This window comes from Brienomyrus brachyistius, chromosome 5 (assembly GCF_023856365.1).
Source record: "Brienomyrus brachyistius isolate T26 chromosome 5, BBRACH_0.4, whole genome shotgun sequence".
Lineage (NCBI taxonomy): Eukaryota > Metazoa > Chordata > Actinopteri > Osteoglossiformes > Mormyridae > Brienomyrus > Brienomyrus brachyistius.
The window spans coordinates 19,612,839-19,897,638 of NC_064537.1; the positions used below are offsets into that span (position 1 = coordinate 19,612,839).

The following is a 284,800-nucleotide window of genomic DNA, read 5'->3' on the forward strand; positions in this document are numbered from 1 at the left end:
GTAAGTTAGGTCTGGAAATGACACAATGTGAAGGTTTGCCCAAGACCTGTCTTTCATTACACATGGACTCCCTACTGCAGGCAAAGGAGATGCTCTCCGCAAAGCTGCCTAGCTGGCAGGACAAATGCGGAGATGCCACCAAGGTCCCGGAAAGTGTGATGTCTATGATTGAAGGTCTCCGCACCCCGCTGTCTGTCACGCCCCAGCCGTCCCCGAAGGCGGACCGCTATACCATGGTCAGTCATGCTACTAACACAAGGGATTCTGTCACTGCATGTTGCACCCAGTGGTAGTGATGACGTTGGTGATGATGACAGTGTTTGTTAAACGATCATTGTAATAAGCAAAGAGTCAATTCCTTGACTGATTCTGATATATCAGGGATCATTGATGTATTCTCTGGGCTATCATCCAGCCAGTTTATGCATGACAGTGAATATTCCAGTGAATATTTGTTACATGTGATGCAAGTCCAACACAGTAAAAATACAGTCTTCTCATTCTCCAGGCTGTTCTCATAAATTCTTGTGGCAGTAAACAGGGGTTTGTGACAGTTCTCTTTTTTCCCCTTCAGAACAACACGGACACTTTGATTCCACCTCCAGCCCCAACGCTGAAGGCCCAAACAAGCCCACTGGCTAACATGTTCTACCAGGATGAGCCCAAGGCCCCCGTCACAGCAGAACGCATCTCTGGTGCGTTCTGGCACTTGGGCCCTTTTTTGGTTATGGTTGAGATGCTATGAGCAAAAATTATATATACAAGTGGAACAGGATGTATCATCTGTCACCACAATTGCAGATTAATTACCTGGCTCTGCGTATGTGACGAGTGTGAGCGTGTGTCTTGGGATTGTCCGGCTTCCCATCGAGGGTGTCCCTGCCTCCTCTGCATTTTTGCTCCCTCCCAGCTCCAGGGGAAAAAATGTGGACTGCCTGACAGGGAGCTCAGAGGGAGCAAAAACATGGACTGGCGGAAACTGCTGTACTAGAATAGCAGTCATGGGAAATGGACGGAATTTTTTTAAACAGTTAATGCTCTCAGTACTGTTTTTAACTCCGATGACTCACAGTTCCAGCATCACAGAATATAACACAATGCACCATTGCAGCTCAATACTGATTATATCCCTTAATGACCTGTAGTGGGCACTCTCTGCCTGGCAGATAATAACGAAGAGAGCACGCTGCCCCGGTCTGTGTCCATGGGCATGATCGTGGCCCAGAGGCCCAAGGTGCGAACCATCTTCCCCCACGCGGCCGGCAACAACGACACGCTGCTCAGCTTCGACGAGGGTGACATCATAACACTCCTCGTCCCGGAGGAGAAGGACGGCTGGCTGTACGGAGAGCTGGAGAAGTCCGGGCGGTAAGTCCTCCATAGGCTGCTGACTCAAGGGCTATAAACAAGCTCACCCTCCCCACTCCGTCTTCTTACAGCGTCCTGTTATGGAGGAAAACGCGCCACCTAGGAGAACCAGTACACAGTTTCCACCTTGTCTATAGATGACAGCATTTTGGTGGAATTTGTGAGAAGGTCCAGCGTTAACAGAAACCAAACAGCACTTTATCCGCGGACGTGACCTCACTGTGCTGGAATTGCACATATATTTAAACCTGACTTTTTCTAATCAGTCTCCATGGACTGGCCACATCTTCAGGGCTCTACCAGAAATGTTCCATGCTATGCGTTGCAGGCTCTGCGCTGCCTGCGTCCTCCGTAGGATGTTTAATCTTAAACACGTGCAAAAAAAGTGAAGGATCCGCGTAAGACCTGAACTCGCTTGCAGTAATGTGTCAACCTGCATCCTAGTAGAAATGTCAAGTGAAGAAGGGTAGTGGCAGCCAGCCTCCTTACTGAGTGGAATGGGTCTGACTGACATTTACAAAAGGGAGTTTGCTGTGAACCAGCACAGCATAAAGAGCAATGCGTGTTCCAGAGTCACTGCAGCCTAATGTGTAATTAAAGTCCTGTTTGACTACAGGGTGCTAAATCCTGCCTGTAAATTAAGGTGGTGATCTACATCAAATGTGGCTTTCTATGGGTGGCCTGTTCATTCTCAATGGATTATTGCATTCGTATACAAAGTACCCAAAGTACATCACAGTTTTATGTTATTTACCAGGTCTGGCTCCAGTTTAAATAATCTATAGTTCTTTTAACCTTTGCATCAAAACAAGTTTTTCCTCTTATTCCATGGAGATATTATTGAAATGAGATCAGAGGTCATAGTCGGTTATGGTCACAGATGTAGTGGAAAGCTGCCTTGAATGTTAATTATTAAATAGGCACAAAGTGTCCTCTGCGGCTGAATCAACATGCAAGAGGGAAAAGGTAAAGGCCCCCTAAAGTTAGTAGTCCGTGCGACACGTATTAGTGCATCAACTTCTTTGCTGTAGGAAATATTTACATTACCTGTTCAAGTAACCTTTGCCAAGTGGCGTCAGCTTGGGTCTGCTGACACATATATAGTTATGTTACATTTATTTAGCGGCCGCATTTGGACAAAGCGATGTATAGGTAAGGGTCGGGGAGCAGGGTCAGACAGTGATCCTGCTGCTGTAGGGGATGAGGGCCGTTCTCTCAGGGCCGGTGGCGAAATCACTCCGTCAGCCACAGGATTTTTAACCTGTGACCTTCCAATCACGGGTGCACAGTCCTAACCCACAGAGCCACACACTGCTTGTGCGGTTCCCAGAAGAACGTTATTGAAATGTTCTGTGTTCACAGACAGATTTCTCTGCCCCTGGATCAGTTTTGTCTTAAAAAGCAGTAACAGGATAATAGTTGCCAAGCAACGTGAGTGGCAGTTGCCAGTGTGTGTTGCTGAATGTTGAACTTACCGACAGGGTCGTCACCTTCTTCCCCTGCTAGAGAGTGTAATATTCTATTAATTAGGCTTTTATAAGCTGAGATAATGAGAGCTGGTTTCAAACAGATTTCTCCTTCAAAGTTAACGGCATCAGGGTCTGTAAGGTTGTATCTAAGCAACCAGATAAGACTTTTCCTCAATGTTTTTTTTATCTTTTTTTTAAGCAACTCTCTTGGAATGCTAGAATGGTCATTATAATTTTTCTGTAAGAAGGAAGGAAATCCCCAGTGTGTGTGTGTGATCCCTTTGTTCAATTGTGGTATAATCATTTGATTTAAAGTGATCATTTAGAAAGCAGTTTGTATATACTTAAGGGAAGAATTACTGTATACAATTTACTGCAGTGCCATGTGAAAGCGTATGGATTTGAATTGATGGTTTGTTGTGCATCGAGTCCACACCAAAGTGCTACACACATGTATGTCCATTACGTCACATTTCCTTCAGTGAGCTCACCATTGACATTCTGGGTATCATATCATGACCCCGACGAATAATTAAGTGCTTAAAAACTTAGGAGAACATTGTTTTGTGTAAAGTGAGGAGTATTGCCCAAATGAAAGCTGCCACACCATTCAGTTAACAATGCAGTTACAGGAACCAGCTGCAGTTCCACGTAACTCTGTGCACAAAGCTTTGATAGAGCACGCCAGACATAACAGGCCTCGCCGCCTGACAGGGGGCTGAGCGCTTTTAATTAAAGGTGCGCGATTTCTCAATCCTTCGCTCCTCTAATTCCCCTCTGGGCAGCCAGCCCTCTTTCAATATCCAGGTTTAATTATGTGCTTTATTCACACATATTGTGTTAATAAAACATTTTATACAACTGCTGTGCAGACTCACGACGTATATTAAAAATGATTTCAGATGATCATGCGCTGAAATCCTAGCTTAGCGTTCTTTTCCTTCTAAATGTTTGCGGCCACTTTCATGCTCCTCCTCTTGCTGCTCTCTTCCAGACGGGGTTGGTTTCCCTCATCCTACTGTCGCCCCTACATAGAGCCAGTGGGCAAAAACAGGTGAAACCCGCACGCATGCACCTCGACTTCCCAGTATTTTTAGATAATTTTTATGAAATAATTCCTATATTTCCATTCTGTGTTTCTACTTATATCATTCTTCTGGTTTGGAGAAATTTGCTGCCTAAAAAATGTAACATCCCAGAGAATAACTTTGCACATCCGTAATGTGTAATAAATCTAAATATTGCATTTTAGTACCTCTCGTGTAGGAAAATGTTTCTCATAACCCTTTGTGTATGCTTCAGTGTCCTCCTCACCATTGTACAAGACGTCTTACTTGTGTGCGCATATTCATCATGCAGCTTTGGGAACAGAAATTTCCAAATACTAAAGTTGCAAATGCTGATGTGAACTCTGAAGGCTTACGGCATGAGGGCTAAATGGTGTGCATTGAAGACTGTGTGCTTTTTGGAATATTAGAGAACATGTTCTTCCAGACTGTACCCTACATGGGGTTTGCCATAAAAAAGCCATGATAATTAAAGAGGCTGCTGGGGAAGGTCTCCTACCATTCTGGCTGATGTTTGCAGCCCCAGCACAGACGTACCAGCTCCTGTCCAGAACCTGGCCAACCTTGCGGAGAAGGAGCCAGTGGGCATGAAGCTCCCTCCGCCAGATTATACCGACTCCCCCACGAAGAGCTCCACGTCGACGCCTTCACCAGAGAACACGGTCAGCATGTGGCCCACGGCTCTTCCTGTAACCGCTCTCCTGTGGTAATGAGATTAGGAAAAGGCTGCCCTTCTCAGCAGGAACGTGTGTTAGTGATTCTAAGCTGTCGTCGGGGTTGAGTTTTAGAGGTTTCTTGGTAAGGAAGTATTGAAGAGAGGTGTTTATTACCATCAGTGGTTACCTAGGGTCACAGGAAAACCTACCTTGCTGGAAGTGGGATGAAGACAGTCAACCATTTCCTCATCTACTGTCTGTTCACTGTTTTTAATGACCATGTAGGGAAAAAAATGAACATTGCAAAAAAAAAAAAACAATGTAATAAACAATTTTCTAAGGTCTGTTGTATTTAAACAATGCTAATATCCATTATGTAAAGCATAACCAGTGTGTAAGAATATACTGAACATCATATGTTCTATCTAACTACACCTACAATTATCAACTACAGTAATGTGGCAGTACAAACTTTGCCCAGAGGTTATGCAAGATCTTATTTTTAACTATTTTATTTGCTTTCACAGTGCATGAAGGAAATCATTTCTAAAAATTAGACTTCAGCAAAATGTTTGTACGCTCCAGTTGCAAAAAAATCAATACATTGACGTCAGTAAAAAAAAAAAAAACGCAGTTTAGTTTTATTAATATTCTCAGTGTAAGAGAATCGCTGTCATGGCCGCACAGTGGCCTTGGGTCGGGATGCTGTTTTCTTTAAATATTTATATGGTAAACACCTTACAGTCATAGTGATGGGCAAATGGTGTGACTGCTTGTACCCATGCATCCAGTAATCCAGTCCAGGCAGAAAGTCAAATTCCTGCAGAGATGTCAATACAATATTTATTTCTATGAAGCTAGTGCCAAGTTGCCATCGATGTCACATGCAGTACCTGAAGACACCTTTCACCTTAATTACCTGTATGTGGTGCATGACAGCAGGGGGTGCTTCTGCTCCAAGGCAGGCTCTTTGGCACTGGCACTGGCAGCGGTTGTGATTTGTGGCTCTTGTTTGACCTCTTGGGGCGTCTGCATAGTGCTTCCCTACTTGGCTCGCCCTCCCTTTGTACCGGTATGAAATATTAAAGGCTCCGTTTTTTTTTTTTTTCCTGGGGTTCTGGGACGTAACGGCATGGTGGGAGGTGGAGGCTAGCGCTGCACATCCGGGGTCAGGCTCCTGCTTCCGATAGAATTTCACCACGAGGACGAACCTGAAACCACTGGGCTCCCTCCTCCCGTGAGTGGCTGCCAGTGGGGTAAATAGGGGTCATTTAGGGAACAGCCTCGGCTCTATTCATGATATTGAGTTCGGGTAACACAAGCCGGCTCGTAAAAACCAGCAACAGACAAGTTTTCGTTAAACACAGTAGCAAAATGCAAAGCAGGAAGCATAGTTCTATTTGCTCCTAGGAGGAGACTGTTCGTGTACTGATATTAAGAATATAGCGTTAAAAAAACTGGGGATTTTAAAAATGTGTTTAGGGAGACATGAATGCTCTATTGATTAGACCTTCTAGAGTACGTTTAGTTAGATGTCAGCATTCTCACGGTTGCAGATGTCTTCAGAATATTGGCTGGGGGGTATGTTCAGTTGCTTCTGGCTTGGTTTTGCTCCGAAACTGGGACAGGAAATTGAAGGGGTATGGGGAGTTCTTGTATGGACAATTAGAGCCTCTATCGCGTCAGCTGATTTCAGAGTGAAACTGTTGGCCTCTTGAGATTGCTTCTTCCACTGATTAAATGTCCTTTGGCTGTAATTGCTGCCTAAGGATTTTGGCAGAAATATGTTGCCGTTGGTGGAAGAACAGATTTGCCACGTGCCCATGTGATCCAAGAGAGGTGACTTTGCCCTGGAGGCAGGATACAAGTTTGGACAGCTCCTCTGAGGTCTGCCGCTGTTGCTCTGTCCTGTCCGAATCTGCCCTCTAGTGGCATGTCTTAGCAATTATGAATTAAACCTGTTGATAGTTTAGCAACATACTTAGCTGGGCTGTACACATTCGCTGCAAAGGTCCTCTGCTCGTCCTCAACATCGACTGGCAATTAACTCACAGCCTGCATCTGGACTGGATTCCAGGAACGATTGATCATGTTCTGTGTTTGTGGGCATCTACTTTAAGGACTTACAATCCTTCATAATCCATCACAAGGATTATATCCGAAAATCAGATACAACCCTAAATATAGTACACATCAAATGTTACCTATTTCACTATATAGAGGAAACTTTTATGGAATGTGTACCCACATGTCACATTGTTGTTTTTAGTTGTAAAATAATGAGAATAATTGACTTTGAAATCATCCTACACATGCAGTATTGTTTACTATTAAGTCACTTGCCTTTGAAATGACAAACTACCTGGAATTAGTTATTTGTATTGATGTTAAAAATATATTAAAGGTCGGATTTTAGGTACTGTGGGACTGTGTTTGATATAATTCATTCTTAGGCCCTAACCAATGGTGCCTTATAATGGTGATATTTTCGACACCTTATTTAAAGGTTTACATGGCAGGAGCGTAGTCAGTTTGATGCTCCAGTAAAGGTTTGCAGATATTGGAACGCTTCCTAATTCCCAGCAGCGCACAGCTAGACAAAGAAGCATTAGATTTTTTTAGGCAGGATGATTCACTTTAGGCAGTCAGAATGCCTGCAGTTCTTTATGATATGATGAATTCCGTTGTCTATTGTAACATTGTCAGTTTCAAGTAAATTACAAAGTTTTAAGTGAAATCACATTCTTAAGCCATTATTACTTTGTATTCATGACGGTACATTTCAAAGAGGCTTACAGTATAACCTTAAGCTGAAGTTAATGTAGATTTAAACAGTTAACATTTCTGGTCAGGTTTTTAATGCCCCATTTCCTACATGAACTGTTCCTGTTCTTATTTACAGGTGTCTGAATATAATGGTACTTCAAAGCCTCCTTTCCTCAGGTGAGTATTTCTCTCGGATGAGACTGTTGCTTTATCTATACTTGCTCTGCACAGTACTAATAACCAATCTAACATCTTAACCAATTTCCTTCCCTTCACAGCGGAGGGAATCCTTTTGCCACTGTTAAGCTGCGACCAACGGTGACAAACGACAGATCGGCACCAGTCATCTAATGGGCAGAGACCCTGTGCATTCCACCTGTGTGTGTGTGTGTGTGTGTGTGTGTGTGTGTGTGGAGGGGCGTGAGAGAGACAAGCTGTAAGCTCCACCTCGTGCTCTTCGGCTAACCAGCATCTCCTCCTTCCCATCAAAGAATCTGCAACCTTTTTTTCCCCTCTCTCTCTGAAGTGCGCCGTTAACGGCCGGAGGTCGAGGTGAGATGAGGGCTTAGCTGAACTGAGAATGAGACAGGCTGCCCTGGAGAACCCCTGCTGTAGAAGCCCATTTATGTCAAAAGTGTTGTGAAACTGCTGCTACTCACATTGAGATGCAGAGACAGTTTATTTATATTTTCAATATAATTCACTGCTATATTTTAAATTTTGTTACAAATGACTGTACACAAGAATTGCCTTATATGGACAAATATATTAGAAAGTGTTAAATCAATTTTTTTTCTTTGAAAAGAAATGTATGTTTTAAAGCTGAGTTTTTGGTGAGAATTTCTTGGTAAAGGTTTTTAATTTGCCATAGGATGCTACACTTGTGTTCTATATGGGATATGGAATGATCTTTTTGCATTACTTCATAAAAAGGTTGCTATTGTATCTATTATACAGGTGCAGATTTTTTTGTCAGGTGAGTCCAATACTTCACCGCTATTGTTTGTAGTTTTTTTTTTTTTTTCCACCAGTTACAATATCCTGGCACATATATATCACAGGAATACAAGGCTATCGAGTTTTGTTACATATAAAATATGCTTCATGGGGTAAATGTAGTGTAGGCAATTTCATAAATAAATCATACGTAAAGTATTTCAAAAATAGTTTTGATTTCCCTATTCAGATACAAACGCATTTTTCATTTGTGGTGACTTCTGAAGAAAGACATTAACTTCTTTTTGGATTAAAGGTGCACTCGCTAATTATTAAAACATCGATTTGACAGTGTGCAGAGAAATACGTCATGTGTTTTAGTTCTGCAGATATTGTATCTTTATTGTTAATTTACTGGATCTGAATGTTTCTGCACATGCAACCTCCACTTTTCAGTAAACATTTTTCCGTCTTTTTTTTTTGTGCACAATGTCGCGTGTTTCCTGATGACCCCATACTTTAGTCTGTCTGGATAAAATTGCATTTTTTGTTTCTGGTCCAAAGCGATCATCCATTCTCCTGACATACAATTAGAAACCTTAAAGGAATTCATATTTTAATTATATGGATTGATCATTATTTTGAGGCCCGGTGTTGGGTGTTTTGTTACCTGCCAAAAAATCTACTCATAAAATGTTGTGTAATTATTTTTTTAATTTACCGGAATAAAAGAGGATTTGTTTAACCTGTTATAATCCATAACTTTTTGAGATAACCAAAGAATTCAGTCCAGACCAACTACATGCTCAATTTTATTTACAATTGTTATATAAAAGTTACAATAAATCATAGGAGAGTTTAGTGTATTTCAAGGTAAAATGCCTGTGAAATATTTATATCTTAACCTAATGTATGAATGCAACACAGCTGAACAGATTTGATATCTTGAGCTTGAGCTACTTGAATCAGTCCAGTTTTTCTTCCGGTTTTTCCCCCATCTAACATACCTTCACAAGTTTCCCTGAAATCATTCACAGTGTTACATTTTAAATGACCAAGGTCCGAAAGTGATTCCTAAGGTCGATGCAAATAGCAGTCGAATGCTCACCAATACATCACCAGTGATGTGCTAGAAAAACACAGAGCCTACAATGACAATTGTAGAACATTCACCTAGTTTCTACATCATGAGTTCCTACTAAAATGGTTTCCTCCAACGAATGTTTCCTTTACATCACTCAAGGGAAAGGATCATATTTGATTGGCTACAGATGCCTGTTTGCGATTAAATTAGGTGCAAAAGCACTTATGATTGCTTAGACGCTGAAAAAAATATAGGGAATTATGCCCTTGTGATATTTCAAGCAAAGCTCAAATGGAATGATAGATAACCACCGATTACCAGAAGACGATCTGTTTTGAGAAAAAAGGAAGCGTACTAGGTTGGTGGTGGGATAGGAAGCGTACTAGGTTGGTGGTGGGATAGGAAGCGTACTAGGTTGGTGGTGGGATAGGATGCATCAAGGGGGTTGGTGGGGGATGTGTTCCATCCACGGAACACCACTCCATTTTCAGTTCACCCCCTCAGTCCTTCATTGGTATTCATACATATAGGTGGCACATTCCCTGTTCAGGTTCTTGCATTACTAAAAATAACATGATTATGTATGTTTATTTCAAAGGCACCGGCTAATAGGTGAATAGTAAAGTAGAGAATTGCAAGATGACAAAGTTACTTACTTTCCTCCTTTCCATGCATGTGAACGGGAATGGGGCAGGTGGGCTGGGCTACACGTTCTCACATGCATATCTGGGTTTGGCTGCCACAGGGTAATTTTACAAACATAAGCCTGATGGAGGCAAGTGCATGGCGAATGGCAATTTAGGAGAAAAAAAAAAGATCAAAAGAACAGTTGAGGGATTTCTTTCGAGACGCGTTTTGGCCTATCCGAAGGTGGCTCCGCAGTTGGGACACCTCCTCTGGCGCAGTGCGAGGCAGAAGAGGATCCCAATGGGAAAGAAGACAATGGCGCAGAGGATTCCTAGGCAGGTGAAGTCATCCTCCAGCACGCCGACTCTAGTGCAGGTAGAATACGGATATACATATACATACACACACAGATTAGCCATGACAGCATTCATCCAACGTGTCCCTCACGTTACCTGCCACTACTTCTCCCCCGATTAACCAGTTCCGTTAAATTAAAGATGAATGTGGGGCTATTACATTCTACTGAAGCATAAAATTGTATTCTACATTGAAACATTAACAATATTAAATACTACCAATATTGATCTACTTCAAGCGTGTGACAAAACACTAGTTGCTGCCGAGTAACTTAAAAATCCATTTTCTTTGAAATGAAACCTTGTGCTCATTTAAAATAAGGGAACTTGGACCTCTGTAAAAGGAAAAGAGCTCACAACTGATTTCAGTTTATCACATGGGATAAATACGCTACACAACCTCATATCACATGTCATTGGTTGATTCCACTAATGAGAAGTAGGTCACTCTCACAGACACTTGGTTAGACTGCTTGACCACGCAGCCTCAGAGAATGAGGAACTACTTTTAATCGCACAAATGAATTTAGCATGTTAACCTGCAAACATGTTGGTTTACATGTAACTGTGTGCAGTGTTGTACAGCGCGAAACAGGCTCAGTGAAAGCAGGAGTGCACAACTCACCGGCAAGCTGGGCAGCCTCCCACCACCACCACGGAGGGCTGGATGATGGTGTACGTTCCTGTGTAGTTTGGCTGTTGGGCAACAGGGGGCACTGGCAGGGACGGGTGTGTGCATCCTGTGTGAAAAAGAAAAGTAATTTACTCTGTCCTTCAGTAAAACTGCTATTAGACACTAGTTCCATATCGGCACTAGTTACATGTTCCCACAAACACAACTGCAAAGGGACTAAGCAAATGAAAACAAACATTTGTTTTGTTGACTAATACACGATATCAATGTATAATAATGTTACAAAAACTTGTTTCGTCAAAAATGAAAAGCAGAAAAGCACTTTTATGGAAAAACATAAAACGTAACCATATTTTATCTGTTTATAGAGCTGGATAAGTCAGCCAGAACACCAGTCTGAAATAGAACAGTCCTATGTCAGACCAGCAGATTACAAATCAGTCTACTAAAATAGATTCAGTGCAATATCCTGTACAAATATTTAAGAATTGGATTAATGGGGGGGGGGGGGGGGGGTGGTTAGCACTGTTGCCTCACACCTCTGGGACCCAGGTTCGAGTCTCCGCCTGGGTGACATGTGTGCGGAGTTTGCATATTCTCCCCATGTCGTCGTGGGGTTTACTCCGGTTTCCCCCCACAGTCCAAAAACATGCTGAGTTTGACTTGCTAAGTCATTGGCTAAGTCAAAGACTTGCTAAACTTCCCGTAGGAATGCATGTGTGGGTGAATGGTGTGTGAGTGCGCCCTGCGATGGGCTGGCCCCCCATCCTGGGTTGTTCCCTGCCTCGTGCCCATTTCTTCCGGAATAGGCTCCGGACCCCAGAAGATAGGCTATCCGTTAGGATAAGCGGTTTGGAAAATGGATGGATGGATTAATGGGTTATCAGCGCGCTAAATAATGTGCTTAGTACATAATTAACGAGGGCTAATGAGTGAGCCTTCACTATAAAAGTCGCACAGGTACATGAACACTTTTTGAAGAGTTTGTTGCGTGGACGGATTGGAAACGCTGACATTGTTGTAAATATAAAACGTTAATACAGTTTACAGAGTGGCAGCTCGACACTGAAATTAGCACCGATAATCTGCCGTAAAACAAACCCTAAACACTAAATACATAAATAGAAAAGCCTTCGTAAAAAGCGAACCGAGCGACGTTAGATGGGGTTACGATGGCGAGGTGTCGCTTACCTGGTCCCTCGGGATACTGATACGGCGGCGGTGGTTGCTGGAATCCCGGCTGTGGCTGGGCAGGCGGAGGAATGGCCCCGTAGTTATGCTGTGGTCCGTATTCATAAGCACCGGGCACCGCGTTGTAGGCAGGAGGTCTCTCTTGCAGCAGCGGTTTGCTGTCCATATTTGACGTGTTGCTCCTTCAAGTTTGATTCCGTCCTACAAGCTTTTAGAACGACGCTGCCGATCTAACATACGTTTTCCGGGGCTCGATTAAAAACAAGAACTTCAGATAACGAAAGTATCCCTCCCGACCCTACAGCTACTTTCTGCTCGCTGGTAAATTGGACATTGGACCCTTTGTGTTCAATGCATGTCGCTCTAATATATCAGCAATTAATGCCGATTTACACGTTGTTAGTTTTTAGAAACCTCCTGATTTTAGTTTTCGTAATATAACAACCTTTCTGATTAAGGCCTCGTTGTTTCCCTTTCCTTTTGATCTCAGCAGTATCTACTTAAAACTGTTGGCGAACTCTTGAAAATCGTGTTCCTGCTCTTGGGCCAGTCACAAGACTGCGGTCACGTGAGGCGCCGCCGAATTCTTCTTCTTCTTCGTCACTCAGTCAACTTTCTCTTTGCGGTTCTGCCGACACTGGAGTTTGTTACCACCACCTACTGTCGTGGGGTGATTGTGTGCGACATTTCCGCGTTTGACATATTACTGGATGAATATGAAAAGATTAAACTATCTGTCGGCAACATTTATGAGACCGCTATTCAAAGGTGAAATTACTTTAAAGCAAGTAGCGTGACTTCTCTTTATAAATTACAGTAAAATATTTAGGTCCTTTCATCGAGTTATTTTTTTTTATATGAGGTAATATTTATCCTTTCATTATTTTTTTAAATATATTTTACTTGTACCGGTTTAGTTGATAATCTTATTTACCAGTAAATATATTGTAAAATTCTAAAAGCTAAAGTCATGTCTTTCTCTCTGTCTATATAAAATCATCTAAAGCCGATGCTATATAAATAGACATATTAGAGAATAAAAGCAGTTCTAATTGCATGTAATATAAATAACAGGAAAAGACCACAAATATTTGGAAGCATTTAGTGGGGTTGCGATAAAGCATATAAAATGCATTAATCACCAGTGCTTTCCTCTCTTTGAACAACCAAAGTCTCGGTGTATAACTGCAATGACAATAAAGTCATATCTTATCAAACAAAAAATTCTGACTGCGATTTTTTTTTACTTGTTTTAATAAGTAATCAATAATTTAAACGTTGTCACTATTGGAAAGAATGGCCTAAAGATCTGACCATGGCATGAAACATATCCATCATTCATTCTACCAGGGCATATTTAGTTACTGAAAAGATCAGGGGCTAAGTCAGGTTTACCTAGGGCTTGACTTTTTATTTTGGAGGAAGATTGACATCGGGGCTAAAATATAACACGGACTGATCGGACCTCACGACGCCCTGTGCGTCGTACCATTTGCAGCTCATCCAGTTCAGGGCCACCGAAAGGCTGCATTCTATCAAAGACAACATAACACAGGGAAACACACTGGCATAGATACGTTTGGGATATGTGTTATATTACATGTAGTAGATTAATCCTAATAAAACATCCATTTGAAATAAAATGAAATTAAATTCAGCTGCCTTCCATCCGTCTTCTAATCGCTTATCCAATACAGCGTCATGGCGGGGGGTATGGAGAACAACGTAGAGGAATGTCCTGGACTCGATGCCAGTGCATCGGCGGCCACAAACACGTGTCACTGACAAAAACAAGACAAGGCATGACTGGATGTTTTATACGTAATGATAAGTGATGCCGCGCTACATATATTTTGACGCGTTAGAACCACACGATTGCGAAGTACTTTAGTCTAAGTATCAGCTTTGAAGAACCACCATATAAAATGGATATGGAAGGGCCCAGAGGAGGTAATTATAAGTACAGGTTTGAAAGCAGATCCTGACTCGGGCGGCAGTACGATAAGCCGGTTGAAAAGAGTTTTACGTGAGCCAGCCAATATATGTTAATTGCGCAACTTCCTGTTGTGGATGCAAAAGAAGTGGGTGCCAGATCTGGCTTTAAGAATATAAGCTGTCATATAGCCTGTCTCGTGTATTACAATTCTACGAAAGTATTAAAAAAAATGTAAAGTCGTATGCTCTTAAAAGTCAATTGCACTTAGCACTCCGTGCCTTAATTATAAGGAACTGTAGAAAAAGTAAAAGGGATGAGCTTTTATTATTAGGCTTTTATTTTGATATTCTGTGACATTAAGGTGCCACTGTTGGGTTGTTGGTGACGCGTCTGCTTAAGTCTCACACTCTTTCTGGTAACCCTGGACTCGGCGTAAATATTGAATGTGGTTCTACAGTAGTGCTGAAGACAGGGCGAAAGGGCTACTGCGAAATTCTCATTTTAATCACCCGTACTTTTGTATGAAGGACAAAGGAAGGTATGTTGCGCGCTGCTGGTTTCGTCCTTCCATTTTAACCGACGTTATTAAGACCATTTGGAAGGGGAACGACGACAAAAATCGATTTTTCGAGTCCAGCTATTACAATTTAGCCGGACAGCTAGCTGGCTATATTTTAATTTACGTTTGTGTATGCCCGCTATATGTAGAATGAAGAAGATATTTCACTAGAATAATGCATCTCTAATTTATGTTTCTTTAAAATTTTGCCACCAGAAAATGCATTTAAATTTTTAGCTAGTGCAGACTACACGTCGAAGGACTGCAAGGTAAATAGCCTGTTAGTTAGCCAGGTATTTAATTTTAGCTACTGATAAAATATAGGGAAACCACTGTTTTGAGCTGAAGCCATGTTTGTTTCTAATTTAAGCGATGACACCGATGGGGTTGGGATGTGTCAGAACTTACCTGAGATGTAACAGAAGTTACTGCAGTTGTGTGTTTTTCTTTGCTTTCGTTTATTTTGCGGTTAATGCGTGTGTATTTTACCTTAACGTATCTAGCACGTTATATCCTCGTAGCTGTTCATGTATATCCTCTGAAAATGCATTATTGGTATGTCCTAACCTGTTAATCCTTAGCTGGGCATCATTTGATACCTGTCATATATACACATATGTATGTGGGTGTTCCATGCAGTCTGTACACATATGGAACGGCCCGGTATGGTTGTGCAGCTAAAACTCCAGATAGAGTCTGCAGATAATGAGACATTCCAGTGACCTGTAACATCCCATGACTGTAATCCTATCATGTCCTCATTGGTTTCAAGAGTTTGGGCAGAGGAGAAGATGGTGATTCAGGGATGCATTGTTTGTATCTCTACTTAACTACGTTCCTTCACTCATCAGTCCTCCCCTTGAAGAGAAAGGCAGTCGGTTTCTCTATTTTTGATTGCTTTCCCCCCAACTGGCAGTCTGGGCAACGTAGGGAATGAGGTAGATTGTCTGATGAAGATACTCCATAGTATTCTGCACTACATGTGTCATTTCCCACCAGCATTCCTTAACCTATGTTATTGTAGGTGCTTCTCCTGAAGGTTCCTTGAAAACCATGCCTTTGGTTTTGAGCTTAGTCATGCATAAAGTCGAGTTTCAAGAGCTTTTAAGAGTATACAGCATTTGGTGTCCTTGGTAAATGGGCAACACATCGCCGATATTAAGGGTTATCAGGACAGGGAGAAGTTATGATCTGTTTTGTATGATGGCAGTCGAAACAGTGTTGGAATGATTGCAGTAAGGAATATATGATCCATCAAGGGGACAAAATGCTGTATAATGGCAAGTTGATATCTTGCTTCAGCTGAGCCATCTGATGGAAGGAATACCAATGTGTGTTGATGAGAAGAAATTGTAACTGTTACTATGAGATGGCGTTTTATTTTGCAGTTTAATAAACATTAAATGCAAATAAACATTAAATGGAGTAAAATGGTACATAAAGATATCACTCCACAATAATGTTGTTCCATGCGTGGTTCATCGAGAAAAACAGAGCAGCCTCCTGAATGCTGTTAGCATATGCTTGGCAGTTGACGGCTAATTACATTCAGAAGGGATGTATTTTGAATCTTGAAGCTCAAGGGAAGCTTGTTCTTTCACACAGACCAAGTTTGAAAACATTAGAGGGAACATTACCAGCCTTGACAGGTTATTGGATTGAAATATTTTAGATAGCTGGTACTGCTGCCCAGGCTGAACTTTGTGCTGGTACCACAATCTTGAGCTTCAAACTGCAGATGGCAGGCAATGACGGGATATCAGGAGAGGATAGATGTATGTGGAGACCATGATTGCCATGCAGTAATATTTAGATTAATTTGGAAGATTTGGTTTGAGACGGGTTGTCAGGAGAGGAGATGGCTCATAGCCTAGACCAGCTGCTGCAGCTTTGTGTAGTATGAGCAACTCTGACAGATATTGTGTATTGTAAGTATAAGGGACTGCAGATACGTATTGGGAGAAGGTGAGGTTCTTGTTAGGTTTGATCCCAGTTGATAATGTTATCTTCAGGTAATTGGCTGTGATGATGGACTGGCTAGGATACTAGGTGATAAATTTGTTCTGTAACTTCCTTCTTACTAACATTCACTGAAGGTGATTTTCACAAGACTTCGCTTCATGCCTAAGGTGGTTTTGGCTGTGTTTGGTTGCAGATGATGTGTTGCTGACATAGTTGCAATAATTTGCCTCCGCACAGTTGAACTGCTAAGAAGGTTGCTATGGACTCATTCTTGATCCAGAAGTACCAGCAGTGTATAAACAATCATAGATGTGAAGCATAACAAAGTTCCATGACTCATGGAAGAGCACTTGTGATTAGCTTTCCTGCTACATGCTCTGAACCTCATTAGATACAGTTTCTTTCTTTTTTTTGGGGGGGGGGGGGAGGGGTCAGGTTCCCTCAGGTAAAAGGTAAATGTAAGGTAAAAGCCACATTCAGCCTAAGTGCTTTGAACACAGTGCATCAATGCAGCAATGTTCAGCTTATGATTATTTCATCAGTATAAGAGTATTGTAGTTAGTATATCTCATACATTCCTACAAGATTTTTTTTGGCTATCATTCCAGCTGATGTGTTAATGACAGCAGTACGATCATATTACATCTTTCCATCTACACACGTATGTAATATGTATGAGGACAGATGTGTTCACAAATCTGTTTCTGGACAGATGTTCATGCTCCAGTACCATCTTGATTTTTCTTTGAAAAAAGCATGTGTATTATGCATATTTGTTTTCAACATCAATTTAAATGAAAAGACAACAAATAGTGTTTGTCCTTTTAACAGGAAAAAGGGAATGCACAGTTTCTCCGAGTTGCTGCACGTTTTCTCAGTCAAGTTGCACTTTATCACCTCCTTTGATTGTGGGATTCATTACATAGTGCCAGCAGTAGGATGGAGGCCAGCGGGATGCACAGTGTGATGATGCAGAAATGAGCTTGTGTAACTAGAGCAGGGAAATATGAGAACAATATCAGGGACAACAGAACTACCATGAGACCTGTAATATTAACATATCAGAAAAAAAAAAAACAATTAGAGGTAGTCATAAATACTAATTTTACTAGTTTTGGGTGTTTAGTAAGTGCTATTCTGCTCTAATTTAGTTCTGGCCAAACATATAAAATGTTTCCAATGAAGAAAAACAAAGAAATATTTTCTGTTTTCTGATTTAAACGAAGTATTATGAGCATAAGATTATTAGATGCATCTTTTTCTCATAATTGCAGTGTTTGAATAGTAACACATTTATGTACATGTGAAATTTTTGCTTTGAAACTGTGTCCTCATAGTTTTCCATTTACCATATGGATGGCAAATTTCAGATTGTCTAGTTAATTCCCAGCATTTCAGCTTTCATTTGCACAGACTTGGCTCTCTGTGTGTTTGTTGCCCATGCTTTGACTTTTGTCTCCTGGCCCAGTTGTTCCTTGACATTTGCATTTATTTATTTAGTAGATGCTGTTATACAAAGTGACATTCAATTGAGAAGGCAGGGTCAGCCACTCCCTCGAGCAATTTGGGTTAAAGGTCTTGCACAAGGGCCCAAAAGTGACCACAGGATTTGAACTGATGACCTTCCTATCATGCATACACAGTCCCTACCCGCAGAGCCACACACTGGTACCAAAGGTACTTTTCATTGCCATATTTGAACTGTAGGCCTATATGGCGCTTTTCCACTGGCATTCAGGAACCGACCCGAACCCGAGGCGTACCGCGAAGATGGTTACGGTGCGGCCCCAGCTCGCTTCGGTTTCCCTGCAGAAGGGTCGGCTTGGGAAAGGCGTTGGCGGCTTTGGAGAGCGACAGTGATGTAAAACCGAAGAGTCGCTTATTTGCTCTTCACATGGTGTATACCATGATTTACTGTGTGCTAATTTCTGCTAGCAGGCCAGTAAGAATCGCTGTCTTACGTTAGCATCAAACGCTAACAGATTTAGCATTGACTTGCGTACATTTGCATTATGAATCCATTCCATGCAGCTGTTCTATAGCACTTTTTTAAGTAGTTGGCAGGAAATTTTCAAGTTCCAAGTTTTTGGGAATGCACAAATACATCACAAAGTGCGGTTCTACTAATAATGAATTATTTATAGAATATGCCCTTTTTTCCTTCAGATAATTCATGCAAATTGACGCAAAACACAGGAATCTCTGTGCATTACGACAAATCGAGTGGTGGTGATGCAACCATTTCTGTTTGGTTACGCTTTGGGCCTGCTAGTAAGCCGGGCCATATCAGCTTGGATACAGCTTGGGTACGGCTTGGTTCTTGGTGACAGTGGAAAAGCCCGTTTAGACTGAGTACTAGACACTAGGGCTGGGCAATATCTGAAGAAATAATATTTGACAGGGGCGGCATGGTGGTGCAGTGGTTAGCGCTGTTGCCTCACACCTCTGGGACCCGGGTTGGAGTCTCCGCCTGGGTCACATGTGTGTGGAGTTTGCAGGTTCTCCCCATGTCGTCGTGGGGTTTCCTGCGGGTACTCTGGTTTCCCCCCACAGTCCAAAAACATGCTGAGGCTAATTGGAGTTGCCCATAGGAGTGCATGTGTGCGTGGATGGTGTGTGAGTGTGCCCTGCGATGGGCTGGCCCCCCATCCTGGGTTGTTCCCTGCCTCATGCCCATTGCTTCCGGGATAGGCTACGGACCCCCGCGACCCAGTTGGATAAGTGGTTTGGAAAATGGATGGATGGATAATATTTGATATTTAAATTAAAAAAAAATCAGAATACATAGTAAGAGTTCATTTTTTTTATATAGCATTTTTCAAGATCTCAAAGATACTTAGCTAGAATAAACAGATAAATCGGGAAAACATATTACAGATATGATAATAAGGTTATACGCTCAAGCAAATAAAGAAGGATTTTAGCTTGATTTTGAAGTCTGAGACTAAGATTGACTGACGAATAGCAGTAGGGAGGTAAATAATATTGAGTCATTCAACCCCCTTTCCCCACAAAAACAGAAAAAAATTATGAGTCCTTTTGCAAGTTCTCACAATGCTTTTGTGTTGCGATTAATAATTTCACTGTGTCAGTTCAAAGTACAAAGGGTCAAATTAATGGGCTAATAACTGTTAATTGAAATGCCAGACATCTGCAGTAAGGCGTGCCCTTAAGCATGAGACCATAGGGGGCAAAGCATATCATTTACCTTTGAGACTGTGTATTGTTTTACATATTTGCACTGTGGCCACTCACCACCAGTGACTGTAAGTGAACAGCTATTGAATGGGAAGTGAGCATGCGAGCATAGAAGTGTCAATTAAAATTCACCCATAAAGGTATTTGGGGAATTAAGGGGTGTTACTTGTTTTTGTTGAAAGAAATTTCAGCTGGAAAACTGAATTTCAAATATAAAGCAAACTTTATTGCCATGTCAGACTTAAGGTTTAAACCCAAACACACTTTCTGGAATACCTCCTTGGTAGTCGTGCTTGAAGAAGCATGCTTTAGGGATGCGTGAATTGATACTGAAATATCGATTCTTTTGATCTGAATGTTTTCATTTTGAAAATCAATTTTAACATTAAAATATGGATTGCTTGCCCAGTAATTTAAATGTTTACCTTATAGAAAACAGGACTTGAACTATTATTGGGCAAGGCCCCCCACAGAGGGGGAGAGGGGGCCTTGACAGTAAGGAAAAGTGCTCCCCCCGTCCCCCAGGCTGACAGAAATTATCATCTGCTATATTATTCTACAAGTGTTGTGTTCAGGTTCGCCCTAGTCGAGTCCAACTCAAGGCTGTATGTGTCACAAATAACAAATCTAGTTCAACTCAAGACTGTGTTCAACAGGAGAGCAAATCTAAGATGAAACTTGAGTTCATTACCGGAGCTGGGTAGCTGAAAAACATAATAAATTCAAGTTCAGAATTGATTCTGGAACCAAAGAATATGCAAAAAATAATACAAAGTTTCTTTAAAATGTATTTTTATTTAACAGACTTTTATTATTCGTAACACAATGTAGCTAAACATAAAGTGCACACACACCTAAGTAACACTATATGTGATATGATTGACACTCCTCACACTACAACAATGACGTGTTGCTTTTCAGAAATATAAGAACTGTTAGCATTTTATGTCTTAAAGGTACACAGTGGGATCCCTTTATGATGGGGTAATTTTTTTTTTACAACTGTCTAGCTAGCTGCTACCATCAGCAAACATAACATCATTGATATTTTTTTCAGTGTCTGAAAAATTACTGGTTTGATTCCACTCCCAGCAAATCAATCACACCATCATTAGGTTCTTGAGCAAGAGACCAGGGACAAGTGTTGAACATAGTCAGTTGCTGAACAGACTTTTTATACAGTTGTTTAAAAAAAGATAAGTCAGATCAAAGGGTGCTTTTCTACCGCACCAAGTACGGCACTTTTGGCACTCTCCCTTTTCCACTGACTTCCGGTCGGGCACCGGTACCAAACCAGCTGGGGCACTTCTTTGTTACTTCGATACTTAGAGGCGGGACTTAAAATGCTTTCTTTGTCTTTTGCCACATTTATAACAGTTACCTCCGAAAACAACAATATATATAATATATAAATATTTTTGTTACTTTGTTTAATTATGATCTGGTCGAAAGAGCAGATATAACAAAAAGATCAGAATTGCATGAGAAGAAATTTTTAAAGTATTTTGTTTAATATACTTGGACAGCACACATATAACGTATGTAGCATGCGGTCCTAACTGCTTTTAAACAGCAAGGATGAAAATCATTGTTTCGGAGAACACATGCAGAGCTCATGCAAAAGGTAAACTTTACACTGATCTAAAAATATATATTAGATAATCTATAAAAGGAAGAATAATTGGGGGGCAGCGTGTGGCTCTGTGTGCCTGTAATCAGAAGGTCGCAGGTTCAAACCCAGCCTCAGCCTGTGGGTCCTTGAGCAAGGCCCTTAACTCCCAGCTCCCTGGGCACTGCTACGGGTGGCAGCCCTTCGCAGACAACTTCCTCTATGAAAAAAGAGCAAGTTGTGGGAGGCGTAAAGACAATTTCCCTACGGGGATTAATAAAGTATCAATTATAATTATTATTATTATTATTATTATAATTAAAATGGCAAAGCTAGCTAATGTTTTTGTATGAGAGTAAAAATGTTTTAGCAAAACAAACTCACTGCGCTATAATGTCCGTATACAGTATTGAAAGTAAGAAAAAGCCCGATCTTAATTTAGCTTATTAGCCGTGGAAGAATTAAATGTCATAACGATGTGATGATGCCATTAATATCGCACATCGTCCAAGCTTACTACAGCCATTTTTCAAATTTAGTGCAAAACACCCCGCCTCGCGTTGTAATGTCATAAAGCACCGGTACTAGTTCTTACACTTTGAAGTACCGTACTTTGGATACTTTCTCGAAGTACCAGAAGTACAGTACCCGGTGCGATAGAAAAACGCCCAAAGATGTGAATGTTGCACATGCACAATAATTCCCTGTCACATTCAAAGGCTTTGTCTTCTTGATTATTTAGTGTGTCAGGAGTCCATTCAATAACTGACCTAGGCTTGTGCAGTTTGAAGCTAATACATTTTTGGGAATTTATCTATGACATTTATCAATGGGGCAGTACAAATTGGAAGTCATACCAGCCACCTCACAGTTAGCGATGCTTTACACTCTTTGCATTCCTAGGTGTGTTTCTTTTTACTGGATGTCTTGCACAGAAACATCTTATGGTTGATGTACGCAAACCAGATAATTGACTTGGTAGACATGATGAATGGGTGCATACACAACATTCAAAAACACATTGAAGTTAATATAGGAATTTGGAGAGGGTGCTGAAGCTGCATCCAGGCTGCAGACAATCCGAGTTCATGACAAGACCAACTCCATTCATATATAGACTCCAAACCATATTTGAATCCAGACTAAAGTACTACAGCAATGTATTCTACCCTTTGTACTTCAGATGGACACAGTGCAGCTAGTAATAAATATGTATAAAAATACAACATTAAACTACCCAGCCAGCTTGAATGGTGAAAACACTATTACTGCAACGGGCAATATTTGTGAAACACTGCGCTATAATAGGCATTTTTGAAGCGTATTTTCCTGACAAAGGTGAAAACCGCCAGTTAGTCACCGTCAGTGTTCGACACTGGGCTACTTATCTAATATAGTTTGATATTATGGATCGCTAATAATAACGTCATGCTGTAGCTTATGGTTGTTTGTATGTCACGCCTGCTTTCTGTCTGATTCCTTCATGTTTTTAGCTTCTCCACCTACGTTTGTGTCACAAGTTACTGCTAATAGAAAAAGCTTAATTGGGACACTGATAATGTGCCCATTATTCTTTCTCATTGGTGTTAATTGATACTCATGGGGGGAGAAAAAAAATTGGATAGTGGAACTGGTGTCCCAGATTAAATTAACCAAACAGGTCATTGCAAATAAAATCTATAGTCTATAGGATTCTCTAAGCCTCCCAACAGTAGATGAGTGATTGTGCTGATGCATGGGAATCTACGTTATGCCATGAGAAGATGAATATATTTCATAATCGTGTGTAAAACTGCTTAATACTGGCAATACACTCTCCCTGCGTCACATGCAGTTAAAACCTAGTGCAACCATGAACTGTGAAGCACAGAGGTTTGTATAGTCTTAGAAGGGGTTTGGTTATGTGTCTCTCTATCCCCAGGCTTCACCTCTCCTGTGTCTGTTGCACCTCGGTTTACCATAACATGGTATGACTGGTAATGCTGCTGCTTCTCATTTCTCATCAGGGAACTTTTTGTGTTGTCTGTGATACAACATCCACATGTAGTAGTATGAGACTTAAACCGTTCATATGAGCTAGATAAAGTTTTAACCAGGGTACAGGCAATTTATTCTCTTAAGCAGAAAGAAGACTTAAAGGTACAGTGTTTACTCCACTGCCTGGTTTTATACTTAACATAGATGTAAATGAGCGGAGATGTCGCGTTTGTGCCTTTTACTAATAACTAATCCAGTGTAGTAGCTGCCCAAAAATAACGCACAAGTTCTAAAATAGCTTTATATGAATAAAATACAAATAAAACCAAAATTTAGTCTCTAAATACTTGCACATGATGCATCTTCATTAATATTATAATAAAGAAACACCAGTCTCTTTTTATATTTAACAAAAGGGTTAGTACATTTCGACAATTGTTTTTGGCATTAAAAATTATGTCAAATTTTGTCAAAAATTTTCATTATCGTTTTTGTCGCCGAAATTAACACTAAAACCTCAACTCTGCTTCAGGCTTTTACTTCTAGCCCACAGTCGATGAGCTAAATGGTTAAAGAACCAGTTGCCTTTTCTTGGCTAAATTATTCTTTTGTCGCCATTTCCTCTGAGGTTTATGTTCTGTAGGCACTGTAACAGCCACTGCTTCTGAATGAAGTGAACAAATCATGATGCATGTGCAAATGCCGTCGACACACAGCTATGTATATTACATATAGAATGTGTAACAACAGTCAAATGCACTTTTCAGCTTTAACTGTATATCTGTAACTCTTCTTAACAGATATAATTTTACAAGTATAATGTGTCATTGAATTGTTATCAGTTTATTGTTTAAAGTGTCCTTCTATACATGGCTATATCAGATACGGGTCCCGTGTTAGACGTGCTCTTGGCTGGAGCAGGATTTCTGATGTGAGGCCTGTATCCAGTAGCACTGTGCAGGCAGTAATCTGCATTTTATTTTCTATATTCACTCCTTGCTTCGTGTTACCTCCAAATACTCTGGCAGTTTGGGGCTGTGCTCTTTGATGCATTGGCACGTCTAAATTGACAGTAGGTTGTGATTGCGTGTGCATGTTTGTGCCCTGCAGCGAGAAACAGAAGCTTCCTTACAGGTACATGCACATCTATCTGAAAAATAGTTAAAGTCCTTGAAGTCTTCACTTTGTCCAGTTGCTGCACCGGTTTCTATGGAAGGTTATTAGCTCTGCTTACATTATATTTCTGCGCTTTTCATGTTCAAACAACATTGACTGTTTTTATTCCACAGAACAGTTGGTGTGGTGTGAATATTATAAAGCATGGTTATCTATTTGGAAATTACTGCAGTTCTTCCTCAGAGGAAAAGATTTTCACTTTGCATGCAATGAATTATCTGTCCTGGAAATCATTTTTGGTCATGTAATGCAATTTTGATATATTAAATGCCAATTATAGGTGTGATTTTGCGCCTAGATCTGTGGTACTTGGTAGTGAAGAAAATAAGTTGTTGGTCTTACAGTAATTTGCAGAACTGTTCCTACCTGCAGTGAGACAGTGAGACTTCTGTAAGATCCATCTTGCTCTCTTTAGGCTCAGCTAAAATTGCTGGTAGTCTTGTCACCTGTCCCGTAATGAAAAATTAAATGCTATGTCCCATTTTTTTAACCAAACGTATTTCCCCTGATTGAAAGTACCAAATGGTGAAATAACTTGGCAGTATTTCCAGTTTTAATTGCCACAAATTTTCGGCAGAGGTGACAGTACACAGCCTGTTGCATGTCAGACTTGGGAAAAAACACCACTACTCTACTGACGTCTTCTTACCTTGTTGATCCACAATATGTCTTTTAAGAAAAAAAAAAAAGAAGATGATGCTGACCTGCCACCTTTGCCAGTGACACTTTGAAGGGCACTTATCTCTTCCATGCTATTACCAAAACAGCAGCATCCGCGTGCTCTACTAACTCAACAAACCTTGCTGTGCATTTGTTGGTTATAGGTTGTCCGTTCCTAAAAGACTGCCATATGATTGGTTGGAATTGCGTTTGTTTCTGTGATGTGACAGGCTGATGTGTGCTATCAATGTTCCGCATCGACAGTTTCACAAATTTTCTCATTCTCTAATTTACATTTTAAATGATGATAAGTTTTATGTGTAAATATGTTGCTTAGCTCTACTTCTGAACATAATTTTCTACCCCCAGAGATTAAAAACACTCTCCATGTACTATGTAATGTGACAGAAAGGTGTGTTTTTCTTACAGCATCATTAGCTGCAGTGTGCTGCTAATGAGGCACGACATTGTAATAAGACTGCCATGTTAAAGTTGGTCAGTTAGCCTTCAGGACCTGACATTAAGGTAAAACTTATGTTAAGGTCCAACTGGGATGGCGCTGTCATGAGTTTTTCTGTTGAAACCCCTGGCTTATAAGGCATTGGAGAACTTGGTGATCTCGATGATGATAGTGGTAATAGGGTCATGTTACGTAATCCTTTAGGAAAAGGCTCTTTTAGCTATGCCTGTTGTAGCTTTTGGCTGACGGCCCCTTGCTTGCTCTTTGACAGGGTGCACCATGCCTAGCTCCCTCCTGTGGGCAGTGGACGTGTTCGGCAGGGTATATAGCCTGTCCCCCACAAGCCAGCAGTGGGACCTGTGCAAGGATGCTCAGCTGGAGATCAAGCGCATCACCGCCACACAGCAGTGTTGCTGGGCCATTGCCTGTGACCACCAGATCTACCTGAACGTCTACGCCAGCGACGTGCCCATCCGCTACCAGGAGGAGACGTATGAGAACCAGGTGCTTTTGGCTGGACGCACTGTGTCAGGCTTATGGAGAAGTGGGCTGATCCTCTGTCAGCCATGCTGCCTCTTTATACAAGTTAAAATCACATCTCTAAGCTTATCCCCATGTCATTCCCATTGTGCTAAAATGGCAGAACTTTCAGTTTCATTCTAATAAATCTATATGACTTATGAAATAGCAAGTACGTACATGTTGTGTCTGCTTGCTTAGCTTTTGTGTAAGTCTGTTTTGTGTCCAGGGTAAGCTTTTGTGTTGCAACATATTTATGTAATTTGCTGTTTATCCTGCTGCTCTTGTGGTCGGGAAGCTTTTTATTGAAGAATTAGGTGTTGGAAGTGCTTGTCTTGTCTTGACGTTTGCTCCGCTCAGACTCTGAAAGCATTTCTGAGTTTCATTTTCATGAGACTGACTGCTTCTTTCGCAAGCTGGGAGCTTGCATCAGTTGAAGTGTGTCAGCTGATTCAGCGCAGGGTTTTCTGGTTGGAGGTGCATGCTGGTTGGCTGGTTGGCCTGCGTTCGACGTGCCCTGCTCCTTTGATTGGTCCTTTCTGCCCTGACTGCAGCCTTAAGACACATGCCAGACAAATAGACAGACTTAAGTTAGACCGGGAACCACTGTGCCTTCTCCTGTTGGTATTCTCCAGCGATGGAACCCCATGGACGGCTTCTCAGACCGGCTGCTGCCCAGTGACCGCTGGCAGTGGAGCGATGTGACGGGCCTGAAGCACCAGCCGCTGGACAGCTTCCAGCTGCCCTCAGACAACTGGGAGTGGGAGGCGGACTGGTATGTGGACGAGAACTTCGGCGGGGAAGCCACTGAGAAAGCGGTAAGTGGAGCAGGCCAGCAGCTGCACGGTGGCAGTCGTCACGGTCAATTACTGGACAGCCTGTCCTTTAAGTTTGGATCAGTGCCATCTCTACTCTACACTAAGGCTGCAGTCCGGTTTGTTGTCTGTCATTTGGGGGATGGGAAGGCGCGTGACAAAAGGCCTTGGTGTCTACTGGAATGGAAAGAAATGTTAGGCCTCACCAGTCTGATAGAAGCGAATATGCTACTGCTTTAAGGCCCGTTTTTGGGGGGCTGACGGTGGCTCTGTCCAATACCAGGCTTCCCCTATGTCCCTCGTAGAAGAGTTCAGAAACATCTTTCCTTTAATTTGTTTTGGTTCCAGTAAGCCAGTGTGGTTGTATGCAATTCCTACACTATAAACATTTTAAACTATAACAACAGAAAATGACAGAAGTATGAGAAGTCGTAGATGTAATTATGGACATTTTTACTATCCTCTGTGATTGTCCAGCATTATATCATTCTCCACGAGAAAATTCTTTTTTTTTTTTTTTTTTAATTCAAATCGTAAATTGCAGGTTAAGTTTAGCTGGCAGGAAGCCTGGTTAGTGACATTAACAAGCTGCTGTTTTTTAAGCGGCTGATTTTGTGACCAGGGCTGGACGTACGCCATCGATTTTCCAGCCAGCTACACCAAAGACAAGAAGTGGAACTCCTGCGTCCGTCGCCGGCGATGGATCCGCTTCAGGAGGTACAAGGCACGGGACACCTGGGCCAAGGTGAGGGTCCGAGAGGTAGCTTTGCATAAATCCACCACTTCTTAATTCTAGTATAAGGCAGGTTGTCGTCTTATCGGTCATGGTTATATGACCTCTGTATATGGGATCGCTATGTTTGACTGTACTTTTTTTGGTCCCATCTGGTATCTGAGCAGGTCTCCTCAGAACTACCCGGGTCGCTCCCAGACCCGTTCAGTGACATCAGTTGTGGGGGTTGGGAGATCACCGAGGAGCCCATGGGTCAGATCTCGCTGTGGGCAGTCACTCTGCAGGGGAAGGTACGCAGCTTTTCACCGACTTCCTTGTAGTTTCATAATTTTGCCACTAGAAGCCACTAAAAATCCTTTTCTCTTATTGGGTTTACTCGTCTTACTCGTGTGTTTGTGTGTGGGTTGCAACAGGTCTGGTTTAGGGAGGGCATTCACCACCAAAACCCTGAGGGCTCAGCCTGGGTGGAGGTGCAGTGCCCAGGGGAAGTGGTGCAGATCAGCTGTGGCCCAGGGGACCTGGTGTGGGCTGTCATGTGGGAGGGTCACCTCCTGGTCCGGGAGGGCATCGGGAGGGACTGTCCCAAAGGTCAGTCGCTCCGGACAGCTAGCACCCGTGTGCTCCACGGCTGCCCAAAATCCCCTTACCTCAGGCAGTAAGCCATGGTTCTTTGCCATACTTAGCATGTCCATGTGTAGCTATAGGGATTAATCCATGTATTTATTGGAAATATATACAAATGCAAGGTTTAGCCAGTGTTTCTTATTTACCCCAGCTATCTTTCCCTTTCGTCAGGTCAGTCACTGGAAGTTTAGGCTAAATACCTTGACAGCTGCACGCTTGCTATGTGTTCTCTTCCGCACTTGTATGTGACTTTGTACAAACACTGGCAAATATATATATAAATGATTGCTAACACTGGATAAACGCTTCCAAATATGTAAACGTAAAGGTATTTGAAAACTGTTTCTCTAGCGCTTTGCCCGCTAAGCTCATGTTATTTCTGTGGTAGGTACTCTTCCCCGTTGGCTTGTAGTGGTTACACGTCCAGACAAGTATTATTTTTGGCTTAAATAATGAACGTTAAGTACGTTGCTTCGTGGTTTGACCGCAGGCCCCTGCTGGGAATTAGGCCAGCAGCCTGAAGCTGTAAGCCCAGTTCAGTTCTTCAGCACTGATTTACATGCTGACTGTATAGTGACAGTGTTACGAGTTCAGTGGTGTGTTCTTTTTTTGGGTCGGGTGTCTGACTTAACACCTGCCACATCGCTTGGAAACTGCAGGAACCTCCTGGGCGGTAGTGCAATCCCCCAGCCCTGAGTTCGGTGCCATCCACGTAGCTGTGGGCATCAATGTGGTATGGGCTGTCACGAAGGATCGCAAGGCAAGTGTGCGTTCAGAGTCACTCTCGTCTGTTTGCAAATACACCCCCATGCACACTCTCTCTAGCTCCTTGTTTTATCCAAAATTCACCCCGTAATAAAAATAAGTATCCTACAGAATTACTTTCTTTAAATGATTGGCGTTGTTATATGATATTTGTTTTGCAAAACAACAAGCACTGCTATTATTTGCATTGCTGTTAAACATAAACCTCGTAATGTTAATCGCACTGTTTGTGGTTTTCAATGTTTCTTTTTTTCTCTTTTCCTTTTCCCTCCTTTATATATCAGGTTTGGTTCCGACGGGGCATAAACTCTCACAATCCCTGTGGTTCAGGCTGGATTTCCATGGTGGGAGAAATGGTGATGATAGATGTTGGTGTCAATGACCAGGTACGGGAATGGGTCTCCTTAGATTTTAATTTTTATACAAAACCATTGACTAAAGAGACTTTACAGCAAATTACTGGGATTTGTCTGAAGGCATTTTGCAGAAGATAATTGAATATGGTTTCACTCTGGGGAGACCCCCATGCTAAATAAGGCAGGCACTAGTCACATGGCTGCATGTTTTTCTTTTTTGGGCCTTGCATAACCCCCCCACTATCAGTATGTCCCTCCCAGTCTCTCACTTATTTTCTGCAACTTATTTGTTTTTTTTGTTTTTAAATGTCACACACTTAGTATGTCTGTCAGTTTCACATGACCAGGTGTGTATTTCTGAAAAGCAGGCGTGGCAAGTGATACGGAACCCCCGGTCTAGCGTCCCCACACACACACACACACACACACACACACCACACACACACACACACACACAAACACACACACACACACACACACCTCCACCAAAACCCATACTTTGATCTCACAGAGCCTGCTGGGTATTTATTGCGAATGCTAATGCATTGATCCATTGACTTCTGTTAGAGTACCAGTACCAAAGGTTCCAGTACCTAAATTGCCAAACCAGCTGGGGTGCTTTTTTGTTGCTTACTCTTAGGGTGGGACTTTCTTTTTCAATTGGTTATGCAAATAGCCTGCCGCTGAAACACAATGCAAACGGTCGTCTTGAAAAAAGTTAGAAAACAACAACAAATGAAGTTTAAAAAACAGTGCGATCTGGTCGAAAGAACAGATACAATAAGATCAGAATGACCTGACAAGAAATTTTAAAAAGTATTTTCTATAATATGCTAGACAGCACGGTATTTGAAAAATTCCAAATGCGGTGATGTGATATTATTGTAATAAGTGTGTTGTGATTTTGATTATGATTGTCTCAGAGAATGCATGCAGCACTGATGCAAAAGCAGCGGAGGTAAATGTTAAACTGATTTTTGAAACATTTACTTGATAATCTTGAAGAGGAATATTCATTAAAATTGCAAAGCTCGCTAAGTTTTTTTTTCTTGTGACAGAGTAAAAATGTTTTAGCGAAACCTTAACCTCCTACACTATAATGTTCGTGTAGTATGATGGTCTGAAGTCTGATCTCCATCTTGCTTACTGGTGTTGGTACCAGTTTTTATGCCGGTGCAAAACCCACACCTTGAAGTACGGTACCTTTAGAACTTTCTTGAAACACCAAAAGTACGGTTCCTGGTGCGGTGGAAAAGTGCCCAGAGTGTCTGAACCAAACAATCCACAAGCAGAATGATTTCCAGTCAGAAACGCCTGCTTTCCCTGAACTCTCCAGCCCAAGGGCTCATGTACCATCAGCACATAAGTTGTCCTTCTTAGGAGGCAAAGGCTAGTCACACTTCACGGCCTTCAGCCCTTTTTTCACTAATACTTTTCTTCAGTGAAAATAGAGAACTTCATATGCGCCTTGAGTTTGCACTCTTGCTTCACACTTCCAGTGTTGTGAGTTTGAATCCCATCCATGCTATTTATCTGGCGGTTGAACGTTCTTTCTCTCTCGTACAAGTTTGTCCAGGTACTCCAGTTTTCTCTTACCGTTGAAAACACGCTGCCGAACATGTCCGTGGCGTCTCTGAATTGCCCGCGGTGTGTAGTTTTGTGTGGTCAGACGTGGCCTGGTACCCCAGCCATGTGTCCTGTGCTGCCTGGGATAGGCTCCAGGCACCCCCACTAAAAGCAGCCCCAGTGACTCGCTACCTGTATGTGTGAAATAAAAGCCCCTGCTTGGCCCTGCCGTCTCCCCAAACGCTCCTCTGTGTTCCAGGTGTGGGGTATCAGCTCGGAGGATCGGGCCGTGTACTTCCGGCAGGGCGTCACCTCCAGCGAGCTCAGTGGAAAGGCATGGAAGGCGCTGACATCGCTCCGGGACGGGGACCGGTCCAGCTCCAGGTCCAGCGCCGGCAGCCTGGCCAGGTGCCACGGTCCGCCGGGTCGCCTCACGGTGCCACAGCGCCGTATCTGTATTATACAGTGCCCAGTTTTAAATGACCATTTCTCAACCGAACTATTAATAAATACTGACGTATATGCTCAGGCCGTTTTTCGAGTCAGCATTGGCCAGTGAAAACACACACGTTCCTGGCAGCAAATAAGGGGCAGGAATTCTAGCCTTGAACAGGAAATCAGGCCCTTTTTCCAGAACAATTTCCCCTTCTGTCATTAACGTAGCTCCCACTTGCTTTGGACTTTGAATCCATCAGCCAAATCACGGTGTGCCGTCACGGAGAGAGAGCCCCGCCCACCACTTTCCTCAGTTTACTATCAGTCTTTTAACAGCATGGAACAAGAAATAAAAACGGTTCAGATGATGGGATACACGGTAAAGAGCGCTGGATGTAGGGGTTCTGAGGGGACTTGTCTGTACTGACAAAAAAACACATAGAGTTACATTACCGTTCACAGTGGCTCAGAAGTGATTATTTCTCCAAAAAGACTGTTGCTGTTAGCTGTTGATAGCTACCAATGATACAAAAGAAATTCCAGTAAAGTCTATTGTTTGTTCCAACTTTCAACGCTCTGAGTTCGAAACATCTTCCCTTGCCCCACCTGCCAGAAAATGGCACGAAACATGCTAATTGCTAAATTCCAAGGTTTATTTATTCTATGACTGTTATCTTACTGTGGAATTTGCACCAGTTATGCACCAGTATCCAGTTGGCGGTACTGATCCATTTCTGAATGGGCACCTTCTCTCGGTCACTTGCAGTGCTGGCTGCTTCTTCAGTAATGAGGTGACAGTGCAGAACCAGGGGTCTGTGACCAGTGACATGGACATGGAGCCAGAGGGGGCAACGGGGGGGAATCCAGATGCCAAGGAGCAAGCTGACGCTTCCAAGCGGCGCCTCCCGAAGGTGACCAGCGACAGCTTCATCTCCGAGCTGGTGTCCGACCGAGAAGGCCAGCCAGAGAAGCATGAGGGCACAGCGGTGGCCCCCATCCCGGAGGAGGAGGCCGAAACGGAGCAGGAAGTGAAGGTGGCCCCTGCCGTGGTGCTCTCCCTCAGCCCGTCGGGCAGGCCGGATCACCACTGGAGCAACGTCGACCTGGAGGAGGCGCAGGGCCGCCTAGCTGGGGGCCGCCCGGCCTCCGACCCTGGTGATAGCTGCAGCCTGTCCTCCGTGGCCACATACAACCTGGACGAGCCGTACGGGGCCGACGATCATCCCATCTGGGCATGGGTCAACGGGGGCAGCTGTGCCGTGGACTCGCACTCGCAGCTCAACTGGTTCAACTCGGGTCAGCATCGTGTCAGGCTCTCAAAACCCAGCTATAAGCAGCGATGTACTGCACATTATATCTGCACACTCTGATACATCAGAAGTGAGCTCTCGCTGGTCATTTGCTTCTAGGAATATGAAGACCCAGAATGCAAAACCAGGTTACAGTGTTACCACGTGTCACCAGTCCCTTTGGCTTGTGCCTCCTTAGGAACTCAAAAGAACTTTCTGTCTGTCTGTCTGTCCCTCAGGCGTTTCCTCTGCACAGTCCATGTCCTTGTCCGTGTCCCCTGCGCAGACAGCGGCCTGGCGCAAGCAGATCTTCGAGCAGCTCAGCGAGAGGTCCAAGCGGGAGATGGAGAACTTCAGGCATTACGAGCAGGCGGTGGAACAGGTAGCGACCCACCCTCCCCATAGCACGGGCTGCTGGGTCAACCACCCACGTGTATGCCGGCCATGTCACTAAGTGCGTTTGCCCCCGGCGTGTGTGACGTAGGCGGTCTGGGTGAAGAAGGGCACCATGCAGTGGTGGAGAGACTGGAAGCCCTACAAGTGGGTAGATGTCCACTTTGCACTGGAGCAGTTCTGCGGCACCGACGGCAACAAAGAGGGAATCATCTTCATCTACTACACCTTTAATGAAGAGAAGAAGGTTGGCTCTTTGTCCTACTGCCCGATGCGTTATTTGTCGTAGTCATAAAACCATGCTTGATATGGCTTTAACTCCATCTTCTTATGCAATTGTCCTAAAAGGAGATTAGTTTAGAAAACATATCACTGTGCATTTTACGACATCGGTGGTCAATACGCTTCATAGTTAGCTTACCAGCCCAGAAGGCTAATAATTGCAATGTGAATTTATTTCATTATGTTACTAATTTCGCCAATGCTGACTAGCGAGGTACAAGACAAAATATTAGTATGTTGTTTTCAAATATACATCTTAAAGGCAAACCATGTGTGACTTCCTTATTAACATTATTCCTTATTAACATCACTAAACCAACACTCTTGAAACAAAACGTCGCATCTTTTACCACGCCACTTTCGCCCGACGCTGCGAAGACGACACAGTTTTTTCACGCTAGTGTGACCGCTCCCTGAGCCGCCAGGTGATGCCGTCCTTCAGTGTCTCCCTGCTTCTTCGCAGTACCTGCACACCTTCATAAACGAGGTGACCATTTTGGTGCCGGTGCTCAGTGATTCCAAGCACACCTTCGCCATCTACACCCCGGAGAGAACCAAACAGCGCTGGCCCATCCGCCTGGCTGTGTCCACAGAGCAGGAGATGCATGACTGGGTAAAACTGGAAACCTAACAGGCTGCATGAGTTACATATCGGTGACCGGTAACTAAAAGTAGCTTAACAGTTCATTTGTGGAGCCTGTTGTCGGAGCTGACGTATTGCTATCATAGTGCACTCATTCTGGATCAACGTTGGCCTTCAGTTGTGTCCCCATTCCGCAGCTCGCCCTCCTGAGTGTGTCCTGCTGCGACTCGAGGGGCATCCAGGGCCCCCCATCCAAACAGGCCATATGGTCTGTCACCTGCAAGGGGGACGTCTTTGTCAGTGAGCCCGCACCCAGCCTGGAGGCCTCGCCCTACCCCATGCCTTGCGATCAGATGTACGGCACATCAGGAGTTTCCTCATACAGTTTTTCATTTATTGCCACTGCTATAGGTGCTTTTAAACAACTACATTTTGTAATCGTTGCTTCGCTAAAAATGAAGCTCCTCTTGTCAAGAGGAGAAATCTCTAGAGATTCGGAAGGATATGAGCATGACTGTCTTTCAGTACTCTGCCTCATTCTGTAGCAGTTCATTTACTTAAAATTTTGTCCTCAATTGTGGACACATGACCTGGCGTTCCTAGGGTTCTGTTCATGGAAATTGTTCTGTCCTGCGCATCAGGTACTGGCATCAGATCGGGGGGCATCTGCACGTCATAGAGTGCAACAGTTTGGGCGTGGTGTGGGGCATTGGGTATGACCACACCGCCTGGGTCTACACTGGGGGCTATGGAGGCGGCTTCTTCCAGGGTAAATTCTCCTTCGAAATCTTTATTGCAGGGGCGGGCAGCCTGAGGGTCTGTGTGGGTGTGGGGGTTTTTGGGATGACCTCTTAATCAGATATATATACAATAAGAGCGGGTCTCCAGGACAGGAGCTGAGGAAAAACCACTGCTTTATTAATGGCTGATTGAGAGGCCGTCCCAAAAACCTGCACCTCCACCACCCCCCCGTGCTTCAGGTCCCCCACCCCTGCTTTAATGTCAAATGGTGTGAAGTAGCCAGTAGTGTCTAGAGCTTGCTTCCTGATGTGCTTAAAAAAGAAAATGGTCTATGCAAGATTTTGGTACCAGATCTCAAGTAAACGTGTGTTGTGTGCAGGACTGGCGAGCAGCACAGACAACATCTACACGCAAACGGACACAAAGAGCGTATACATCTACGAGAATCAGCGCTGGAACCCAGTCACAGGATACACCAACAGGTGCCGTCCTCGGGGCGAAAGGCATGCGGGGGCTGTGCTGCGGGGGCCTCCGACCCAAGTAACCAGTTTCCCCGCCCCCCGCAGGGGTCTGCCCACTGACCGCTACATGTGGAGCGATGCCTCAGGACTGCAGGAGTGCACTAAGGAGAACACCAAGCTCCCCTCCCCACAGTGGGCCTGGGTCGGTACTCCCATTCAGCCATTCAGACGTTAGCCAGAACATCCGCTGGAATGATTATATTCAGTGGATATGTATCTTGCCGTTGTTTTGCTCTCTGTTCCGTAATCATGGTCCACTGTGCTCTGCCATAGCTCCTCTTCCTCTTCGTCATCCATGTCTTTTGACAGGTGAATGACTGGACCATCGACTACAACGTCTCCGGAGGAACAGACAAGGAGGGCTGGCAATATGCTGCTGATTTCCCAACGTAAGTTTTCTCTGATCTGACTACATTGTGACCCTGCCTTTTACTCCACTTGAATGACAGGGTGTGTTCAGTCTTTTCGGGATATTCATACAGCACTTCTTTGTCATCCAGGTCATTTCATGGCTCTAAGACACTGAAGGACTTTGTCAGGCGTAGACGTTGGGCCAGGTATCTCAAGGGGTTATATGTCCTCACAATCTTCAGAAATACTCGTGCAAGATTTCAGCCCATTTGCTGACATTTGTGATTGGTTCCTTTCCCAGAAAATGCAAACTCACAACAACTGGCCCCTGGAAGGAGGTGCCTCCCATCCCGCTGTCTGAAATCACCATCCTGCCCTGCATGGCCGCGAGCAAATTGGAGCATGTGCCTCTGTGGGCCATCAGCAGCAAAGGAGACGTCCTGTGTCGCCTGGGTGTCACTCTGCAGGCTCCCGCTGTGAGGACCCTCCTCTTCCGCCATTCACATCCTCCATCCATCTCCCACGCATGTCCAGATCTGAGGGCCTCTGCCGTGTTCAAACACACAAACGTTGCTTTGACTCGCAGGGTACCTCCTGGCTTCACGTGGGGACAGACCAGCCGTTCAAGTCCATCTCCATAGGTAGTGCTCACCAGGTGTGGGCTATTGCCAGGGACGGCTCAGTGTTCTACAGGGGTTCCGTGTCTCCTCAGAACCCTGCAGGCAAGTTTGTCTCAGTCATACCAGTGAGAAGAATACAATTTTTATGAAGTCTTCATGGTGCCCTTCCCAGACGGTTTAGTTACCATCGTTTGATGATACGTAGATTAGACATCAATTGCTTGACTCCTTTAAATAAAATTACTTTGACATGATGTACCTGAGGTACCTTTCTGATGAACGCAAAAAACTTTCTGGAACTGCTGCAGATTTCACAGTGGGAAGTGTCCTTCACTCAAGCACAGTGAGGACCTTATTCATGGTTTTTTCAATCAGCTGCGTTGCAGATGAAAATGTCGTACTTTATCTGTGAACAAAGTGTTATAATTCTGGTCCGTAGTAAGACTGACACCTTGGCTTGAACTTGCACGATGTCTGGTGACTTGCAGGCGACTGCTGGTACCACATCCCATCCCCACCTCGGCAGAAGCTAAAACAGGTGTCTGTGGGGAGAACCTCCGTGTACGCAGTCGATGAAAACGGTGTGTTTGCAGACCACCCGCCAAATGTTTAGATCAGTGTTTCCCAACCCGGTCCTCGGGGACCAACAGTCGGTCCACGTTTTCGCTCTCCCCCCAGCTCCCTGCCAGACAGTCGACATTTTTTGCTCAGGAGCTGGGAGGGAGCAAAAACATGGACGGTCTCTGGGTCCCCGAGGACCAGATTTGGAAATGCTACTTTAGATGATGCCGTTATAATGTACCCTGGCTCATCCGGCATCTCTGAAAAGCTCTTTATTGCCACAAGTCCACAGAAGTTTGGGAATGATAAATGGATTGTGCACTTTTCTCATCCCTCTCCTGATTACCACACCATAATAACATACTGTGTCTCCCTGCAGGTAACCTGTGGTTCCGTCAGGGTCTCACTCCCAGTTACCCGCAGGGTTCGTCTTGGGAGCACATCTCCACCAACGTCCGCAAAGTCTCTGTTGGGCCTCTGGACCAGGTCTGTGAGTCCGACTCAGTCCAGTAGGGAAATATATGCTGCCGTAGAAATAGATGAAATTTCTCGTATTTTAGTATAAAACAGATCTGACTCTTTAAATCGCCTATGAAATAAATTCAGATGAATAATTAAACATAACCTCTGCTTAGTGTATGTTTCTTCTACGCGAGCAGCGAATGTGAAATGAATTACTCATGATTTTGTCGTACGGACACCTTATGCCGAGCTGTCGGTTCGCTGTGCCATTATCGTTCTGGTCGGAGACCCAGGAAGAACAGCTGTGTTGTGGTTCCTGGCGGGGGATGGATGTTAGGATGACAGTGTCTTCCCTTGTGTTCCAGGTGTGGATAATTGCAGATAAAGTTCAAGGCAGCCACAGTCTGAGTTGTGGCACCGTCTGTCGCCGGCTGGGCGTGCAGCCCATGGAGCCCAAGGGACTGTCCTGGGACTATGGAATCGGGGTAGGTCACCCAGGGCCCCGGGGCCCCGTGTGCTTGTGGAGAATGTCGCTCATGAGCCACTGGTGCTGAATGGCTCCTGTGTTTTCTGTTTTTAGGGGGGGTGGGAGCACATCACTGTGAGGGGGAACTCGACGGAAGCCCCACGCATCAACATGCCCAGCATGCTCGGGGGCCCCACCCCGGCCAGCGGGACCCCACGCAGCACCCCGCCTGTCAGCATCCCAGACGTGATGAACGGGAATGCCGTCAGGTCGTAAAGGAGGCGTGGCCTCCTCGCCCTCCACATCACTCCAGTTATCTTCTGCCCCTGAGCCTTCTCTGCCCATTGTCCCACAATGCACTTCAGTCAGTCACCTCGTTTGGCTCTCATTCACTCCTCAGACATTCCTGTTACATTTCAGGATAGTCACTCCCATCTTCAGTCCACTCTGTTATTCCTTTCTGGTGTTTTTTTTTTTGTTTGTTTTTTTTAACGTTGCTGTTCCTGTTTACTGGTTTTGTTTAGTTTTTGTTTTGCGTTTGCACACTGCGTGACATTCCAGTATCATTTTTTGTGCAGATCAGTAGGTGACGCTGTCATGCATATCCTTGTTTGACTGTTTTTTTGTCTTTAGTTCTTACCTGAGATCCCTTTTTTTCCCCCAGTGTGTTGAAAGGAACACTTAACTGTCAGTTATGGGGCAATATTGTATGGTACTGACGACGAAGTACAAGAGTTTGCTGATTGTCATGGTGATGTGAGCAAAGCAGCATTCAGTAAAGCGGATTTGCTTTTTGATCTTATTTTAGGTCAGTTTTCTTTAATTAGGAAACGTGACAGGGAGTTTGGAACTGATAGCATATAATGCCAGTTGCTGGCAACAGGTATTTTACTTTTTGCACTAGAGGGAATGTGGGATAGGACTTTAATATAAATGGAATGTTCTGAAAGCTGATAGTAAAACTGATTTTGCACATCAGCTGACATGTGACAGATTTTTCCCAACTTCCCCTGTTTTGCACTTGAGGTTGAAGCTGTGAAGGGGGTAAGGTCATCTTTATGGTGGACAGGCACATTTTAAAAATGTATTTTAGCATTAATTTCACTGTCAAAAAATATATGTAAAATACTAATATTTATTCCTTTTTCTGTGAAGCTGAAAAATAAATATTTTCTTCTCAGGTACTTATACAACACCACTCCATCCCTTTGCACAATCATGAACTGTAACGGTATCATTCACGGTTTTTTTTTTTTTTTTTTTTTTTTTACAAAAGTTTGGGGGATTAAAAGGGGAAATATTTATTATTCAGTATATTGATTATTAAAAAGAAGTTTACATTTGTCATTACAAATAACTGTTTAAAAAAAAATGAATAAAGAATGAGTTTAAAAAAAAATGTATGGAAGGCAGAAAACAATCATCTTTTGACCCGTCACAGTAAAGTGAGTGATGGTGCGACAGTTTACTATTGTAAGGATGACATTAGGCATTATTTGTACAGAGGTCTGTTTGGTGTTGTTGTACTGTCGCACTTCTGATTTGCACAAGTTGGTCTGTATTTGATGAATTATGCACATAGAGGCATTCTACACTAAGTGGGTTTTCAATCCCTTAAATCATTACATTTCCATTCTACATTAAGATGTCTGTGTTTGTTTTTTAGGAGTGATCTGTAACATGGAAAGATCAGCCTGGCTTTCACAGACTAGCATTTCCTGTCTCATTGTATGCTACCCAACTTGGGACGGTTGTACTACTATACACTATGATTTTGTTTGTTGTGTGTTTTTCCCAGCGTGTGCATGGTTAGTGTGTCCTCATTGAATGTTTTCTTTAGCTTACATGATTTTTGTGTATTTTACCATAGTTTTGCTCAATGTGTTGCTCTAAATGAATAAATGCTAGTGTTGACTAAATGGGAATCATTCTTTCAAAGGAATAACATTTTGGCTGCGCTTGGATAACCAAGGCAGGTCAAGTATTTCAGCCATTGTTGCTAATTTGTTTCAAATGCAGTTTTACTGCCCACAAGCATGCAAATAACTGTGTGCTTTGCTTATAGACTGGAGGTTGTGTGAAAACTAGCCCACAATTTTGTTATATCACTTTATGCGATTTAAACGACTATCCAGACAATCTAACACAGTGAAGTAAAAGCTTCTTTTGGTCAGCCAGTAGTCGGTAAATGTATACAGTCACAGGTTTTTGAACACCATATATTTAGCACTTTTGGTTAAACTTTAAGCAATGCACTCATTGTAATCACATTCACTTTTTGAAGAAGACAGATGAAGGAAAGGTGAACGTGGTCCGCAGAACCTAACATCACTGAGTTTATTTGGAATGAAGTGCTTGGAAAGGTGAAGGGTAGATGGACAGTTAGTGTAGTTCATTCGTAGGCCCCTTTCCAGCAGTGTTAAAGTGCACCTTTAACTGATAAGATTCCTGAAGAGTGTGTTCAGCCTGAATTGCTGTAAAAGGTGGCTATTTTGATGGCAGTTTTGTCAGGAGGTGGCACTTTTGTGTAATAGCCATTTCATTTTTTTTTTGTTTTGTATATAGCACTGATATTGCTTAAATGTTAAAAAGACATTTTCTTTAAGTTGTTAAAAGCGTTTGTCAGTGTACATACACGCATGCTTACATGCTGCATTCAGGTTTAATGTTAATTTGTAAAAACATAAATATTTAACTAGATAAAATTATACGTTAAAACAGAAGTAAATAATTATTGGTGCATATGCATGTAAAAATTGTTTTGCATAAAGTAAACCTATAAGAAAATCACATGTATAAGACCCAGTTAACATGAATGTTATATAAACCTTTCAGTGGTATCAAGGTGGTCCAGATTTGTTTATAACACTTTTAGATGATTCTTCAAAGGCATTATCACTTATTTCTGTCTAGTGGTCATGTTTTCCTTTTACAGATTAGATATCTAACACTCAGCCTTCCGATGATGAAGTTAGTTTTATTAAAGAAAGTCTACCGGCATTTTACAAGTAATATCACCACCATCAAGGCAAGCTTTAGCAGTCTCCGCAACATTGTAGAATTGTTAAAACGTTTTCCTAAACAAAAAATTATTAAACATACAACTGAATTTGCGAACTGAAAACTAAAGTATATTAGTCACATTTATTCACTCTCTTGCTTGGCAAAAAAAAAACGTTTCAGACAGTTAGTAAAACAAATACTTTGATCAGTGAAGCAAGTTCTAACTTCATTAAAGGTGATTCAGTTGCCTTGTTTAATCCTCTTACTCAAGGTTAATGTCAGGCTGTGAGCACTACATGACCATTTGTATATCGTCCTTTTAGCAGAGACCAGCAGCCCCCATCCCCCGTCTCCTGGGATCTGCGTCTGCTGTCTCAGTCAGAAGTGTTCAGCTTCATGTCAGTACTGTCACAGTACTGAGGTCATTCCTGATCCCAAAGAACAGCAGTGAGTCCTAGCATCTTCAAGGCATATTTCCTGGAAGTTATGATTCGATTCAATGGAATATTTTCTAAATGCACTTGAAGATATTTCTCCAGATGCAAATTATCAGATGCCTTGTATTTTGCATGTATCACTGGATTGTTATTCTATTATGGTATAAATCGGTTCCAAGCAGGACTTCTGGTAAACATCTGGTAGGAAATACTGCGCTGAGATTCCTAGAGCATTCCTATAGCTCGTCCTGAGCAGGCTCTCAGAGTGAGCACACAGAAAAAAGTAAAAAAAAATATTTCTTTGAAGGGGGAAAGGTGAACTAACACTCCAAGAAAAACAGAAACTGCAGTCTAGAAAATTCTGGGCCAAAAGCAACCGCATTTAAGGACCAGGCATTACATAAATGCTTTTTCGGATTATAAATTATGAATAGGTATTTTGAAAAATTTTAAGTTAGTGTATTTTATACATGTTTTGTAAAACTTGCAACATTCATAACATAAAGTATATGGTGGTAGATTTAAAAAAAATACACTGTAGAGTACAGCGTGTTCTTCAGGAAACACAGCACCAACGATTATTTCACAAACTAGGGGCACAAAACAACAGGATGTGTTTGTAGACATCTATTAATACCAACAAACTATTCATTTAAGTTAATGTACCTTCTATCACAAATTTCTATAGCTTTAAAATACAAACACTATATTTATCAGAGCACATTTTCTCCACAAGCCTTGCACTACCTACATAAAGCAGAAGAATTCTGTGGCAGAATTGTGTAATTAACAGAAAAAGAGCAAATATGCAAAATATATATATATGGGCAGAAGAATAAGTTTGAGTCTTTAACGTTCCTGTCCCTCCCAGAATCCCTTTAGACCTGCTGGAAAAAATAGATTCATATCATTCAGCAAACAGCTCAGTTTCTGTTTTCCTGTTCCTGACCTTGGAGGGAACATGTGGCTGCACAAACAGTCCATGGGGTTATCTGCCCTGGCTGAAGCTGTGGATCTGGCTGAGGTACCTGGACAAGCATTCCTCGCCCTCCTCCTCCAGGTGCTGCCTGTAGCTCTGCAGGAGCTTGGAGGCGTTGACCTGGGCCTGACTCTCCCCGTGTGGCAGGCAGCCACCCGACATGCCCAGAATGATGGTGGTGAGGGCCTTGATGTAGTTTTTGGCCAGCGTGAGGGTCTCGATCTTGGAGAGCTTCTTGTCAGTCCAGACATGCGGGATGACCTCGCGTAAGGCCTGGAAGGCGTTGTTCAGCTTGTGCATCCTCTGTCGCTCCCTCTCGTTGCTCTCCAGCCGTCGCACGTTCCGTTCCTTCGTGCCTCCGTGCGGCCGCCGGCGTCTGGAGCCTGGCGCGGTGCCCCGGTTCTCCCTCCTGGAGCTCCTCCAGGACCTGTCAAGTCCCAGAGATGCCTCTGAGCCTTCGTGTTCACTGCAGCCAAGCTCATTCTCCAGCTGGAAGTCCGGCTCCGCTTCCGTCCAAGGCTGCTGACTGTGCTTCGCGGCTTTCCCCTTGGACTTCATCGTGCCACCTTCACGTCTGCGCTGGACCTGTAATCATTGCTTATCGTCAGCAGGGGGAGCACTCCACTCAAGACTGTGCAAAGCTGGCCGCCATGGCCCAAACACGGTACAGGTGCCAATATGTGTAAATAATATTTTTCAAAGTATTACACCAGTTTACACAAAGACGTGCATTTTTCACTAAATTATTTTACGTCTATTTTTAGTATTAACTATAAATACATGTTCTAGAACTTCTAAAACTGCTTGTAACTATAATTAAGATTACATTCAGTTCATTTCAATAGTTTTGTGTTGCACCCTGCACCACTCGGCTATCCCAAAATGCTCTGGGATTTAATAAAACAGTTTTGCAAAATGGCGTGACAATAGTTAATGTCATGCAGTAAAATTCGCAATGGGGGGGAAAAGGCAGAAGTAAAAAGTTTTGTAGTGGTCAATCTCTCCTGCGAATTAATAAAATAATGCCTAAAATCTTTTACCCTACGGTAAAAACTTTAACCGTAATATCTAATCGGCCTTTGTAAGAAAATATCTTAATGTATTTTTTTCCAATCTGCACTCCTTATCTGAGGCATTTGAGATAGGACCCAATTCAAGGTTATTCTAAGAAATAGTAAATTTGCAAGGTACCGTGCTGTAAAGTTACATCCGCCAATGTAATGGCTATTCAGTTTCAATAGGGTTTACAGATTTTAATTATTAATATGCACTCAAGCGGAACATTTATATGGAGGCTTAATTTAGAACAGACTGAGATCCTACAATTCAAACACAACATGTTTGCAGCAGATAAACTGAGTCACATCTGTCCCTCTTTTCTTAGTCATAGAAAAGCAAGAATTACTAGTAAAACAACAAAGGTGTGTGGGTTTATTTTATTGCTAAATCTTTAAACTACATATTCATCTTATACTAAAATTTTAAAAAGCAAAAGTGTGATAATTTCATGATACTGGAATAATACTGATCACTGATAATCAGGCAATAAAGTGCCCAGCACAAGTGCCCCAAATTTAACATTACGCTTCTCTAGAAATGGCTTAATTTTTCTTTTATTATTACTGGCAAGACTAGACTACGTACTCATCCACGACAGCATGTTACCTTAAAATGAAATTCGTCTTCTTTGAAACAACTGCAGGCTACGAAAGTGATGTTGCGATGCGTTCCTCTTACCCGTAAAAATAAAATGAGCTGGAATTTTTAAAAAGATGTAAACTGTAGTTAAAAAAATAATAATAACCGCTTATCTCAGCCTCAGTATCCGGAGACAGGCAGCCGCCCAGCGAGAAAGGAGCAGTAACTGTTTCAAGTGCGCGTACCTGTTGCTCCGGGAAGTACACGTGGCGCTCGGCCGGCCAATGGCTGCGCTTCTCCGCTTTGACAGCGGCGCCCGGTGCGGCTGACGTCCGTCGCCGCAACACCGATTCGGCCGTATTTTACCTCTGGAAAGTGGCAGTCAGTAAGAGCTGCGTGTCTATTTAAAGGCGCGGACTCCTGCTCTGCTAAAACCTAGATGGGTCTCAAAACCAGTTTTTAACTAGATGTCTGAATTTAGTGCGCATAGGCAAGGTTTTAACGGAGTACTGTACATTGTTAAGAGATATATTGTTTCAATTTGTTTAACGTAAATACGGTTTTTTGTTAAACCAAAAACAATAGTGTGTAGGCTACTAGATAATATCCGTGTAATTAACAGAAGAAAATGTTGAAGCCGCAATTATAAATGTCCTGATTTGTTCCACACATCTCGTACGATGCCCTGATAGAGCATTCGATAATATTACGTTTCCCAGTATATTTACCAAAAGGGCCATATACGTTTCAGGCAGGGAGGGCTTGTAAATGATGATAATAATAAATAAATAAATAAATATTGGTTGTTTAATGCCAGACAGTTTCGGGGTGAGTTTACGTCTTGGACTCAAGTGCATAGTAGATAGTAACTTACGATTATGTTAAAATACATACTGTCGATTAACTGGTGTAGATTAATAACCAATTAATAATCAAAAGTGAAGTTATTGTGAATCCACTTTGCCTACAGAGCCTTGTTGCAAGAACGCTTCACCCGCTTAAACTTCTTCAAATATTTGCATGCGGGCATTTGCATTACAGCTGGGCGTTACCTGTACTCACAATACCTGTGGCTTTACAGCATCTCAGAGGATTTAGATATTTATATTTGGACAAGCACCTTAAGGTCTACGAAACAGCACCAACACCCAACCCCAAAGAGTCTCAAATCCATTATTGGTGACAAAGTGACCGACAGGCAGGAAGTCCCACCTTGTTAACCATATGACCACAACAGAAAAGCTAGGTATGTTCAAAGCTGTGTAAAAGTTCTGATCATAGGTATAGAGGTGTAACACACTGTAATACCCAACTACCTCCCAAAGTTATATGTGGGACAGAGGGAACCCCCCCCCCCCCTCAGGCTCATCACAGCAGGGGGCCCAATGCGAAATCTGCCAAGTCCCCCCCCCCCCCCCCACCGGTCATCAAATTTTACAAACTGCCCCTTTTGATAAGACAACCATTCAAAATTTGCAACAATTAAACACCACCCCTCTAGGTTGGCAAGTGTAACCGTGGGGCCCCATGCTGCAAGACCTCTCCTCCACCCCCGAATATCCCTAACCCTAACGCACTCTTATCACAGCCATAGCCCAACCCAAGTGCTAAACCTAACTCCAACCCCACCCTACTGCAAACCCAAATCCCGATGCTAACTCTAACCCCTAGCCCACCCTGTTAATCCTCGTCCAACAGTCATTGTTGTACTTTGATGTGCAGCTGTTTGACCACTAAGACACTAAAATAATTATCTGTCATTGAACTTTAGTGAATTCCCAGTTCATTACTCCAGTGAATACCTCCACAGTGTCAAACAACTCTACTATTTGTCCAGAGGCGCCACAAAAAATTATTTACAAAAATGAATCTTTCATCAGGTTGAATAAACTATACATCTGCGCTTTATGGACACCAAGAACACAAATAAAGCGATTACGACTTTGGATTGAGTCAAAACGAAATGCAACAAAATGCCTTGAGAATTTCTTAAATCGTAATGTTCGGGGGAAAGCAATGCACATGTAACTGGGGAAATAAGCACTGAGAGTTTGTGAATGGAATATAAAAGGCATTTTTTATTTATTGTTAATATTAAATAACCATATTGTACTTAAATTTCAATAAATTACGTGTATGAATCAACATGAAGTAAAAATACCACTTCATTAAATGTAGTTTCAGGGATAGAGTAAGCTGATACTACCACAATTTAATAACTATACTGAAATGTGTATTCTTACCCATTAAACAAAATGCCTAAGACTTCATTACATCACTCCCAATTTACAGACATCGTTAACATTTATTTACATTTGCAAAATTTAACAATAAGTTACACTTCAAATGTGCAAGGTGAAGCAATATTTACAGAATAACTTAAATTTTCAAGTCAGGCTGGAGCACAGGTTGTTCTTATTGCAAACTTTTGTACATAAAAAACATAACAAAGGCATTTATTTGTGATGCACAAAAAATGGAGATTCGGAACCATTCACTTGAATCTTTGGGAACCATTCTAAATTCCATTATGAGAACCAAGACAAACAGACCCCCTGTTACTAATTCTCTACTTCATCTGGACAAATGGAGAATAAAGCTTGTTAATGACGATGATGACCAATCACATTGCCTTATGATTGGATGGTAAAAATTATTCAAAGTTTGAAAAAAACAGCTGCTCACATTATTTTAGGACCAATCATCTTTAATGTTCCACTTTGACACTGTCTCGTCATTAGCCCATATTCATAATCTGCTGGCTATTATATCCCCCCAGATGCATTCAAATATCAAATAAATACTGTAACTGTTTCAGACATTCAATGAAAAATACTTTCAATCTCTAATAGGGTTTTCGAGGAACAAATTGCAAAAGTACCATGGAGACCACGTACCTCTGCTTGCAAAACAGTCACACATCATCAACACTTCATATCAGACAGAGAACTTTACTAGTTATTGCAGCGTCTTTGCAAGTCCATACAGTCGCTGCTCAGCTTATGTGGTTTTCAGAGTTTATATAAAAATTCATTCACAAAAAAAAAAAAAAAAAACTCAAGCGTCTCACACTGAACGTTTCTTGCTCATGTCTACTTCACATTACACTCTAGACAGTCGGATCAAGAAGATCCAGTATTGTGGCATTTCAGAGAAACGCTGTCATCCACACAGGGGTCCGTGTGAAGTACAATGGCACAAAGAGTGATGAGCAACTTTACAAATGACAGCATCTCCTCATCTCTTTCTCATCTTCATCTGAAACAATACATTCACGCACAACACAATGAACAGAGAGGACCAGGCAACATCATCTTAATGCTGCAAGAGTAGAAAAAGTTGCTAATTCCAAAAAATAAAACACAGATTTCTGCAAAATCTAGTTTGCTCCCCTTGTTAATGTTTGTCTTCAGTGGCACCAGTAAAGAGAATCAGCCCCTTGAGAGGCAGTCCTTGCTGAGGCTAATCTTGCAGTCTGTGTAAATGAGCGTGACCCATGTAGACACCTGCATGCCTTTATACGCATCTGCTACCTTGAATCACTGCTGTCAACATGAGAGATGGAGCGACCATTGCACTGCAACGCAACTGCAATGCAAAAGAAGATGAGGAAAGGTCTAGCTACAGACCCAAGCCTTTCCAGCAACCCAAAAGATGTTCTGAGAAACATCTGTAATTTGCAAGGAAAACTTTGAAACCAAATTGTCTGCTGATACCCCTCTTCATAAGTTGATTGCCCTGTATAAATTAGACTTATTAGTAGATTTGTTTTAAACAGATGTACCGTGTGCATCGAATTTAACCGCATCTCCAAATAGCACTGAGGGCCAAAAAGAAAGATTATCTTTAATATTTTCAATCACTGTGGCAGAAATAACGTCACCGCTAATGTGACGACAGTGACAGCACTGCTAATACTGAGGACGACAATTAAAAGCTAACAGGCAGTTTGCTTTGTCACAGAAAATAAAAGGATATGAGTTGTAGTAGCTGGTATGACATGGTGCTCACAGGCATGACAGACATGGATAGAGAGGAGCACTGCTGTGAGTGGCCCTACACACGTCGTTACAGCACTCTGTACAGGATAGCAGCACTGCTAGAGATCAGCATCTATATGATGGCTGTTAAAGTACAAAATTGTACATCTTGCAGTAAATTTCGAGGTCCACTTCTCCGCACTTAATCCTTGTCCCCATCTTCACTGCTCCCTAGAACAGAAAGATAAAATGAGACAAACAACATTACGCAACGGTAATATCACAATAGAGGTATTTTTTACGGGTTCTTAGTCATGGTGATTAAAGTTTTTTTTTTATTTGTATCCAAAACATTCTGCTTCAGGTTGACCATTAACTACACCATCCATTTGATGTGACCTTCAGCATGGTCTGGGATGTGTAACATTATCTTTGGAGGCTTTTCCAGAGAAGGGTGGAAGGCACACCTGCCCGGCTCCCAGGGAGGTTCACGATCACCAGCTAGCTTAATCAGTAAAACTCCAAGCCGCGTCCCTTCTCCTTGCCATGTCTGGACAGGACTACAGGGACATCACTAAATACACCTGGCAAGCATGCATGCTTTGGACGTTACCCATGGTATGTGACTGATGATTACATTCCCATCAGCCTTGGGCCATGTCAAGGTCCATTAAATGCCTCCCCGGTGTCTGGTGTTTTACACCTACTGCAAATAGCCCTGCAAACCTTCCCATTCAAAAAAAAGAAAATATGGAATACAATTCTGACCAAACTGGTCACGTATCTTCCTCTTTTTCTACCCCGCCATTCACACCAGTGCAAACACATATTTACACACATGTATTACACACAAAGTACCTAGAAAAAGGCAAAAAGTAATGTGTTTATTTCTTAGAGGCACGTATATATTCATAAAGCTTTATAGCAGAGGTAACAGTTGAGGAACTGCTAGTTGTTTTATCACACTACTTACTACATATAACTTATCATTTATAGCAACAAGAACTTACCCAATGTGAATTTACAGCAGTAGTTAAGACACCAGGACCGCGGGGACTCCCAAAAGCTGAGGCCCAGCCCTCGTGCCCCAATGACAGAGCTCACCTGAACCGTGAACACAGCTGTTCACATAGACAGCGAGGAGCTGCGTGCTTCACCCTGGCTGTGAGACGAGGTCTGAACACATGCCGGCGAACGGCAGACGGTGTCACTGCATTAAGCTGATCTTACACACTGCATGCATGACAGGGCACTTTCAAAACTTCAAGTTTTGATCTAAACCGCCAAGTTTCGCTCTGGCTTGCTGGAGCTATTCTTATCATTTTGCGAATTATCGCTTTCAGAATAAGGCTTTTCCTTCAGAAAAATAACCACTCTCCTGACACCAATTTTGCTAGCAATTAAAAAAAATGTCTTAAACATAGCTTAGGTAGTGATACGGCTGGTTCTGCACAGTGCAGCCACAGAAAGGCAGATACTGGGACTGAGGGCTGCCTGTCCTTCTGGCTGCAGACCCAAGGTCAGAGCCAGGAGGTGGCAAGCTGCAGTTGCCATGGGGTAACCCGGGCTGCCAGCCACAGCTGTCCCAAACACTCGCACCGCACTCAGCGCCCGCACCAAGGCCGCGCCCCACCTCCCCGTCACACTCCAGGCTCCGCACTGTACTCGTTCACTGCCGAGGCAGACTTATGTGCGTTAAAGGCTGGGATCAAGAAGCCATCATGATGTGGACGTCTGCTGTCACAGCCCCCCCCACAGAGACTGCTCCTGTTTAATGGAGACGTGGAAGTCACTGATCCACAAAGAGGGCTGCCCGATACGTGCACACACCCACCCCGCTGGGCACACTGACGTCAGCACCCCCCCCCTTTTAGAGGGTCTGGGGTGGTGGGGGTGGAGAGGGCAGCAGATGCCTCGGGAGCGTCACAGCTGTTAGTGAGGTGGGGTGGGTCTGGTGGGGGGGGGTTCGTTTTGCGATGCAGCCCATTAAACGCTGACTCATATGAAATCGTAAAAAGGGCATGGTGCAGCTCACTTTTTCCATGAGCCCACAGACGGGGGGGGGGGGGGGGGGGGTGGCAGAGTGAGCCCCCCTGTGTCATCCTGACAACAGGGGCCAGAAGTGTGGTGCCCAAGGTCCCACTGGGCCTGTGCGTAAGCTGCCGTTCTTCCTCCCCACACACAGGATTACCATGGGAGCTAAACCGTAACCTTCTCTTCCATCCCACAGCATCTGCTACTTAAAGCCAAGTTGAAAGGTATGATTACATTACATACAGGGAAAGTCAATGAAAAATATTTCTTCACCCATCTGGTGCTGATTTTACCTCCTTTCGACAACGAGTGCTATCAGATTTTAACAGATGCTGAGTGCAAGTCAAAAGGAAACCTACTGATTACATTTATTAGGTAAGAAATAATTGCACTCCCTCCTCAGTTATAACTGTGCTTTTAAGTTTTATTCCTTAAACACACTTTACGGGACAGTCAATCCTAGGAAGATTCGATACTGCACCACTTTGGACAGTCCAGCAAGGCTCATACAAACAGAAATGCCAATAAGTTGTTTCTTGTGAGTTTTCGTGAATGTCTTTTGACATAATGATGTACTGCTAGAATGTGTGGGCTGAATATTTCATTCTGATGGTAAAGACCAAAGGCTGATGAGTATTCAGGCAGCCAGGCCCACAGCAGACCTGTTTGCAGACATTTCAAACAAACTTATGTACCCCTTCCTTGAGGATTTGATAACGGGGCGAAGACCACGAATGTTGACACCTGAAGACTGCAAACCGAACAAATCAAAGTGCCACAATCTGCTTCCATTTTCACCCTCTGACATTTCATCTATAGGTTACTGCAATCCACAGAATCATGAATGAATTCAATGTGGTAACTGCAAAAGTGCTCGATAAGTAATATGAACCAAACGCAATGTACTACAGATTAAAAAACGATGCACACATCCGGAAAGCAGCTTTTCTTACATAAATGAATGGGTACAGGGGCAGCTGTACACACAGCACTGACCAGATGGACATCTGTTTCAACATTAATATGCATGTGTGAGCATGTGTGTATATATTACATTGCGAGGACCAAATGTCCCCACAATGAGATAAAAACCTGTTATTTTGACCTTGTGGGGACATTTACTTAGTCCGCACAAGGATAAACTTAATTTTATGAAAATCTGTGCCTGCAATTAATGTTTTGTTTGGTTACTAATGGTTAAGGTTGTGTTGTCATTGCTTGGATTAGGGTTTGCCCATAGAATCATGTGTGTGATTGTGAGTGTGTGTGTGTGTGTGATTGTGAGTGTGTTTTCCCATCAAGCATCCCCCACCTTCTTGCTCCATGTCAGAGTCCGTGAAGTGGGTGAGGGAGAATCTGGCCATGTTGGAGGGAGACACGGAGAAGCGAGAGTAGGAAGATGGCGGAGTCCAGATCTGCTCCCCAGTACGGCTGGGAGGTGGAGTGGAAAGGCAGCGGGAGAGTGATGAGGCAGTTGTTCTGGATGCAAAGAGGTGATTGGTTGTCCTGGCAAGGAAGGCGGGCTCTGGCGAGGTGAAATCATCATCCCATTCGAAGCCACCACCTAAGAAGCCAACACAGACTCTAGTTACAAGTACAACTAGCAATGATGAAACAGGGCACGGCCAGGACACGTGCGCCCTGATTGTTATGCCAGTGCCTCGCACACACGCCTCACCTTCTTCGTCAGTGGAACTCTCAGAGCTGGTGAGCCTGCTCAGAGAGCTGGAGAGGGACCCTAGGGTGCTAAGCTGCGGGGTGGAGCCTGCTACCGGCGTATGGTCACCAAGCTCCTTGGTGGGTGTGTCCTGAAAGGCACCATTACATCAGGGTTAAATGTGCCGTTAAACAGACCGCAGGAGGGGTGAGTTTTGGGGGGGGGGGGGGGAGACATTCTGCTACTCTGCTACACAAGCTTATGGACTGCTAATCAACAGCAAAAGTCTATTGCATATTACATTAAAGATATGCACTGAAACTGATATGAAACTAGTTTGTTATAGGTTTCATTGGGCACCAGAGGTGTTCAATAATGTGTTAAGGAGAGATTACCACTGATTGGCAAGTTTGTTTAACAACTAAGTCAAAGAAAATAGATGCGTCACCCTGCACTGGGCAAAAATAACTTTGTACATAGGCACTGAATGAGTCTGCAAGACTGTAGTGGAGCGATTAAAACATTTAGTTGACTTCATTCAAATTGTCTGTGTCTAATAATTCAGTTATTTGATTATATATATATATATATACACATATACATATATATATACATACATATACATATATACATATATATACATACATATACATATATACATATATATACATACATATATATACATACATATATATACATACATATATACACATATATATATATAGCAGACTAGAAATTCATATATATATATATATATATATATATATATATATATATATATATATATATATATATATATATATATATAGCAGAAAATGTCTTTTCCACAGTCTGTCGATTACCTGGTCAAAGAGGTAAACTGTGACATCATCAAAGAAGGACACGGTCTTTGTCCTAAGGCCATCATCTGAGCCTCCTATCTGTGAAGGTCTGGGGGTGTTCGCTGAGGTTGGCTTCAAGAGGCCTCTAAGGTTGCAGGCCTCACTGCCATCAGTGACAATGACAGGTACCCTGTGACCAGCATCATCCTCGCTGTCAGAGCTGGACGCAGATTGCTGGAAGACGTGTGCGTTTCCATCGTCCGAGTCATCACTGTTCTCATCCTCCTCATCAGCATCGGCATTGTCCTCCAGCCCACTCACCACTGACAGGCTGTCCAGCTTACCCAAGTATCTTCCCTCAATATCAGGTTCCTTCAGCCTGGGTGCATCTCCCACATTATCCAACCTTGAGTTCACAGCCAACAGGAAAGATGTGGCATTTTTAGGCTGCTCAGACTGTGATGTGTATTTGTACAAACAAGCTGCTTCGTCTGCTAATTTTTCATCATAAAAACACACAAATGAATCACCCTTCCAGTCATCTGTTGTGACAAGGTCCGTCTCATTTTCGCTTTGGATAAGCAAGGAGTTAGTCTGTAAGACAGCAGCTTCTGAAGCATCCATCTGAACATTAGTGTGGAACTGCTGCTCCTCCATCTCAACAACTTTCTCAAGAAGAGGAGTTTTTCCAGTACAGGTGTCAGTTGCTCCAGCAGAAGTGCGTGATGGAACAATGGAGTCACTGAGCAACCTGTCAGGTTCAGAGTCATTATCTGAGAAGTAAGCAGAATCACGGTAGCTCTGCTGGCCACTGCGCTGGAGCTCATGCTCAGCTTCAGCTGGAGCCTTTTCAATGAAGGCTTCTCCTCTATCTTGCAAAGCGTCCAGCATCCTGTCTGCCGCTGACATTAAAACATCTGGGGAAGGCTGCAAACCTATCACAGGGCTTCCTTCAGCAGGGCTATCTTGAACGGTGGGCTGGGAACTCCATTCTGGAGATTCCACATTCTCCGTTTCATAACCACTGTCAGCCGTTTTGTAAGCAGGCTGAGGTTTCTCAGAGGCCGTGATGTTGAGCACCTTGGTTGTATCCAGTAGAATGTGCATATTCAGAGAATCCATGGAGTCTGGAGTCACCAAAGAATGTCCACCAAAGAAAGTCCTCAAAATGGCTGGAATATGGTTGTCAAGAAGACTATCTTGGTTTGTCTGGTCCAAACATGGTGGAGAAATTTGTAGTGAAGGTTTGTCAAGAGGCGAGTTATTTTTATCAAACTTCTGCAAAGGCTCGATCATGCTGCAGTCTTTAGCGTGCGGCAGTTCAGATGCTACGTTATGTAAACTGTTTGAAATTTTCCTAATTGCACTGCCCGTTAAATAGTTAGTGCACCCTACTTCATGATCACTGCACAACACCCTTTCTGAACCTCGCGAAGGAGGTGAAATGAGGTTACACTTTGCAGAGTGTTTGGTGTCTGCTGAGCACACATCTCCTGGAGATGCTACACTACTTCCTACCAGGCTCAATTTCTTGGCAGCTGTGATCGTAATGTTATTAATGACATCCTGACAGAATACAGCTGACTGCCCAAGGTCAGAGGCACGTAGATGGACCTCAGAAGTTTCAGCCAGATCAGGTAGAGCAGAGGTAGACGTAGAGTCAAGGGTAAAGCCAATGCCGGATTCTGAGGAATACAACGGATCACTGGAAGAGCAAATGTTGAACTGTAGCTGGTCTTGAAAGGTTTCTCCAGTAGCCAGTGTACTTGAAGGCACCAGTGACTCAGTTTTTGCTAAATCTTTTAAATCCTGATTTAGAAAGTTCAAAAGTTTATCCTTTGGAGAAAGAATTCTCTCAGGAGATTCTAAAAAGCATGCAATCTTACTATCTTCACCTGAACCCATTTCAGCACTACCGTGGATTATATTTTCAGGAATACCAGCCCCTGAAATGTCTTGATCCGGATCCCCATGTTCTACTGATGAACACTGCTTGTGCTTCATCAGACACTTCTCATGGAGAACAAAATAATTATCTATAGGTGGGTCTTCAGTAAGATGTATCAAATCTGAATCCTCATTTACGTTCTTAGAGCAAAACGTCTGCTGATCGTCTCCTAAAAATGAACTACTATCCACTTTCCTCTGATCGGTGCCGTCTAAAGAAGCCCAGGTTTTGGCATTAAGATTTCGCAGCTCGGGACTACCCTTATTCCAGGAAGCCGTGTCTCTGAGTTTGGAACTAGTCCCATGGAACATGTTTGCATTATAGGGGCTTTCTGGGTCACTGGATGACCATTCCTGGCTCACCTGCAGATTGGAATCCTTAGAGTCGATACTGGTACCAAAAAAATCATGGTCAATGCTAGTGTCACCCAAGAGACTACTCTGCAAGACCAGATGTTGCTTCTCGTTTGGAGCCAGTTCCAAGTTTTCACAAGTGTCTAGAGCAACAGAGCTGTCATCTACCTGAAACTTGTGCATCCCCGGCTTCTCCAGCTGTATGTAGGGCTGCTTCTGAGTGTCTGGTGTTTCATGCACATTGGCACCAATGCTGGTAAGCTCAGAAGAGGTTCCATGACTCCCTACTTCTGCAGCAGACATTGATGAGAGCAGCGGGCTTAAATGCAAGACTGGGAAGAACATATTGTGGTAGTTGAGGGTGGTGTCCACGACCCTGCGATCATGACTGTAATGGTCATGATTGGCTGCCTCCCACACATACTCAAAGTTGAGGCCTCGGCTGGTCTCCGTCACTGTGAGCAGCTCCTCCCCTCCCCCGTTGGCAAACTGTCTGAGGATGGGGAAGGATGATTGGCTCGCGGGAGCTTGCCGGTTGTAGGAGTTGGGCTTGAGGGCACTCCAGCGCTGCTCGAAGTCTTCCTCGGTTTCCCGCTGACCCTGCATGCGGAGATATGTCAGCATGCGATGCACCTCCTCTGCTGTGGCCCTTCTAGCTGGTGGGAGCCAGCAAAATTGCAGCACCTCATACCTGAAGAGAGGATGGCACGATTAACCAAAAAACGTGGCATGATCCTGTCACAACAGTGACTAAAGACCCCAATCATTCTGCAAAAGCACTTTTCTCCTGCCTCCCTCACTCACTCCAGAAGGAATACAAAGCATTCAGATCACAGGATGCAGACAGTTTGCACTCTAATGCCATAAGACTACCATGCAGCCATTAAATTTTATATTATAATGCATGTCTGTCATACTGTATGTGTACATATGGGGATCTGCAAGCAGTCCATTGCTAAATACAGCATTCAACACATTTTACACACCTGAAACACAAACATTAGCTAATGTATTCTGGGATAGTGCATGCACACTTTTTATCTAACATGTTTATCATGACAGAAAACATGGAATGTATCGACTTCCTAGGAATATTCTGAAATTGAAAACTACCTTTTCATAAAGTAAAACTTACCTTGCAATCAGTTATGAGGAAGTACATACAGTACTGTTTACCTTTGTTAAAATCCATACACTGAATGTGATTAAGATAAAGCTAGTCTAAAATGTAAAGTACATTTTATTCACTCTAAACCTACTTAAATAATCACAAAACAGAATGTACAACCCCGTTTATTCACCCCCGTTTGGGATGCTGTGTAAAATGTAAATAAAAACAGAATTTAATGATTTATGAATCATATAAACCCTTATCCACCCATCCATTTTCCAAACCGCTTATCCTACTGGGTCGCAGGGGGTCCGGAGCCTATCCCGGAAGCAATGGGCACGAGGCAGGGAACAACCCAGGATGGGGGGCCAGCCCCCAGCACATTCACACACCATTCACGCACACATGCACTCCTACGGGCAATTTAGTAACTCCAATTAGCCTCAGCATGTTTTTGGACTGTGGGGGGAAACCGGAGTACCCGGAGGAAACCCCACGACGACATGGGGAGAACATGCAAATTCCACACACATATAACCCAGGCGGAGACTCGAACCCGGGTCCCAGAGGTATGAGACAGCAGTGCTAACCACTGCACCACCATGCCGCCCCTATAAACCCATATTCAACTGAAAATAGAACAAAGACAACATATCAAATGTTGAGACTGAGTAGGATTGTTTTATGATAAATTTATGCTCAATTTGAATTTGATGCCAGTAAGACGTTTCAAAAAAGTTAGGATGGGGCAACAAAAGACTGGAAAAGCTGTGTGACGCTAAAACAAAACACCTGGATGAACGTCTCACGTCTGACTAATTAGGTTAATTGGCAACAGGGTAGTAAGACGATTAGATATAAAAAGAGCCTCTCAGAGAGGCGGAGTCTCTGTGCAGTGACGATGGGGAGAGGTTCACCTCTCGCAGAGGCTGTGTAGGGAAATAGTGCAACGATTTAAGAATAATGTTCTTAAATTAAGAAAAGGTTTGTACAAATCTGATGAATAAGAATTTTCTCTTGCAGAAACAACTAAGAATTCACACCATTATTACAGAATCTTTCCCTCGCCCGCAAGTCAGTAAATATTGAAAGTGTGCTGTACATCACCATGTACGCAATAGGAAACATTCCCCTCTTTAGTCACCAGGCAACCTTAAAAAGAGAGACTGGAGGAGGAAGCAAAGAGGAGCTGACTCACTGGGCACTGTGACGGAGATGGAGCCACACACACACACACACACACACACACACACACACACACACACACACACACACACACACACACACACACACACACACATCCATAAATGTCTTCTAAAAAAAAACTGTCACACAAAATGTGTCTAAGCAATTCAGGCTCTAAATCATCATGTCACTATATCAGGTGAAATGCAAATGCTGCGGTTTAATGACAACAGCCAACCCTAACCTCCCTGTTTTATTGACCCACGTATTATGTACTCTGTGAAAATTCAGACCAGACGAGAAACAAACAAGGAAATATATGTCAACGCAATTTAAATTTATAGAAGTTTTAGGAGGACTTGCACTACTTGAAAATTCTGCAGACAAATCATTTGTGTGCGGGGGGTATAAAATTCCTCCCAAAAATATCACCAATGATCATCGACGGGGCTGTCACGCACAGACATGGACGCACGCACCGTTTGTCTATTCATTGAAAGCAGGCTCACCATCTGTCAGAGTATGGCAGCTCCAGGTGTGGCTTGCAGAGTTTAATCTGCTGTTCCTGTATCACGTGGATTAGCACGTCTCTGTCGGGCAGGTGTGCGTAGGGCCGAGCGGCCCGCTCCAGCAGCTCCCACAGCGTCACCCCCAGGGCCCTGCGGACACACCATTCGCTGTTCTTCCCATTCGGACATGACCCAACCGCCCGCCCCGCCCACTAGACAGGCCTGGGAGAATATGCCACTCCGCTCAGACCAAAATCCTCCAGCACACATTAGCACATTAAGAGAATTTATGTTTAATCAGTGTTTAATCAGTAATTATAATGACCTGCCGCTAAACCCTCAAGCGCTCAAAGAAATGACTCCCGCTGACATCATTGTTAATTTGCCACTGAAACATTTGTCTGGGATACTTTCATTCATGCTTTTCATGCACTTGTGGAACTCCATTCATCGTGCCATTTGCATACAGCAGTAAGACTTGGTAATGGAGTGTGAGTTTAAGCCTCTCAAAGTTAAAATCAAATGTGTGGGATTGAGAAAACATTAGGAAGTAGATGCCTTAAACAGCCCTTCCGTTGTTAGGAGAAGTTGCTGAAAGAGAGCCCTGAAATGTCAGCGTCACCTGGCAGAGCAAACAGGAAGCCTCATCTGGAGCTGTGGGTACACTGAAGATGCTCTGCCGAGGTGTGCGCTCTGCGTTTGCCTCCCTCTTTAAATAACCACATTCACAGTTGTTTTTCTAGGGAACCACACAACTGCCAGTCAAATTTGCCAAGTGAATTTAAGGGAGAGACTTTGGCATTTTCTTAAGGGCAACTTATACGGGAAACAAAAGTTTCAGAAAACCGTCCAGCTACCAACTTTTAGGGAAGCATTTTTGCTGTTGCCTCTACTCAGGCCCAGCTCTGGTTAAGTGGGTTTGTAGATTCAAACGGGCAAGAATGAGATCAGATTCTGCAGCTGAAAGGGTATAAAGCTAAGTGCTAAAACAAAAAGTTTATAAATCATTAATATAAGGCTTCTTAATGAGTAACACTCAGATTATGCTGTTTGCAAAGACATTAAGTGTTTATGAAAACATTAACAGTCACATAAGAATAAGTGCATGTCTCATTCAGCCGTAACTGCTCAGTAATTTGCATAATACTAGGGAGCCTCCACTTCCACACTGCAGTTTTTACAGGAGACAGCAGTCCCCGGCAGGCTGAAGCAGCAGGCGGAGAGAGGGCCCTACCACACGTTGCCCGCCTTGGTTTGCTTCTCCGTAAGCACAGTGCCATGCAGCTCCGAAAGCAGCTCTGGGGCCATCCAGCGCAGGGGGATTGCAGACTCCTCTTCAGTAGTGATATAGTCCTCCTGTGCAAGGCAGGGGGCATCAATAATTCACTAACAAAGGGGCCACTCATATTACCCCATTTCATGCAAACTCCCCTGTTACCGTAAACAGCAGGCACAAGTCACAGATGTGGCGATTCCTGATGACGTCACACATTAACCGGATTACAGGAAGTGTGACAGTGAGGCTGAATAGACAGGCTCTCAAATCAGGCCCACAGCTTCAAATCGCCAGTTCAACCTCATAAACAGAACTGCTGTTATTGTATACCTCCTGTTACCTTATTTATACTGCATTTCCCTATTTCCTGTTTATTTATTCATCCTTGCACAATACTGTTTGCACTCTGCGTTTGGATCTGTGCGCTTTATGTTCCTGCGTTTCTGGATGCTGACAAATCAAAAACAGTCAAAATCAGCCTATCTATCTATCACATGACATGCTGAATCAAAATATTCACCCCACAGACAGAGCATTGTCAATCACAGACAAAGAAAATGAAACACAGTTAAAGCCTACCTTGTACTTTGTGGGGCCTATTCCATAGTCCCCGATTTTGACCGTCAGATCTGTGGTTATGAAGCAGTTCCGCAGGGCCAGGTCACTAGGATGAAGAGGAGGAGTAGGACAGAAAAATAATAAAGGCAGGGCAGCCTAAGGTTAACACCAATATTACTACATGCCTCTAATACTTGCTTTCACAGTGAACTGTGTCTCTAAAATGCAGGTTGGTGAAAAATAGAAATGAGAAGGCAGCCTGCCCCAAGGAAGGCGGCCTGCCCCAAGGATGTGTGAGGTTTGGGTATGTCACCTGTAACATCACACGCAAAGAGCAGACAATGTATGTTGCATGTGATAAGTCATTTTGGAATAAAAGCAAATAGCAAGATGTCGCATAACATTTTTGGATGCCTATGCTGCCATCTGGTGGTCATATTCATACATATATTATCCCCTCTGAACAGACTCGTAATGAGGCATGTCACAGAGCGACCTTGTCACCCATGTTTCAGTTCCTTAACATCCTGAAATACTCTCTCAAACTGTGGATCATACATCGATGGGGAGCGAAGTTCATCTTCGCCAATTGTGAACACCCAGTGTAACCTATCCAATGGGAAGCAGGCCAAAAAGCACGCAACAATCCCAACCAGTCGAAAGACAGCATTTAACAACGCAGCTATCGAAAGCCAGTTTCTCCTGCTTCTCCAGCCATGGTGAGTTGAGGATGGAATAACCAGATGAAGGAGAAATAGCGGGTGAAGTGTTACTGTACAGCACCAGGCACCATTCTGGGTGCAAACCTGTTGAACAGTGTATACAGGAACCCAAACAGCAGCCAACAAGCAACCGAACAGAGGGCAATGTGTCAGTCTGTGTAGACAGTGATTACTGCATTTCAGAGACACGGGGTAACTGTCAGAGTCAAACAGAGACAGAAAGGTAAACCTATGTGTGTTTGGTGACAGGAAAACCTTTTCGGCCATCATACGACACAGACAGACCTTACAAGGAAAAGGTCTTCATAGTGGGCCAACAATGGGCTGGGAAACCAGCTTGCATTTCAAAATAAATCCTTTGAGTCACTAACACAGGTGGAAAAGCTGTAGTCAGAACGGCCACTTCCTGCTTGAGACACTTACCAGCATTAATAATAAAAGCCAGTTGGGATATTCTCAGGCTCCAAGAACAAAGTGCCTGTTCCTCCTTCCGTTAAAATGCATTGCTGGGAGGCTGACAAACACTCACCTAGCTGGGGGGGGGGCGGTAGGTAGACAAACAATCTCACAGGCCGAAGGTAATTGCCTTATGTGTGCTGCAGTCAGCTGGTAAGCTGTGGACTGTGCCCCCTCCCTGCTAACACCCCCCTCCCCCCCCCCCATGAGGTCCAGCTGCTTCCGTTCACCCCCTGGCAACAAAATCACTGATGCTGGAGCTTTTCCCATCTCACTCATGCAGCACCGGGATTTTGCTCCCTGGGAGGGACACCACTCTTGGGAGAAACGGGGAGGCGGGGGGACTTGGAGCGGATGGAACGTGGCTTGGGTTTCACCCCCCTCTGATCTGGCTCCGAGGGGTACCACCCTCCCCAGCCCAGCTCGGGCCAGGCCAGGTCAGTCTACCCGCCACCCCTCCCAGTACCCCCTGCCAGACCCCTGACACCACCTAAAATAAAGAGGGATGTATTTTAAACTCCTCCAGTTCACTTGGCAGCTATTGGTGCATACAGTACGGCTGGCCAGAAAGTGCCAGGGCAGTTATCTTCCCCTACAAGGTAAAACGCAGCCAAACTACAACCGCAGACTGTAAAACCTATCAGCATTCAGTGATTTTACTGTGTTATATCTTCATTGCTTTCCAAGAGATTTCGTTTCCTTTTTAACACATAGCTTTATGCAAAACACTGATAACCAGTGTGGGGCATTTCAGGTCCAGAAGCTACAAATCCAGACCAAGATTTTGTTCCTACCAGCCCCACTCAGAGTTTTCCACTGGTTTGATCGGAGTGATTTTGATCAGGATTTGTAGCTTCTGGACTTGAAATGCTCAACACTGCTGATAACTGTGGACTTGTTTGTAAACCTGAGCACAGCTGAAGGCTGTGTGTGTGTGTCTGGGTGGCAGAAAACCACACTGAAACGTTTCAGGTTAAAATGAGCAATAACAGCATTAAAATGAGCGACTCCCCTGCAGAGAGAATCCATTCCACACAAAAAAAGGGAAATCCATCACCGTCAAGGCAGCCTGTGATACAGCAGAGTCACAGTGTGACTGGCTGTATTTACAGCCTGCTCTCCCTGTTTCTCACACCCGGGCTTCAGAAACACACACGAGCTTCTCTCCTTCTTTGCCATTTGCCAAAACTTGGCTGAAAGCACAGAATAGCTCTCCTCCCCTGGCCTACATGCGACTTTCCAGCATGCGCCCCGGAAAAGGGCCATTTTTTGCCGCGGTGCTCTCCCCGTCTTGCTATTTTCTGCAGGATAAAAATAGCACCGTCACTGCAGCCCAGACGGTCGCCCTCCCGTGAGGATACACCCTGCTGGGTGCTCCGGACCATGTCGAGCCATGAGGGGTGGGGCCGGGGGCAGAGCTATGGGGGCAGAGTCCTGGGGGCTGGGCCATAAATCAACTACCAAAAGCGGAGTTTGGCGGCAGCAACGTTCCCATTGGCCCAATGTGACAGTGTCACCTTTTGGGTTATAATGCATGTAATTAAAAAAAAAATAAAAAAAGTTTACAAAAATATCCCTTACACACAAAGCGCCGAATCATCATCTCTCGCCAACAGACAGTAAGTGACACCAAGCAATCCGTGGGAGCTGTGCAATAGGACACCCGCCGGGCTTATCCGAGCACGCAAGACGGAGGCGACGCGCTAAGGGCTCGCGTCACTCTATACCTGCGGCTCTCACTTGCTTGGACGCCTGCTGCCTCAGGGGTAGGAATGAGACTGAAACGGTCACTTCAGCTGCCTTGCGGCCCTTTTTGGGAAAATCGGAGCGGCTGGCAGCGGACACCGGTCATGCGCAACAAAACTCTGAGATAAGAGAGAGGACGGGTGAAGTGGACTGCCAGGAAAACACAAATAAGTCATTCTGTCGCGGACAGCTCTCCGCTGAGCTCCCTGGCTTGCAAAGAGGCCGGTTCCACCATGTGGTCTGGAGCACAAGCCAAATCAGATAGAATCCCAATATCAGACATCCAGGGGGCTGCTGAAGGAAACCATGCAAAAGTTTGTAAACCAGAGGTTCCAGTCATAGTGACTTCAGCACATGTTTCCCCCACTGTGTGGTCATGTGACACCTCTCAAGCAATGATCCTAATGCCATACAGTAAGCAGGGAACTGTAAGCATTTAAGCACAGACCAATAAAACAACTTAAAAATCTACACTGAACATTTTAATATTTGTACTTTAATATATTACACAGGCAACAGAGACAAGGACAAGATGCTGAATCCTGCATCCTGAAGCTACAAATCCGCATCAAAATTTTGTGCAAAAAACACACTTAGTGTTGCCATCAGGAGGCGTTGTACTGGTTACTACAGACCAAAAACTGTACACCAGCACATTCTTCTGTATGCAGTGCTGAGGAAAACAGAACACAGCACTGAAATTCTATGAGGGTGCTTCAAAAACTGCCACTTGTTATCACGAGCGCCGTAAAGGGAGAAAAGTTAGGACAAGTAACGGGACCCTAACAAATTTGGAACACAACTGGACTTGCAAATGACAAAAATCAAAGCAATAACTAAGACACCGAATTAGAAGCGATAAATCATATAAATCCCTATATAATAAATTACAAAGAATTTCATTTTAATTGCTCATATCTACAAATGGAGAGGAGTATGAGGGGAACAAGGCAGAACCCGCGGATGGACAGCAGGGTGAGGTCAGGAGGACAGCGTACCTGTGCAGGAAGTTGTTCTTGTGCAGGTGTGCAGCCCCGGCGGCGACCTCACATGCCATCCTCTGCAGCACGTCACTGCTCGTCAGCACACACTCCTGCCGACTCAGGTAGCTCCTCAGGTCACCCTGCAGCGGGACACCAGGGACATCAGTCAGCCCACTGGCCAGGCGGGCAGCACGCAGCTAACTGGCTGGGGAGTGGGGCCTGGCCTGGGTGAAGCTACTATTGATAAAACGACCCAAATGAACAATGCAATTCCCAACTACGACGAGCAGTGAAGCTCGACTAACAAAATGATGAGAATGTGATGAGGTATCTCTCTCCCTTGGTTTGACTAAGTACAACGGCTGGTAGAGAGGAGGGACCACAGTGCCCTGTGTGTCTGGAAGTATTAGTTCAGTGTAGATTGGTTTTAACTTAGACAGATGTGGACAAATTTGAAATAAGATGTGGACATTATTTCAGAAAATACATGGTGTTTCAGAAAAGGTTAAGGACCGCCACGTTAAACATAGCTTACATGTCACAGTTTGTCGAGCAGACACTGAAACAAAGCTAAATAGTCACTTAATTTTAAAGTATAAAGTTACAGCGATAAAAAGTACTCAGGTCACTTGACAATGATTTTAATTGCCGATTCAGCCTGGTATCACAATGATCAGATTCGAACCAATTAGCGGCTAATGAGGACATGCATCATTTTTATTCACAAAAATGAGTGCAGTGTGGAGTTCGACCATAAGAGGGCAGTAAACATTCTGTGCAATATGAAAAGGGGCAGCTGCACCACCCAGGCACCCAAATTAGGCCTTAAAAGGTAAAGGATATTAAATAGATTATGGTATATGCTGTGTCACTGCAATTTAAAAATAAAGGAGGCTGCCAGCCTGGCAGAGGGCCGTCGTGCTGCTGCAGCAGGTCAGGTTTCGTATACCAGCAGCCTAGAACCCAGTTTGGATAAGAGCAGTGTCCTTGTGGAGCAGACGACCAAACCACTATGCATGACTAGCAGAAAGCCTAATGTACAAAAAACATACATCGTTCTACAAGACAGATTAACAAAATGACAAAAAAAAACAGGTGATGGATCATAAAATCTGCCAGAAAATAACGCACTGATACGAGACACAGGTTTATAATTTATTACAAGTTCTAATCAGTTAACACTAAAGTTTGCATTGTCAAGTAGCAAATTAAATGTCTTCATACGGACATATAATCTGGGAAGTGCCACTGATTGTTTTTTCCCCCACTAGAATTACGTATCTTCCGGTGAAAAACGGGCACATTCTACATCACAATACAGCCTCTGCCCAGGTTACGATGGGCTTACGTTCCGATAAACCCATCGTAAGGCGAAAATGCATTTTCATACGGTACACCTAGCAAACATCATAGTCCAGCCTAGCCTACCTTAAACATGCTTAGAACACTTACATTAGCCTACAGCTGGGCAAAATCATCAACACAAAGCCTAATTTATACTTAAAAGTGTTGAATGACTCATCTAATTTATTGAATGAAAACATTTACCCATTGTAAAGTCAAAATATCGGAACACGGACCATTGTAACCTGGGGAGTGTCTGTGATTATAGGTACATGGCACACTCTGAATATGCCATTTCCTTATTGTGTTCAACACGCAGGTTTCTGTGCTGTGATAAACACACAGAAGCGTCTTGCCTCTGTTCCTGCTCCCTGTTGGGGTGTCTGACAGGGTGAGGAGGATAACCACAAGAATACAGGCATGCAAATAAAAGCAGCTCGTAAAAGGCACCTATCTGGGCTGCTAACATGATAATTAGCCTATCGTACACAAGAATATTTAGCAGTGTTTAAACATAAAGGAGCAAAACATGAGCAATATATAGTTAAAAAAATATATATATTAATCCTCAGCGCAGTGATTTTTAACTCATTTGCACAAATAAATGACAGCAGAACGGGGATCATGCCCAGACTGGCTTAGGAACCGCGATGGTAATACGCACATATGGGTGTGCGATGCTAATCCGTTTCAAGAAAACACTCATGCCCATTGTTATCCGTCACACCAATCTTTGTGCCTTAGTACACGGGACAGTATCACTCAGTCATCCCAGCGCACACTTATCATACTAGCTAGCAATATATCAGCTTCTCCAGCACTTAACAACTCAATGCTGGAAAGCCAGGGAAAGCCGCAGGTTTCCAGCGGTTAGCAGCTAGCCAGGCTTTTTAGCATTTCTTTCAACTGGGGACTCGATCTGAAGCAAGTGGTCTTTTTGAGCTCAATGCAGGGCTGGGCTGGGAGTAAAAGCCACACCCATCAACCCACCAGCACAATGCCCGGTACGCCAGACAACCAGCACAACCCTGACTCAAGGACTCGTTCTTTCTTACCCAAACTTACCCGAATAAAACTTGAAAAAAAGAAAGAAAGAAAGATAGATAGACAGAGACAGACAAATAAATAGATAAATAAATAAATAAAAATATTCCTAGTCTGTATAGGATGTAAAGGGATGCATAAAGTATACAAGTGACTTTTTATTTTTGCTACTAGTTATAAAGATGAGGGAATGTGACAGCTATCTACCCAAGTGTGCATTATTAGTGTAAAATAAAAAAGACAAAAAGATCAGATAAAGCTTTATTATACTATTCCATTTCAAAGACGCATTTGACTAGTATAACAGTGACAGATATCTGTGCTAAAAGAGATTAGCAAAACTGTCGTACATTGTAACTGGATGTATCCCAACATTTTATTCCCTTTTACTTCTGCTCCCAGATGAAACCCAAACACGGCACCCTAAAGACCGATTTCAGCGATTGAAACCGCTTACATTTGCCCTGCAGAGGAGCACAAGGCTGCAGGGAATGCGGCTGTGCGGCCATCGCTAAACTGCGGTGAGGCAAGCTAATCCTGACCTGGCCAAACCTCGCCTGGTGAGACTGAGCGGCATGACATCACCTGACACAATGGAGGACCCTGCTGAGGGTACTGTGCTGTTAAGTTACAGTTTCCAGGGGCTGCCCCGGAAAGCATCTGGCTCATGCAACACTCCACAGCAGCCGATGCCCACTCCCAGCCAGATGGCTGCCCTCCCGCCTGAGAGCCCAGGCCCTCCGTGGTCCTATCGAGCCCAGCCCTGAGGGACTGACGCGATGCCGCGGGACACCCCGAGCCGCCACAGCATCCTCAGGGCCGCTGCCCAGGACCCCCAGAGGCTTTTTATTAACCCCCCAAAAGGGAGTGTCAGTCAGCACGGCAGCATGTGTCACTCTGCTCCGATTGCAATGGCCCTCTATATTTCTGTCCCAAATGCATAGAGTCAGGGTTACCGCTAGTTACCAGTCAAACAAACGGGAAACAAATCTGTCAGGTGTGCCGCAACTTCGACAGCTAACTCGCCCGAGGACGGTGTACCGTTTGACCGTTACAACACCATTTGCCCGTCGTCATATTCAGCATATAACTATTTGACCGAAGTATCCATGACCAGACGACAGCGACATTTTAACGCTCATACCGTGGCATAAATCACCACTGCAATGTAACAGACATATCACTACAAGTACTACTAAGCTGCGTAAAAGGCAACTTGAAAATCAACAGTGATCTGCCTGTCCTCAAATCCATAGGTTTGAACAGACAGCAGGTACATTCCAAAGAAACTCCTCACCCAACAGCCACAAAGTAAACGAAAACCACCAAAGGTGACAAATGGTACAAATTTAGTGGCTTATCTTTTTGAACAGACGCGGCAAATTTGTCAAGGCAATGGAAACCCAAACTCCCCCAACACCCAATCCCCTGGGGGGAGGGATTTAAAAGGCCGGCTGAGTTAAATCTTATACTCCCCCTGCCTCCGGCAAGAAGCCAGCACTTCTGACTGTATCAACATACAGTTGAATCTGCCAACCTCAAAAAAGGAAACTGAAAAGCAGAGATGGGGAGCTGCTGTACTCCAGCCTGTGTGAAGCCATAAACCCATCAAAACAGCTCTTGACAGAGGGACAGGGAGGAAAACCCAGTCCGGGAGTGCAGAGGCCCAGCCTGATGAGGCCATCCAGCTGGAACTGCGAGCAGCCATTACGCAAGGTGCGGCTGGGGTGAGATCACCCTGGGGGAGGGGCCTCTGGCCCAATACTGCTACCCGGGTCAACCTGGATCAGTGGCTCACACCTCTAAATGTACATGGTGTTCATTTGCGGCTTGGGAGGCATCCCTCCTGTGCTCGTTTGGGCTCTCTGCTCATACGCCGAGCCAAAAAGGAACACCGCTGCCATTTTTGTACACCCTGGGCCGAAAGTGGCTGCAACTCCACTGAAAGGTGGCAGATTTTTTTGGACCAGAGATTTGGCAAAACGCAAAAATAATATTACTGAAGCATTTTTTTTTCTGTTTTCTTCCCAGTCAACAAAACACATATGAGCCTCAAGGGCTTGTAGACAGCAAAAATATATAATAAAAATGATGAAGTTAAATTCAATAACAGCCCACACACTTGAGGATAAGGGATGAGTACTGATTCAAATGTAAGGCTAGTGTCCCGAAAAAGGGGCCTGTTGTGGCCAAATCAATGTACCAGCTGCATTCCTATTTCATGGCCTGTCAGACAAAAATAGGCTCCGAAGGGCCCCACGGAGAATCGGGAGGACAAACTTTGATTAGGCAGAGTGTGAAAATAAAGGATACCTCCATATCTATAAAAGCATATGGGGTGGGGGGCATTCCTTGTTTTTGTTTATTACCGTAACAGACAGGAACTCGAAAATGTGGAAATGATGAAAACCCTAAACCGCGAGCCTGATACTAAAGACGGGAAGGCAGGAGAATGAGGACACCGTGGAATCCGAGAGGACCCTTGCTGGAGTCGGCTATGCCGCTGGAATCTTTGGCCAGGACAGTCGGCGGTCAAAAAATAGACCAAAAAAAAAAATGCAGGCATACATTGATTAAAAAGTAGCCAACACAGATGTCTCTGACAACGAGATGTCTTCAGGTGTGGAAAAAGGCAATTTTCGGTCCTTGACTGGCAGCAGAGTGATTTGGTCCCATCGTAAACCAGCACCATTTTCCTGGAGTCCCCAAAAATCTACATATTCATCCAGTCCAGCAAACACAACATTCCGACACCTACCAGACGCAGTGTCGCAGTTCATATACAGTGCCATTAGATCGTATACAGTGCCATTAGACACATGTATTCTGTTAATCTGAGCACTGGATGGTGGCAGTTACCCATACTCTAACACTTACCAGCTCACAGCACTCAAAGACCAACAAGAATGGGATGGTCTCCACACACTGGCCCAGGCACCATAAGATGTTAGGATGCTGCAGGACTCTGTTAGGGTCAGAAGGCTTTGGGTTACAGACAAAAAGGTACAATTAAAGGGTACAGTCCCAGTGACAAGCAAAGGTACAAATTCTATAATGGTTAAAAATACCAGTCAATTCATTCATCTACTAGAAACTTTCCCCCCAGACATAAAACTGCATAGCACTGAAAGTATTCCCCAAACTGAAGCACATCTACTTTTACCATTAAGTAAATTTACAGATTTGTACAACTTTAACTGGGAAATGGGTGAAACGTACATTAACGATCATTAACCTTCAGCCAGAACCCGCAGATGGGGACACGGCCCCAGTATCCCTGGCGGTGAGCAGCGCCCGACTCACCGGTACGGGTCCGCGTGCTGTAGGAAGTCATCCTGCTCCTTCACCCCGGCACTTGCCTTCAGCTCCTTCACCACGAGCCTGATGGCCACAGGCTCTGCACAAAGCTCCCCGAGAAGAACCTGGTTCGGGTGGGGGGGGGGGGGGGGGGGGGGGGGCAATAACGAGGGGAAAAAAAACAGAAGCAGAAATGAGGACGGGTCTTTTATACCCCAAGCATCCACCCTCCACCCCCACGCCACTTCACACAGGAAACCTGGACTTCCTGCAAACAAGCGGAGCGGAGCGTGGAAAGGGACAAGGCCGCACACTGCCGGGAGGGAGGATGTTTTGGTCGCGGCTCAGAAGCCGGTGCTAGCGGGCTGGGAGCAGGCCTCCATCCTGAGGAAGGAGCCTCAGGAAAGAGGCCCACGTCACTCCAACCATGCGTAATCACCTCGGGGGGCACCGCGGGCCGGCACGTGCCTCCAGCAGATGGGGAGGGGCACAGACACAGGGCAGGGGGAACTGCCCACCGGCCCCCGTGAGCGCTCTGCTCTGCAAAAACACCGTCAACTACTCCTGCTTCACTTTTACATTTTTAAATGTCATGTTTAAAGAACAACAGACATGTGATGTAATGCAAAGTGCAAAGAATATGCAGTCGTCTCCACCAATGAGACACTGCATCGACTCTTCAGTGAAACAGGTAATTTCCCCATTTACCAGTTTTATGCAGATCAGAATGTTTTCCCAATTGTCACAGATCTGTCATACATAATTTCATTTAAATATTAAACATAGCATACTGGGATATGGTAATTCGATAAAATAACAGAAAAGCGTAAATTTTATATTCCGATCAAGAATCAAAATAGTGTACTAAAATCAGAAAATACCAATAACACAATTGTATAAAATCATTCATCTTTGCATAGTATATGAACACTAAAAACATACACAGTGAAAAAATGAGTGAACAGTGAACATTAAACAAAGAAAACCTTACTCAGTTACTCAGTTAACCACATAATACAAACCTTGCGATAGAAAAGTATGTATTTGTGTTTCACACAAAGTTTTTCATTCGTAATATTGATACAATTTGTTTGATTAGGGGAAAAAAAGCATTTCAAAAAGGGCATTGTATACATTAACAATGCATGTTTGTATCACGCTTCCCTAATGAAGAAAAAAGGCTTTTGACGTAGATTTTAATTGGTCTATCTAAAATAAGGCTGCTTGGAAGCCGTGTTCAGGCCAGGCAGAGTCAGACAGGAAGTACGTACCTTTCCAAACCATCCAGAGCCGATTTCCTGGATGTAGCTCAGACTGTGCCGGGCCACCTGCACGGCCGCAAGGTCCTCTGAAAAAGCAAAAACCTGGCTCACATGTCAACACACAACACCCACAATTCCCCAGGGCTGCCCCAGACCCCACAGAACCGCACGATAAAATGACCTAAAACAGGATTATATTTCACACGGACCTGCTTGCAGTTCACACAAGAATTCTTTGTGGCAGGTCTAAAGGGATTCTCAGTGATTTTTGTACATGGAAATTTCTTTACCAGACAAAGATAAAATCTTTGACCGTTTGGTGTACAGTTGTGATTAGGATTTCTTAATTCATAAATAAACTATTATTTTTTAAGTGTTCTAAAAATCTTTATAGATATTTTCAAGATGAACATTTTGCAACTTCTGAATATTACTATTAATTTTATACTGGATCATAAAGTCAATCTGTGCCAAAATTCCGCATTGCTGTAAGAAGCAGGGATGACCATGACAGCATTTGGGCAGAGACCCTGTCATGACATCTGCTTTGAAGACCTGCAAACCGGCACACCTGCCACGCTAATCGCTGGCATGATTTGGCTCAGTAATATTAATAGTACATTATTGAAATTTTATTAAATGAGTTACAGTAAAACTGAAGATCAAACAACTAGATCATCTTGATACCATCTGTAGGATCCCCCCCCCCCCAAAAAAAAAATAGTCTAAATTCACCTTGTCTTCAGGTTCCCATGTTTTGGCACAAAAACCCAAAACTGAACCCACCCTGAGCACTGACTGGTTCCTTAATTAACTAACTAATCCACATGCTGCCAACTGCACTAACAAGAGGACATTTAAATGAACCAACAGCCCCTAATGTCCAAACAGCAAACTGCAGTGAGCCAGGTGACTGAGGTAAGGAATTCTACGACTAGTTAATGCTCGACAGAGCAGTCCGGCTTTCTTTTTACCTCCACTACCACTCCTGATGCTCTATGCGAATTATTTTCTAGAGTAAACACTGAAAGGAGGTCTCTCATTGCTGACAGGCCATGCAGCATATAACCAGGTTTAAAAAAAATTAAATAAAAATCACGGTCCATGTCCGAGGGCTTTGCACGTGCATTTCCCGGCAAGATCGCACAGGGTAACACACTTCCACCTGCCAGAGCACGCCACTTGTCCTCTCGTTCACCAGGGGCCGACAGCATTTCCCTGTTGTGGCTCAAAAAAAAAAAAAAAGTTATATTTAGTTGAGCCTAAGATACAGTTACTCGGCTGGCAGTACCTGCTGCTGTCCACGCACGTCCTTACAGGGATGTGAAAGCACATTTGGCATGCTCTCTCTGTAAACATCCTGTTTTTCTGCGGCCACCATCACAGGGCTTTCCTGTCTGCTCCGCTTATTGTCATAACCCATAATCTCCAGGCAATGGTTACTATGGAGGCTTTCATTGACTATCCTATATCAGGGATCTCTCTCACGCTAAAAAAAAAAAAAAGATTAGTTCATGCTTCCCATTCTTAAATTCCCAGTTACAGCTAGGCAGAGGGAACCAAACCGAAATGCTTAATAAGTGATACTGCTTGATGAGGAGCACGTTCAGTGACAAACCCACCTCCCCCTAAGCACAACTGAGTGCTACAGAACCGCTTCCTTACACCTATTGCTGTATAACTGTATAACGCTACCTCTTGTAATGGCATTAGCATTCTGAACAGACATACCTGTATGTATCATTTACGTAACCATTTTGCACTGTTTTGTTCTCTTAATTATTCTTCAAATTAATTTTTTTTTATTCTTTTATTACTGAATTTCCATTACATATGTTTAGTCTATTTTACTTAGATTCCTTCGATGTATTTAATCCTTTTCTGTGCGACGGGATAAAGACATTTCCCATCACAGGGGTTAAATAAAGTTCCTATTTTAGAGGAGCAGCCTTACTTTGTCATGAAGTCTTATTTCGGTTACCTAGGCACCGCCGTGGTATATTCCGGAATGTGCCGAGAGCCCTCCCCGTTGCGACATTCCACAGGAAACGTGCAGGTCACGAACTAGTGACTCGCACAGGTTGCGACAGGTAACTGGACTACAGCTCACAATATAATTATCAAAAGTGTTTAGCTAAACCACTAATTGTTCTGTAATCCCACTTTTCAGTCGTTTGTGATCCCGCAGTTAAATCCTACACGAAATACGAATATTGTGTGTATATATAACAAATTAAACAGGTCCCTATAGATAAATATGACGACACGTCGCAGGTCATTTGCAGGGGTTACTGCAGAGGTAATTAACGATCTTTTAGCAGCTGTAACTTGTAGATCACTTCACACTTCGGTATTATTTGCAAAGAACTTGGCCCTGTGACAGCTGTATGCTTGTAATGTATTACCACTTGTCCCTGACTTGTACATCTGCCAAATTTATAAATATAATTAATGTAAAGAATGCTGTGCTCTAGCTGCCCACACTAGTAAACACAGGCCAGGCTACTACATTTTGCCTTCTCCATGTGCGTCTACAACAAAATACAGAAACAAGTTGCTCAGCTGTTCGTAAAGTTGCTTATCCAAGTGAATTAAGTGACACCCATTCTAAAGTTTAATAAAAGAGAGTTAAGGATATCCTTTATTTTTGTGAAAATTACTTAAATGTGACATTTCTGGACATAGAATTTATAAGCTGAACCTAAAGGATTTTTGTCCAATTTTTACACTTTCCTCTAGTCAATGTGCTTACCTGCCAGTACCTAGTTAAACTGGCCACTCATAAGCCTAGATTTCAATCTAACTGAATTCATTTGCTACTGCTAAACTGAGGAGTGGGAGGAGCTACCAGCAGAAAGGTGTGCGAAGATTTTATATGGAGACAAATAACACTTGTCATCATTACCATGGTTCTGCTACCAGGACACTACAGTGCTTTTACTAGTGTCCAGGTAATATTTTGTTTTCTTTAAGTTGAAAGAGATCTTTTTGCTGCATAAATTTTGGACATCCAGTTAAAATATTCTAATGACCAAAAGTTGTTTAATTTATATTATTTATGAGGATATTATACATAGCGTGCAAAAATCTAAAATTCAAGGGTGCCAATAATATTGTGCAAAGTCAATGGAAGAGCTGCAAAGACTTTGTGGAAGAGACTGTGTGGTTTTACCATTCTCACCAGTAATTAGGGGAGGCTGGAGGTGTGGGGGCGCCGGCAGGGATACTGGGGGCACAGCCAAGGTGTAAACCTCAGAGCTAGGGTGCGTAGACGGGTTATCATCAGCAGGAGGGCTGAAATCTAGTTCATCGTCAAAGTTGTCTTCAAATTCCTTGGAAATGAAAGGCAAGGTTCCAAGACAAAACAAGCAAGATGTCACTGTCTGCAAATCCACAAGGAGATTAAATCAAAAGGCGAGCAAGGGGCCCATCTGAACACAGCCAAAGCAGTTTTTAACATGCTGATTTTACAATGGCGAGTGAGCATGCTGACTGACAGATGACGTTCACCTTAAAGTCAATTCCCTGGCGTTTACAGCAGGTAACGCAGTTGACTAGCAGAACCACGAGAGCTGCCAGCACACAGAGGGACAGAGTCACCAGCAGGCAGACCTCGCCTGCTGCCGCCTCTGTAAGGACGCAAAGAACAAGCTTGATTAAACCCTGCTGGGAATCAGAATGGATCCAGTTAAAGCTGTGGAAATGAAAACCGTGTTTATCAACATCTCAACAAACATCTCTCCAAAGAGAGATGTTCATAAGTATCTTTATACACTGTCAGAAAAAAAGACTACCAGTTTGCACCTTTGCTTGTCACTGGGGCTATACCCTCAAGGGTAAGAGCACCTTTTAAGGTATAGAAATGGACTACAAGGAACATTATTGTACCATTGGGGGTACATTAATGTTGCACGTACTTTGGGGATGTTCTCCAGAGTCCATTTCTGTACCTTAAATTAAACTGAAAGGTAAATCTGTCTACAGGTCGGGTACAATTAGTAGACCCTTGAAGTTATAGCCCCAGTTACAAGCAAAGGTACAAATTGGTATTCTCTATTCTGATAGTGTAGAGTGGCAATTTTGGGTACTTTTCAATAAATGATGGTGTAATTTGACAGTTCATACAACTGTGGTCATATGTGAAGCAGTAAAAATCCAGTACTTTAAGATTAATCAGTAAAACGCATACTTACATAAGAGAAATAAATCCTTGAACCAAGCCAAATGCATGCACACACACTGTTTGTTTGTATAGAATTTTTTATATTTTTATCTTTATCATAATGCATGTTGGGACCATAATCTCGACATTCCCCATGTACATCATCCCTTCCCAGTAATTCAGCCCTTCCTGTTTTCAGATAAAGGGAGGAGCCAAAAATTGTATAAAAAGCAAAGAGCATGTCAGAAAGCCAATAATGGATTTCGGAGTTGGTAACAAAGCAATTTAACAACCTAACAACTATCAATATCTAAAACCAGTCATAAAAGAAGCAGGTAATTATAAAGGATGGAAATTCTAGATTAATAATGCAGAGTTGTTACCAGTTCAACCACCCACAGAGGTATGTATAAGTTTCTAATCAAAAGTAATTGTAATGTCTATCCATCTCTTACCCCCAGAAAAAAGACACATTTGAACATCCATCCATACATTTTCTGAAACCACTTATCCTATTCAATGTAATGGGAGGGTCTGGAGCCTAGGGGTGCAAGGCAGGGAACAACCCAGGATGGGGCACCAACCCATTACAGGGTGCACTCACACACACACACCATTCACTGATACATGCACACTGACAGGCAATGCACACTGAATGTGGCAACTCCAGTTAGCCTCAGCATATTTTTGGACTGTGGGGGGAAACCAGAGTAGCTGAAGGAAACCCCATAACGACATGGGGAGAACATGCACACTCCACAAACATGGAACCCTGGCAGAGACTTGAACCCGGGTCCCAGAGGTGTGAGACAACAGTGCTAACCACTGCATAACTATGCCAACCCCCATTCAATCATCTCACTCTAAAAGTACTGGCAAAAAAAAAAAAAACTGTATACAGTAAGGTTATGCATGATCGATCCTCCTCGAGTAACATTCATGCCTGAGCTTCCATAGTAAATATTATACACTAATTGAGAGACGCCTGAAAGCGGACGTTGTGGGTCCTTAACGGGTGTATTGCTTAGTATAACATGTGCAGGAAAATGGACAGTCCTGCAGGCCTCTAATGGCTGACTGATAATTGTCGATATCGACCTATTTGAAAAAATTATTATGATAAAAGATTTGCTATATCGCAAAGCCCTACTCTGCATATCTAACAGTATGCATATACAGTATGCATGCAGTATGTGTTTGTGTTGGACAGGCATTGATTATATGAATAATCTAGTAATCTACCGATTAATCTGACGATATATCCAGAAATTGTTTATACATTATATTATGAGTGAGCCTATAGTTGTGTGAGAGTGTGCGCCCTGTGGTGTGTTGGTGACTGCCCGGGGTCGGCTCCTGCCTGCCCCCATTGTACCCGGGATCGGCTCCGGCCCCCCCCCCCCCCGAGTTGGGATTAAGCAGTTTCAGAAAATGGATAGATGGATGTCATAATACACATTGCAATTGGTGCACATTCAGTCACACATACGGTCAGATTGGGCATTCCAGTTCACGTAAGTTGGATGTTTTAGGACAGTGGCAAGAAACCGGAGAATCCACCAAAAAGCCACACCCATGCGGGGTGAATATACTAACACCTGACACACACACAGAGGCAGTGTGCGGCGACAGCGCCACCCACTGCGCCACCCTCAATGGGCTCGCAAAACATGCGATGTTAATGTCGACAGGGCATTTTCCCGCACGTGCAATTTTTACATCGCAAAAACTGCGATAGTCTGCTAGGTTCAAACCATCAATACAAACTTAGCAAGCTGTCATTTTAATGATAGTTACGTTTCAAAATTATCCAGTATATGTTTCTAAAAAAAATCTAAGTTTACCACTGCTGCTTTTGCATGAGCTCTGAATGTGCTCTCCGAGGCAATCATAATGATTCTTGTCTGTTGGTATATACAGACGAGATACGTTCCGAACGGCCGTTCGTAACTTGAAATGTTCGTAAGTCGTTATTCAACATCGTTTTAAGGGTATACGCAAGTACTAAGAACTAGGATGCTGGGAGTACGCACGCTACGCTGCTGCGCGGCGGGAGTAGCGGCCAGAAGTAATATTAGGAGGAATTGGCGCGCAGGAAAAAAAATTGATGTTGCGGACAGGAAACGGGAGCCTAATTAACACAATTTGGACTTACAGTCCTCTTTGTTCGTATGTCTGAAAGTTCGTAAGTAGAGGAGCATCTAATTATAATAAGCTGTACTTCGCTATACAACTAATTTTCGACTCCTGAATATTGCAACGTGATCTTTTTCCAGTACTTTTCACAATACATTCACACAAAAAAATCATTAGTATTAATTAGTTATATGTACCGAATTATGTAAAATGATGCAGCTAAGAGAGGGGGCTAACATTCGTTTTTAGTAGCAATTATTTTGGCATACATGAATCGTGGAAAGTAAATTATGCAAAATAATTTCAAAGTCATGACAGACATGCTAGGCTACTCAGAGAGGCTACATGTCACATATTTATGGCTAACCTTGCATTATTAGGCGAGTTCTTCAAACCTTAATGTATTCTTTTTATTTTATTTTGGAATGCAGCCATTCTGCTTTGTAATACTTACAGACGACTACATTTTCATTCATTTTTAATGTGAAAAGCTTCCAGAGAAATGCTATCGCTCTTTATTTGAACCACCATTCTCTACGCGCCTTCTTCCTTCCGCCATATTGGCGAGCAATCAAGAAAGAAAATTATAATCAAGGCTTTTTAATAATCGAGTATTAATTTGATTCGAGTAATCGTGACAGCTCTACACAGCTACAACATCGAGATACCCCCCCAAAATTGAGTTGCGTTCAGTGGTCCCGGTCCCAAATGCAAGACTGTAGTTTCACTGGTCCACCCTTGGGTTGATGTCTTGGGCAATAGACTTACACTTCTGTAGTCTCTAAACATGCTGGACCCATACAGCATATTAAGCAGGAGGGAAAGGTGAAGTGGATTCAATACAGCACCCACTTCTCACCATTGTTATGGGATTACAGTGCACGGCAGCTTCACTGCACAGGAAGTCAACCAAGGACATGAACAGAAAACAGCATATCCGCTGTTACAATGGGAACTTTACTGCATTCATTTATAAGTTTGGTTTTGAGATTTAGATCATTGTAAACCTGCAGGAGCTAATAAAAACAGACCCAACATCAACCACGGCTTGGCATTAACCACCTGACTGAATGCGTATTTGCTTACTCTGCTTCAATGACGTAAATACATTATCTAAACATTTTGGTGATTAAGAATGTGGAGGTGTACCTTTAATCATGTAGGATATCCTCAGTTAGTCAACGCCAATACAAATGCAGTGCTACTTACGCAGGGGAAGAAAGATAAGCTATATTGCCCAAACAGGGACGAGCTTTTGGACTTGATGTCACACAATTGCTGTCCAAGTCCATTTTTACACACGTTTATGTCGCACCTTTTGGTATCCATGGAACATATTCGTTTTTGTTGAATTAATAAAAAAAGATTAACAAAAAAGGATTACGAAATATTTGTCCAATGCTTTCAATCTTTTTTAAACGTAACTGATGCTTCATTAAAAGGGCAGCTATTGTAATTTCAGCAGCTGTGACATATTAATATCATTGCGATAGCACAAACAGACGGGAACAATGTGGACTGGACGCGCCGGGTTCCCACGACGTCACAGAACAATGCTATCCTCCAGAAACAGCTCTATGTATCTGAAAAATTCCGGTACCCAGAAACTGTTAAATACATTTTCTTTCTGGCAACGGTTGACATGATATTGTACCAAAGACTTCCCCATAAAACGACTTCACGAACGAGTTAGTTTGATGTGAATCAAACATACCTGCATATGAACGGGGCAGCGGCGCACCTTCTACCAGCGACAGCGCGATCCAAATCGCACACAACGGAAATCCATAACGGTTCTTCATCCTATTCAGCTAGCAAGCTAACAACAACTAATCAACTCATTGTCTGCAAACACACAGCCGGGTATGGATAAACCAGCAGGGCACAGCAGCCAGATTGTCATCGGGGTAAACAGGCAACTATCAGTGTCATCGCCGCTTACAAGACCGGTATGAGCAGCATTGTTTGCTGTCTATCCGCCTCTGTTTAATCAAAACTTAGGTTATACAGAGGTGGCCAGCGATTACAAATAGCTATAGTATGCTGATATCCAGCGCAGCTTATAAATCATAAAATCAGTGCTTATTAAATAATAACTCAACCTCTACAATGCAGTATGCTACTACAGCTAGCTACAGTCCCGGTCTTATTCATTACCCGGTAATAGAATTTTTTATAAATGGTTCACTGGTGGCCTTCCAAGGTCTACCTATCTCAACTTTCTAACCTTAGCGGACATTGTATTACTGACATAAAACCTGACACAAAACGTAGTGTGAATTTAAGCTTGTCATCAAGTTAAACGTGATCTAACATTACTTGCCATCACAGCGCCATGATACTCTTACCTACGTCATGTAGGCATCACGTGACCAGGTGGGTTTTCTGTCAGTCGAGAGACACAGACAATAACTAATGAAACGTAAGAATTATATCACGGGACGGATTTCTATCCAATTACAGGTCCTCTTCAGGTGGGGGATCGCTGATCTCCGAACCATCGCATTCGCTTGTCATTGGCCTGAAATGCCTTGAAGCACATGTTGGCCAATAAAAAAGTGAGACTGGCTCATTGATGAATAAAAGGCATCAAGGATCTTGACGAGTTAATTATATCCATATTACTCGTTGAGGAAGTAATGTTTTGTTAAATGCTCTTAAAGATTTATAAACTATAATACATTATACACCGTGTTTATGCTAAGGAATGGTATAATGCTGCATTAATTACTATGTAATTGTTGATGGAGGAGTTCTTCTAAGACATTAAAATAACCATGCGTTTGTAATATCTTCTATAATGCTGATGAAGCGACATTAAATGTGGTTTAACGCCCTTAAATAGTGTTTTGTTAAATGAATCTCCTTTGTCTGTTTGTACAAACAAACTGTTCCGATGAAAATACATACATTTGCAGAATGATTTAACAAGTATTCTACCTAGCACTATGGCAGAAGAATGTCATTATTATTATTATTATTATTTGTGTTGTTACTGTTGTGTTATAATGTCATAATATTGAAATCATAATGTAGTTCTTGGGTAAATGTAACCTATATAAACCGGACAACAGAATCACCTTAATGCATAGTTGGTAAAACATCTGAGCTAAATAAATCAATTGGGGCTTCCCTGAATTCCGCAGTTTAGGGATGCCTTTGAAATGAACAATAGCAGCCATTAATTATGTAGGACTGGTGTGGATTTCTACATAAAGTTCCCGATGGGTTTACTGAACTGTGATGGTAAGGCAGTTATTCCTGGAGGAGTACGTGCAAACATCTATTGCCCTGCTAACTGTGTCCAGGTAAAGTCAGGTGGTTTACAGAAGCATCTGAATCTGACAAGACCGCATTGGTGATCTTTAACATCAGACAAAAAGGGTGATTTCACAGCAGATTTATTTTGCCTACAACCAGAGTGTAGAGGAAAATATGAGTAATTTTGTTCCACTCATAAATAAGTAGATAATTCCAAAGTATCTCAAAGTCATTCAGTCAATGAGTCACATTGGTAGATGTCACTTAACACACAAAAGATTTTCATTCAATTCAAATTCTTCCTGAGGAAAAAAAAAATGGTAAAGGTTTCATCTCTCTGTTCACGGCACATTTTATCTCCAGGCTGTGCCTTCAAAAATTCTCTGAGGATGCACATGTGCTGACGCTTGGGGAAAACAAGCATTTCTCATGGCAGCAGATAAAGATGGTGATGGCAAGATTTGCTGGGAAGGTCTGCAGTCAGAATCCAGCACATCAGATAGTGTTGCACACATTGATATACAAATTAAAGCATTAAAATACCAAAGGAATATTAATTTCTTCAGATTAAAACAAATGGCTACAGATTGGCAATGGGTGGTAAAAATGAAGAACAACATTCAGTCTAAAAATGGCAAACTTACACAATACTCAAATCATTTCTTTTTTCGGTTTCAGAATCCTCAGCCCTGGTCAAGCCTTTGTGAAGAATTATCACAATATGAAGCAGGCTGTCATTTTACCAATGGACTGATAAACAAATTCCAGAATTTAGCTTTATATAATATACATTGCAATATGAACCAGTAAACGTGTCTTTAAAGATATTATGCCTACAAACGGTTTTGCTGTTTGTTTTTTTGTGGAATGATAGTTATAGCATTGTAAAACTTGTTACAAATAGATAAATGCTATAATATTTTAGGGGGTGATAACTGAGAGAATACTTGCTGCTTTAATTTAATTTTAGCCTCCTTTCCATGTTTTAAGCAAAATGAACACCACTACTAGAAAATATATATATATATATATAGTGACACATGAAAATGTTCATGCTAACCTTTCATATTCTCATTCCAGCCCAGATGTTTGCAATATCACATTAAAATCTGCATTTTTGTAAATGTTTTGCAGAGTTGCCTTTACACAGAGTTTGCAGCATTCTCTTTACCTTATCACTTACGTATAGATTATGTACAGCTGGACATATTTCATATATATTTTTTTATATTGTTATTCTTATCATACACAGCTGCTTGGAGTGACCAGGGTTACATACCACTACATGTTGTATGTGTACAACTGTGTACGTGACGAATAAACCTCTTGAGTCTTGAATCTCAACATTTTGGATCCACATTTGCAAGAAACACAAACAGATGTCCAACACACGCCTCCTACATCTGCAAAGAATGAAAACGGATTTAATGTAAATCTATAGACAGCACAATACATCCTTTTTATAATACCGATCAAAACCAACTTCATCTTGTGTCGGTGTGTATTTATTACATGCACTACAAAAGCTCAAAATTAGTCTGTGTTCCTATCGCAATAAATAGTCAAGAAACAAACTTTCTGGTAACCACTGTGTGTGTTTTTATGTTTCTCCTACCCTAAATACAAAAAAATAATTAATTGAGCTATTAATTAAATATCTGACATTGTTTTGGTAATTAGACTGTACTGAAATGCACTGACCAATTAGTCAATCTGAGAATTAGTTTTTTGGTTTAACAGCAAAGTTTCTACTTCTGTTGCTAAATTCCCAGATATTTTAATAAATAAGTACAACTCGAAATGTCTGGGTCATATCCCAGTCCCTTAATATACAAAGGCTACTGATTAATAAAATGTAAACACACATTTCCAGAAAACATCTAACCTATCAAATTTTAGCACCAGTTTTAGATTAGTATTACATTGTCATGCAAACTCCAGACATAACGATTCATCTTGTCATCGAGGCGTTTAAGTGTGATGGTAGGCAGAAATGTCCACAAGTGAAAACTAAACCCGTTGCTCTCATTCTCGGGTGCCCCGTATCCTTATTGGGTTGTCCCCTGAGATCGCTGGCGCAGTAGACTCGATTACTTTTTAAATACTTTCAGCTTGCTCATCTTCTAGAGCTCCTCTGGTTCCCTTCCTCCGCTATACGAGAGTCATATGTGGCAGATGCCTTTATGGAATAAAATTTCCGCCCCTGTGGGTTGACTGGGGTACTACGATTAAATAAACGTTTTCTGTAACGATTTAAAGACCAAATTCCAATTCCAAGATAAAATAGTTACACCTGTTTACATCACTGTTTGTTATTGTTTTCATTCGCATGCATGCCAGAAATATGAGAAAAGGATAATGAAAATTATGCACCAATTATACACTAAAATGTACTTCATATGCAGGAAACTGCATCGGAACACTGGAAAACCCTTTAACTGCAAATAGAGTTGTCCTGTATGAGGTGCACTTTCCAAAAATTATGGTGGAATTATTATATCATGCCAGGGCATTTAAAATCTTGTGTACAACTTTGCATTGCAAAATAATCACACTATTTTATGAGCATTTTCAGACATTTTTCCCCAAGTACTGCAATTTCAAGTGGGACAGGTCCCCATAAGGCCTCCCTCTAGTGTCTCACATATGGTTTTGATCACCCTCGTGTGCAAAGATAAAAATAGCACAATTTCACAACTGGACACATTTTTTTTTCGAAACTAATCCTTGCGTATGCATACGATATCCGTTGCAGTTAATTCCTGATGCCGGGGCGACACTATATAAAGAGCGTTTGTGCCAGCGGTTCCGAAGCAGCTGCAGTCAGTCTTCTGGTTTTCATTTGCCATCGAGGAGGACAAAGGTGAGTTTCCCATAAGCGAAGGATACGATGGAGGCAGCGCGGCTCCAACAGGTGGACCTTACCGATTGTAGGACTGGACGAGCTTTAAACTTTTTTTTACTCAACATCAGAAGACTTTGCTGGAATATGTTCGCATGCCGGACGAAGGATTTTAAAATCATTTTTATTTTTTTTTCAGTTTGTTTGGACTTCGTCTGAAGCGGAACTATATATTTCAGCATCAAATTATATTTAGCTATGCACGCAACCTCTATGAAGGAATCCTGAAATTAAACGGATAATGCACATGTGCATTTATCTATGACACTTTGGAGTCATTACTATAGCCTAAATGCAGTGTTGTTAAGATACTAATGTAATTTTTATGTGACTAGATTAATTGTTGAGAAGAGCAGAAGGCAATAGTAGTCGCTGGTAATATCAATAATTATATGACGTGGGCTTCTATAATCTTCTGGGCCCTTTGGAGTTTTGCACTTGTAAACAGGCGAAACAATTAAAGTCGTTAATGGACTTCGGAGTCAATCACGAACCTTTTATGAACAGCATTGAAGTGGGTGGCAAACACTTACATTATTTCTGAGAAATCATCTTTGCAGCTCGTCAGTGATAGCAGTGGACAAACATGGCTCTTAGCAGACTGAGATCGGTGCAGTTATTTATTTCGCTACCGGGGCCCAAATGGTCGTCAAAGGCAGGGGCGATAATGGCGACGATTGGCTATATCGCTGGCCATTCGACGGTTCAATTGATCTATTAAAACTGCAATGACAAATTTTATAAAGCAAATGAAATCATTAGTCGGATTTGAAGTCTCATCCCTCAAATAGGCAAGCCGCAAGTTAACCCATACTATAAAATGTCGAACTTTATATAAATTATATTGGTAATCATTGTTTTCATACTTTTGTAATCATTGTGAGCTACGATTTTTATATCATTATAATTTTCTTCTATACAGCTTAACCCAACATAATGGCCTTCGCTGGTATTCTTAAGGAGGAGGATGTGGCTGCTGCCCTTAAGGACTGCGCAGGTAATGTCCACAAAATATTCTCCTAAATTAATGAAACGTCGTTTCTTCCCGTAGCGTTCTTTTGTCCACGACAAATTAAATGGAACGTAACTATGTCTTTAAACAAAACAATTTTAATAAATCGTTAAGAATGACAATTCAATGAATTACAATTGCATTACTTTTTGTGTAGATATCCTTTGGTAGGTCAGAAATTCTCAAAAATATATATTATATTGACTGGTTTCTTTATGTTAATCTAAACCACACCATCTTTGTGGTTCATTCACAGCCCCTGACTCTTTCAACCACAAGTCCTTCTTTGCTAAAGTTGGCCTGGCAAGCAAGTCTTCTGATGACGTCAAGAAGGCCTTTGCTGTCATTGATCAGGACAAGAGTGGCTTCATTGAGGAGGATGAACTGAAGTAAGGGCAATGTTGACAATATAACTGCATCATAAGCAATTTAGCCCTATAATTGAGTGAAACGAAAGCATTGCTTTTCAAGGCTTAACCTTTTCTCTTTTTTTACCAACCACAACAACCAGGCTCTTCCTGCAGAACTTCTCTGCTAGTGCCAGAGCTCTGACTGATGCAGAGACCAAGACCTTCCTTGCCGCCGGGGACAGTGACGGTGATGGCAAGATTGGAGCTGATGGTAAAAACTCAAGTTTTACCATAAAATAAAAAGTTTTAAATGTGTTGCTTTAATAACTCAAAGATACGTCTTTCTGCTGTTCAGCCAAATGACTACTTCAATATTAATTTAAATACTAGAACTCATGGAAATTAGCAGGAGAACACTGGATTTGAGAAAGCACTTCTTTACACAGCGTGTAGTTGGAGTATGGAGTAGTCTTCCTGTTAGTTTAGCGCGAGCTAAAACCCTGGGTTCCTTTAAATCAGAGCTAGATAAGATTTTAACAACTCTGAGCTATTAGTTAAGTTCTCCCCAAACAAGCTTGATGGGCCAAATGGTCTCCTCCCGTTTGTAAATTTCTTATGTTTCTAAAAGATTACATGGGTAATATACAATATCTACACAAAAGGGGCCTAAATGTTGTTTTCCCTCTCTCTCTTTTGTCTTTGATAGAGTTTGCTGCTATTGTGAAGGCATAAATATCACTTTGGACTCTCCATGGGAACCAGAACTCCTCTACTGAAGATCTCTTGGCTCTTTCATCTGAACTATCCTGTAGATTTTTTATTTTTTATTTATGAACTACCTAAAGACTGTTCCTTGCTATAGAGCACAAGTACGCTGTCCCTAAAGTATATTTACAGCTATTGTTTCATAGGTGGTTGGTGCAAATATAAAATCTTTTGTGCACTTTGAAGCAGAATAAATATACTTTTGGAGTAATCCCTCTCAGTGCGCTCTTAGCATTTAATTGATACTTCTGCATGGTGGGGAATGCATGTCCACTTTAATATCGACATCAAACAGAAAGATTTGTTACATTTCAGATGGTCTGGGTTTCAGGAAAAAAGGAGATGGCTGTGTCTGCATACAGATCACATTCATTAGGGGGTGCTCAGATGAAAACTAAACAGCTGCTTTAATAATATCCTGGCATGTTGGGAGTCTATGGAAAATGTGCCCAGGGCTGAGACATACTGTGGGACAGGGAATTCCAGGACATCCATGGGCTGCATTCAAAGGGTTTGCCACCCAGTTGCTTTTCCACCCTCAACCAAGGTTGTTGGCTACTGATGGAGATCGAGCTCCAGACTTCAGTTTCAGAGGACTATAGTGATTTTCATAAATGAACAACAAAACAATTCTTAGCTTCTTTTTGATCTATACTGACACAGTCAGCAAAGAACAACTAAGAATTATGGTTCATTTTACATAAGAGTCTTCTAAAGTCAGAATTATGCATAGCCAGAGCAAACAGACTCTAAAACCTGATTTAATTTGCCAAATGCTTTTTGACTGACAAACAATAGAAAGACAAATCCGAGAGTACAACTGAACTATGCCGTAAACTGTATAAATTGTCATAAGATTTTCCGTACACGGATCGTTATTGTATCTGTACTGTAAGTAGATTGGCAATGAATCATTATTTATCTTCCAATTAATGTTTAAATAAGAATACTTGTTGTTCCAGCAGTCTATACTGGGGCATAAAAATGAGGTATACCTTTATTCAGATTAGTTTTAATGCAGTTTGCCAAACACATTGATTTCCATCCATCCATCCACTTTCCAAACCGCTTATCCTACTGGGTCGCGGGGGGTCCGGAGCCTATCCCGGAAGCAATGGGCACGAGGCAGGGAACAACCCAGGATGGGGGACCAGCCCATCACAGGGCACACTCACACACCATTCACCCACACATGCACACCTATGGGCAATTTAGTGACTCCAATTAGCCTCAGCATGTTTTTGGACTGTGGGGGGAAACCGGAGTACCCGGAGGAAACCCCACGACGACACGGGGAGAACATGCAAACTCCACATACATGTGACTCAGGTGGAGACTCGAACCCGGGTCCCAGAGGTGTGAGGCAACAGTGCTAACCACTGCACCACCATGCCGCCCCACGCATTGATTTGTTATAAAAATTATAATATAGACTAATATGCAATTGACTAAGAATTACCTTAATCTGAAACAATTTTAATAGCATAAAGTTCTGTTATTTTATATCCAGGATGGTTCTCAAGGTTACGAAACATGGCTTCTTCTGAGAGAGCAGCTAGACTCTTCCACCACCCCCCCCACCTTTTTTATTAAAAAAGGAAAACTTCTTCTGCATTATAATCTCACTGAATGGGGGCTTCCAGACGGACAGGGAAAATGGAAGCTGAGCTCTTTACGCCTGTTGGGGGGGAGGGATGTTACGTTAACTCTGTTATGTTGATTGCATAAGCATGTCCGCCTGCCCTCCACCCCCTGCCCCCGCCTCACTGTACTGTGTAAAGACAGTAACCAGCCTGGCAGACATCCTATCTGATAGTATCTGACAATTTGCTCTTCCTGAATTCCATGCAGAGATATCTTGTGTCTTGTGTACATACCAACAACTGGAATCCATTTTCCATAAAATAACAACTCAGGGCATTATCATTTAATATTGATTTTGCAACTTTTGCTTACACATTTTAAATATGCACAACTGCAATTAAAATCAAACTCAAATCAAAAGAGTTAAAGTGTCACGTTTTGTTCTATATCCATCATGCAGTCACTTATACAGTAGAAGGTTGCCTGGAACCTGCCCTAGGACACAGACACAGGACACAAGGCAGGGGAACACCTGGAAGGGATGCCTGTCCATCACTGAGCATCATTCACACGCCCACACAATGCATAATAAACTGTGCGCAATTTAGAGACTCTAATTCACAAAAGGATCTTTACAGGAAAGTGTACGACGATTATATCTAGTCTACTGTAATGATAACAACTATTGCATAAAACCGATAAACACTATAACGTCCTTCGCAAAAGAATTTCATATTCAGTGTTGTGTCCTTGTTGAACAAGGATAACTAAGATTGAAGGATCCCCAACTATTGGGACAAATTCTATCAGAGACACAAAACAAAAGTTTACTGCAGTCTGAAAATATTCCAGTCGGGGGATTATAAAATTTGGCAACCAGGGTGATCCCCAGAAAATAAAGTTTGTCGACTGTGGGGGGGGGGGGGGGGGGGGGGGGTCAGGATTACTCGTTCAGTGGGTGACCAGTGCTCTGATTAGGCCTCCTTAATATTTCACATGAAGACATTATTCAACCGCAGCGAGTACAGACAATAGGCCTCTCTGTGGCGATGCATTGGAAATCTCTTCACTCTGCGCTTAATATTCCACGGCTTGGGAAAAAACGCAGAGGGGACTGAGGGTGCTGCCTCCTGCCGTCCGCTTTCTTTGCCAGCGGATGCATTGGCTGCTGGCCCGCTGGGATTTTTCATTTTACTAGAGTCGGGCAGCGATACCTCCTGCCATCGCTACGTCCCTCAAGATTGATTTTTTAAGAGTTTATTGTTGCGTTGGGATCAAATTAAACGTAGCTCTGACTTTATAAGCACATCGAAGAGTCGTTCAAAAATCCGCCAGGTAAACTAATAATTTTTAATGCATTTCGGAAATATTACACTGCTGTTTATAATGAATTAGACCTTTTATGCATAACTGTCTTTTACATCATAAAAAACGCTGCTGCTTAGCCTTCCAAAAATAACACTTCTCCTATTTCCTTTGTTCTTAAATGTCCCAAATTTTTGAGCAACACAACTCCACTTAATATTGCGGAATGGTACACACCTTAAGAACGGGATGCAGAAAGCGCTTTCTTCATAAAATATTATCACATTAAATTTTTATTGCCCCATGATTTTACAACGAATTATTTGTGTGTAACGTGGTAGCCTAAAAGTAACTTTTGCAATAAATGATTCTACAGACTGTCATAGTTTCTTGTCTATCATAAGACATCTATATTATTAAAGGTATTTTATTTTATTTAAACAGTCAGTAACAGGAAGGATGTCAGCCTTAGCCTGTGGCAGCACTCAGTGATGATGAAGTTGGTGTTAGTTTTCATAGCCTTCCTAAAAAGTAACAAAGTCGTAATGGAGTGTGTCATAATAAAGTAAACCATTCACTGCTACCACTTTGCATTTCTAAGTCGAAGCACTGTTCATAATAGCTGCGCATCATATAAGTGTAAGTTTCCACCTTCCACCTTGGACTTTGAGAACAGGGAGTCAAGTGATCAGCGTTTTGCCGAAACACATTTCCCCAAATCAATGAACAGCGTGTGCACCAATTCTACAGCATATGTACATCAATAACCAGTTTCGAGTTACACACTGCCTGTTTTCGCTGTCCCTTAACAAACTGAATTTTGCAATCGTTTCCCCATCCTGCTGATGGTTGAATATCTATAGCTGATAAATTATAATCACAAATAATCACAGTCAATATTAAGATAACACCCAATGTAACTAACAGAACACACACACACACACACACACTCACACATATATATAATTTGCTATAATTCGGTACATGTAATCAATTAAAATGCGTGCGCAGCATTCGGCTTTAATGGCGAAGAAACTATTCTGTATAAAGTAGGTTGATCCTTTGCCTTAATTTAATCGCTCACCGACTCATTTAAAGGAGAAACAAACGTGGTTAGAAAATGAACAAAGTTCAGATTGACTAAGTAACACGCTTCTTATTAACGTTTGTACCAGACGTGAAAATTGATTGACAGTAAGGACTGTTCGATTGTTTTTGCGTTTAATCTTTGAAGCGTTGTCAATGCGAATTACCTTACCGCAAGTTAGACTACAGGAACTTCGCTTTCTGTCGTATCAAACTCTGTATCGCAAGCAGCTGCCGTTTCATCTATATCAGCAACTTGTATTATTAGCATTGAAGGATATTAAGGACTTTTTCAAAGAGCCACCTTTTATGCATCTTCATTTATGTAGATATAAATAGATCAGTCACACTACTGGACACATTTTTCAACCAACCGCTTTGCATCTGGTGTCTATTACATTATGCCTCATTCGGGTCCGTGAGAAGTATATAAGGTCGACAGCGCGAACTGTAACATCACTGCAGTTCGACTCATCTTTTTGAATCCATCCTAGCTTCATCCAACAAAGGTGAGTTTCCTTACAGAAGAAAAAACCTTGAAACAAGTTTGCGAACTACTAGTTTTGCAGAGATTTTTTTACAAGGACTTTTAATTGTTCTACAATGTAGCAGCACAAGAAGACAACCAGCTAAAAACGAACTTATATCCTATATTCTTCTCTAATAATTTGTGGCTTTGGACTATCCAGGGGAACAGAGATGGATATACATTGCCAGTGACGTAATTTTTCACCGATTCTGGATTCTACTGCGTTTTGATACGCAGTCAGCAGGAGATCTGGAATATAAATATTAAATTAGGCAAATCATATGATTCATTATTGATATTAAGTTGTCTACAAGAGGAAAATGTATTTCCTTGGTTCTGAAATAATGACTGAGACTGGGATCAGCTGGGGTCAAACAAATGTAACTGAGCCTTGTATAAAGTTTCATTGTGCAATGATCTCCACGATTATATAGGTTACATACCGAGGCCTGAGAAACAAATCAGTTCTGACATTATATGATGAACTCTGTGATTTAAAACTCAAATTAACTTGATAATCTTATTCTTCCTTACAGCTACAAATGGCATTCGCCGGTATTCTGAATGATGCTGATATCACTGCAGCACTGCAGGCTTGCCAAGGTAATACGACCAAAGGCTAGATTACTGCACAAAACTGCAAGCCAAGTGGTGTAACAAGACTGTTAATAACTACATCAATCCCAGTATTTAACACAACTGAGTACAAATATATGTTTTTTAACCTCTGAAACATGTACTCATAATACTGTAACAGAATGATAATGTTTGCTGTAATACATCTGGCAATATAAATAAGGATTACCTCATTCAGTCTGTCTACAGTTTAGTAACAAAAATACTCTGACAGTAATAAAGCTTTGGTACACATTTGTGCGAACACTATTACTGATTAATAGGTGGGCACGAGCATTATGTGACAATGTGAATTTTTCTTTGATCATGACAGTAATATAAATATGTGCTTTCCAGCTGCTGACAGTTTCAACCACAAGTCCTTCTTCGAAAAGGTTGGCCTGAGCGGCAAGTCTGCCGATGACGTCAAGAAGGCCTTTGCTGTCATTGATCAGGACAAGAGTGGCTTCATTGAGGAGGAGGAGCTGAAGTAAGGATCATACTTCAGAAGGGAGGAATATGGATTTCAATAATACGCACGTTTCATACTCTATATTCTATAATTAATGTATAATTTATGTATAATGTATGTCCAACTTATGCATATTCCCTTCCCTCCACCTTCTCTGTCCCCCCATGTCTCAGTGTTGACATGATATGGTGAAAGCACCACTCTCTTTCATTTACGCATGTGCTTGTACATTGTGTTAATGACAAAAATTTAATTAAATTTAACTGAATTGAATTGAACTGAACTGAACTGAATTGAACTGAATTGAATTGAATTGAATTGAAATGAAACACTGACAGATACATCTTCCAGGAATTTGGCTATCCTTTTAAGAGTTTCTCTGCTTTCCTTCCAGACTGTTCCTACAGAACTTCTCTGCCGGTGCCAGAGTGCTCACTGACCCGGAGACCAAGACCTTCCTTAAAGCTGGGGACACTGACGGTGACGGCAAGATTGGAATTGATGGTAAGACAATTGATGCTCCTTCAAATAAATTGTTGCTTTTGAATAATTTCTACACATGATGCAAATAATTGGACGGAATCTTTAGCATTTATAGATGCGCACCTGTTTATTATTTGTCTGTTTGATCTTAACCACCATTACCTGATGTACTAACCCAGGTATTCTTCTCATCGTTTTTTCAGAGTTCACTGCTTTGGTTAAGTCATAAATAAGAACTGACCAACACCTAATACCTTGAAGGAACAACATTGCCTAAAACCTCCCCTTTCATCTACATATGAATATAATTATGAATTTTTATACATTTGTCTGTGAGATGCCTATGGTTTCCTCCCATGCAACACTCTGTCCAAAGTAAAGATTGTAAATGTAATGCGGTTATGTCCCATGTCTTAAATATGAATATTGCTTTCTGTAAAATCTATGATGCACTTTTCAGGAATGGACAATAAGAAAAGAACACATATTCTTTTCCAATACATCGTGTTCCTGTAATCATTTTATTTGTTCATTCATGTTAAGAATCAGTTATATATAAGTAGGTGTTTGATATATATGTATCTTTACATATGGACATATTATCAGTGTTGTCACCATGTAACAAATAAGGGTAATTATATTAAAGAACCATCTTATAAGACTTAAAGTATTTTAACTATATTGCCTCCAAGTGGTTCATCTAATAAAGACAGACATACAGCCCACATTGTGAGTTTTAAACGTCAAACGTCAGACTCGGAAACTGCGATCTTTACTGCACCAGTCTGCTGCCTTGGCCAAGTGGGATATCTCAGCTGTCTGCTGCAGAGTGCTTCAGCGAGATCTTTCAGCTGCCGCCAGATGATGGCCTCTTGTACTGAGATATGTAGCACTGCTCCAGTTACACTGGGCCTCCTGAATGGCACTGTGGGTATAGCAGACAGGTGTGGGATGAACTCAAGGTGTGGAAAATGAATGTCACCAAAGGAAAAATGGTGCAATGGAGACCCGTAATAGCTGTGAAGGTAATATTTATAAAATAATTAGGTGAGTTAGAAATGATCGACCATGTCTTGATTGCATGTGAACTTTTACAAACACTATCAACAGGTAGCTTTTCCTTCTTTTATTTACATATGCAAATGCTAGTTGCAGTTCTTGATAGCCTCAAATTTATTTTATTGTGATTTGTTAATTTCAGGATCTTGTCATCAGAGATAAGTCTAAAACTTGATTTTAATCAGCAGAATTGGAAATTAAAAAGCACATAGGTGTTATTAATATATGCCATTTATCTTCAACATATTTTATGCATAATTATTTGACAGCAAATCCATCTGACCCCACAGTCCTGACCAGGATAAGTGATTGGAACATGAGCCGATGGATGTATGTATGGAGGGATGGATGGATGGATGGATGGATGGATGGATGGATATCCACTTGGCAGGATGGCATGGTCAGTGGGTAGTACTCTAGCCTCATACCTATAGAGTGCGGCACTGAAATCTCTCCCCCACTCTGTGCTCTGTGGAGTTTGTATTTTCTTCCCGGCGTCATAAAAGTTTCCCCCTGTACTCCAAAGATGTGTCATTAGGCGAATTGGCATTTCTAAAGTGTATGTGCGTTTGTGCTTATATATATTTGCCCTGAATTTGAGTGGCATCCCACCCCGGATGGAACCCAGCCCTGTGCCCTGTACCAACTGGGATACACTCCCCATGACCCTGACTAGGATAAGTGATTGGAAGATGGATGGATATCATCTTGGCATCCAAGTCAAGTCAAGTGGGAAATACTGTTATACCATCAGTGGTGTCTTAATGGTTAGGGAAGTGCACTTGTAATTGAAAGATTGCAGGTTTGAATCTCCAACCTGCAAGACACCACTGAGGTACCCTGAGCAACGTACCACCCCCAAGCACTGCTCCCTGGGTGCTTACATTGGTAATGCAACCTGTATTTAAATAATAAGTAATACAGCAATCTGAAGGGGGGGTTGGGCCCTGAGTACAAAAAATAAGAATTTATATTTCAATTATATATATCAGGAAACATTGTATTTCTGTTCTGCAAATTCTACCATTTTGTCAGGGAGCCCAGAATTTTTAGCAGCATGACAATGTACAATAAGTACAGTAGCAATAAGGGCATAATTAATAATAAGTGAGAGTGACCAGGGCTATTCCGGGGACAGGGGGGGGTTAGGGATGGGTGAGGGGTAAGGTGGGCAGCAGGGTATTTAGTGTCCTGACAACCTTGGAGAAGTAGATGTTGCTGGATTGGAGGCCCCTGTACCTTCTGCCAGACAGGAGCAGGACAAACAGTCCATGGGAAGAGTGGGAAGGGGCTTCTGTAATGCTGACGGCTTTGCAGGCGTGATGCTGCTGGGAAACGTCCCGATGCAGATGACAGGGGTACGGACGAGTTCCACTCACAAAGTCTTTAAGTTTAATTTGTCGGTAAGTCGGAAAAATAGTAATATACAGACGCTCCTCTACTTACGAACTTTCAACTTTCAGACATACGAACGAAGAGGACTGTAAATCCAAATTGTGTTCCCTGGGCTCTCGTTTCCTGTCCGCTACATCAATATATTTTTCTGCGCTCCAGTTCCTCATAGTACGGCTTCTGGCCGCTACTCCCGCCGCGCAGCAGCGTAGCGTGCGTACTCCCAGCATCCTAGTTCTTAGTACTTGCGTGTACCCTTAAAACGATGTTGAATAACGACTTACGAACATTTCAAGTTACGAACGGCCGTTCGGAACGTATCTCATTCGTAAGTAGAGGAGCGTCTGTAGTACATAATATAAATAAGCAATAATAGTAATAATCAAAGTAACTACATACGGTTGCATAGGCGCATGTCAAGCCGACGAACCGCTGAAGCTGCGCAATGTTTTCATGAGGATCACAAAGTAGTGCGTGACACATTGTATTTAACCCGAATTTTTAACTTAATAGGCTTTACGGCAATCCGCTCTTAAGGTGTTGTTCGGAAGACGGATATCCTGCCTGTATTTCAATTTCCCTTTCAATTTTCTTTTTATGGAAATATTTAAACTGTTTCATTTGTTTAATTGTTTCACTGAATTAAATATACTTAATCGTCATCTTGCTGATTTCATTTATGTTAGCTAACTGATCTGCTGTATTACTAATGTCGTTAATTGCATGTGTTTCAATATTAGTTGTCTAAAAGCTGTCTGTGTATCCATATATTTTAGTGGGTCTGCTTCCAATTTGGGTTAATTGTGAAAAGGAACGCCGGAAAGACGGACTATTGAAATGACTGTTATTTCGAGATTAAACCGCTAGATGGAGTCTGACGCCGTATTCTTGTGTTCTCAAACAAGCAATGAACTGTACAGCTGTATGACATAACAGAGTTACAGCAATGAGAGAATGGGATTGTAAAACTTAACTATTTAAATGAAGCAGGAACTTAATTGAGAATCCAATTATTGTAAAATACTTTATTTCAGACATAATTTATTAAAATAAAAGTTCGAAAAAACTTTAATAATACTTGAAAATTGTTCACAGTACTCGGTCCCGGGGCCTCTTAACAGAAATTTCTGTGCTTCTCTAGACATATAGTACACTGCCGAAATGCTGCCATGCCTGATTTTGTGAATGAATCTCTTCCATTTTTGGCTCCCAATGTAGAGATGGACAGCATGGTGCTCTCTATTCAGGACAGTTTGGTTCATCTGCAGGCACCAGGGTAATACCAAATGTACCCGTACTAGTTGTACAGTCTCTTTTGCTCCATGTATTGCTGTAAATCAAATGCACACTAGATCACAAATTGTCCTGTATTATAATTAAGCGGCATCATTGCTGTCTAATTAGCTGCCATCAAGTTGATGTTGACTCCTGAAGACCATAGAAACAGCAAATGTTCCTCCAGAATTTTTCTGTCTTCTGTCCAGGTCCTGACACTTCCTACAGGCACGTTCACGCTATATTCCGTCATCTTAGACCACAAAGTTTCACAAACCGTCTATTCCATTTAGCTTTATATTTAACCAAAAACAAACCATTAAAAAATTATTTTCAACAACATCATTTGTAAGGGCAAACTACTGCACTTGCTCTACCCTATGATATTAATGTATTGCATCGATCAGCACAGCGGTCATCAGATGCTTTTTATTTTTGCTAACACATAGACAGATAGTCAATGACAAAGGATGAAGGACAGGACACTTGTAAAGAAAACAGCAAATGAATAAATGATTGTATAGAAACAGTATCGGCAGTAAAGTATCAGTGTGATCAGTGACATCAGCTTCGGAGGGTAATACTCACCCATGGCTCCGGTGTCTCTTCCCTGTTCTTTCTTCTCTGCACTCTGCAGTCAGGCTGTGGTGCTTCATAAGAAAAGCCTTTTTACATGAATGTGTAAGGCAAGGAAATCCCAGTGCTGGCGTGATTTCAGGTAGTTTTTTTTTTCTCACAGTTTCTCCAGGTTTTTAGCTTTTTTGTTTTCTTGATTTTTCAAAAAAGCTAAAATATGAGTTCCAGAACTTAACTTGACTTTTCATTAATGGCTAGATTATATATTTATTCATGGATTTGAAAGATACAGCGAAGCCCATTGTGACACTCACATTGTGACATTCAGACCCTCGTGACATTATGCAGTCCAGTGAAAACAATCTTTTGAGGTTTGAGATTATTTTGTTACTTATCTTACTTATACTCATATAATTATATGATTATTAACCAAAATCACCATATCGGGTGGCTTTGAAATCAATATTCAAACTTAATCATTATAATAATTGCAAAAGCTATTTTTTAATTTTCTGTTTTTCTCGATATGTTAATCTTTTTTATTGTTGTTCAGCATTCCTGAATATACAATGAGCCTATTGTTCAGTTTTTGGGGAACATTTCTCACGTGTTCCGCAGTTCACTGATTTAAGACAATGCCACGTCTAAGTCCGACTTCTAAATAGGCAAGGTTTTCCTACAGCATTATACATTTTAGTCTCACCTTGAATTGCTATTACTCTGTGTTCATTAATTCTGATTATGATTAAGTGTGTCATGTGTTGATTTGGCTTGAATTTGAAGATTATTATCAGTTGTAATAACTTTTTCAGTGACAAACGAAAAATTAATTTGCAAACGAGCATAAACAGAGCTCCCTTAAACCGCATCCAGACAAATACTCAATAAGACATATGCTGTAGTTCATTAGAAATGAAGTCTGAAGTGGAAAAGGCCATACATTCTGTTTTTAGTGTCAAGATAAATGCTTTGTCATTGTTTTACTCAACTGATCTCAACCGGGTAAAGATGATGTACTGGTGTTTTTTTTAGCTTAATATGAAACCTCATGATGTTCAATAAACTACATCTGCCGTGTGACCCTGTGTTGGATGAGCAGTTAAAGGATGGATGGATGGATGGATGAATGGATGGACAGACAGACGGATGGATGAATGGGTGCTCATATATAATTGTAATATGGACATTTTCAACAAATATTATCATAAAACAGAGATGAAAGCATCACATCAATGACTACAGTAACGTGCTTCTATAGATTCATTCATTGTGGAAGGACTGTCATTTTCATACACTTACTGAAGAAAAAATATATTTTATAATTTTCCTATAAGACATGCATGAGCAATCATTTGGCCGTGACCGTTCAAGCTTGAATCAAGCTAATCAACAGGCAGATTCATGCATAAAGTACTGAATATAATTTTCCTTAACACTATCTGCCTTTTTCTGCTACGACTGGTAACTCATGACAATTAAATTCTCAATTCTATTTTAAGTGACATTGTAGAGAGGGTTCTTTTGTTTAATTTCTTTATGTAGATGGTGTATTTTTCTTTTGTGTTTATTAAATGCTTATTAAAACAGGCCTACAGTTTTATCGTCATATTTCATTGCACTAACATGCGAAGCTGGGGATACATTCAGAGAGGCATCTGTTGTAAATTGCTCCTTACAAAACAATGCAGCATTAAAATACGTATGTGCTTAAAAGAGCTAAATAAACCCAATGTAACATATTAAATGAATCTGAACTGAAAATAAGAATGAGTAGCCTGGCACTGGCGAAATGCAGGTGCTGCAAATAGGCTATTTATGAATTAAATAAAAAGTGCGAATCACGGTGCGTAGCGTCGCAGTGTGGGGTCAGGGAAAGAGGGAAAGTACTTGTTACTTAATGTGCCACACACAAGGGCATTACAGGTGCCCGTAACCTGCGCACGGTTACGGGAATATAAATAGTAAAGGTTAATTAGTTAGGTAAGAAATTCGAGAGGGGCCCGGCTATTAGAATTCGATACTCTGACAGGTAATTCAAGTATTACTCATTGTCTGTGCAATCGGGGAACATATAAATTCACTTTGACACTCCAGTGACAGCACATTGCCTTACTTCTTCTACCTGCATCACCATCTGAGCGGAGCTACCCTAAGCTGTAAGTAACCGGTGTGCAGTAATATACATTGGCTGCATAGGATACCTGAGGTCCACTGCAGGCTCGCACCTAGAGGATTTACTCGGAACGCTTGCATGCAGAAGCCCCTGTGGATTGTACTTTTGCAGGGAACGCTCGGTAATTGTAGTCTTTGGAGTTATCTTAATGCAAGTGAGATCTTTATATATCTTTATATCTTGTCTTTGATTTTGAAACATTTTTTCCCCCACTGGTATTTGGAAGGGACTTCGGTGAGAGTACCGCTGCGCTTTTACTGATAGCTGCTTGCTGTTGTGTTTCTGGTAGCGTTTTCTATGAAGTGTAGAGGTTCGTGTTTGTATTTTAGTGGCGCTCCAGCATAACGGAAAACTTCGCGGTTTGACGTGTACGTTATTGATATTGTTTCAGTTGTAAGAAGCGAGGAAGGTCATTTTAATATGAATTAGACAGAGACAGTGCTAGGTACTTCGGTAACGAATGTAAATTGTGAAGGCAGAAAAGCCGAATTGTTAGTGCTAGAATGCTTCAGTCCACACAGTAATAGAAAAATAAGGAACTAAGCGCGATATGGTATGTTAATCTGTTGTACCTATACGTTATCTGTTAGTACTAGTAGTAGCTAGAAGTAGCAATAATGTCTTCATTATATTATTCAATATATAGTAATTTATAGTGTAAAATTAGGTATTCCAGATATACGAAACATTGACAACGATTTACATGAAAAAAAAGCATTTTGCTATAATTATGTCTATCCACAAATGATAAGAACTTTTAGATTACAGCATATCCTATGACTGGTAAAAAAGAACATTGATGCGTAGACTGCTGATAATTTACACTGCTGTGTCTCCGACAGGAGAAATATGTCACTCACTTCCATCCTTTCTGCTGATGCCATTGATAATGCCATCAAGGACTGTCAAGGTTGGTCTTCCATAAGGAATTATTATCATGAAAGCAGAAATTTTGACTGACCAGGAAGGAATAGGCCAAAAAACTGTAAAAGACAGTGACAGTCACAGTGACAGTGACAGTGGACTCAGCATAGACTGAGGTGTGGGATAATCGAAAGCGTACAAGTCCCTTTGGAAATGTGAATGCAAGGGCAGTAATAACAATTAACCAATAGCCACTCGGGATCTGACACCAAATTGGTCATACATAAAACCTCAGTACTTCATGCAGTACTGTCTTCATTTTGTAACATTTTTACCATATACATACATTTCTCCAGTTTAACCAAAATCTGTGTACTGTATATTGTGTAATACGTGTAACCTCCCTGACTTACTTGCATCCTATCTTATCCTCTTCACAGCTCCAGACTCCTTCTGTTACAAGAAGTTTTTCCAGCTCTGTGGCTTGAGCTCAAAAACCCCCCAGGAAGTGAAAGATGTTTTCCGTTGCATTGACGATGATGACAGCGGTTTCATTGAGGATGAAGAGCTCAAGTCAGTAAACCATTATATTATAATCTATTTTGTATGATCCAGATTATGGTATTTATTCACACAACACATTGGACCAGCAACTTTCTGAACGTGTTACTTAATAATTAGAAATCACATGAATGTTAAATTTAATTAAATCTTGCACATGAGGTTTATAGTATTATGTTTCAAGTTCGAAAGCTCTGACTGGGGACATAAGGCTGTCTTGAGGCCCCATTTTCAGAATTAATTTTGGTAAGTTGTCCTTCAAGAAACTTAAAGCGCTCAAGGGCCCCCAAAGACAGCCCTTTTACCAATTTATTTGAAATGTTCGTTAGAATTTACTTATCAGTTCTTGGTGATGTCTTGCAATGCCAGCCCAGCAAGCAGCAAATGACAAAATATTATTTTTGATGTTATTTTGTGTCCGCATATTAGGTTCTTCCTTCAGAAATTCAACCCTAGTGCTCGCCTGCTGACCGAGAAAGAAACTCAGACTATACTGAATGCCTGCGATGATGATGGCGATGGGAAGATTGGTGTAGATGGTGAGAGAGCCTGAGTGGAAGTCATAGAGATGGAATATTGCACAAACACATTCTGTAGGCACATATACACCATTGACTTTACCCTGACAAAGTCAGTGTTTTCCAGTCCGGTCCTCGGGGATCCGCAGGCAGTCCAAGTTGCTGGGAGCTGGGAGGGAGCAAAAACGTGGGCTGTCTGTGGGTCACCGAGGACCAGGTTGGGAAACACGAACGTCTGTAAGTAAGCAAAGATGCTTGGTGTTGACATTTCAACAAAGTCTAATCCTGTTATATTTTCATTTCATTTCCCTCCCAGATAAGAAAACCACGATAATCTGAAACACTACATTTTAGCAACAAAACAAAAAGGAGCACAACACATAGAAATGCCACACATATGGGTGTCCAAAGCCTTGAGCACTCAACTGCAGTTTTCCATTACTAGCGATATCTATTATATAACATCAATAATGCTACAGAGTGATACCAGCACTCTGTATTTTCAATATCTAAACTGATAAGTTTACAAACTAGAAAATAAAATAGTAGCTAGCACATGCTCTTTTTGTATTAATAGTTCAGTTTGTGTTAAAGCCGACGTCATTATTTTTTCCCATAATAACCAAACAAATCAGTATTAGAATGATAACCTGCATGGAAGCAGAATCCTTAATTGCACATTTTTTCAGAGTTTCGCCATATGCATTTCCTGCGTCAGAGTCAGAATTCATTTGTGTGTGGCCCATTATCACAGATACAATGCAGTCAAAGGCAAATTACAATAGTCTCAATTGAATTTGATAGCACAGTTTTTAATTCTCTTTGTAGGTAGATTATTATGTTGTTGTCTGATGGATTACGACAAGGTTCAGTGGTGGAGGATTAATGGTTATATGTCTGTTGGGCTGTTTCAGAGTTCCAGGCCTTGGTTCTGTCTTGAATTCCCAGCGAGGGCCCTCTTCTGATCATGGAGGATCATTTATCTGCTCTGAAATTATTTCTGCCTTCTGCTCAGTACCGTTGTGTTTTCAGACCTTCCTCCATGCTCATGCTGAATCATTTTTATTTGCCTTTTGAATACTCAGATGACTCTCATGTAGTGATGAAATGAATAAGCAAAGCAATAAATGAATAAATATATTTTAATTCTGACTCTTGGTGGTGTCTTTACTATAGGAGTATGTTGGACTCCATTTGTATTAATAGTTCAGTTTGTGTTAAAGCCGACGTTATTATTTTTTTCCCATAATAACCAAACAAATCAGTATTAGAATGATAACCTGCATGGAAGCAGAATCCTTAATTGCACATTTTTTCAGAGTTTCGCCATATGCATTTCCTGCGTCAGAGTCAGAATTCATTTGTACAAGAAATGCTAACATTCTGTATATCCTCTATGCTGATTTAGAAGTAGTTTTAGAGTAAAATATTTTGTTTATGACCGATCTGAAAGTACCCTTTATTTTTCAATTAAATTCTTTTTATTAGCACTTAAGTGCTAAATATAGTTGAATTATTATATCCACTACATTTTAGCACAAGAACAGAATGTACACAATGCAAGATTAATACTTGTGACATGTACAAGTTGTACAACATCTACCATAGAGGTAAATTACAAAGGGAAATATAGTACAGTACACTATAGTACATTACAGTATATTATACAATCAGCTATCACTTTAAAGTGCTTTCCCCACTTGATATTACCCTTAAAAATGTTGGGATAATTCAGTTTGAACATGAATATTCAAAGATGTAAGCCATATACAACATCTACCATATACAACATGCACCATATAAAACATGCACCATATAAAACATGCACCATACTGTATAGTGAAATGCATTTGCTTCCTGCTCCATAGATCGTGTTCAAAAGGAATGATCTAACACAAAAAAAGAATAAATAAATGACAATTAAATAAGACAATAAAATATATATAAGATCAATAACGATAAATATGTTAATGCCTGCGCTGATGAAATACAAGACATGCCATAAAGTGGTCAAATCCCCAAAACAGTGACGTGACAGTATAAAGCATGCAAATAGGCATGTTAACCAATACCAAGTGCTCTTTCAGTGTATGGGCAGCCTGAGGCAGGGGTGATGGCGGCGGGGGGGGGGGGGCACGGGTACCCAAGCAGATTCAAGGGGCCCGGCACTTTATACGGTTCTCTTATATATAAAAAAAAATCTAATTTATACATTTTTGGAACATAATACATCCACTTTTCAGAATTTACCATGATGCACTACCTCCACCCGGCAAATTCTATCATGGAATCTGTATTTCTTCACGCTGGCTAGTTGGCCTTCAGCCCTCCCCAGCAGCCGTTATCACAGTAGCACCTCCATAACTGCAGCGGAGAGAAAAGGCCATTGCTGGGGTGGGTTAAATCTTTTATTACCCTGTCTGCTTTGTCGCAGCACCGCCTCCTGCAGGTGTGCTGCAGGTCCTGCAGGTGTGCTAAACACACCACCCTGAACAGGACCATGCTGTTCTGCTTGGTGCAGCTCCAGAACCAGGTGTTGATGTTCTCAGTCAGGGAACTTTCCACACTGCAGGTGTAAAATGTCTTGAGTGTAATACTAGAATTGAAAATCATCAGGAATAATTTTGATGAGCCTAGATGTAAAAATCATGCAGTCAGTATAGAAAGTTTAAATTCAATTATTTCTTTTTTTCCCACCCAATACCACCTGGTGACCTGGTTTCAGTTGTGGGTTTAAAACCATCATTATATATTGAGAATAAGCCTGAGAGAAGAAATAAGATCTCTGTACTCATTTACTGTATTTACAGCTGTATTGTGTTTGCAGTCAGGGTGTGTCATCATTCACTTGATTGTGTTGAAGAGGAAAACACTGTTCTTTGCAGTGAAGTGTAATATAAGACTGCATTTTCTATAGGTGCGATAATTAGCTTCCTGTAAAGAGTAAGTAGGGAAAGCTGAGTCCATCAGTACCAGTGATATGTGATTATTACACGGATAAAAGGACATTTCAAGCGTCACCACTGAGAAAAATCACACAGAAAACTTCAGGCTCTCAAGCAGCCTCATTGAACCCGCCTTTGTAAAGCAGGGCAGTGTGGACTGAGTCACGGCCAAGAATGGTTAGTGTCACAAGCCAGCCGTAACCAGGATTCTGCTTCATTGAGGAAGGCAGAATTAAACCAGGCTGGGCTGCTTGCCTGGCTTCTGCATCAGCGTAGTGTCAGATTTGTCAGTGTTTTGACAGAGAGAACGACGTGTGACCTGGAAGTTAAAGGGCAAATCAACTAGATGAGTCTAGGCAGGTGTGAGTTTCTGAGGATATAGTGAAAATGATAAAAAAAAAAACATTTCAGAAAATTTTGATACAGAGCTAACATAATGTACATGTAATCTTTAGTTTAGCTTTTCTTTAGTTCTATGTTTTCCTAACAAATGTTCCTTATTTTCCTGTAACCCTTTATTTCAGATTAAAAATGGTCCTTCACTCTGAAAATGAAATGTAACCCAACAGAATTTGTGGCCTGCATTCATGTCTATATATAAATATTTCTGCTTTCAAATGTGCATCTATTTGTGTCTGAACAATTAAATCATGCTCTCTTTTGGTGTCTGGTAAGGTATAAAAGAGGGAATAACAGATAAAAAATAGAGCTTAGGAAAAATTAAGAGACTGTTCTATATTTTTTCAAAGTCTGCATTTTAAAATCCTGGTTTAATCCTGGTTCTGCTGGCAGAGGCTACACTGCGAGTCAGGCTGCTTCCAGGCTCAAAGTTTCTGAGACAGCAGTACACAAGAAGAAGGTGAAGCAGGAGACACTGGGAATGACCAGAAAACAGCCTGGTAGAAGGCAGATGCAACTTTCTCATGCCAGAGACGACCGTCCACTTATCCGGCAGTGCTGCATAAATCGGAAGATGACCTCATGTGACCTTCAAAAAGAATGGGAAACATTAAGTGCAGCTGTGAAGTGCACTGCTAAGAAAATTCATTACAGGGTCCTAGAAGCAGGACCGAAGAACCATCAAACAAGGAAGAAGTCCTTCATCAATGAGAAACAGAGAAGAACCAGGCTGCAGTTTGCAAAAAAAAAAAGTATATTGAACAAATTTTGCAGTGGTCTCTTAATATTTCCAGAACTGTAGGCTTTTTGTTTTCATTGCACTGTATTCTTGATAAGCCAGACATTTTTTTTCAATAATAAATCTATATTCATCTTGCCAGACATTTTAGACAGTTTCTGATGTCCATAAATGCACACACAAACAGAAACAAAAATAAAATGCATTCACATCTGGCACTGAAATCCTGGCACAGTAAAGCGGAACATTAAGCTAAATTTGGATGAAGATATTCATGTAAACAGGTTTTCATACAAACAGGTTTGAAAATAAGTAGCGTTAAAGATTTTTAGTAAACTGGGACGACACAACAGCTTGTGACAGACAGTGTAGCTTAAGGTTACAATGTGAATGTGCTGCTCAGAGTTTGACAGCACAAGCCAGCAGGGTTTCCTGCAGACTCAGTCCCTTTATCCACCGCAGCTCTACACTAATATTAAACATCTGCAGCTGCAAAGTCACTGGCTCACATCATACGCACGAGGGCAGTGGGTCTTTGCTTAGTCACAATGATGCAAGGAAAAAGCTCTAGCAAAGTGAAACCAGACTGATCACCAAGTAATGCAGCATTTTATGAATTTATAGATGACTCAAAGAAACAAGCTAATAGCCATTAAAAGGGTTCTATTAATTGATTAGGTCACCTCTTTTTAAAAATCGGAGTGTGAATCCTTTGCAACTTTTGAACATATTACAGAGTGACATTCCTCTGTGCAAAGTCAAACTAAACATTCTCCATCAAATACATTTTGGCAACACTTTACTTAAAGCAGTTACCGTAATGCATTATAAAAACCTCCAGAATGCATTATAATGCATTAATAAAGTATCATAAACACAGCTATACTGATACAACTATAAAACTACATTTGAGCCATCCTATGTTTTCAAAGGGATTTTAAGATATGCTTCCAGGACATTTGTTCTCTGTTGTTTCCCCAGAATCAGGAATAATTCTTATTTTCCAAATCTTAGTAAGTAGACTTTTGTTTCATTTGAAAGACTTATTCAGCTGAACACTTTCACCATCAGCATTCATCATCAGTGATATCCTTATTTTACATTGATTTTCATTAACAAATAAATAAAATTAATCAATAATTGTAACCTGTGTCATACATGAACTTCAGACAATAAGGTTTAATAATGCTCCATGCTGTTGAATTAGTATGCCACATGATAGATTAAACATCTTTGGTCCTCCATTATGGCATGAGCCAAATATGTTTCCAGCATTTAATCTCACTGCACAGGTTATTACTGTAATTGGTGATGCCTGCTAGAACACTGTAATGTAGTGAACTCTTAATTACATGGCCAGTAGGTCAAGTCCACCAGATATATATCAATATAGTGAATGACATCTTGATTAAAGAGGCACATCAGCTACCTCTGCCCCATCTCAAGTCTTGTCATAAGAGTTATTGTTAAGACTCTCCTCTACAGACCACGCCCACTTGATGTAATATATCTCAGAGCAATGATTGCTGGAACTGTAGCCTGTCCACCTGACCAGGCTTTCCTTCCTGCCTCCTTCCTACATACAGTAAATTTGTATATAATGAGAATCGTTACCAATACGCAATTTACATAATTAATAATTTTATTGGAAATATTTTTTATGAACTATGACATTTTCGTTCACAGGCTTTCAGATATGTCAAGGCTTTGTCAAAGCAAGTGACAATTAAAGTTTTGCCAGTTTGATAAGTGGATAACTTTGAATGTTTTGCAGTGACGATGTGTCTCTTTCAATATGCATGCAGTTCAAATAGAAGCATTTCCTTTTCTCTGTTACAGAAGTGAAAACTTCACAGTTTTCGTTGCGGCTTTAAGTCTTTCTGAACAAATACACACGAAAATGTATTTAGTAAAGAGGAACCATATGTCGCAAGGTATGAAAAATCCATCCGAGCACAGTTCAATGCAACACACTGCCCGCTGTCAAAAAAGCAGGAAGGATGTTCCTTTTTTCAATTGATTAGCTAGCTAACAAATTTTAAGAAAAATATATGAGACACTTGGTTTCTTTAATTGTTATACTGAAAGAGGTAAGGGTTTTACTATAGTATGACAAATAAATTTGCCTGTTTAAAAATGTATTTTAATACAAGAGAAAAGTAAACGTTAGCTTTATGAGGTAGCGATGGTTTGCTGTCTTGCTGTTCAGTTGACTGGATGTGAATAAATTAATCGACATTTTAGTAAGAAAACTTCCTAATGTCTCTTGGATGATACATTAGCTCATTAGCTGAAACAGATTATTGTATTTTGTGTGTGTGTGTGTGTATATGTATATATATATATATAATATATAGAATGTCAGCGTTAATCAGTCTCGCTGCATAGGTACGCATTATGTTTCATATATTTATCGTGCAGTGTTTTCTTACCGTGCCTTTTACAGAGTAGATGGGTGACGAGTGGCTTGTGTCATTCGGTCATCTTTTTTGGCCTGAACCATAAAGCTGCAATCCTAAATTCAGAGTCTTTAAACCTTATTTTTTCTACGGTTGGTGGAACTGAGTTTCAGAAACCTTGAGTGGTGGTGTAGAAGTTAACTGTTAATGTAGTGTGTTGCTGTAGTGCTTTCTGCATTTGTTTAAAGTTTAGAAAGTTTTAGCTGTGCTGTTGCTATATGTAGAGCTTAAATGGTGTTTCTGCTCAGTATATCAGAATACACTAGGAATAGGAATTTCAAGACACTAGATCCATTGTTGAATGTATTATTATTGGTATTTGCATTGGTAAATAGTCCTACTTACCTGCAAAATAACACTGGGGGAATTTGAAAATGGGACTCTTGAAATCTGTTGCCTCTGTGAATGAGGGATTTGTTAATGCTGTAAGATTAACATATTTTGGTTATTAAATGCTCTGACCCATGTTTATATGAATGCCAAATTTTTTTCTTGAGTATCAGTACTCAACCATTCTGACATTTTGTAAGCCATGCAGAAATTGTAGCTTTCCCCAACTACTGGGGGCTAATGTAAGTTCATAAAATGAAAGCAACTACAATGTAATGTTGGTAAAATGACCATTTATGCTAGTCTTCATGTCTGACAAGATGGTCTTCCTATCCTCATGAATACTGCAGCATCTCCAGAATGAAGCCTTTAGTTGTGCAGATTTCCTGGATTAAGAAAATACTAGCATAAGGGCTGTTGTTGATAAATATATGAAAAGATTTTATTGGTTCCCCGTTTTTGTTGTCCAGCAACAAAACAAAAATAGCTTCTAGCATAAAATCTGCCTCACCCCCATAAAAATATATAAATACGTACAAATAACAAGTAACAAGACATCTAGGGTGTACCCCTGCTGCCTGGGATAGGCTTCAGCCACCCCCCCTCACCCTGTTTACGATAACCAGATGGATAGATAAATGAATAATGAAAAAATGTTACAACGATTAGCTAGAAATAGTAAAAAAAAATTTAAAAATTGTAGAGCTCCCAAAAAATGCTGCCAACTAAAGCGTCTTATTGAGTCAAGGTTACGGATGGATGTTTTTTCGTTTTTGTTGAAGCACATTTATTCTCTGCATTGCAAGGTACATGGCATGTTATCGCGGCGTACTACGGAGAAGAACATTTCCACCGCAAAATCACACTAATGCTTATGATAAGGTAAGACATTTGGGCGTTTGTGGCGACAAACATGTCAGCGAAGGCCTGGACAAATGTGTTTTTTTTCTTCCTTCTCTTTTCTAGCCCCAGAATGGCAACAGGAATGCAAGAGAAACAGTACAATCCATCGTTGCTTAGTTTTTTCATCTACAACCCTAAATTTGGGCCCCGTGAGGGAGAGGTACGGGTCTGTCCACTCCTAAAAGATTTAATAATCAGAAATGCTGCTCTAAGAAAGGATTCGCTGCTCCCTCCCCCTAAAAAATCGATCTGTCTCCTCACAACTCTGCCATTCCTCTGTTATGTCTCTTTCTTTGTAGGAAGAGAAAAAAATCCTCTTTTACCATCCTAGCGAGGTTGAGAAGAATGAGAAAATTCGCAATGTGGGATTGTGTGAAGCCATCGTGCAGTTTACCAGGTATGGAAGGCGGACCGGTGTCCACGTTAGCGTTGGTGCAGCCCCGTACTAGATACCCCGTTTGTTATGCGAGGCCATGCTGACACAAGCTCTTGTTTTCGTGGGGTCAAACCACTGCACTATGCAGCTCACATGACCATCCCTATGACTGTCCCCATAGACCCCCGAGGCAACTTCTGTCTTTGCGTTCCTCAACCTGCCCTTTCATGACACATGCCTCTTCCACTGAGAGATGCAGATGGTTGGTTTGGCTAGTAATGTGTTCATGCTGCAGCCTGTATTATGGGGCCATGCTAGATGAGCCTCCCTTCACTTCACTGATAGACAGTCTTGTGTGGCTCTTCCGGGCTTTTATGAGAACGTATGTCATTGATGCGTTCCCAAAAGCTCGGAACTTGAAAATTTCCAACCTACTTAAAAATGTGTTATATAGTGGTTGAATGGAATCGATTAGTAATGTAAAGCTAATGCTAATTCCACTAGCGTTTGATGCTACCGTAACACTGTGATTCTCACAGATGTGCTAGAAGTCGTCAACACATAGTAAATCATGATTTACTATGCGTGAGCAGTTAACAAGCGTCTCTTCTGAACTTTCTGCAGTGAAAAACCGACGTGACCTGGAACCACGCTATAACTAGTGTTACTTTGTGGCACAGGTTGGGTATGGCCTGGCCTGTATGCCAGTGGAAAGGCACCACAAGGAGCCTTTAACTTCCCAAACAGACGGGCTGTGTGGGATTCTTAATTTCTATTAATAGCGATGGATGCACTAAATCCTTCCATGTGGTTTTGGAGCAGGGAGGTTAATGTGGTATTTTTAGTAAAAGTCATTAAAAATGCCTTCAACCTCACCTTAGAAATAGTACCCAGTCCTGACACACATGCGCAAGCATGTTCACGTTCTCAGGTGTCTCTAGTGGCTGTCATGCTGCACAACAGCTCACCAGCGTTTTTTTGTTGTTGCTGTTTTGTTTGTTTAATGAACTTATATATAAAATTTGCACAATAATACTACTGATCCCCACAGAGTTAAAGTTGACTTTTCAGTTATACTTATAATTTAAAAGCACAATAATAAAATAAAACAATTATTTATTGTTATCAAATAAATGACAGGTTTGCACATCTTTGGTCACTTCATCTCCTTTGTCCTCTGTCAGGGGTTGCTGGGTTGCACTTTTGAGGAGTTTAAAGGTTATTTCGCAGTTTGTATAGTAATGGCTAGTTGGTGGTGGAGGGACTAAATGCAGCATCGCTGATGTCATTACCTGGGACGGAAACCCCGTTGGCCTCTTCACTTAAACTCAATGACGCTCCTGTCAGGTCCCTGTAATGTGTCACGTGAGGTTCTGGTAATAAAGTCTTAGCGAGCGTAACGTGCCTGTATGTTCTCGACTCTCCCATCTTACAGAACCTTCTGTCCCTCGAAACCAGCCAAATCCCTTCACACGCAGAAAAACAGGCAGTTCTTCTATGAACCAGAAGAGAATTTCTGGATTGTGATGGTACGTTCTGCAGTCCTCCTGAGTTCTGCTGCACTTACACATGTCAGGGCATTGAATGCTAGCTGGAATCTTGTGCCAGCAATATAATCATATCGCTTTTGGGGGAGAAAGCTGTACTCAGACCCAAAGCTTGTATATGAGTTTTCTGTGTCCCTTGTATGACAGCAAGATGGAATGTGTGAAAATCAAAGTGTTCCTTTGTACCTTTACTCATACTTGTAGAAATGGCAAATTGAAGCATCTTGGATATATTTTCCAACTCAATATTTCAATTTATTGTTTATTTTGGTTTCTATGGCAGGATCCAAAAGAAACCTCTTTATTATCTTTAGCAGAAATGCTGTCTAGGCCTAAGTGCAAATTAGTACCGAGAATGAAGCATACTGGGATATCCCATCTGCGTCTTTAAGACCTTGTACGCATTAAAAGCTGAGAATAGTTCAGTTTGCAGTTCCCTTTTTAGCACATGGAAAATCCGCCCCCTTACACCTGTATTTCCTAAGCAGATAGGAATGGAAGAAGGTTGCACTAATGACTCTGTCACATGGATGTGTAAAATGCAACGCAGGTGGTGCGAAACCCGATGGTGGAGAGAGCAAACAAGGAGGGGAGGCCAGCAACTACGGAGTATCAGGAAGAGGAGCTCCTGGTAAGCGCTTCGGCCTTTTCACTGATCCGAGAAAAGCTGCTGATTTTTATTGATCAGGTTGCCAAACAAATGCTTTGTCTTATTTCTAAATTTCTATGGCTTTTGGTTGTGAGTGAGTAGCACCGTTGGGGGCAGGCTTGTTGTTTGCCTACTAAAGTCAGTATGCCCCCCCCGAGTGTAGTGATAGTTTGTGGCCAACAGAGATCCCCACACATACACATGGTTTGAGTGGTGGTATCATAGTGTGGTATCGTACCTCCAGGGTTACGAGTACAGATCCTGCCCGTAGATTTGTGTGTGTGTGGAGGTTCCTTGTTCTTCTTTCCATGTGAGCAGCTTTCCTCTGGCCGCTACTCTTTCCTCCCATGGTCCTGCGAAGTTTGCTGAGCTGGTGTCCTTCCATCCCATGCAAGGGTGTCCCCTGCCTTTTGCGCTGCGCTCCCTTGGACAGGCTGCAGGCTCACTAAATGATAGATGGATTAAAGTTTACCCCCCCTGCAGAGCTTTATCTTTAAGGCATGTTGACTTCCTTGCCTCCCCTAGCTGCTGGGGTCCTTCTGTGCTTTAGTCCCATTGCTGGCTGATGGTGGGGAAATGTGAGGTTGGAGAGCTTAGAAGATGCTGATATTGTGACTAAAACTTTCCCTGAACTGATGCGCCGAGCAGCCATGACGGTCGATCCTTTGAATCCAAAAGCAGGTCTTGGCAGATATTGGCAAAAATAATAATGTTCTACTGACCTGTTTTGGGCTGATTTTGTTGCTTTTTTTCTTCCAGGACAATGTTTATGGCGCAGTACTGCAACAGTGCTACAGCATGTACAAGGTGAGGCTCATTTCCTGCCGGCTGAACATGCGTCACCTTCCTGTTTTCCGGAGGATCCAGGCTTCTGGAGGTGTCTTCTGCATGAGGGTCACAATGAGTTCCTCCACACCTCTCTGTGCATGTTGAGTCCTGGCTGATAGGAAGGGCCTGTAGGCAGACTTGGGGTTGAGTGTTGTATGCTGCAGTCTCAGACATAAAGATTAAGGGGTCTGACTTCAGCCCTGCAATCGCCCGTTTTTAAATGAATGCTTCAAACCACGGGAGTGTGTGTGAGCTGGAGCTGTCCAGCAGTAAACCATTGGCTGTCTGTGGGAGAACTTGTAGCACATGGGTAATGATTTCATCTGTGCTCATCACCGAGCTTGTCTTTCCCTGTTGCGTACTGAAGACCAAACGGGCCTGGTATCTAGGCATGGTGGTTCTGGTGACATCGCTGTAAGCGAGTTTGTGCTCTCTCTCCCCAGCTCTTTAACGGCACCTTTGGCAGGGCCATGGAGGCGGGAGCAGTGGAGCTCCTCACGCAGAAACTGGAGAAGTTCTTCTACAGGGTAACCACCTCATTTTTGAAACCCTCTGTCTTGGTTTTACGGCGAATCTCTGGAGCCGGCCTGAATTCAGGCGTTAAGCGTCTCGGCGGCTGGGGAAACGACAGGTTATTCCTGTACCTATAGCGAGTGGACTGACCCGTTTAGAACACAGAAAGCATGACAAATGAGAGGAGGACCTTCAGCAGCAGACAGTGTGACTTGCCGTCCACGTTGGGGGGGGGGGGGGGGGTCCTGCTTCCATATCGCTATCAGGAATCATCCTCGTACCTGCTGCCACAGCAGAGATCCTTCTTGTGCAGCATCGAGGGCGGGATCCTGCGGGCAGTCCTGCCCTCTTTCTGTCGTGAACCCGGCAGATCCGTGCCTCGCACTGGCCAGCCGCAGCACACGCCTGTAATTTGTTCCCCGAATTGCGTTTCGCTTGGAAAGCTGTGTCAAGTGTGTCAGCATTAATCATTCGCAGTCAGGGAGGCTTTCCTGCACTCCTACAATTTCTGCTTGGTGTACTTACCTGTCTGAATAATTAATTTCTAATTAAGGGGAAACCCCTAAAAGGAAGTTCTGCTCGGATGCGTCACCTTATCTGCCTTCACGTTACCTCCTGCTTTGACTTTATGGTCAAGGGCTCCTTGGGCGAAAGTGCATGGGGCTGTTTGGGGACACCTGTGCCTTAAGATCGATCACTGTAGCATAGTTTGGAGTCGGTGATGAGCATTCTTTCTCTCTCCCGTCACTCGTACCTATTGCTGACTCTTTCCTGTTTGTCTCCAGTATCTCCAAACTCTACACCTTCAGTCTTGTGACCTCCTGGATGTCTTTGGCGGGATCAGTTTCTTCCCCTTAGACAAGATGACCTACTTGAAGATACAGTCCTTTGTGAACAGGGTGGAAGAGAACCTGAGTCTGATCAAGTATACGACATTCCTCTACAACGACCAGCTCATCTGGTAGGGTTGGCGCGAAGCCCACTCTGTCGCTGGCAATCCGCCTGCGTTCGCTTAAAGCTTCAGGCTGGGGTTGGCGAGCAGAGGGCGCTGACCTGGGACTCGGCCGCATCTAACATACTTGTCAGGGCATCCCCCCGCCAGTAAAAGTGCTTCCCCTAAGCAGGGCCCAGTGGTCATTAATGGGGGTCGCCTAACTTTTGGCCTTTGTCGCTGTTCTACATTGACCCACCGCACCTCTAATTATTCTGCAGCTCGAGGAAGTGAGTCTGCCAGTACTTCTTTGGCTGGCTGTCCTGTTTGTTTGTTTATAAGAGGCACGCCTGACTTCCTCCAGCTGCTCGCTGGTTAGCATAAGATTCACTGGCACTGCCGGGTGCTAATTTGGCCGTGTAGTATGTGTAGATTTCTCGTTATACAGATGCGGCCTGGGAGGGCGTAAGTGGGGGGGTTGTGAAGGGACGACGATAGAATTCACCTGTGTTCCTTTCTAGGCATAAACGGGATGGTTTCTGGGTCAGTTCAAAAGAAGCACTAAATTTATGGAAAATCGTGGGATGATGTGTTCAATCTGAAGGGCGGCACAATCAATTACATTAAATTGTATTGGTTTTTAAATAGTACCTTTCGCAACACAGTTGCCCCCAGGCAGTTGACAAGACTGTACACCTCATTACTGTTATAACTACGCTGCGGAATCACACTGTCATAATTATTCCATTGTTCAGCGCGGTGTTTTCCTCACAAGTGAACGAGGTGACTTATTTTAGTTTCACAGCTTTTACATAATTCGGCCAAGTATTTTTTGAGATGATGCCGCTCGGTGCTCCCATTCCTCAGGAGCCGGTATGCGGCATCCCCCGGAATCCATCTATACCCACGATGTGTAAAAATGAAATCGGGGGGGTGGGCAGGGTAGCTGACGGAGGCACGCGCTCAGCTGCGGCCAGGTCCCATGGCTGCCGGGATGCCCTCACGCTCACCTTGAGTAATGACTCATATTTCTGATGAATTTCTGCCGAGCGCCGCATAATATATGGAGCCGAAAAAGGCAACGCGAGGAACATGTGAGTAAGCAGTAACCGATGCCCCTGACGCAGAGCGTGTCAGCAGCTCGGCCTGCCCCAGCGGCCTGTCCCTCCTCGCCCGGACGGGTTCCCCGGGTTCACGCTGTCGTCGTGTCTGCACGTGCTCACATCGTCAGACATGGCGGGATGAAACTGAAGGCTGCGCTCCCTGTGTCCTCCCCCAGGAGCGGCCTGGAGCAAGACGACATGCGGATCCTGTACAAGTACCTGACCACCTCGCTGTTTCCCCGGCACTCTGAGCCGGAGGTGAGAAACGCCCGCAGCTGCTCAGCTGGGACCTCAGTCCTGCGTCAGAGGCACAGTGTCCCTGGGGGGGGGGGGGTGTTCACCGCCCTTCAGGAAATTCAGCAGAGCATAGCAGGGCACTACTCTGCTGGCGCTGCTGATGTGGGGCACGTGAGCGATGCAGTAACGTCTGTGAATTGAGCTGCTGTTTCCGGGCGTAGCACAGCACAGGTCTCATTTCCGACACGATGCTCTCTTTTTGCCCGTCATATTTCCATTTCATATATTCAGCAGACGCTTTTATTCAAGGTAAATGGCACGTTGCGAACATAGATACCATCAAAGAGTTGTGTTGGCATAAGTGCAGCTTGGCTGAGCTTGCGGTGAATGTCCAGGTACAAGTTTAAGCAGTAGTGGAGCAGAATCTACATGACTTGTAGCAATGCAAGACCCTAATAAGAGTATTAATGGACCAGAAATACAATAGAAGATCATCTAGGGAATGTAGAGGCACCAGGCTATTATAGGAATTCCTTGAACTTGATTTCGAATCGTACCTGATGACCAGATGTGGTTCAGAAGCTCAATCCATTATGTCTGTGTTGGACATGGACATGTAGAGAGAGTCCTTGCTTGGATAATGTTTCTCTGAGTGTGAGGAAAGGTTGGAGGTCCCGGCAGGTCAGGATGCGGCGTGACGCTCGGGCAGCGTGCTCGCTAACCCCGCTGCTCTCTGTCATGCCGTGAGGCAGCTTGCAGGCAGGGACTCGCCGCTCAGACCGGAGGTGGCTGGGAACCTGCTGCACTATGGGAGGTGAGTTCGCAAGGGGGGGGGCTAAAAATCATGGTAATTCAGGGGTTTTGGAGGTGTGTAAATGAATCAAGGACAGTTTGGCACCAAAAAAACCAGTTGGACTCATGGTGGATTTTTGATCATGTACTTTGTGTGACGGTACGTGCTCTGGACTGGGTGGCTGTAATGAGCTTTATGGATTATTCACAAACATAAAAGGGGTTTTCCTGCACCTTCACCTCCCCCAACTCACGCCCACATGACCACTGTGTCCTGGCACAATCTCCAGGGAATCTGGCCTGACCCAAATCCCAGGTGTGCCTGTCAAACCCTTTGGTCAGAACCTTGGATGTCTGACCACATGACGCACACAAATGCAGTGCCCAAGAGGACTGGGAGGGAACTGCACGCACTGTCCTCAATGAACCCTGGAAGTGTATAACGCAGTGGGGAGATCATCTGGACCAAGGTCGGGCAGGCAAGGCGAACGGAGACTGAGATTCTGTGCAAGGCGCCCCAACGTAGACGGGCTTCATTTGGTGACGTCGTAAGATTCAGCGGTGATCGCTGTGACCTGCTAAGCCACTTCTACTGTGTGGCCTAAGAAGGGGTCTCCATAAGGAGAACGACACCCAAGATCCCCACACGAGCGTCATTTCGTAAAGTCACGTCGGCAGTGTTTTTAAAGACTGTAATTGCACGAATCCTGTGGCTTTTCCTCCCCATGACTCGCCGCTCTTCTAAGTCTTTCTCATTATCCCAAATTGCTGGTTCACTTCTGCTTACTGACAGTCAGCCCAGACCGCTAACCGGGTCAAGGTGATGGACACGGGGATTTCAGCCAAGAGTTGGGATGAAGGATGATTCAGCCGTTTTACTCGCAAAGCTTAAATTACATCCAGCAATCAGTCACCTTGGCCCTGTAACTACCTGATCTTGTAAAGCTAAATAAAATGTTGAATAGGGTCACTCGGTCCTACAGAACAGTCCAGTTAGGAATCTCATACCATGTCAACCGGTTGGGTTTCTTTATTTTAGATATAAAACGTAGATTGTCCTAGAAATGGTTTGATTGGGCCTGCATGGGAGACTGTAGCATCAGTCTTTCAAAGAATCATTGAAATCTGTAACGCAATATAATAAGAGTTTACGCTGTTCGTAATGAAACCAATAAAAAAAAATATTCAGCGCTTCAGTAAAAGCTTCTTGGCACATAGTCTTGAGCTATCATTGAACGGACTCTATACGTCGTTATTTTTACACACACAAAATGGATAATTTATGGTAATTGGGTGGAAAATCTGACAAATGTAACCTGACTTTTCAGCAGAATTTTTTTCCCCATTCAGCAGTGGCAAAAAAATGACACAGGTTGTGATTGCTGCCTTTTAGATTGGGCCCAGTTGTTTTTATCTACACAGGAGCCATTGGGAAATAGTTCATTTTTCTTTCAGTACTGTTAGCAGTTAAGCTGTTTGAACAGTTTACTTTATTTCCTTATATATAAGTATATGGAAGAAAAACAGGTAGAGCGTTTTCTCTCCACTTTCAATTTAGCATGTTAGCTACAAGATTCAGCCCTCCATTGTTATTTTGGTTACAGTGATGTTACAGTGATTCTTAAGCCCGTCAAAAGCTTTCCCCTCTTTTGAAAGATTTCTTACAGGACCCACAAATCTGAAAGACCCTGATGCAAAATTCAGATTTCCCAGAATATTTGTGAACAGCGGCAGCGGCGGCTATGAGGAGCTTCACTTGATCGTTTATAAGGTAGAATCTCCATTATATCCTCAAACTGAATGTGGAAATTCCTCAAATAGGCTTTCGTCACTTTGACGTGTTTGAAACCGAACACACAGTCCTTTGTTCATTATCAGTGTCTAGCAGATGAAAATGTTGACTTAAATCGTAACGGGGACATGAAATGGGCTGAAGATTTTTGTTTAATCTAATAACCCCCCTTCAATCTCTTCCCCCCCCCCCACCCCCCACATCACTGCAGATTCAGAAATTCCTTAAAATTATTTCTGTCCTGGTCAAAAACTTTCGCTGGAATATTTGAAGTACGATTTTGTGTCATGTCTTCTGTGAATCGGGAATGGAGAGAGCCAGTGCACCATAATTTGTCTCTAGAGATGATGCTTTAGTTCGAGGATTTTGGCTTCAGTCCAGCGACAGTTCAACTTATTTTTGGTCACATTATTTTCCTGTAGTTCTTTTTATGAATGACTTCATTGTAGTTTTATAGAATAACAGCTTGACTGGTTTCACCTGTTCATATGAAGCCTGATACCTGAATTTCTGTGTGTGTAATCGACTTTCCAGTATTAACTGGATTGAGATATTTTGAAGATCTCTTGCCCCGTGCTGCTCTCTGACAGCCAGTTGTGTTCCGTCCTGTTTCGCAGGCCATGAGTGCTGCTGTCTGCTTCATGATCAGCGGTGAGTATTCAAGTCTCTCGGAGACTCCAGCTGTGGCAGAGCTGTCCGTTCGGACACGGCCTGCATGCATGCCCACACATGCACCACACTGGCCAGGCCGGCCATCCGCAGTGAGGGCCTGCATTGATGGACTCCCCCATGTCCTGCAGCTTCTGAAGAACTAGGCCGTGAGTTCTGCGAGCAGCTGGATGGACTTGTGGGACCGCAGCTCACACTGCTGGCGTCAGACATATGCGAGCAGTACAACATCAACCGCCGGATATCAGGGTCAGATTATGGGATGTCTGAGAATGCCGTGAACACTGTCTGCTGAACCACTTCAGATTTCTTTAATTAATCTGTTATCCAATACATAATTATTTCTTTTTCCCTCAGTTCAACGTTTTTTCGTCTCTAAACAGGTCTGCAGCTAATATTACCCGTAGCATGACTGTAGTATGAGAGAGAGTGTGTCTTAACCTGAAGTCAAAAGGATGGAACCTGCCCCAGCACACAGTAGAGCTTTTCTTAGTAGCCAGCCGTGATCAAATTCTGCCAATTAAAAACATTTTTACCCCTAATCATGATGAAAAAAAGGTAATTAAACAGTGTCTGATTTTGCTTGATGGCCTGCAGCAGATCAGATGAACACACACACACACACACACACACTGTCTCTCTGCCTGGTACTGGTGCCTTTCTCACTGTTTAGAGCAGTAGCTCCCCTTACACATCACTCACGCACACACACACACACTGTCTCTGCCTGTTACTGGTGCCTTCCTCGCTGTTTAGAGCAGCAGCTCCCCTTACACATCACGCACACACACACTGTCTCTCTGCCTGTTACTGGTGCCTTTCTCACTGTTTAGAGCAGTAGCTCCCCTTACACATCACGCACACACACACACTGTCTCTCTGCCTGTTACTGGTGCCTTCCTCGCTGTTTAGAGCAGCAGCTCCCCTTACACATCACGCATACACACACACTGTCTCTCTGCCTGTTACTGGTGCCTTTCTCACTGTTTAGAGCAGCAGCTCCCCTTACACATCACGCACACACACACACAGTCTCTCTGCCTGTTACTGGTGCCTTTCTCACTGTTTAGAGCAGCATCTCCCCTTACACATCACACACGCTAACACACACTGTCTCTGCCTGTTACTGGTGCCTTTCTCACTGTTTAGAGCAGCAGCTCCCCTTACACATCACTCACGCACACACACACTGTCTCTCTGCCTGTTACCGGTGCCTTTCTCACTGTTTAGAGCAGCAGCTCCTTTTACACATCATCCTAACTGAAAGTTTAATGCATGCACCATTTCCTGCCCACAACAGATGCATGCAGCCAAGTCATTGGGGTGAAAAAGAACAGATATAGTTGCTCTGTGATGTTATTCTGAGGATGTGTCACATACATAGTGGGCTTTTACACATCACAGCAGATGTCAGACAATCTTTAGCTTTGGATTAAAGAGATATCGATGGTGCCCAGGGATCACCTACCAGATGGCTTACTGCTCATCCTCATAAATTAGTCAAACATTTCCGTAAAAATGACACCAACTAATAAATTGACCTGCTTTCTCAGCAAGAATATTACATCAGAATTTTAATGCTACAGAAGAGTGAGATTTTACAAGGTGTAAAACTACATGGTACTTGGGACGTTATAATGTAATATTGGAAGCAAGATGTGCTCCTGGCTTAAGTGAATCACATTTGATTTGAGTTAATGCAGGAATGGGAGCACAGACCTGGCCAGTTGTAGTGTAGGTGTCTTGTCCTATAGCTTTCTTTTGGGCTTGGCTGTTTTTCGAACGAGAATCTCTACCTATACAGGCCAGAGAAGGAACCCCAGTTCAAATTCATCTACTTCAACCACATGAACCTGGCCGAGAAGAGCACCATCCACATGCGCAAAACCGCCAGCGTGTCGCTGACCTCCGTCCACCCTGACCTCATGAAGATCCTGGGGGACATACATGCCGACTTTGTCAGGTGGGGCGTTTTAAAGGTAGTGGACCTCTGACAGGAAGACCCAAGGTGCAGGAAGGGGGCCAAGCTTCCTCGATTATATCTGTTGTGCATTGATCTTGGCATTTTTTTTTTTATAGGGTTGACGAGGATGAAGAAATTATCGTAAAGGCAATGACTGACTATTGGGTTGTTGGCAAGAAGTCCGATCAACGAGAGCTCTATGTGATTTTGAATCAGAAGAATGCCAATTTGATTGAAGTGAACGGTACGTCCCATTAACACTCCCCTAGAACTGATTGCTGACAAGGGAATGGAGGGCGGGGCTAGGATGTAATTTGATTCATAAACGATCCCCAGGTGCTGCTTGAACTAATTTACGTAACTGTGGTTTCTCGGCGAGGATGTTTTGACAGGGTAACATGTCGCTTTTGTGGTGCCGTGTGCTGGGTTTTCCTTGTTACCGTTGTTCCTACATGATTTAGAGGGCTGCTAATCCCAGTCAGATTACACCATTTCTCAACTTCTGTTCCAGACCAGCTGTAACCGCGGGATCTTGTCCCACTGGCATCCGTTGCAGGGCCTGGGCTTTGGGATTTATAGACGTCATGTTAATTTCCATGATTAACAGTGATATCTAATTTACATGATACGAGTTGGAGCAGTGCAGTAGCATTGATGCACCAAACCTCCGGTGTAAATGCCGATCCTAAATACTCCTTCCCTTTCTTTCTTCCCCCACAGAGGAAGTGAAGAGATTGTGCGCTACTCAGTTCAATAACATTTTCTTTTTGGATTAAAAAAGTGACAGTGATGTTGACCGAAGACTTAAAGAAGATATGGACTGTTTCTTCAACACTATTTATGTAACTGGCAGATATGCTGAGAAGACAGCATAGTTTGTAATGCAATAATTGCATTGTATAAGAAAAACACACCATGCAATTTTTAGATTTTTATTTAACCCATAAATGGTATTTCATCCTTGTAATTAACTGTAATATCAGAAATGTACTCAAATTTATTTTTCAATTGTATATAAATAATATATATATATATATATATATAATGTTTAACTTGCAATTAACTGTTCCTCCATTTAGGTTTTTTTTCATCCATTGAGGTTTATTGTAAAATTTAGTGAACATGCACAAACTTCGTATTTTTGTTTATGGCCTTGATTGTTTTGTGGTAATTTACGCCGCCATCATCTCAAAATTCTGTGCTTTGTAAACGGCCCAAAGTTGGAAATAAACCATGAAATTCTAATTTTCCTTTGTGTTTATGCAACTCAATTCCTGCAGATATTGTTTTTTTTAAAAATATTCTTTCCTTTGACTTTTCATACATTTGGATAGAGTGTCGTGTCCACTGGTATTTTATGGGGGAAACAACTGATTTTATTGAGTAATAAAATATACAATAAAATCTTATTTAGGTACAATTAAAAATGCCTGCTAATTTTTAAGCACATGTTTTTTTTTGGGGGTTTGTCCAGACTTCTTATCATTTTGTTCAAGCTGGAACCATCTGATGAGAAAGATTGATGTGACCAAGCCTTAGACCGGGCCTTCCCCTCTCATCCACCTCTTCTTCCCCCCACCCCCACCATAACTTTCTAGGTCTAGCACCACCCTTCCCAGAGCCATGCCCACAGATCTGTAGCTTCAGCAGGAAATCCTGCAGACGGCCAGCATGGGATTGGCTCTCACACCTGTGCTGATTAAGAGCTGTTACCCTCTGGCTCATGACCGTCTGTTGGTTTGTTCTGTTATTCATCACATCAGCAAGGCAAAACCTGAACTCATCAGACCGGCCCAGAAGAGCACCAGGTCCATGGAAGGCAAACGCAGACTCTACACTATACTGCTTACATGACCTTGGGGTCAAGCCACGCATTGGTTTTTATGTCAGCTAGAAATTAATTCAATTCTGTTATGTAAAAGTCCAACTGACCTTGAGCTATTTACATACTTAAATATTACGCAATTTTAACCTTATCCCTCTAAGATGAACTGCTGTTATGCTGGGCAAACTAAACCATCCGCAACTGATCTCCAGTCTTTTGATGCCTGAATATTTCACCTTTAAAATACCCCCTCATGCTCACTAAATATACGTTAGCCTCCCTGGTGCTGGTGGCCTTAAGCAAAACAATTTATGAAATAGATGGGTGTACCTTATCCTGGGGGCAAGAATTCCGTAAGTCCTTTCTGTGTGACACACGAGCACGGCCCACCCTCGGTTAGGTAAACTGAAATTCCAGGCTGCTGAAATTGGCGGCAGAGGGTGGCATGACGTGCCTCCTGCCATGGAATTTCAGTGGCGTGTTACCTACACTTTAGTGGGTTTGTATCACTTTCTGTTTGTTACTAATTGTCACGGAAAGACCATTAAAACTAACAGTCCGGTTCCCCTGGGTCCGATGTCAGCTGCGTCAGCATTGCCTAGTATATAAAAATTACATATATTTTACAGTTTTAGAGTAAAAGCAGAGAACAGCATCTCTAGGGTATATGGGTGGAAGTATGGATGCTACGGAGAGTACAGGCTCCTGGATGCCTCTGCAGTGCTGGCAGAAGTGCTCTGGACCTGCCCTTTCTTCACCCGTTCATCCTCTGCCTCCCTGTCCAGCAGCAGCCTGCGCTCATACGCTGGAAAGAAGGTATTTTTGAAGAACAGGTGGATCCTGCAGGCCCAGAGCGTCTGCTCACTTTCTGGCTCCGTCCCAGCCTCTCCACTTGGCTCTGGAACAAACCAATTTTTAAAGTAACAGATATTTCAAAAAGAAACTAAAACAAACGTATCAATAATTCAGCTGTATCTGTTACAAATTCATTATAGGACTGGTTCTTTAATGCGGCACGATTATGGTGCAGTGCTGTCCTCTAGCGTCCCTCTGTCCTATAAGTAGCTAGTAAAAGTAAGAAGACTAATAGAACCTATATTAATGTACAGTATATAAAAATGCCCGAGGAAAAAGCATATCTGTAAAATACAAAAGCAAGTAATCAATTATATCGAGAACGTTAGAAGAACAATGAAAAACGTTTCTTTTTGTGCTTTGTTACCGTCCATATCAACATGTAACGAAATTGGTCTTCTTATTGATTTTTCAATTTAATGAAGATATAGTTTCATTTAATTGATGTCATTCTCCATACTCTGCCCCATACTTATTTTGTACTATTAATTTTCTTGCTGTTGTTCATTTGAGACGTAAGGGCCTGTTTTGTAAGAGGAGACTTCAGTAGGAGCTCGGCAGCAATGCGCTGGTACCTGCTCTGGATGAAGGCGCAGTGGACGAGCGTGTTTCTAAAGCCGGCATGGAGCACGTCAGAGTGGCCGCTGGCTCGCCTTCCAGCCACACAGCTGAATCTGTGTCCGGATTCGGCAGGGCAGGACCTCCTTCTACCTCTGGATCGCAAATGCACAGGGCACACGGAAGGACACGCGAGCATGTGACTGGCATGCAAATGCATCGTGAGTCATAAGCAGAGACATCGAAACAAATGTACGGCGTGGCCTGGTTTGATCCCACAACCACCTGCGGCTCGTTGAGTGAAAACGGAGCCTGTTCCTGCTTTATGGCTTCTGAGAAGCAATTCACCTCGTTTCCCGTTCTTCTCTTTAAATGTGGAGAGGTGGTGGAAAACATCTCCGGATTTTCCAGGCTTTGGATAGGAAAATTAAACAGTTTCATTGCGCATATTTCTGAATAAGGTACAAACATTATTGAAATTTAAAATATTGTTACTGGGTAATGATTTAAAAATACCTAAGGCATCTTTGTTGGAAATTATTTTATTCACAAGTATATGAAAATCATCTTCCTCCTCCTCATCATTATCAGCATCATTATTTTTATTATTAGACATTGTCAAATAAGATTTTTGCTCTTTGGATAGCCATCCATCCATCCATCCATCCATTTTCCAAACTGCTTATCCTACTGGGTCGCGGGGGGTCCAGAGCCTATCCCGGAAGCAATGGGCACGAGGCAGGGGACAACCCAGGATGGGGGGCCAGCCCATCGCAGGGCACACTCACACACCATTCACTCACACATGCACACCTACGGGCAATTTAGCAACTCCAATTAGCCTCAGCATGTTTTTGGACTGTGGGGGGAAACCGGAGTACCTGGAGGAAACCCCACAACGACATGGGGAGAACATGCAAACTGCGCACACATGTAACCCAGGCGGAGACTTGAACCCGGGTCCCAGAGGTGTAAGGCAACAGTGCTAACCACTGCACCACCATGCCGCCCCCCCCCCCCTTTGGATATTTAAAACAATATAACAGAATTATGCTACTGTTATTCTAATAATAATTTGCTAGCATTCTGCCAAGGTGAAGAGGTAATGAGACAATTATTTTGTTATCTAGCAATACAAACAAAGTAAACGTCAATTTTCAATCTTATTTTCATCAAACTTGACTGGTTTGTTCAAAAAATTCGACTTCCTCTGTAATCAATAATAGGTGAAAGATATATGAGTGGATGAGTAAGACCCACCAGAGATGAGGGTCCCTGGAGCAGATGAGCAGGGCCGATGCCAAGTTCCTTACTCGCTGGGGTTGCCCCTGTCCCTCCCTGCCTGCTTATCTCAAGCAGATATTTGGGGGAGATCTCCACTGTATAAGGATGCTTCACCTCTGCACAGCCCAGCAGGGCCTCGAAGAACTCGAGGAACGTCATCTGAGTAACATGGCCGAAATGGTAACTATATGGTGGGTGTTCAAGATAAGCCTGTGATTTTACACTGGCCCTGTCTTCGTAAATCTGGGCTCTGTTACAGTTTTCAGTAACAAAATGACAATGTGTCATTTTTTTAGGTATTATAATATGGGTAGCTATTTAAAATTGTTATACAAAGAAACAATAACTAAAGTATGAATGAAGCTTCACATTATTTACTGTGATGTTCTTTGATAAAATGCTTACCTCCAGATCCAAGTTCCTGTGTGAAACATCTTCTAGTGGAAGGCTTTCGGTAAACAGGATCTCGACAACTTTTCCTATGGTTAGTTTGTTATCATACACATTCAGGTCCTAGCAGTGAAGTCAGAGAAATCCACTATTACTGAATGCCTTAACACAAAATGGTGACATTTCTTATTTCTGCTAATAGTGTTGAGGTCGTGTGCAAATGTCAGAGAGCTGCCGGTGTAACTCCAGATATTTGCAGAACCACATTCTCTCGGAAAATCCTTAACAAAAACCATGCTTTCTGTGAAAACTAAATCTTAATCAAATCAATATCAAACCAAAAAGGTCGGTCAACTATTGTGGGAAGTACCAGTAATTTTCTCCAGGCCACTGTTGGAGAAACATCTGGCTGAGATGCCAGATGTTGTCTGTGACTGGTGGTGTGATTACTGCTGCCAGGCGCGGTGGTTCAGCATCTCAGAAACATCCAGCTTCCTGGGATTTTTACACACTACAGTGTCTACAGTTTTACAGAGGATGGTGTGCTGAACAAGAATCTAGCCAGTGGTGTGTGTGGTTAATGAGAAAGGTGAGAAGATAATGGACTCATTGAAGCTAACAAAAAGGCTACCAATGCAACAAAAGCTCAAAACAACAGCTCGTGTGTAAAAAGGATTCTCTAAATGTGCAACTCATGCCACTCAGTGGCCAGAGAATGTAAGTAAACAACAAAGTCTGAAGATATATTTTAGGTGGGAGGACTTTTTTCAGTCAGAACAGCAGAGTAAGTAGCATCTGAATTCAAACTCTCACAATACTTCTTAATCCTCTGAACACCTAAAAGTGAACAAGGTGAACCTTTAACACACTTTATCAGTTATGAGTGTCCCCAAACTGACGGTACCTTGAGTATCCAGATAAACTGTCTCATGCTTATGGTAAGGTTACGTGGGGCCAGGGAATATTGCTTGCAGAAGTACTGGTAGATCGCCCAGCATTTCATCAGATAATAAGAGGCCACGGCAGCATGGTGGGGGTATGAGAAAAGAATACCTGGATTCACGAAACAAAACATTTAGAAACAAATTGCATGCACACATACATATATACATATAACTCACACAATTAAGCTAACTGTTAGTTAAGTCCATGTCCCCCTAATGTAAATGGGGTACATGTTGGAAACCCCAGAATGACACAGGTAGAACATGCAAACTCTACACACACTGAGTCATGGCAGAGACTCGAACCCTGGTCCCAAAGGTGCTAACCACTGCGCCACTGTGCCACCCTCACAAAAATCATAAAGGCAAATTGGACATTGCATTGCTTTAGAAACTAAAAAGCAGGTGAATGTATTCATAATATTGTGTCTAAGTTAAGAATGTGCGATACAACAGGTTCTTCTCTATACCTTTAACATTTGTTGCATTGGGAAGGATGTTATCCTCCATTAGTTTAGAGAAGCAGGTCACAAGCACGTTGCCAGATGATCTGAAAGGGTTAAATAAAAAGAATCTTATGAGTCATCGGTAGCCATCCCCCTTGGCTCCCCATGACCCTCCACGAGGACGCTTACGTCATCTCTCTGTGATAGATGTGATTGGCCAGGATCACAAGATGGCTCAGGAAGTTCCTAAGCAACAGAGTTCCAAAAGGAGAGTGGATGTCCTTTGGGGCATCATCACCTGTCATGAGGCACATGAACATGATGACCGGCCAGTACATGCAACCTTACAGTTGTTTGGGCCGCAACTCCTGAACTCTGTAATGCGTCACTATTGGTTACTTACTGCCAACGATCCGGTCCATTTGGGCCAGAGTGATTCCCTCCTGGTGGACCTTGCAGTCCTTCAGCAGACGCCAGAACTGCAAACGGGAGAGCAGGAAGGTGTTGTCCGGAGAGTCGTGGCCCAGCCGACTGTAGAAGCAGTATGTGCTCCTGAGCTCTGCTACATGTCTTAGCATTGCCAACTCCATCTATCAGATGGAAAGAGAGAAACTGCATTACAATGAGGTTCGTCTCCCTTCTGAGGGAGCACCTTCATCACTCATTCATGCCTAGTGATACAGAGCAGCTCAGTATTCTCAGGGTGAGTCCAAAATCACATGATTGCACAGTACATACTGAATGTCACTATAAGCCTACTACTCAACTGTTAATGTAGCATGTACTGAATGTACGCATGAAAACAGTTTGCAGGCACATGGACATACTGAAGTCACCATCTTGCATATTATGTCATCTGGATGTTTACCAGTGACAAAGGCTGGAAGCCTTAAAGACTGTTAAAAACTATTTAATGGAAAAAACATATTCCAGTCAACATATGAAACTGGGTATTGTTTTCTACTTAATTTTATACATAACTGGCACTTCCACTACCCTCTTGAAAAAATATTCTGAACAAGCAACATTTGAAGCTCCAGTGTCCTTGTGAACATTCACCATTTGCACACCCACCATATAGTTACCAGAATCTTACAGAATGTAGTATGTCATCTAGGTACCACTCACCTACTCTCTCAGCCATGCAGAGGATTTGGACATTTCGCTCACTTCATATACTATATTTTGCATACTACACAGCAAACAAGTATGCAAGTATGAAATTTCAATGCACTCTCAGTGTAACCCTAAGCCAATCTCAATCGGTGTGTATATTTACAGCCAACCACACTGACCTGTTTGAGTTCAGCATCTCTCTGTGGTTCAGGGAACTGAACTAACAGGGACTGAATATCCAGTGTCATGTCTTGGCTGAGTAATGATGACCCAGAACCTGGTCCAGAAGTGTCCCTGGGTGAGTCACCTTAGCAGCATATTTGGGAGACATATGTGGTCAAAATCAGGCAGTCATCATAACCTTCACTGCTTATGGAAATAATCACTCTCTTGTTATTATAATAAGTTTTGCTGTTAAATCAGCTGTCATTTTACACATTATTTTACAGTGTATACTAACTTTCTACACTAACAGAAGTGGAAATCCTTAATATGTTGAGATCTGGAGTCAGCACAGCATCTTTTGGGAGTGCTGGGTATTCAGACATGCGGTCGTCCACAAATTCTCCTTCAGAAACACGCCCATCCTTAGACGTAAACTTTCCCTGCAATGGAAGCATCAAATCGATTTAAATGATTTTGGAAGAATCTGGCCAGAATCCCCGTTGTCAAAGGCATACAGGTAATACAGATGAATCAGCTGACCTGGCCGTGCTTCTTGTTGGCCTGCCAGCCTCCTTCATACGATGCCCCGTTGGCATAGAAGAACGTGCCTTGACCTTGGCGCGCGCCCTGCACAAACTGCCCAGTGTACTCATTCCTCTGGGGATACTGAGAACCAGCGATTCTTCTTTGGAACCACGTGTGTGTCCCCTGGCCATGCTGTGAACCATGCAGTGTGGTTGGCTTTCCGCGGTATGAAAACTGCGACAAACCTCCAGTTCTACTTTTGACCAGAAAAAAAATCTCTTTCCTGGTGAGCATAGGGAACGTGCTTCACTGGCATTCAGTCAGTGAGAAGCATTATCAGGAGTGGCTGTACCTGCATTCCATTTTCCCAGTGGCCACTATACTGCTGACCCAGTGTCAGCCATTTCATCATTCCTTCTCCATGTCTCCTGCTCTTCTTCCACTGGCCTTCATATACATTCCCAGAGAGATAACTATAACAACATATTTCATAATTCGAAATATACATGAATCAACACATTTATGCCAAATATACTGCTGAAATACTTCAATACACCACTTCTTTCTCTTCAACCTCTCTCAGTACTATATATAGCATATATAGTACACCACCTATTTATTCCACGTTATCAATGCTGTCCACATTAGCTTGTGGGAGTTTTACTTACAGAAAGATGTTCTGAGGGCAGAACGAAAAACGATTGGTTTCTAAGAGATAACCAATCACATTGTAGAGGAGGTGAGCCCCAGCAACTAGAGAAGGTGGGAACAAGACATCTGATTGGTTGGTCCCACCTCCTCTAATTGCTTGGACCCACCTACTCTAGAGATTGATTGGTCAACTCCCTTCCGTTCTGCACTGAGAACATCTGTCTGTAAGTAAATCTCCCAGCAACACCAAGATACATATACCTTCACAGAATCCTCCCATATGTCCTTTGCGTATAGCCACAGGAAAATGCATGTCGTCAGTCCTCAGACTTGTTTGTTTTCACACCTACCGCCTCACTCCCCACCCATCTATCGTGTTGTTCACCCAGTCGCCTTCATACCATGATGTCATCTCCTGGTTATAGAATATTTTACCCTAAAAACAAACAAATAAGCAAATAGCAGTAATGATAATGAAGAGACAACCTAGTAATGAGTCTGAACATCTCAAAGGTACATGAAAATCCAAATGGATACATCTTATACATGAATAATGAGTACAAGTTCGTTCACCACTACAAGTTAATTTAACATATTCATTTTAGGTATTAATGCAAGGAACCAGTGCATAACCCATGCTGAGAACTGCATATTGTCCTGTTCCACCACTGATCACAGGAATACCTTTCCATGTCTATTGCCGTGGTGCCACTGGCCACGGTATGAAACGCACTTGGTGCCACATCTGTAGGTTCCCACACCATGTCGCAGGCCGTTCTGCACCTCGCCTTCATACCAGCTGCCATCCAGCCAGGTATATTTCCCATATCCCGTGGGCACATTCAGATCGAAGTCGCCCTGCAATTTAGAATTAAACCTTGTCATTAAAACAGCAGTCAAATTTTAATACCTGTAAGCGTATTAACGCCAAAGCGCGACAGTATTATACATTTTACACGTGAACACGACGAAATAATCATAATGAATGGCGTGAAAGTTACCTCATATATTACCCCGTCTTCCCAGGTATACACACCCCGTCCGTGCATGTATCCTTCTGCAAACATACCCTTTGGAAATACGACAAATTACTTTTCCGGTTACTTTTGGAAAAAGCAGGATAGTCCGCAGACTTAGCTTTTATATTGAAATATTGAATGTACCTTATACGTATTACCGCCCAGAAAATAAGCGATGCCTTCCCCATGAAACAGGTCTCCATGCATTTCCCCATCGTACCTGCAATCAGCGTACAAACATGTAAGTTGTCTTTATTCTGTTATGCTAAAATGTAATGCTACGGTAAAAGGGAATCGTTTGACCTTTGAACCACGATACTGCTGAAAAGTGGCTCTGGGCAGAACTTTGCACCAATGTGCTCCGGGTTGGTGGTGATGGACACCTGCGACGCCACGGACTCCGAACTGAACTCCCCGGTCTGAAGCTCCGGGACCAGCGGAGGCTCCGACACAAGGCTCGGTGCAGAGCAGCTAAGCCCGGGGTTGATGCCGGGCGTTTCGTCTGTTGGATTCCCATCTGTGTTTTTCTGGTCTCCTTTCGCCATTTCTTATTTGAGATCCCCCAGCTATCATCACCACATACAAAGCGTGCTTGGCGACCGGGACGCCGTTGCTAAGGGAAAGAAGGGCGGGGGTAAAGGGTTCAGGGAGGAATCGGGAGGAAGTACCCGACCCAAGAGGTGCAGATTAAACTCATGGAGAGCTTATAGAAAATTTGAAAGAAAAAAGGTTAAAATTGAATATTTTGGCTTCAGTATGAAATGGTGCAAATTGTTTTTCAGTTAATATTTTCTATAAAAGCTGCATGAGGAAATTCAACAAAAATGAAATATGGCAGAGTATATTCTTTTTCGTGATAACCGTTAAGTTGAATGTCTGACGGAAAGAGATGATTTATTTTTCTTTGAAATGGAAACAAGACTGACAGCATGAAAAAAACTTGGACAGAAATACAAATAAATGTTTTATTTAACATGAAAAAGAAACCAAAAAGTTATGTTTGAATGAGAAAATATTACAAGATCTCTGTAAAATCTCTCAAAGATGAGCCATCAAAATAATTTGTATCTACTGACTAAAATTTACAGGTGATTTTTTTTCAATGCAAACCCACGTTTTGGTTTAAAACTAAAACACTAAAAGTTTGTATTAATGTAACACGTTTGTTACATGGCAAAATAAAAACATGGGTTGTGATGCATTTCAAAGCATGGCCACCAGGTGGCAGTATAGGCATCAGTCTTGAGTGAGCATGTCCAGGTTGGCGAGGTGTCTCATGGTGGGTCTTCCGTGGGGACAGTTCCATGGCTGCTCAATTTCACCCATGTGTGCTACCAGTTTCCTCATCTCACTGTTCTTCAAGGCCGTGCCAATCATCACCTAATAAGACGGGAGACATTCAGCATCAGGAGACATCACAAACCGCTTAAGAACTGCTCTTCGATTCAGAAGCGTCTTGAACATGGTTAAACTGAAGACACAAAAAATAGAACTTCTGCCTACTGTTTTTAATTGTAATCTCAGTAATTACTCATGTCACATTACAAATATTCCATGTTAACGCAAATACACAGGATAACGATTTAGGTGCTGCCTCTCACCGATTTACGGCAAGCCCTAGAAGCAAACATCTGCCTAACACGGGAAGGTCTGCACATGACCCCAGGGCTGTCGCTCAGCATGAAGATCAACTCCTCGATGTCAGCTGCTCCAAAGGTCCAGTTTTTACTTGTGGGTAGAGAAACCAGCTTCACCCGCTCTGTGACTTGGGCTTTCAAAAGTAAGATTCATACATCAGCAGCGCACTAATGCCAGCGTGCAACTGACTTCAGTGTCAGTAGAGATGCTGACGCTCCAAGGTGCATTTCGATCTGTAAATGAAATTTTGGAATAGATACCTTCCTCATCAATAACGAAATCAAAACCGTTTTTCTTGAAGATTTCCACGTTTTCCATCAGTATGGTCTCACTCACTGCTGTGAGGTGAAGCTTCTGTGGACTGAAAGTAATACATACAAGCAGATGATTACATAAATGATAATTTTAAATAATTTTTATTCAGTTAACTATGTTTATGCCTTAATTACATTACAATGTAATCAACATGGTGAAGCTACAGTAAATCATATTTCATATTCCTTCAATAAACAAACGCTATTAACTAGATGGAGTATTGTTTTGCGTTACTTTACATTTTTGGTGCAAGTATACCAGTTAGGTGAATGGAACAAATTCTGCTTTATTAGCAGAAATGCGCTTAACAGATATCGCCAAAAATATGATCAATGTGTCTCAACAGCTTAAGCAAAGAACTAGTTTAGATGAAAACAAATCCAAACTCATATACTGCATTTATGGATACATCATATGAAGCTCCACAATACTTACGCTATAAGTTTCTGCCCTTGCAAAACCGTGTGCTGTTGCAACATCTCAAAGTTGTATTTTTCATCTGTGGCATGCTGGTCTATCATGAAAATGTCAGATTTTAGTTTGGTGATGATGAATCCAAGGTTGAACTGGCCAATGATCTCCATCTCTTTAAACATGTCTTTACTGGAAGAAATGGAAACAGATTTCTAACATATTTAATCATCCAGCCATAGAGGAGCCTTTCTTTCATGTTTCCCCTAGTAGCTGTAAACCAAAATTTTTACGGAAAAATATATTTATAAAATCTTGAGTCAAAAATTAAGGGTTTCCCAAGTATTATAGCAAAAGTAGTCATATAGATACCAATGCACCATAAACTGGTTTATATTACATAAAGCAGCTTGTTTATGCCAATTTTAAAAGAGTAATTCCACTCCCCCACATAAATGTCCTTCCAAATCTGTAACAATACCTGATTTCCTTCTTCAGCTCATCCTCCGCAGTCTGGTTCTCCCCAGGGCTTATCTTAGCCCTAAAGCGCCTGTACTTCAGCCCTTCACTAGCTCTGTCCTTTCTCTGCTCCTGCAGTTTCCGCAAACGATCTGCTAGATCAGGTAAAGAGAAGCGAAGTGGAACGATTTTTTTTATCATGCTGACTGGGGCATCAAGCTTGATCACACTGGGGGCAGTTTTCGTGCTTGAGACGACAGCCTCTAACTTAAGTCTTTTAGTGTCGGGACTCGAGCTGCAAGGCTCATTGGGTCCACAGGGATCAGCTCCGCTCCAGATAGAGGCCTTCTTGGACACATGATCTTCATTTCCCTTTCCACAGTGGTTCTCACTCCCACTATTGTCAACAGCCTTCTCCTCTGGAGGACTGAATTCTGATCCAGGTTTCAGTGCATTTTCTCCAGTCCCCATCCCCAAGTACAGCTCAGAAAACACACTCCCACTGTTAGTGTCCATGTCACTGTCCCCAGTCAGCTCACTTCCATTGCCTTCTGCCACTGGGCTCTTCAAAAATGATGGCGCTAAGGAGTCCTGTGCATTTCTAGAAGGCTGCTGTATCGTGGTTTTGTCAGCGCTGCTGAAAAAGCACTTTAACTTCTTCTGAGCTCGAGCATGAGGACTAGTTTTACTGCCGTTAGGCTGGTTTTTTCCACCTGCCACCTGGTGCAATGAAAATGCAGCCCTCAGCCCAGCCAAGTTCAAGGAGGACTTCGCGAGGGAAAGAGATGGTTCTGGAAGAACTTCTGTTTCCACAACAGTTTCAGGTTGTTCTACATCAGGAGACTGAATAACATCCTGTAACATGCCTGGAAACACACAATAAACATACTAAACAAACATGTAGATACAGAAATGTGAAAAATTCTTTGTGAATCAAGCAATTATGCTGCTTACTCAGCATAGGCAAGCTCGTGTGGTTAAAGCTGATCTTGTTTACACCGGTATCATACATGGCTACCAGGGAGGTCTTCAGAATGGCTAGCAAAAGCTTTTCTTCTTGAAGGAAGATCTGACGTTTATCAGGGGTAACATTAACGTCAACACGGTCTGAAACAAACAGTGAGGTAAGCATTTTAAATGATTACATTAAATGAACTGTCAACTAATTAGGTGAGGTTATTACACATACCCAGGTATGCAGTATTTGACACAAGGAACACAATGTTGTACAAATAGTCACACTCAAGCTGACATCCAAATAGAATATTTGGTCTGAAATGCTACACTGTTTTACCTGAAGCAACGCAAATATTCAAGACCACGAACGGGTACTGATGTCTGTTAAACATGTGATAAACTTCATTTACAAGCTTGGAAACCTGCAAAATAAAGTGAAACATATGTGATTTATACGAAATATATACATGTATATGTTTTAAGCAACATAAATGGCGTAAACAACCTACATCTGTACTGTCATTCAAGTACCTTTGAGGGGTCACATGGCCGGTCGTTGATAAAGAAGAACTGCCTGTCGGTGGAGCTTCGACCCACACCGTGATCTCCACGTGACACAAACCCTGAGATCCTGCACAGCAATCCGTCTCACATTTAGAAATTATTTTCAGTTGTTCTTTTTTTTTCTTTCGAGAATTGTACTCATAAAAATTGAGAAGCTCCTTCATTAATGTACTCAACATTTCTATAAATACAGAGTGGACATTGATAAATCAAAAAAAAAAATGGTTGGCAAATTGTTTTCATGAAGAGATGAAAGAATTAGCTACCAAACTTACACATAAAGAGTGAATGGTGTGTGAGTGTGCCCTGAGATGGGGTGGCCCCCCATCCTGGGTTGTTCCCTGCCTCGAGCCCATTGCTTCCGGGATAGGCTCCGGACCCCCCCCCGCGACCCAGTAGGATAAGCGGTTTGGAAAATGGATGGATGGACTTACACATAAAGATCAGTGGGTAAGTGTGAGTCACTGAGACCATAGTCTTCCTTGACAGCATCAGTGGGAGAAAACTGCTGAAATGGCAGCAAACTCTGGAGCTAAACAAAGACATACAGGAGCATTAAATTAATAAACACTCTTGAGCCATACTTCACATGCCAATCATAGATACATTTTAGTTATGGGAAATTATTAATGGGGATAAAAAGTTTCATATCATAAAAAACTAAGATTTGTATTTGGCTCTAATTCTCGATCTCTTAAGTCACAAAAGCACGGCAATCACACGTGATTTTCTCACTTGTTTGGGCCCAAAAACAGCTCCAATGTTGTCCCTCATGCTTTGGCTGCCATTGGTGGAAAGCACAACGTTGCGCTTGCCCTGGCCGATCTGGTTGGTGCAGGTTATCCGTACTCCCGTGGAGATGATGCAGTAGGACTGCAGGACCTGAATCATTTTGGCATATTCCTGCACGACACACAGGAATCATGCCGCTGAACTTACATCCCCAAGAAAATACCATGACTTTATCAAAAACCATTTCGGTTGATCTTTAAAAAAAAAAAAACTGAAGTATGAAACCCCACTAATTGAACTCTTACTTTTAAACAAACACTCAAATTTAAAATGAAAACCGACACCAACAGAAAGCAGATGAATATGTGCCAAATCCCAGTACAAAGATTATCTCAAGACAAACGTCGTACGAAGGTTGCCTATTGGCTGGCCACTGGCACACTTCCTTGACACAAAGCTTCCCGCAGCACCTTTCTGACGTTCCGCTGAAATTCCTTGTGACGAACTGGCAGTGTGTAGAAGAGGTTCTGCAGCAGCACAGTGGTGCCCTGCTGCCGCGGGTGGGGGTTGCGCTGGCCGATGCGGCCGTCGTGATCGAAGACGAGACGCGTGCCCACGTGGGCGGACTCATGGCATGTCACCACACTCAGGTCACTGTGGGGCAACATGGACGATCACGAGTGTCACGCAGGAAGACTACCAGAAAAAACACAGCAGAAGCACAAGGGAATTCTCACAAAGAAATATTACACAGACGCTCCTCTACGTACGAACGAGATACGTTCCGAATGGCCGTTCGTAACTTGAAATGTTCGTAAGTCGTTATTCAACATCGTTTTAAGGGTATACGCAAGTACTAAGAACTAGGATGCTGGGAGTACGCACAGTACGCTGCTGCGCGGTGGGAGTAGCGGCCAGAAGTCGTACTAGGAGGAATTTGGTGCGCAGAAAACAAAAAAAGTTGCGGACAGGAAACGGGAGCCCAGTGAACACAATCTGTATTTACTGTCCTCTTCGTTCGTATGTCTGAAAGTTCATAAGTTGAAAGTTTGTAAGTAGAGGAGCGTCTGTATATCCAATGGAAAGAAGGAAGCAGGAAATTCAGGAACAGATTAAACTTTTCATATGCTAAACAAAATTCATCTCACAGTTAAGTATATGATTCGAGGGTCAAAGACACTCAAGAATTAATCACACTACATCAAATGATTATTAACACGGCAATATTTTATATATATTTATCATTACCAGCAATTGTCTGCGAGTCCATTATCTTTGAGCAAACTATTACGGATAATTATAAAATATGCACCCTTTTAAATAAACATTACAGTGCAACTTACATGACAACAAACAGACGTGCCGTGAATGAACCAAAGGTATGGAATGGTAATCCAAGGAGTGCAAATAAACATTAAATTTTCACCCAAGTGAAGCCTCCGCGTGACAATTATAACATTAGGATAACACAATGAGGCATGTCCCAAAAAGCCAATACCTGAGGGCGCACAGGGAACTGAGAGCTTCACCTCGGAAGCCAAACGTTTCTACATGAATGAGGTCGGAGAAATCTTGTAGTTTAGAGGTGTGGTGCTTTAATGCTGCAAAGAAACACAGCACAAAATAGGCATTACAGTACAATTAAAGAACACCATCTATTGACAGTTTATTGATACACTCAATTGAGTTTCGCTACTCACTCAGTCCTTCAAAATTGCCTTCCTCCACTCCCTTTCCATTGTCAGATACTTCTATCAAGTCTGATCCATATTCTTTCAACCGAATCTCTACAAAGCACCAAAGAAAATAATCTGGCAGTTAGCAGCATAAATATTTGAGGATAACCAAATTACTTAAAGATTTCAGACATTAGGCTTAATATGTCAAAACATACTAAAACTAATGCTTTCAAACATGAGTAAGTTTGTTAGATAAGCTAGAGAAAGAGCTTTATTGTCATTTTACTTCAGTACAACAAAATTGTGCTGACATCTGTTCTTGTGCATTAATTGGAAAACAATGACAACATAACCAGAATAGAAAAGACAGAAATAGAAAAACATTAAGATACACAGTACAACTACCTAACAGGTTAAATAATAATGTTTCAGTTATACATACAGCATTAACTATTCACTTGTGCAGAACTTGACGTGCCCACAAAACATACTTGCCTACATTGGTAGCTCCAGCATCTATACTGTTTTCCACCAGCTCCTTCGCAGCTGTAGCCAGGCTCAGCACGACCTGTCCAGAGCAGATCTGGTGCACCGAGTTCCGGTCTATGGGCCTGATTGCTCGAGCTGCTTCAGAACTAGTTTTAAAAAACATGAAATATTTTTGCTCATTACATATAAATCTGTGACCCCGCACTGATATGCGACTGGGAAATGGATTAGTTTAATTATTTATATACTTAGATCACACTAGAATAAATACTGATGCAGTTTACCTATACAAAGTTAGGAATTTGCTCTATTTTGTAAAGATGCTAACGCTAACTGCAGCTTAGGACAAAATACAGCAGCAGAGCTGTAACCTGAGCACTCACCAAGGTTCTGTCATTTCGCATGTAATTTATAAGCAGGCTCTAACCCAGCTAACGTACTAAATAGCAAATGATAAAACCTTAACGAAACCTACAAAATAGTACAAATACTTTTATTCACTACATGGCTACCTATTATAGGTAATTTAAGCTAACAAATAGAAAAATATGTTAGCAGCATTAAAACTACTCGTGGATTCATGTGTGAAAGGCATATAAACATGCCACAATGCGGGTTAAATATTTCACTTCCTAAGGTCACGGTCCTGAATTTTTCAAAATAAAAGCAAAATTTGCGCACACTAGTATTTATTTTCTTTTATGGAATATATTTATGTATTATATAAATTATTTTTGCTATCAATGTATATGCTATAAATCACAAATGTATAGTATAGTGCTTTATTCATTTATTCTTAAATTATGACGTTTTGTGTTCAATATTTGTCTTGGTTATTTCATCATTCTGCAGTTTTACATATTCAATTTCAAACATTTTAGCTTGTAAAGTTCTGATCTTTAAACGAATTCGTACAGACTGAATGGTCTACCGCGTTAATCTCTTGAAGTTCGATTTTTTTTTTCCATATAAATGAGGTGCTAAACATAACAGTAACTTTTATTATGAAACCAACCGTATGGAAACGCCATGGAAACGGCAAACTAACATCTAGCGGGAATATCATGCCGTAAAACTTCTCATTTTAACAATCTACCATTACTTGCTGTATATTTGGAGGTAATGAGATATAACTCAGCGTACCGAAAGAAATACAATATTTGGTTAGTATTTACTGTGCTTTATCGATGACGCTTTCAGAGTTACTGAATTTCGGTCAGCTAGCTGGAGTGAGATTTTTCAATTCGAGACTAGTCTGCAAACACATTTACATGTATGTAAGTTTTACTACCTTGTACAGTAAATAGTCTGTAGGGTTTGCAAACTGACCCAACGCTTTTGATGTAGCTAATTTTAGGTTTATAATGGAATAATACAAATTGCCATATGATTTCTTGCGTGAGCGTTAGTCTGCAAGTGAGAGTTCCGCTCCAGATGTGTGAGGGTTGGCAACCCTGCGCTTTATAATGTGCCTCTTCCAACCGTTTATCCTGGGGTACGTTTTCCAAAAGCATAGTTGCTAACAGCGTTAGCAGCTTACATAGTTTGAACTATGCAGATAGTCAGAATCCTATATCGTGTAACACAGGACACAAGATTGGGGTACTCCGTGAATGAAATCCTGCTCCAAATATTTTCCGATGAATATTAAAAACAAAAACAACACAGATCTTGACTGGAAGTTAGCTGCCTGGTTCTTGTCACCATTCTTAAAAAGCGAAAGCTACAACTTATGCACCTTTGACATGTCTAGTGCAGGCCAGAATGCTGTCAGCAGCAACTATGATCATAAAGCTTCATCACATTTCTTTCAGTGACGTTCATCGTTACAGAACAGACGAGAAACGGCGCATAGCTAATGTTGCACCTTCATACAAACATCTGCAAAGTACAGGCAACCCAGAGACACCTTAGTAAAAGCATATTAAACATATGTCCTGTTTCTGTGAATTTACAGACAAAACAGAAAAGATGATTGCCATGCACAAAAAAGCATTAGTTATTGAAATGAACAGCTTGATGTTACGTAAAAAAAACACACATTTTCTATGGATTTCCACGAGTTCAACCACTTTTTAAAGTTTCCACAAATTTAATCAGTTTGCTGTGACCGTCAAAACTATTAATCGTTTTGTGTTGGTGAAATTTGACGCACTAGAGATGCCGTACATATGATGTAATTATTTGGAGCAAAGACGTCATGGGAGCTTAAAGCGTGTGAAAAAAGACGTGCGAAAACTTTATAATCCAAGGGTATTTCAGTATTTGAATTTATGGAGACCATAACGCACAGTTGCCAGGAAGTGTGCTGTGCGATTTTTTTATTCCATACAACTTAAACTACGTTCAAATGCCGTCTTATTGCGTTTTGCAGCTGGTATTAGAATCAGAATCTTTTTATTCGCCAAGTACAGAGAAGTACAAGTAAATTTCTTTTAATGCGGGTGGTGTCACGGCATAAGTCAATTAATCATACAACATCTAAAAATAAAGACACAAGGACAAATAAGTATGAAAAGTCTTTACAGGAGATGTGCAATGATAATACAAGCACGTGGACAATATAAATAAAATAATAGATAGATAAATGGATGGATGTGAAGTGCAAACAGCTTGGGTGTGGTGCAAATTAGTTCTGTAAAGTAATGAAGCTTGCGCAATGGGTAGTTAGATTATGAGACAGTTTCTCATGAGTCCTTATTATTACAGTGCTCCTGTAAAATATTAGTAATTTACATTTGTGCATTTTGCAGCCCACTCTACGTCCCGCAAATGTCTATTATCCCTGTTATCGAAAGGGGTTTAAACCCTCCACATACTAAAAGACCATCAACACCTGGCTAATTCACTCTAGAAGTTCTAACTTCATTTCTAGATCATAAAACCTTTCTTGGTTTCAGTCATCAATTATTATCGAGTTAAGCACGTCAAAAAAAAAAAAAAACAACCAATTTTCCTTAATCATAAAATCACTTCCATGACCCTAATACGTCTTACTGGAGTTTCATCATGTTGTCTTATTTTACAGTAGGAACCGTCTAAAATTGTTCAACGAAAAGGAAAAGTGTAAACCCAAATGGTGAAACTAATCATATTCTGTAAATATAAATAACAGAATGTTACTCGAATCGCAATCGTAGCGTAAATAATTGAATTAAATATGTCGTTAACCAGTGTAATTTTCAAGTAAAGTACTAATTTGTAAAAATAGTCCCGTTTTACGTTTTATTTTTAATGCAAGTTCTACACGCACCCTTATTTCATGCTGGTATGGAGTAATGCTGCATACACTGAGGTAGCTGCCTGTGAAATGTGAGTTTGAATCCGGTAAACTGTAGTTGACTTTCCCGATAAAATTTACGAAACTTAGTTAACGATGGCTGAAGAGGGCATGATTAAAAATAATCCGTACAGTATGTAATTTTCTTTTTAAATCTAACTGATCCCGACCCACCTACTCGGCTAAATTTAGCTTAGCTAACCAGCATTTCGTTGAACGTCGGTTGCTGGTTAACCGAGATTATGTGGAGCGGTGAAGGCAAACCGACTGAGGAAAGTTCAAGTAACGACCGCATACTAGTTCGCAGGAATGTAGGCTACAAAAGTAGGAGATTCAGTGGAAACGTCTTTGAGTTACCGAAAGAAGACGAGGAAGACCTTCAGTTTGACAGTAAGTAGCAGGTCACCAGACTGGAGTAAGTCTCTCAGAGTACAGTACTTGTGTTCAAGGTTGTATGGGCTCACCCTCGTCATGAAACTGTGTATCTCCTCATAACTTTTCAGTTTTTACTTTGTCGCTATATTGGTATCAGTCATGACGGTGTAATTCTTTTGCCACATATTATTGCTGCTAATTGTTTGTTATGGTCTCCATGAATTCAAATACAGGAGTACCTTTGTCTTTTTTCATTCGCTTTAAGCACCTATGACGTCTTTGTTCCGAATTAAATTGTCACACATACCACATGCTAATGTTGCCGTCACAGAGTAATTTTATTATCGCTGCGGAAATTGTTTGTGATTGACTGTACAGTGCACAACCTTACAAAAAATGATTGTGTGAGTTTAATGTTGTGTAGTATGTACCTGCATTCTACAGTATGCATAAACTGCACGAGGAACTGTTTATTATGCCTCTGTCTATGTTTTCATAGCCCTTGTTGTGGGGCAGGGCTGTGGGAGTGCTCTACCGGTCATGTTTTAGACTGATAAGCCTCACTTATTAACATGACCGAGGCGAAAACAGGAGGTGTTATTTAGACGTTGATTGAATGTTCAGCTGCGTTTGAATGTTAAGTCAGCATATAATTAAGCGATGGCACAAGAGAATAAAGATATTTTTCAGTTGATTGCTAAAGTCATTGCCGAAGGTAAGGCAACCTTTTAATTTGCATGTATAGTGAGGGCAGTATGTAGCCTTGTCTTCTAATCATGCACAGCATAATATATGACCATGAGTCTTTATTATGAACTTATGTAGTATTGGGGCACACTGACTCTGAAGCTTGACCTAGGAAGCGCAGAGCACAAGGCAGTGGACAGCTTGCATGGGATCCTAATATGTGGAATGCAGTGAATTTGTTGGAACACAGTCTCCTTTGGTGTAACTAAATGACATTCCTCCTGTGCTTCTTTTAAATGTAGCTTCGGACTCTGCTGAAAATGGCGAGGTACTCATTTCTGGTAAACAGTACCTGTCCATCCAGGATTTTGCCTCCACAATTCCCAACCACCTGCTGTTAGGTTCCCTCCTAGAGCATTTGTGTTTTGTCTATGAGAAAGATCAGCAGCGATCACGTATGCTTTTCAAAGGTTTGTACCCCTTCAGAATAGTTTTGTTTTGAAAGTGCATTATCTATATGCTCATGAACGCAGCAGTAATACATGACCTGATATGATATCTGTCATTTCTGTTGCAACACTTTGCCTGTTCGCTCAGTGATTGGACAGCGGTTGGCAGCGATGAACCTGCTCTCTCCGCTGGCCGTAAGCGATGAGTTCAGCACTGTGAGGCTCCAGCACAACAGGGCCTTTGCTGAGCTGCTGCATGCCGCCAGCACTTCCCTCTTCCACCAGGTAGTATATAAATGTGGCATGCTTGGTTGAAATTCGCTTCCATAGAGCATGTTTCAGTTACAGGTGGAGTCCCTCATTTAAAAGATAAAGAATATTTCATTGTCATTCCAAAGCGAGTGTTTTTCTTTGCTTCTAGGACCATAGGTATTTAAATACAGATAATCAGAGCCTCAAGACAAGGTAGGAACTCTGACTTTGTGGCAAGATATTATGGCATTAATTTATTGAAATATTCAAGCTCTTAAGTGTAAAATTATATGTGTATTATTTGTGTATATTATCACGAAGGTTAATCATTTAAGTAAATAATTTAAAATGTGCTGTGTATTTTGCATTGTTTTCTTGTTTTAGACCAAAAGATGGTCTTTTCCAAGCTCAGACATCTCGCTACCTCAGTGAGTTTGAGGAAATATGTGGACTTGGCAAAGGATCGTATGGAAAGGTTTTTCAGGTATTGTTGTATTGTCAGACATTTTAAAAATGGATTTGATAAATGTTAATAAAGGCAAAATGGATAGTTTATTGAGTCATCGGTGTTGTTTGAGACTCTAGACTCGAAATTCTTTGTTGGATATGTGCAGTGGGTTCTTTGGGATGCCTTTTCATTCAGCTAACCGTGCTGAACAATACAGACAGTACAAAAATAGTAAATATATGAGTAAATTGTACGGAAAGAGTAGTTTGTCTTGTGCCCATAGGTGAGGAATAAATTGGATGGCCAGTTGTATGCAGTTAAGAAAATTCTGATAAAGCATGTTACAAGAGAAGACTGTAGAAAGGTATGTATGTGTGTCTGTGTTTATTCTCATTCATTAATTTATTTATCTGTTTTGATGGACAGCCTTTCCGAGCAAATACCATTATGTTCATCGGGTACCAGAAACAGAAATCTGAGTTGTCGAAAGTCACATTTGTGAATAATTGAATGGTCAAAACTCGTGCGTTGATCATCCAGACTGAATCATGTTACTCATGTTTTGTTCCAGGTGCTTAGGGAGGTGAAATTGCTGTCTAGCGTACAGCATCCTAACATAGTGGGTTATCACACAGCCTGGATGGAACATGTGCAGTCTTCAGAGGAAAGTGAGCAAACATTCTGCATGTACACATTTTTATTTTATTTTTTCATTACCGTATTTATATCCAGCACACACAGTAATTTGTATCATGTTAATAATAATCATTGATACTTTATTGATCCCCGTAGGGAAATTGTCTTTATGCCTCCCTCAACTTGCTCTTTGTAGAGTAAGCTGTCCGCGAAGGGCAGCCACCTGCTGGGGCGCCCAGGGAGTCGGGGGTTAAGGGCAATCTATATATGTATCTGTAATTTGCACTTGTAACACAAGAGATTTGGTTGCTATATTTATTCAAACAGAAACGCACATTATTTTTATTACTGTGGAAATTCTCGGCTTACTCTATTCATATTGTTGTGATGTTTTCTGACTTCTGTAGCAGCATTAATAATAAATCATCATGCTACATAAGTGATTCGAGAAGGTGTACAAATACATGCTAACAGCTCACTCATGATACTTCCATCACTTTTTCTTTCAGACCCAAAATCTGTCATTTCTAATTTACCAGCATTGAAACCATCATCAATGAAAGAGTAAGTGGTGTCACTTGTTTAAATCAGCAGCCTTTTGTATTAAAAATGCATTTTTTTCAAAACAAATACTAGGGCATGAGAACCGTTTCTCATGAGTTCCTTTGGTTTTTTGCAGCAGTGATGGTTCCTCTATAGTATTTGAAAGCTCCTACTGCCCAGAAGCTAACATGCAAGACTCTCTGAAGGAAGCTAGCACAGCAGAAGGTGTACCTGGAAGCACACCAGAGCAGAGTGAAGCGGTGTGCTCCAAAGGCAGGAGCACTATGGATAACTTTGTGCCTTGTGTGTTTCTGGGGGATCCGCATGTAACGGCGGTGAACGGCTGCCCCGTGGCCAATTGGGATGGCTCTGCGTTGACAGAGGGCCAGTCAAATAGGAGCATGTTTGAGTTAAACAACTCTTATTTTGAAACAGACAGTCACCAGTGCAGTGACAAGCATACCCAAAAGGTATTACCAGCGCTCAGGATAACTCATCATTGTGATGCTATGACAATTATGCATCCCATTGAACTTTGTTGAAATTATGTATGATTTAAGAAACATGTTAAGCCCATCTGGCCATTTTAAATGACTACTATACCCAATCATATTCCTGTTTTCCCAAAACCCACATCGCTGTATTGAGCAGATGCAGCTCCAGCTCATGCTGTACATCCAAATGCAGCTGTGCAAACTCTCTCTGAGGGACTGGATCCTGGAGCGGAACCAGGGCAGCACTTCCCCATCAGGTAAGAGTGTCATGCTTCTCTTTACCTCCCCAAACTCTAGCACTTTAAATCTGAATTGAGATTAAGGTGTTTTTTCATCACTGGACAGTCCAAACTGTCTGAGGAAAAATAGCTTGATTGGTCCCACACAGATCCAATATGTTTAAACATGTTAATAAAAGAGAGACTCAGTTGTAAAAAAAGTAACATTCAAACTTGACAGTCCTTGATCCACGGCCCATTGGTGAATGTAGAGGCTCATCAGTGTAATAAATGAGCATACCCATGCTGTTTGTCCTAAACGTGTTCAGAAACATTCGGAAACGGGTGGTAAATGTGGTAAGGATTTTTTTTCATAAATTTTAGATCCTTATGGGAGTGTAGATGTGGAAAAAACATTCAGAATTCTCCGGGCAATACTTGAAGGAGTGGACTATATCCATTCCAGAGGAATTATGCACAGAGACCTCAAGGTAAGTTCTTTGGATTTGAGTTGCACTTTCTTTAATTTCATGAGGGTGATTTCAAGGAGGTAGCACTGTTGCCTCACACCTCTGGGACCCGGGTTCGAGTCTCCGCCTGGATTACATGTGTGTGGAGTTTGCATGTTCTCCCCATGTCGTCGTGGGGTTTCCTCCGGGTACTCCGGTTTCCCCCCACAGTCCAAAAACATGCTGAGGCTAATTGGAGTTGCTAAATTGCCCATAGGTGTGCGTGTGAGAGTGAATGGTGTGTGAGTGTGCCCTGCGATGGGCTGGCCCCCCATCCTGGGTTGTTCCCTGCCTCGTGCCCATTGCTTCCGGGATGGGCTCCGGACCCCCCGCGACCCAGTAGGATAAGCGGTTTGGAAAATGGATGGATTTCAAGGATGAGCTTGAATTTAATTAGCCGGTGACACATGTAGCGAGGTCAGCTTGTAGAGTTTACTCCGTGTAGTCGTTATGGATATCAGGATTTGAGCCAGGGAATGTCATCTCTGATGGCCAATCCCAGCCTCTACACAAAGTCAAATAACATATTAGGCATATGTCAGATTTAATCTGAACCCCTCTCTATAGTGCTGATGTACATAGATTCTACATATATGCAGAAGGGTCAGGGTTTGATAGAAGAGGTGCAGTAGCACAGAAGCACAATCACCTGGGAGTGATACTCTGGAATCAGCAGTGTGTTGGGATGGAATCCTTGTTTATTCAGTTCAATTCAACTCAGTTTTATTTATAAGCACATTTTCACAACATTGCATTGCCTCAAAGTGTTTTACATTATCCCTGCCCAAAGCCCGCAGTGAGCATCCCAGAGGCAAGTGGCAAGGAAAGTCTCCCTAGAAGGAAGAACCCTTGGGAGGAACCAAACTCAAAGGAGGGGCCCATCCTCCAGGGGCAGGCAGAAGTAGTGAAATGAGTCCCAATTCACGCTGTTCAAAGATTAGGATTTGAGTCTCAAAGCTGGGAGCAGGCAGGTGATGGCTGGCAGGTGCTGGTGTTGCTTCTAATGGCAGGATGAACAGTGGTACAGCTACAGGGCATACAGGAGAGACATTACAGGGACAAGGGCAGGCGGGCCAGAAAGACGCCACAGGTAGTAGAGGCGTCATGGGAAGCAGGGTATGCAGAATATCTTGATATTTTGGGGTCTCCTAGCAGCACACCACAAGAAGGGTAGGGGAAATAAAATATTCAGTTAGTCAAAGTAGGGGAGACTAGAGGCAGTGCAAACAGTTAGGTGAATGCAATATGTAAGCTGCAACAGATAGGACTAGAGTAGTATAAGTAGGAGGAAGAGGCAGGTGGGAACGCAGGCATGGGGAGTCCCTGAAACGTCAGCACGAGGAGGTGTGAAGTTATATTGACAGCATTGACAGTTCAGTTCATCCAAAGCCAATTGCACCGATCCACACCCAGCTCTACACCTCACACTATGGGTCGAACTGGGAGTGAGCAGTTAGCTATAGCTAGAATTACAGTCCCTATAAGCTAGATGAAATGTGTGTTTTTAGTCTAGACTAGAATATTGTGTGTGAACCTGAATCTTGCACATCTGCTGGGAGACTGTTCCACTAGGGAGCGCTGTAAGAGAATGCTCTGCAGCCTGCCATAGTTCTTTCTACTCTAAGTACTAATAGATATCCTGCTCCTTGAGATTAAAGAAAGTGTGGAGGGTTGTTAGAGAATATAAGTTAGTAGCAGTATTTTGTAGTCAGTCTGAAACTTAACTGGAAGCTAGTGAAAGAAGTGTAGAACAGGGCTAATATCACATTTTTTAGGTTTTGTAAGGACTCTGGCTGCTGAATTTTGTACCAACTGAAGTTTATGTAAGGATCCAGATGGGCAACTAGAAAGGAGAGCATTACAATAGCCTAGTCTGGAAGTTAAAAAGGCATGTATTTATAATTTTTTTCTGCATCATGAAAGGACAGCATCTTGTGGAGCTTGGCCATGTTCCATAGATGGTAGAATGTAGTTATAGTACTACTGATCTGCTTATTGAATTGTGGACTTAAGTAAGGTATGTAAATGCCGAAAAGCTGGTGCCTGTCATCCAATGTCCTGTACTGACATAGTTTGTTCTTGTTAATTTTAACTTAAATGAAATGGTCACTTTTATTTTCAGGAAGAAAATGAATTGTTTAGATTAAATTAAATAGTTAAAGGTAAAATAGTTGATAGATTAATTGATAGAAAAATAGTCGTAAGTGGCAGCCCTAAAACACATAAAACAAACAGTAGTGGGCCGGCCCAACACTTGTCCCTGTGGTCCCTGTCCATGTTTCACTTAGGTCTAATTGCCGAAGTAACTGCTATCACAGGTTAACCTTACGCTCTAGGAAAAGGAATAGGCAGAGGCGGTGTATGCATTGACATCAGTGCCATACTCAACGTGGAGGTTTACAACCTTTTGGTAGCCCACCTGACAGGCCTCATGCAGTGGAGTCGGCCTGCCTTCCTGAGCCTGCCTGGCATGGCTGCGTGCACCGACAGTTCATCAATGTAAATCAGGCCAGGGGACAGGACTTGTCCAGCCTTTTCATCTGTGGCTGAAACAGCCCCGTGGAGGGCCATGAACCTTGACCACTCAATGGCGGTTTTGGCATCCGCTCCAAACTGAATGGGGCTGAAGGTCATTCAGAATACAGCAGGGTTGGTAGGCTTCTTGCCTTCCTGTAGGTAACAGCCAGGTGCATGGGAAGAATGCTGAGGTTCTTCATATGAACAAAGGGAGACATGTTTATATTGATGGAGACAGAAAGGATGTTTAGGAATAAGAAATTAGCAAAGACTATTTTTATATTTCATCAGAGGTCAAGCAAATAAGCTTGCTCCGTGTGAACTGTTTCCTAAGAACCAGTACATATCTTCCTTCCCATGATACATTTGTTTTAAATTTCTACATGGCAAAGTATATCGCTTGTAATATTTTTAGAATTACAAAGCAGGTTGTCCCAGTTATCCATGTACTTTACATATGTGCAGAATCCATCCATTTTCCACTGCTTATCCGGGGTCAGGTCGTGGGGGGGCAGCAGTCTTAAGCAGGGATGCCCCGACCTCCCTCTCTCCAGCCACCTCCTCCAGCTCCACCAGGGGAATACCAAGGCGTTCCCAGGCTGGCTGAGAAATATAATCTCTTCAGCATGTCCTGGGTCTGCCCTGGGGCCTCCTCCTGGTTAGACATGCCTAAAAACACCTCCCCAGGGAGCTGTCCAGGAGGCGTCCTAGATAGACGTCCGAACCACCTCCACTGGCTCCTTTTGATGCGGAGGAGCACCGGCCCTACTTTGAGCCCCTCCTGAATGTCTGAGCTCTATTTCACTTGTTGAGAAGAGAATTCTTTTCAGAACATTTATTATTTTTCAGAACATAATCAATGGCTAACATATTTTTAGTCAAGATTGTAAAACAGTAAGGATCTGAAGGGCAGGTCATCTAAATTCCAACTGTCTGAGGTATCATTGTGTAATTAACCAAAATTAATTTATATTTACATATCGTTTCATAAAGGGGATGAATTATAACTCGTAGCTTCAAGCTTATCTAGGCTAAGCCAGCATCCACAAACATGAAGCAAGGCGGGGCTTTAACCAGCTCGGCTTACTATCTTTTCCCTACAGTTTTTTACCAAGTCATGTTCACTTGGAAAGGTAACCGAGGTTATTCAAAACCATGTAGACTAACCTAAACCTAACCTAAAGCAAATTTTGTCACTTTTCAGAGTATTGTTTGGTCAGATATTTCAAATGTATTTTCAAGCAACGTGCCAAGGTCTATTCTTAATGCATAAATTATATAAATACTGCATTTATGATTACCTGTTTGTGGATGGTGATGCATAACATACATAGTTTCTATATCTGAACTGTTTGTTAACAAAATGGTGTTACGAGTTTGGATGTTGAAAACTTCTCCTTTAGCTATTGGATCGTGCAACTGAAGCTCCCGTTAATCATATTCAGTATGGTGGCACACACAATTAGTGTTATTCTGGTCTATGGTTTGTTTATAATGTAAACAATACCTGATATGAAGCGATACTTTAATATAACCCATCAGACAGCCTTTCCCACAAGAAACATTCAGTGCAAAAAACATGTTTGCAAAAGATGACCATAATGAAGATAACATTTTTAAAACCATGTCATTACCATATCAAAGCTCATCATCACTTGTTAGTACTCTCTGATGCATTATCGGGGTCACATTGTATTTCCTTATTTAATTACAATAATGAGATGGTTTGTTTTTCAGCCTAGAAATATTTTCCTACATGGACCTGACTGCCACGTGAAGATCGGAGACTTTGGGCTCGCATGCAGAGACATAATAGTGGATGCTCAAGATTGTGAGCCCAGTGCCAGTTGTAAGATCTCTATTAAAAATCTAATTTTACTTAACCAGTTCCTAATAGATTATACATTTGTGTGATGTATTATTGTCGAGATGGCATCAGACCACATAGCTAACAATAACATTGCTATTAAGCTTACTTCTCTATTATTAAATTGTCGACATTTAGACAGGCGTGCCATGCCTTTTCCAGGAGAGCTGGGGCAGTGACGTTTACAGCAGCAGCACTGTAATATCATTTTATGTTCCAGGCTCCTTTCACACCTCTGGAGTAGGAACATTTGTGTATGCTGCACCAGAACAACTAAAGGGCTCCAACTACGATTCAAAGGTATGGCCTTTATATCTTTAATCACAGGGTATTATTTAGACGACAATAATGAGCATGCAAATTGTCCCACAATGTAAATACTTATCTGCCTCTGTTCTCTGCAGTCTGATATGTACAGCATGGGGATAGTTGCTGTTGAGCTTTTCCAGCCTTTCGGGACCGAGATGGAGCGTGTGCATACACTGGAGGATGTCCGCCGAGGGAAGGTCCCCAGTGGCTTCTCAGAGCAGTGGGCCACGCTTAGCGGTTACATCAGTCTGCTGACCAGCCCGGAGCCCTGCCGACGGCCCAGTGCAGCCCACCTACTGCAAAGTGAGCTCTTTCATGACAAAAACAGGGTAGGTCTCCTGATTTCCCAAGCTTAAATAATAAAAAGGCAGACTCGTACTGTTCTTCAAAGTAATTTCAACACTTTTATTTTGTTCATTTTCAGTCATTTATAAGGCTAAATTTGAAGTGAAAAGACTGCTTTGATGTATAGTACATTTTACATTATTTGGAAGATTTTAATTGAAGACTTTAAAATGCATTTGAGTCCTTTAGTCAGTTTAGTAAATATGAAAACAGAACACTTAATATTGAGCACATTCACTTTTTAGTCTACATTAATCTCATGTCAGTGACAAGAATTTAATTGTGATATTTCACTACTCATTTAACGTGTTACATTCTAATTTTTTGTTAATTTTTGTTTACCTTCCTTAGAACAATTTTTGTTTGTTTTTCTCATTATATAACATTGTTTGTTGTTGGTATGAATGTGGGGTTAGGGTTTTCGACGGGATTAGCATTCTGAAAAAAAAGAAAAAGAATTTTCCATTGGAATTAATAAAGTTAAACCAATGCTCAAATAACACTTTCATGCATGTAGAAAAATGATATTGAACCAGTTAACACTTTCTATGCAACTACAAACATTTTTGATGTGCTTATTTAACAGATTCTGGTCAGTACCTGACCAATGCACACTACCATCTAGACCAGTTTTTTCCAATCTGGTCCTCTGGAATCTATCAGGAGCTGGGGGGAGCAAAAACATGGACTGTAAGGGGGGGGGGGTCCCCGAGGACTGGGTTGGGGAAACACTGATCTAGACCAAACTTTATCAGTAGCAAGCATTAGAGGGACAGTCAGTCAGAAACCCAAAAGTATATAGCATGTTGCATGTTTCTTAATGTCAGCTTGACAGTGTTGGAATGTTCTGTTGCCGACATGTAATCATTTTCCTTTGTATGTTCAAAGTGTACTGCAAAGAAAAATAACCTTGTTGTTTTGGATCCTTTTGACTGAATGAAAACCAACGCAGAAACACTGTGATGTGCTGTCTCATGCATTTCGCCCTTTAAGGTTATCCATAATTTGCAAAGGAAGGTTGAGGAGCAAGAGGAAGAGATTGTGCAGCTGAAGAAGCAAATCAGTGAACTGCAGAGCACTCAGGATGCATTACGACAGCTGGGTCCAACCTGAACAGAGCCTATGAAACTCCACTCAGATTCATGTTGTTTACTTATGTAAATAATTTAGTGCAAATGGTTATATATATATAACATTATTTGTATTTAACTATGTGCTATATTATCTTTTAAAAAGTGTAAAATGTGAAACTTCACATTGCAGGAATTTTTCTTTTACCTCAGTGATAAAAAAAAAAACCTCAGTGCAAGTTCTTTGCCTTATGTGTTTTACTTTTTCGAACCACACGACGGCGTTTGTAGCATGTGTAGACCAAATAATTTTCGCAGTCCACTTTCAATACAGTACAGTAACATTTCGATTGTTGCACCTGAAAACTTGCTGTCTATAATTCCATATTTACATAACCAAAGTAGAATAATTATAATTACCTAGATAAATTTTTGTTGTTCAAGCTTTGCATAGACTGCGACTAAATTAAACGAAAAAAAGATCACATTACAAAAACAAATTCGATCAGTTTTTAATCCTCCTTAAAGATACATTTTGATCAAACCCATCGCAAAATTGATTGCTAACTTAATACAAGATACAGGTTTTTGTTTCAATCCTGAACAATGATAATACTTCTGCAGAAACTGCGATCCCGACAGCCGTAAAGCGCTTCACCGGATACTGCTTTCATGTGCGAATTTTTTTTCTGACATCTGGTAATTTCCACACTTTTCTACATTAAATTATACTGCTACGCGTTTCGTATCATTGCAACATACACCGATGTCTACGATTCAAGTACGTAGCACCATCTTGCCAGCACTCCTTTCCTGATCGTTTCACCAATTCTTCCGTCTCGGAACAGCAGCAGAAACTGCTTTAATACGCAGATACCCGGATGTACCCAAGGGGGAATGTACGTCATTGTTCACCGCCGGACGCCCGCTGGATAGGGGGATGGACAGATACGGCCACAATAACTAATACATTTACAAAATAACAGGTAAGGACTTTATTTAATAAAAATACAATATAGTCATCATTTTGCTGGAAAATATGGCTTGTCTAATTTGAGTTTAGACGCGTGCCGCCTTAGCTAACTGGGCTTTTTACTGTTAGTCCACCGCTGAATGTCTCGTCTATTCGCAGTAAGTGTGGCTTAGAAGAGCGTACGTGCTCACCGGTGAATTTAAAATACTGGGCCCCTCCTTCGTGAAACCTTAAACCGGTGACCGAATCGAACTACATAGCTATCTGTTTATCTGGCACCGAGTCTACGTCGAGTCAAACGACTTAATTTACTGGGTCGGCGTGTGCGTTTCTGTCTCCGAGTTGCCCCTCGTTTCACACTTCACTCGTAGCCGTCGAGCTAGCCGGTTACTCACGCTATGTGACCACATTGGCTCCGCATAATGTCCATCGTGTCACAGCGGTGCGGCTTCATTGTTACGTCTCGCCGTTACCATGGCGTTTACAAATGCCCTGCGCACGTTTAAGGTCCGATCTCCCGCGCCTTCGCGAGCTTACATTTTACTACTGTCGGCTCAATATTAATAATGGCGACTATTAATACCTTGAATTAATTAAATACCTCCCCCGACGTTTTCATTTCGTGTGAACTTTACTAATTTAGCAAGCTACTGAAGTACAGGCCTAAGTGCAGCGAGCTACCCAAGTAAGGCTTCATTTTAATTGTAAATGTAGTGTATGCACTGTAACAAATGCTTTTCCCCAGGCGAATTCGGTGAACTAGGCTATTCGTCATTTTCCCCTTAAACTTCCGTCTTTCGGTATTTTTTTTAAATTAAAGGATTAACTGTATAGGTTAAAAATTCCGTGTAAATGTCTGCAAATTGAATAAAACTGAAGATGGACACCGACATATAGCAACGTAGCAACATACAAGTTGTCACTTCCTTAAATTTAGACCTAGCCGCAATATTTGTTGTTTTGTTATATCAAGCATCATTAGGACTGATAATTTAGGTTTTTGAATAATCTGGTTTATTTAGTGATCATTGTCGTATAACTACGATAACCTAGTATATGCCTGGCATGAATTAGGTTTCACATTCATTTTTTAACTGTCACGTGTCCTTAGTTTTTAACGATATGGGAAATATGCCTACTTCATTTATGAACTATAAAATTGAGCAAAAAGCTGTAAGTCGTATATGGTTGCTAAACAAATTGAAAGTAATATAGCGAAAAGTCCTAAATTTAGTTTTTTTTCCTTCTTTTTTAAAATGATAGTATTTCTTAAAGTAAAACCGCCTGCGTCCTGTGAATTTCTTTGGTGCGTACTGGTTGACTTGGAGCTATCAATGTAGAGGTCCTTCTACAAAGTGAATGCAGTTTACCTGACTGTCGTCAACGCACGCGGTATCTGGGTTTCTCCATTAATGAAGTGGAATTGAGGCGATTGATTTCAGTGTTTAATTGTGACTGAAATCAGTGGGTTTCTCGACCCAACAAATTCCTTCATTTGACCACTTAATGCTTACCGTATTTAAATTTTACATACCATTTGATTTTTACAGTCTTGGCTCAAACATACTTTGCGTGTTCTCTTTGGTTACTGTGAGTTGTTGTTTGTTTTGTGTAACTTGAAGAAAGATGATAGATTTTAAATGATCGATTTTTAAATTTCTCAATGCCTGAGAAAAAAATTGTCATGGTGTTCCGGTCGGGAGGGTGGTTTAGATGCATTTTTGCAGGTATGTGAACTTGTGACCGGGGAACAATTTATTACACAAGCATTTACTTAAAACTACAAAACAATCTGTGTCACTTTTCTGTATTTAAAATCCAGTAGTTGTGTTTGCAAAAACGTGTACATGTGGCACTCAAGCACCCCCTGTTGCTGGCTGGCTGGCTATAGAGGAACTTCATTTCCCTCCAAAAATGTGCACAGTAGGTCCTCAGCTTGTGTGGGTGCATTAAGTAAATGCCATCATCCATGTCTTAGATTGCTTAAATCTGCACATTTTATCCATTATAAATCAAGCTCAGTTTACAATATAGTGCATTTCAGATGAAAGGGACTGGCTCTGGGAAACTAACTCCTAAATAGTATCATGTTAGACTAAATGTAACAAAGACATTAGTTTGTTCATTACGCTGTGCTGTACTGACTCGGGGCTATGTTATATAGTTTATAAAGAAAGTTGCCTAACCTGTATGCTTTCCATGCGAACCATTACAGTAGTTTTTGCTTATGACATTTTAAAGTATGTGACGTACATGGTGATACCTCAGGTATTCTTTGCATGTTTAATAATACAGAAGTACATTTGTTTAAACATAATCCCCAGAAACATAGGCAGGACAAACAAACAGGCCGCAAGACTAGGGAACACACCAGATGGGATGTTTTCCATCACGGGTCACACACTTGCATGTACAGCGCGCTGCATGTTTTTGGACTGTAAGGTACTGCACTCAAATGTGGGGAGAACATCCTTGGTCCAAAATACTTTGAGAGATGAGATGAAGAGATGTTTCTTTAAAAAAAAATTATAACATCAATGCCGAAATTGTGTTTATCTGGATTTTGTGCCTCAGATATTGGATGTCCTGTTCTGTCTCATTAGTTCCTACATCTAGCTGCATCTTTTTTTCTATTTATTGGTCATCTAAGTGTCAGCTGTACACAGTGCAGGAGTAAATTTGACTGCTGTGCAATCCAGTAAGTAGAGCAAGATATCAGCTGCGTCTACTTCAAAATAATTTGAGCTCAGAAGTCCAAATGTAACTGTAGCCTAATGTCTCGCTAAATTAAACCATTGTTATTAGAAGATTCGACCACAGAATTCAGAAGACGGGTAAATCCAAAAGGCCCCTCCGCATATTATCAGATTACACACATTGTTCAAGTTGGCACTGCACACAGAATTATTTCATTTATATAAAGCTCAGTGTGTTTGATATTAGGTTTCCTAACTGACTTAAGATATAAGCCAAAAATTAGTATTACGGCATATTTAAAGATTCTGGTGGTTTCACGGTATTTCACAGTATTTTTTTCCAAGTTCACCTTTACCACAGCAACAAACATTTACATCAGTGTATATTATGAATATCTTTAAAAAGGTGTGGATTTATTAATTATTATAAAAAATAATTTACATTTAGCTCAATAGTATAACCAACATGTTTTATTGGATTAATAGACAGCAACATATTTTATTAATTATAACCGTATATTTAGCTCCATAGTAGCATATTTTTAAATTATTGTATGTATAGCTTGGTAAGAACATGCATGCTTAACCGGCATGATTTCAACAATTATTACTATGATCAGTAATAGTAAGGATTTTGCTTTTCCGATGTGCATTTAATTGCAAACCTAATTATGTTACACGTTGTCCAAATATTCAGGCATAGACTGAAGCAATGGCTATTGGCCTAAATAATTTAATGCTGAACAGTTATGTATGGAGAATTGTTGTCATAAAGTTTTAACTGTTAGTAAGAAGGGTACACGCAGGGGACCCCTCTCAATACACTCTGCTCAGCCATCCATAGCGCTTCTAGCAGCAAATAGTATTATATAATCTGGGGCATATTGAAGTGTTTCAGCTATGCTACGGTATGGCATTATATGAATAATTCATACCATATGGAAAATTAAAACCGGTTTGCTGGATGAGCCGGTACACAGTCCCGCACTACTACCAGCATTTTTGTATTGTAGTTTTCTTACAGTGGAGGTGATACTTAATTATTTAAAAGACCCATTTAACTAAATTATCTAAAGATTTATGGTGTATTCTGTTGTGGATTTGTATTATGGGTATTTTTAATGCATTTATTGTAGTGCTAAATATTAGCAGCTATTTACCATACAAAAAAATTAATGATTCCTTTAAAGTAAATACCATTATTAGTACATGGTGGTGCAGTGGTTAGCACTGTTGCCTCACACCTCTGGGACCCGGGTTCGAGTCTCCGCCTGGGTCACATGTGTGTGGAGTTTGCATGTTCTCCCCATGTCGTCGTGGGGTTTCCTCTGGGTACTCCAGTTTCCCCCCACAGTCCAAAAACATGCTGAGGCTAATTGGAGTTGCTAAATTGCCCGTAGGTGTGCATGTGTGAGTGAATAGTGTGTGAGTGTGCCCTGCGATGGGCTGGCCCCCCATCCTGGGTTGTCCCCTGCCTCGTGCCCATTGCTTCCGGGATAGGCTCTGGACCCCCTGCGACCCAGTAGGATAAGCGGTTTGGAAAATGGATGGGGATATATATATATATATATATATATATATATATATATATATATAATTTTTTTTTATTTTTTTTTTTCCTACAAGTCAGTCACCCACTTGTGTAATGTTCTGTTGTTACCACCTTTCACTAGACATTGTTTTCTCAGGTAGTTTGCATTTATATTACATTCATTGACTGTTTCTTCAAATGGCTTACATGTATCATCATAAGTTGTTAAATTTCACTGCCGGCTTGATTTAGTGTCAACATAATGACAGCTTGTGTATTGTACGATTACGTGATCCGTTATATAATAATCAAAAACAAGTTTGCACCCCTGCTGGTTGTGTGTTTTGGTTCGATGTCATAACTGGGACATAACTGGTTCAACTTTAAACTCTTCTCTGCCCAGAGGTAGGTTACAGAAATAATATTTAATACTCCATGAACCACACAAACCCATTTTTCCTGATATTCATTGCTTATACAGTCCTGTTCTTCTTGTAGCATTTAAAACTTAATTTTCGTTGTTCACTTGTGTAGATTTTTCTTATCTAAACCAGTATCTAGATAGTACATCCAGATCTTAGAGGATTATGGGGTTTTTGGTAAAAGGCTTGTGGTTTTATGCTGGTTTTCAACTCCAAAATTATACTCCAACTGGACGCTTGGTTGTTTTGAACTGCACCCAACCCCAGATCCAATGTTGCACGTGTTTTTTTTTTCTCTCTTAACTTAAAGTGGTTAGTAAAACTTTTGATTTGGAGATGCATGTTGCTCTTGTGTAGAACTTGATGGGGAAAAATGTGCAGGGTAAGCGTCTCCTTTATGTCACGGATGTTTTATTTTTCAGCAATGAACAATGACCATAGTTGACAAACCATCAGAGCAGTCTGACCCTGAGTCAGGTCAGCTCAAGCTCTCAGGCTCCCTGTTGTCATTGACGCCTGGTGATATGGATGGAGGCTCTGCTAACTGGGGCATAGGCTCTCCACCCTCAGATACCTCCAAAGCGAAGACCTGTGTGGAGCCCACCCCTGGAGCTGCTGTTTACAGCAGCGGCACAGCAGCCACAGGAGACAGACAGAAGGAGCAGGGTGAGTGGCATGCCCTGTCAGCAGTCTGAATTGATTTATGGACAGTGCCATGATTGTTAAGATACTTGGTTTCCTCTTCCTGGATCGCTGTGTTTTCCGTCACACAATCACCACTCTGTTGTCCCTTCAGTCTTCAGGCTTTCTAAATCCTTTTAAAATTACTTTTTGTGATCTTGGCTATTTATACATGGCCCCCTTTTTGTCTTCTCCACTCGCAGTGGTGACCGGCGGTGATGGTATTGCTCCCCCGCAGAAAGTTCTCTTCCCTGCGGAGCGAATCAGTCTGCAGTGGAACCAGGTCCATCGCATTGGAGCGGGACTCCATAACCTGGGCAACACTTGCTTCCTAAACTCTGCCCTGCAGTGTCTCAGTTACACTGCTCCCCTTGCGAACTACATGCTCTCCCGGGAGCATTCGAAAACATGTACGTTTCTAGAGTAAGACTTCGGAGTAATTCCAGTGCTTGGTTTCTGCACTCGGTTTCAATTGACCTGTTTTTTTTAATAAAAAAAAAAATATATATATATATATCTCCCTGCAGGTCATGAACCCAACTTCTGTATGATGTGCATCATGCAGAATCATATTATTCAAGTCTTTGCCAACTCTGGAAATGTCATAAAGCCCATTGGTGTTCTCAATGAGCTAAAACGTAAGTGCCACGACTCTGCATGGATTCACACCCTTATGTCATGTCAGATAATTGTGCGTGTCAGTTTCTTATTACTGCCTTAGGATGAATATTTGTCTGTCTTGGATTTTGACTTTTTTGCAGGAATCGCAAAGCATTTTCGCTTTGGGAATCAGGAAGATGCTCATGAGTTTTTGCGGTACATAATTGATGCTATGCAAAGGTCGTGCCTCCCTGGAAATAAGTAAGTTGAATTTTACAGAGATATTTTGATTTAGTCAGCATTTTACGATATTTATAATCTGCCACTGTGTAATTGGGACATTTCCTTAATCCCTCTCATTATTTTCTCACGTTAGCAGTAGCTGTTCTGTTGTGTTTGAAAACACAGTTGATATACAGATTCTTCTTGCTTTATGATGGTTTGATTTATGATATTTCAACTTTGCGATGGACTGATAGTGATGCACATTCAGTAGTGAGCTGTGCCCGGGTTGGCGATATGCTATGCAATACTTTCCACCGATGCCGGGAGATGGCAGCATCCGCTCAGCCACTTCCAGTCTCTATAGCGATCGTGAGCATAAACATCATATACAGTGTTTAACAACATACCGTACAGTGTTTTTTTTTTTTTTTTTTATTCCTGTGCTTAACCAAATAAGGGAATACAAGTTTTTCAATTACTGGTATTAATTACAGTGATTGTTATTCATTGACAGTACCTGTTTGCTTACGTATCATATATTGTTATTCGACCTATGTAACCCCACTGTCAGCAAGGAGCACCTTTATCCACGTCTTTTTTTCTGCAGATTAGACAGGCAAACCCAGGCAACTACATTCGTCCATCAAGTTTTTGGAGGCTACCTACGATCGAGAGGTAGGCTTTCTCCTGCTGGTAATAATGCAGTGTCATATTTAACTTGGTAAAACTGTTGCTATTGCACTATAGAAGGGTACTAAGTGTTTGGTGGCTCATTTGGAATGGATAAAGGTTGCATACGTTTAAGACATCACTGTCTGTTTCAGTTGGCCTTTGTGGCCTGTGTTGCTAATTTCCTGTGTTTTTCTTCCTAGTGAAATGCCTGAACTGCAAAGCAGTCTCTGATACGTTTGACCCCTTCCTGGATGTTGCTTTGGAAATAAAGGTAACTTGCACACATTTAGACACAACAGCAAAAGAAATGTGTAGTGTTACAGCAATCAAATACTCTTTATTGCACTGGAAGCAGAAAGCATGATATTCCCCTCCAGTACTCAGTAAGTAGTGATAAAGATTTGTCTTTGCATTAATCCAATCTGTATGATTTCCTTTCCTGTGAATGTCCAGACTGCCCAGAACATCACCAAAGCTCTAGAACAGTTTGTTAAGCCTGAACAACTGGATGGAGAGAATGCCTACAAATGCACCAAGTAAGAGGCACTTGTCATTAATATTGTTTGTCTGTTCTGAAGATTGTCTTCTGCAATCCATATTTTTGTTAGTTACAGGCTTTATCAGTGGGTTAACAGTTATTCAGATCAGGTCTTCGTACTTTTGGGTTTAATTCAAAGTAACTTGGATGCAAAGTTGAGTCTAATACATATTTTATAATTTTTTATAGGTGTAAAAAAATGGTGCCCGCCTCCAAGAGATTCACCGTTCATCGCACTTCCAGCGTGCTGACCATTTCCCTGAAACGCTTCGCAAACTTCAATGGTGGAAAGATTGCCAAGGTAGGACTATTCTCAGTATTGTTTTCTTAAAAGAATCTTCGCATCATAAAATACGGTTTATAACAGTGTATGTGGGCTTCAGATCTCTAAAAAGGAATGTTACTGGCAAAAAAAGGAAAAAAACTCATTCCTGAATAATTTATGAAACCTGATGCCTCTGGTCTAAAGATCTTAACTGAGTAACTCAAGCAGGGGCTTCTTAAGCGATACAAATAGATTGGCCATTACGATATATATGCTAAGAAATCAAAGCACTTTGCACTTTCTGATTACCCATAATTCCAAGCAGTGTAGGAAATTGGAAAAAAAAAATTTGGTGGCAACTTTTGCCCCCCAACCGTCTAACAAATGGGGGTATTTACAAAATTCTGTGGCCACTTTTTAAAAACGGTAATTAATGCATAAAGTTTGTTTTTAATGTGAAATAAGCCCAGTTAAAATGCATATGGTAATCATCACCTTGTGCCAACATGAGTAAATAAAAAGTTCTGACTATTTAGTCTTTTATTTAGTTCTTAATAGCATTTGGATATGTGAATAATATATTAGTTTATATATAAAATGAAAACTTTATCACAGTTTTTCAAATGAACTAGTTTGTAGTCTTTTTCTCGTTAAACATCTTTTGAAACTATTGAAGGTTTATTTAAAATATTTGGGAAAATAAGGCAGTATTTAGAACTGTAAATGCAAACAGTTCCCTTCAGTAAAATAAATATGGCAAATTATGATACTTTTAACCTTTGAGCCATTCGGCAATGTTTTAAAACGAAGTGGAACAAGTACCAGTTATCCTTCACTCCCATCAGCTGTCCCATGGGACAGTTACTGAGTGGTTTGATTTTAGCGGTGAATTCCGAGAGCCTGTGTGGCATCACGGCTGAAGCTCTCGCACTGTTTGTAATCAGGATGGAGCGCTGTTGGTTTTCGCACACAATAAAAGGTATTTTGAGATAAACTTTATTGTATCATTCTGTGTCTCATTTTGAAAATATATAGATATTATATATTCATTATATTACCCCAAGCAACAGTCAAAAGTTCTTAATGGGTGGGTGGCGAAGCCATGAATGAGCAGACAATCGGTAGTCATGCCCCTAGCAGAGATGGCCTTTTTTTAGTCAAAAAATAAAATTGCCAACTAGCGTTACATAGTAAGTAGTTTCAGTTACATGTTACGTCCCCTCCCCTCCATCCTCAAGATGTTTGCCCCTCTATCACAGTATTTAGGCCCATTGTTGCCCTTTGCCTCTATTAATCTCTTCCGCTACTTCTTCCAAGTCTCAGTCTTCCAATGAATAGCATGGAATATTTGTTTTCCCCAGGATGTGAGGTACCCCGAGCATCTGGACATGCGTCCATTTATGTCTCAGTCTCACGGAGAGCCCTTGAATTACCTTCTGTACGCTGTGCTGGTTCACTCGGGATTCAGCTGCCACGCTGGGCACTACTACTGCTACATCAAGGTTAGTCCTGCGGGCTCCATTCATCGCTTTGCCCCGAGATGCTTTAATACAAGCTCAGCATGAGTATGTGGTTGAAAACCCTCTGCTTTGTTACAGGCCAGCAGCGGTCAGTGGTATCAGATGAATGACGCTTCAGTCACTGTCAGCGACATCAGAACGGTCCTCAACCAACAAGCCTATGTCCTGTTTTACATCAGGTAAGATGCTTGGTATTTTCGTCAGACCTCTATGTGAATATCTCTGTCTTTCATTCTGGGTTGTGTGGCGCTGTAACATACATTCATCGCATGGGTGTTGCAGATCCCTAGACTTGAAAAATGGAGTGGAACACAACCATTGCAGTCGAATGCCTGGCCAGTCCTCCCCACGCCCCATTCTCGCACCGCGACCAGCCGGGCCCCAGCCGTCCTCTACCGGCTTCATCGGGCCTCAGCTGCCCCCCCACATGGCCAAGGTACAGTCACATTAACCGTGTTTGCCTTGGCCACTATGGGAATCAATTTGTGTGTTTTTGCAGTGGAATGGAGCAAATGGTAGGATTCCTTAATGGCGCTTAATTAGATAATAAATTGCTTTAAAAATATAACTGACTTTTCAGGGGAGGAATTTCCCCTGAGGGCAGTAATGGCTCATAAAAAAATCAACTGTTTATTGAATTTTTTTTTTTGTTAGCAAAATCATGCTTGTGCCAATTTCATGCTAGTTACAAAGACTTTGAAGGTGTACACAACCAGTACTAGTGTGTCTGTGCTTATGTTTGTGTGTATGTGTGTGTGTGCAGAACTCCCCACACGTAAATGGGACCGGCTCCGTTCGAGGGCTACCCTCCTGCTCGAAGCCTAGTAGCAGCCTTGTAAGCAGAACAGGGTCCAGCATTCCTTCCAGTACCATTGCCTCCCAGGTGCTTAATCGGCCCACCAGGATCCCCGAGTCTGCCAAGAGGCAGAAGCTGTCCTTCCTCATTGGTCAGGGGAAGACAGTGCGGCCTCCCGGGAGCCAGCCAGCCCTTCATTACAACCCCAGCTGCTCGTCATCCATTACCTCCCAGCTACAAACACAACCCTCATCGTCCACTGCCACTGCCTCCTCTTCCTGCTCACGGTCTACCTCAGAAAATCTGCCAGCTGCAGTGTCCCGGCCCGGCCTTCCCCACGTCTCTCAGGGCTCCCGTGTGAACGGCACTTCCCATAACCACTGTGCCGCTTTCCTGGTGCCCTACGGCCAGGAGTCCTCCGAAGAGTCCGACCAGGAAGGAGGAGCCATGGAGAATGGCCTTGCTGGGCCTCATGGCATGCCCGCTGTAAACGGGAGCAGCAGGGTTATTACCGCAGAGACCCATGTGTGGGAGAATGGCTCGGGACCATCCCATAATGGCAGTAGACCAAGCCAGAATGGGCTACACAAGGTCAATGGTGTCAACCATAGTGAGAAGGTAATGATATCTTACCCTTGTTATTATCTGCTGCAGGTGGGAAAATGGCCACATGGCAATAAGAGATAGACAATGGCGATACAAGACAATATTAAGTGGCATTATAGAGTTTCTGCTATATTTTTTTCACAAATGCCAATGAGGCACTTTCCCCCTTTGTTTAAATATTAATGTATATTGTTGGTGCATATTTATACCTCAAACATACCGATACTAACTTGTAAACTGTTAGTGTGTTGATTCATCTAAAATCAATTCTCCATACCCAGTTTTTATTTTCAAATTAAATCAGGTGTTCAAGAGTATGAATGTTGGTGTTTTGCAGGTCTCTCCTGAGGCACTGGGCCTAAGTTGTTCTCAGAATCCGTCTCCCAGAGTGGGTGACGGCAGAGACGCCCCAGCCAGTGTTACAGAGACCCTGGACACAAACCCTGTGGAGATTGGGCCTGGGTATGTTTTAGTATTTGTTTTTTTTGCCTTGTACAAGACATTGAGGAAATGAGTGCAGGGGCTCTTAGTTATTTCCATGATACTGATAGTGTGTACAACATTCACTTGTGAAGCATATTAACAAGTCTACATGCAACACATAAACCTAGTGGTTTAATCTTTGGCTCTTATTAAAACTTTATTTGTATGGTGTTTTCCAGCAAAGAAGCATTGCTTCCTACAGCCTCCTCCTCCCAAATGGGTCAACCCCGCAGCTGTACCTCTGTCCAAGACAACAATGCCTCCACTAAAGGAATAAGAGCTAGCAGTCACTTGAATGAGCTCGCCGACCCTGTGTCCAGTGTGGCCTCTGATCCCGGTCTGACACTGGATAGAAATACTACGACTGAAGTTAAAGCTAAGCCAATTGATGTGGTCTCTCAAACCGCTGGTGATGTTTCTCAAAACAACACTGTCACCTTGATGGATGCTCCCGGTGCCTCTAACCACGGCTCCACAGATGCTGGTTCCATTAACAGTTTGCCATCTGGTCCAAGCCTGGTTTCTGGAAGTGTCCTTTCTAGAGTGAAGGAAAGCACAGAAGCTGCAAAAGCAGCATGGAGAAATACCTCTGAAAGCAGCGGCCATATACCCAGGTTTGAGAGCAAAGGGGAGTCTAAGGAGTCCAACCCAAGACACAGTGCCAGGGAAGGAAAGGGGGCCGTGGATAAAGCAGTCCACCTCTTTAGAAACTGGGATCGAGGGCCAGAGAAACACCGGCACCGTCGGGAGAGAAGCCGGGACCGGAGCAGGGAGAGGAGCCGGGCCCAGAGCAGGGAGAGGAGCCGTGAGAGAAGCCGGGACCGGAGCAGGGAGAGGAGCCGTGAGAGAAGCCGGGACCGGAGCAGGGAGAGGAGCCGGGACCGGAGCCATGAGAGAAGCCGGGACCGGAGCAGGGAGAGGAGCCGTGAGAGAAGCCGGGACCGGAGCAGGGAGAGGAGCCGTGAGAGAAGCCGGGACCGGAGCAGGGAGAGAAGCCGGGACCGGAGCCGTGAGAGAAGCCGGGCCCGGAGCCGTGAGAGGAGCCGGGACCGGAGCCGTGAGAGGAGCCGTGAGAGGAGCCGGGACCGGAGCCGTGAGAGGAGCCGGGACCGGAGCCGTGAGAGGAGCCGGGACCGGAGCCGTGAGAGGAGCCGGGACCGGAGCTGGGACCGGAGCCGCTACAAGCATGACCGGAGCTACCGCTCTTATAGGGACAGGTCTCGCAGTCGGGACCGACACCACAGGGATAGGGAGGCAGAGAGACGTTGGGATCGCTTTGGACACTACAGCAGGGAGCACTACCACCGGTCCAAAGAAGATCGAGACCGTAGACACGGTGAACACGACCATGATTACGACAGGCTCCTGGGGTACCGTCGCCGGGAGGAGCTCTGCAGCCAGAGGCGCCGTTCAGAGGAGGGACGAGGACGGGGGCACCACACTCAGGACGGAGACCACGGCAGAGCCAGGCACTCGCCCCAAGCCACTGCATCGCCACCCCCTGGCCGTGCCAGAGGCTCCCACATGCGACTACCCATACAGGAGCAGCACTCTGAGGACCGTCACACCAAGAAACACAAAAAGTCCAAGAAAAAGAAAAAAGCAAAGGACAAGTATCGGGAGCATTGGTAAGTTTATGTGACAGAGAGCCTTAAGTATCAAATACATACATACATCATACATAGATAGGTCAGCCGTCCATCGCTAAAGACAATCCATGCTAATTTTTTGCCATACTTAGGTTTAAAGGAAGGAAAACAGAAACATTTTAAAAGGAAAACACATTTTATGCAAATAAAAAAAATGCTGATTTATTATTTAAAAAAGAAAGAAAAACGAAAAAATATCATGATAAATATTGAGCTGATATCATTACATCCCTGGGATACAGTGATTTTTATGATTTTATTTCTTGACTATATTTAGTTTGGCAACAAAATGCACAACTTGCACTTAGAAATGTTTTTGTTATTAAATAAAACAAAGCAGCAAGCTTTTGTAAATCATGTTGACAGTGGATGTCATCCTGTAGGTAGTGGCATGTCCTTCGTTTGAGCAGCATGGTCATCATACACTGCCTGGCCAAAAAAAACATTTGAATTTACATCCGCATGTACTTAAGAGGCAATGATTGGATTATTATTACAGCTTAGCAACGTTACGCGGCGATAAAGTGAAGTCGGCCGAGTAGCTGAATCTACTGAATGGCCAGGTTATCCCTTCAACGGATTATCTCTCATTCCTGGCATGGGCATATTCCAGGACAAGAATGCCAAGATTCTTCAGGTTCAAACTGTCAAAAAGTGGTTCAGGGAGCACGAAGAATCATTTTCACACATGAATTGGCCTCCACAGAGTCATAACCTTAACCCCATTGAAAGTCTTTGAGACATGCTGAAAGAGACTTCATGGAACGTTTCAGCTCACCTTTTACCAATACAAGACCCTGAAGAGAAATGCAAATCTGGATGACAAAAGTACTGATGTTGCACAAGCAAGTGGGAACAATGCATTAGCGAATATGCGTCGTAATCAAAGCTAAAGGCGGTCCGGTGAAATATTAGTGTGCGACCTTTTTTTTTGGCCTGCAATATATTTTCCTATTCATAGCATTACTCACAGTGTTGCTACAACACTAAACACAGCTAGTTTTCCAATGGTAATTGAAATGTATTGATACAAATATTTAATTTAATGCTTAGTTGATAAAAGGGAAAATTTGGTATCAGTATCGGGATCAGACCAGAAAAAAATATATTGTACCACTATTTTTATTATTTGGGATCGTGTCCTGTGGTGTAATGCAGTGCTGTCATTTATTGATGCTCTACGGGCCTAAAAAGGGTGCAGTTGGTTTTGATGCAATGGGTTCTTCCTGCTAATACAAACATGGTACAATCAGTGTGATATAAGAATGTGACTGCAGAGGGGTATGATTGAAAAATGATTAAGCAGCCCTAGACTTGGCCTTGTGAATGTGATAAATCAAAAATATTTGGATCTCGTAACCACAAAACATTACATGAAGATCTAACCCGATTTCATTTGAAGACAAATTGCACCAAAATTGAAGCAGGAGTGGTAGGTGGCATCAGAAGACGTGTGACGGATCTTTTTCAGACTCTCTATGAACATTGTATAGCAGATCTGGAGCCTGTTTAGTTTTGAGACAAATTAAGGGAAAATTGGGCTAGGAGGGGGTAGCTAGAGACTGCAGAGGCCTGGGGTCGTGGGAGGAGTTGGGCATAGATTGCAGGGCTGACAGGGCCATTGTTCATGCATCCTGTGTGTCGTACCTCTTCAGGGGCCAAGATACATTTGAGAGGAACTCCGACGGCAGCTCCAGGAAGCACAAGAAGAAGAAGAGGTCGAGACATGAGGCAGACTCCCCATGCGAGAGCCGCTCCAGCCTAAGTGGTGAGGAGCACCGTGGTAGCGACTACGACAAGGCAAGCCGCAAGCGGCAGCACCACGGGGAAGAGCGCCCAGCCTTTGGCAAACGCTGCCGGACTGAGGACAGCCATCACACTCACAGTGGGCTGCAGCACCACAGCCATACAGGTGATTAAGCTTGTGCGTGTTGTGGAGCTCATTGCACTTCAGTGAGCAGCTTCCACAGGTGAAATACATTTTCCTTTTTTTTTTTTTTTTTAATTAAAGGCTGAATTGCCTGCATCACACATCCCTTACACCAGATGGCAACACTGAGTCAGTTTTGCTGTCATAATTAGAACCCCCCCCACACACACACACACAATGAATTAGTATTTCTTTTTTGTGTAGGGAACGCCACATCTCAGTCAAAGAGTAACACTCACGCATGCTCTCATAATGGCCTGAGTGCAGAGACGGACCACAGAGACTCGGAGCATGAAGATTCTTTCCTCTATAAGACTGAAAGAAACAAGGGTAAGTGGGACCATTTGAATCTTAAACAAAACTGAGACCCACTTTTTCAGTGGCAACTATGTACCTTTGTAAGTGTGTGAGCATTCTGCTCATATGTCTTACAGTGCAGCTGATCTCATTTAGCAGGCTTTAATTGTGTTTTTAGAGCAAGCCACTTGTGAGGACATGGGAGGGAGTAGAGACACTGGAAGACGCTTGTCCTGCAGTAACATGGACAGATGTGAAGTTGGTGAGAGATTTTTAGGGTTTAGGACAAATTCCCTGATGGTCCATAGCTATACATATGTTGCAGAAAGAAAAGGCATTGCATTAAATGTCAGTTTGTAGAATCTTCAGATATCTGTCACATGAAGCCTTACGATAAATTACACAGTTTTAGACTGAATCAGGTTTGTTTACTGTAGGGAATACAAAACTGGAAATGTAAACGTTTTTAACACAAAAAAATGCAGCGTAATATGTGGGTCTTGAAGACTGATTGTGCGCATTTCATTTTTTAAAAACAGAATGAAAACATGATTTTTTTTCCGTTCAGTGAAGGTAAGGATTGATATCAACATTCTGACCTTCCATAAAAGACAGATTAATTGTATTGGCCAGATGAGGAATACATATTGTTTTGGGATTGGTCCACCACCATACACATTTATCTTATTAATGTGATAACTTGAAAAGTATTTCATAAATCTTTTTCAAACTTTGCAAAAGTGTTGCATGGGTGAAACTCTGGAAATGATCAAATTTTGAAACAAATCACTCAAAAACTGAAATAGCACTGGAAAGTGGTACCAAATAAAAGGGCAGCCTCAGACACTTGACCTCGTTAGCCCGATAGTGTTTGTCGGATCATTTTCAAATTTAACAGGGACTTTGTATAGGAGAAGGTGTGGAACTGATTTAATTTTGAGACTAGGGAGTACATGGTTGTCATTCTGACAGCATCTAGTTTATGACATTTTTTTGAAGCGCTTTCTTGTATGATTTTTGGCTAAAAGGTGTAATAGTGTGATGGTAAGGCAGATCTTTCTAAAATAAGCAGCTTGTGCAGTATAATATGCATTTCTTTGTACCTTTTCAAGATGGTTACCAACATTCTGTATTTCCTTGTCTTTGTTTTTAGACCATGGATTTTGTGAACGCCTTCTTCAAAAGAAGTGAATTTCAAATGCCGAACAAATTAAATCCTGCTAATGGGAAAGTGGTGCTTTAATCATAAATTATACTGTATTTTTACCACAGAAGATGTTTTAGATATTCTTTTTTTTTTTTAAGCTGAAATGTTCATTTAACATGTGGTAAAAAGTATCATAGTAAACATCCTTAGAATGCGACTGAAATATATTTAATAATGAACTGTAATCAAAGAAGAAGCCTGGAGCTTAACATCTCAGCTGCTGCTCATAGACTCAGGACTTTGTCACTTTTAAATGAGACTGCTTTCCTTTTTACGGTGTTTTCCTAGGATGAATGGAAGCTAAAAAGATTCATTAAAGGAATGGCTAAGTACTTGGCTGTTGCCTTCAGAGTTGGGATGTCACCATATCCACAGGATAGAATCTGATACTGAGTGAATTGGTTGTTGTGTTGCGTACACTTGCACCCCAATGACAATAACCTGGACAGGCTAGAGAGCATAGTTTTACACACTTATTTTTCTCCTCTAGCAGCTCATCACTGGAAAGGATTTGTTGGCTTTCACTGAAAACCATGTTCCATAAACCTCCATAAATCGTGTAACATGTCTGCTCATCGAACTAGTTCTGCTTTCTAAGGCAAAAATCCACTTGAGTTTCTAGCTTCAGAAAGAATACTGTGAATTGTATTTGAACTGTACTATCAGTTATTTTTTTATACATGAACGTTCCTGTATCAGGAATATTAATAGAAAAAATATTTTTTTTTTGTTTTAATAAATTTCCACTACATAGTTTGGACCCTTTACTATGGGCATGTCTCATTTAAATGGTTATGGTTTGCTTTTTTCTACAAAATGAAATTATGGTTAATATTCTACCCTTCTGTAGCATGTAAAATTTCTACGCTGTAAAAACATGTATAAAGAAAACGCCTTAAAAATGCATTGTCATGGTCTTGTATTTTTTCTTTTCAGAATTTAGTCTACCATGCAGATTACTGTTTAAAAGTAGGGCTCTGTATATAAACATATTTATATTAGGCCTGTCAACATTAACAAATGCAATTACTGTAAATTACTCGTCGTTAATTATTATTATTGACAGTTCTGATTGGAAGTTATACATGTAAGCTTTTTGTTGTTGAGTTCATGCTTTTGTTGCATCTTGCTTAAAAAAAAAAAAACATTTGGACAAATTATTGCTGGCATTGAGACTGATGTCCGTGTGTCTTTTTCAGGGATGATTCTTTGTGTAGGTGGTTAACTTGTCTGCCCTTCAGATATACATTGGGTCCATTGTTTGGATTATTTTCATCATTGTCGCACATGTTCTGTTCACTGCCATACGTACAGCTAATACAGGATGTGTGCCATCCCACAATGCATTGTTCAGCAGCTGATTTTACCCTAGATCAGGGTTTTTATTTTCATTCCCATGTAAAACACTGCTGGCTTCAGCCTCATCAATCACCATTCTCTTCAACATCCATTCCTATCCCCCGTACCATACTTGCTCACTCCAAATGTTACCTTGTCAGCTGACCATTGACACCTAAACTGATGAAAGCTACAGCCGTAAGGTTTTACATGCAATAAAATTCACACCAAAATACAGTATGTACATTATTTACACATAACTTAAGAATCTGCCTTCCAACAGTCACAAATGGAACTTGCAACTGAGTAAAGAAAATAAATACAAACGCAAACTGGTATTGGATGTTCAATCACAAACTCGTCACAAACATTGTTTCTCCACAATACAATGTAATATTGGAAAATAAAACAATAATAAAATAGATTCCATTGTAATATTTGTTAAACTAACAGGTACTTTTATGTTAGCTCCTATACATAAGGATACTAAAAAGCTTTGACTCTGGTACTTCAAAAAAAAAAAGGTGTTTCTTTTAACAATGTTTTAAAAAATCAGACTGATGTGGAATGTTGTGAACATTCTTTATAATATCTTCTTAAATGTTGATGAGTGTTACAGCACACCAAAACAAGACCTGCCAGGGGTCTATAACCCACTTCTGCCGCATTTGTTTCTTTTTCTGTATGTTCATTATTCTGTTATACAAAATTGTACAGCTTCCTGGTATTCAGCCCTGGCTTTTCCATGTCTTACGTGATTTTTCTTTAGACACCTTTATGCCTGTGGCATTAAAGTAAGCGAGGTGATCGACATGCTGATTTCACACGGGGAAGAGGTGACCATTCTCCATTTGAAATTGTTGATGAATGTGGTGGAGGTGGAGCTGCGAGTTCTCCTTTCTGCTTAAAATACCTTCCCTTCAGGATGCACAATTTAGGGGACATATATAACAAAATTTTCCTTAAATTACAAATTTCCCGTTTTTTTTTCATAAAAATTATACTCATAAAAATTCTGTTTTGATTATATAGCTATGTTTTGAGATCACGCTGGATCTATGAACATGCATAGGTAGTTAAAAATTGCAACTAAAGACGCTAAAATAATAATCACACTGTGGAAGTAGGGGGTGTAGTTAAAAAATACCACAGCTACGGGGCTGGCTTCACATTCTCTTGTTTAGCTGTCAGTCCGGACTGATGTCATGCCTGCTCTTCTGCACTTTGGGCCAGCATCCCTGGTGTACTGAATGTCTGGAAGACCACTTGGGAATTGAGCCCGTCCTCCTTGCTGTCTGCGCAGCTCTCACTTTTTGTTAGCAATCCTTCGTTTTCTGGTGGCCAGCATGTCGTAGAAAGGATCTCTGCTGATGCTGGCCCTGTGGAACAGAGAAATAATGGAAAACGGTACTTTAATGCAATATCAGAGACGTCTTTGATATGGAAATGTATGCATGTTTCAACAAACTGGATTTTATATAAAGAAGAGGGGGAAAAGTTTGCAGTGTGACCCAGTTTAGTTTCCATGGTTTCCAAAGATTATTTTTTTCCACCCATCATCTTTCTGAGCTGAGGAATTTCTTAGCATCCAAAACACATACCACCTTCAGCACAGATTCACTGCTTAATACTGGAACATGAAAGAAGGATAACTAAACTAATGTCTAACATTAAACATGCACAAAACAGTGCTTTCAAAAGGATTATTTCTTCAGATTATTAATATGTAATAGACTTTAAGTACTTAATTTGGGTGGGAAAAATACAATTACAAACGTTAATATACACTGTCATGCCATCCAATGTCTCTCGCTTCCTCGGGTAGGCTCCCTGTAAAGCATTAGGAGATGTGGACGATGGATGGATAGATGTTCATTTGCTGTTTCACACTCCTGTGCCATTTTAACAAAGGGAACAAATACACAATGGTGCACGTTTACCGTAGACTGATGGAAATTCTGTGATCATTCCACATTGCTGACATTTCTGGAATAAACTGACCATGAGTCATAATGCAGACCTTAATCTTTTGGACAGAAACAACTTTATTTTGAAGGACCTTGTAGAAATACTACAGTATTATTACCTGAGCCTGGTTTACTCCAACCTCTGGTGGTTGAAATTATGTACTTTAAAACCTCAGTGGCACAAACTACCCTGCATTTGTATAATTTCATACTTTCACAGCTGCTTTTCTAATTCAAATGCTGAGCTGTTATTCAGATGCAGATGCCTCACAAATGATTGCAAGGCAGTGCCGCATGGCAGTAAATCTCTCTGCAGCCTGCCTTGGTGAGTAATGAGCTTTAAGGAAGGAAAAGCCCATGTAATACGAGATGATTTTAACGTTTCTAAGAACTACTGTCTTTTTCTAAAGGATTTCCCTCTGAGCGGCTGTCAACAAGTAGACATTTCTAGCTGTCTGGGAAGACATAAGATGCCAAGAGTATCACAGTCCCCATCTAGGGAGCTCAGAAGATGACTTTGGGGAATGATTCAGGAAGAACGTGAGGTATCCATTGCTGTAATGGAGGAAGCGACCTTTGTACACTGTAAGAGCATCTTTACAGTTCTTACATTTTACTCTTTTCTCCTTTGTTTTTTTCAATTTTTTTTATAATTCTGTATTCCACAATTTTATAAGGAACATTTTCGTTACTAACAGCTGCATTATAGTACATCATAGTCTACTGTATTAAAATGCATGAGTATGTTGTTTTATACACCTTTGTCTTGGATAGGTTGTGGGTAGGTTTGGCACATGTGTAAACAAAATATAGATTTCCCTTGAAATTTGTGTTTTATGTGAGAAAATGTCAGTTCTGAGCCACATGTGGTAATGCATTTAGAAACACTGAATTATCCCCCTGAAATATTGCTAGCCACATTTCAGCCATTTTGCATAGGTTTGGTACAGCTGCATCATGTACTCTTTCCTCAGTAAAGCCTGTTAGGTTCGAGTAAATGATGCCACATTGGGAGCACATGTATAAAAGAAAACTGGGAACCATATATGTATAAATTTGACCAAATCCACCATATAGTTTTTGAGATAATCACAGAACACCAAAACACTAAGTTGCATTTTTGAACTTGTTCAACTTTTTTACATTCTATTGTCCATAAATTATAGAAAGGTTGTGAATTTCAATTATGCAAGTCATTGCAATTAATGGTACGATGGTCCGCTTTGATGTTAAGTATCTGGCATGTCTCTCTAACTTCTACATCGGAAGTTATGAAGCTTCAAACCAAACCATACAAAAGAGGCAGTAATTGGCTGGCCCAATTCAATATTAATCTAAGAGGTTCAGTATCAATGTACTCATTGTGCAATGCAATGCAATGCAATTTTATTTATATAGCGCATTATCACAACATTACATTGTCTCAATGCGCTTTACATTTCTGCCACGTAAAGACCCCCCAGTGAGTAAGCCAAAGGCAACGGTGGCAAGTGTGAGGCTATCAGCCGACACTCTCAGTTTAGAGGATAGACGGACTGTCCAGGAAGTCCTTACTTGATGGACTTGATCCATTCCTCTTTCTCCTCTGGTGTGGGAGCCGATATCCTGTACACCACATGGTTCCCTTCAACCACCCTGCCGTCTGCCTCGGTCTTGCAGGCCTTGATCACCTGGCCCTTATGATTCGGGTTAAAGAGCTCAAAGCAGTTCTGCAAGAAAAAGAACAACATGAGGTGACTCTTCAATGCGCTCATGTAAGTCTATAGGTTAACTGTAATGTTAATGTACCAATGAGAAGGCTGCTTCAAGAAAAAAAACGAGGAATAGCTCTACTAGACAATAGTATTTCTACTCTTTGGGGGGGGGGGGGGTCAAAACATTGTGCTTACAGGCTTCCTGGGCTCTTCGACCTCCCTAATGCTGAGGTTTTCCAGCGGAATGATCCCACGAGGCTCCTTGTCCTGTCAGAGACAGCACATCTCAGTGAATTCCTTTCTAATTACGTGCTGTTGTACAGAGTGACTAACCATACAGAACCATAGAAAATATTGCTGAGATTCTGAAACGGAATTTAAGTAACGGAAACTTATACTTCAGGGTTACTGCATACACATGACCAATTCTTAATGTCAAAGCACAGAGGCATAATCTTTTGTAAAGGGCAAACGTAACCCAGTAAGAAAGCCATGCTCTCATTCTACCCTGCCTGTAGGATATGGTTCCTGACCTTAAAGTTGCAGATTTCTAAAATAGGCTACAGCCTGAACATAAACCCTACATGCTGTATTAAGGCTCATAAATGCCAAACTCCTATATGGTTTACATATTTTTTATAGAATAATCCATGCGACATTTACCGTTGTGTACTCAAAGTAATATAGGCAGTTGTCAGTCAATATAAACCATCTTCGTTTCCAGGTCTTCACTCTTCCACCTGTAAGGAACAACAGATAGAGATACAAAACCTTTCAGGAAGAAGGAGCAGGTGCTCTGGAACAGTGCAGCAAATTGCTGTACACCATGTCTCTCATTTGGGACTGTTCATCGAAACCAAAACATATGTTGAAAAGTCATCTGAGAAACTCAATATTTGTTCAAAGTAGAAGTGCAAAGTGTTCAGGTTCATGGTTTGTTCATTACCACATGTATTTTTTAAAATCTGTGGGGGGGGATTATGTATAACAATGAACATTTTTCAGAGTGCATGATCAAAGGGTTTAACCAACAAACTAATACTAACAACCGTAACCAAGCATTTGCACAAGGAGTAGAGAATAAGGTGTAGGATAGTTTATTTGCAGTACCTGTTAGTATTATTACTGCAGTTCATTTGGTCTGAATGTCAGGGTTGAGTGGAATCATAAATCTCAGAATCATCTCAGTAAATGACAAGGGCAGGTGCTGTAACAAAATTCTTTTCCAGAGATTATAAAATGTGTGATGTGATGGCATGGAGGGGGGGGGGCAGTCTTATTCGGGTTTGAGTCCAGCCCTGCCTCCTCCATCTGGACAAATGGGGTGTCGGTGAATTTGTGCCTAAACATTTGTGCCTATGTGCATGTTAAGTTCAAATGGTAGATGGGACAAATCAAGCAATTTGTGAAAGAATAATTATTCTTAAAGTAGACCTAGGATTTGTTCCAAGTTACATTGTTAAGGCAAGAAGATATATTTCAGGTAAGCATTGTTCTAAATTATAAAAGGGCTTCTGACCATCCTTTAACCGTATGAAATCGCATGTAGGATTTCAGCCGAACCAGCGTGGAGACTCCAGTCATTCCACCTTTAAAAAGCAGTAGTTTGTTTGAAATTTGTCATAAACTCCCACAGGTTTGGCTTCCGCTCCAAGGTTTTATCTCATCCGTTCAGGTTATATTTGAACATTTTCTTACGTAATGTGATCCACGTATTTAAATTTATATAAGAATTCTTCCTCACAGCAGGCTACACGTAGACGGTTTAAGCGGAGCTCTCAAAGTACGATAGACAGTTTAGTGTGGGCCAGGCAAGCATTTAATTCATTATTATAACTGGCCAGCAGATCGATCTTTTGTTTTCCGCAGAACAGCATTCTTTTGGCAGATTAGCGGATCATTCGGGCAGCATTTAGTTTTTTTTTATTCTATAACATTTCTCTTTCTGGCTAAAAAAAAAATTTAATCAAGCATCCCTCTTGAGCTGAACACCTCCTAGCCAATGCCCCCCCCCCAGGTTATTTGAGCTTGGGATGCCTGGTTAATGGATATGCATTTAATGGTCAGCTTATCCAATGCGAAGAGAGTTATGTCCCTCTGGCACTTTGGGATGCAATGCAAAAGGCGCAAATGGTCATTGAATGAGACGATGGAATGAAATCAGCAGGTTATGGTGCTGGGGACTCTAAAGGTCAAGTGTAAATGTATCCTTAGGATGGAAAAGCATCCAATTCTGTAGGGAGTAACCACAGAGTCTGGCAGACAGCATGAAATGAGAGAGTGGGACCTACTGAAACTGCCAAGAATTTCACATCGTGGGCTGCAGCCAATGCTGCCCTGAAGAGGTGATATTTGTTTTTTTGTTTTTTTTGTTCCACATTGTGCAGAAAGCATGCAGCCAGGCCTGCACTGACATGGCTTTGGCGTACGACCAATGACAGAGAGGTTAAGCAGTGGTGAGGGGCGGGACCTAAGGGAACGGTTAGGGTTTCCAGAGCAGCTTCAGTATCGAAGGATTATCACGGGTGTGAAGGGAACGAAAAAGAACGGTAATAAAACTAAACCACCTGGCACTATAAAACAAGCGAAACCGACTCAAAACAGCAGAAAAAATAAGCAATAAATAAGTAGGGATTTAGTCAAACTTCAGAGATAAAACATGAAAAAATAATAAATATGAGGATTTTTACTACATAATAAACACAAAAAAAGCCCCTGTTGAATATTTTTCTTTCCTCTGATATCAGATATTTTATATAAATACACAAAGCAGAGAGGTGTCCAGCTTTTTTTTTTCCAACAAACGTCTCACACGTGTTTGTGAAACACGGACGCTGGAGGCCAAGATGGAAAAAGGGGGCGGCTGGTGTTCCGCCGTCGGCAGCAGATTCAGCGCCGCGCCTCCTGGCTCTCTGCTCCAGCTCTGGCTGCCCGAATCAGTCTCTGCTGTCCTTAGATGTTACTGCTTTTCCTGAATCTTACTGACCGCACTGTACGTTTTTTTTGACACTTTTTAAATGGGGGCGGGGGGGGGGGGGGGGTCCTACCAAAACACATTCCAAGACCCTCCCCTTACTAAACATTTACTGGAGCTGTTATAATATTGGCCAGACCAACACTACACATACTCAAGATAATTTTTAAAATCCCCTCTCCAACTGCAAGCCACACTGCAAACAGTGGCAAATCCAAATATATTATCAGTCCATACCAATGTACTCACTGACCCTTAAGCAAATTTCTGCATATATTTCCAAGAGGCTGTTTGCCTCATAAAATTCATATAATCCACCTAACCATCGGGCTTGGGAGCTGGCCCAGTAAATCTGAACACAGTCGTCTCCTGCCAGTATAATTTCTCACTTTGGTTTATTAATACATCTACCCTTGTGTTTTTAAAATTAAAATACTGTGGTGCCCCTGCGATTATCACTGAGTTAGAAGGAAAGGACATGCAGTGAGCAGACACAGGGGGATAAAATCTATCTCAGACGCTGCAAGAGCGTGTGCACAGGTTGCATGTGGGCACCATGGGGGCAAAGTGATTTCGGGACGTCCATCCCAATATCCAGATGAAGTGTCATGCAGCCGGGCAGCCAGTAGAAACGCCAAGAGGATTGAAAAGCAATAAAGCAATAAACAGCAAGTTATGTGTGAAGCCTGAAGAACTCAGAAAGAGTTCCAGAAGGAACCCAGGAGGAACTCCACCATACTAACCAAGTTTTAACAGCCACCCTTCTCTGTCTGGGTTGAAGAATGTGTGTGTCAGGTCATTTCCATCATCTTCCGGGATTTTAAAAGGTTCATTTTTGATGCTTTCGTACAAATTCTGTAAAAAAAAAAAAAAAAAAAAAAAAAAAGATTCATGCATTTTAAAAGAGATGTTACAGAATCTTTTCTGCCATCCACAAGTTATGGTGATTGGTAACCAGATCTAAATGTATATACCTACTGCAGTTTCCCTAAGCAGCAATGGGATCGCGCATAAGGGATTCGTAGAGAGGGGACTACATGGCATTTTTAAGCAAGGCAGAATATTAAATATGGTATCTAAAGGATTTCATGGGCGAGTGGAGAAGCCTGAGCCCCGAGAAGCGCACCCACCCTGAGCAGCTCTTCGGGCAGGTCCCCTCCTTCGTTGATCCCGCGGTTCATGGAGATGAAGCGCTCCACCGCAGGCTTGTCCCTCACATTGGGGTTGTGCAGGCTGGTGTTGAGCATGATGATGGCGAAGGACAGGACGTAGCATGTGTCTGCAGGGTGCCACACATAAAGATACAGCTGAAGAGCTGCTCTGAGGATCACTTATCCTGGGCATGGCTTATGCTGAATCGGCCATTTTTTAGCCTATTTGGAATGCAGTGGCGGCTGGTGAAAAAAAATTCTCGGTGGGGCTGACGTACCAATAGATTTCCCTTCCTAGTCCAGTATAAGCATTCAAAAGAACAGTCAGAAATGACAACAATTTCACAATCATGATTTAATTTCCTTAGTTGGCTGGGTGATATTTATTTCGGGCTTGTCGGGTCCCAGCTCCTTAACGTGCATTTCTTTTCTACCATCGTCCTTCTTGCAAAAGGGTAATTCAATAACAATCTCACGGAACTTGCTGGAAGCTGCCCCTCAACTGTCGTCGTCGCCATCGTCTCTCTCTGACTGACTGACCTGAGAACCATCCAAAACTTTCCCGCAATTTCTGTCGCAGGGGCGAAATTTCCAGCGCCCCAAAACCATTTAATTCGGCGATGCTGATAGGCGAAATCTTTATTATATTCGCCTAGCAACCGTACACGATTGGCTATTTCGCTGCACCTCTGGGGCACTTTGATGAGCGCCCAAGAAGAGAAATGATTGGTGGAACTCTGTCGGTGGAAATTCACTGTTGAATGAGGGTCAGTTTGTGGAAATGTTGTTTAAATAATTCAGACTGCATGTAGACACACACTATTAAGTAAAACTGACATTGATAAAATATATATATATATTATATTCCCCCCCACACACACATCTGGGAGGGCGGTACCCGAGTGCCCCCTATGGGCCAGTCAGTTGGAATGGTTACTTTATAACTTCATATGTAAAAATCAGACACAGGCCTGATACCCAAAATCAAAGTATATATTAAAAATGCAGCTTTTAATCATGGACAGTGTATTTTAAATACATTTATTAAATATCCCCTTTTTCCTAAATGCTACCATAGCATCCCATTTATCGCTTTATTTATTTCTTTCCTTCTTTCATTCTTTCTCTTGGGGCGACTCTGTTCTGAAAGGCGCTATGTGAAAATGATACGAATTTCACTGACCTGACATTCTTGAAATCTTTCCCTCCCTAACATTACATCTGCTACAACTTTGACACCGACTGTATAATTCATAAATTGCTGGGCACAGTGGCAGTGAAAGCAATAAATATACTGAGGCACGTAAAGCCAGTAGGTCCCAAAATATATCGTAGCACTGCATTAGTTGTTCAGCAGGCGCCTGTCCATTTCGTCTGGCTGTGCTGAAGGCCTGGTCTCCTCAGAGTGATTACCACACAAACGCATCCGTCAGGTTAGTGACAGTGCTTTGGTCAGGTCTCAACGTGAAGGGAAAAGAAATGATAAATAAACAGCATTTCAAGCTGCATGGCTTTTCCTGCAGACCTCTTTGCGCATATTATAATTGTGAACGTTATATACTCAGGTGTATTAGCTGAGCAGGAATGCAGGCAAAGCTCAAAGGCATCATCTATGTTCAACACGTAAGTGCCGCAGAAAAGCCGTTCCTTAAATAAAACGCCACAAATGTGGTCTCTCTTCAGTGTCATATAAGCCAAATATTTTGAATCGTGATTTTAGGAAGGCGACAACGTGGGGTGGTAAAATCTTGCATGGAGGAACCCGTCTCCCGTTCTGTCTTACCTGTGGACTGGAAGACCCCTGGGTTGCACTGGCAGTAACGAGAAGCAAAGGCCTCCATCATGCGATCGATCTTCTGGGCCTCACCTGGGAGTCTGAAGCTCCACAGGAACTGCCTGGTGGGCAGGAAGTATGAGACAGAAGAGCGTGAGATTGGGGGAGAGAGAGGCAGCATAGAAGCCAGTGAGACGGAGAGAGGCGCTGAGATGACAGACTCAGTGAGTCAGAAGCAGCCCGTGTCTCTGAAGAACGCACACAGGTGCTCTCAGTGGTACCCATGTCTCCCAGCAGTTCTCAGCTTTATCCAGCAGGGGGGAGCAATAACAACCAGCCTGCAGCCCTCAGTGTGTATCTCCACACTCAGGAGAAGCTAATGGCCCCGAACTGCTATGTGAGTAATGAACCAGAGCCACACATGCTCAGTGCTTAGCTATTGCCTCTCCCTTTAGCAGCCAGTAGAAACATACTATATTAAATATACCAGCAATAAATGAACATTTCTGGTTACTGAACTGGTATCCATCCAGATACGTTTTATTGTCAAACATGCTTAAATGTTCCAAAGCCGTTCAAAAAAATCAAAAATATAAAACAGAATACAGCTACATAGTGGAAAATAGGACTCCAAATATTTAACCAGTAACAATTGGGGGAAAAAACAGCAGAACACTGTGTTCCTGCCAATAAATTCAATGTGATAAAGTGTAGACGCCGAGAGGAGCAAGCTCTCCAGAAGCAGATCAGGGCTGGCTTCGGACTCTCTTCAGGATCATGAAGGAAATGTTCAGCTCACCTTAAAGCTTGCACAAGGTTCAGATCAGCAAATTCGTGTAGCTCAACGAAGGCCTGGAGAACCTTAATATTGAATTCATCCCTAAAAAAGGAGGAAACAAAACATTTTTGTGATTTTCAAGGAATCCAGGGAATATTAACTGTTCCCTGAAAAGAAGGTTCCTCACTAGTAGTGGAGAGACCTACCTGCACCTGAACTACACAACTGCTCTGTAAAGAATGTCATACATCTCCCTTTGCAGTAATCTAGAATGCACAACCTAATTCAAGTCACCAAATAAATTTTGGAAGCAGTAAGCCACCTCTTAAAAGACATAGTCTCAGTTTTCAATGCTCAGTATGATCAAAAGACCACTGATGGGAATCATCTCAAACTGGAATCTACACTAAGCCTCATGGCCCTTGGTGAGCCACTACAGACACGAATAATGTGGATTCCGAAAGAAACACTGGCAGGGTATTGGATTTAGTCTAAACATTTTACCCACAGGCTGTTTCTGGATGTTGCATGTTTATTTTGATTTCATATATTAAAACTGAAAGGATAATTCTTAGACTGCAAAACAAAATTAGAATAATATTTAAATATAAAAAGAATAATATTGTTCCAGGCCACCAGAATGGTCTAAAGGAGTTTAGCAGCATCTTTTATAGGTATGACTGGTAGATAGGATTTCATTCATGAATCATTTCATTAACGAGTCTAGGTTTGTGGACGCAGCATGTAGTCTGTACAATAATGAAAACAATTTCAATTTCCTCAATATAAAATGTATTTATAGCAGTAATGAAACCTGAAGCTTACCGCTCTCCTAAGTAATCCCCAATGACGGTTTTGTTTAAACCCTCCCCCTTGTAAAGGAACTGTGCGATGTCTTCCGGAGTGTTCTCTAGAAGGTCGTTTTCCAGGAGAAACTGAATTCCCTGTAATTAAAACAAAATGTGGTCTCCCATTTGTTCTAGCATTACACTGATTAATTAATGATATGCTATTTTTATAACGTAATATAAACCTGGACACCCCAGTAGCACACTTAATAATGTGAGCAGAATGACACGTGCAATAGATCCCACAGATTTTGAGATATGAACATTTTTAAAATGTATTTCTATAATATTAATATTCTGCAAAATATTAATCGGTAAAAAAATTCCTTCATTTGACGAAGGATCTGACATTACCCTGTGTTGAAATTGTACTAAATGTACTGATAGAACTGAGGAGGAGTATGGATGAGCTAGTATTTACTATTTACTGGACTGCCAATATCTAATTTATTCACAACACTTAATTTCGCACAAGAAACATGATCATTGAAAAAAATATGAAACTATAATCATCAAAAAACAATAAAAAGCAGGAGTGAATACGGTGAAACTGCTACACAAGGACAGTATTCTGAAAGCCCAAAGACGACAATAACGTTCACTTAGTAGCATAAACGGAACCTCACAGCCTGAATTAACACAGCGAATTGGCTGCTGCATAAATTATTCGTAACATCTGCCAATATCCATTTTCATTTCCTGGAGAAAGACAAAGGGTACAAAGCAGGAACGTCTTTCACATTTTCAGCAAACAGACTCAAATGCGTGCGGTAACCACACACCTCAGGGTATGTGTGTGTAACAAACTAAGCTTAATGCTGTTAGACACATTTTCCTGGCGCACCCAGTCTCCATTCATTCCGGCGGATGGCAGCGTCAACGCAGAACACTTCCAACACATACAAATGCGTCCAAGTACTGCTTCCCTGCTGGGAAAGTTGTCTTCCACAACAATGCACGGCGCAGACTGACAGCGTGTGGTTTTAGTACATGAAGATTAGGTTATTAATTTCTCACAGCTCTTACAAGCTATATGCGTCAGTCATCTGGAGTGTTTCTGCGCCTGAAAGGTGGGGCGCCATATACAGGTGTTTCCACTCCATTAAACTGGGAATTTGGAAGACAGTGTCGCGTTTCTGTGCTGTGCTGTGCTGTGCTTCCTGGCCCCTGCTCACCTCTTCGTAAATCTGATCCATGCCAAACCAGCAGCATTTCTTGTCATATTGCAGTCTGAGGGCCGTTTTGTTGAAATTTTACGTAACCCTTAGGCGGGTTAATTAAACAAGGGTTACTTTCTCTCTGCCAATTAAAATCGCGTGATTTTGTGAAGTCCCCAAGCAACACTGTCTTCGAATCTTAAGTGGCATTTTGTCGCTGCCAGAAAACGAATTATGACTCAATAAAAAGCAACGGTCTACGGCGTTAAAATGCATCATGCAGCATTTTTAAAATGTCGCTTTAGATTTTACTTAAATATTTAGCTACCATAACTGCAGTTCATGAACATTTCACAAGTGACATTATACCTTCAGATTTATCGGGTGTTTGATGATTATCAGTGTGTGCTGGTGACTGTAAAATAATGACGTTCTGTACCTTCTTGGGATCCATGTTGAATTTTTTCCTTCCCATTGCAATCTGTTTGTTCCTCTGTGACGTTTTGCTGTATCAGAAGAGATACAATTGCATTTTTCTATTTACTCCGGCAGAAATGGAAGAGTCATTGAAAACACTGGTAAACACAGGTTTGAAAATGCACTGTGGTAATATCCCAGAGCAACTAACAAGTCATTTTGGTCATTTTTATTATGGGTGGAGCCAGCAATAGTATTACATTCAAATGATACACAATAAATACATTTTAATGTTTTTAATTAGAAAAGATTCTTCTATTCCATGAGATTTCTGTCATATAAGCAGGACTCAACAGTTATATACAATTCACAGATCCTCTTCAATAATACTGTTAATAAAATGAGAATTTCAAATGTGCACCAGAAATTTTGATGTTTTATCACTGATAAATACACACATCTGATGTATTTGATTGCTTCTGGATGACAAAATATCAGATGTAGACAGGTTCAAGTTATTACAGGATATAAACCCTGTTGTTGGTCTGATGCAGTAAAACATCCAGTTTTAGATATGGGGAGGAACAGTAACTGGTTATGAACAAAAGCAAGGTCTAAGCACCTAAACGCAGTGCCCAAGTGTGACAGCTGACTTTTATAAGGGTTTGAGTGTAGTGTGTCAGACAGGATATTAATAGTAGTCGTCAGCAGTGATAAACATAGCTCTGAAACTGATAGCATTTTTAATTTATTCAACTACATATTTTGAAATGGTTTCTGCTAATACGTGCCAGGATTTTTCTCACATTGTTCAATTCTTTTAAGAAATAAAGAACAAAATGTTATGGTATCACTTCTTCACAGTCCACATAAATGCAAGTACTTTTGTTGATTACTTTTTGAAGAAACAGTGATATTTGAAATTTCTTTAAATACTTTACCAAAAAAACATATTCTAAGAGGCTCTCACAACTGAAGCCTGAATAATGGTGCATTCCATATGAACTGGTAAGTCAGAATTTCAAAGTTCCCAATGTGAAACTTCAGCTGGAACGTCCCCTGAAGTCAGAGGTCTGCAACCCAGACCTCAGAACTGAAGATGGCCGAGCATTTCGTTAACAGAAGTGGAAGCTGAAGTTATGTGCTGCTTATTAATACTTATGTCTTATTTGTGATTCATTATTAAATCGTCAATTCTCACAGTACTGTCCAACCTATATCTGTGGATATGTTGTTACGATGTTTATATGCACAAAATACCACGTAATGCATTGTTATCAACTGATGTTGCTAACAATGGCTAAAAATGAACCTGTCTAGAACTGGTATTGCTAAATGGCTTTCTGACTTGTACTGGAACGCGGTTAACGTCATTCCTAGCTCCGACTTCCAACTTCTGAGATGAACGCAGCATAACCCCATGCTTGAGGGACGATTTAGCTCGACGCTGCCTACATGTAGCATCATTATTCATAACGGATGCCCTGGCAGCACAATCCAGCTGAACCGCACTCTAACGACAAAGTCGGCCTCATCAGGCGGGTACCGTGCATGTTAATGGCTCCCTGTAATTAGCACAGCCAGGGGGACTTACGCCAGACCAAAGGAAATATTAAGAGCTGGAGCTGCCATCCAAGTGGGTTACAGCTAGAACCGCTGTGTTCCTGTAAACCAAGATGAAACAGGGCTGCTTGCTGAAGAGGAAATGGCTCACCTCTCCCCGATGCAAGTTAACTGCTCGATTTCAGTCATGACTTCAGCGATCTCAAACTTCAGACGCTGCAAGAGATGTGCACTTTTGAACAAACTAAATTTTTCCTTCCTTTGCCTGCAAAATCAACTCTTCTCATAACAGTTAAAATGTCATTATCATTATCGTACGCCACATTAAGAAAGCAAAGCAGCAGATTAAGACATTACTTTTTAATATTCTAAAATAAGTAGCTTAGTTGCTCAGCGATGCAACCTCACAGCTCTTGGGTTGGAGATCCCATTGTATTTGGTGTAATGCTTTTCTCCCATGCACCAAAGATATACAGTTCGACTAATTGGTATCTCCCAGAAGCTCATAGGGCAGTATCTCCCAGTCTGATCATCGGGGACATACAAAGTGTCCACAGTTTTGGACACTTCTGTTTTGTCTGGCAGGGAATTCAGAGAGAGTAAAAACATGGACTGAATACGGATCCCTGAGGACTGAATTGGGAAACGCCTGCATAGGATGTGCCCTGTGATGGGCTGGCCTCCCATCTATCACGCACCACGCCTGAGCGGGGCCCGCGACACGCTCCAGGCAACTCTGATCGGCTGGAAGATGGAGGGGTTTCTTAAATATTACATTTTAACTTTAATTTTTAATTATTCAATCATTTAATTCACTAATACTGAATTTATATTATATGAAAAATACCAGGAAATTAACTCAATTACTTCTAAAATCACTACCATTTTAAAAATTCATTTGTAATCATAATTTTTCAGTATGATCACTTGTGGACGGTTGGAAAGGCCTTTAACTTGTCTAAAAGAAAACCACAGTAACAGAAAAGTAAAACCTGACTGGTCCTTTTCCTTTAAAAATCACTCAATGTACAGAGGCGATTAATGTTATTCAGACAGAACAGCATAGAAACGATGTGAGTGACCAGAATCGTTTAACTTCAAGTACCTCAATATCATCCAGTAGCTCCTTCTTCCTGCGTCGTATGTTGGTCAACTCATCTCGTTCATCGACTGAGAGATCTTCAGGCACTGAAAGAAACACACATGCAGCAGATACCACCAGCAACTCATTACCAATGGCAGGAAGGGGATTAAAACCCAGGACTCTATCTCCAATCATGCTTCTACAAGTTTTTTTAATTGCATCAGCTTAGCAGAAATTTTTATACAGTGGGTGAAATTAAAATGAACTGTATATCATGAGAATGGTTATGTGTTACACATCAGCTGTACCTATAGTACAGAACATTGCTTACATAAATACAGGACACTCAGTTTAATGCAATGTTTATATGCATGAATTACATCATTCTAAAGATGCTTTCAGACAGGACAACCTGCTCTACTTCCTGACCATAATCACCACATGGGCTTCTCCTGCATGCTGTCAGTATGAAAATGATTCATCAATGCTCAAGGATACATAAAATACAAAATCAGAAATCCTGCCTTCATGTTATTAGTTTCAGTGTGATTTTTGGATGACATTCTCTAATAACCCTGATTAGTGGGTGTCTTTACAATACGTTTTGTTAGAAAATGTTTTTTCTTCCAGACGGTATTCTTTGATAACACTGAACCATATGTATTAATTCGATCAAAATATTAAATGCATAGCAGTCAGAAATTGCAAAGTTCGACGATATGCGCAACGATTTTCGGGCTCTTCGCGCACAAAGCAGCGATTGTTCAGCCCGACCGCACAAAGCACCCACGTAATAGAGAAAGCAGAGCGGCCACCCTCCTACACACATCGTCAGAACACCAAGCCGAAGAAAGGGGGGAAGGCGGATGCGCTGACTACAGCGGGGCGCAGCCACAATTCGCCGCTGTGTCTGCGAGCGCGTTGGCAAGTGGCTGAAGCGGTTATGGGCTCAGCCGCTGCGGGCGGTGCAGCATAATGCATTGACCATGGGCCGCGTGCGGAAAACACTGGAGCCGGTTTATTGTAACCTTTCTGTCAGTTCGTGTTATCGCTAAACACGTCACGGGGGTCTGAAAAACAGCAGGCGCTCTCTGCGATCGGAACATTATACAGGACCGGGCACCCAATAACAAAGAGCCTGACTGAAAGGGCTCTGACGTCATTAAAAGGTTATCCTGCATGATCAAGTAATTTAAAAAAAACAAAAATAATAAGATTGTACTCCAGAACATTTTCTGGAATAGTGGGGCTGAAATGCAAAATAAAATCGAAATCAAAATGCCAAGCAATTTTATATGTATGTTGTGGATGTCTTAATATAATCATTTAATATGATTTTTTCTAAAAAGATGACATTTTTGAACAACGATATGGCTAGGATAGGTCTGTTTATTTTTTTAGGTAAAAATGAGGAATCCGAGTTGCTTTTTCCGTAGCAGACAGGACATGATTTAGTAACAAACACCCAGCAGCTCTTTCCACTGAGGCTCGCTGTCTGTGAACTCAAACGGTAAACCCGACAGTATGGAGACAACCCTTGTTTACTTGGACAAGGCCTCAGAACTGGGGCTAAACACAAACAAACCCACACAAGACTTTTTACTTGCTTGCAGTCGGAGCCCCGAGCTATGACAGACCCAATGGCAACAGAGTCCTAATCATTTCAGGAAAAATGCTGAGACGACTTCATTTGTCATCCTTACTTAGTTTCACCAAATAGACGACTCTCTTTAAGCCTGTTATTCTCCTTGCAGATTATCTCATCATCTGATCTCCTCCATTCGAAAGTCAGATATCAAAAGAGCACTGATGTACAGTATGGGACCAGTGTTTTCAGTGGAATTGGACTCGATCGGATTACTTTCCCTACAGGAATTATATTCAGTCTGACGAGTTTTATGCTTTAATTGAACTCTGTCTAGCTAGTTCAGCTAGCTTTCAAACTGGATTTGAAGTCCACCAATCAAAAACACGAGAGCTTAAACCAGGTCAGGAGACATTGTGCAGGTCACATGATCTGTCTCACCCATAACGTTAGATTTCGCTCACTTTGGCAGACATAGTATGTGGATCACATGGTTATCATTGCTCATGAATCACCATAAGAACACTAGACGATCACACTGGGAGAAATATATTGAATATAAACATGATCGTCCATTTAGCAATCCATTCATCCTTCAACGCCTTATCCAGGTTATGCCACATGCATCATTAATGGCAGCTGTCCGGCTGAATAGGCATTCTCTTTTAGGACTTAATTCATTGATATTCCACCCAAGCTTCATTTGAAGGAGCATCGTCCGTCCTTGTCTTCAAAATATTTTAATTGTTTATGCTTCAATATCTATTTTTAACATTAGGAACCTGAACAAATTAGCATTTACAACTTCTCTACAGAGTCTACATAACGTACTGTTATGGATAGACATTTGAGTTGTGAGTGAACCAAAAATAAAAAGTAAATTTTAAAGTAAATAAAATATAAATGCCATTTAAAAAACTATACCATATAATCAAAATTGCAGTAAAAATGATGGATGAATGGATGGATTACCTTAAGTTAAAACTGTGCCAGTGATCGAGTTGTAAAAACATTTTGAGGAGGGTGGCGGGGGTGTGGTAAAATATGCTAATTTGTGGGGGGGGGGGGGGGGGGGTAATCGCGTGGTCCGGATTAAATTCTGTTTCAGAACAGAGTCAGTCCTAATATAGTCAATAGATTTACCTTTATAGGAGTGATATTATGCAGAATAAATTTGAACATTTCATAGTTTATTCCTATAGCTTGGTTTTAGGGGAACAGCTATGTGGTGAAACCTGAACTTGTTTTCTAAATAGTCAGTAATTTACCTACGTCTGCAACTGATGCGTAATTAGCAACAAAAAAAAAAAGTTTGATTGCATATACTGGAAAAGATATGGAGAAGTGAGCAGATCCAGTTACTTAGGATTTACCAAACATGGCACGGATTCTCTCTGCCCCCCCCATTCTTCTCTGACAGGTGAGGGATTTAAAGGTGCTATTTCTGATTTTCCTGCATAACATTTTGACCGGCTACCTGGTGGGTAATTTGCAATGCAAACATTCTCTTCCTTCAGACTTCAAAAAACACTTACATCCCCAACATTCAAAATATTTCAGAGCCATCCGTAAAATTATGATTTATCTTCCATACTGGCCTGTTTTCCATGTGACGTTGCGTCACGAAGGCGTCTGCTCTGTGAGACTGTGTCTATTCCACCACGTTTGCGTTTAGCTGCTGTGATGCTCTTTTTTCTGTCAGGCTGTTTGGCACGTCAGGCTAAAGCTTTGTCAGGGGGAAACTCACACTGTCTTGTTCAAGATTTCTTGGAATCTTCTGAGGGCAGTTTTTCACAGGGGTGGGGTTTTCATTCATTCTCAACAGCGCCTCTATGAGTAACACCCAACAGTATTTGCTGACAATAAATACGATCATGTGAATATGACCCATTTTCACTCTCCAGCCATTCAGTTTTTAAGTCTGCCTTTGAAATGCCTGCTTTCCAGTGGAAAAGCAGAACTGCTTAATTTGTCAGAAGAACCTTCCTTTCAGGAGAGAATCAGATTACAGATTAATCAACAATGGCTGTTTTTCAGTGGTGACATTGGCTGCTTTTGATGAAGGCACAGAGACAGTAACATAGCTGAACTTCAGTTACACGACCACAATGTCTTTCTGAAGACATGACAGGAAACCCTTTTGTTCCATGGGAATTTCAGCACAAGCAAGACTTATTCTGTGCTGTTTGATGAGAAAAGTTGTACTGTGTCAGATCATAATCACACCATATAGTCCATCCATCCATTTTCCAAACTGCTTATCCTTCTGGGTTGCAGGGGCCTGGAGACCATCCTGGAAGCTATGGGTATAAGGTGGGGAACAACCCAGGATGGGGAGCCAGCCCATCGCAGGGCACACATGCATGCATGATAAGTAAGTAACTCCAATTACCTGTCTTTAGTCTGTGGGGGGGGGGGGGGGGGGGAACCAGAATACCTGGAGGAAACCCCACGACGACACGAGGAGAACATGCAAACTCCACACACATGGAACACCGGCAGAGACTCGAACCCTGATCCCAGAGGTGCGAGGCAATAGTGCTAACCACCGCCCCACCATACCACCCCCCCCCCCCCCCATATCATATAGTTCATATAGTAATTTTTCTATCAGCAAGTGGTCCTGGGACTTACATTTCCTACAGTTTGGTGGCTGGATAATATGTCAATAAATAATTCATCTACCTTCCATAACTATTTATCTAGTACAATGTCACGGTGAACCTAAAGCCTGTACCAAGCATATGGCACGATGCAGAGATCAGCCTGGAGAAGACACCACTGTCAATAAATAATAACGGAATGAATTACTTCTACACCTGCCACTATTGATAAATAATGTAGATAAGAACACATTCGTGCTTACTGTTGTTTTCATAAAGACACCTGTTAATCAGTCACAGCCAAGCCAGTCATCTCGTGCTTCCCAGCCACAGATCCTCAGTTCCTTGTTATCAAGTTCCCCACACAAAATGGCTATGTGATGTTTTATCGCCGAGGCATGACAGGGGATGTTTTCATTGTTTATCTATAACTTCCCTGGTGGTTTGAACTGTATATTATGACAATGGCCTCCCTTATACTGGCAGGATACCTCACACCGAAAAAACACAAAAAAGTGGACCAAATATACTGTATATATAACACTAAATTCCACACTGAACACACAAACTACTGTTCTGATACATTTTCCCTCTGGATTATTTTCACAACAGGTAATCAGATCTATAAAGGATGACCAACAATTTGACAACAATCTGATGTGGATAGTTCAGCATCTTGCAAAAATCAAGAGCCAAACTATGTATTAATAATACAGGAATACCGCAAATACTAATTACGTCTGTCTTGGTGAAATTGATCACTATAAGCACATGATCATTTTAAACGTTTATTTTTTTCTTTATGTCTCAGGCAGATTTCCATCTAATTGACATCCATCCATCCATCCATTTTCCAAACCGCTTATCCTATTGGGTCGCAGGGAGTCCGGAGCCTATCCCGGAAGCAATGGGCACGAGGCTGGGAACAACCCAGGATGGGGGGCCAGCCCATCGCAGGGCACACTCACACACCATTCACTCTCACATGCATTCCTATGGGCAATTTAGCAAGTCCAATTAGCCTCAGCATGTTTTTGGACTGTGGGGGGAAACCAGAGTACCCGGAGGAAACCCCACGACGACATGGGGAGAACATGCAAACTCCACATACATGTGACCCAGGCGGAGATTCGAACCTGGGTCCCAGAGGTGTGAGGCAACAGTGCTAACCACTGCACCACCATGCCGCCCCCTCTAATTGACATTTGTATATTTATTACATGAATATAAGGTAATTGAATAGACAACATCGATATTTACTGAATTTTACTGACTCTTTCAAAATACAGTACAACTGTTTAAACGGGTTTTCAAATACAGTACTGTACAAATGAAATCACTATACAGTACTGTATATAAAATATAGCTTATAAAAATAATTACCATAATTTAATTTTTCAGTATCTTATCATGTACTAAAAAAACCCAAAATCAACACTGTAAGCAGACTGCTTGATTACTATAAGCAAATGATTTAAACAGTATTTGTACAGGAATGATTCTGTCCCAAGCTTTTTGATCCATATAAGCAGATAAGCACTATAACCATGATCGCTATAAGCGGTTTCCACTGTACCTATGAAAACAAGCAAAATGTGATGCAATATCTGTTTAAAATAAATAACTGAAATGTAGTATTATACTTAATATCTAAATATCTGAAAAAGTAGGCACATTACGAATGAAACACTGGTATTCATAAAAATATTACATGTAGTCATATAAACTGTACTTATAACTAGTCAATACTTGTCCAGGTGTCTGATGTGCATGAGAAACATTTCTAGCTCTGCTGTGTACGCAGTCAGTAAAATGCATGAATGTTCCTGAATATGTTTAAAGCCCAGAATCTGCCACATTTATGCAATCTAAGTTCAAGATCACAGGCAAATGGAGCTTCTCATCTCATAAGGGGGCTTATCCTACTTAGGGCACTTTGGTGAGCTAAGCGCTGTTACAGCATTTCCTAAAGCGGAGCCTTTAACTTGCGATTCACATGGCACATTACAAATCTTTCAGGGATGGGAATGCTGTAGATTGAGATTTCAATGATTTATCTGAAAGTAAGTATTCTGACATATGCGTTTTGATGTCTGTGTCTGCACAATATAAAGGCATCTGAATAATGTAATGCGGAAGTTTTTTTAAACTTATTTGTTAATAAATCTGCTGCGTGACTCTTGTGTCATTACCTGGCTTCCAAATATGTGCTACAAATGTAACAATTGTGGTTAATTTTTTAATGTAATTTCTAGAATGTAAATATCTTGCAGATTTGAGAGTATAAGACTAAAATACAGTCTGAAACTGGGACAAAATTGCAGGGAAAAATGTGTTCCTTTAACTGTGTTAGATAATGTATCTATGATATCTTCTCGTCATCCAATCACTTATCCTAGTCAGGATTTGGGGGGACCTGGAGTTTCCCCTCAGCAATACAGGGCACAAGAATGGGATGCACCCAGGACTGGATGCCAATCCACTGTCTTTGAACTGCAGGGGTTAATGGAGTAGCCTAAGGAATCCCACAAAACACTGGGAAGATACACGATCTCCCTACACACACCAGAGGCACAATCCAACAAACCCTCGAGATACATACATGACAGGGCTACAAAACTGTTTTCAATGCTTTTCTTAACTTGACAATATTTGCATTTCACGCAATCATATTTAACACTTTGTACCACTTCTAGCCTCCAGCTTCCAAATCGCAAGAGGGCTTTGACCATTTTCATTAACGCTAATATGAAATGACATAATTTTCAGTAGGTGTGATATTCTTAGTATGCACATAAGCTAAAAAACTCATATTATGTATGTAAACATTAACAAACATTATAATCATATTTTATGTTATATATAATTATCATAATGTTATATATAATTGCATTATTTATCATTATAAAGGCATTATGAAAGTGCAGTTAATGTAAAGCGTTATCCAAAATTTCCTTTTGTTGTCTAAACAATGTCAATCAAAGCAGAGGCTCTGCTTTCCCATAAATACAGACCATATCATCATTCTAAAAATGAATGACATTACAAATAGGGCACTGCAGTTTAAAATCGCAACATTCCTTTCTGTTAAATAATTAAGATTGATGGATATGATTCATATATGATGATTTTGCATCGTATATGAATTATTGAGTTTGGGGGGGAAACAGTAGGGTAAAGATAGGTCCTTCATGTTTTTGGATTAGGACATAGTACAAAGCAGGTAATCAAACTGAATCAAGACCACAGCACTCTGGGTACTTCTATTTTTATCAGCTGAAAGAGAAATAGATCGTAAACAAAAAAGCATGTATGTCTGGAATTGCTCCCTCGTGTTCCCTGTTGCCTGTCTGCTTAACATTTCAGTTGGCAAAAGCTGGCTTTGTCCCACAAGTTGTTCTTAATGTGTGACCAAGTGAGCGAACGCGCAAATGACTGCACTGTGATGAAACTGCATTTATCTCCATCCCCAGGATGCACAATCTGACCCATCCTCTGCTTAACAGACAAGGCTCTGGATCACTGCAAATCTGGGTGAATGGTTGAGTAGATGCAAGGTAAATATTTTAGAACACACTCTATCCATGCATCCATTTTCCACAACCCGCTTCTCCTGTGCATGGTTGTGGGGGGGTCTGCAGCATATCGCAGAAACCTTAGAACAAACTCTACGTATCATAATTTTATACCAGCATAGATTTAGCTGAGAAGCTCCTGTGAATTTCAAGGTGCAATGTGAAAAGTTTACAAATCATTCGATTGCAAAAAAGGCCAAACCTCAAAAAAAATAATTGAAAAAACAAGAAAACAAGTATTCCTGATGATATAAGAAAGATAGATTTATTTGGAATGGAAATGATTTTCAGAAATTTAGAGACCAGACAGATTAATCGACGTGAGGGTTTTTTTTTTTTTTTTGCTTGGCAGAGGCTGGCTGTATGAAATATTTATCAAACAAGGTCATCATGTTGGAGAACAATTGCAGACAAAAACTGTTTTCGTTAATACTTTTGTGTAGCAATAGAGACTTTGATAAATTCTATATGTGTATTCCACAAAGCGAAGGGGTACCCTAGGAACTAACCCATTGCTATAGGAAAAGTCTGTGCTCTATGTCATGTACAACCAGAAGAGGTGGTGCAGAGAACTTTCATAGCTGGGCCGATAAGAACGCTCTGGTTTAGGTAAACTCTGGTTTACCTAAACTCAAGTTTAGCTAAACTAGGTATCTACATTCAGCTCCAGATTTTGTCTATGCACATTATGTGTTCATGGTTAAGAATGAAAACTGGAAACACTATGACTGTTAAAATATGATTAGTATTAATGAAGGTTAAAAAAAACTTTATGAAATATTTCTTGCGTTAAGTCAGGAAATTAGTCTTCTGCCTTGAGTTAACACTGAGGGGGGAAGGCACACACGTCGCAAACAGCAGCAACACTCTAAAGCAGAGCGTCCGCTTGGGAAGATGAGCCCTAACCACTGACAGTGCAAATGACAGTGAAAGATAGTTCCCATGATTGGTCATGTCAGGTATATATGAAGTATGTAAGCATTAAAAAAAAACGTACTTGAAGGGGGTCATCTTAGCTTTGAAATGCAGTAAACCTCCATTATAGCTTATATTTCCAAAACAACGTGGGTTAACTTTGCATGCAAATGAGGTCATTGAGCATTAACTCCCATTTCAGTCATTTATTTATTTAGTTGACCGTATTACACTGACGGGGGCGGCATGGTGGTGCAGTGGTTAGCACTGTTGCCTTACACCTCTGGGACCTGGGTTCGAGTCTCTGCCTGGGTCACATGTGTGCGGAGTTTGCATGTTCTCCCCATGTCGTCGTGGGGTTTCCTCCAGGTACTCCGGTTTCCCCCCACGGTCCAAAAACATGCTGAGGCTAATTGGAGTTTCTAAATTGCCCATAGGTGTGCATGTGAGAGTGAATGGTGTATGAGTGTGCCCTGCGATGGGCTGGCCCCCCATCCTGGGTTGTTCCCTGCCTCGTGCCCAATGCTTCCAGGATAGGCTCCGGACCCCCCACGACCCAGTAGTAGGATAAGCGGTTTGGAAAATGGATGGATGGATGGATGGATATTACACTGACCTCCCAAACAAGCTAATACTGACTGTTTAAAATCCTTCTCCAAAATCATCAATACACTTCACTGTTCATACTAACATGTAAGGAACTCATAGACTACAACACAATCCCAATTCCCCCCATCATGACATCTGAAGGAGGAGGCATATGACCCAGATGAAGCTTTTGGCTGAACAGAAAGAGGACTTTACTGCACTGACAAAGAGGGAACTGGAATACAAAGGATTGCGAGGAGTCTAAAGGTGGGCAGGAAGGACCATCGAGGCGGGAGTGGGGCAAACCGGCACACGGGGAGCACTGCAGGAGCAGGATATACAACGAACAGGGAGAACACTAAACATCCGCAACAGCGCCAGTGACCAAACTGGGGAACACAGTGAGGGCAGGGAAATATAAACATTGAACACAGTTAACAAACTGGAGACAGGTGTGGATGGTTAAGACATTAGGGCTGGGAACAATCACGTGATTATGGTATGGCCAGTGACCTCTGCTGGCCAAATGGGGACATGAAGGAGGCAGATCATGACATTAAGCAGATGACTTTAAGGAAACATGATAGCTCCTGATTTTGTCTGGGTGGAGAGCACTTCACAAGAACAATGAATGGATGCCAGACGTCACGCACATTCATGCACACAGAAACACACGTACACACTGAGAGCTGGAAACACTGAACAGCAAATATCTAAACCCCAGTCTGTCTCTTCTGTGGGTATTCATCAGTCAATTAATTCTAGGGAAAAATACATGAAAAACCCTTTTAGACTTGGAATTAGAAGGATAACCTCTTCTATATCCAGAACTGCCTCTTTAAACCCAGGAGTGGCCTATAATGTCCAGAAAGGTAAGGATGAAGTATAGCCAGGACTAAGAATTATGCCGAGTACAGCCGGATGGCCTCCTCGCAGACATTTTTGGGTAGCCTCTATGCCTGTACAGTCCAATTAATTTTAAATGACACAGTCAAAAACTGAAATTCCTTGTCAGGGTTAAAATTCTTTAATGGGCGTCACCGGCATGGTTGGTCACATTTACTTGACGCACGGATACATTTGAAAGATTTATTATCGTTTTTGTCCCGGCTGCCTAATGAATTGTGCTGCAGACAGTAATCAGTGATGTCGCGAAAATGGAAGGGATGGAGAAGCTAGTTAGCCTGCAGTGTAATGCCATCACGTGAGACGCTAGAATAAAAAACATCCGTCTTCTGCTCTAAGGGCATAGCTGCAACGGTATTCTTCATACTTTCAAAAAAGCTAATTATCAGGAGCCCACAAAGGTCTATACAACAGTGGTTACTCTTAAAACTACAGTACATCTCCCTGGGCTTTAACATCAACATCTCATTTGTTTTATTAATCAGCCTGTGTTCACTGTCCTGTTCTAGCCTCTTCATGTTGTGGAGTTCCCCATGTGTTTTAACTCCATTCTCCAGACCGAACATGTCAACCAGCTACACATATCTCCAAACCCATCATCTGCTGACTGTCCTAAATTCACTAACCTGATCCCACCAGTTTCCTGGGCTCAGAAATGAGTGCCAGCTGGCTGGAATCCCCACGTACCTCACTGCTATTAACCACAGTGTCATCGCTAGCTGCCAGACCGGAAGCGGGGGGATGCACACAGCTGCGGACGGCTGCTAACCCTAACCCCATTTGGCTCTGTACACCCAGCTTTCATACGTGTCTTTTGGGCTGCAAGAACTGCATCTGTGGATGGACTGCAGATCTCTAGGCACAAATGTGCCTGGGGAACAATCCAGCCCACAAGTTACATACATCAACTAATTTCATTTAAATGCTAAATGATAAATCAGTCACTTAGACCCAGCTGTGTAATTTAACATAAAACTAAACTATGCAAGTCTGTTAGGTATTTCATCATTTAATTATAATAATTAGCAATACTATAAATAAGCTATAATTATATGATTACATATTGTTTATGTGCATTTCAATATATAAATAATAGCATACAAATCACATAATTACCTACCACTGTGCCATAATGTTCTGCTCACTTCCTCTTAAAGTGTTCATTTGAGGTTCAGGTTCATTTCTCATTAATAGTACAAAACAAAGTCTCTTCTTATGAGGCCACAAATTTAATCGGAAGAAAGATGGCAACAAATAGCCATGCTGCATTAATGCAATGCATACGTGTCCCAGCAAAAAAGGATGCAAATATTTCCTGGATTTCCTGCAGGTTCACTCATGTCATTGTTCCAGCCCTGCCTTTTCCTCCGACCTTCTCCCTCTTCCCCTTTCCGAAAACCTGCAGAGAATAAATCCTTGAACCACGGGAATGGAAACACTCAGAGGGGTCGCCTGGCTTTGAATTCTTCTCAGCGCATGACTTGGGACTCTGGAGACTAGCAATAAGTCCGGCTTCCCGTTAGGAACAGAGACAAATAACTCCACAGAACTCCAAAAGTTCCCCTCAGAAATGTTGTATTGTTTGCCCACGCATATTTGTGTTAAGCCCAGTAATTTTTTCTTTTCGTGGAATATTCAGAGGACATTACGCTGGTCTGGACTTAGAGACAGCTATGCAGAGATGGCTCCTCCAAGCAGAATGTGTGTAGTTCACTACAGCCATCAATACTACTTAGTTAGCCCTTTCAGAATCAAGGAAAACATCTCCGAATCCTCCAAAGTATTTCTCCAAAATTAATGCCATATGCTGTACCCAGACAACAGTGTGCAGCAGTCATTTATGAGGCACTGTCAGACTGCCTCCACTCATGCCTCAGTTTTCTGCTCTCATCTGAGGCTAGACATTTTAAGGAAGAACTTTCAGCCAATTGCAAGCCACCAAAACTGTGGTATAAACTCATAATATGTGCTCTCGCAATGAGCAGATTTTCTTGGAACCTACTCAAAAATTCGAGCGAAAATCCACCGCCAGAAACCAATATTTAAATGAAACTTTGTAAAGGCATGGTTAGCAGATGCTGAACAGTTTGATCATTTTCAAAAATCACGTTACAGGAGGTCACAGGCCCCTGCTGGCATTCTAACAGTCCAGATCCTTGGCCATGCACCATCCACCCTCTGTAGAAAACAATCTCAATTATGACCGTGCGACAGTGTCAAAACCATGGAGGCATCAACCAAGAGTCAATGAATCACAGACAGCAGAGGTCAGACGCAGAGCGGCTGGAGTCCGAGACCAGCCCTGACACCAGATGATATTAATCGGTGGGATGGTGCAGTCCAGGTTCCTGCTGGGCCAGGGAAGGAAGCAGCAGAAAAGATGATCTGGGGACAGCCAGGGCTCATGCAATGCCTACTGGCTGATGGCAGTTGGAGGAGGGGCGGAGTCCTGCGCATACAGAATAACCACTTTGTCATTTGTTTTCATCTTCCTTAGTCTGAGAACCCCAAAGTCTGACACCCCAACACAGCAACTATCTGCCAAAATACAAAATGTGTGGGTGCCCTATGGGTAATTACACCAGCTCCACACGTTCCTGGCTGATTTAGTCACAGAACAAGGTCATTCTCATCTCCTGCCCCCCTTTCTACTCCCGTAATGCAGAGCCGTTAATAACACAAGCGAAGCATTCAGCTACGGTTTCACTTCCCCTTTCACAAACACTAAACATGTCTAATAAGTAAATATTTTTAACTAATTGTTTATGTCTGGCAACAAAAACACCATTCACACGTATACGTGCAAAAACTGCTGCCTGGTACCACAGAGCAGAAAAAGCGATTTCGGCAGCTCGAGGACAACGCAGCTGCAAGCAAGACTGCAAGCATCTCTTTCTCGCTTTTCCACGGCTCAACAAGGACAACAACGCACACTGAAACCCAACCGATCTTTTTTTTTATGCCCATTCAAATTCAAGTTATCCCAAAATAAACTTACAGCTGTAAACATTAATGAGCTGTGACTACTTTTAGCACAAGCAGCATTGCATTTTCGCAACAAATACCAAACATAAAATGATCGCAGGCAGTAGTGTAAGCGTATTAGTAAATTCTATGTACTTTCCAACACCCTACTTTCTGTCCTGCTGTTAGGGTTATGTTCTGTACCATCCATGCGAAGAAGTGTTCTAGCTGGAAGAGGATCTAATTACCTATTATGGCCCTTTAGTTGGGCCCTATTTCAAATTATCAAGTGAACAAATGAAGCTGAACAAATAATGCCCAAACTTTGACCATATGCTCAGTGTCTCCTTCACACTGGACTGCAAAACACCAGGGAACGCTCTAAAGCAGTTTCCCAATCCGGTCTTCAAGGACCCACAGACATGTTTTTGCTCCATCCTAGCTCCCAGGAGGAGAGGGAGCAAAAGTGTGGACTGTCTGGCAGGGTGCTGGGAAGCAAAAATATGGACCGACTTTGAGTCTCAGAGGACCAGATTAGTAAACACTGCTCAAGAGCACTTTCTTGTGAATCTCATATATTGTTTTTTTTTTCCCCAATTCAGAAATACAGCAGCATATTTTAAAGGCTCACACCAAAAATTATATGAGGCGCAAAGTGCAGTTAGAGAATAGCATAATTTTATCCATCCATCTTTGAAACGCTTATCTTGAACAGGGTTGAGGCAACATAATTTCATGTCTTGATAATAAAATTTTATTTTAATTTATGCTCCTTTTCATGTGCGCTAATATTTTTTGAACGGCCAATATGTTTTATTCTTTGCCATCATTGCCACAGGCAGCCCTTTGCGGCCTTAGAGCTGAACCAACGTGCCTTTTTACCCAGATTCTCACGGCCTCACTCCCCCGACCATTTGCCCTCCTGCGGCCTCAGAAGGTCTTGATTGACTGTGCTGTGGCAGAGCCAGCTGGGCAGTGTCACTGCTGCGGGGGACGCCGTTCCCAATGGGGGACTGTCTCGCATCTTCCCTCCGTCCCCCTGGTTTCACATCCTGGCGACTGATACGCAGTACAAATGGCAGCGCAGCACAAATCAGGGAAAGAGGCCAAATGTCAAGAGCACATTATGGCGCCCAGTGCCATAGCAGAGCACTGATATTCATAGCAGGGGAAGCAGATGGCACCAGAAAGTGATTCATCTCCAAACCCAAAACACAACAATTCACCTTAACTAAACTGCCTTTAAAAAACAATGTGCCACTTGTCACTGTAGGGGTAATGGGTGCTTTTTTCCAGACGGTTCTATGACCATTATGGTGCCTGCCACCACTGGTGCTTGCTAATAAAGAGGAAAATCGTCTGATGTCACTCTATGGATTTTTCCATCCAATAAACGAGCTTCCCTTAGCCCGCATCACCGGGCCACTTCCTGTTCTGATGATGTCAAACACATGGGGCGGCCATTTGGCCGCAGAAAGCCAAAGGAAACACACTGAGCCACTGAAACATTCACTTTCGACCACAAATGTCAATGCTGATGTCAATGATGTAACCAGCAGGTGGTCACGTCAAGTCTGACAAAATGAGCACTGTTATACATGTGCTGCAAGAAGAACTTCAGTGGGAAAGTACATCCATAAAGACATCAAGAGAAGCCTGTTTAAACTACAGTACTTCTAGACAGTCATCTGTACAGAAAAGACCAAATATGAGAAAAAAGAACACCGTAAAAGCAGTGAACCGGTAATAACGGAATACTGTGCTAATGGATTTAATGATAATTTCATTAAATGATTACTAACAAAAACAAATGTTTTAATTATAAAATTCAGTCTAGTATCTCTATACCAGGCAGTGTGCTTCACAGAAATATTGATCATGAGTCCACAATCTTCATTACGTGGTCAAAATTACGGTTCAGTGGCTGCGTTAGCAAAGGGGGCTTCACTGTACTTAGATGTTCATCTTACCATGAAGAGTATATAGAGCATGAGAAGGGTTAAACACAGAACTAGAGACAGTTCGGTGAAGGAGGGAGCACCCTGTGTTTAAATAGGCGATAAACACATTTCGGCAGAATTACGTTTTTTTTCCCTTTGGCAATAAAGACACATGTTTACGTGCAATGATGGTTTCCCTTTTAAATCTTGGAACAGAGAAGATCATCCAGTCCACCGGTCACTTATATAGCCTGTCTAGATATTAACGGGAAATCATCTTTAAAAGAAGAAACAGGCTAGTGTATCATGTCGCAAATTCCCTGTGTTATTGTTGTTGAGTCGTATTCATGCATTTTCATGTATAAATAAAAGGATTCGTGCCCTGTAATCCTGTCAAATACTGTACAGCGGAAGGCAGCTGGTCTTTCAACTACTGCTATGTCTCCCGCATGCTGTGCATTTTTATGCTCTCACTTTCACCACCACAGAATAATCATTTTAGATTTTTTTCCCCCAGTGCAATACAAGTTTTTGATCTTTGCAGACTAAACATTGCGTGGGCTTCCCCTTTCCCCTACACTACAACACACCAATACAATAAGCTCATTATGACCAAACCTTGTGTAGTTTATTATTATCAGCATATGTAATAGACTGGAAATGATAGATTCATGCAAGAAATCCTATAATTTGCAATATGTTAAACTTTCAAAATGAAACAACCCTGCCCGTTGAGTGTCAAATTTGTGAATGGTTATCAGGTTAGGAATTTCTTGAGATGTTTCTTCCAGCATGGATGGAAAAGCCTCCAAAATGATGCATCACCTTTAGACGGAGGCTGAAAATGTAGTTTCATACTCAATGCTATAACATAACCGTTCTAAACTTCATTAGCCTAATGAGCAGCCGTCTATAACAGTAACATCAAAACTGCTTACTTAGGTATCAAAAGCCTATTCCTTCTGAGGTATTCTACAGATATATGGTAATGTTTGTACAACTATTTACTGTAGGTCTGATAATTTTATATGTCACATATTACTAGTATTTAGAGCTAAGCTCTTTCCTTGGGTATTTAGAATCACTTCAATTGCTTATATGAGCTGCTTCATATCACGTGCTTGTTACTTTTTATCTGAGGCCTGTAAAGACCAATCAAATTTGTTTCTGTTTCTTACTATTACAACAAAAAATAAGTTTATTTCAATGTAGCATTTCTGTTCCAGGAACCTTCTATTTTGTTTCTTCATGTTCAATGTTTCAGTCCATCACACTGTTTCTATACTCTGGCTGCATTTGATTTATTTCGCCTTAACAATTAACAATTTTTCGTTTTAAGAACGTTCACCAAACATTACCATTATGGTACAGAAACAGTCAAAGTATCCAACTACAATGTAGCAACAAATGAAGGTTCGAGGCTGAATAATGCATTCGCAGTGTACACATGTTGCGCTTTTATAAAATAATAGTCTTATTATAAAATAATATTTTTCAACATGAATTTCATTAGACGGATGTTCATGTAATAATGTCACTGTGCTAACATTGACAGAACCTCTATTAAAATATAAAATGTGGAAATAATGTTCCATTAACGTTACAGTAAGAATGTTCTCTGCCAGCTTTGAAAAAACCTTCTCAGCTAAAGTTCTGGGAATGTTCCCTGTTAGCTGGGATCTTACCTTATTAACATAAAGGAAGTCCAGCTCATTAACGGAAAACTTTACGTATCACCAGGGAAAACACATCTAATTATACACAGGCAATCGTGAGAACTAAGACAGCCATCCAACGTAATCCACCAAATTTAACCCCTCTTTCAAAAAGTTTTCAAACCTCCTACTTGGAAATTGTCACTTCAGACAAAACCACTCAGTTATTTTCAGTATGATCCTGTTAGCAACCAAGAAGCTGTATATTCAGGGTGCGTGTCTTCGGTGAATCAGCATATAAAATTCTATGAATCAACAACAAAATCCCTGACAGGCAATGTTTTACTTCTGGTGACTTTATGCCATTCATTTCAGCCTGCTTTTTAGATGCATACACTGATCACCGTTATAACTACCCTGCATCACAGTTTACAGTGCAACAGAAACACAGCTGGCTAATCTGTCACGTTCTGTATTTCACTCATGGAGGCTGCTTCGGAATGATGTGATCTGATTGGCTTTTTACCAGCATGGAGGTGCACTTAACACTGTTAAAAAACCAGTACATTACTTTTATCTACATGTATACATGATTACACCCCTGCAAAAGATGAATGGCTACACTGTATCTTAATAGTTAAAAAGATAAATATGTTATAACAAAATTACTAATAATGCCAATGAACAATGGAGTATTTCTGCCATTTTACCACATTGTTGGACACATCTGGTGAGGTCACACCTGAGCTGACTGACCAAACGAACCCTAATATGACTATTCACTTGTTTTTTTTTTTTTGATATCTGTTATGTTGGTAAATAAGCAGAGGCCAATTCTGGATTTCAGATACAAAACTCTAAGCTATTGACTCCTCATTAATGTTTAATTTCTCCTTCTTTACAAATGATTTAACATTAATACACTAATCGATAAAGATAATAACACTATTTTATAACATTATGCATAAAATCTATTAAAAGAATTGGTGATGAATTACTGGTGAAGAATTACATCTAAATATATGGAAAACAGGTACATAAATACATGCAAATATCACTATTGTGGCCTGTTTTAAAAATGCTATTTTTTATTTATTAAAACCAGTTAAAAAAACAACACACCACTTTTTACATGAACAAATACATGGTCAAATGAGTATTTTTAAGCAATGCTTACAAGAAAAATATGTATTTGAAACACACTCTAATTGACTTTAAATCTCTTTTTTTATTTGTCATTGGAGAGCTAGCTAATTCAAGCAACTCATCCCAGTAACCCAGATCTTAACCACAGATATCCCACTTTCAACCCACCCAACACTTTCTACTCAGTGTGACTCCTGGAAATGTTGCACTACTGGACATTTCCTTATATAAGACAGGAACATCTTCTGAAGATGCAAACATGAAGATCCAGTTCTACATCCCCAAGTGTCACCATGTGGAAACTGACAGCATCTCTGATAAATGTCCAAACTCCAGTGTCCTCTAGCATTGTAAAGTGAGGTAATATAACAAATACAAACCTCAAAATGCCAAAGATAGACGTGTGCCACAATGCATGGAAGATTACCAAATCCAGCTCTGCATTTTAAATATGCCTACAGGTGATTACTCAGTCAGTCTTGACTTAATAGGCATCAGCGAAACCAAAGAGCAAAAAACTTTTGTTTTAAAATATTCATGCATAATTATATTTAATAGGTAGTTCACAAAATGTGCGTTTAAAGCAGGGATCAATAGGAGGCGAAAGTGTAAAAGGCCTATTACAATCATTATTATAAAATGTAGAATCATAATAGATGTCTCAACACTATAAAGTGTTGATAGTAATGATCTAAATAAGGATAATTACCAGAATGATCAACTTCTTTCTACCATTCTCGTGCCCCCGTATGTAGTCTCCATATGCACTTCCAATGGCGTTAACAAAACATTACATTTCATATAGAATGTAACGGTTGGCTTACCGTGATTGTCTTCGTCCATAATTTCTGAGGGAAATAAAGCAGTCCAAATACGATAACACAAAAACTTGGAGGTTAATATAATATAAGACAATATATCAGGTATATTTTGACAGCACCGCTTACAGTGCGTTTACAGATTGTTTTTCCAAGATTTTATCGATGTGCATAAACGTAGAATAATCCAAAACAAAATTTAAAGGTCCATTATGGATGTAATATAAATATGTGGGGGGAATATCAATGTATTTCAGGTAGCAGTTGGTATCCTAGGCGAACGAGCCGTCCGCATCTCCCGACGACTGGCATCTGTAAATTCTCATTGTATGACCGTCCGCCCGTTTGCACGGCTCTCCCTAGACGTCATCGGCTGGCCCCGCCCACCGCAAGACGACCGACAAACCTGCTCCAGAAACGTGGAAATGCATTTCACAGTGCTCCGATACACCTCGCTGTATGAACATGCGCTTCAGGATTCGACGACCAAAGATTTATTTGCCCTGCTACTAGGCAACACATACTTCACGCCATATGCAGCTAAGGAAAAAAAAAACCTGGGTGTACAGGTCGTAAATTTAATTACAGCTACTAATCTCAATAAAACCGTGCAATGACCTTATACAGTTATATGGCTTTATAGATACATATTGGGCTACACTAATTTATAAAATAATTATTAAATAGCGGTCTCGAGATAGTCAATGGATCTGTTCTACTTATTTCTGAATAGTGGCATAGTCACAAAGATTTTTATAGCCTAATACTGGAAGAATCACAAATAAATGCATTCAGTTTTTATCGATAGGAAAGTTTAGTGCAATTAGGCCTATATTTATCCACTCATTTTCTATAACCGCTTGTCTTTTTCAGGGTCGTGGGGGGGCCAAAGCAGGGGTGCACAGCAGGGGACACCCCAGGATGGGGGGCCAGCCCATCGCAGGGCACACTCACATAACATTCACTCACACATGCACACCTACGGACAATTATGCAACTCCAATCAGCCTCAGCGTGTTTTTGGACTGGGGGACCGGAGTACCCGTAGGAAACCCTACAAGGACACAGGGAGAACATGCAAACTCCGCACACACAGAACCTGGGCAGAAACTCAAACCTAGATCCCAGAAGTGCAAGTCAACAGTGCTAACCACTGCACTGCCGTGCCACCCCTTACAGTGCTAACCACTGCACCGCCGTGCCACCCCTTACAGTGCTAACCACTGCACCGCCGTGCCACCCCTTACAGTGCTAACCACTGCACCACCGTGCCACCCCTTACAGTGCTAACCACTGCACCACCATGCTGATCCAGCCTATATTTCAATTTAGTTTCATATAAATGCAGTTATATCATTTGTTGAAAAAGAATGTACATTTGAGTCTGCAACTGAGACACAGGACAGAAATTAATGAGGAAAATAAAAACAGATATGCTGTTATATATGTCGCCTGTAATGAGAGACCAGTAAGGCTGCAGGACATGAGTGAGGAAATGGCAACATTATCTGGGATGTGTTGAAAAAAAGTTTTATTACTATTGCTTTATATAACTGGCAACGTTTGATTTGATTTTCTTAAGTGAAGGCAATGATATATAATTATATTTACTTACAGTAATAATATTTACTTGAAATGTTAGGGGTTTGCCGAGGGAGCTTTCCAGTGTGGAGATTATACCTTCCTACCCTCATCCAGTAGGGAGAATGAAACAGGTGTGTGCTACTGGCTTTAATGTGCCATACTTCATCATTCATAGCTGTAGCCAACATTAAGAAAGGAGAAGAATGAGTAGTTTGTCCAGTACATAGTTAATCTATGAAATGTAATTCATACTATTTTTCTAGAATACCATCATTTCTGTGGTATAATATTCAGTGTAAATCTAAGAGACCACAGGATAATTTTTTTGAGTTATTTCTCAATTTCTGGGTGTGTGTCTGTGAATAATATATATATTTTTGCAAATTTTTAGCAGTGCACTTCACACCTGCGGGCCACTTGAGGTCATCCTCCAATTCATGAGAAACTCTCAGATAACTTAATGGTCGTCTCTGGCATTAGAATGTCGCTTCTGTCCTTTACCTGGCTGGTCTTCAGTCATTTTCGGTGTCTCCTGCTTCAGTTTCTTCTAGTGTTCTGCTGTCTTGGAAATTTCAAACATAGAATCAACCTGCCGCTCAGCGTAGCCTTTTGCCGGCAGAACTATGATTAAACAAGGATTTAAAAATGTAGATTTGTTATAGAGTGTTATAGAGTGGTCTCAATTTTTTCTGCGGCTGTATGTTAAAAAATAATGAGAACGTATATAATAGTGGTATGCGTCACGGAAATATAGGCCCAATTTAAATAAACACCCATTAAAGATACTAGATGATTGTGATCCTTTTAAAAATGAGTTCAAGGTATAAATTCCTTAATAATGTAGCTGGGTCAACTTCACAGCATCAATCAACTAGGTTCAGACTGCATGTGTAAAAAGAGGCAGATAATTCATTAAATTTGTGCAAATTTTTAGGCCCTCTGGCCCTCAAATGCAAAGATGTGTGCAGTTGTCTTTCTTAAATAGAGCAATTTTTAATTAACACACTGATTACATTACACATCTGTTTATTTAAGTAGCTCCCATAAATAATGATCATGATTATGATAATGTTATTTAACTTCTGACAGTTTGAAGATGGCCTTACCATGGGTTAAATTCAAAGGTTTTCCCAATGTGAGAAAGAAAACAAGCTACATTGGGTGTATTTCAATAGTGAGGGTATTAGATAGTAGTGAAGAGGCCCGGCACACCTATGCAAGCTGGGACACAGGCACCATAAATGCCGCCCATGATTTCGAAAGTCCTGACCTGGGAAACATTGCAACTGGACTGGTTCACTCTGGGATTAAATATAAAAATTTTTGCTGAGCTCTGTAGAAGATTTCAAAGAACGGCAATACAGTATATGCACAGTGCAAAAAGCCCTTCTCACTGAAGAAGCATTCACTATCAGCATGTGGAGTACCGAAATGAGTGTGCCAGAGTCTCAGGAGTGAATCACTCCAAGTTAAATATGTTTGGGAGTTTCCGTGGGGGGGGGGGGGGGGGGGGGACTGATCACAAGTTTCCAGTTCTTAATTCCTCAATGTATTTTGAGCAGTTTTTATATTAACATGCTTTAAATTAACTTGTGCTCTAGTATGCTTGACGTTTTAGATTGTTCCATGTTCAGAATTGTGCAACCTTTACAGGAAACTGATGTCACTCGCCACACCCGAAGATCACTGCAGTTATACAACTGAGCTCTATTCTTGTTCAATTACTCAACCCACACAGATTTTTATGATTTAAAGCCTTTTCATGTAGATACTATGAAGAGACGTGGACTTACCTCATTCATGTAACAGAAATGTGTACTAACAGTTAAAGTCTGGGTTGAAAGCTATGTATCATCTTGATGTTTGACAGCTCATAAAAGAGGAATATTCATTATTATTTATTCAAATCAGCACAACTGCAATTCACAAAACAAACCATCACCAAATATCTAATATCGTTTGGTGCAAATGCCCCATACATAAAATGATTTTATATCTGCATATTGATATTACATAAATATTCTAAAAATGTGCAAAATATGTTTAAAATGCAATATTAATATGTGAAGATTTTGAGCATTATGTTTTCCTATTTGAATAGCAAGAAGTAATGGGATTAAAAATAGTTGGGCAAAAGTGATATTAATGAAATGGATGACTGAGATCTTAGGATCGGTCTTCTCAACCATTTGGTGGCCTTGGCAGAACCTCTGTTGTGTAAGTTTCTGTCATTATGGAGATCCTTTTTGATCCCACATACTAACCTTATCATTATTGCTTTCTTTTATACTACAGGGTTATCCCCTACATGGCTCTCTCATTTGACGCACCAGGTATGTAATAAGATGAGTTATCATTTATTACTTGCGTAACTTGTGAAATATGTAACTGAATGTCAGTCTTGTCTGCATAAAATACTGTATCAAATATGAAGAGAGATATATGCATCTTCCAGGAGACAGTGAGATAGGGAGTGACACCATTGTCATGATGCTAAAAGTAAAGAGAAATATTTATTGTAATCATAAAAAATAATAGATATAAATAATGGACACAACACCCCATATAATTTGCTCTGAAAATACTTACAACAATAATTTATGAAGAATGGCAGGTGACTGAAGCATGAGGGATCTTGCCAAACCTTGATATCCTTTCTGCACCATCAACAGAACTCTTTGCCTTGTGGACAACTCTGCACGCAAAGTGTCCCTCTCATTATTAGGATGCCACTGCAAGGACACGCAGTACTAGGATTAGATTAAGAGTCTGCTGGAGTTGAGGGAGGCAGCACACATGGATTCAGTTAAAACATTCCTGTCTCTTTGGCAAGGAAGCTCATTTCTTCCTCCACATAATTCTCCAAAGGGTAAGAATAAACTGATCTTTTTAATGGACAAATATATCCGTCTGTTATTGTTATTTCGACATCAGACTGCAGAGCAGAGACACGTGAGACATATTAGGTAAGGGAAAACATTATTATAATTCTATCAGAAGGATGAAAAAGACAAAACATTTATTTCTTATTTTATATATATATAACCTGTCTTTTATATTATACACATACATTCAAAACATTGCAATTAGATACAAAATAATTTGTGAAGGTTTTCCCTAAATTTAGCAAGAAATATGAAGAAAAACTATTTTTCATTTGAGCTTTCACTAAGAAGGAAAGGTGGATGAAATGCAAAGGGGAACAGTAAAGACTTACTGCGACCTTGAAGATTTTTTGTGTGAAATATGGACAAGGTTGTAGTCAGGAGCATTGGAAGCCCATCAAATGAACGAGGCTAAAAAGAAAGAAATACATTCAAAGCTCCAACCGGTCTTTTAGTTTTATCTATGCTTTTCTTGTTTGTGCTTGTTTACTCTTTATCCTGTAAGTTAAGTGTAATTCTGCTCATTTCATCAAAATAATGAAAAGAAGAACGGGAGTGTGGCATATCGTGCATTTTAAGTGAGACTCGTGCTTATGAAAAGTGAGGGAGCAGAGTGTCTGAGATGGGGAGAGAGCGGGGAACTGGAGAACTGGGGCCTCCAGACTGGGGGAGAGTTTCCTCTGTGCAGTGCAGATGTCCAATATAGTCCAGGAAACGGTCTGTTTTCACACTTTTCCCCTCATTCGAATTTCAAGGGTGGGGCGTTGAAACAGACCTGAATTAGACTCTTTATTTTGGCTTTTCAATAAAGGCATAAAATGTTCAAATTAAAATATTAGATCTTAATTCATTGCAGGCTGTTAACCTCCACATTTAAATCATTCCACCGGTCTACAAAGAAGAAGTCGTGTCTGAGAATTCCCTGCTCCGTGGCAAAAAAAAAAACAAAAAATAGGCCACATGCTTAAGAAATTCTATGGTCAAAATAAAAAACGTTGTAAGTTATTTTGTATCTCCTGGAACAACTAAAATACAAGAAAAACTCTCCTATTCTACTACCGTAAAGTATTATTAGTGGTAAAGCACTAATAAAGCAATAGTTTATAGTTTATAATTTCATGAAGCAATATTTTTTTCGGTGAGTGCATAGATATATATATAAGATATATTCATTTTATTCAGAAGGAACTGGCAACTAATGCAGTGAGCTTATGAACTGCAGACCAAGGCCAGCCAATCTGCTTTGCCAATCTACTTTTCAGAAAAGGTCTTTTTGGTAAAACAGAAGCTGAGACTGGAAGGGTGGGACCGGAGTCTGTGCTTGATGCTGTTCCCAGATGTAGCCGTCACGCAGGAGTACTTGACCTCCTGTGCCCAGTGCTGTATGGAGGTACTTAAGTATGCCTGTGTCAATGTTTCTCTGACTGAAAACAACATCTCTAATGGCAAATAAGCAAATGAAGAAATCAGTTGCCGCATGCTTGAATCTGATATACAATAGTGTGGCATACCGATATCAGGGCAGAGCCTATCAGCAGACCAAGGAACGAGGCACCCCTATGTGATTGGCTCAGTCAGCCAAAATCCGCCCCTTGCCCTCCATGCTCCGCCTCCCTCGGCCACAGGAAATCCACATACCAGGTCACAAGGGCCACGCCGAGCCCCTTCCCAGAGTATACTCACTGCTGCCTTCTTTCTGGGAAGATCCCCTACAGCACTAGCTTCCTGGTGAAACTTCCTTTGCATATTTCTGCAGAATCATCAAAGTGAATCCAGCAGGATCAGCTATACACATATGGTCGATCCGCATCAAGCCACAGTGAAATCTAACCCCAAACTTCCTCAAAATGTGCAATTGCTTAATTTTATCATTATTAATGTACAGTGCTGTCCGACTTCTCATAATTTAGACTACCCTTTTCGCCAGAAACCATTTGCCGCCTATTACAGTTTAATAAGCCTGTTACTGGCTTAGAGTCTGTCATGTTAAACTGAAGCATGACACTTGCTTAGTGCAAATGCAAAAACAGAATAGTAACAATCTTAGGGTGTTGAACATTTATCAGGGCATAGGGAACGCCCTTAAAGCAGGATGTATGACCAGTGTAGATGTCAATCAGAGGGAGATGATGTCACTTTTCCCGGGCCAATGCTCTGAGGCCATAACCCCAACATTTCCCATTTCTCCACACAGCCCTCTTCCCCTCTCCATTATTGTAGCCTTAATGAATTGAACAATCCTTTATTAACACCGTCAGGAAATCAGTGAGTGTTTGATGCATATCATGCATATCATGAGAGTGTTTCACAGTTTTTCTGGAGTCCCGTCGATGCTTCTCCCTTTTGCATACCATGAGGATGACATCAGTGCTTCCTGGAGAGAAGGAACCCATTCCTAATCATAACCCAGTGTTCTTTCAACCAATGGATGATGATACACACTGTAAAGTCTGTCATCAGTAGGCAAGTATATCTCTCTGTGTCCCTGTGTAGGCTGGAAAGCTGTTTGAAAAACTGATAGATGCATGTCTGTTTCTGTTCCTGTAACACGTATCACTGATGCTTTCATTGATGTGCAACATGCAAATTCCATATAAAGTTCATGCCTCCGGTGTTCCATGCAAACCTGTATTGGCTCCTCCTTTGGAAGATGGATGGATGGACAAATGGAAGTTTACCTTCAGGAAGTGCTCCACTTTGCAAAAGCAACTTTATTTAAAAACTTGTAGAAAGTGAATGCATATTGGATAGAAATATTGTAAAATTCCAAATAAAATGAAATCAAGTCATTTCAATTGACTTTGTGTATAAACAATAAATTGTGTTTATATTATACAGAATTGTGCTAGTTTAGGTCCATGTATTTATATAAATACGATTACTGCAGTGGTTATATACATTTGCTGTTGTTAAGTCATTTGCGTGGTGTAATTTGACCTTGGTATATTTTTGCACTGGGGTAGGTGTGACTGAATTACCATACTATTAAATTCTTGTCACTCTGGCAATGCATTGAAAGTGAGGGGATCACACATCATCGTCTGTGACAGAGGTCAGGAATGGTCACTGACATCAATTATTGGATCAATGCCCTGCATCTAGCGAACAAGGTTATCAAAATATGAGACCTGGATCATTGGGATAGTTATGGAGTCTCCGGAGAATCCAGTGCTGGATTAAGGAAAAAGTAACAGGATAGAGAAGGACCTCAAGGAATAGACAGGTGAGAATAAACAGAAATTAAGTTTGGATTTCATTAATAAACATGCCATTTCTTTCATGTTCTGTATTACTTATCTAATGGAGGGCTACAGAAAACAACGTTTATTAAGGATAATTTTCTTTATACGATCACACACTAATTACCAATGTTAATGTAACAAATTCCTGTTTAGACTGCTGAAAAATGAAATGACTATAAATAAAAGACAGTAAAATACCTACACGATAGCATTACAAAGTCCAAAAAAGAAATTATTGCTTTAAGCATTCATATGGGAAAATTCTTATCAGTTCAATTCACAGCACTTACCAAAAAAAATAAAAAATGTGGGAAGACCTCGAGATAAATATCACCAACTAAATTACATTTTAAGTGATTGATGTGATGCAAGTGAGCATTTATGATCATTAAGATTCTATGGTAACCAAGCTCAAAGCAACAGGATTGTGATGTATGAATATGAATGTAAGTTAGTGGGAAACTAGTTGGGTGAGCACAGGATTAAATAAAAAAATAAGGCAGAACACAATTAAGGATTCTCCATCTACAGCATAATGTCAGGGCCTGAGCAAAATTGCTTTGGTTCTTCATCAAAAGAAACTCATTTAAACATGAGGATAAAGAAGGTGACTTATCACCATATATTTCACAAGGGATTGATAAAGGTTTGTATCTGGAACCTTGTTTTTCCATTCATCCAGCTCTGCTATTAATCTGTTTTCCAAAACACGACAGAGGCCTGGAACCCCTGAAGAGCAAAACATTGCAAAGACTATTAATTAAAACTGGGAATTTGTCCAGGATAATTGTGCCTGAGTCTGCAACCCACTCCATTCTTAAGTCCTAGGTCAGAAGAGGCACCCCCACAGAGACTAGGATGGAATGTTACCAACTTCCTGCCTCCTTGTGAGAATGACTCGAGGAAGGAGAGAAATAGATCTCTGTAAAGAAGGATGATTCTCAGGGAAATCTCAGGTATACTGCCACCTTGTATTAAGGGCCAGCTCAAAAAAAAAACAAAAGAATTGTACTACTTGCCGACAGTTTTAGAGTGATAGCATTCTTAGTCGGGTTTTATTGAACCAGTATCAGAATGCATTCACTGATGAGACTTCTAAGCACTTATGTAAGTCACTCTGGCTAAGGGCGTCCGCCAAACACAGTAAATGTAAAAGCTAAATTATAGCCAAGATATTGTATCTACGCTAGGAGTAAGGGAAAGGTTGGTGTAATACAGGGGTGGCCAATCTTATCCAGAAAGGGCTGGTGTGTATGTGGATTTTCGGTGCAACTCTCTAATTGGATTATTAATTAGAAGATGGACTTGAGGAGTTCTCACACCTCAGCTGACCTAAAGGTTACCCCAGAAGCTTCATACACACTGGCCCTTTGTGGATAAGATTGGCCACCCGTGATGTAGTTCGTCATCAAACAAATCAATTTCAGGAAAGTCCACATGGCACTCAGCTTCAGTCCTGCTCAACGCACGGAAGTATGGCGAATAATCACAGTTACAAAGAGTGTATAAAATGAAGCTTTAAACTTGATCTGAAGATATGAAGAAGAAGTATTTCCAGTGAAAACTGCAGAAACCGGTTCTTTTTCTTCACCAAATCCAGAGAGACATATCTCTGGTATAGGTTTACAAGGACATCTTTCTGAAATAAGATGTTTATTTTTAAAGCCGAGGCAATTTTCCCAGTGCAGATTTTCAGTGATGCATCACCCACACAGCTGCAGCACCCTAAGAAAAAAACATTGCTGCCAGCATCTGTGATGAAGTGAGAGAGAGGAAAAACGGATAGAGAGAGAGGCTGACGGAGAAGTACAAGGCCTAACAAGGTTATATATGCCATCGAGATCAGCGCTTCACCGATGTCATTCTACGTTGCTGTTCAGGTGTATCGTCTTTCACATTATCATTCACGATCATTGATTTCCAGTTATGCTAGAAGCATCTCGTCTTTAGTGACGAGCAGGACAAAGGATTCCCTCCAAAGGGCTTCAGAAAACGTGATGATTTCGGAGGTCTGTGTGCTGCACACCCTCTACGAGCCATAACCTTCATTCATGGCACAGTCTACCATTACAAAACAATAACTTCAAATCGCCGAACAGCATCTCCAATTACAGCTTGTTCCTCTTGTAATAATATCGCAGAATATGACATTATTCTTTATTATGGAGGATGTTTTCAGGCATGTCCCGCCACAACCACAAAATGATGCTTGAGCTCGACTTGAACTCTTCACAGCACCTTGAATTTCTTTAAAACTACAGTGCAGTACCTTCATTTATTTATAGACAACGTTACATGTAAAAAACAATGCAACTGTTGTTTTGTACAGAGGTTTTCTAGCCAGAGGCTAATTTGCAAACTTAGTCCTTGGTTGAACTTTTAAAAACAGACAATAAGAGCACCTGTTGATTCTCACACACACACACACACACACATGTAGGGTATACCTATCCTTATGGGGCCCACTCAGTCACTTCTGTGGGAAAAATGCTAAACGCTAACTATGACGACCTTAACCCCCACCCTGCCCTAACCATAACCATAAGTACTCAAGCAAAATACAAGAGTTTTGAGTATTTTTAGTTTTTTCATAGCAGTCACTGATTTTTATAAAATAAGTTTTCCCTTATGGGGACCAGGAAACTGGTACCCAAAAGGGGGAAAAACGGATATTTATCATGTTATGAGGACATTGTGTCCCCATAAGGATAGGTATACCCGCTCGCACGTCACGCACGCACGCACGCACGCTCAAGAAATGAATGTAAATTAATTAATATAACTAATGTAAAACATCAGTGTTCACAGGTTTGTTTTTGTTTCAGCCATTTTTTCACCTGGGAGTCAAAGACCCTAACATTCATATCTGTATGCATAATATGTTTACATGATTACTTAACAATAGTGCAACATGTAAAGACTTATGTCACAGTGAATTCTCACATATACATTTTATCATTTGCATATTCACACAGTTTACACTGCAGACTGCATATTCATGTTCTATACTTGCACTACCTGTGACATCTGTAGCTATTCCAATTACTGTTGCATATTGAGGATTATTCCAACACCTTTACCTATATATCTGATTCCTTAAGGGATGTATTTCACCAGTACTTGCTGAGTTCTATTTTTTTTTTTTTATCTCAAACTCTTCCTATACTGAAACTATGAGTACTGTCTAATTTATGTTTGCTGCTGTAACAAAAGAATTTCCCAGTCATTATCAGTATAATACATCCATCATCCATGTCTGTACAGTATTTATTTAATACTATGTTGATTGTTATGTTTGCATGTGTTATGTCATGATGGAGGCAGCCACTAAATTTCATTGTACTTGTACAATGACAAATAAAAAAAAATCCTCAATCACCGATAAGCCCTAACCTTACTACATACTTTTCAGATTCTTATGTATAATTCTCAATAACATTCAAAATCTCCACAAATCTGACAATATCCAGTTACAAATTTGATGAATAGGCAACTGCAAGCTTAGCAATATCAGCATATCTATTTTTAAATTGGTATACAGTAAATGACTGTGAAATGTCATTTTAAATTGATTAAGAATTTTTACAGCTGAGAATGGCAGCTCTTAAGTCAGGTGTTTATGCATTATATTGCTCTATTATAATCCTCTAAAGGATTATTCGCGACTCTGCAGGTGGGTGTCTCAGGCCAAAAAACCCACAAGCTTCTCTACTTACACATTAAAATACATCAGATACCGGGTATCTTTTCACTGTTTATTTTGCCGGACTTGCACCAGAAGCTGAACCCAGACATACACTTTCCCCAGTAACATTGGCATACTGGCAGGTAAACTATCCAGCAATAGAAAATCATCAGTTTCCCCCTAAAAATCAGTTATATATTTACATATTAACGGTCCGCAGACTGCTGATCACACTTGTAGGCAAATTTCTCTTAGCTGTGAGTTCCAGAGAATGACAATACAAGGAAAGTCTTATCTTGCCAAATGCTTACCTCATTATTTTATTTTTAAACAGCCGGTCCTTCCTGCTTCAACATTTGTCTTCCTTTATTTGATACAGATCACATGCAGTTCACTTAGTATTACACTTTCACAAGCTAATGTCATCGGGACAAATAATGCTCTCAGTAATGTTGAATACCAGTAGCTAACAATAAAACACACAATGATTCGCAACAACACTTGACTTGAAGTTGCTTGTTTTATTGAACTTTACCGATGAGAAAATACCATAACGAAACTTATGGAAACTACCGGGACTGACAATCTGACACATACATTGTCAGTCCAGATATTTTCACATTGTGAAAATAAAGCAAATACTTTACAACAAAGCAGATAAATATACACACAAGCAACACCCAGTCAGACAAAAACATTAAGTAACTTTATCAAACAAAGGCACAAGTGAACTTAGCATTGCAACAGTAAAAGTACATTAAAACTGAAGCTAACTATGCAGTCTCTTCATTTTTCATTTTCACTTCCCTTCATGCTGATGATGCCCTGCTGAGCTCAACATACTGATAAAACTGCTTATCCTTCCATTTATCTCCTTTTTAGCCCCCCCATGTTGTTTACCACATTAAAACCATTTTTCCAAGCAAATCCCGCAAAACGTAATCCTCTTCTTTACTGGAATAAAGACATAAATGGTGGAAGGGGGATTGCCACATGGAGATGCAGTTGCCATGGCAACTCTGATTAATTAACCGTTGCATTGAAACAGAAGTCGAAGGAGAGAGGGGGAAAATAAGCCAGAGCTATGAGCTGCTACGGTAGATTTCAGCTTTACTTGATCTAAAGTTGCTGGATGAGGCTGGGATTTAAAGTGTCAGCAATTTACAAATCTCTTTGCAAAGAGCACACTTAACAATGCACTAAGTGTCAGACGTAGGTTAGCAAGTAGGTTAGCTGTACTTTGAAACCTCTACAAAATGTGCCAGTATTAACTTAGTTAAATCCTGGACCATACACATGATCCAGAAGTGGCAAAGAAGTATGATTAAATAATCCTCATCAACAACTTCAGCTGATGAGGTCCATCATAATTTATTATTTGTACATTTTAGGCAAACTGCTAAGTACATGTGGTGTTTAACTAGAAGGATATACTTAACTTAATTATTAATTATTTGCATGGGAATAAAACATTTGATCCTATATTTAGCAATGTACTTAGAGTCTACTATATAGTACTCAATACCAAAGCAAGGACTTAACTTTAAAAAATAACCTCACCACAAAAGATCTCCAAAAGTATCTACTGAACTGCTGTCTTAGCTCCGGCTGTTTCCATATTTAAGTTTATTCATTTTTTAGCCATCCCTACACATGGATCCACTGAGGATTGAGTGGCTTGCATAATGAAATCAGAGCATGTTGCCCTCTAGTGTGCAAACTTAGAAGCACGCTAAAAGGAGGTAGATAATAGAACATTTTATAAAGGGAAAATGGTATATACATTGTTATTATCATTATTAAAAGTGAATGAAAATGCAGTCGTCTATCAATATTGCAAAGCAGAACTTAAACATTACCACGGCATGACCACAATGCAAATACATCTTTATAACATTCAGGTTCGACAGACTCACCCAATAACGTGAGGTTATGCATTAATATGTGCCTTTTAGCCTCTCGGAGTAGCCTAGCCTGTCTTTATCATCAATTTGACTTACATCGATTTTGCTTAATTTATTTTCTCTATGTCAAAATAATCGCTGCTAAAACAAAGGTTATACCGATCCCTTAACCGTGTTTTTGAGCACGACTGAACAATATCTGGAAAAGTTCACATTGCGATATTTAAGAACTGAAAATTAACTTTATAGCCAAATAGAATATGTATCTACCAACAGATCGAGTGTCAAATAAGTTGCTGATGAGTTGCGCCAGCAGACACAAAGCAGTGCCAACAAGCTTCAGCGCAAAATAGAATAGAAAATATTTCCATACAGCGGAAGACAAATGTCTTTTCCTGACCAGTTCTTGTTTGCTTTTCTCCTTACTTATTTTTGTTTAATTTCTCACAAACACGACACAAGATCTATGAGTGAGACCAACAGCAAAGAGGAGGATGATTATGATGGACTCGGAGAGCGCATGCAGAGCTCCTGTAAAATAGCGGCGGAACTTATTTTTTGTAACACAGTTGAAAAGCAACCATCACTAAAAGTGATGCGCTTGCTAAGTTTGATTTCTTATGGCTGAGTAAAAATGTTTTAGCGCAACTTATTGATGCCTTGAACCCAGCAAACTATTGTCCTTATGTGAAAAATGCCATGTGCAAGCTTATTGAGGGTAGTACAGTGGTGCAGTGGACAGCGCGCCGCACACCGCTACTTTGTGTCTGGACCGAATTTTTAAGTTCACCCTGTGTATGGGTGCTTTTTCAGGCAGATTCCGATTTCCTTTCACTGTCTAAAAACTTAAGTGAATTGGAGTGCCTAAATTAACCATGTCTGTGACAGAGTGTGAACCAATTGCAAAGTAGGCCTATATTAAAGTGTATACTAAATTGTATTAGGCTACTCGACGAGTCAGACTGAGTCAAATTAATAGGTAGATTATTCAGTTATTGATATAATCGGCAGTGACAATCCTAAACGCTATTACAGACAAAATTCTGCAGAGAGCTCCATGCCATGAAGATGTTAGCTGCTGTAGGTCAGTGTTTACATATAGCAGATTCATGTCAGTAGAATATAATTAACAATATTTTATTTACTATAAAAGCAGTTTAATGTAAAAATCAGAAATAAGGTGTCTGCAACGTTTCCCATCACTGTTATTTTAGTATGATTACAGCCCCATTACATAAAATGCTCTTCCTGCAGTGCTGCAGTGCTCTTCCTGCAGTGCTGTCTATAAACAATGAATATGTTTACTAAAAGAATATCTCTATAAGTGAGAAAAGTGAAGCCAAGCCACGTTCATTTACAGTGCAGAGCACTTTTAAAATGGGCGGTGATCCAAAACTGCTGTACAGACCAAACACCACGTAAATAACACAATAAGATAGAACTACATACTATAATTTAAATGACAAATTAAATAAATGAATAAACAATAAAGAACAATTTTTTAAATGTTTAATCTTTTAAAGATAAGAAAATATATACCATATGAAGCTTTTCATTGAACATTTTTTCACTTTTCACAAACTTATGGTATTATACATATTTTGAATACATGTTAATTATTTCAAGGAAGGAACAAATAATTTCTTAATATTTTCATTTATTATATCGTGATACTTGAGTAGAAAAAAAATCTACCAATTTAACCTGAGATTACGTGTAATATTTAGATTTAACAACAAATTTACTTTAAAACCATTATATTCAGATTTCACGTGTTCATTGTCATCATGAAAATCAGATCAGTTAATGACCTTGATTAGAACACTTGCCATAGTGTTAAGGAATCCTACTGAGCCGCGGTTGATTTAATCAGTAAAGATGATCAAGGAAATAAACTGATTTTTTATAGCTACATTTTAATATCAGTTAAGGCTGACCAGGCCAGTTCCCTCTAATACTAAAGTAACAACCTGACTGAGTTGGTTTGGTGAAATATTCACTCTTAGGGGTGTAAACTGTTGGCCCCAAGACGATTACAATTATGAAGGAAACAATTTGATGGATTGAACGTTTTTAATTCCTATCATGATTCAATTAATCTACCATTCGATTATTTTGGTAACCTAAATTCAAAGCCTTTCTTTTCATTTTAATAATTGTCACAGAATATTATCATGGGAACTTCACTATACAATACTAATGTGATACAAACAAAGCAGAATCTCAGAACATTATTTTTACTGTTATTATTAAACAGGGAAAACACGACAATTAAAATTCAAGAGGGCAACTACTGAACAGTACAGAAAACAAACATATTAAAGGAAGTTACCTTACGGGAAAGGAAGATGCAGGTGTTCTGTGGATTTGAGCTACTTTGTTGAGGTAGGCTACCGTAGTGCTAATCGATAGCCCTAACCCTAACCCTAACCCCCCCCAAAACCACTAGATCCCTAACCCTAACCCCAAAACGGTGGAACTGCACATGCGCAGAAAGGCTCGATAGTACGTCTCTATAGGTAGCTCAACTTGTCAGAACACCAGTATCTTGATTTTTAACGAATATCGCACAATATGTTATGCAATACGTCGTACATCTCCAAGGCTAAATACTACTTTTTACTTATCTAGCTAGTTAGCTAGTTATCTAGCTCTTGAACACTGCTAGGGTAGCCTGCGCTGCGAAACAGAGTTATTCCCCAAAAGCATCGTAGGGCAATTACCATGTAGTAGCATTTCCTTTAAGAATAGCAATGAACTTTCCTACGTTTCAGAATTGTCATTTTTATGCGTCTACCTGCAGCACGTGAACCTCGGAAGTTGGAAGACCTTTAAGGAGGAATTTTGCCCCGAAAATTGTTACAGATCGATGCATTTAATCGCCGCAGCTTTCGCCAACCCCCCCATCTACTCCAGATTTAGATTTATTATATTCGGTTATTTAAATGTACTATATTCACGAATGTTACACTGTCAGTGACACTGCAGGATTACTACAAAACAGATCAAGATGATTATCCCTCAGTACCGCAGCTGTGCGGCAAAAGTAACCGGAAATGATCCATGAAGAACTGGAGCCACCACTTCCGGTGTCCAGGAGGGTGGAGCTTCTTAAGCTTGGAATTACAGCCATTGGGTGGTGGCTGCTCGCTTCAAGTTTTGGAGTTTCAGCCCTAATGTGGGGTGCGTAGGCCGGGGGAGGTTTAAGCATTATTTGCCGGTATATTTTTTTCTGCATTTGGTTACTTTTACTTGTGACTTGTGAAAGGCAGGTTTAATATCAGCTGGCTAGCTTGGCACTTGTCAAACTAGGTGAATCTTCCATAGGTTCGGGCTGATGCAGGCCATCAAGTGTGTGGTTGTGGGAGACGGGTAAGTTAATTTTTTGTTTGTCCCGTCAGCTGCTGTCCCGTGGTCCCTGTTTCTCGTGCGTTTTCATTGATAAATCTGAAAGCCAGAGCTCAGATCGGAACTTCGCCGCACTTTCCCGTCCCCTCCAGTCACGGGTGAATAGCATATACTTCATAACAATGGCTCGATGTCATTCGTTTCTCGTCGTTGCTTCTTTCGGGGAACTACGTGTATAATTATCCTGTCTATGTCGTTTAATTATTATTGACATATTATCATTATTATAATTATTATTTCCATACACTTTCCCTGTCACCTCTTGTCACGATGGATAACTATTACTCCGGTTCCCGTCGTTGCTTCGTTTAGAGCACTGGTGTTCCAATCTCTTAAACTTCTTCAGGAAACGAAGTTTATAACTGTCTGTCCGTCTAGATCTATTGTTAATGTAGTTTCGCCCGCTGCTGGTTAAGTACCTGTTTAAAATGAAGAAAGCTGCGATCCAGCCTACGCTGCACAGTGCTCTCTGTAATGCAATGAAATTAAAGGTGTTACCGGATGCCTGCTCAATATTTCATCTGCATTCCTCTAATTGACTCGTATTAAACACCGATTAAGCATTAAAACTGACTTGCAAATACGTTCGTGTAACGCTTTCTATAAACAAATGCACAGCTTAGTCCAAACTGGCTTTTATCACCCCCAGAAACAATTTCCTGTTTGATGCACATTAGTGAAAACATTCATATGGGCCTTAACATCTGCATCCATGTCCTTTACCTTTAGATGTAATTACAAAGTATTGTTTTTGCTTTTAAACGTCTTAGACGGTACTCTCGTAGCCTTTGGTTGACAAAGTCTGACACTTTGTGTGTTTATCAAAGAAATGAAAGAAAAGCTTCTCTGGGCAGTTATACCTACTTAAATAACGTTTTATAACGTAAAGAGATTCTCAGTTTTCCAAAATGGGTGTTTCAAAGCTGCACAACGCCTGCCAGGGTTGTATATGTAAAAAATTAGTTAACTTCTAAACTCAGATTCTTTTCAAGAAGGAGGCTGCCATGAATCGCTATAAACAACGATGTTATTCCCACATAAGCTTATGGTCTTCCAGCTCGGGTACATGTTAACATTTACCTGTCCTTCCTTATTCCGCAGAGGTATGAACTTATGAAATACACGTATTTCCTTATTGCGCAACAGGAAGGACTGTAAGATCCTTCTGCTCCGTGAAGCGTAGCTATTGGCATTTGACTGGGCTCCTCTACCCTCTGCTGATTTGCTAACGTGCTGATGATCTTATACAGTGAGGACTTTAACTTTCTGTAAATACCTGAAGACATGCTGTTTTGGAAAAACTCTAGTGTTATACATTCAGTGTGCTGCTTTCACTGCATTTAAGGAACACTGTCTTCACATTATATATTATATAATAACCGTAGTAAAACTGATTTATTGATCTTACTTGAATAACCTCCCTAAATATACTTAACCTCTCTGATCTTTCTGGATTGTGAGCAAGTGCACCTAAATTTCTTATAGCAAACAGATACCAGTGAATGCAATTAAATATTTCACAAACTTTCAGATGCTTAGTAATTCAGCTGTGTGATCCAATGGGGTACAGATTTCAGTTTATAATAATCCGCTTGATTATTGACATTTATGCACATATCTGCAGTTTATCTAGTACCTCTTAGGCAGCTGAATTTTTGTCTATTTTGAACATCCTGATTGCTCTCAGTTTGGACACCTGTAAGATCTTATAAGTGTTGGAATCTTAAAATAACAGATGAAGGAAAAACTGTTTAATTACTATTTCATTGGTGTGTTCATGGCATGGTGGTGCAGTGGTTAGCACTGTTGCCTCACACCTCTGGGACCCGGGTTTGAGTCTCCTGGGTTCGAGTCTCGAGTCGAGCATCTGATATTTAATTGCATTCACTGGTATCTGTTTGCCTGGGTCACATGTGTGTGGAGTTTGCATGTTCTCCCCATGTCGTCGTGGGGTTTCCTCCGGGTACTCCGGTTTCCCCCCACAGTCCAAAAACATGCTGAGGCTAATTGGAGTTGCTAAATTGCGCGTAGGTGTGTATGTGTGAGTGAATGGTGTGTGAGTGTGCCCTGCGATGGGCTGGCCCCCCATCCAGGGTTGTTCCCTGCCTCGTGCCCATTGCTTCCGGGATAGGCTCCGGACCCCCCGCGACCCAGTAGGATAAGCGGTTTGGAAAATGGATGAATGATTGGTGTGTTCATTAACCTCTTATAATGTTTTTTCCTTTGAATGTAATTTTTTCTTCGTAAATACGACTGTTACATTCCGTGAAATCTAGATGTTCCACTGGATTTAATACTTGCCCACAGAAATGTCAACACAAAAACATTTACTGGAACTGTAGCAGAAATAGCAACAGCGCTGATGCGCTGGTAACTGAATGCTGATAACTGAATGCTGATAACTGAATGCTGGTAACTGAATGCTGATAACTTTGTTTCATGAATGTAACAGACTTTGCTTTAATTTTTAAATATTGAGAGCGTCTGGTCTTTCTCATAAACACTCGGTAAAACAAAGCCTGTTGTTTCATAATAAAATTCCATGTTTTCCAGGGCTGTGGGTAAAACATGCTTGCTGATCAGCTACACCACCAATGCCTTCCCGGGAGAATACATACCCACAGTGTAAGTGTCTGCCTGATTGTCCATGGCTGATGTTACACCGTAATACATGTGTAACAGTTTAAGTACTGATGCGTTTCTCTCTCCTCTAAGGTTCGACAATTACTCTGCCAATGTGATGGTGGATGGGAAGCCAGTAAATCTGGGACTTTGGGACACTGCAGGGCAAGAAGACTATGACAGATTGCGTCCTCTGTCTTACCCTCAAACAGTAAGTGGGTAAATAAGTACAAGGTCTGCCCAGGCCTGATGAAGCCATGTTCCTTATTAAGGCACGCAGTAGTAGTGTCTATAACCTTTGCTGAGAGGGTAACTCAGGGTGTGCATGTGTTGATGATAATTAGTGTATATACGCTAATGTTTATAGATCATTCTGTAAACGTTGACTGTGTGTGTATTACATGCACTACATCTGTGCCAGCAGAGTCTGTTGTGCTGTATGTGAAAGGTTGAAAAGTGAATTGGGTGGTGATGTTCCAGTCCACCAGCGCAAACCCCGCTCTGTTTCACCAGCCAATGAGCATCGTCTGCTTATTGTAATGGAGCTCTGTGTATTGAGATTAAGCTCATCCTGTCACTTCTCCAGCCTATGGACATTCGGTACCCGCAGTTAGTCAAGTATTTTTTTATTTGCCACAGTCCTTTCCTATAGAACAACCAAAGCAGTGCTTTGTCAAGTGCTTTTTATTTGTTTGTAGTTTCTAGTTTTGACCAATATTTTACCTAAAATACAATCCCACCCACTTCGGTAAATGTAAATCTAAATTTTTCAAGATTTGCACATGTGCTTATTATCTGCAGTACGTAAAAGGAGATAATCGTTTGACATTAGTTGAGGTGCCACCTGTGAGGCGGTTAGGGTAGCAGTATTTCACACAGGATGTTCTCATGTACATTCTGATGGGCAGCTGTTAGCGGTTTAGGATTCCTGTTATTCCCTGGAAATCAATCACATTCATTCTCAGTGGGTTAGACACATCAGTAGTGCTGAGTCAGCATTCATAAGACAAAACCAAGCAAAACCAGGTACATTTCTCAGGATGGTTTTCATAAACTGAATGTTTCTTGCCAGGATGTCTTTCTGGTCTGCTTCTCCCTTGTGAGTCCTGCCTCATTTGAGAATGTCCGTGCAAAGGTAAGCGTCTCTTCCCAAAGAGTTATTACTCCTTGTATAGTGTGGTGTATTCAGGACAATAAGCCTTCTTAAAGCTAAAGCTGTTAGTTTTGTACCGCTGCTCATGAATAAAGTGGATTTACATGCACTTTCTCCAACCAAATGCCCTTGTCGATTGGTTCCTTTTGCAATGTCTGCAAATTTCATACTCAAAAATTGAAGTTGAAAACATTGATACTGAGAGAGGCATTTATGCTCACCAGAACATAAATGATATATGGAACATGCTAGATAAGAAAATGAAGAAATGTGTGCTGTTTACCAGTGTTAAAAACCCATAAGTTGGGCATTCAAACCATCCGAGGAGATGTGCAGCATGAGCACTATAGCTGATTGCGTGTTTAAATGTGCGTGTATACTAGTGACACGATAACTAAGGCTTGATGGCCCTGTTTTCTCTGCAGTGGTATCCAGAGGTCAGAAACCATTGCCCCAACACTCCCATCATCCTTGTAGGCACCAAACTTGACCTGCGGGATGAAAAGGCTACCATTGACAAGCTGAGAGAGAAGAAACTCACCCCTATCACCTACCCTCAGGGTTTGGCCATGGCTAAAGAGATCGGTTTGTGACTTTAATCTCCTAAGTAGTATCAAGTATAAATCCAGATCCTTAAATGTGTGGGAGGTAATTTTATGATCTATTAGGTCACCTACTTGTTTATCTTGGGGAATATTTCTGACTTCAGATTTAAGGCATGTTCATGCTTAGGATAACTATAACGATCCAACAGTAGGTTTAATTGAAGTGCAGACAAAATTCCTAGGCTGTAAAAGATGTTTAAAGCTATTTATCTGGGTAGCTAGTGTGTATTTGCTTGGGGGGGGGGAACACACAACTTGACATTAGAATATATGCAAATTAATATTAAAAACTAACCATTTCTTCAGTTCTCAAAAAAGTTACTGATATCTTTATAGGCTAAAAGAATACCTCTTCGGTTCCTAAAGCTCTCCTCAGGGGCATATCAGCCCTGACAAAAATAAATTTGTAGATTTACACCAATATAAAGATCATTTTAACATCATTATTCTTCGACTGCCTTCAGTATTTTGCACCATATTCTCTGCTGTAAAATTTTGAATGTTCTCCATGCTGCAGATGTACTTTGAGATTATACAGATAGGGGTGGGTTTCTCTATCCATACTCTCCTCATATGGTAAGCCTAAGATCTTTGATGTGCTAATTCCTGTGTATGTCTCTTCTGCCCCCACCCCCACCGGACAGGAGCGGTGAAGTACCTGGAATGCTCAGCCCTGACTCAACGTGGCCTTAAAACGGTGTTTGATGAAGCTATCAGGGCGGTACTCTGTCCGCCGCCAACCAAGAAGAAGAAAAGGAACTGTCTACTGCTCTAAAGGAACACGGGAGATGTATACCTTCTGTGGTCTGAGCTGACCTTGGGTGATCTTTGGTGGGGGTAGGGGAGGCCTGTATGTGTCTCTCGTAATTAACGGTAATTGTGATCGTCTGAATAAAATATTTCTTTTATGGGTATTTTAGCGTAAGTGGGATGATTGCCCAACCCTAATACACTCTATTCTCCAAGCTTTTTCAGAAAGCTGTAAGGCATGACGTTTCTCATATTATGTAAAGCCCACATTGTTTACAGTTCTCAGAGGTGTTTAGTTAAGGTATTGCCAAAGTATAGCTGCGCCTAAAAGATCGGGAACACTACTAACATGTGGCCATTTTTAACACTTCATTATCCACGGAGAATCTTTTCCGTATGCTGTGAATTAAATGCTTTGTGCATTAAGCCTGGGGTCCACCAATCTGACACCACTTCTTCTGTTTGGATTTATTTTTTGTTAAATCATTCATCCATCAAGTGTTCTACACTGATTTTTACTTATATATTCGGTTATGCCTTTGATTTTAAATTAAACATTTTTACATTATATGGCATATACTTTATTTATGTGCTGGTGGAAGTACTTGAAGTGGTCTGTTCTTTTTCTGAATATTTCAGACTATCATCCTTTACATTTAAACAACGGCTTTCTAATCGCACAATTAAAACACTCGATTGTAATGTTTTTGGTGAAGAGTAATTATGGCTGCTCAAATGATAAAAATGTAAGCTGGTGATTTTAAAATCAATTGGAATTTGAATAAAATTTGTGAATTATGTTCTGTGTATGGCTGTGACTTTTTTTCAAAAATCAAGTGAGAACAAATTTCAAGTGTCATGCAATTTGCCCGAATGTATTCGAATAACTGACACCCCCCCCTCCCCCAACACAGAATCATTCTTTACAGTATTTTAACAGCCTGTACAACGTCGACTCATTTGTACAGAGACCATAAGTATAAAGCACATAATGTTAGTTACATTGTCCCCCTTAGTTTAAAGCACACTTTACAATACATGTCTGTATCATTTAAGTTTGTCCTGTCTGTGAGAAATTTGGTGATTTTTTTTTTTTTTGGTCGCTGTTTTGGCACATTAAACCACATTAAGCTTTTTCACCTTAAGCGTTTTAGAATACCCACCCCCAATAAGCTTAGCATGATGCGGGAAACCCATCCTAGGTCATCATCCAGTTTCCCAGGGTTGCTAACTTTGGTCCGCTGGCTGGCGTGCATTTTCATTCCGAGATGAGTCTGCACACTCAGGTACGTTGTCTAGATCGTGGTGTGAAATTAAAATATCAAACAATTGACATTATACAGCTAACACGTGTTTACGTGGATATAATAGCTTACCTATCCTTTTAGTAAGACCTTCTGATGATAAATATCTCAGCTTTCTCCTTGCTTACTGTACAATGGGAGCCCCCAGGGCCAGGATTGTGTGCCCTTAATCGACATCACAGAATCCAGCCATCTTCCAACAACTGATCCAGGGCAGGGTCACGAGAGGGCCTGGAGCACAGGGCACAGGAGAAGGGAATTCCCTGGTCTAGATCCACCCACAAAATGTTTCTGAATATCAATCTATTGGGGAGGGTTTAACAAAAAGCGGGCAGAAGTATCAATGAATCTTAGCAAGAGATTGAAACACAGGCATTCACTCACAGTGGGATGCTTTAGTTACTCTTAAAACCTCGGGGTTCAGAAGAGGCAGCTTCCCCTCCGCTTGCATTAATCATCACCATCTGTCATCATCCAGTTCCTTCCAGTCTATCCTGCAGGTGACAAATAGTAAGCCAGACACAATCATAAGAATGTGTTTCTCGTCAGGTATGTACACTTAATTCTTCCAGCTAGCTCAAAAGCAGTTTTAGTATCAGTTTGCAAGCAAACTAGGTGGATCTACAGTATGGCTGAAGTGATGGAGACCGTAAAGTGTGTGGTTGTGGGAGATGGGTAAGTTTATTTTTGCTTGTTTGATCCGGAGCTCAGATCGGAACTTAAATACACTTTCCCAGTCCTTTCCTGTCATGGGTGGGTATAGTTTGGCTACAAGTTATTCTATTCCCGTCGTTGCCTCTTTCGGGAAAGGATATGTGCATACTTAATAATGATCTGTGGAGATAACAGCAATAATAAAACTTATTATTCTTGTTGTTGCTGTTACTGTTTTTGTTTTTTAGAATTACCGATCACCTGACTGGTTACGTAGTCTACCTCTGTAACATTACAGCCGCAGTTCCAGTTGCGCAGCGTTCTTAGTAATGTTTTCAGATTTATCGGTTGCCTGCTTAGTACTGTATTCATCTACTTAAGCGTTAAAACTAATCTACCAATTCCTGCGCATAAAAACTTTCTCTGACCAAACGATTGTTTTGTAATATAAGTGCATTTTGTTCAATTTATTCCGTTATTGAACATTTGAAAATACCGCTTATCCAAACTGGCTTCAGTCACTTCCATTAACGATTTCCTGTAAAATGTACACTTTTAAAAGCATATCAATGGGGTACCTGACCATACATATCCATGTCCTTCCCCTTTAGTCACCATAAAGTCTCAGTCTGCTTCTGGACGACTTAAAGTATTTCTTGCCGCATTTGATTTAGTTTGCGTCCGTCATTTTATTTATATGTTTACCAAAGACATGAAAGAAAAACTTGTCTGATCAGTTATACACAATTGTTCTCTTTAGCCTTATATATTTCAAGTTTTTATGATGTTAATGGATTGTTCCTTTTTCCAGTATAGGTACTTTCAAGCTCCACATAATGACAGCTGAGACTGTATACGCCAGACTTTTAGAGAAGGAATTTGCCACGAATCATTACACACAAAAAGACAAATTTAAGGCCATCCAGAGGCCCAGCTCAGGTTCATGGTGTCATTTACCTTACTTATTCAGCAGAGGCACTGAACTTCCGAAAAATACACGAATTTCCTTATTGCGCAAGAAGCAGAGTCCAGCCTTCCTCCTGCTCCGCGAAGCGGAGAGCCCATCCGCACGTGGCACCGGCTCTTGAGATTATTATTATCTGGTTAACAGGATTATGGACGGTTGATTTTTTTTTTTAATCTTTTTGTAAATACCTGTTTTGAAAATACTCTGGACTGTAGCACATTCCGCATTTTTCATCACTAGTTGAGAACTGTTTTAAGCTGTTATAATGGCCATATCAGAAATAAACAATTGATCCCTCTAAATATTCTTAATTGCTCTGATCTTGCAGGGTTGTGACCAAATGTGCCTAATTTTCTTACAGCAAACACAATGAGTGGATAAAGCTAAACCAATACATTTAAACTCTTGGTGACGCTGCCTTTTTTTTGTGGTAACCAACTGGGGTACCAAATTCCAGTTATAATAAAAGTCAGCTTGGATATGGTTGTTTCTGCACATGTCTACATACAGTTAAAGAAGTAACTGTTTGACAGTTGACGTTTGAGTCAGTTAAAACTCCCTTAAGATCTTAAATACTGTATATGAATCTTAAAATTACAGCTGCATTCATCGAATGATTTCATCTACGAGTATTCGACTGTTTTTTTGTGTGGAAAATTCTGCCCATCAGAAGTATACTAACATACTTCGGTACTTTACGGGCAGCTTGCAGGACCGTCCCCGTCATCTATTCTGTTTACTTAGTCGTGTTATGGTACTTGCGAAAAGAGCTATACAGGCGCCAACGTCGCACTCAGAATATGAACTACACATGATTTTTCCAGTGCTCCAGTAAAGATTTTTGTCACATGCAACATATCCAGACTATAACCTGCCGTGAAACGAAATGTGATCAAATCTGTCATAATCAAATAGCAATATCAATAAAAGAGCAAAACAGGAAAACACATATATTTATACATATATTATATGCAAGTAAGGAACGGAGAGTTTTATTGATAAAGAACAAAAACTTCCGAAATGTGCAATATGGCAAAATTAATTGTTTATCAGATATTTACCAGCTATTGACTAGGTGCTGGATTGCGGAACGTATTTAATATTTGTTGCAGTATCACTTTTAACTAAAACGAAACGAAAGTAACGAAAGTTTTATTTGTGCGCTAGCCTTCTAATTTAAGAAAAACATGTCAACTGGTTAGAAGATAAAAGTTTAACTGGTTATAATCATTTTCCACAGGAACCTTATTGCAAAACAGGAGGTGGTGCCGAGCTGGTTAAACAACTTAGTAAACAGGAGATCCTAGTTTTGAATGCCGCCGGTAACTTGGATCAACTGCAAAAGCCCTGGTGTTTTTTCTTTGCTTGGTGGCCGGTGTATGGGTCTGCAGTTTAGGGTAGATGCCTGGTTTTGGAAGATCACCAGTTCAAGTCTTGATATCAGCTGAATGATTTAACCCCAGTTGCTTCAGGGACTAGCTGACCATGTTATTTCGAAAGAATGTTGCTGTCAATAAAAGCATTTCATAAATGGATGTAAAAACCTTATCGAATGTAATTCGAGCAGAAGCAAACCATAGTGATAGCTTTCTTTCATGCGTATAATAGACTTTGCTTTATATTGGCTGGTAAAAACAAAAGCATTTTTCCTTTCTCGCAAAAAAAAAAAAAAAACTGGTGCTTTATATTAAAATTGTTTTCCAGGACTGTGGGTAAAACATGCTTGATGATGAGCTTCGCCCACAATGCTTTCCCGGAAGAATACATACCCACAGTGTAAGTGTCTGCCTGATTGTCCATGGCTGATGTTACACTGTAAATACATGTGTAACAGTTTAAGTACTGATGCATTTCTCTCTCCTCTAAGGTTCGACAATTACTCTGCCAATGTGATGGTGGATGGGAAGCCAGTGAGCCTGGGACTTTGGGACACTGCAGGGCAAGAAGACTATGACAGATTGCGTCCTCTGGCTTACCCTGAGACAGTAAGTGGGTAAATAAGTACAAGGTCTGCCCAGGCCTGGTGAAGCCATGTTCCTTATTAATGTCTATAACCTTTGCGTGTCACAAGCACTGCATCTGTGCCAGTGAGGTCCATTGTGCACCTCGTGTGAAAAGTTGAAAAGTAACAGCAGTTATTCAGTGTATTTAATTTGTTTCTATCCCTTTACCCATTTTCTGCTTTTGTGCTGTTTATGTTATTTTTATCAGCTTTCCATATGTTTCTTTGATATTATCTGTTTATTATCTGCGTTGAATGAAAGGAGATAATTGTTTGACAGTCAAGGTGCCATCTGTGAGGTGATCAGTGTAGAAGCACATCACACAGGATCTCTCATGTAGATCCTCGCAAGCTTGATGATCGACTTTATATCAATCCTATACGTACTCCAGCTGCCATGTGCAGGAACTGTTTAGGATTTCTGTAATTCCTGTAATACTCCTGTAATACTCCTGTAATACTCCTGCAATACCCGGTGATCAATCAATAATTCTCAGTGGTTTAGGCACATCAGTAGTGCTGAGTCAGCATTCATAAGACAAACCCAAGCAAAACCAGGTACGTTTCTCCAGAAGATTTTCATAAACTGAATGTTTCTTGCCAGGATGTCTTTCTGGTCTGCTTCTCCCTTGTGAGTCCTGACTCATTTGAGAATGTCCGCGCCAGGGTAAGCGTCTCTATATTGTTACCCATTCAATACTACCTCAAAGGGTTCTGCACTTATGAATATGGACAAAGTAGATTTACATAAATTTTTTCCAGCCAAAATCCCTTTTATTGTTGGTGGGATGCTGTTGCATTTTCTAATGCAAATTTCACATTCGCAAAAATAATGAATTTGCAAAAAAAATATATATATATAATAATAATAATAATTTGATCTGAATTGCTTCAGGTACTGATTAACCCTGTTTTTTCAATTGTATAATTGCTTTATATAAGATAAATAAATGAATGTTAAGTCATTTACAGCTGGAAATCAAACCGAACCGAACATCCCCAAACACCATGCTATGTTGTTAACCTCATTAGTGTAACAAACGTTGCTTTGAATTGAAAAGTGACATTGAGAAGGACATATAGACTGAGCTGACTGGTAATGAGACACAACCTTTGCCTCATGAGGAGTGATTATATAATCACAGCCAGCATGACGAACTGTAAAGTTGATCGTGTATCCCAGACACAATGACCAAATCATATTTGCCCTGTTCTCTCTGCAGTGGTATCCAGAGGTCAGAAACCATTGCCCCAACACTCCCATCATCCTTGTAGCCACCAAGCTTGACCTGCGGGATGACAAAGCTACCACTGCAGAGCTGAAAACGGAAGATCTCACCCCTATCACCTCGTCTCAGGGTTTGGCCATGGCTAAAGAGATCAGTTAGTGTCTTTAAACCCATAATTCCAGATCCTTAAATGTCTGGGGATTTATTTCATCCCCTGCTGTTTATCATAGAGGGCAGCTCTGACTGTAGATTAAAGGCTGGACTATGTTATAATGATCAAGCATTAGGACAGTATATTCTATAAGACCTACCTGTTAAAATGGGGCAGTCATTGCCAGCAGTGTGTTTTTCCCCTTTCACAGCCATCCTTCACTGCAGTGGCTAGTTTTGCTGAGCTTCCGGTTAACAATTGGCACGTGCTGCTCGTTAAAATTGCCATTATTTCCAACGATGGCAAATGCAGCCCACACAGTGCTCAAAACAAAAGTGCAAAATAATAAGACGTGTTCTGTAAATGCTCCAGGAAACTATCGCTTCGTTCCATTTACCCGAGGTCGGAAGTCGGAGCTGGGAATGATGACACACACGAGTTATCTGCATTCCAGTACATCAAGTTGAAAAACCAATAAGCAATTCCATGGACCTGTTCCAAAAAGCAGGATTTCTTGCTTAGCTGGATAACTTTTTAGATTTAAGCAGCCCCAGGTGAAATGGCTGTTATTTTTGTTTCCTTACATTTAGCTCAGACTACCATAAATCTGACAAGTTTTCTGGCCAAATTTATTGAAGCAATACCAGTTGATAACGACACATTATGTGTTATTTTGTGCATAACAACGCCGTAGCAACATGCCCACAGATAGCGGTTGGACAGTACTGTGTGTATGATCTACTTAATGAGCTACAAATAAAACGTAAGTGATAATAATCAGCATAAAAATACAAATTTAACTTGATAAAGGGTGCAGCCATCTTGAATTCTGAGGCCGGGGTTATGTCAGGGCTGTCAACTTCAAGGAAGATTTTCAATTCGAGATGAGTCTGCACACACATGCACACGCATTTACATATATGCAACGGTTTTATCACCTTGTAAATAGTCTGTAGGGTTTGCAAACTAGACCAGCTCTTTAGATGTAGCCAATTTTAAGTTTATAATCGAATTATATAGATTTGTCGTAAGATTTCTTGCATGAGTGTGAGAGTCTGAAAGCGTGAGTGTCATGCCAATTGTCTGAAAGTTGGCAACCCTAGATTCTTCTAACATTCCAAGTGGGAATTCTGACTTCAGGGGGCGTTCCAGTTGAAATTTGTCACATGGAACTCGGAATGTCCGAGTTACTAGTTCAAATGGAATGCATAATATATGCTATAAAATCTTTGGCATCTTTTGCTTGCTGCGGAACCACTTTGAGTCTTGAGTTGGTATGGATGGGTGTGGGCTCTCCATATCCATAATCTTCTTCTATATAAGGTCTAAGATCTTTGATGTGCTAATTGCTTTGCTTGTCCCGCCCCGTTACCCCACTGGACAGGAGCGGTGAAGTACCTGGAGTGCTCAGCCCGGACTCACGATGGCCTTAAAACGGTGTTTGATGAAGCTATCAGAGCGACACGTAACCCGCTGCCAGCCAAGAAGAGGAGCAGGAGCTGCTTGCTGCTTTAAAGCAGGGGGTGTATGTTTGACAGCCCTGCTCTAAAGTTTACACAGGGAAATAAATCAAATGAACAGACTGGAATGTTTTATGAAACTAATGAATTTTATGAAAATAATCAATGGTTTTCTCAAATACCCAACCAAACGATTACAGAGAAGTTATGCTTAGTGATGCTGCTTAAAAAAAACAAAACTGAAAGCAGATATCATTTGATAGTTATGTTCATGGGCATGCAGTTTCCATATATATTTCACCAAGTACAGACTGAAGGAAATACCTTTGAAACTTCTCATACAATTATTTTGCCCCTGAAACCTCTGTGCCTTGACCAGTGCATCAAAATCAGGTGACAAATACTGAGTAGTTGACTGTCTAGGCCTAATAATGTAATTTAGGTGCTTATGTGTGAGCAAGAGTTCGGATCAATAAAGAACGTTAAGCGTGCTTTTATTAATAATCAAGAAATCGTTTGCGTTTAGCTTGATTGTACAGCCGATATGTTTTATTAAATTATTCATGTATATTAAGATATATGTTTATCGATAATTATTATTTGATTGACTTTATACCACAATGTGAGGTATAGACGTACACATCTGTGATTCCAGATACTGGCAGAACAGAATAAAAAAGATCTGATATGCAAAATGGAGTGTAATGAATGATTTATTATACAATTCACCAAACACGGATAATTGAATATTAAATGCCATGTATGAAACCTACCAAAACCTACCCATCCCCACGAAATGAGTCTTATGGGTGTATTTCTGCCAGTGCGACTTAAGACTCATTTCGTGGTGATGGGTCACATACATGCATTAAAATATTTTTTGAAATAATAATCATTAAAGTAACAAATAAGGGGATTGAGTAGATGAGTAGACTAATTTCAGTTCGCAAAATAATTCAAAGTAACAACGGAAAAGATTTGTAAAATACGTGCATGCAATTTTCAGTTCATGGAAAAATAATAAAGTAACAACAATAAAAGGTTGGCAAAATATACCACCCCCGGGCGACTGTTGTAAAAAATACAGAAAAGAGAAAGATCATATCAGGAAGTAATCCGTAGGATATTTCAAATCCATATCGGGACGGAGTTATTAGAAACAGACAAAGGGGATACAAACGGAAGGTAAGCGATCTTCTAAACGTAATGTAATCTTCAAATAAAAGTACAAATTCCAAATTTGTTTAATCACTGCGCTGTGTTCCGCCTCTCAGGGAGAAAGTCACACGTGTCTATCATCCGAGCTAAAGAAAAGAAAGGAGATTATAAAAGGCAAACCCACAAGAACAACGCATGACGTCCAGCTAAGGACCATCCTTTTTTTCTTTCCGCATGAGAAAATTATTTCCAAACTATTAAATAATAAAATTAATCTATGGAAGACTTGTCTCCATTTGTAACCACGTTATTTACATAACACTTTACACTTAAATATAAATGAGTTCTTTATAATAATTAATAAAACGCACAAAAAAATTTTTTGTAAACGAACTCTTGCTGCAGCGGAAAGCCTTACGGGTGACTTTAAAGTGCCTTTAAACGATGTCATCTTCAGCCAAACAATTATTCTAAAATCAGATCAGCACTTTCATCGGTAGGTTCTGACCCGCGGGCGGTATGTATGGTATGTATGACACGGGGAAATAAACCTCTGTGAACTGACCTTGGGCGACATGGTGGAGGTAGGGGAGGCCTGTATGTGTCACGCCTAATTAACACTAGTTTTGATCTTCTGAATAAAATCTTCCATATGATTGTCCAACCCTAACCCCTGCACATTTAAAAAGCTTGCTTCTGAAAGCTTTTCTGAAACTTTAATCTAAATCATTTTTTCCCAAATTAAATAAAAACAATGTTGTTTACCGTTGTCAAGTGTTTTAAACACTTTACTATCCACAAAAATATAATACTCTTATCCATATGATTTAAATCCTTTACTAGATTAAATCTGCAGTATACCATTTTGAAAGGCAGCTCCGGTAATTGTCTAGTATTTAGTTGGAATATTAGTCATGTTACAATTCCGTCAGAATTGCTGTTGTCCAGCCCTGCCCTTTCTTTCTCTTGCTTGTTTGGCCAGCAGGTGTCGCTGTCTTAACACCGGCAGTTGTAAAAAGAAAAGAAACCTGCTCCCTTCTGAAAGCTTGCTTCTCCGGCCATTTGTCCACTTGCATTAAAACATGCGGTACACGTGAATCCCTGCCTCTCATATCAGGTCATCAGTTTCCTCCAATCTATAGCCTCCAAGCTCAGAGAATTAGTAAGACAAACAACAATAGGAATATCCATCCATCCATTTTCCAAGCTGCTTATCCTACTGGGTCGTGGGGGGTCTGGAGCCTATCCCGGAAGCAATGGGCACAAGGCAGGGAACAACCCAGGATGGGGGGCCAGCCCATCACTGGGCACACTCACACACCATTCATTCACTCACACATGCACTCCTACAGGCAATTTAGCAACTCCCATTAGTCTCAACATGTCTTCGGACTGTGGGGAGAAACTGAAGTACCCGGAGGAAACCCCACGACAACACGGGGAGAACATGCAAACTTCACACACACGTAACCCAGGCGGAGACTCGAACCCGGGTCCCAGAGGTGTGAGGCAACAGTGCTAACCACTGCACCACCATGCCGCTATCCAATAGGAATATATTCAATTCAATTCAGCTTTGCCATTCTAGTATGCGAAAGTCCAGCAATAAAACATGTTTGCTGATCTGCTACATCATTAATGCTTTTTCCCTGCCCACAATGCAAGTGTCTGCATGATTCCCCTTGGCTGACGCTAAATTGTAGTACATGATTCAGAGCTTAAGTACACCGATACACGTCGCTCTCCTTTTAGGTACGACAACTATTCCGCCAATGTGATGGTGAATGGGAAGCTGATGGGTCTGAGGCTTTGGGACACTTTGGAGATGGAAGCCTGTGACTCTGCGTTCTGTCTGGACAATAAGTATTAGGTCTGCGGAGGTTCAATAAGCCATGTTAATTATTAAGGCACTCGCAGAAATCAACAAATAGAAGTAAATACAGAAGTGTTTTGATAAAGCTAGATCCCTAATATCAATGGTAGAGATCCTGCGATAGTAGACGTCCAGCATGTGACCTTGAAATTGAGTAGAACCACTTGCGTGCTGGGATGAAGGACACATGTCAAAGAGGCACAGAATTATCTGTGCGGATGTTAAAATAACCAGCTATAAGAAAACCTTCAAAATCCATGGAGATGAAACACAGGAGATCAGAAATTTTATTTTGGGAGGTCTGTAGGCAATTACTAATGAAATTTGTGGCGTGCCCATCATTATGGTACAGAGATATTCGAAGGAGGCAGATTCACCCATTGATGTTTGCTTAAATTGGTATGCGTCCTAAAACAAGACAGCACCCCCACCATTACTCCCACTCAAGTAATAGTTACCTGGAGCAGGGGCGCCGCTAAGGGGGGGAAAGTTGGGACAATTCTAAGGGCCCACGCCCTTTAGGGGCCCCCAGAGATCTGAATGGGTGTGGTAGGGGGGCCCAACCTCATATTTTGTCATAGGGCCCAAAATTGCTAGCGGCGCCCCTGACCTGGAGTGTTCGGCCCTGACTCGTTCTGGCCTTTAGACAGTGTTTGATGGCACTGTCAGGGCGGTACGCTGTCCACTGCCAAGAAAAAAGGGAACCGTCTACTGCTGTAAAGGGACACGGGTGAAATAAACCTTCTGTGGTCTGACCTTGGGTGACCTTTGGTGGGGGTAGGGGAGGCCTGTATGCATCTCTCGTAATTAACGTCAATTGTGATCGTCTGAATAAAATATTCCATTTATGGTTACTTAAGTGAAAGTCAGATGACTCACTAACTCCTGCAGATTTCCTTCTTAAAAACGTTCCCAAAACTGCTATCCCATTGTTTAATTTTCGAAGGTATCTACTGAAGGCGTTGCTAAAGTATAACTGTGTCTAAAAGATTGTCACTGGGGAGCACTGGTAATATCTGATCACTTTAAACACTTTACTATCCAGAGAAAATCTTTTCCACATGTGTTAAATATGATGTGAATTAAATACTTTGTGAGTTACGCCTGGGGTGCGGCAGCTCGGGAAATCTGCTATTTAGCAAGAATTTCAGTCATGTTACAAAGTTTTATATGATGGACTGCAATTTAAGAGCTGGAAGCTGTATGATTATTTGTAATGCTACACTCTGGATTGTTTTTGACACAGTAATACTTGCAGTAATTTAGAACACTGTTTCCCAGAATTCTTTGATTGGGTATGCTTTGTTTGCGGGTTTTTGGAACAACCAATGCCTGGTCTAATACAGCAATGATTTCAGTCTGAGATGTATTGTTACAGATTTACAAATGTTTGTGTGGTTATTTCATGTGGACAAACTACAGCCAAAAATATTATTTACGTTCATGTTAAAGTGAAACCACGATTTTTTTTGTTTGAGGACAATACCGAGAAAATGACATTTCTACATAATCACATTTATCTGTAAAATGAGACCCAGTCACTTACAGATGGGTATTTTTAATGGCTTGTATTGTCTTACATACGAAATCTTTCCGGAGCACAAATCAGCAAATATCGCAGGTATCCGGAAGCACCGGCAGAACTCTTGGTCTACGGAGCAGCGTCCATATGGTAACCTGTGCCGATGTCGCATTACCACTCTGCTACGAATGGTCGTCTTGAAACTGTTTTATCTGACAAGGAGGAATTCTCTGTATGGGTACATTACGTACATAATGGTTTTATGTGAGCAACAGGTATTGTGAGACCAACGTGTAAAAACTCACACTTCTGGTTTGGGAATTTTATACTATGTTGTCTGCTCATTAATGTTTATACGCTGATTTTTTTTTTCTCCATCAGATTAATGTTTTTATTTAGTTACGCATGACACGTTAACATAAACAAAATAATTAAACATTGGTGTTATTGGAATTTTCATGTTGACTGAGACCTGCATATTTCAGGCTATCGTCCTTAAACTGTTCAACTGCTTTCTAAGCACACAACTAAAACACTCGATTGTAATCTTTTTTTTATTTTTGGTGAAGAGTAAATGCGGTTGTTCAGATGAATATAAATTCATATAGTAATACTCGTTTTTGAAATTTTCATTTTTCAGGTACCGTTCACTGTGCTTTAATTCAGTTTCTTAAAATTATTGTACTCATTACATGAGTAATTCTCTTTTAATTACAATTTAGTTCAGGTACAAATAGCATGTTTAACTGTTACCCTCATTAATGTTAAAGGAGTTAGCAAAATGTACTTTAGAACAATAATTTGAGTCTACATATTCTTCACTGCTGGCTCTTCCACTGGTCAAACACAAGCTTGGCAGACACCGCATCCTGAATGCCCATTCCTTTTGAGGAAAACAATGGAAACAGAAGTAATGTCAGGCCCGGCTCGACTGATCCTCCTGTGTGCCACGCCCCCTGATTATCCTCCTGTGTGCCACGCCCCCCTGATTATCCTCCTTTGTGCCACGCCCCCCTGATTATCCTTCTGTATGCCACGCCCCCTGATTATCCTCCTGTGTGCCACGCCCCCTGATTATCCTCCTGTGTGCCACGCCCACCGATTATCCTCCTGTGTGCCACGCCCACCGATTATCCTCCTGTGTGCCACGCCCACCGATTATCCTCCTGTGTGCCACGCCCACCGATTATCCTCCTGTGTGCCACGCCCCCTGATTATCCTCCTGTGTGCCACGCCCCCGATTATCCTCATGTGTGCCACGCCCCCCGATTATCCTCCTGTGTGCCACGCCCCCTGATTATCCTCCTGTGTGCCACGCCCCCGATTATCCTCATGTGTGCCACGCCCCCCTGATTATCCTTCTGTATGCCACGCCCCCTGATTATCCTCCTGTGTGCCACGCCCCCCGATTATCCTCCTGTGTGCCACGCCCCCTGATTATCCTCCTGTGTGCCACGCCCCCGATTATCCTCATGTGTGCCACGCCCCCCGATTATCCTCATGTGTGCCACGCCCCCCGATTATCCTCATGTGTGCCACGCCCCCTGATTATCCTCATGTGTGCCACGCCCCCTGATTATCCACGTGTGCTTCCCCAATCATGCCCAGCTGTGCCCTGTTATTTTGCCCTGTCTTTGTCTATATCAGTCCACATCTTGCCCTGTCGCATGTCCATCATTGATGTTAGTGATGTCCTGTTCTTCCCGTAGCCATCGCCCCCGTTAATAAATCCCCAGTTTTCCCCGTATTCCGCCTGCCTGCCTCATCCTTCCCTGCCTCCTACCCGCCAGCCTTCCCCTCCGCACCCGCGAAACCTGACAAGTAAAGTACCAGAAATGCCACAATAGAGGAAAAGCGTATATTCAAAATTCATAATGACGTATATGGCGCATTACAGTATTATGACCTTACATGTGTAATACTCATATATTTAAAGACTGGATTTGAAGCCCCGACCCCAGAAATGTGAGGAGGCAGAAGTAAGCATGAGTCTTACCAAGAGACTTAAACACGGTGGTTCTCTCAGGGTGGGCTGGTCTGCTTCCATTTATAACTTCACCCAGCTCTGCAAAAACGACAGCCTAGAAACAAAGCACACGTCAAAACACGCAAAAATATTTCTCATTTTATCCCAATTTTCCATCTACTTCTTAGATTCATCAACTGCATTTGTAACAATGGCCGAAATATAGGACCATTGAAGTGCTGGACTTCTACTGCTGACTGAGCACCAAACAATCCCCTTAAGCAAAGACATCATACCTGTTCTGTTCTAAGAGAGTTTAATTCAGTACTTCAGCTAAATTACACACATGTACATAAATTTGACTTGAGCTTCTCACTAAAAAAGCTCTAGCCACAGGTTTGTGTGGATGGATGTGTGGTGTTACATAATTTTACAATTTGTCAGATTTCATGGTAATCGAAGAAAAATATACGAGTGTGTCATACAAGTTCACCTCACTGAGTAGCAGGTGTGTCCATGCATTTTAATACCCAGGACTGTGCTATTACCCCAGAAAGGATTACATCTCCAGATTCTGAAGAGGCTGCTTCCCTGCTGTCCACATAAACCACTGCCTCCCTCATCAGGTCATCATCCAGTTCCCTCCAATCTGGCCTACATGCTCCTACAGCTAGTAAGCAAAACACCAACAGTACTTTGTTACTCTTCCAGCAAGTGTGCATAACTGCAGACACAGGCAACTCCAGACTGGTCTTCTTGGGGGTGCGAGGTGAGAGAGCCCAACCAGTCATTCATCCAGATAAATAGATGTGTAAAAAATGAGTAAATACGTTTACAATAACATTATTAATACATATTTATATGACTAACACAAGCCACATTTTCAAATATAACTACTAAATATAATGTAATTTGAATGAACTTAATATCTTCAATTAGCCTTTTCATCTGAATGGGTAAAATCGCCTGACTGCAGGTTACACATCAACATGATAAAAGATTTGGTGTTTTCTCTGCTCTCTTCTCACAAATTCTGCTCTGTTGCTGTGCTTTGAAATCCAAATACAGGGACTTAGTCTAGGCAAACAATGTTTACCCCCGTTTCCTTCCTACCTCCATAAATCACTCTAAAATACACACGTCTTACAGATCATTGGTAGAGTGAACCTCCCACAGTATGATGTAATCTCACCCACTACATGGGCACCCGGCTTCACCCACTGTCCCCGTAGCACGGGTTCTTTCGCCATGGTGACTGTGATTATGACATCCGCACCCTCAGCTGCGTTCTTCACAGAGGAGCACACAGTTACCGGGCCCTTCACCTTACTACTAAACATTTTCGCCTTCTCTTTTCTCCTACTCCACACACGAATCTGTGGGAGAAAACAAAGCATGTCATCAGTGTTACAGGCCAGGTGTCCATCCATCCATCTTACAGCTTCTTATTCTGAGCAGGGTGATGAGGAGACGTGGAGCCTATCGTAGGCAGCAGAGGGCAGGGTGAGGGTCAGAGCTTGAGATTTCAGGTCCAGACAGTACAAATCCAGACCAGGATTTTGTTTCAACCAACCAGTTGAGTATGAAGAGTCACAAGTCAATGGGTAGTACTCAATGGGTTGGTTGAAACAAAATCCTGGTCTAGATTTGTACTTTCTGGACCTGAAATCTCCACCTCTGGTAGGGTTAGATCCCTAGGGGTGTCAATAACAAAAAAAACATATTCCCACTATAATGCAAAAACAACAACAAATCTACAGTGACTGGACTAAATATTTATATATCGTCTTAGATCATTTATGAAATTGTCTTTAGTAATACACCGAGTCCTGTTTTTCACGGCATGTCAGTTAGTTAAAACCAATATTCTGAAACATGCACAATGTTTTCATTTTGTTAAATGAGCAAAGTACTTAAATCTGTGTCCTGTTTAGAACCATGCAAACTCTTCCAGTACCTCTTTGAAGGAAAACATCTGCGTGAAGATCTCATAGTGGCTGAGAGCCTGAGAGCCGGACCCCAGGATACACAGCACCTCAGTGTGGGGAGGTCTCAGAAGCTGCAGATGGCAACATGGGACAAACCACATCTGCTGCAACACAGTGATGGTTTCAGTATCTGCGTGGCTGCAATGTGCTTAGCTGCTGTGAAGCTAAGCTGGTAAGGTAACAGCAATATGCTTAACTGCTGGGAAGCTAAACTGGTAAGGTAATAGCAATATGCTTAACTGCTGGGAGGCTAAACTGGTAAGGTAACAGCAATATGCTTAACTGCTGTGAAGCTAAGCTGGTAAGGTAACAGCAATATGCTTAACTGCTGGGAGGCTAAACTGGTAAGGTAACAGCAATATGCTTAACTGCTGGGAAGCTAAGCTGGTAAGGTAATAGCAATATGCTTAACTGCTGTGAAGCTAAGCTAGTAAGGTAATAGTAAAGAAAGTCTTACTTTGGTGGAAATAGCTGAAACTGCCGCTGTTCTTTTCTCTGTGATGACAGTTCCATCCATAACCTAAGCATATCAACCATAGTAAAATGCATGGTGGAGATTTCAGGTTCAGAGTGTATAAATCCAGACCAAGATTTTGTTTCAACCAACCAGTTGAGTATGAAGAGTAACAGTCACAGAGTACTCAACTGGTTGGTTGAAACAAAATCTTGGTCTGGATTTGTACTGTCTGGACCTGAAATCTCCACCTCTGGTAAAATTTTACGCAGTGGTCCTCAAACTCGGACCACCCCTCCAGAGATCACTGCACAAAATTTGATACTGATAAAAGTGATAAAACTTGCTAATGATAAATTTTGTTTGAGAACACATATAGAAATTTTAGGTCCCAGAAGTAAAAATCCAGACCATGATTTATTTTCAACCAACCAGTTGACTACTCTGTGACTCTTTATGCTCAACTGCTTGGTTGAAAAATTTACTTTCTGGACCTGAAATTGTCACCTCTGGCTTTATCACCAAGATCATTTTCTTCACACACCAACACGTACGTTGACGGCATATTACAGCATACTGCCACTGCCACCATGTTCACATACGCACTGCAGTCACGTTTCCCCGTTGCGGGTCAAGCAGCAGTACGGTGGCCTGATGCGCAGGGAAATCGGAGCCTTCGTCACGCTGGTAGAAAGACACCATTTTAGTGGCCAAAATATTTTCTTGGATCATATAGGCAGGCATCACTCCAAGGAATCTAGCGAAAAAAAATTTTACCTCTTTATTCAGTTGCAAAGTTTTATAACCAACTTTATAATGATATCGAAACGTGAAACACTGACTTACCCATTGTATCTCTCTAGGGGTAAAATAGTCCTCAAAGGTTGTATGACTTCTTCAGCGTTGCGCTTGGAGAATTTTGCCATTGTTACTTCCAAGTGCGAAACTAAGTCTGAATATTTTAGCAGCTCCTTAACTTCGTCCCTGCTGATCAGCACGGGAATCTCAGCCATTTTAATAAGACTGACGGCCGTAGGATAGTTTGCAGTTAGCGATTCGTTATTCAGTCGAATTTATCTCGACAGTGCAGTGACGTCCCATAGTAAATACAATGGCATTTTGTTACTCGTCATTAATTCAGATGACGTCATCCTCCACCCCTAAATCTGTGAATTATTATATGTGTCATATTGTACTTTCCCTTATTTTCAAACGCGAATAGTGATAAAAATAACTGAACCGTATAAACTGGTCCGACCAGGCTCATACTGACCAGTCTCATTTGTGATTTCTTCCACAGTCCAAAGGTCGTCCGGCAGTGACTATAATTACGTGAGGCAAAAGGGCTTCAAAACATTGGAAGCCAATTTCCAAAACGCTGTCAATTATATTAAAATGCATTTGTATTAGACTTGATTGACTTGTGAAAAAGTATTTTTGCACTTAATTGAGCTCTGTGACTAAGTGCCATTACAGGAGATATAAGACCGAAACACCCAAACAAGTGATCCACAAGTACCGAACTAGGTTCATATAGATCAGGCTGATCTGTGAAATCAAATAGGAACAGTTAGCCATAGGTAAGTAAAGAAGGGCTTACAGCACAAAGTTAACTTTTTCAATGGCAGTGTCACGCGCATAAAGGCAGTGTCTCGTGACAGCGCTTGCAGCACAAAAGTTACGCCCTTATGGACAGCAGTTACCAAGGCGGTATCTATGCGTAGAACATCTATGGCTGTAGTAAAAATGCCTCTGTGACTAACTGTTCACGCAACATATTGTATGCATTTTAAGGACCGTTTTAAAACAACCTTCATAAAATCGACACATAAAACTATAACCATTCCAAATTACTTGCATATGTACCACTGGGGGCGTCGTTTTTGGTAAAAATGCAATAGTATTCCTCTGTCATAGCTTCCTATTTGTTTTGTTATTATCTAATGATAGAAATTGCATTCACGTTTTCTAACAAGTGTTATGCTTGCACCGTTATAATAAACACGCTTATACAAAGTGTTGGTTCATGAGTGCATGCACAACCAGACATCGTACTTCAACCACAGCGTGACAACCTGAACTTACCAGCATGTACCATTAGGGGAAGCGTCATTGGAAGAAAGCATTGGAAGTATTCCTTTGTCATAACTTCGTGGCAAAGTGATCATAAAGAGCAGAACTCCCATTGGCGCTTGTATTTCCATGGACTGAATGTTGGCTTGTTTTGTACAAATTAACACATCTTCAGTGGCATTCAACGTACTTCCAATCCGCTTAGTCGCGCTGCACTACGGGACACTGCCATTACATGCGACTGATAAATACTTAGGATCGTCAAAACAAGAAGCATCAATACAAAAAGCATGCCAATGTAACTTTACTTGTGCATATCAGCGGCTGAACCTTAGTCAGGAAGCCAGCACAGATTACGTTACCCAGCTTCCACCGCTTCAGAAAAGTGATACACCACGTCTACAGTTATGTTCTATGGTTTTTAGCATCGTCATCTGGATTCTGCATGCAGTGCAACCAAATTACCATCTGATGCAATCAAAATGTGGTTCATAAAAATAACACTCAAAAGGTTTTTTTTTAAAAAAAAAATTTAATACCAGAAGACATTAAAATTTTGACTTTACATGATAAAAATGCTGTGAAATGACACAAAAAAATGTCTGTTACATCTCACTAGAATTGTTCTTAACAGTAAGACTTTATTACACCAGAAGTCTTTCAATAGCCATCTGCACAGACTGGATTTGCGGTTTAAGCTGGGATCCCTCTTTAATGGTGACCGACGTGGCGATCACAGGTCTGGAGACGCCACAAGCACGACCCAAGGCCTGCTTGGAGCGCACAAACACGTAGGGCACATTCTTATCTTCGCAAAGTAGTGGCAGATGCAGGATGATCTCCAGAGGTTCTGCATCAGCAGCCATCACGATGAACTCTGCAATACCACGGTTCAATGTTTTGGTGGCTAGAGGGACATAAAAAAACATACTGATTATTTAAGGTAATGTTCCACAACATCAACATGGGTGAAGTAAACGTATTATCACAATAAATTAGAACTTACCTTCATTGGCCCCCTTTCTTAGCTGTTTGTAATTGGAGGCTTGTTGAACAAGTTCCAGGATGGTTTTGGTCAATGTAGCATCAGCCAATGGGTAGGCTTTTGGGTTTACTTCAGGGTCAGCCTTGGGGGGGAAAAAAACTTCAGCATACAACAGACACTAGGGCTGCACCTAACGACTATTTTTCTGTAGATTAAGCTATGAACTATTTTATGGATTGGTCGATTAACCTAAACGATAAAATTTACCTCCAAAAAAATCAACTTAACCATTTAATTTAAGTTGACAACAAACTGTTTGTCATTGTAGGACTTTAGATCATTTAGACAGGGCTATTTTCGCCCACAATTTGCCTAAACATATTAATGAGATGCGTATTGTGATGCCCTAAAGTTAGTAATCTGTATAAATTTGGCGTATCCTCATCAGCAGCCCCAACAACTTTTAAGAGAGGAAATACTGTGGTTAAACAAGGTAAAAGATGTTGATGGTGTGGCAGTATAATTTGCAGATTAAAGTCCGACAGTTTTCTTTTTTGCAAATATGGTTTTGATGTTTATTTCAGTTAACGAATTATCTTCTTGTATTTAGTATCCGTTTTGGTTTCAGTTTACGATAACGACACTGGTCCCAGCATTAGCACCGTTAGTCAACGTACAATAAACACAGATTTTTGCCTAAACATGGTTTTGTGACAATTTGAAGTACTCCCATAATTACGCGGCGATATTAAAGGAAACATTTTATGATTAACTGAATCGGTTTAAAAATCATAAAGGTAATTTTATTGAAATAAAAATATCTTATTGCGCCGATTTAAAATATTGACGTCGACGATGTAGACTAATCGCGGCAGCCCTAAACGGGAAAATAAATCATGTACAATGTTATTTAAATTTTTCTAGTGCTAATTAAATTGTAAAGTAAAAGATGTAATAACGTGCTGGGTGTAACGAATTGTTTATTTAGTATTGAATTACGCGACGCCGTACGTGAGACGCGTAATTACTTGCATTACAGCTCCCAATGAACAATGCCGGCTGGGAACTATTACGAAATAAAGCTGCGCCACAGCAGTGAAACGAGCACCACGTGTTTCACAGGAAGCATAGTAGCTAGCTGATAACTATGGGACATCAAACACAATTGTACACCACGTGAAATGCATTACAGTAACTTAATTGGTTCCTAAAGAATTCAATGAATATTCTGAATATGTTAACTTAGTTAGAATAATGTTGCTTCATCAAGTGGACTTAAAATAAGCCAGCGATGCAACAGAAGCTATCATTAAAATATAACTTATAATAATTGGCAAATACCACAACCTAATGGACAACATAAACATCAATCACATATACAGCAAAACCTATAAATACATCGATAAATTCAATTTTTAGCCTTGCAGCTATATAGATTACTGCTTAACAACACCGTTTTAAACACAAACCGTCCGTTTTCCAAAAATGCTTACCAGCACAGCTAATTCTGCAAAAATGTAAATATATATATATATTATTTAGACAACCACTTACCATTTCAATATACACACGTGGGTCGGTCCTCTCGGCGTGTGCTTCACGGAGGACAAATACAACGAACTAGCTTTAGGTGAGTTAGCTCAGCACAGTTAATTACCAAACTAATACGCAGGCGCACACTCAAACAACCGGAAACCGGAAACATGAGTTACACCGAAAGTAATCCGCCAATAAATCTTGATATCAATGAGAATTCACAGAATCAGTTGGTTCCTATAGTTTGTCGTTAAGTAGTTAGCAATACAGTATATTGCTTCTTGTATAATCTTGATATGTTTTAGTTCACATCCACAAATATTCCTAACCTAACATTACTAACGCTTGCCTGTTATTGGCAATTATTGTTCCGGCGGCAATTTTCTGGAAATTAACTTTGGAAAAAGGATCAGTTACGTGTGTGTGCATGTATTTACACGCTGTTTCTGTAAAATTACAAGTTGCATTAATGTAACTATATTAATTAACAAATAGCAAGGTTTTGACCTGATGGATCCATTTGTAAGGCAACATCACAGTTTCATGGCTTGTAAATTTTTTATTTTTAGTTTAAAAAAGTAATCGCGAGAACTTGGACATGGCTCCATGACCTTTAATTATAGATTTTGACAATGACTGACGACGTAGTAAGAGTGCATTTAGTAGATGTAGATTTCGAGCTTTAAAGTGCATATTTACGGCATTAATACGCAGTATTAATTTATTAGTGCCAACACTGATACAATGTATTTGACAAGTGACATTATGCATCTAAAATAAAAGCTAAAAGTGTTCGTTAATAATTGGTGCAATTTTTATACAACATTACGTGATTTGTACGCTTTTCAGAGCAAACGTACAAATTTTCTTCTAATTCTTAAAAAAATACTTCCTTAGGCTATATCAATTGTTTGCGTATACAGTTAAGTGTAATGCGCGTTGCAAACTTATGTGTAAACATTCGCGGGACATTTTTTCTTTAACCTGAAACAATGCTGTTAGTTTCTCACGTATACTGTTAATGATATCGTAATACATTTAATATACCCGGGGGTGGCAGTCTCCGCCTGGGTCACATGTGCGCGGAGTTTGCATGTTCTCCCCATGTCGTCGTGGGGTTTCCTCCGGGTTTCTCCCCACAGTCCAAAAACATGCTGAGGCTAATTGGAGTTGCTAAATTGCCCATAGGAGTGCATGTGTGCGTGAATGGGGTGTGAATGTGCCCTGCGATGGGCTGGTCCCCCATCCTGGGTTGTTCCCTGCCTCGTGCCCATTGTTTCCGGGATAGGCTCCGGACCCCCCGCAACCCAGTAGGATAAGCGGTTTGGAAAATGGATAGATGTATTTAATATACACACAATTAATTTTCATCCGTACTCTTTACCCACCAGTAGGGGTCAGTAAATGTGCGCCTATAGATTTTTGTCTTACATTAATGACGTAGCTCCGATATTAGGCTGTCCTTTAATTTTTAACGCATTAGTTAACTGTTTCATCCCATGAAACAGCAGTATCTAATGTACATTGTAGAAAGAATGCCCTGAATTTTCTCTGCTGTTATAGCTGAGAGGAGGTTATTTTGATGAATCAAAGATATGACATTTTCTTGATACTCAAATGATGACCGTACTGTAAATTTATTTGTTAGCAAAGAATATAGAATGAATTTTAGTAAAAGTTCATCAAGTAATGTGTAAATGTAGAAAGGCTCAGCGTGTGCAAAAACTTTTGACTGGTAGTGTGTTTGTACAAAACAGGAACTCAGCCTTACTCCAGCTTCTTTAATACCAAGTATTACCAATATAATAGACAACAGTATAATAGATTTGCTTTGTTCATTTTATTGGTATCTCTGTATATCAAAAAAAGATATATATTTTTTCCTATTAGCAGTGTCTGTTAAAATGACATTGCTCTTGACTCACAACACTGTATATAAATCTACTTATTTATTGCACATTTTGTTTCAGTGCCAACCTAATATTTATATACTATTTAGTACTTATTTGCATTTACACTACAAGCAACAAATATATTTCAGGTTAGTGTATGAGTCCTTGCATCATTCATCTGAAGCTTGTATCTTTAGACTTAGACCATTGACTGGAAAAATTGGAAAATAAATACTTTTTGGATGGAATTCATATATAAGGATTTTTTCAAAATCAAAATCAATAGGTAGCTATTGCTTAATGAGCAGTGGCAGGTCCAGGATTGAGATAATTACATTATCTGTAAAAGAAAATTTTAAAGGTTTTTTTTTTTAACTTGGAAATACATCTCAGAACCCAAACCAATTCACAAACATAAGATTTTTACATTTGCACACAAAGACAGAGAGACAGATTATATTGATCCCAAACAGGAAATACTGATGCCACAGCCGCAAATAAAACACAAAGCGCATGATTTCAAGGACAAACATTACAAAAAAAAAAACAGATTTGAATGGATGAATAGGACAGCTGGTTATTGTATACATAGTTTTAGCCAGCCTGACCTGTACCATCATCCTTATTTCAGTGACTGCCACCAGGGTATGACAAAGCCAGCCTTCCTGGCCAATTTGTTCAGCCACCTTGCAATAGCTATCATGCTGTAGCTTCCCCAGCAGCATAGTGAATGATACTGCCTACTAAACAATACAGAACATCCTCAATATCTTGCATTGCTGTTGTCCATCCAGTCCAATCTTTTACTTAATTGGACCCCTAGGTGCTTATTTGATTGTACATCCTTTCCCTAGATGCTCTCTCCATCTCCTTTGTCTTGCTGATGTTAAGGTTCAGATAATTCCATGTGCACCGTGTCCATATACTGTAAGCCTCTTGTATTTACTTCCATATCCGTTGTTAATTTGTATATATTTACCACTGACCAAAACACCAGAAGCACAGAAGAGATGAAAAGCTGCAGAAAAGAGGACAATAGATGGATATGACGAGACAGAGGGTCTCTCAGTCTTGTAATTATAGTATCCTGTGCTACTGGCTGTTCTATTTTCAGATGCAGGGGGCTGCAGGGATTTCCTGTACTTTGGGCTGTTCAATTCAGTTTTTTCTTTCTGTTTATTGACCTGGATTAGTGAAGCTCCCCGGCTTCGGTCATTCACAGATATCATACCTGCCTGTGTTTCCTTCCCACTACTGAGTATATTAACAAAAAGAAGCCTAAAAACAGTCAGTAATATTGCATTTAAAAACCAATTAGTCTAAATGAATTCTACATTTATATATTTTTTATTTACTTAGCTTTTATCAAAATTGACGTACATTTTCAAGAAAATGTGGTCAGGCAGTCTATGGAACAACTGGGGGGCTAAGAGCCTTGCTCAAGCAACCTTCTGATCCATGGGGTTCTTAATCTGGGGTCTGTCAGTGGGTCTCTGATGGTCAGATTAAAAATGAAGAATTACGTTCACTGAATTTTATATAAATTTCTTTTATTTCTGCCACTATGTGTGAGAAACGTTTTGTATATGCACGAGCATATGAGATAACGTCCAATAAAATATATTCATTGATGCCAAATGGAGCACATGTGCTTATGTACATCTTTGTGGGAGGGGGTTCGTAACTTTCACCAAAATGGGGTCCATGGCTCAAAAAAGGTTAAGAACCACTGTTCTGATCGCAGACATGGAAGCTTAACCAACCAAGCCACACATTGCTCCTTATTACATGCATTCATATTTTAATATTAAAAGTAGTGTTTTTGTACTTACCGTTTCAATTCAGATTTACTGTATATAGTTCCTTATAAATACACAGAATCAATTGTATTGATATTAAATAGAATAATTTTATGCTATTTCTTCACACAGATATACAATGTGCAAAAAGCAAAGTGTGAATATATTATATCCTCCACGTTAGCTGCCCTTAGATCTGTCTTTCATGGGGGAGGAAGGACTCTGGGAATGAATAAGAACAGGAGCATGCATGCAATCATGCGAGCATTTAAATGGAGCTTTGAGGATGTTCTGTATTGTGCAGTAGCCAGTATCATTTACTGGGTTGCTGGGGAAGCAAAAGCATGAAAGGGATTGCAAGGTGACTAAAAGCACTGGATGTTGAGAGAAATGGGATGTCATGTCACAGACTCGTATGGAAGAAAACTCTGCCATCCACGATCAGTGGCCTTCTGGTGATGACGCACAAGCAACTCTGTCCTTTGTTACAAACGAACACTTTGACAAGAATAACAGATGCACAAAATTTGAGCCTGATGTCCAGGAGACACCGCTTCTGTGTGAATCATTTATTACACTTTGTGTTCTTGGATCAAAACGTACACAGATCATAACACAGAGCATCTTTAAATAGAATTTGTGACACTGTAATAGTCTGACTGTTCAACTCCAGCATGTGCAGAAACTGTAAATATTAAAGTCAAACAAACTATATATTTATATATATATATATATATATATATATATATATATATATATATATATATATATATATTATATTTATATATATTAGCATGTATTCTTCATCTGATTTTTTAAATGGAGCATTCGTGTGAGACAAATGTAAGATTTCAGCTACCAGATGTATTTCCAAGTTAAAAAACCTTAAACTCCAGATCATAGCCCATGAGCAGTTCCAAACTCTACCCTCACACATGTAAGTCATCTTGTGTCAGGATATTTCTTAATATTTAATGATGAAGGGAATGTTAGGTTGCCATTCTTTGGTGTGATAACTACCCAGACACAACGAAGGACCAACTAAGGATTTAAATATCAAATTACACTCACCTTGGGTATTACAGGTTTGTTTGTGTGAAAAGAGCAGAGAAAACAGGCCCAGATGTAAGCAGTAAAGCACAGGGGGAAGAAAACGGCAAGTCACAGTCAGCAAATGTGGAGGAAAGAATGTGCACAGTGGTACTCACAAGGGGGAAATGTCCTGCATTGGCAGCAGAGTATACTTTCAGTGCCTTGTGCTCAGTATCACTTCAGATGTTCAAGACAACTTGTTTTGTGAGACAAGGACTTGCAGTGAGATGTGTTTGCCGGTGCTGGAATGAGATGATTGGCCACACCGTCTCCCGACAAGATCAGAATTTATCTTGTATCTGAGGGCTTGTTTGGGGAGGCTAAAGATGGCCATCCAGTCATGGGTTTGAGCATGTGCTCCCCTCCAGCTTCAGATATGGTGGCCAAGCTGGTGATTTATAAACAACCGGGTACACAGACACTCCGTCTTTGGTGTCAGAGGCTTAAAGGAGAGTTCATCCGTGTGAAAATCTGGTGGCGATGTGGAGAATGAGGACCATGGATGGGTCAGTTAAGGCACATTGAATAGTTCATTTTAAATCATCCAGGTAATAAAACAATTCATTCATTTCTGTGAAGGAACTGTGGATATGAGTGACCTGGTTCGATTTCCATTGTATTTAAATGCAATGTAACAAAGTTACTGTAATAACAAATGCATTGTATTTGAAAATGGAAACCACCATTATACCACCATCTATAGTGATGAACAAAACAACTTACCATACTGTATAAGAGTATGGCATTTAGAATATATAACACATTTGTGTAATGTTGGCGGGGAGTAATAAAAAATAGTCGATGACCTGAATATGATGAAGCATGTTGTCAACAATAGCTAAACGCTGCTCTCTCAAAATTTGCATCATCTTCCAAAAGGAATTGCACAGGCTCGCACTGTAACTGAACACTTAATTTAGATACTCCTCCTAGAAGACTGCTTTACCAGCAAGGCAGTGAGGCAGCATCACGTGATACAGAGAATCGATCGCCCTGCTAATGCAGTGCACTGCATCAGCTTTGCATTCTGATTTAATAGGCTGTTATGGTGCTGCTATGCTTTCCAACGCAGTTACGGAACAGAATGGAGCTTCTGCTCGTGGAGGCAAGCCTGAGGCACCTTGTGTTCACACATCCGCTCAGAACGAACAGGAGGGATTTTACAATAGACCAACTGCATTACACCATACAGCTCTGGAACACATTTTGCAATGTCCATAGAACACCGCTATTTCGTCTGCCCTTAAAAGGTTTCTAGTTGACCATATAAAGACTGCTCCCAGCCGTGTGTGAAAGGCTACCGATCTCTTGACGCAGAATCAATCTGCAGTTAAAAGTACTAACTGAGCACTTCATTCAGTCATTGCATGGTAAACCCTTCCCTTTTTATGAAATGACCAGTTAGGCAAATGCCCCTAAGATACCATTGAAAACTCAAAACGAAAGAAATTTGGCTGTGTTCTTTGCTGTTTCTGCTATGTAGCACTTCTTTAGAACCACTTCTGGGATGCTTCATATTTACACATTACAGATGAATTCAGCAGTATACCTTAAACAACTCTCATTTCCAAAAATCCATGACATTCAAATGATACCTCTTGTGACAGACTAAGACTAATACCTTCTCAAATGTAAGCAGCTCTCTTTGCATAGCATATGAAAAATATATTCTATGGAGCTCTTGTAGTATTCGTGCTAGATGCAAAAAAATATTCTACTGGTCTGGAACATGGATGCCACTGTAACAAAAAAAAGTAAGGTTTCGTTGCTGGCATGGCAGAGTGACCAGGATCTAAATGTCAGCTGTAAAAGAAATAAAACATTGAAATGGAAAAGCAGGCAAGGACACAGCAGTCAGCAGAATTCTATATCAGTGCAGGAGGACATATGTCTTCAGCCAAGAGATAATTACAATAAGACTGCTAAGAGATTCTATTAAAGCAGAACAGAATGGGGAAAGCTCTTTAATCAATGTCCTGCTGTCAGTGTACTGATCCGATGCATCACTGCTTGGTGTAAAAGCTATAGAGCAACTATAGGCGATTTGATTGGGGGTGCAATAGCAGTGCTCATCAGAAGAAAGTGCTCTTTGAACATATTACGTTTAATAAAATGAAATTATGATGTAATGTTATACTTCAAAATGTGGCTTGTGCTAGTCATATCAGTGTGTAATAATAATTCATTGTAAATGTATTTACTATTTACTTTTACAAATGTATTTATCTGGATGAATGACTGGTTGAGCTATCTCACTTTGCATCCCCTGGGAGAAAATTCTAGTCACCCATGAATGCATCCACATACGCTGGCCATATTTACATGGAAGAGACCTTGTGGTATGCTGCCGGGAAGGCATTTCCTTTATTGAAAATGTTCTATATATAACAGACATATATACATCAAGATCAAAGACAAGAACATTTGTGTATTCTGTTGTATGAAGGCTTCACAATCTAACGGTTTGTAAAAATAACAGTCTGAAAGAGCTAAAGTATTGACGTAGTTCTTGTTCTTGATATTGTTAGCTATAAAGGCACAGCTGGAGACAATAACCTTAATTGTACTATCCAAAGGCAACAACGTTTATTAGTAATCATTTTTGATAAAAGAATTGTTCACGTTTACCAAAGAACATGTGCCAGTTTCACAAGAGTGACTCGAATTCGATGTAACGTTTGAGATGCCGTCATTATTATGCCTGTGTATTGAGTAGATAATTATCGTTGTATTGGACGGCAATTTAAAAGCAAAGATAAGACAAATGTAAGAAAGGCATATATATCAGCTATTCTATACAGCTGGCGTTCTTATAATCATTCAATTGCATTATGCCGTTTATACAACATTGCAGTTTATTTTAAAACACAGTAATCATGAAAAGCCTGTAATTATGATTGTGGAAACTGCAGCAATTTATAGATTTAAAATCTGGCAAGATTTCGAAAATGATGATCTTTTGAGTTATTTTACAACTAAGTTACGATAAATATCCGAACAAAGAACAATGTTTTTGGACAAAATGGCGTATCTACTTATAGTTATATTTCATAATTATTTTAGGGATTGAACAACTATTTGCGTCATAATCTATTTATACCGACAGACAACGAAAATGGCACCGCGGCCAGTCTTCAAAGGGCAATGAATATTTTGGGATGTCCTAATACTGAAGAGGGGCCAACAACAAGTAGTAATTTAACCTCTAATACCGTAATACGGCGATTCAAGTCAGTTCGCACAAAAAAAAAGAAAAATGTACATTCTTAAGAATAACGACAAACTAGATAAACCCCAAGCAGATGAAATGTGGAATAGAAAAAAAAAGTTGTGCAGTATGTTTTAGATTATCAGAAAAACGGAAAGCACTTGCATAAAGATACCTGCAGAAATACACCGCGCAACACACAACCTTTCCGAGCACGAGAGCGGCAGCGCGTCTAATCCAGCGAAACCAGACGTCTCTGCTTCGGGCCCGAAATCTCGCGAGATCTGCGTCGTGTGTATGCAAGTCTCCGAGTCGGGGTGCCTGATCATTTAACTCTATATTTTAACGTCCGAGGAGGCTGGGGGACAGAAAAGCTGAGCGGACGTCGAAGTGGAGCTGCTCCGCGGATGACGTGTTTTATGAACAAGGTGTAACGTCTGGAGCGTTAAGATATTTCATAAATATTGGCGGTCGCTAGCTACCGTTAGGTTTGCGAAACGATTCCTACAGATGTGGTGGCTGGAATCCCGAGAGGAGAAAAAAAGGGGCACAACCAATAAAGCAGGACACGGTGGAGGAATAAGAGGGCGATTTTCCTTTTTCTGGGACGCATGGAGAGACTGGAAGACTGTATCCGACGGTGGCGTTTAATATTGAAATAGTTGCTATATTTTTGTTATCTCTTTGCCTTAGGATCTGCCCTCGTTCGCTGGTGGGGCAGTCTGCTTTCGGGTTTTTAGCTGTCTTGTAACAGGGCCCTAGTCAGGCTGTCTGGGCTCCACCATGGGTACTAACAGCGAGTGGGTGTTCGCCAGGGCTGGTGTTCTGCGGGACATTGCGAGAATGACCCAGGGCTAGAAAGCAGCGGGACAAAACCGCCGCTCCCCGCTAGACTTCAGCTATATATTTTTTTCCTCACTGAAGAGAACCACCAAACCCTGATTTTCCGCGAGTTACATCTTCAGCGCTGGATAGATGGGTTGCGCCATTTGGTTCCAGGCTAGGTAGCGTGTTATCCACCTACCCAGCATTAGCTGTCATCCAGACAAAGTGAGCTGTATGTAGCAATAAAAATAATGGATGGCTGACACCCTATTGAGCCTCCTTCTTCGGAGAGGGGGCGAGAAAGAGACGCGAATAATAGGAATCTTAAGTCCGAAAAGCAGTATACTAGAGTAAAGGGCGAAGACCAGTCCTCATCATATGGCTACGGCCAGCTGAGCAGGGCAGCAGCCGAAGTCGCGCCCCAGCCCCTAGAGTTAAAAGCTCCGCAGCCTCCGAGAGACGTGAGAGATGGATAAACTCACCATTATTTCAGGATGTCTTTTTCTGGCCGCAGATATTTTTGCCATTGCCAGCATTGCCAATCCAGACTGGATCAACACCGGGGAATCTGCAGGTAAGCGACCCCGCCTTGGTATTTTTTATGATTAAATTATAGGCTAATTCTTAAATAATCACGGTTTATACGGTGTACCGTATCCAGTTTCTGCAAAGCTTGTGTTTTATATTTCTTGGAAGACGGGGGGGGGGGGGGGGGCAGAAGATTTCCAAGTCTTCAGTTGAAGTGGATCTCTTATGTCGTGATCTTACCGTTCGCTTCGTCTTAGATGTTTGCATTTCACTTTTACCAGATACCGAACAGGTAATTTCCCTTTACCGCGCACAGATCAGGTAATCGTGGGTCAGAATAAACAGTTGGAATACATCGCGTTGCTTTACGTGGCCCATTGATAAAATTGCTCGTGTGACATTGCAGGAGATGGCGGGTGACCCGGCACGTGCGGGGTCTAATTTTGTCGCCACACTTCTGAAAATGCGCTTGGACACAATGTTTGAGTATATATTTTTTTCTGTTCTTTTTTTAACCGCTATGCGTGGTAACTGGGCGTTAATTGTAGGTATCAAATGCTGTTGCATCAAATTGCTGGCTCCTGGGTCAACATTCGGTCTTAGAAGGGCTATCCATGCCAGAAAATTGGGTTTTGTTAGAATAACTTAAGTGAGCCTCACCGATCAGCCTTGCAATTAATTGCAACATCAAGGCTTACCGCGTACACTTTTAAATACAGATGTGTAGTGTTTTTTTTGCATTTATATTAATTACAAATTTTGCAGATCTAACGTGTTTCAGGTGCCTTTTGGGTAAAAAAAATGACAGGCTGACGGCCTTATCTGTTAGAATGAAAAATTGCGAAAATAACACCTGCGCCGTTTTAATGGTTTAGGAACTTGGCACTACTTCTGTCGCAGGTGGGCTCTCCGTACAATTAGGTGTTATCACCTGGGATGATGAAAGTGCAGTTAATTTCTGAGCTATTTATAAGACGTCTGTGAAATTGACTCTGAATCTGAGCGTTTATATAAAGTCCCTAGTTCCATGTGCCATATCGTATTGGAAACCCACTGTCATTAGGAGTATTCAGACTTAATATATTCAGATCAAATGTCTACCTTCATTTTTTAGAAATGGAGCATTATTGTATTAGCGATTTAAAGTGCAGCTTGGTTTACTCCAGGGTAGGGGATTACTCTCTGGGTGCTTTGGGCTCCTCCCAGAGTTCAAAGACACAGTGTGTGTCTCAGAAGTGGAGTGTGTGTGTGTGTCCTGTGATAGACTCCCATCCCCCTCAGATTGTTTCCAGGTCTTGTACCCCCTGCTGCTTGGGATAGACTCCATGGATAGATGGTCGAAAAAGGTGACAGTAACACATGATACCTTGGGTTTGTAAACCATAATAATGGTGCCTGGTGAGGGCTGCCGTTTATAGTCAATGGAGAATCATTGTGTTTTACCTTTTGTGCTTTAGGGAAAATAGGAATGGTAAAGAAATGAAGTTTAAAAGTTTGATTCAGCTTGCATAATTTCACAGCTGATATGCCGGTTGTATATCTGATGCTGGATGCTGTTTTTCCACCAGTTTTTGCAGATTCATGCTGATACATCCTTTGTCTCTCAAAGATATTTATTGATAATGAGACAAGGTCTCATCGCAGGTGTTCCTCAGGGGAGCCAGTGTTGGTGCCACAACAAATCTGATGGCCGGGCGCAAGGTTTTTCACATTATTGCAGGGCAGCAGCACAGCACAGAAAGTAAATGAAACATGTCTCAGTTATTCAGTGCATAGTATACAGGAACAATGTTTACAAAACGCATGAAAGCAGTTTGGTGCAGGTGAATTTGTTGTACAGATTTCTGCTTAAATCTCCCTGGTATATTGCAGTCTAAACACTATAGGCTAATGGCAATAAAACTAAACTTCAGAAACGCCTTTAAAACAGCTGAATGCAGCTACTGAATTGGCACATAACTAGCTAATGTTGGCTTCTCGATCAATTAAGCGTAGTGCATAGGCCGTTTGGGTTGGTTCCGTTTACAACACTTAGCACCTGAGTGTATAAAATCACACACTGTCGTTCTGCTCCAGTCGCGATGCTCCTTCATCAACACGCTCTTCCACACAAAAATTGTCACATTTTGTTACATGCGACTATTCATTTAAACGTGTATTAATTTGTTTATTTTTAAATGATGCTTTAATAAGCCAATCTTCGTTAGCATCTTTTAGTGATCTTTTTTTTTGTTTTGGGGGGGTGGGACACAAAAAGTGCTGACACCCCTTGGGGACCACAGCATTGTCTTTATGTGTATGTGTCTCCAGGTGGAGAATAAATCCTTAATTGGGAGGGGGGGTAGGCATGGAATCACTCTGGCCAACAGCTTCTCATGCTTCATTGATGTTCTGCAGGGTTGATGGAACCCAGGGAATGCGCCGTAAAATGTGCATCACATTACTATGGAATGGCCAGAAACCTTTCAGTTGAAAGCAGCTCTTTGGTGGTGCCTAGGTTTCCTCGGGCTGCTGGCACACATTAACGCATTAAGCGTGGACTTGCAGGCCGTATCACTCCAGCCAGTGTCCATATGTCTGTCACCATTCAACTGTGGTATCCAGTTTATGAGGGTCAGCCCTTTGAGTGCCTTTGCATTGCCGTCCTGGACTCCATCGGTCTGCATTGCTGTTCTTCCTTTGACCGGCTGAGTGCTGCTTCGTGCTTCTTCCTTGCTGAGGCTCTTCAATGCCGTCTTGTTTTCCTCTCCAGATGTTATATTTGATACGTTGCTAACATGTCCCAAATTAAATTCTGCAGCCTTTTCCTGCCGAGGCGTAGCATTTTTATCACCGCGGATGTCAGCTAGGTTTTCTTTCCCATCCAAACTAACGAATACAGAGCTGGATTTCATGCTCATGCCACTTGATATCCCATTAGATGCCCACTGGGACAAAAGTGGGACATTTCACAGACTAGTTAGGTTGTTTGTCACAACCTTGTATTTTACATATATGTAGTACTACCTTTAATCATGAATCTATGTGTATGTGAGGGGAAAATGCACGCAACTAAGTTTATTTTTTTTGTATTTTCCAACATTATAATGAGAGTCATTGTTATATAACATGGAAATTTGTAAAAATGATGCGGAACTGATCAAAGGTAGGGAATTCAGGTACTGAGATGAGTAGATGTGCCTGAGTTCATTTGGGAATAGATCCAGTTCTGTGTGAAATGTGGCAGAGCTGATGTCAGCACAGCGCTCCAGGCTTGTTGCCATGTGTTCTTACTGAAGGCCGACCTGCAAAAGCAGACGTTGTGATTTTGCTAAAAGTGCGCAGGCTAGAGCTGAACATGAAATTTGGCTTTCGTTGGGTACTTAGTTATTGCTTTATGAACATCATTATTTTCATTTTCTTAATTCCTGTACCAGAGTCTTCAAACAAAAAATGTAGCATTATTACTATTGCGCTACGTTTGTCACGAATTAGGAGATAAGCCACAGTATTTTAGAATATGATACAGCATCCATCTGTCATCTGTATTTGCTTGTGATGTAACATCTTCACTTTTCACCCTGACTGTGATGTACCTTGCGATTGGATGGTAACCGCTGACAAATATGACCTATTGGTCTGCTCAGTGTTGTGTCTTGGTGCCAGTTGGAACTTGTGCCACAGACCAAGATCAATCAGGGAAAAAAAAAAGTTAAGCAAAATGCTTACCACAGTCAAGTTAGAAGATTCATTCATTCAAGAGTATTAACAGCATTTGCATGAGCATTTTAATGCTCCACTTGCTATTTTACTGTCATGATTCCTGGTCTGATAGTCTTTGTATCTTATGTTGTTCAGTTGAAATTGTTGAAGAAGTTTGTCAGTCTATTGAGGTTAGATTTTCTGATGGCTTTGGGCAAGACTGGTTTTCTGTGATTAGACTGAGAGCATAATTGTAGTCTTCTCTTCATTTTTGAATAACCTTCTGGAAAGGTACTTCACAAAAACAGGGATGAAGATGCTTTCCTTTATTTTTTTTCCTTTTTGGTCACAAGTGTTTGGTGTATGCAGTTCTTCAGTGAATCATCTCTCCATCTTCCAACTGCCAATCCAGTTCCGGGCTTTACACTGATATTCTAGGTATATTTTAATCCTGGTATTTATTTATTTTTTTCATGTATAGAGAATTAAGAACAATTCTAGTTGTCCTGTCCGATTTGTTTGTTTGCTTGTGCATGTTAGATAATTCTCCAAATAAAAACTAACAAGCATTGTTTTTTTTTGCAGAATGCTTCTGGAAAATGTTCCTTGCACTGCCTTGAGTTTATGTTATGCCTCTGAGTCTTCTGCAGTAGTATTATAATAATATCTTACTGTAAATGAAGAACATTCCCAGTGCTATGATGCACACCTTTAAAACAAACTTGTGTTATCAGCCTTCCTTAACCAGTGGGTGGCAATTTCCAAAATGGTAGATGTACTTGGGGAAGCCATACTAATGCTAAAAGGTGCCCATTAATTCAAGTGGTCCTCGCTGCAGCGTTCAACAGGACGCCCCCTAGAGCTGCTTTAGGGGGAGTGCGGCACCTCTGGGGCCGTGTGTGGGATGATGGGGCTAGCTTGTGCATTACGTCGGTAAAGCGGCGTCCGTCAGCCCGAGGTCCAGCGGAGGAGCCGTCTCTGCTCTCGGCTAATCACAGAGGTCGAACTGTCGACTGCACTCGTGGGAGGAAGATCATCCTGAGCAAACAGCTTAAGGGGAGCCTTTCACAGGAAGATATCATTTCTGTTTCATGCAACAGTTTAACATTATGTTCTAACATAGGAATTGAATATGTTTAAAATGAGTTGAGTGTAACAGTTAAATATAATTTCAACAATAATGAACATATCATACAATAATAACATTATCATTAACAACATTATTATTAATAATAATCATAATTAATACTACTGCTACTACCACCACTAGTCTTAGAATTAATATGAAGTACATGGTATATACTATAAGAATCGTGTGTGTGTGTGTGTGTGTGACAAAGGGAGAGAGAGAGAGATATTTGCATTCATATTATGTGTGTACGTCAGATTTTCCATTTGAAGCAGAAATGTTGTCTTGGTTACTGCATTCCTGGCTGTCTGGTAAACTCTCTATTTTAAGGTGTAGTAAGATATAAACTTTTTGTTTTTACAAAGTTTTTAAAAAGATTTCAATATGGCCTCCATTAATTTCCCTATAGATATGCCATCTATGAGGAGGTTTGACCATTGTGTGATGCTTATTGTATTGCATGTTTCCCAGTTTTAAAGCATGGTTTCCTTGGCAACAGTTAGTTCAACTAGTAAAAGCCTAGTATTTTGGAATGGAAGATTAATTGCTGCCAGGTCACTGAGTATGCAGAGTGTTGGAGACAGTGGGATATTGCTGCTTTGCTAAAAGGGCTGAATGGATGGGCACCGCCAGGTAGCATGAAAGTGGTTTTATCATGTCTTCTCTGTGTATTTATGCTTGTTTGAGTGTACTCTGTGCTTATACCTTATACTGAGTAGTTATACTTCATACCTTGTGTGTTAGTGTTTTTAGTCATTGAAAAGAGTGCTTTACAGAGATGTGTCCAGATATTATTATTGTCTTCCTTACTTTTTGTAGCATTATGTATTGTTGTGTCAATCTGAGACACAAATAGTGTGTACGTATGTTTGTGTATATCTGTAATCCAAGTTCTCTCTTACTGTAAAGGTGATGCTACTTTCTCTCTTCTATCGGAGGGTATCAACAGTACTGCACAGTCGCCTAGCAGCGCCATCTTGGTGCATTGTCAGTCGTAGTAATGGAGTACTCTCAGCATGTGAATGCAAACAAGTCAAGTAAAACTTTATTTTCACAGTGTTGTGAAATAACATTAAATAAAGGCAAAATAATTAAACGAAATAAACGCATACGAATTGAAGAGAAAATTGGTAGATGTGACCTGCCGTCAGTTATGAGAATATTTTTATCTTATTTTTCGAACATCATGAAAAACACTGAAGCAAATGAAAGCAATTAAAAGATTGCAGATATAATTTATTTCTGGCTAGCTACAAGAACTGCAGAGGGAAAACTGTGAATGGAATATTTTGGTGTATTCACAGGTCAAGACCAGAATAAATTTCATGGTTAGTGTTGTACATTGTTTTTCGTGATCTTATTTTCTTCATGTAATGTTAACCTAAACAATTATATTGCTTTGCAATGTTAATGTTACTCCGCTGTCGTTGTTTCGACGGATCTCATTTGATCAAACATTAGTTAATGTGTCTTAAATATGGTTTGAATAGCGTTGAAATGGAAGCCAATCAGGCACTTGGGAATTGAAATTTGGCCTTTCTTTAGTGGTTTTCACAATTTGTTTTGAATGACTCTGCAATTGTAAATTTGTGTTCCATTTAGAGATTTTTGAACATCTCTCTAAATATGGAAAGGTGCTACATAGTATTTCATACCTCATTCCTATCAGACTGATATCGAATCAGAATCGAATTGTCAGCTTGTGAATCTGAATCAGATCAAAGTGGGGCATCTGTGCCAGTACCCAGCCATGTGTGTGTGAGGGGATACCGTTGGCCAATTATTTTGAAATCTGATACCGATACCAATTGTTTGGGAGGTTCTGCTTAAATAATTTTAAAGGGACACTCCACCCAAATAAATTTAAAAATAAAATACATTCCGGAAATATTTTTCATATTTTTTGGTAAGAAAACACCAACTCCGGCATACAACAACAAACCAAGACCACTGTATTTTATAACTGTGTACATCTTATATATTTATAACATGGATAACAGAGAAGGCTGATCATAAAGTGTGATTTTCTGATTAATGTCTTGATTTTGTGCTGTCTGTGCTGAATTGTTTTTGCTATCAAATGCTTGCCTTATTGATGGACTAACTGCAGCCTTTATTGGAATGAATTTGTTTTTATACTTCACTGTCTTGCCTTAAGGTGAGCAATCAGATTTGCTGTGTTGAATTGTTTATTAGTAGATCCTCTTTTGTGGTCGTTTTCACCAGCATTAAAATATTGATATTTTTGTAACTGTTTAGTACGTGGGTGTGCAAAGCACACGCGCACACACAAAAACCTGTACTCATATCTTTGTGGGGACCGTCCATTCATTTTTATGTTCAAAACCCTAATCCCAACAATGACAACCTTAACCCCTCTCCAGCGCTAACATTAAACAATGAAAATACAAGTCTTCTGGCATTTTTAGTTTTTTGATTGTAGTCACATATTTTTATTCATTAATGGAAATAGCGGTGAAGTATTGTGTTATGTTTGTTTTAAGTTTAATGAATGATTTCTAGTTGGAGATATTTTTTCCTTCAGTATCATAAATGGTTTGTGTTGTATCTTTTTTTTTTGTGGCATTGTTCAGAGAGATGGTATCTGTTTGACAGTCATCCTCATCCCCACCACCCAATTAGTGGTGACGAACAGCAGACTCCTGAAGCGTTGCATCCACCCAAGATGCAAGCTCGTGGGGTCAGTGCAGAGCAGGTGAGGGGTCCCTTTGCAGGCGCCTCCATAAGGAGGGGCACTGATGTTCCATTAATAATACATTCCCCATTGTGAGTCATGCCTCAGTGTGCTGGTTTGATCTGCTGCCATGCTGACTCTTCAAAGGGGCCTGTTTGCGAGCACGGGGCCCAAGTGGGCGTGCTCTCACGCCCCGTTATGCGCTCAAAAAAAAAAATGCTGTTTATATTTCGAACACTTTTCCGAAGCGATGCATATCTGGGATATTTTGCAGAGATTGATGGTCGTGGTCAGAGGTGCTTAACTAATCTCAGGTGAAACCCTGAGAAGCATCGAGCTTAGTGCCTGTGAACGGGAGGGGCGATCAGGTGATCTGAAAGTTTCCCTTTCAGCTCAGTTTGCTGCATGATAATTGCCCAATGGGGGAATTACCTGCAGCAAGTAAAGAAACGCTGGTTTGTGCTAATAGGATCTGAGGGGAGGAACGCAGCCCATGGAGAATGGCCTTGCAGTTTAACGGAAGGAGAAACTACTGCAGACCGGCCTGAACTGAATTTATCTCTCCTCCTGGTAGTGACCTGTTACATGGGTTAGGTGTTATGGACTTCGCTCTGTGCAGTAAGTTGGTTTATTATTTCAGGTTATTGCACTTGAGTTAAAGCGTATTTTTATGAGTATTTCTGTAAATGTGACCAGTCTGTTGCAGAGTGCACTGTTTGTGACTGGGGGGAATCTAACCGCACTGTTAAACCTTCCTGTGTAACTGCAGACGGCACGCCATAACAGCTGTGACCCCGGGAGACATGAAGTGTCCCACCTGGAAATGGACACATGCCTTGGAAACTTGGTGGTCCGTAGATCTAGGCAGGGCTCACATGTGATGGTTGGAGAGTTCCTGTTTCACAGAAACACACTTTTGTATTTAGTTTTAATTTAGTTTAATTTCAAGGACATTTTATGCAGATATCTAAATGTTTGCAGGCCTGGATAAGTATTAAAATGAGTTGAACACGCCCCTTAAATATTTCTGCCTGAGGGTGATGTACCATTTCTCGAAATGTCATTCTCGATGTGCCAGTGTTTGTCAGCCTCCTCAGGCTAAGTTCCACGTTCCCGTTCTCTGTCAGGAAAGACTCTGGCAAGTCTGTCTTAACAAAGCCATTTAAAGGGCCAGTTTTGCGATGGGGGTGTTGACAGGCACACTTGCCCATAGAATTAAAATCCATGGTATAATAAACCTACGCTCCCATGATTAGCTGACAGATCTGCTTCTCAAAATTGTATCACTATTATTTTCAAGGTATTCTTCATGCTTTCCAATGCAGCGGAAATGCAAAACGAGTGTAAAAGTTGAATGTAAAATGTATGCTTTTGGGTGGTGAAATGGATGCGATTGGTTGGGAAGGCTTGCAGTAGGCGATGCCTGGCGGAGGTCCGTGTTCACCCACGCAGAGTGACCCTTTCTGACTCTCTCTCAACAGCAGCACTGTCATTCACACATATAACGGAGACAAAGCCCAGGTCCGCTACGGGAGGGGGGTGTTGTGCAATTTTCCATCGGATAATTGGCTGCTGTCCCAGGGTTGTGTATTTTTATAATCTAGAGCTCTCTCTAATCCAAGGGCACGGAGGTAATTCATTACTGACTCTTATTGAAAAATCTCAACTAAAAAGGCAGGGGGAAACTGTCAGTAATTAATTGAAATATATTGAAATGAGATGGATCTGAAACAAAAAACCTTTGATGTTACTCTTAAAGTAACATTGATGCGTCTTATATTAGGTAAAAATCCAGGACTCTGGGTGTGCTCCTGACCAAATTGTACCATTTCTATATCAGTTTAGTTTAATCTTTTGGATTGTTGATAATAAAATAAATTTTGACATTGTTTTTTTTTCTGGTAACTAAACAGCTTGAATATACACAAAAATTTCGAGAGCGCGTGTCAGTTTCTGTTGTCGTGGAGAAACCATGGGCTGAGTGATAGATGATGATAGACAACAAGACTGAGGGAATCATGCCCAATCCCTCATTTACATTTATTCATTCCTGTTACAGGTTTTCTGAATGTACTGCCTCAAAAACCATTTAAAATACTCTGGGGGAATTACATTTGGCAGGTGCCTCTTTTTTTAAATGTTGAAGCCCACAGAGAGGTTATCTGTGATTAGGTGACTAATATAAATCAAACCAACTACTAGAGTGAATGCAGAAGAGAGAATTTTGTTTGTAATACCCAGTTAATCTCCTGTATCCTTGGTTTTGAGCACACTGGGGAAACTTGTAGGCCTCCTTGGAGTGACCAGATGTCTTTGGAGATGGTCTGGCTGTAGGCCACTTAAATGCACGTTAGACTTCGGAGATTTAGTTTCATGTCTGTAAACCAAGAAAGCTGCATCTGACCCCTTATTTTTTTTAAGCATTTTAGGAGTTTGTGTTCTCTTCCTGAGCTCTCAAAACACTTCAGTAGAGTTCTTTCATCGATAAGAAACAGCAGTCATCTCAAGGTCAACATTGAGATGCTTCTTCCTTTTAATATATTGATTATTTGTTGTGCTGTTGTTTTTCCATTAATCTTCCATACCTGCTTGGGCAGTACAGGGTCCCGGTGAGTCTGCAGCCAATTCCTGGACCCACAGGACACAAGGCAGGGGATTCATTAGACAGCATGCTAGTACATTAGCACACAGTCACTCATGCACACCCTGGCAGTTGAGAGATGCAGATTCGCTTGACTGAATGTCCTTCGAAGATGGGTAGAAACCGGAGTACCCAGTAGAAATCCAGATAGAAAGAAGATGCAGGCAGAGCCAGGGGTGGGAATCAAACCTTCAGCCCCAGAGGTGTGAGACCACAGTGTTACCCTGTGTCGTTTGTTGAAAAATATATTTGGTTTGTTTTGTGGTCTAAAACCACGACTGACTTGTAAGGCATCGCTTGCTACAATTTTGCATTGCATGTGTTTGTCATTATTGAACCACACAAAGGCAAATGAAACACAGGATCTCCTTGTTTATCTCGGACCTTTAAAGGTCATTACACTGACTTGCTAGCAATAAATTAAGGACGAGCTCACGTTAAACACGATCAGCGTGATCCGTTTGGGAATTCTTTGAGGATCCTGTGTTGAAGCACCTCGGAATCGGCATAGTCAGCTTGTGCCGATCCAGTCCTGCTTTGGCTCTTCGGCATTGTATGGAAATGGAGCATTTCGAAGCACGAAGATGAACTCTCTTTGTGCGAGGATACCTCCGCTCACAGTGCCACAGTGGAACGTGTGGCTAGCGTGCCTTCTGGTAGTAACACAGGAATGCTGCCGCGAGGTTACAAACAGCGGGAGTCTGACTTCTGTTGAGGAAATGTTTATAAAACGCAGACATTATGTTCTATTAAATGCAATTGACTCCCCCCCCCCCCCCCCCCCCCCACACTCTCCCCCTCTCATTCAGTCAACATGCCCTGGCCCTTCCGCAGGCACCTATCACACAGAACAGATGGCGAGCAGCTTTTAATGGACTCTACAAAGGTGTAGGGGAACAGTGGGTTCACGGAAGCATGTTGGTGGTACCTTTGTAAGGCCATTAAAAGCGAGGCCTATTTTGTACCCGCTGATGCAGCTTCCTGTGTTTTAAGAGACAGGCCAACTTGATTCTTTATGACGAGCAGCGTGTGGTTTTGCTTAGAGGCCCACAGTTGGGCACCCTGACCGCACCTCACCACACGTCCTGTTTGTTGTTGTGGGAAGCCCAAACGCACTGACTCAGCTGCTGCTTCATGCCCGGGTGTCAAGATGCCACCGAAGCTGCTGCCGTTCCTTCAGAGCCTCCCAACGTCTCTCCCCTCGGCCCACACCGCTGAAACCCGAAACGGCGGACTCCGTCCGACGCATCGTACGTGCTGGCTGCCGCATGCTTGTGCAGGGCTCCTGTCCAGATGTCGACGTAATGAGCATTAGCGTGCCAGGTTCTTTCCGCCTCTTCTCAGAAGGTGGTGGTGCTCCAGACTTTGACATCTGCAGTCTCTTTGAGTTAGTGATGACATTTACACCTGAGAAACCCGGAGAGGCCCCTTAAGGACTAGAAATCCACACTCCCAGCCTTTTATGTCCTATATCTGGAAACATAGGGCACCTCCCCCAAGACAGACAGAGAAGAACCATGAAGTAGGACCAAGAGCTTATCTTGCTGATTTGTTTTCCATCAGTCAATATCGTGTTAAAGGATGAAAGTCTGTCTAACAAAATCCATTTAAGACTGTCTGATGTCACAGCTGCTTGTTATGAACCATATCATCCTCATCTTTGCACCTAGTACACCAACTTCCCTGATCTATAAAAATGTTGAGCAGTTTTTTCCCCCCCCATAATTAACCTTTACATTGTGGTATGATAAGTTTTCATGGTATAATAATTGCACAAGCCTTAAGTGCACAGAGTGCTTCTACTTAAACAGTTTAGACAGAGGACACTGCACAGATGTTGTGGCACATGACTTTTTTTATGCACCTGGAAGCCATTACCGTTTCCTTCCCAATGAATGAATACACTCTGTAGTCCCCCACCCTGGTGGAAACTGCCATCTGCAGGCATATGGAGCCCAGAGGTGTGAGGTCTGTCCTTTTCCCACTTTTCGGCCTGGTTCTGTGCTTCCAGGTCACCATTAGATCCAGCTGGCCACTGAAAGGCAGCGTGCCTGCATCCTGTATTCCCTGCCTCACCAACTGCCCTCATTAGATAGAAGTACATCTGCTGGCTCAGCAGTTGTCATTGGGGATCCCACTGACGGCCAGAGGCTAGACGTTATTGACCTCGTTTGACCATGTCCTAAGTGGCAGCCATCCTTCCCTTACATGGGCCTGCATACCGAATAGAAAATGTAGGAAAACATGGACAAACATGGTGACCTGGAAGATGGCGACATAAGAAATGTGGCCCCTAGCAAGACCCAGGGAACGTGGTGCCCTGCAAGACATTGATATATTTTTCCTTTCTTTGGGTGCCTTACCGCTTTGGCTTGTACCTTTTATAATCCTACGTCATTAGGGTGTGTGAGGCTAAAGCATAGGGCTGGGTGATATAACCTCAAATCAATATCACGATGAACTGAACATTTTACCTCTGTTATGATTAATGAAACATTTTTTTGCCCTCATATTTCTTTAGTAAGGTTTGTACTATAAATATGTTCACCTATAAAGTTGGGATATTTTTTTCTAATGAAAGACTGTACATTGTTATGATTTTAGAATTGAAGGAAACACACAGATGACCCATTTATGGTTATTTATTGAATATTTCGAAGAACTGAAATCAAATAACGAAAAAGCAAGTTCCCTGAAAAATTAGAAAATAAATAGTTTGCATTTCTTGCAAACAAAATAAGCAGTTTATAGTGATCACATCTGTCTGGGTGAAATTGATCGCTATAAACAGATGATCATTATAACAGATTTTTTTCTCTTTATGTCTCAGGCAGATTAATGTAATTCACATTTATATATTTATTACAGGAATATAAGGTAATAAAACAGACGACACTACTGAATTTTGACTCTTCAATTCAGGTGTTTCAAATGGTTTTCAAATTACAATACTGCACGAATTAGATTACTGAACTATGTATAATCCGAATATGCTATAATACAGTACAGTACATAAAATGTTGCTTATTGTAGTTTCGCTGTTGCATCTTTTTGGCTCGTTTTTGCTAGTTTATCCTAAGCTTTGATGAGTCTATATTTGTCATCGAGAGAAAGTGACTCTTTTTTCCATCATGTTTTCAGTGTTTGCAGCATTAGCAGGGTTGCCAGGTTTGGTGAACTGGCTGGCGTGAGATTTTCAGTGTGAGAGAAATCTGCACACACATGCATACACATTTACATGTATGTATCGGTTTTATTACCTTGTAATCTTTAGGGTTTGCAAAGTACGCCAACGCTTTTGATGTAGGCAGTTATAGGATTATAATGGATTTACATAGATGTATCATAAGATTTGTTGCACGAGCATGAGAGTCTGGAAGCGTATCACGCCCGATGAATGAGAGTTTAGAATCCTGCACTAGCATCAGGTAGCTAGCCAGAAGCAGACCGGTTACCGCAAGGCAAAGCAGGGAAGTAAAAAAAGAAAAAGGAATTACTTTAATTTTAATTATTTCCATATGTTATATATAAAAAATGACCCAAAATGAACACTGTATGCAGAATACTTGATTACTATAAGCGATTTATTTAAACAGTGTATATTTGCACAGGAATGATTCTATCCCAAGGTTTTCGATTCATATAAGCGATTCATCATTATAACAGGGTGACCAACTCCCACACATTTGTCTCATACAGAATATTTACAAGGTAATAAAACTGTTTCATATGTATAAATGCGTGTGCATGTGTGTACAAACTTGTCTCGAATTGAAAATCTCACACCAGCCAGCTGACCAAAGTTGGCAGCCCTGCTATAACTATGATCACTATAAGTGGTTTCCACTGTATTTTAAATATTGTTGGGGTTGAAACAATTGGTGGTATTACTGTTGGAAGCTGAAACTTTTTCCGTAGTGTTTTCATTTGACGACTTTTTGTTCGGTGTCATCTTCACTAAAGCCACAATGCGTCCAAATGACGGACATGGCGTTTTCCTTTGGTATAAGCTGCTTGAATTGCTCAGTTGCTTCCAAGTCGCATACTGGATGAGACGGAGTCACGTGACAACACACGAAGTGGTATGTTTTTAAGGAGGCAGTACATGAACACACTGGGGTTTTTAAGTATTGACAGACTTATAAAAGAAAAAAGGATATATACATGGGCAAGATTATGTCGATTAGAGATTCTGAATGTCGATTTTGTTTCATTTTCGATTAATTACCCAGCCCTACTACAGTTAAACCATACAGAGATACTTTGAGTTTCTCCGTATTTAAAAAAAATAAATAAATGAAAAATGTTGTACGTTTTGTGGGTACGTCTGATAATCTTCTCATTGGAGAGTGAAACCATAAAAAGTATCCTGTAGCGTTTTTCACACTGGTTGTTTATTAATACAGTATTTTTTTATTGGACAGACATTAAACAAACAGAAGAAATCTCTAAGAAGCACTAAAGCTTGGGAACCTCTCGCAAGCAGAAATGCTTCCTTCGTTGCTATGCGTAACCTGCTGAAGGTGATTTGCTGCTTTAATTAACAAGATGAATTTTGTTGCAGCTCCCATTCTGATACTAAACTATTGGTATCCAGAGGCATGGTGCAGCCAGAGAGCGGATTTAAGAGGGACCAATAAAAAAAAGGATGTGAAGTCATGTGACACCCAAAGGGAAAAAGAGGAATGTGGTTTGAACAGAGGAAAGCCTGTCAGCATTACCTTTCAAATAGCGTTACCTCGGAAAGCACTGAAACTCCTCTACGAAAAAAGACTCCATGCCAGTAGCCCACTACTTGGTCAACTGAATTGTATTTTTTCAGTCCCCACAAGGAGAAGCTGAATTTTATAAAAATCTGTGAGTGAAATCAAAAATTAAAAACGTCAGAAGTGTTTTATTTTGTTTGGTTACTTGGGGTTAAGGTTGTCATTCCTGGGGTTAGGGTTATAAAAGATTGAAGAGTCCCTACAAAGATAAAGAAACTTTGTGTTTATTTGTGTATATGTATGTGTGTGTGTGTTTGTGTTTAAGATACCTTAAAAAAGGCTCTTATACACCAGCGATATGGCATCTCACCCTGATAGTGATTGGCCCATATTGTTCATTGTTTTGAGCGTTCCGTTATGCAACCCTTGTTATCGGTGACATTTCTGGGTGTCAGGGAGTGGCACTGAAGGCGTCTGCAAAAGCGAATGCATAAAGAGCAGCCTTTAAAGAGGGGTGGCTGGGGCGGGGGGTGACAGCTGTTTTGTTTACCAGAGCAGCTTCTCCTGCCGTAATTGGACTCACCAGTCTGGAGAATGAAAGCAGGAGGTTTAGTGAGTCATTCGTTTGAAGCTTTGTATTTTTGTGTGTGTGTGTGCATGTGTGTGTGTGCCTCTGTGTGCCTTTGTGTGTGTCTGTGGCTCTAGACCCTTTTCCCTAGATCCGGTCTTGCGATTCCCCTCAGAAGTTCGCCGCTTTGCTTCAGGAAATGACTCCATCTCTCTGGTCTTCAAGGCAGTTTCAGTCTTGCTGCTGCTCCCTTGTATCGGTTGTGTCTGAGAAATTCTTAGGAAATATGGCATTCTGTTCTATGGTAAAGATCAACATCATAGAGTTCTGATTTCTGGACTTCGTTGTCATCTACTTGTCTGTCTGCCATTATCACATATTTTGAGCACGCTATAACCAGAAACAATCTCTGGGAGTGGCACAGGAGTGTGTCTCGGTCATGGGTCTCGGTCTTAATTGTGTTGTATCACTAATGGCCAAACGCTGCTGCTCTCTAGATAGAGTATAACTGTGGTAGAGCTGTGTCAAGTTTGGAGGTGTAATTTAAGGCAGCTGGAATACAAATGATGATCTGGGTTTATATCTTGAGGTTCTGTCTTAAAAGGGGAGGAAACCCATCATTGTTGGGGGGGGGGAGGGGGGCTCCTTTCAGAATCGCTGGCTTTGAGGATGAAAGGTGACACCACCTTTCTGCTGTGGAGGATGAGCAGCTCAGACTCTCTTTCCCACAGGGGCTCTCACGGTGGGGCTGGTGCGCCAGTGCCAGACCATCCACGGGCGCGACAGGACCTGCATCCCGCCACGGCTGCCCCCCGAGTGGGTCACCACGCTCTTCTTCATCATCATGGGCATCGTCTCCCTCACCGTCACCTGCGGCCTGCTGGTGGCCTCCCACTGGCGACGCGAGGCCACCAAGTACGCCCGCTGGATAGCCTTTACTGGAAGTAAGTGTCCCGCCTGCTTCCTCATGCTCTGCGTTGCTGGAAGACCTTGTGCTTCGCAGAAGCCTGGTCATGTGACCTGTAATGTTCTTTTTCAATTCACACTAGAGGCTGTAGTTGGATTAAAGATGTGGGAATGGCTATAAGACACACCACACGTGTCTGGTGACCACGGTGAGATATTTAATATTGTGAGTAAATTAGCGCGGGAGAGAAATAAAAATGAAAAGTATGGCGTCAGTCAGGTCAGTGAAAGTTCACGTGACTGGGCTTTGGTTTGGGGTGACGTCAGTGGAGGTTAATGAGTCTGTGGCCTGACCCCCCCGAGCTTCAGTCTCACGCGGGACGGCAGATGTACGTTGCCACACGATCCATGCAGCTCCTGGTTTTCCCTTTCCAAATACATTGTTTTTCTAATTCCCTGGCATAAAATTCAGCTCCCAGCCAATCAGGAACGCCGAATACCTGGTACAGGTGTGCTGGGAGCTGAGAGAAAGCAAAAACGTGAACTGTACAGGGTTCCCCGAGGACTGGGGTGGGAAACGCTGATTTTGACTACTTCATTTACTGAGTCCACCTACTGTAGAATAGTAAACATTAATGATGATGCTTTCAGCCTAAGCACATGTGCTTTCATTTAGTTGGTTTATCAATCTTGGTTGAACTTCCCAAAACATTTAAGAGCAAAGTGTGTAACATTGCCTTTTGTCATGTCATGTTGGGATTGCTTTATCATCATATCATATCCAAATGTAGGAATACAGTGACCCAAGGTCAGGTACCCCCTTGGACCACAGTGCAGTATAAGGACAGAAAGTGACATTTAAACAGTTCATTCAGTTGGTTCCCACAGGACCGACCAAAACACCTAACTGGTGTTTTTTAGGCTGCTGGTATAATTAACACCAAGTGTGTCTGGACATCATTGCATAAGAAGTGATTAACAGAGAATTTTGGGGGCGTTGCTGTCTGCTGTACCTTTGCATCATTGTTCCCCTGATCATAGCACAGCACAGCAGCTCTCCGAGTTTCCTGCCCTACAGTCAACCAACACTCAGGAGTAGAGGCCGGCGCTCAGGAGGTGATCGACGTGCTGCTAATGGCCCATGTATTTACAGCTCAAGGGTCAGAACGGCTGCTGGCACTCTCGTGGAGGTTGGGGTCAGTGGGGACCCCTGGGGCCATGATTATGGAATACCGTGATCGGGAACTGCAGGACTCGTCTCCCCACGCGGGTGGCTAACGCTTGCTTTTAAGGGTTTTTTCTCATTTTAAATGGACCACTTACCATGCAGCTTGTGTTAAATTGCCTGACTGAATATTAAAAAAAGGAAAACCATTTAAAGGTTTTTGCTGCAAGTACACAACAAGTGTTTCTCTTTATTGCAAGGCAGCAGGAATGTGTGCATCCATGGGAGGATGAGAAAGGGATTCTGGGAAAATGGTATGCTGCAGAGATAGGGGGGTATTGTTTTTTTTCTCTCTCTTGGGAGGAGTCAGCATTATTTTATTTTTCATGGAGGAGCACTAAGGAATTGACCTGTATGTCTGTGCATTTGTAACTTGCCTCGGTTTGTGCTGGATGGGTAAGGAAGAACTTCTCCAGTGATGCGCCATGATGTGTCCTGTGTGCTGAAAGGTGCATTTGTTACACCCATTGAGGCTCTGCAACACGGGGGTCAAATTCCAGTCCTGGGGGGGCCAGAGCCCTGCACATTTTTGGGTTTCCCCTCATTTAACACACCTGATTCAACTCCTTGTGCGAATTACCACACAGCTCTTCAGCTGAATCATTTATGGTGGAACAGGGAAATAGCTAAGCTACACAGGACTCCAGCCCCCCAGGACTGCAGTCTGACACCCCTGCTCTACAATATAATAAAAAGTCATCTGAGTTCCGATTATGTTTTTGTTATGTCCATTGCGGTGCATTGCAAGAACTGATGGTGTTAATCATCTGATGAGGTAGAGCACGGTGCGTTTGGGATTTCCGCTGACTGTTACGATGTGGTGGGCCAGTGGTTAGTACTGTTGCATCACACCCCTGGGATCTGGGTTTGCGCCTCCACTGTGGCTCCATGTGTGTGGAGTTTGCATGTTCTCCCCGTGTCATTGTGGGGTTCCCCCCCCCCCCCCCACAGTCCAAAAGCATGCTGAGGCTAAGTTACCAGATTGCCCATCGGTGTGCATGTGTGAGTGAATGGTATGTAAGTGTGGCCTGCTATGGGTTGGCGCCCCATCCTGGGTTATTCTCTGCCTTGCGCCCATGGCCTTTGTGATGGACTCCGGACCCCCCACAACCCAGGAGGATAAGTGGTTACAGAAGATGGATGGATGGATGGATGGATAGATAGATGGATGGTTATGATGTATACTGTCAAAATGAACACATTCTTATTAAAACCTCTTGTTCTTCATGGATAATTTGGTTGAAAATGAGGCACTTCCTCATGACAAAACGACTTCTGCAGGCAGAATGATGAGTGTTCATCCCCTTCAGCATGTCAGGTTAAATTGTGCTGCTTGTCTTTCCCTCCCCTTGGAAAACCATTTCTGTGTTTGGGGTGGAAAAATTGTTTTAAGGTATAAATAAGTTTTTTTTTTTTGTTTTTTTTTCCTGTGGGCATCTCTGTGCCATTAGCCAGCCGGTTTTAACCTTAGATCATCCTTTACCGTCTCAGACTTTGGGAGATGAAATAAACATGGCGGACAGAAAGCTCCTTGTAAACTGAGGAATAAAGACGCACAGGCCACTCCGCCTGGCCCGTCTGCGGTCGCTCACAAGGAAGCCCCTTCACGGCCCTCCTGCAGCCACGTGCATTTCTCTAAGGTGACTTTTTAATGGACTCCAGGGCTCTGACTTGAGGTGGGAGAGTCCAATGAAAGAGTGCCTTTGTTTTGTACTAGTCCCGGCCAATGGGGTTCCTGCGGCCGGCGCCCCGTGGCACGCATGCTGCCGGAGTGGGCGGGGCCTGCCTCTGCCGGGCTGCCCAGGACCACCTTGGCCGGCCGTGCTGATCAGTGTGGCTCTGGGTCAGGTGTGTGTTTTGGACATACCGTTTTGGCAAATTGCGGCCCGACATTTTTAAAGGCTCCTTTTATTGCTGCCAGTGTGGATTTGTCACCAGCCTCCTGCTGAATTATGTGTCTTTGACAGATCTTCTTAATGCAGCTGACACATTAAAAATATTCTTTTTAAGGTTATTGCCACAAATCCAGCCCTAGATGAAGTTTGATAGTTGAGTACACGATTGTAAAACAATATTTGTATGTTTAAAATATTTTACATTTTGGTTTTGCTATTTTTAATATTTCCAGAATACATTTTCTGCATACCCTGCCAACAGTTAATCCTGACCACTCAACTCTAACATGATTTTTTTCAAGTAAAATTTATTGTAGCACATTTATTGCTGACCCTGTGTGCAGTGTGTCTTTGGGGTGTAGGTTTGTAGTTTTCAACCATCTGCAAGTTTTCATTTCCAGGTGTTCATGTTCCTACGTTCTATTTTTCTCGACAGCTGTGAGCTTTTGACAAACTATGAAAGTGGAAATGCTAATTATTAACAAATGATTGCGAACATGCTAGTCTCAGCTTGCTGATTAAATTTCGCTGAAATCTCTTCAGTTTCCCTGGAATTGCAGGTCCAACACAATGAATAATTAGAATAATTTGAAAAGTACTCTTATACAAACCTACCACGTTGTGCTGCTGATTTTCTGCATCACTGCTTTTTCTCAACACTCTGGGTATGTGTGCATTTTAAAAAGGTAACTAACTAATGTCCATTGAGTGTGTGTGTGTGTGTGTGTGTGTGTGTGTGTGTGTGTGTTTGTGGTCATGTATATTAAATCAAAAAAAATTTTAATGCTGAAACATTAAATGAGAGAGAGAGAGAGAGAGAGAGAGTGCTCTGTGATCACATCCCATGTGTCTTCTGCCTTGTACCCTGTGCTGCCTGGGACACGATTCAGGATCAGCAAGACCTTTTCCTGGATAAGTAGAGGATGGATGGATGGATAAATAATATTAATAAATAAATTAAAACTTGCCGGCATAAGATGTAGGGATCCACAATAGCAGATTTGTTTTTCAGATCAAGTACAAGTACCTCGCCGATACTGATACCAATTAGGGCTAAGTGATTTCTATAAATAAATAAATATCGTGACAAAGGATAGTATGAAATTAACCCCCCCCCCCCCCCCAACGCACACAAACAAGGCACTTGATTATTTTTAGCCAAAAAAAATGTGAAGGCGTGAAAAAAAGATATACTTATTATGTGATGAACTGCAGGCATTAAAACCTGCCGACCTGGGGGTGGGCCATTTCATTTTGGTCTTGGGGAGTCTAAATGCGTCTGAAGCAGTGATTCACTTTTTAAACTGTGTACCATCTCAGAAAGAATTATGCTGTCCTTGTATCAGCATTGTGACATTATGCCTGACTGTCAAGAGCAGTATGCTGGCTAGGATCTTCTGTTATTTTCACTGCACAAGGGTTATCGTTTGACGTCTCTCTCTCCATGCTAATGTTGATTTGTTGCAGAGTGCTGCTGGAGGCAATTTTGTTGTCGTCTGTCTTATGTTTAATTAGATTACTAGTGATATATAGACCTGTTTCCGTACCTCTTGATAGTTTAGTACAGCACAGTTTGCAGTCTGTTATGCTTTAGTTTTAGTTTTCCGAACAACGTGCTGTAGACAAAATCCCATTTATTTTGTTCGATAATGAAATTGCTGATACGTCATTACATGGTATCGGTCATAGGCATCGTCACATTTTCATGAGGATGATACTAGTACATGAGCACGGTATCAGTCCCGATACCACTGATATCAGTATCAGTGCATCCCTTATAAGATGGCACCGTAGGTGAGCAGTCAACATTGTGGCCTCACACCTCTAGGGTTGTGCCTTTCATTTTTGTCCCCTGCTCTCTGTACAGATTGCGTATTTTCCCTGTGTTTGCATTACCTTCCTCCTGCTCTTCATAAACATACAGTTTGGCAAATTGGTGACTCTAAACTGCCAATAGTTTGCATATGTACCATTTGTCCCATGCGTTTTTCTCCTGCTCTTCTCAGAACAGCATTCACCTTGTTCCTGAACTGGGTACGTACAGCGAAAGATGGATGGATGGAAATCGCAACTGAGTCCCACTTTTGGATTCGATGCAGAAGATGCTGTCACATTGCTTCCCGGTGCCTTCTGCTTATTATTCAAGCCGGCTCAGTGTGAAAACAAATGGCCGTGTTGCTAGACTGCCTTCCCTAAATGGTGCCGGGAGACCCGGTGCGGTGGCGGACAAACCCCTGGGGAGGTCGATGCGGAAAGGTCACGCAGCGCAGAGGGGGAGTCCCCAGAGCATCAGCGTCTGTGCTGCATAGCCTGAATGAGATACGGAGCCCCGTTCTGCTCTTTCTGAGTTGGGGGTCCAAGTGGAATCCATGAATTCCACATTACTGCACAGATACAACATGGAGCCTGATAGCTTCTCTTTGAATTTGCTGCCCTGTAATGTTCCTGTTTAATTACAGTGGTATCAAGGGTCGTAGGCGTAAACTCCTCCCGTCTCTGTTTCCCACACTTAGTGACACAGTCGCTGTTTTTTCTGTAGCGCACACACACACACACACACACACATATATATATATATGTATGTGTGTGTGTGTGTTTTTCCCCTGTGTGATATTTTCAGTACCGAAAACAAGCCTGGGCCCGCAGTATTTTCAGTGGTGGCTGTAAATAGGCGAGCGACTAACAGTCTCCTAGCAAAGCCTTTGCAAGACTAGCTGGCTGAGGCAGGAAGGCGGAGTCAGAGACACCGGCCTCAGATTTCAGAAGCCTCTTTGGTGGAAGGAGGCCTTCTGAAATATCAGCAGTGCGCGGCACCCTCACACACATGGGGATCCGTGCCGTCCGTTTTATTTTTTTCCTTCCTGAGTTCCACATCCTTGTGTGGCACGAACACCCTGTATCTCTGTGATTTATGTGGGCTTGCTCTGTCACCGTAAAGGCAAACATCCCTGCCCCGATTAAAGCGTAAGAGTAACAGAAGTGGACATTAAAGGTACAGAGGAATCGCCATTCGCGTGTGTGGGAAGGAGGCCACAAAGTTTACGTGCTCAAGAATGTAGAACAGAATAATACGTGCCATGCAGTATGCATTAATGCATCTTCTGTAATCACTTATGCAGTTCAGGGTCATGCTGGGTCTGTAGTCTGTCCAAGGGTCCAAGGCAGGGGGGCAACCTGGATGGGATGCCAGTCCATTGCAGGATTATACTTCGTTATTGCCTATGTAAATTTACCAACTATTTAACAGTCTTATTTTGAAATAGTGTTTTAAGACAAAGAACTACAACACAGCCGATTAAGTTGCACATTTGTATAAGTCAGCCTGCTTGTGGTGCAGAAAAGTAGTAACCCTTTGTTTTATCCTGATGAGTTTCTGCTCTTGGTTTGAAAAGTACATGCGATACCAGATGCCCCTCAGTGTGGCTGTGACCTTCTTCGTTATCGTTACGGACCTGTATCCATAAACAGCCGACAAACCGGAAAAGTGGCTGTGGACTTGTGATCTGTTAAAACACACACACAGCTCTGTTAAACCTGTCTTTGTGGTTACCCGTCATTCATTTTTATAGGCATAACCCTAACCCTAACTATGATAACCTTAACCCCTACCCAGCACTAACCTTAGCCATAAGTAACCAAAAAAAATGCAAGATTTTAGGTTTATTTTTATTTATTTTTTTGCTGTATTCACAGATTTTTATAAAAGTGAGTTTTCCCTTCTGCGGACTGAAGAAATGTCAGCCAGTGTCAGAAATGCCATGTCTTACTACAGGGTGGGGCCCCACAATACATAAACACACGCACATACACACACAAATTATGTTGAGAGTACATTTATGAATATTTAGGCTACTCACACACTCTTTTTTTTATACTATAGTATAGTAAAAAATTACTAGTATAGTAAAATTCTATATTTTGACAATAGTACTGCTTCCATTAACAGTGGATGTACAGGCACCTATAATAATCTTCACAGTGATCGTTAGAGAATACCTGTACTTGTTTTCGTCAAAGCTGACCCCTGCATGAATATTGTCTTAAACATTAATCTGTTTTTCCGTACCTACGTATTATACGTAGTATAATAATAATATGTAAAGCTTTATGCATTTTTGCCCGTGGTTTAAATTTGACCATATGTTTGTGCTGTTCTGTCTGCAGTTCTGAAATGGTTAAAGTATGCTGAGAATTGTCAGGTATAGCCAGTTCTGGGAGGTTCTGTTTTTAGAAATATATTTCTTCTTCTATGATAATAGGCTCATAAATTGCAACAGTGTTTCAGTGTTTCAAGCCTGTGCTTTTGCAAATGCAGTTTGACGGTGTGAACACTCGCTGAAATCGTGCAGTGTAAGAGAATACACCACAACTTGTAATGCACATCCCCAGCAAAAGGCTCTCAGTCTGTCATACTATTTGTGGGTCTGTAATCATGCCTCAGAAAATCGAGTTTTCCCTCTTACCTGTGCTGAATGGCCATTCTGTTAGCGTTCAGTTTTTCTTGTCTAGGTGATAATGGCATCCTAATTCTGTTAGCAGAACAAATGGTTCTGCTTCTATAAATAAGCTGGCAATGTTAACTGTGTGTTTGTTGTCTTTTTTTTCCCTCCTCCTCCTTCCCCCGCAGTGATCCTATTCTGCATGGCGGCCCTCATCTTCCCCATAGGATTTTACATCAATGAGGTCGGAGGACAGCCCTACAAGCTGCCCAACAACACAGTGGTCGGCTCGTCCTACGTCCTCTTCGTCCTGTCCATCTTTTTTACGATAGTGGGACTGCTCTTCGCAGGGAAGGTCTGTCTGCCAGGCTGACTCCCCCCCCACCCTCCCAGGCTGCTTTGTCTGTTTTGAACTTTGAACCATGCCATCAAAGCAAGATGCATTGTGGGATGGACACATGGATCGTTATAACGATGACTTCTGTTTCCAAGGAACCAATCCTGAACCCAAACAGAGGGGGCGCTATGCCGCACTTTGTCCTCACCTCCCTTCGCTCACGTCCCATGCCCATTGCGATGCTGGTGGGGGCTGGGCGGGGGGCGGTGGCGGCGGCGGCCAGCTGCAGCCGGGCAGAGACCCCACACTGTAGTGGGGCTGTATTTCAGTGATGCCAGCCGGCCCATTCCCATCAATCTTAATCTTTTATTATTATTGATGTTTGCGTTTATTCTCTGGTCTCTGTTCGCTTTGAGCTTTTCAAACTCGGAATCCCCAGTGGATCCACAGAAGCACAGGACCCTACTTACTGAGTGCCACTCCCTCCCACCACCCTGCCCTTTTTTTGGAGTCGTTGACTCAGTCTCAGAAGGAAACATACCTGTCTGCAATGGCGGGTATGGAGGATTCCAGGAAGAGGTAGAAGGTACCACCTCCCGTCTCCTCCCGTCCGCAATACAGCAGGAGCCACCAGCAGGCTCAGATTGGGGGTGGGGGGCGAGCGAGGTGAGAACCTGAGTGGTGTGTCTGGAGTGGGACGTTTTGCCTAACGCCCCCTCAGGCAGGTGGGGGGATGCTTCAGCTGGCCTCAGCCTGACAAAAGAGCATGAAAAGCAAGAAATTTCAGCTGATGATGTAGTGAGACCAGATTAAAAATAAGACACGGCACCAGGACTGCAGGTGAAGTCCTTGTGGGGCAGGCCTCACGGTGCCTGGGATGGGGGGGAATGAATTGTGCTCCAGGTTTCAGCCTCAGGCCATTAAACCCATTTGAGCTCTGGACTGCATTTCATAGGTACAACAGGTTTGTTGAGTAAGTCTTACACTTTTTTTTTGTTACCAGAGCTTATGATCCTGCTTTCATTATATTATTAAATTTCTGCACCCCCTCCTGTACCGTTTGGTTTGGCTTTTTGTTTTGTTTTGTTTCGTTTTGTTGTGCTCTGATTTGTTCTATGAAGTATATAAATATTCAGTGACAAAAGATGTTTGTTTGCAGATACAAATCAGTGAATGAAATCACCAGAATCCTAATATACAAAGCAAAATTTGTTCATCTCCTTGTTTCGTAATAAAAATATTTTGTTTTATTTTTGCTTTTTACTAATTTGTGTCTGAAAGAATTTGCCTTCAGTTTGTACAGTACAAATGCTTTAACTTATTAAGGTCAGATGTTTTGCAGTAAGTAGAACATTTGTTTTGTTTTTGTTCTGTTTTAGAAGATTAAGGAATATTTAAGATTAAAATGCATCTCTGCAGGAAACAGCCTTTTGTTGTCGAGCTGCCCTTTTGCCTTTTTTCTGCTGTAGGTACAGCGTCTTCATGCGAGTCTTATGGAGAACATTAGAGGTACTTGGGAACACGGATTTATTTTAAGACAACTCCAGCTACATTAAATGGCTTTTATCACAAGCACTTTCGTTTGTATTTAACCAAATTTCTGTCATTTCCAGCACTGGATGCACATTGGATGCACACTTTTCCAGCCTGTCTGAAACCCTTTGGTCTAACTTTACAAATGCTAGTTGACATGAGCAAAAATGTCTTGGTTTTTCCACAGTGGAATGTGCAAGCCAACAAGTATCTAATGCAAAACACCAGTTTTTTTTAATTTATTTTTTAAACTCGTCATTGGCAAAAGCAAAGGCAGTCTGCTTTTTGGATGGAGGTTGGTAAGCAGTTCTCACAAAGTACCATTGGTATGTTAAAAATGATTCACCTTTAACAAGTCCCATAATGTGGTTTTTCTGACCTTGAGGCTTATAATCTGTCTATCTGTCACAAATCGTTCTTTTTGACCACTGGTGTCTGAATTTTCAGAATTTTAAACTGTATTTTTACATGGCCCTCAAACATCCCGTCCATTAATACCGTATTTTTATTTGTTTCTGTACATAGGAGTGAGCCGTATAGAGCGGCCTGGCACAGGCAGGGTTAATATGTCATCCCAGTGTTTGCCAGGATTGGATGAGGTTTCTGAAAACTGATGGATATTTGTCTCTAGAGGAAACACTGAAGATGACCACGTTGACACTGCCCACTGTGTTTTCTAACACATCTGCAGTACACATTATGATAATGTAGGCCATTGTTCCCTCTGGAAAGCTGCTTTTCTATATGCTGTATTCAGCATGTCAGCCAGAGCATAAACATGGCTGAAAGACACTGCTGTCCACTGGCGACTTTCTGTTTTCTCTTCAGCAGCGGAGTCTTTCTCAGCTGGTTCTATTCTTCTGTCCTGCTCCCCTTATACTGATTGTTTTCTTAAATTGTTTTACTTAATGTCACCTATTTATAGGGTACAACAGCAGGGACTCTTCTTGAAAATGAACCATTTAAGCATGTTTGTTTTTTAAACCCACAATACTATTTTGTTGGCTAAGATGGTTTGGGTTCGGTGCATATTGTGTATTATTGGTTTGAGCGCATTTCTACAACCCCTTACTAAACTGGTTATGTTGTTTAAGTGTAAATGAAAAGATGCATTTCAAATGCCTATTACAAAATATAAAATAAAACCGGAGTACCAAAGCAGTGCTCAAGGAAATCAACGCTCGTCTCTAAATTAGATTCCCCAAAATATCCATCATCCACTTTGGTGACAGCTTCACAAATGCAAAGCTTTGGGATTCAGCAAAACTTCAGCAGGAAACCACCCAATATCTCTTCATGGTTCTGCCCTCTGTCTCTCCCTCCAAATACAAGTTCTGTTGGGTTGTGGTTTGGAGACTAGGCCCGATCATTAGTTTGACTTGCCTTTGTATTTTCTTATTCTTCTTGTGGTTCTTGCACAATGCTGGGGGTTGTTTTGGATCGTTATCTCGCTGAACGATGAAGGACTGCCTGCTTAGCCGTCATCTTGATGGAATGGGATGCCTTTGAAGTCCGCTGTGATAGCCATGCTGGTTAAGTTGCCATGGGTTTGGTGAAGATCACCAACTCTGTCATGAACAAACCAATCCCAGACCATGACCACTGCAGACCTCATGAGCTCATGCTGGCTAGACCCATATACTTTACATTTTAACTGCCACCCTTCTTAACAGACAAGTGTATACAGTTCACAGTATAGTCGATTATGGTTTCATACAGGTGTCCTCAAAACGGTACTAAATATATACAGCAGACAAATTTAGATTAAATACATAGTCTACTTTAGCCCTTAGTTCACAGCCTTGTTCTGTACTATTTTTGCTGTTTATTATTGTCTGAAAAAGCATATATCCATTCATTCATTCCTTTATATCTTACAAATGCTATTGCTTGAGGCAAGGCGGGCATTTGGCAGAACAGGAGAAAACTGTTTTGTTTCTTTGACGATTAAGGAACATTTATCATTTGAGCTGAAAAATGCTTCTCTGCAGGATACAGCTCTGAAGAAGTTCCTCATTGGCTTGATTTTACTGTAGACGTGCTCATCATGCAAGTCCCAGGGTTAACATTATTGGTGTTTATGGAGATGGTTTCGTTTTTACCAAAAAAAAATCCAGAAAAACCTAAAATTAAACTTAATTAAAATGAAATTTTTAAAACATTTAATACTTGTCAGCAATCAAGTATGAATATGCCTTTATAACTTTTCCTTCCTTTGTAAGTACATTGCAAGTCTTGACTACATATTGTGTATTTAATGTACCTGTTTGGTTCTCTTTTGCAACCAAAATTATAAAATCATCACAGTTCTTAATGAAGTTTACATGTATAAGCGTACAAAGGATTGGGACCTTGGTTAAAAGGTAAAAATATCTTGTCTTTATACTGGCAGAATCCTCTTTGGCACAACTACAAATGTGCGGAATTGCTGCATATAAAACTCCCCCCCCCCCCCCCCCCCCCCCCCCCCCCCGTTATCTTTGTGCTTAATATGCATAGCAAATTGAGTGAAATTCCGAGTACTCTAATCCCATCCTCTTATGTAATGGTTTTTTTATGTGTTAAATGGATTGTAAAGGATGCGTAATTATTCAGAGATTACTGTGTTCTTCCAATGACAGGCCCGGTCATTACTGCAAGTATATTAAGACGCATCTTTCATAGAAGTTAAAAATATTCTTTTCTCTTAGTATTTTTGAAAGCTAAAGTAATTATCCAAAGTGTGACTCTGGCAAGAATAAAACATTTAGCTGTTCATTAAGGATCTTAAAATACTGAGCCTGATGGCTGAGAACATTCCTCAGCCCGCCGACTCAGACCCATGCAAACACATGACGGCAGAAACTGCACCATCATGAGCTCTGTGGAGCTTTCAAACAAAACTGTGCTCTTTCCTGATGAATGATGAGCCACAGCAAGCTGCCATTGTGTAAGTGTGATCTGTGCCAAGAGAAGTGCTTAATGTATCCGTTGTCAGGTTTTTGCTCATCCTGTTGTGGTCAGCAAGATTCGGCACCCGTCCCGAGGAGCACGGCAGTTGGTGGACCCGTTCAGGGCAGGATGCTGATACATGCATTCTCTGCTTTGCTATTACCAGAATAACCCTGAGCAGCATTGTTTTTGGTAATGGGAGGAAGTGGGAGGACCAGAAGAATTCCTGATTACGGCAGAGTACGATGTGAACATACAGCATGATGACGTTGTTAGCTGGCTCCAAACATGTTTATTCAATGCACTGGAAATTGATAAGGTTATGATTTAGGAACTTTTCAGAGACTTTGGAAGATCTCATAGAAGAATATTATGAATTTTGATTTATGATTATTTTTTTATAGAGTCTTAGACCCCCCCTGAAAAACATCTTTGTCCCTGTGAATGCAGTGCCTGGTCACTGCACTGTACCTCCTCTTCCATTAAAGGAAGATTTGTTGTCCAGTTTAAGTCCAGGTGGCAGTCAGAACACATCTGCAAGCCATGTGCGTGTGTTGCCATAAAAGGTAGATTCAGCAAGGTAAATATCTTATAAAATTTTATTCGGCTTCAGGGTTGCCTTTTAAGCTTTCACAGGTGGTGGCATAAATACGTAATCTGGATAACAAAGATCCTATTCAGGGAGGACCCCTGCCTCCCTGGCCATAGGCGTCCTACACACGCCTGACAACAGGCCCAGACTGAAGGCCTCTGGAGGGACACGACTGTTTTTTTTTTTTTTTTGTGAGGATTCTATTTGTAACTGAGGAAGTGTTCAAGGTATCCGCATGCTGAGATTTCATTCAGGTCTGTATGCTACGTTTTTGCAGCAAACCACACTGAAGGTCAGTTCATACTGCTAGCACTGATTTACCCAAACAAGCAAGGGCAGTCTCTCTCCTTCTGGCGTGCGGTACGCTGCTCTTTCCTGGCCTGCAGCCTCCCAATCCCATAAATATGTTCCCTCCTTTTCGGGAAACATCATTTTGTTTCCTTGGTGACTGGAGATTATGAAGCAACGCATAAAATACAGTGATACATTCTGAATAATGTGATTTCCTCATTGTGTGAACATCATAGAGTGTAAATACATAAACCAATAACATTATCAAGTATTATAATATTATGGGACAACTGATTTCCATGTGGTCTGTCGTTGACCAGATGTCGTTACGTATTTACACCCACGTGTCCTGTTGAAAAATATTATATCATGCAAAAATAGTGAACAACAGTGAAACATTCAGAAAATAGCATTATTTGAAAATCCAAGGAGTAATTTAGCTGATTCTCGTCGTTCTTTCAATTTGTGTGTAGATTATGCATCTTTTTGCTGCGCTTTAATGGTATATTGTGCTTGTCACTGTGTGATTTCTTTGACTTGAGACATTATGGCCAGTCAGGGCCAGACTGGGATTAAAAATCGGCTCTGGGCTTTTATCCAGACAGACCTGTCATAGACATTCATACTAATGATGTTTGCTGATTGGGGTATTAACAACCTGTTTTATGGGATCTTGGCCATATGCATCTAAGTCATTGTTTTTTATCTTTAATCTGATGAAGCCTGCAGGAGTACAGTTAGACTGCTAAACTGAAGAATTTCATGCATATTCATACAGCCCCCTCCAAAAGTATTGGAACAGCA

At 41.4% G+C, this 284,800-nt stretch overlaps 19 protein-coding genes and 3 long non-coding RNA genes across 47 annotated transcripts in view; 13 read left to right on the forward strand and 9 right to left on the reverse strand.

Annotated features, from left to right (window-relative positions):
- Positions 1–9,007, forward strand: part of baiap2l1a (BAR/IMD domain containing adaptor protein 2 like 1a) — a 27,687-nt gene extending 18,680 nt beyond the window's left edge. Inside the window, exons 8-14 of the mRNA XM_049013200.1 lie at positions 81–236; positions 575–695; positions 1,167–1,368; positions 3,832–3,891; positions 4,425–4,566; positions 7,463–7,503; positions 7,605–9,007. Coding sequence (XP_048869157.1) covers positions 81–236; positions 575–695; positions 1,167–1,368; positions 3,832–3,891; positions 4,425–4,566; positions 7,463–7,503; positions 7,605–7,677 — 795 coding nt within the window. The 3' untranslated portion in view covers positions 7,678–9,007. The remainder of the gene's footprint in view (positions 1–80; positions 237–574; positions 696–1,166; positions 1,369–3,831; positions 3,892–4,424; positions 4,567–7,462; positions 7,504–7,604) is intronic.
- Positions 9,008–9,061: 54 nt separating this feature from the next.
- Positions 9,062–12,740, reverse strand: LOC125741817 (brain protein I3-like). Its single transcript, XM_049013201.1, has 3 exons — positions 12,155–12,740; positions 10,955–11,069; positions 9,062–10,339 (listed from the first exon to the last, which is right to left on the reverse strand). The coding sequence occupies exons 1-3, from the start codon at positions 12,318–12,320 to the stop codon at positions 10,207–10,209; spliced, it is 414 nt and encodes a 137-aa protein (XP_048869158.1). The 5' UTR covers positions 12,321–12,740; the 3' UTR covers positions 9,062–10,206.
- Positions 12,741–14,510: 1,770 nt separating this feature from the next.
- On the forward strand, positions 14,511–39,692 carry tecpr1a (tectonin beta-propeller repeat containing 1a). 2 transcript variants are annotated; one of them, XM_049014483.1, is made up of 25 exons: positions 14,511–14,628; positions 25,963–26,195; positions 26,846–27,028; positions 27,648–27,770; positions 27,926–28,048; positions 28,172–28,346; positions 29,042–29,142; positions 29,432–29,533; positions 31,329–31,477; positions 32,271–32,800; positions 33,033–33,175; positions 33,278–33,433; positions 33,932–34,081; positions 34,249–34,406; positions 34,693–34,820; positions 35,172–35,274; positions 35,359–35,455; positions 35,623–35,702; positions 35,814–35,870; positions 35,966–36,140; positions 36,251–36,380; positions 36,767–36,865; positions 37,225–37,331; positions 37,673–37,792; positions 37,888–39,692. In XM_049014483.1, the coding sequence occupies exons 2-25, from the start codon at positions 25,971–25,973 to the stop codon at positions 38,047–38,049; spliced, it is 3,576 nt and encodes a 1,191-aa protein (XP_048870440.1). In that variant the 5' UTR covers positions 14,511–14,628; positions 25,963–25,970; the 3' UTR covers positions 38,050–39,692. The 2 variants fall into 2 exon arrangements, with proteins under 2 accessions (XP_048870440.1, XP_048870439.1); XM_049014482.1 differs by having other exon boundaries at positions 27,648–27,769; positions 27,913–28,048.
- Positions 39,693–40,557: 865 nt separating this feature from the next.
- On the reverse strand, positions 40,558–44,190 carry bhlha15 (basic helix-loop-helix family, member a15). Of its 4 annotated transcripts, none has more exons than XM_049014487.1 (2): positions 44,076–44,190; positions 40,558–42,777 (listed from the first exon to the last, which is right to left on the reverse strand). In XM_049014487.1, exon 2 carries the CDS (start codon positions 42,748–42,750, stop codon positions 42,202–42,204), a length of 549 nt encoding a protein of 182 aa, XP_048870444.1. In that variant the 5' UTR covers positions 42,751–42,777; positions 44,076–44,190; the 3' UTR covers positions 40,558–42,201. The 4 variants fall into 4 exon arrangements, with proteins under 4 accessions (XP_048870444.1, XP_048870445.1, XP_048870442.1 ...); XM_049014488.1 differs by lacking the exon at positions 44,076–44,190 and adding an exon at positions 43,837–43,860; XM_049014485.1 differs by lacking the exon at positions 44,076–44,190 and adding an exon at positions 43,858–44,051 and having other exon boundaries at positions 40,559–42,777.
- Positions 44,191–45,888: 1,698 nt separating this feature from the next.
- On the reverse strand, positions 45,889–78,758 carry LOC125742598 (serine/threonine-protein kinase LMTK2-like). 3 transcript variants are annotated; one of them, XM_049014726.1, is made up of 14 exons: positions 78,129–78,758; positions 73,627–73,745; positions 73,298–73,448; positions 70,126–70,202; positions 68,861–68,979; positions 68,435–68,522; positions 63,185–63,309; positions 59,284–59,368; positions 58,663–58,784; positions 57,429–57,578; positions 52,344–55,314; positions 51,523–51,652; positions 51,157–51,408; positions 45,889–48,041 (listed from the first exon to the last, which is right to left on the reverse strand). In XM_049014726.1, the coding sequence occupies exons 1-14, from the start codon at positions 78,214–78,216 to the stop codon at positions 48,013–48,015; spliced, it is 4,506 nt and encodes a 1,501-aa protein (XP_048870683.1). In that variant the 5' UTR covers positions 78,217–78,758; the 3' UTR covers positions 45,889–48,012. The 3 variants fall into 3 exon arrangements, with proteins under 3 accessions (XP_048870683.1, XP_048870682.1, XP_048870681.1); XM_049014725.1 differs by lacking the exon at positions 45,889–48,041 and having other exon boundaries at positions 49,806–51,408; positions 73,627–73,688; XM_049014724.1 differs by lacking the exon at positions 45,889–48,041 and having other exon boundaries at positions 49,806–51,408.
- Positions 78,759–82,388: 3,630 nt separating this feature from the next.
- LOC125742704 (parvalbumin-2) lies at positions 82,389–84,915 on the forward strand. Its single transcript, XM_049014952.1, has 5 exons — positions 82,389–82,538; positions 83,500–83,574; positions 83,846–83,978; positions 84,101–84,210; positions 84,646–84,915. Exons 2-5 carry the CDS (start codon positions 83,514–83,516, stop codon positions 84,669–84,671), a joined length of 330 nt encoding a protein of 109 aa, XP_048870909.1. The 5' UTR covers positions 82,389–82,538; positions 83,500–83,513; the 3' UTR covers positions 84,672–84,915.
- A 4,143-nt stretch (positions 84,916–89,058) lies between these two features.
- LOC125742705 (parvalbumin beta-like) lies at positions 89,059–91,439 on the forward strand. The gene is made up of 5 exons (XM_049014953.1): positions 89,059–89,188; positions 89,745–89,811; positions 90,181–90,313; positions 90,690–90,799; positions 90,982–91,439. Exons 2-5 carry the CDS (start codon positions 89,751–89,753, stop codon positions 91,005–91,007), a joined length of 330 nt encoding a protein of 109 aa, XP_048870910.1. The 5' UTR covers positions 89,059–89,188; positions 89,745–89,750; the 3' UTR covers positions 91,008–91,439.
- A 5,658-nt stretch (positions 91,440–97,097) lies between these two features.
- Positions 97,098–100,348, forward strand: pvalb9 (parvalbumin 9). Of its 4 annotated transcripts, none has more exons than XM_049015734.1 (5): positions 97,098–97,236; positions 98,096–98,163; positions 98,558–98,690; positions 99,108–99,217; positions 100,111–100,348. In XM_049015734.1, exons 2-5 carry the CDS (start codon positions 98,103–98,105, stop codon positions 100,134–100,136), a joined length of 330 nt encoding a protein of 109 aa, XP_048871691.1. In that variant the 5' UTR covers positions 97,098–97,236; positions 98,096–98,102; the 3' UTR covers positions 100,137–100,348. The 4 variants fall into 4 exon arrangements, with proteins under 4 accessions (XP_048871691.1, XP_048871693.1, XP_048871690.1 ...); XM_049015736.1 differs by lacking the exon at positions 97,098–97,236 and adding an exon at positions 97,237–97,374; XM_049015733.1 differs by lacking the exon at positions 97,098–97,236 and adding an exon at positions 97,293–97,403.
- Positions 100,349–105,238: 4,890 nt separating this feature from the next.
- On the forward strand, positions 105,239–119,622 carry ccz1 (CCZ1 homolog, vacuolar protein trafficking and biogenesis associated). Its single transcript, XM_049015838.1, has 17 exons — positions 105,239–105,369; positions 106,875–106,950; positions 107,035–107,131; positions 107,271–107,368; positions 108,783–108,876; positions 109,445–109,525; positions 110,303–110,350; positions 110,815–110,898; positions 111,670–111,845; positions 113,095–113,176; positions 113,908–113,969; positions 115,604–115,718; positions 116,357–116,390; positions 116,540–116,657; positions 118,213–118,371; positions 118,488–118,615; positions 119,092–119,622. Exons 2-17 carry the CDS (start codon positions 106,937–106,939, stop codon positions 119,145–119,147), a joined length of 1,446 nt encoding a protein of 481 aa, XP_048871795.1. The 5' UTR covers positions 105,239–105,369; positions 106,875–106,936; the 3' UTR covers positions 119,148–119,622.
- A 93-nt stretch (positions 119,623–119,715) lies between these two features.
- Positions 119,716–128,994, reverse strand: rsph10b (radial spoke head 10 homolog B). The gene is made up of 18 exons (XM_049015833.1): positions 128,453–128,994; positions 128,294–128,369; positions 128,132–128,200; positions 127,815–127,988; positions 127,481–127,566; positions 126,832–126,952; positions 126,495–126,671; positions 126,250–126,394; positions 125,969–126,096; positions 125,077–125,263; positions 124,863–124,971; positions 124,698–124,777; positions 124,188–124,336; positions 123,299–123,406; positions 122,870–123,052; positions 121,895–122,021; positions 121,627–121,764; positions 119,716–121,094 (listed from the first exon to the last, which is right to left on the reverse strand). The coding sequence occupies exons 1-18, from the start codon at positions 128,692–128,694 to the stop codon at positions 120,883–120,885; spliced, it is 2,511 nt and encodes an 836-aa protein (XP_048871790.1). The 5' UTR covers positions 128,695–128,994; the 3' UTR covers positions 119,716–120,882.
- A 106-nt stretch (positions 128,995–129,100) lies between these two features.
- pms2 (PMS1 homolog 2, mismatch repair system component) lies at positions 129,101–136,031 on the reverse strand. Its single transcript, XM_049015832.1, has 15 exons — positions 135,777–136,031; positions 135,400–135,539; positions 134,926–135,012; positions 134,724–134,826; positions 133,696–133,879; positions 133,229–133,396; positions 132,928–133,025; positions 132,461–132,560; positions 132,267–132,351; positions 131,927–132,079; positions 130,995–131,838; positions 130,538–130,705; positions 130,048–130,148; positions 129,751–129,920; positions 129,101–129,529 (listed from the first exon to the last, which is right to left on the reverse strand). Exons 1-15 carry the CDS (start codon positions 135,788–135,790, stop codon positions 129,386–129,388), a joined length of 2,559 nt encoding a protein of 852 aa, XP_048871789.1. The 5' UTR covers positions 135,791–136,031; the 3' UTR covers positions 129,101–129,385.
- A 2,608-nt stretch (positions 136,032–138,639) lies between these two features.
- eif2ak1 (eukaryotic translation initiation factor 2-alpha kinase 1) lies at positions 138,640–149,847 on the forward strand. Of its 3 annotated transcripts, none has more exons than XM_049015836.1 (15): positions 138,640–139,063; positions 140,038–140,205; positions 140,333–140,469; positions 140,606–140,649; positions 140,821–140,920; positions 141,168–141,248; positions 141,456–141,552; positions 142,030–142,084; positions 142,203–142,533; positions 142,715–142,814; positions 143,160–143,266; positions 147,539–147,650; positions 147,889–147,968; positions 148,073–148,306; positions 149,316–149,840. In XM_049015836.1, exons 1-15 carry the CDS (start codon positions 138,916–138,918, stop codon positions 149,433–149,435), a joined length of 1,914 nt encoding a protein of 637 aa, XP_048871793.1. In that variant the 5' UTR covers positions 138,640–138,915; the 3' UTR covers positions 149,436–149,840. The 3 variants fall into 3 exon arrangements, with proteins under 3 accessions (XP_048871793.1, XP_048871792.1, XP_048871794.1); XM_049015835.1 differs by having other exon boundaries at positions 142,200–142,533; positions 149,316–149,838; XM_049015837.1 differs by lacking the exon at positions 138,640–139,063 and adding an exon at positions 139,070–139,763 and having other exon boundaries at positions 142,200–142,533; positions 149,316–149,847.
- A 296-nt stretch (positions 149,848–150,143) lies between these two features.
- On the forward strand, positions 150,144–167,387 carry usp42 (ubiquitin specific peptidase 42). Of its 7 annotated transcripts, XM_049015828.1 has the most exons (20): positions 150,145–150,378; positions 155,437–155,680; positions 155,899–156,105; positions 156,223–156,333; positions 156,457–156,556; positions 157,128–157,195; positions 157,393–157,463; positions 157,646–157,728; positions 157,920–158,031; positions 159,357–159,497; positions 159,594–159,694; positions 159,798–159,951; positions 160,279–160,929; positions 161,255–161,379; positions 161,580–163,028; positions 164,705–164,961; positions 165,184–165,309; positions 165,455–165,538; positions 165,816–165,849; positions 166,430–167,387. In XM_049015828.1, exons 2-19 carry the CDS (start codon positions 155,446–155,448, stop codon positions 165,818–165,820), a joined length of 4,080 nt encoding a protein of 1,359 aa, XP_048871785.1. In that variant the 5' UTR covers positions 150,145–150,378; positions 155,437–155,445; the 3' UTR covers positions 165,821–165,849; positions 166,430–167,387. The 7 variants fall into 7 exon arrangements, 6 of the variants coding, with proteins under 6 accessions (XP_048871788.1, XP_048871787.1, XP_048871786.1 ...); XM_049015831.1 differs by lacking the exon at positions 165,455–165,538 and having other exon boundaries at positions 150,144–150,378; XR_007398290.1 differs by having other exon boundaries at positions 165,455–165,849.
- Positions 167,388–167,841: 454 nt separating this feature from the next.
- On the reverse strand, positions 167,842–204,042 carry cyth3a (cytohesin 3a). Of its 5 annotated transcripts, none has more exons than XM_049015841.1 (13): positions 204,009–204,042; positions 183,250–183,332; positions 182,296–182,360; positions 180,604–180,670; positions 178,985–179,103; positions 178,181–178,261; positions 177,391–177,503; positions 175,587–175,735; positions 175,200–175,311; positions 172,146–172,222; positions 171,678–171,749; positions 171,343–171,497; positions 167,842–169,200 (listed from the first exon to the last, which is right to left on the reverse strand). In XM_049015841.1, exons 1-13 carry the CDS (start codon positions 204,025–204,027, stop codon positions 169,128–169,130), a joined length of 1,185 nt encoding a protein of 394 aa, XP_048871798.1. In that variant the 5' UTR covers positions 204,028–204,042; the 3' UTR covers positions 167,842–169,127. The 5 variants fall into 5 exon arrangements, with proteins under 5 accessions (XP_048871798.1, XP_048871796.1, XP_048871797.1 ...); XM_049015839.1 differs by lacking the exon at positions 204,009–204,042 and adding an exon at positions 202,330–202,369; XM_049015840.1 differs by lacking the exon at positions 204,009–204,042 and adding an exon at positions 201,930–202,261.
- Positions 204,043–205,708: 1,666 nt separating this feature from the next.
- On the reverse strand, positions 205,709–207,065 carry LOC125743144 (uncharacterized). Its single transcript, XR_007398291.1, has 3 exons — positions 206,725–207,065; positions 206,097–206,239; positions 205,709–206,000 (listed from the first exon to the last, which is right to left on the reverse strand). It is a non-coding gene; the product is annotated as an uncharacterized LOC125743144 (long non-coding RNA).
- Positions 207,066–209,343: 2,278 nt separating this feature from the next.
- Positions 209,344–212,379, forward strand: LOC125742487 (uncharacterized). Its single transcript, XR_007398119.1, has 3 exons — positions 209,344–209,615; positions 210,457–210,590; positions 211,323–212,379. It is a non-coding gene; the product is annotated as an uncharacterized LOC125742487 (long non-coding RNA).
- Positions 212,380–218,314: 5,935 nt separating this feature from the next.
- Positions 218,315–224,561, forward strand: LOC125742231 (ras-related C3 botulinum toxin substrate 1-like). 3 transcript variants are annotated; one of them, XM_049014055.1, is made up of 7 exons: positions 218,315–218,406; positions 218,551–218,595; positions 221,185–221,256; positions 221,347–221,464; positions 222,326–222,388; positions 222,832–222,991; positions 223,656–224,561. In XM_049014055.1, the coding sequence occupies exons 2-7, from the start codon at positions 218,561–218,563 to the stop codon at positions 223,784–223,786; spliced, it is 579 nt and encodes a 192-aa protein (XP_048870012.1). In that variant the 5' UTR covers positions 218,315–218,406; positions 218,551–218,560; the 3' UTR covers positions 223,787–224,561. The 3 variants fall into 3 exon arrangements, with proteins under 3 accessions (XP_048870012.1, XP_048870011.1, XP_048870014.1); XM_049014057.1 differs by having other exon boundaries at positions 218,354–218,443; XM_049014054.1 differs by having other exon boundaries at positions 218,335–218,595.
- Positions 224,562–225,204: 643 nt separating this feature from the next.
- LOC125742229 (ras-related C3 botulinum toxin substrate 1-like) lies at positions 225,205–232,223 on the forward strand. 3 transcript variants are annotated; one of them, XM_049014052.1, is made up of 7 exons: positions 225,205–225,740; positions 226,531–228,008; positions 228,391–228,462; positions 228,554–228,671; positions 229,293–229,355; positions 229,912–230,071; positions 231,453–232,223. In XM_049014052.1, exons 3-7 carry the CDS (start codon positions 228,413–228,415, stop codon positions 231,581–231,583), a joined length of 522 nt encoding a protein of 173 aa, XP_048870009.1. In that variant the 5' UTR covers positions 225,205–225,740; positions 226,531–228,008; positions 228,391–228,412; the 3' UTR covers positions 231,584–232,223. The 3 variants fall into 3 exon arrangements, with proteins under 3 accessions (XP_048870009.1, XP_048870008.1, XP_048870010.1); XM_049014051.1 differs by lacking the exon at positions 226,531–228,008; XM_049014053.1 differs by lacking the exon at positions 226,531–228,008 and having other exon boundaries at positions 225,205–225,614.
- Positions 232,224–236,617: 4,394 nt separating this feature from the next.
- Positions 236,618–242,704, reverse strand: crym (crystallin, mu). Its single transcript, XM_049014956.1, has 8 exons — positions 241,336–242,704; positions 241,096–241,246; positions 240,493–240,555; positions 240,005–240,106; positions 239,240–239,423; positions 238,596–238,717; positions 238,078–238,162; positions 236,618–236,964 (listed from the first exon to the last, which is right to left on the reverse strand). Exons 1-8 carry the CDS (start codon positions 241,500–241,502, stop codon positions 236,900–236,902), a joined length of 939 nt encoding a protein of 312 aa, XP_048870913.1. The 5' UTR covers positions 241,503–242,704; the 3' UTR covers positions 236,618–236,899.
- On the forward strand, positions 240,174–240,570 carry LOC125742711 (uncharacterized). Its single transcript, XR_007398183.1, has 3 exons — positions 240,174–240,255; positions 240,299–240,427; positions 240,471–240,570. It is a non-coding gene; the product is annotated as an uncharacterized LOC125742711 (long non-coding RNA).
- A 479-nt stretch (positions 242,705–243,183) lies between the features above and the next one.
- On the reverse strand, positions 243,184–245,257 carry snu13b (SNU13 homolog, small nuclear ribonucleoprotein b (U4/U6.U5)). The gene is made up of 3 exons (XM_049014957.1): positions 245,102–245,257; positions 243,569–243,689; positions 243,184–243,469 (listed from the first exon to the last, which is right to left on the reverse strand). Exons 1-3 carry the CDS (start codon positions 245,102–245,104, stop codon positions 243,207–243,209), a joined length of 387 nt encoding a protein of 128 aa, XP_048870914.1. The 5' UTR covers positions 245,105–245,257; the 3' UTR covers positions 243,184–243,206.
- Positions 245,258–253,346: 8,089 nt separating this feature from the next.
- LOC125742696 (uncharacterized protein C16orf52 homolog B) lies at positions 253,347–280,077 on the forward strand. The gene is made up of 3 exons (XM_049014945.1): positions 253,347–254,473; positions 270,579–270,791; positions 278,501–280,077. Exons 1-3 carry the CDS (start codon positions 254,368–254,370, stop codon positions 278,683–278,685), a joined length of 504 nt encoding a protein of 167 aa, XP_048870902.1. The 5' UTR covers positions 253,347–254,367; the 3' UTR covers positions 278,686–280,077.
- Positions 280,078–284,800: the final 4,723 nt, after the last annotated feature.

Excerpts from the sequence above, each read along its gene's own strand:
- bhlha15 (XM_049014487.1), bottom strand. The coding sequence starts at position 42,750 with ATGAAGTCCAAGGGGAAAGCCGCGAAGCACAGTCAGCAGCCTTGGACG.
- LOC125742598 (XM_049014724.1), bottom strand. The coding sequence starts at position 78,216 with ATGAAGAACCGTTATGGATTTCCGTTGTGTGCGATTTGGATCGCGCTG. Across the intron at positions 68,980-70,125 it reads GCTCTGGATGGTTTGGAAAG|GTTCTTCTCGGGGAGCTTTG; the intron begins GTACGTACTTCC and ends CACCCGAACCAG. Across the intron at positions 55,315-57,428 it reads CTGCCATACTCTGACAGATG|GTATGAGGTGCTGCAATTTT; the intron begins GTGAGCCTGCTT and ends TCCTCTCTTCAG.
- crym (XM_049014956.1), bottom strand. The coding sequence starts at position 241,502 with ATGGCTGAGATTCCCGTGCTGATCAGCAGGGACGAAGTTAAGGAGCTG. Across the intron at positions 239,424-240,004 it reads AGATGTTTTCCTTCAAAGAG|ATTCGTGTGTGGAGTAGGAG; the intron begins GTACTGGAAGAG and ends TTTCTCCCACAG. Across the intron at positions 238,163-238,595 it reads GAGATGTAATCCTTTCTGGG|GCTGTCGTTTTTGCAGAGCT; the intron begins GTAATAGCACAG and ends CTTTGTTTCTAG.
- snu13b (XM_049014957.1), bottom strand. Across the intron at positions 243,470-243,568 it reads AAGAAAGGGGGCCAATGAAG|CCACCAAAACATTGAACCGT; the intron begins GTAAGTTCTAAT and ends ATGTCCCTCTAG.
- cyth3a (XM_049015839.1), bottom strand. The coding sequence starts at position 202,354 with ATGCATTTCCACGTTTCTGGAGCAG. Across the intron at positions 182,361-183,249 it reads AGCTACTGGATGATATTGAG|CGTCTGAAGTTTGAGATCGC; the intron begins GTACTTGAAGTT and ends CATCTCTTGCAG. Across the intron at positions 171,498-171,677 it reads TCGAAGAGCCCAGGAAGCCT|AACTGCTTTGAGCTCTTTAA; the intron begins GTAAGCACAATG and ends TTTTTCTTGCAG.
- eif2ak1 (XM_049015835.1), top strand. The coding sequence starts at position 138,916 with ATGTGGAGCGGTGAAGGCAAACCGACTGAGGAAAGTTCAAGTAACGAC. Across the intron at positions 139,064-140,037 it reads GGAAGACCTTCAGTTTGACA|CTTCGGACTCTGCTGAAAAT; the intron begins GTAAGTAGCAGG and ends TTTTAAATGTAG. Across the intron at positions 143,267-147,538 it reads TTATGCACAGAGACCTCAAG|CCTAGAAATATTTTCCTACA; the intron begins GTAAGTTCTTTG and ends TTTGTTTTTCAG.
- LOC125741817 (XM_049013201.1), bottom strand. The coding sequence starts at position 12,320 with ATGGACAGCAAACCGCTGCTGCAAGAGAGACCTCCTGCCTACAACGCG. Across the intron at positions 11,070-12,154 it reads TCAGTATCCCGAGGGACCAG|GATGCACACACCCGTCCCTG; the intron begins GTAAGCGACACC and ends TTTTTCACACAG. Across the intron at positions 10,340-10,954 it reads GGAGGCTGCCCAGCTTGCCG|AGTCGGCGTGCTGGAGGATG; the intron begins GTGAGTTGTGCA and ends TACCTGCACTAG.
- LOC125742231 (XM_049014055.1), top strand. The coding sequence starts at position 218,561 with ATGCAGGCCATCAAGTGTGTGGTTGTGGGAGACGG. Across the intron at positions 218,596-221,184 it reads TGTGTGGTTGTGGGAGACGG|GGCTGTGGGTAAAACATGCT; the intron begins GTAAGTTAATTT and ends CATGTTTTCCAG. Across the intron at positions 221,257-221,346 it reads GGAGAATACATACCCACAGT|GTTCGACAATTACTCTGCCA; the intron begins GTAAGTGTCTGC and ends CTCTCCTCTAAG.
- LOC125742705 (XM_049014953.1), top strand. The coding sequence starts at position 89,751 with ATGGCATTCGCCGGTATTCTGAATGATGCTGATATCACTGCAGCACTG. Across the intron at positions 89,812-90,180 it reads AGCACTGCAGGCTTGCCAAG|CTGCTGACAGTTTCAACCAC; the intron begins GTAATACGACCA and ends TGTGCTTTCCAG. Across the intron at positions 90,800-90,981 it reads CGGCAAGATTGGAATTGATG|AGTTCACTGCTTTGGTTAAG; the intron begins GTAAGACAATTG and ends TCGTTTTTTCAG.
- ccz1 (XM_049015838.1), top strand. Across the intron at positions 109,526-110,302 it reads ATCAGGAAGAGGAGCTCCTG|GACAATGTTTATGGCGCAGT; the intron begins GTAAGCGCTTCG and ends TTTTTCTTCCAG. Across the intron at positions 113,970-115,603 it reads AACCTGCTGCACTATGGGAG|ATTTCTTACAGGACCCACAA; the intron begins GTGAGTTCGCAA and ends CTCTTTTGAAAG.
- LOC125742696 (XM_049014945.1), top strand. The coding sequence starts at position 254,368 with ATGGATAAACTCACCATTATTTCAGGATGTCTTTTTCTGGCCGCAGAT. Across the intron at positions 254,474-270,578 it reads CAACACCGGGGAATCTGCAG|GGGCTCTCACGGTGGGGCTG; the intron begins GTAAGCGACCCC and ends TCTTTCCCACAG. Across the intron at positions 270,792-278,500 it reads CTGGATAGCCTTTACTGGAA|TGATCCTATTCTGCATGGCG; the intron begins GTAAGTGTCCCG and ends CTTCCCCCGCAG.
- LOC125742229 (XM_049014051.1), top strand. The coding sequence starts at position 225,694 with ATGGCTGAAGTGATGGAGACCGTAAAGTGTGTGGTTGTGGGAGATGG. Across the intron at positions 225,741-228,390 it reads TGTGTGGTTGTGGGAGATGG|GACTGTGGGTAAAACATGCT; the intron begins GTAAGTTTATTT and ends ATTGTTTTCCAG. Across the intron at positions 230,072-231,452 it reads GGCCATGGCTAAAGAGATCA|GAGCGGTGAAGTACCTGGAG; the intron begins GTTAGTGTCTTT and ends CCCACTGGACAG.
- LOC125742704 (XM_049014952.1), top strand. The coding sequence starts at position 83,514 with ATGGCCTTCGCTGGTATTCTTAAGGAGGAGGATGTGGCTGCTGCCCTT. Across the intron at positions 83,575-83,845 it reads TGCCCTTAAGGACTGCGCAG|CCCCTGACTCTTTCAACCAC; the intron begins GTAATGTCCACA and ends GTTCATTCACAG. Across the intron at positions 83,979-84,100 it reads ATTGAGGAGGATGAACTGAA|GCTCTTCCTGCAGAACTTCT; the intron begins GTAAGGGCAATG and ends CACAACAACCAG.
- rsph10b (XM_049015833.1), bottom strand. The coding sequence starts at position 128,694 with ATGGCGAAAGGAGACCAGAAAAACACAGATGGGAATCCAACAGACGAA. Across the intron at positions 126,672-126,831 it reads ACTGGGAAAATGGAATGCAG|CATGGCCAGGGGACACACAC; the intron begins GTACAGCCACTC and ends CATGGTTCACAG. Across the intron at positions 122,022-122,869 it reads TCCAGGGACCCTCATCTCTG|CCTGGAAAATCCGGAGATGT; the intron begins GTGGGTCTTACT and ends TCCTATCCAAAG.
- pvalb9 (XM_049015733.1), top strand. Across the intron at positions 98,164-98,557 it reads TGCCATCAAGGACTGTCAAG|CTCCAGACTCCTTCTGTTAC; the intron begins GTTGGTCTTCCA and ends TCCTCTTCACAG. Across the intron at positions 99,218-100,110 it reads TGGGAAGATTGGTGTAGATG|AGTTCCAGGCCTTGGTTCTG; the intron begins GTGAGAGAGCCT and ends GGGCTGTTTCAG.
- usp42 (XM_049015826.1), top strand. The coding sequence starts at position 155,446 with ATGACCATAGTTGACAAACCATCAGAGCAGTCTGACCCTGAGTCAGGT. Across the intron at positions 156,334-156,456 it reads TGTTCTCAATGAGCTAAAAC|GAATCGCAAAGCATTTTCGC; the intron begins GTAAGTGCCACG and ends ACTTTTTTGCAG. Across the intron at positions 163,029-164,704 it reads GACAAGTATCGGGAGCATTG|GGGCCAAGATACATTTGAGA; the intron begins GTAAGTTTATGT and ends GTACCTCTTCAG.
- tecpr1a (XM_049014482.1), top strand. The coding sequence starts at position 25,971 with ATGCCTAGCTCCCTCCTGTGGGCAGTGGACGTGTTCGGCAGGGTATAT. Across the intron at positions 34,821-35,171 it reads TGGAGGCGGCTTCTTCCAGG|GACTGGCGAGCAGCACAGAC; the intron begins GTAAATTCTCCT and ends TGTTGTGTGCAG. Across the intron at positions 35,275-35,358 it reads GTCACAGGATACACCAACAG|GGGTCTGCCCACTGACCGCT; the intron begins GTGCCGTCCTCG and ends CGCCCCCCGCAG.
- pms2 (XM_049015832.1), bottom strand. Across the intron at positions 132,352-132,460 it reads GGCCATGTGACCCCTCAAAG|GTTTCCAAGCTTGTAAATGA; the intron begins GTACTTGAATGA and ends TTTATTTTGCAG. Across the intron at positions 129,530-129,750 it reads CTAGGGCTTGCCGTAAATCG|GTGATGATTGGCACGGCCTT; the intron begins GTGAGAGGCAGC and ends CCGTCTTATTAG.